This window comes from Talpa europaea (genome assembly GCF_964194135.1).
Source record: "Talpa europaea genome assembly, chromosome: 2".
Taxonomy (NCBI): Eukaryota; Metazoa; Chordata; class Mammalia; order Eulipotyphla; family Talpidae; genus Talpa; species Talpa europaea.
Genome location: NC_140068.1, coordinates 26,641,259 through 26,929,616, shown reverse-complemented (window position 1 = coordinate 26,929,616; position 288,358 = coordinate 26,641,259). Strand labels below are relative to the sequence as shown.

The following is a 288,358-nucleotide window of genomic DNA, read 5'->3' as shown; positions in this document are numbered from 1 at the left end:
AAACACTGACATTGAATATTATTTAAAGAATATATCGTGATATTAAATTCTAAATGTAAACATGTCTTAAATATAATTTATTTGATTTATTTTACATATAGTTTACTTCTTATATAAAGGATATATATGACTTTTTAAAAACCAAGTCTAAATAAGCCTAAAGATCTTTTCCAATGAGTATAAAATAAAAATTCTAAGTTATAAGAAAGATGATGTGATTTTATTTGTCAGAGTTTCTCTTTCTTGATGGGTATATAAAATAATGGTATATGTTTCAACTGATAACATCGCAGAGTTGCTGAAATTCAGTAGCTATATAATGTCAGTGCTAAGTGCCATAAAGAAAAATAAGGCAGATAGGGGGATAGAATGTAATGGACACATTATGCTATTTTGGGATGTGGTGTTCAAGGAAGGCCTTTCTACTAAAGAGACATTTGAGCAGAAATCTGAAAAAAAAAAATGAGAAAGTAAGCCATATAGTTATCTAGTGGATGGATTTTCCACATGGAAGGAACTACAAAAGCAAAGGTTCTGTGGAGAGAGCATGTGTGAAGTGTTTGAGGAATCAAAGAGATTTTTCTCTGGCTGAAGCACAGTGAGGAAGGGGGAGATTGATGTAAAAGAGTTAGTGGGGTGGGAATACACATTATGGGAGACCTTAAGAGCATAGTAAGACCTTGAGTTTTATTCTAAGCATGGTGGAAAAATCCCTGAGGATTTTTAACACTCTGAATACTGCATGGAGAACAGAATAGGGGGCAAGTTAAAAGACTATGACAATTACCCATGGAAAATATAATCGAAGTTTAAAACAGTATTAGTGGTGGAGATAGTAACTGGATTTTGAATACATTCAGGAGGTAAAATGCACAGGGTTTGCTGATGGGTTGTATATGGGAATGTGAGAGCAACAAACAACAAGGATAGTTCCAAAGTTTGGTCTATATACTTCACTAATGGTGGCAATCTTATTGAAATTGGCAAGATTGTAGGAGAATTAGTATATGTGAAGGACATTGTGGAGGAATTTAGTAGATTAAGACTTTGATTTTGACCTGTTAAGTGTTTTGCTGTTGGTTGTGGTGTGCTAAGCTACTTTTAAAGAGGTGTGAACCTATATCTATAAATCATACACAGTGTTGTAAACCAAAAGTATAATCTATAAAAACCTTTGATCAGGGATGGGCTAAACCTCTAGAAATACATTTAGATGGCATCAGAATATGGATGTTATTTTATGTCCACAATAGGAGTAAGTAAAGAAGGCTGAAGAAAGGCAGATAACTGGTGATTTGATTGGGGGACTTCAGGGGAAGAAGAAAAGAGGATAATATAGAACCCAAATGTAGAAAGTATGTAATGAAGATGAGACTTATTAGCTGTTTCAAGTGTTGCTAAGAAGTCAATTAAGATGAGATTTGAGAATTGACCATTGTGTTAAGCACAGTGGATGTCATATGATGGCCTTTGACAAGAACAATTTCAGTGGAGAAATGGGACTAAAACCTGTTGAGAGTAGAATCAAGAAAAAAAAAATGATGTGGAAGGTGAGTAATTAAGACCAAGGAAAGAGGTAGTATAGGTGACTTTTTGAGGGAGAAGAGAGAAATGCATCAAATAATGGAGAAAAAGTTGAAGCCAAGAGTTTACTTTTTCCTTTCTGCTTTTTAAGGTATTGTGGGCATTATTACAGCATAATGGTTGATCATATGAGTGATGCATATTTGGATGATTGGAACAGAAATTGAAAGAGAGATATCAGTAGGTAAAATAAATGGGATTCCATCTAGAAGAGGAAAATGCGTATAGGAGTCTTACCTAGGAGAATAGACAATTTGGCTACAAAGGACAGTAAGTCATTATGGATCAGACCCAACAACATGGCAAGAAAATTCATGGGTCTCTCATGGTTTTGTATACTTTGCAAGTAGAGACAGATTCATTTGATTTCCAAATATCTTTTCAAGGATAATGATAAAATGAACAGTCTTGGGAAAATAGAGATATTACCTCGCTGCTTAAGAAAGGGTAGACATGCTTGCTGGCCATTATAAAAGATATGGGTCCCAAGTCTACAGGTATCTCTCCTAAGGCATGTATAGAAATCAAACTGGTCTCATCAGTGAGGAATGTGGGCAAAGGCAACTGCCAGTAAATATCTGGATGTTCATATTGCTTGCTATGCTCTGAGTAATAACGTTTTTTTGTCTCCAACCATAAGTCTTATGCCTTCTGCACACATTCTTGACAATATGGTAGGCTGAAGTCTCAGATCACAGATACATTGGTTGGAGAATTTGGTGATGACATAATGAAGACATTCCCTGATAGATGAGCTATAAAACAAAATCATGGGTAAGAGTGAGATTAGGAAACATATCTTAAAGGTTAAAAGACAGAGAGGAGGCATGAAATGGACATGCCTTTGTATAGTACTTGAATTATGTTTTTTTCTGTTATTTTTTCTGTTGATATATATTTAAGCTTGTTCGTCTCTACATATGAGTTAATTATTTCCTTTTTTGCCTTGTTAATTGTAATTTTATATTTTGAATATTTAAAAAATTAAATGGTTCACTCTGATGCCATAAACATCTAAAGAAAACTAATTTTATAAGTTTATGGTTTAATTTTTCTGTATTTTCTTTGGAAAAATAAGTAAATATGTGTATGTTATTTCTTTTCATATTCAAAATGTAACCTACTACACAAATTGTTTTGTAATTTGAATTTTTTATTTACCTGGGTTTCATGGAAATCTGTATGAGTTCACAGATATCTTCTCCACTCTTCTTTGTAGTTTCACATTTTCCACTGTGTAGATGTATGATAGTTTATTTGACCTTTTCCTATGTATAATCATTTAGGATATTTCAATATTTTCCAATTATAGCAAATACTTGAATAGGTAATATTATAATTATTAATTTTTTCATATGTAACTTTGGGGTAAATTTCTAGAAGTGGTATTTCTGCATCAAAGCGTAAATGCATAAGTTGTTTCTGAAGGTAGAGCTGAAACCTTCTCTATAAAGCTTATGCTATTTTGTATCCCCATGAGCAACGAATGAGATTATCCTAGACCAACATTTGAGACAAGTATTTCCTTATCATATGAAAAATATAATCTGTTAGTTAAACAAGGCCAAGTAAAGAAATCAGGTTAAGGTAGGTTTCTTGTATTGTCTCCAACCATAAATCCTCACTGAAAATAATGAGAAATAAATTTAAGAAAGAAATGGTCAGAAACAGACCAATGTATTAATTGAGTAAAACACAAATGTGACATTTAAGACCTGTGTGGAAAGGATACAGTTTTTCAACTAATGTGTTGACTATGTGTTTAATCATTTGAGAGGGGAAAGAAACACGTTAAATAGCAAATGCAGAATGTGTTATCGAGATAAACTAAAATCAACTCCTGATGAAATTAATTAAAGAACTTGCACAAAATGTAAAAAGTGCTTTTCTGACAGCATACAAGATATAATGAAACAATCAAATATTTCTAAGTCCAAACTGAAAGTAAACATGAACCAGATACCAAAACTAAATACCTTTGCCCATAGGGTTTTTATGATCCTGGAAAGGCTGGAAAGGTAGAAGTTTTACCTGCAATTCACAGCAACATGGATGGAGCTGGAAGGAATAATGCTCAGTGAAATAAGTCAAAAGGAAAATGGAAAAATATCAGATGGTTTCACTTAGAGAAGGAATATAGGGAAACTGAACAAGGGGTCAGAAGGGAAAAAGACAGAAATTTGCAGGCAAACTATAGAACTGAGTCATATTGCAGGGGAGAGGGATCAGAAAAGGGTTGGGAAGAACACAAGAGACTATGGTGATGGCTTATGGGTGATCTGCGAGCGGGAATTTTATGGGGATTACACCTGAGGGGAGAAATCAAACATCATACAAAAATAAACAATGATGTAAAAATAAAATAAATTTTTAAAAGGTAGAAGTTTAGACATGATAACTTGTAAGGAGAAGTGAAATCAAAATCCAGAACTCATTCAAGACAGGAGTTATTCCTACAGTAAGCTGCATCCCCAGTGGGCTACACCATCAAGGTAAGGGTGAGCCAGAAATGAAATGAAAATAAACCTGGAGAGTAAAATTAAAGGCTATGTTCATATGAAACTGGTTTAATGGAGCCCTGGTCTGGTAATGCCCCTAGGGGTCTGACAAAAAATATTCTGGAAAGGGGTAACTTCAGCATAAGTGTCAATTATTTCCGCAACTATTTTGCAAATATAATATCCAATACACAATAAATGATAAAAAGAAAAGTAAGGAAATAAAACTCTGTGTCTGAGAATCAACAGAAACAACAAACAACAGAAACAAACACACAAAGACTTCACATATTAGAATTATTGGACACAAACTCTAAAACAACCATCCTCATTATACTGAAAAAAATAATAAAAAGTTAAAGATATTTGCACAAAAGAGAAAACTACAAGTTACATTACAGATTCAAAAATAAAATGTCTAGAAATTAAAAACAAGCAAAATTAAAACTAAATAGATATCTATCTAATACCATACATAAACAGATAACTCTAGGTGGATCAGAAACCTACACATAAAAATTAAATACATAATGCTTTTAAAAGAAAACATTTGAGGCCTCCCCGGTGGCGCAGCGGTTGAGCGCTGGGTTGCGAAGCTGCCTGCGGCCTCTGTGGCGCCGGTTCGATCCCCGGCTGCTCCCCGGCCACCGGAGGAGGATCCCACATGGTGCGCAGACCTCTCCTGCCACCCGCTGCTCCCCTCAGCAGTGTACTTCAGTCCCTCTGCCTGCTCTGCTCCCTACTCTGGCTCTGGTGAATTCTCTCACCCTCCCTCGCTTCTGACTGTACCCAGTGCATGTATAAACAAAACAAACAAACAAATATAATAAATAAAGAAAAACATGCCTCTATAAAAAAAAAAAATAAAAAAAAAAGAAAAGAAAACATTTGACAAATTATGATGCAGTGGCAGGCAGAGATTGCTTAGGTGATAGAAAACAATTACCATAATCAGAAAAAAAAAGACAAAATTAAAAATTAGTTAATCAAAAAACATTGTTAAGAAATAGGCAAACTATAAATTGCAGGAAAATGGTGACAAGGATATAAAAAATTGGTAGGCATTATGTATGAAAAATTGCAATAAGCAAAATTAAAAATAATAAACTCATTTTAAAATGGAGAAACATTTTGAAAAGAAGATAGCTAACAAAGAAAGATAGATAAATGACTAAAAATTTAAAATTCTAGGGCCTCCCCGGTGGCACAGCGGTTGAGCGCTGGGTTGCGAAGCTGCCTGCGGCCTCTGCGGCGCCGGTTCGATCCCCGGCTGCTCCCCGGCCACCGGCGGAGGATCCCACATGGCGCGCAGACCTCTCCTGCCGCCCGCTGCTCCCCGCTGCAGTGTACTTCGGTCCTTCTGCCTGCTCTGCTCCCTGCTCTGGCTCTGGTGAATTCTCTCACCCTCCCGCGCTTCTGACTGTACCCAGTGCATGTATAAACAAAACAAACAAACAAATAAATAAATAAAACATGCCTCTATAAAAAAAAAAATTTAAAATTCTACATGTAACAAAATTAGTTAGCCAAAGAGACACATCTACACAAATAAATGAAAAGTGACAGAAATTGTAAATATGTCAGCAAATGTAAAGGAATTTTTCTTATTTTTAATGTTCATAAAAGATAATTAGCTGGCTAAAGCAAAAATAATAACAATATACTAAGATGTAAAGTTAAATATATGAAAATAAATTAAAAGGACAGAGAGGATATGAAAGTATTAAAGATAATGTAGTATATTAGTATTTAAACTCTTTTTTTTAAAAGATTTATTTATTTATGCGTACAAGAGCTGGGGTACAGGCCAGAGGTGTGGGTGTGTGTGTGTGAGAGGATTCACCAGAGACAGAGTAGGAAACAGAACAGGCAGGCTGACTGAAATATAATGCTGAGGGAAGCAGTGGGCAAGACATGAGAGGCCTGCTGTGCCATGTGGGTTGCTCCCTGGCCAGCAGGGGACCAGGATCGAACTGCAAAGGCTGCTGATTGCTTCATAATGTTGTACTTAACCCCTTGCGCCACCAGGGAGGCCCTAGTATAATAGTATTTAAAAGAAGACTGGAAAAATAAAGTCATGTATATCACTCCATAGAAAAACCATTAAAAATAAAATCAAGCTGCATAAATGATATGCCAATGGTGGAGACAAAACAGAATAGTGAGTATAGAAGTCAGTAAAAAAAGAAAAAAGAAAACAAAAGATGAAACAAAAAATTTTTAAAAATTCTTGTAGAATGAAATCCAGTCTTTGTACTAATCACTTTAAGTGTAATTATAGGGCATAAGCTTTTTGGATAGAAAGCAAGACCCATTTATATGCTGGCTATGAAATAAAGAACTTTAAACATAAAGATGTAGCTAAGTTAAAAGTAAAATATTTTGGGCCTCCCCAGTAGCACAGCGGTTGAGCGCTGGGTTGCAAAGCTGCCCGCAGCCTCTGCAGCAACGGTTCGATCCCCGGGCACTGGCAAGGGTCCCACATGGCATGCAGACCTCTCCTGCTGCCGGCTGCTCCCCTCAGCAGTGTATTTCGTTGGTCTGCCTGTTCTGTTCCCTACTCTGTCTCTGGTGAATTCTGTCACCCTCCCGCACTTCTGACTGTACCCAGTGCTTATATAAATAAATTCAAACAAACAAACAAAACAAAATTGAAAACAACCTGAATTATCATAGATAAAAGGAAAAATAAAGTATGGCTCATATGTTACATTTAAAAAAAAAAGTAAAATATTTTAACATGCAACCACTAATCATAAGAAAATTGAAGTGAGCAATACTAATAACAGAAAAAATAGACCCCAGAAAAAAAGATACTACCAAAGCTAGATTCAGGATGATAAATTGAACATATTTTAAAAGTATGTGCAAGTCTGAAATGTGCATACATATAATACATTTTTAAAACATGAAACTAAAACTGACAGATATGAAGGAGAAACAGATTTAACACATAACAATTGAAGACAAATATTGCTGTCTCAGTAATGGATAGAAAAAAAATAGAGAAAAATCAGCAGGAGTAGAACAGCTGAGTATCATTATCAACCAACTTAATCTAATTGATATTTAGAGAACTCTATCAAACAAATGCAAAATACACATCCTTTTTCCAGTGTACAAGAAATACACACCAAAATAAATAATATAGTGAGCCATAAAAGATATTTCCATATATTTAAATGAATAAAAATCATACACAGTTCATTAGCTAATTACAGTAGTGATCATTTTGCAATACAAAGGTTTACCAAAAGAATACATTGTATACCTTAAATTTACAAAATGCTTTGTCAATTATGTCTCAATAAATTTGAGAGAACATAACATAGTATATTTGTAACAGGGTAGTCCCCAGGAAAGGGGGAGGTTCCCTGCCCCACCCAAGGGAGGGTGGAGCTGAGCAGGAAGAGGAGAAGCTGCAGAAGAGACTGAGGAAGGAGCAGGATGGAGCCAGGAGACCTGGAGGAGGCGTGTGGATCCTAGAGACACGTGAAGAAACTGCGCTTGTCTTTTGGTCGTGCACTGGGTGACACAGATGTGGGTGAGACCAGTGGGGAGGTGACAATGGCAGCTTTTATCTTGATGTTGATTTTGCTCTTTTCCTTCCGGACTTGTCCGGTTGTTTGTGACCCTTTTCTGTGGGTCCCCACTGGAAGATGCTTTAGACTTTTAGCAGGCTTTGGGGCCTTGTTCTGGGCCGATCCCATATGGATGGACTTTTACCCACGAGGGGATGGGTAACTTTGGGTGCTTCATTTAGAAACTAGACTCTTTGCCTTACCTGTATTGTTTCCTAGTTTTATTAAAGTTCCTTCCCCTTAAAGTCTCCTATGTTTTCTGTTGATGCGGCGGATGGCAGAACCCATTTAGAATAGGCAGGTTTGCAGGGTTTGGGCTGCCCCTCTCCCTGTCCTATAACAGATTCTCTAACAACAATGAAATTAAATTAGAAAACAGTCACAAAATGTGTGGGAAATTTCAAATTATTTGGAAATTAAGTAAAACAGTATTGGGAGCCATGCTACTCATGTCGTCTGACAAAAGTCCGGGCTTGGGGCAGATTTCTGAAAAATCAGGAATCTCATTAGCTGACTTCAAGATTCTCCTCATTTGTTTATGGCTAGTTTCTACCATTGCTAAAAATACGCATTTAAAAGTAAAACTGCAAATACTGATCAATCACTATGATTGAATAACCAATTTGATGACAAATGGCACTGCATGATACAAATATTACATTTTTTATAAAATTAGTCCTTCTCTGCCAAAAGGCAGTCAACATTTGGCCTTACATTAACAAGTAAAAAAACTTCTGGGAACAAAAGGCTATAAACATCCCTTGGCCAAGTCTTTAATATGGAGATGTGGTCTTTTGAGGCAAGAGCTAATTGGAGAAGGAAATTCTATTACTTTAAAGATAGCAGTTGGGTGGCAGACATGATCCATGCTCCAAGTGTAAGAAAATTCCTGATGAGCCAGGAGGCTCCATAGCTAACTCCTGCTAAATTCTTCCTGTTTGTTTAGGGCTGATTCCCCTGGAGGTGACAATTGGTATGGTAGCATAGAGTATGCATTCAAGAATAAGTCAACAGCAATTTTATGACTGGTCGAGCTAAAACAATATAGATAATAATTTCTAAATAAAAGCCTTCTGTTTTTTACTCTAATCAATTAGTTATATGTTGGTCTAAACTTTATAGGTTAGTTAGAAATAATCTTTGTCTCCCTCCCCCCAGGTAACTTCCTGCCCTTTGTTTCCCTCAGCCCATAGTTAATCGTTCACCATGGCAAACTTAGAATTGTTAGTTGTAGACACATAGGCTTTTTGCTAGTAATAAAATAACTGTTAGATTGTTTAAAGTAAATAACTATTTTGAAAACATTTGTTTAGCAACTGTGCCTTCTCTAAGGCAAAAAATAATAAATGTTACACCTCTGCCAGAAGGCAAACAGACCCTTGGCGGCTCCTGAAAAAGGACATGTGATGATTGTTATCTTCCTACCTTATGCTTATGTACTCACGATTTGCTTAGTATAAATAAAGGGCTGCTGAGACCCTCAGCAGGATGATGTCAGCACCCTGATCAAGTGTCTGGGTCTCCTCATTCTCCTTCCCCTTCCCTTACCATTTTCTCTACAATTGCGCTGACGCCTTCCCATCCTTCAGGAACCCCATACACCTGGCTCGCAACAAAACAGATAGCCCACAGTCAAAAAGAAACATATACAGTGTTGCAAACCGATGTTACCTCAATAAGAAAAAAGCTACAAAACAGAGTAGAGAGAACAAATTAACACTGGCATTTTGTGAGGAGATAATGTACAGTATGTACAGTGCCTAGCTGTGCTCAGCACACTTATAAAAGGGTTTGATTTGCTTTCAAGAACAATCAAGAAAAATTCAAACATATTTTCCTGAATAAGCAATTAAATAGAACAAATAAGATGTATGCGGTACAGCTGAAGCAGAAATTAGAAAAAGATATGCTCATACAAGTGGGGGGAACTCTAAAATTAATTAGCAAAGCCTTTTCTCTAAGAAAATAGATGAGTCAATTAAATCAAAAGTATATTAACAGCAAATAAATAGTAAGAGCAGATGTCAATGAAATAGAAAAGGGTCAAGTCATAAAGAAATTTAGTCAATCAGCCTGATCCTTTAAAAAGATCAGTAAAAATTATAAATCACCAGAGTGAGTGAGCATGAAAAAAAGAAATTAAAATTACTACTATAAGGTATATCAGAATAAAAGAGAGAATATTTGTAAATATTTTTAATTAGAAGAAAATAGAAAAACAAATTTGATAATTATATGCAATGAGCAAATTCCATGAAAGATGCAAGTTACCAAATCTCACTCAATGAGAAATAGAAATTCTAAGTAGCTCTGTAATTGTTAAAGATATTAACCACGTAATTAAATATTTTTCTACATAGAACTCTGAATCTGATGCCTCACTGATCACCTCTATCAAACTTTAAAAATAAATAATACAATTATAGACAAGCTGACTCAGAAAATAGCAAGAAAGAAACATTTCAATTCTTATTGTGAAAACAGCATTCTCTTGATCTCAAAACAGAAAAACACATTAACAGTAAAGGTAACTATACACTGACATTCCTTTTAAACAAAATCAACAAAAAATTCTTTAACAAAATATTTTAGGTGAGGGGCCTCCCTGGTGGCCCAAGGGGTTAAGACAAAATGTATGAAGCTAACCACAGCCACTGCAACACGAGTTAGATCCCCGGCCAGGGAGCTACCCACATGACACAGCAGACCTCTCCTGACTCCCCCACTGCTCCCCTCAGCAGTGTATTTCCCCACTGATGCTCCCCAGCAGTGTTCTGTTCCCCACTCTGTCTCTGGTGAATCCTCTCACCTCCACACCTCTGGCCTATACCCCAGTTCTTGTATGCATAAATAAATAAATCTTTAAAAAACATAGGTGATACCTAAAATAATAAATAATAAAGAAGATATGGTATTCAGCCATAAGGGAAGAGGAAATGTTACCATTTTCAGCAAAATGGAGAAGATCAAGGGAATTATGTGTAGTAAAGAAAGCCAAAATGACAAGGACAAATATTGGATGTTTATATAAAAGTGGAAAAAACAAAATGTTTATTAAAATGAAAAGATACTAATAAATGAGGAGAGGTTTCTGAGGTTAAGAGAAAGGAGGGAGGGAGAAAAAGTCAAAGGAAATAAGTCAAAGGAAATAAACACATAAATAAATGATGCATAAATAAATATTACGAACACAAAAATAAAAGAAGGTAAAATTAAGACATTTCCAGAAAAATAAAAGTTGAAGAAATTAATCACTAGAATACCTATTCTACAAGAAATGTTCAAAGGACTCCTTTAGGCTGAAATAAAGGAACACTAGACAATAATCATATTGTTGTCTAGTCATATTAAGAAACAAAGAACACTGGTAAAGGCAATTACACAAGTAAATATAAAAGTCAGAAATATTGTGTTTCTGCTTTGCAACTCCTCTTTTTTTCTATAAGACTTTAAAGACAAGGGTATAAAATAATACTGATATTTCTATGTTGATATGTAAAAATGTATAAAGATGTAATCTGTGTTTACAATGTAAAAGATGAGGAGTAGAGATGTATAGAAGCAGTTTTTGTATACATTTGAAGCTGAGTTGGTATCATTTCATATTAGGTTGTTATTTTAATTGTGATTCCCAAGATAACCACTAAGAAAAAAGGGGGAAAAATATAAAGGAAAGGAAATGAGAAGGGACTCAAAATAGGATGTTATAAAGACCCAATTAACACAAAAGAAGGCAGTAATGGAGAAAATGAAAAAAGTTACCAAACATCAACAATTAGAAAAGCAGCAAAGTAAGTCTTTTCCTACCCATAATTACTTTAAATATAAATAGACTAAACAGTCCAATTAAAGGGTACAAACAAATCATAATGAATAATCAAATTTAGAGAATTTAAACGGGCACAGGGGAAAGTTTACTGTTGCCATTGCTGGTGCTGCTGGTGTTCTGCAGCTTTCCTAAGATGGAGTCACGGTTATGGAATATGTGAACAGTTAAATCTCTCAGAGAAATCCTGACATATTTATTGATAAAAGGAAATGTGAAAATTAGCTTAGGCAGTCTAGACAGTGAAGAGGAATTCTGAACAGGAAAGAAATGGAGAAGGGAATTAACTAATTTTGTTTATTAAAACCAGTCTATCAATTCCTAGAATAACCTGTGCATGGATCAGACACAAAACAACATCACAAAAACTTAAACAGTTATTTGGACCACCGCTCAAAGAAATCTAAAAAAGAGTTACCATATGAATTCAACTAGGTTAATTACTTGATAAAGCAAAACTATTAGTATTCTCTAGAGGATTATAATTGAACCCAAAATCTAACACCATATGAATCACAATTTTCAGGATCAAATCCAAAATTACTTGCCATAAAAATAATCAGGAAAATATGACCCAGTTTCAGGAGAAAAGACAATCAAAAGATGCCATTTTTAGATTATCAAGATATCGGGTTATCAAAGAACTTTATAGCTAGTATTATAAATTGCACTGAAGTAAAGATGAAGACACCAGAAATGAATAAAGAAAATATGAACAGAGGTATATATTACAAAAAATCTAATGGAATATTTTAGAATTAAAGCATACAATAATAGAAATTAAAATTTTACTGGGTATGTCAATGGCTGAAGATAGCGGACAGGGGGAAAATTTAGCAAATTTTCACCTATGAGAATAGAAAATTTCCAATCTGAGAAACAGAGAGAAAAATATATAGAACCTTAGGAACCTATGAGAAATATCAAATAGTCTAATGTGCATGCAATTGAAATTCAAAAATATAAGAAAGTTTGTGACAGAAGAAAATGTTTGAAGCAATAATGACCAAAAACTTCTTAAATTTTGTGAAAGAGATTAATTAATAGATTCAAGCTCAGAGAATTACAAAAGAAAATCGTACCTGGACATGTCATAATCAAACTGCAGAAAGATCCAAGTTTTTTTTTTTATATTTAATAATAGTCATTTAAACAATGAGATATTCATACATACAGAGTAGTAGTGATTTGAATAACTACAGATTTGATATCAAAAACCATGAAGGCCAGAGGACATAGAACATCTTTAAAGATGAAAGAAAAAAATGTTATCCATACAGAATCCTATATTCAGCCAAATTATCTCTCAAGATGAAAGTAAGATGAAGATATTTTGAAATAAAGAAAAATTAGAAGAATTTGTTGCCAATAGCCCTGCAATTTAAAATATACTAAAGAAGTGCTCCAGGATGAAGCAAATAATGCTGAAGAGAAATTTGGATTTAAGATAAAGTAGCAAAACCAGAAAGGATAAATATCTGAATAAATATGAAATAAATATCTGAATAAATATAAATATTTTTCCTCTTGAGTGTTTTAAAATACATGACTTTTTAAAAAGTAAATTTAAATATTATCATGTACTGTTTACATTGTGTATAGATATAAGACATGATGTCTGTAATATAAAGTATGGCAGGGAGAGGAGAAGCAACTTGTATTGTTGAAAAGTTTTTATATTTTATGAAGTTATTAGTACAATATTAATTTCAAGTAAACTGTGAAAGTGATAGAAATAGAAACTTAGATAGAGAGAGAGAGAGATGGTTATCTGATAGATACAATAATGAATTATAGTGAACTTACATTTTTGAAGCATCTTGAAGTTTTCTGCATGGTAACTAAGGCTCCTACTTCAGCCAAACTGATACGATATTTTACAATAAACTAACATTAGCATCCTCATCTAAGTCTTTTCTGATGTTCAAAACCATTCATTACATACATTATTCCACCACTAATTTTGAGTATATATTATTAATTAATTATAGATATGTGGGAAAATAAGTTTGGGCTTATTATCTGGATTATCATTTTCAACAAAAATCATTTATTCATTTATCAAATATTTATTGAGTATCATGTATTTATAAATAACTGCTAAGTTCAAGGTATAAAGTAATGATCAAAATCATCTTGATCCTTGGTCTCTTAGAATTTTTGATGTATAAGTTAAGGAAATAATTTTTGTGATTTGGAAGAAAAATAATTACATTTTGATAGTTTAAGTTAGAGATGAATGCAATAGATCACCGTAAAACTGGCATTAAGATATATTTAGAACACATCATCAGAGATAATTATTAACACCATAAAACTGGATGTGGTCAACTTGAAAGAGTATGAATCATGAGAAGAAAAGAAATTGTAGGCTACATTTTCAGGAAAGTTAAGATTTAGAGATTAGGTATAGGAAAGTAGCTAACAATGTTAACTAAAAGGAGATGGAAAAGATAAAATCAAACTAAAATATAACACATCAACAAAAGGAAATGGTCAACTGTACAGATAAAAATTAAGTGAAAAAAATTTATTGGAACTGGAAAAACTAATGGCATGATGGACTTGGCAAATACAGTTTTAGTGGGTTGGTTGATGCAAGATTGCAATGTATTAAAAGTAAAATAATCTGCACAAGTAAAAAGGTTGAGACTGACTGTGGACAATATTATAGAAGACATTCTGGTAGTGTTAGAAGGAAAGATAAGTTTGACAGCTGCTGTTGTGTGTTTGCTTTTTAGTGTGATTTTTTTTTAAGGTAACATTAAACCTGAAGGAAGTCGAAGATAAACATGAGAGAATTGATTGATGAGAGCTCTGAGATGATGAGAAATGACATAATCCAAAGGAGAATTGGAAGGATTGCTCTTTGAAACTTCCATGAGTCTAAAAGCCATGGAAGGATGACAATGTGGAAAGGCTCATAGAAAATGAATAAAACCATGGTAGAAAGTTTAAAAGCCAGTTCCTTTTTCACCACATCCTCACCAACATTTGTTGTTGCTTGTTTTTTTGATATGTGCCATTCTTATTGGTGTAAGGTGGTGTCTCAATGTGGTTTTAATTTGCATTTCCCTGATTGTAAGGAATGTTGAACATTTTTTCATATGTCTGTTGGCCATTTGCATTTCCTCTTTGGAGAAATGCCTTTTGAATTCTTCTGCCCATTTCTTGACTGCATTGTTTATTTTGTTTTTGTTGAGTAGTGTGAGTTCTTTGTATATCTTTTTGATCAGTCCCTTATCAGTTGACTGAAGTGCAAAGAATTTTTTTCCCAATCAGTGGGATATCTCTCTGTTTTGGTTAATGTCTCCTTTGCTGTGCAGAAGCTTTTCAGTTTGATGTAATCCCAGGTGTTTTTTTTTTTTAAAGATTTATTTACATATTTATTTATTTATACAAGCACTGGGTACAGACAGAAGCACGGGAGGGTGAGAGAATTCACCAGAGCCACAGCGGGGAACAGAACAGGCAGACTGACAAAATACAATGCTGAGGGGAGCAGTGGGCGCAGCAGGAGAGGTCTGTTGTGCCATGTGGGACCCTTGCTGGTGGCCAGGGATGGAACCGGCACTGCAGAGGCTGCAGACAGCTTTGCAGCCCAGTGCTCAACCACTGCACCACTAGGGGAGGCCCACAAGTATTATCTTTTCCTTGACTTTCTTTGCTTTGGGTGATGAGTCTTTAAAGATGTTATTGCAAAGTATGTCTTGTAGTGTTTTACCTGTATTTTATTCTATATATTTTATGGTTTCAGGTCTTATGTCCAGTTCTTTTATCCATTTTGAGTTGATTTTTGTACACGGTGAGATGTAGTGGTCTAGTTTCATTTTTTTGCAAGTGGTAGTCCAATTTTCCCAGCACCATTTGTTGAACAAATTGTCCATGTTCCATTGCATATTCTTTGCTCCTTTGCTGTCTGGAGGTTCCTCAGTCTACTAAAAATGGAGCTACCATACGATCTGGCAATTCCACTACTAGGGATCTACCCAAAGGACACAAAGACATTGATTCAAAAGAGCACCTGTACACCTATGTTTATTGCAGCACTATTTACAATAGGTAAAACCTGGAAACAACCCAAATGCACCAAAATAGATGACTGGATCAAGAAGATGTGGCATATATACACAATGGAATATTATTCAGCAATCAAAAAAGATAAACTCAGGCCATTCACAGCAATGTGGATGGAACTAGAAGGAATTATGCTCAGAGAAATAAGGCAGAAGGAAAAGAAAAATATTGGATGGTTTCACTTATAGCAGGAATATAGGGGAACTCAATAAGACATCAGTGTAAAAAAATAATAACAGTACAAAATACAACAAAGCAAAAACGGACAATTATAAATCAGAGACACACTGCAGGGGAGGAGGAGGAAGAGGGAGGGAGGGAGGAGCACAGGGGACTGAGGTGATGGTGCACGGGTGCATTCGGGAAGGAAACTCTATGGGGACTACACCTGAGGGGTTGGGGGGGAAGCAACTATTGTTTAATAATGAATAATGATGTAAAAAATTCAAAAAATGAATATTAAAAAAAAGAAAGTTTAAGAGCCAGCTATAGAACCAGGTTCAAGTCCACCTTTTTCAATTTACTACCTTGATCAAGTTAGGTTCTTGCTTGACTTTAATCTCCTTGTCTGTAAAATGGACTTTAATGACATTAATCTCCTTGTCTGTAAAATCTATGTCATAGATTTGCTTTGTGAATTTTAAAGTGAATTAGCATTTATAAAAGCACTTAAAAAATATCTGGCTATACCAAGTGCTGTATAGTTTGTGGCTATTATACAATTGTGGAGTGATAAAGCCATCACTGATAGTTTCTATTTTCTCCATAAAATGGGATAAATATTTTAAAAATCGTTAATCTTTCTAAAACCCAAAGTTATAAAAATAAACAATGAGAAAATTTTTTCTATTAAATTGCTGAATTTAAAAACTCTAATACCCATTATGGTGATGAGGGTTGAATCAGACCTAGACCTCCATAGATGGTCCGCTCCAAGAGGCAATTTGGTCATATGAGTGACCATTGGTTGCATAATTATTGTTATGTCAATAACACAGAGATTCTCAGAGGAGGGGAATGTGCCATCAAGTGGGGATGGGAAGGCCTGCCTCTGAGAAGCTAGTCACATTTCACTCTATCAGGAGTTTCTCAATGGGTGAGATCGAGAGTTCTCTGCATGGTTCCTTTTAATTCCCAGGTTTATGCTCTGCTATAATTGTCCTCAGGCTGGCTGTGCTTGTATGCTATCTTTGTTTCTCTTTTTAACAATTCAGCTTCTTCAAAGGTCTACAAAAGAAATCCACTCAGGGAGGGGCTCACATCCTTGGCATACACAGTCCTGTATCTTATTTCTCTTTTATTCTCCCCTCTCCCCATTGCCTCTGGGGATTCAAATTCTTTTTTATTGTGTAGATTATTTCAGCTCTTCCAAATTTTTTAATTTCAAAGTTACATATAAAACCCTCACGGCATCGAGGAGAATATTCTACTCCTTACTGTCCCTAGAAGAGTTATTGTGGCAAATGCTACTACTACCTTAGCAATTACCTTCCAGAATTAAAGAAATAATCAAATACTTCTTTTAGTGTTATAACCACCAAAAAAACATTATAAACATTTTAAAAACAGGATTAATAAAGCTGGATATATGTTATATGATAGAATGTTATACAACTATTAAAATACAAATTTGAAAAGCATTTAATTTGGGGAAATTTTTACAATACATTTTTTAAAATACATTGAGATACAAAGAATGAAATATCCAGAAAGGGGCAGATTCTAATATCACTTCCTTTCAACACTTTAATAAAGAGTAATACATACATAAGGTTTTAAAATTTAAACAATGCAGAAAGTTACAAAATGAAAAGAAAAAGGCCTCATTTCCCTCCTTCCTCTCCCCTACCACCCTCTCCAAAGTGAACAATTGCTTATTATACTTCCTAATTTTAAAAACCATAAATCTGCATAAATTCACATCTATCTTTAATTTTACACAGAGAGCATACAACTCATATTGTTTTATACCTTTTTTTACACTTATGATACATTTTAGAGCACTTTCTATATCAGCATGTATGTGTACATATATATACATTTTTTAAATATGGCAGAGATTATATTCTACATTATACCATCACAGCAATATACTTTCATTTATTCAGTACCCTATTTTTACAAACTCTGGTTGCCATATTCTGTTCCAAAAGACGGCTCCAATTTACACTGCAATTTACAAAGTTTTTCTATATTTTCATTGCATATGTATTAAAATTTGCACTATATATATATATATATAAAGAGAAAAAAGTCCAATCTAAGAATGTAAATAAAGTCATTCAACTACCAAACCTCAGTCTCAGCTCTCCATCTAATAATCTGAAAGGGACAAAAATAGTGACATAGTATTTTTTAAAAGTACATAAAAAAAGAAGAAAAGAAAAGATAAAGAGTGTAAAAAAGAGAGAAATAATTACCATACTAAAACTAAAATGAAGACCAGAGCGTGAAGGAAGAAATGATTTCTTTCTACTGGGTTTGTTAGGGGGAAAAGGATGTCCCAAAGCTAATTCCATATAGGCTTTGTGGACTCCACCCCCACCCCAGGTCAAAGCCAAAGACACTGGGAACTCCAAATCCCATCACCACCAAAGGGAAGGTGGCTGGGACCTGAGGGTGGGGTTAAGCAGCCAGGTTGGTATAAAGCCAGACACGTGGGCTTTGGAGGGGTCCCCCATTTTGGCTCTCCACCAGCTCGCAGTGTCCGGCCAGCTCTGAGAGTGACTTTGGGTTTCCAGGTCGTCGGATCGGGTAGGACGCATTAAAGACTTTATTTCCCTATTTTCTCCCTGAGTTGTACATTTTCCTTATTTCCTTTCCTCTTGTAAATAAACTTTTTATTAACCTTTTTGTGTGTGTGTGTAGTAGAGTATTCATAAGTCTCTTTAAAGCGCACGGGTGAGGACCCACAGCCAGGAACCCGTTTAATATCGAGGTTGCTCTATAACAGGTTTAGGAAAGGCTTTGTGGTACAGGTACCATTTTATCTGGGATTTCAAAATCATAGCAACTACTACCGTTTGTTGATGTTTAGTATGTATCAGGCACTATGCTGATTTACTTTAAGTGCATTTTCTAATTTAGTCTCCATAACAATATGAGGTAGATGAGATTTTCATGGGCATTTTCATAGATAAGAAAACAAAATCTAAGCAAGATTAATTGCTTAACGTCATAGGGCTGTTACCAATATACCTTCTATGTAGAGTTCATTTAATTCTCATAATGTTCTTAGGAAGTAAGCACTAGCTTTAGCCCTTTTACAGGTGATAAAAATAAGGTAGAAAGAGCACAGGTTATTTGCTCAAGATCACACAACTGATAAGTGGCAGAACAGGGGCAAAAACCAAGGCAGTCTGACTCAGTTTCCAACTCTGGTTGATGGATTCCTTGTGGGAGGGAATGGGTGTAGCAAGGGCATTGGAAGAGGGAGAGCAGTGTGAACATGGTCAGTGTGAGGGATCAATTGGGTGAGCCAGACTCTGGGAGCACAGTGACCAGAAAGGGTTCACTGGGGACAGGACAAGGCAGGGGGAAGTGAGCATGGAATAAAGTGAATGAAAATGAGATACATTGCAGAGGTAGAATAGAGAGGAGTTGATGACTAATTGGCTGCCTCAATCACAGCCCTCTCAGCCTTCACCTCTCTAAACTAAAGCATTTTACTCCTTTTAGTCAGAGCTCCCAGGCAGTCTTTTATTCCTTTCCTTTTGATTATTTTAGAGGCCTGTTTTGAGATGCTTCTGTTAGAATTGCGATCATTCTTGTGCAACGTGGGCTTGAAAAAGGATAAAGCTAATGAGCTTTGCAGTTCAAATAGTACTTCTCCATCCTTCAATAATGCACCAATCATGAGGGTAGGATAGTGGCTCTCAAGCAGGTTGCAAGAGAAAAAGCATCCTACCCTCCAATAATTTCTAACATGAATGAAGTGATATGTCCAATTGACATTTCCAGTTATCCTAACACTTCTTTCTGCAGCATTTGACAGTGCTGATTATTCCCTCCTTGAAATTCTCTTTGCCATTAACTTCTGCAGTACTAATCTTACTGATTTCCCTTCTACTTCTTACTTGCCTTTCCATTCCCCTTGAATAGTATCTGATCCTTTGACTGCTTCTTAAAGGACTTTGAGCCCCAAGCTTCACTCAGTGTCTTTCCATTCTTGCTGTTTCCTTCTGGTACAGTTTCAAATACATTTACTTAGAATCTGCCAACTGTCTGTTCACAGAAGTGAGACGACCTGGACCACTTATTTCTCTGTTTCTATTCAGAAGAACATGATTAACACTCCTTTTATTTTTGAATGAACTCACTTCTGAGATCATGGGCGCCTATTTTACCATCTCTTCTCTGTGGGTCTGATGCTTGGTGCTGCTTCCTCACCTCTGATCTGGGTTCTGGTCCTTCACTACATTCATGTCTAAGCCACTGACTACACTGCTTTTAGTGACTGTGTGTCACACTCATTTGACCCAATCTAGTTACCAGTAATCTGTGCTAGTAGATTCCCAAATTTTATTACAAATTGAAATCACTTAGGTATCTTTAAAAAAATACTGATATCTGGTCCTCATGCCAGACATGCTGATTTAATTACTAATTAAATTGGACATTGGCCACTAAGGGGAATTGGACATTGGCCACTAAGACACTCACCACATGTTTCTAATGTGCTGCATATTTGGGAACTACCACCCTATCTAGTGATTCTCACACCTAGTTATCCATCAGAATCACTTAGGGAGTTTCTTGTAAAAATACAGACTTCTGGTTCTTACCTGAAGCCTTAGGTCACAAACAGTGGGATCCAGGAATCTTTACTTTTTATAAGTTTTTTTTTTAATAAAATGTTGAGATTGACTCCTTGCCATGTACACAATTTGAAATGTGTCTTTATTTCTGGATTAGCACTGCCTGCATTCTAGTTTTTGAATGATATTGCTTCTACCTTTATCTGGAGGACACTAGGTAGACTTTCTTTTCTTCTGTTCAATGTTCTGTGCTCCAGACTAATGTGTGTAAGTTCCCAAAGACATATCTAGCACACACTTTGATTTTAACATGCTCAAAATTAAGCTCAATTTTTTGTTGTTGTTTTTTGTGGTTTTCTTTTTTGTCTCTTCCAGGTTAGGTTCGCCTTTATATGTGGAGGTGAACAAATCCCAAACTTAGCCACCATTTTTTACTTCTCTTATCCCCATGGTCAATAGTAACCAAATGGGCTGCACTAAACTCTTTCCTGTTGGTCCCTGTTCTGCAGAAGACAGCCTTAGTTCACATCCACATTATCTCTCAACAAGATTACATCTAATAACCTAACTAGACTCCTCTAAACCATCCTCTAATACTAGGCACAAATATCAGTTTTCTTCTAGTTTTTTTTACTGCTGCTTGAATGAACTTCCTAAAATGTAGACCTGACCTTTTTTTTTTTTAATCAGAAAAAAATATCTTGAACACACAGCTACTCCCACCAATACATCAGCTCTTAGGTTTCAGACAGGGCCTGGGAATACTTCTGGTCATAAAATAAGATAATAGAGACTTTGACTACAAAAATAAAAAATTAATGAGGGGTATAAATTAAAGCTTTCAATCCAGGAATCCAGGATTTGCTTGTCCCGAGTTCATAGCCTTCGTGTACTACTTGGGAAAAAAATAATCCTCATAGCAACTTGGTATTAAGTTGCATCAAAGAAATTTTAAAAAATTATGGGAATTACTATGTGAACCTGTAATAATAATTAAAAAAAATGACCTTCCATGAGTTTCCTCAAACATGAAAACACAGATCTTCAATGGCGTGTCACTAAGTCACCTGAGACACTCTGCTCAGGTGCCCTCCCTCCTGGAATTCAGAAGAAGCCTCTGAAAAGCATAGAAAAGACATCAGATTGTCACTCTGTCAGGGCTCAATTGTATTTTAGCAAACCTGATTGTATCACTACTCTGCTCAAAAGTCTTAAAGGCTCCACCTTGCCTCAAGGATAAATTCTAAGCCTGTTAGCATACAAGTCCCTTGCGATTTTGCCTCCAGCTTCATTGCTCAGGACAAAGTTACCATTTCATGTGAATCACCTGAGACCCACCCTAGACCTACTGAATAAGATTCCCTGGAGGAAGAGCCCTGAATATCTAAAATTTAAGTGATTCTGCTGATCTGACAAGACTGAGAAATGCAGGTCTTGGGCACAGCCACTCTGTCAGTTTAGAAAGTCAACTTGTGTGAGACTTCCTGAGAATACTACAGTGTGTCACATCTTTACTGTGCCATTTTCTGGGACCACTTCTACCTATCCCTCCAGGTTCTCGCCTGGTGGGATTTCCTGACTCTTCAGCTTTTCGGTGAGCTGCTACTTCTCGGTGTTCTTTTATATTTCTATGACACTCTGTGCCCATCCCCATTCCACCATTATCACCCTGTTATTTTCTTTTTTTTTTTTTTTTTAATAGAGGCATGCTTTTTTATTTATTTATTTATTATATTTGTTTGCTCTGTTCATACATGCACCGGGCACAGTCAGAAGCGCGGGAGGGTGAGAGAATTCACCAGAGCCAGAGTGGGGAGCAGAGCAGGCAGAAGGACTGAAGTACACTGCTGAGGGGAGCAGCGGGTGGCAGGAGAGGTCTGCGCACCATGTGGGATCCTCCTCCGGTGGCCGGGGGCAGCCGGGGATCGAACCGGCGCCGCAGAGGCCGCGGGCAGCTTCGCAACCCAGCGCTCAACCGCTGCGCCACCGGGGAGGCCCCACCCTGTTATTTTCATAGAGTGCAACCCCACTACAGTTTGAACTGCTTGCTGGTAAACACAATGACTTATTTTTTTCTTTCTATCCCCAGATTCCAGCACAATGTTTAGCATAACAAATGTTTGTTGAAGTAATTGCTAGAAATTACAAGAAAATGAAAAGCGTTGTCAAAAGCCAAGGCAGAATTAGCAATACAGACAGCTATCAGATTTTGAATTAAAGCCTGGTGGTTCTGTACCAATGATTCAAAATATGGGTAGATAAACAGGGAGAATCGCCAGGCAAGTCCACTAGCATTCAGCTTTTAGTTGCAAGCAGTAGACACTGACTCACATTGATTGAAACAGAAAAGGAATTTATTGAAAGGTTGTTGGGAAGCCCACAGAATTTCCAGGAAGACTGAAATGCCAGGCTTTGAAAATACCAGGAACAAAGGAAAGTTGAGCAGCGAGAAGCATAGTCACAGCAGAACAATGGAGCCTGCAGCTCACCCACCTGTCTCCACAGCACAGGGCACAATGTCTGACATTGGCATTGCTTTTATTGACTGTTGCTGCTGCTGCCACTAAAATGAATTCTCCACTTACAATATTTCTTTGCCTCCCTCCTCCAGATTCAAATCTCAGTCTGGTTTCCATGACTGGACAACTAGAGGTTTGGGTGTGTGTAAGAGAGGCAGGTGTTGGGAAAGCACACATCCCAGCTTCTCAGCATCCATGTACACATGGAGCAATGGTTCATACTATAGAGTACTCCTCAAATAACAGCAGGACTTCAGATACTGAATAGTTAATTTGAGAAAACGGTTGTTTCTAGTTTTGTATAATATTACAAAATGGTAAAGTTGACTAGAATCCTGGTTCCAAATATGAAGTCAGACTAAATAAATAAATTTTATTTAGTTGGACACAAAATTCAACTGTGAACACACCCAAGAAGTGTATTGAATTAATTTCTAGTAGAGTAACCATATTCACTACATACTATGACATCAGACTCAGGAGGAAAGAGGCACAGAAGTCTCTAGGCAGCACAGATACCTCTAGGAAAATGGAGAATGAATAGAAATCCAGGGGAGAAAGTTCATTTTCAGATACTGAGGATGGAGAGGATGGGAATGGAGGACTTGGGTTGGAACTGCAGAGTGAGGTGTCGGTGTCGGTAGCTGTGGAGATGGTTGAAGCATGAAAACAAGCATGGCTTCCAGATAATTGCCTCATATGTGGAAAAGCACTCAAGACTAATTAGTTATTTTTTTAAATATTTATTTATTTATGCATACAAGAACTGGGGTGTAAACCAGAGGTTCAGGGAGTGAGAGGACTCACCAGAGAGAGTGAGGAGCAGAACAGGCAGGTCTACTGAAATACATTGCTGAGAGGAGTAGCAGGTGAGGCAGGAGAGGTCTGCTGCACCATGTGGGTAGCTCCTGGCCCGCAGGGGTATGGAACTCATGTTGCAGTGCTGGTGATAGCTTGATAACACCATCTTTAACCCCTATACCAACAGAGAGGCCCTAATTTGTTAATTTAAATTTTTATTTATTTGATTTTATCTTAAGGATTTTTTTGGGGGGTAAGGGAATAGATGCTTTGAATTTTTATGCATTATTGGGAAAAAATGCAAAGATAAAGTTTAAACAATCTCTTCAAATCCTACCCCATAGAAAGAGTCATTAACACTCAGGGAACATCATTCTAACCCTCTTTCTACACATGGTAGATGAATAGGAATATATGTGCATGTGTATGTGTACAGATAAAAGCATCTGGGCTGTCACATTCCTACACTCAAGTGCTTGCTCTCCACGCAGAATGTAGATGATGAGATGATGAGAATAGTCAATTGGATGGATGTGTGTATGGACTTTTGTTAAATAGTTTCCTCTTTAAAATAAAAGTAGTAGTTTTAATAGATATAGAAACAAAAGAATTGGTAGACTTCAGATATGTTTCCTCATCACAAAACACATTATTTCCTCTTTTAGAAATCTCTCAAAGATTAAAAAAGGGTAGAAATTATTTTTGTTTCAGTTAAGTGGTTTGGTTTTAGACAGTATTAATTGGCTCCTAAGAACTAGGAAGACTTGAACCCTCTTATGTTTCTTATAACTTGCAATCTCTCAATTTTGCCATGTATGTGAGTTATTTTATCTTTATACTCTCAAGATTTCTAATAGTTGTATTTGGTTGGTATTTTCTAGTGTTCTTTATAAAAAAAACTCCCCACATGTTCTTTTTCTTTTGTAAAGTTTTATTTATTTATTTATTTATACAAGCACTGGGCACAGTCAGAAGTGCGGGAGGGTGAGAGAATTCAGAGCCAGAGTGGGGAACAGAACAGGCAGACCGACGAAATACACTGCTAAGGGGAGCAGTGGGCATGGCAGGAAAGGTCTGTTGCGCCATGTGGGACCCTCCCTGGTGGTTGGGGTTTGAACCGGTGTGGTAGAAGCTGCAGGCAGCCCCGCAGCCCAGCACTCAACCACTGTGCCACCAGGGGAGGCCCCTCACCACATGTCCTTTTGCCACCACTTACCCATTCCTGTTTTTAAAGTTTTTATTCATTTTTTAATCAAATGTATTGTTGTATAATATATATATTCTTTACAAGAAAAGCACACTGCATTATATTTCCTTAGGTTTTTCTTATTTAAATTTGTCCATTTTTTCTTGCATGACACCACACTTGGGAAAATATTCTTTGGTTCTACTTTCATCTGAACTCTTTTCACATCTCCCCATTGTTCCCGGCATTGAACCTGCTGGAGAGAGAAGTGTGATGGCAACTTTTTTTTCTTTTATAGCTGATTTTCTTTCTTTCAGTAGACTAATTTATTTTTATACTTTCTAGTTCAATAAACAAATCTGGAACTCAGAATTTGTTATCTAATTATTCTCACCAAAATTTGAGATAAAAATTTTGTTCTCATAACTTTAGTCATCATGAAAACAGTCTTTCAGCAACTTTGAAAAGCTAGAGAGTATAAATGTTAGTAGAAGAATGACAGAAAATATGTCTGATTTTGTCTTCTAGATCCATTACCCTTGCTTTTTATTCCTTCTCATGTTCAGGCAAGTAAAGTGCAATAGATCATCTTGGGTAGCTTGAAATGATTCCATCCACTCAACAGTTGTTAGAGAGATGGTGATGAAAAGAAATACAACAGGAGTAGAAATTAGTGTTGCTATTGATTAGAAACATCCAGTTTGGGGTGGAAAGCTGTAGTGAGTTATGCACATAGCAATTATGATATACCAGATGTATTATCAAAGATGAGTTTTGAGAAATTCCTTCTGCCTGGCCAATATTCTGTGATTTGCTTTGATAAGTTAATAGACATGGATGAAAGTATCTGAATAGAATTTTCATTCTAGAACAGGTAGATGAAGTGGCTGGGATTCTGTGAGGTCAGAATAATTCTGTATAGACTTCCCTTGCAAAGATAATGCTTGTCATTTCAGTGTAAACATCTATTTCCACCAAGATGATTTTGTACTTTTGGAAGAAAAAGGAAAGAAGTCAATTGTAGCATACATGGTGATATTATCTCAGCGATGCCTAGAGGTAAGGAGTGCTTGAAATAATTATTCCAGTCTTTAGATCTTCCATCTTGCTTAAGTCTATGTGACACAAGAGCTTATATTTTGGATAATAACACACTAAAAGTCAAGTCACCAGAAACCCCAGAGGATAATTTTTAATATTTTAGTGTGCCACAGTGACATTCAATATGCATGGCAGAAACAGTATTTGTTGGTGTGAATCTCTTGCCTACACACACACGCACATACACACACACACACACACACACAGAGAGAGAGAGAGAGAGAGAGAGAGAGAGAGAGAGAGAGAGAGAGAGAGAGAGAGTTATATATGTAGTTAATTTGGTTAAGAAGTGTCTCTCCTATCACTGGACCATACTGTTATGGGATCCTGGATACTAACCATGTGTTGTGCATATAGATATGGCTGATTTCCCTTAGATTAAATTTCTTAACTCTGACTTCCTGAAAAATCACGAAGTTTGTGAATTGCAATAGCTCTTGTGATGGACTGGAATGGTGCCTTATAGAGCAGTTTGTGTGATCTAGCTCCTGATTCTTCTTAGCAATGTGGTATCAAAACGGAGTTTCCTTTCTCTGGTGCAAACAGAGCTCTCAAATTTTCCTGAGATGTGGACCTATCTCAGGACTCAGCCCTTAATTTAGTGTACTACCAAAGTGCCTTTAATTGTCAGTAGTTCTTTTTCCCTCCCTAGCCTTGGCTGAAATGAGCTGCCTGATGAAGAGGAACAGGTCAGCTGCACTGGAATCCTCTTTGGGCCCAAATGATATTCAGAAAGGTATTAGAAAATTAATTTAGATCAGAAATGTCAGGCTATAAGCCATTTGTGAGAAATCAGTCCATAAGCACACTTCCTTTGGCCAACAAATTGTCTGCCTGTATCCCAAAGAGTACACTGTATTTAAAACATTTTTTTTCTATTAGCTGTCACTTACAAAAAAATTAGGAAATGTCTCATAAACGTCAAGATTTTCATCTTTTGTTATAAAATGAGATATGATCATCACACCCAGTCCACATTTGCAATGGTGACTCCAGATTCAGAGCTGCAATGGAGAAGTAAGGAATAGGCGTCCTCTACATGTCCTCTTGACACAGACCTGTGCTCTCCAGTTCACCAAGATCTTCACCTGTTATTAGCCTCCTTATACAGAGGCCAACTATTAATTCCCATTTATTATCACACTTGGACTTATGTTTTTTTTTTATGGTAGAGTCAAGGAGAATCTGATGGATTTCCTGTGTTCTACCTCTACTATAAGTGAAAGTATGCAAGATAAAATGAGGAGACAGTGGATTTCTTTTCTTGGTCTGCTTCACTCATTGATATTACTTAGTTTATGAGTTATTTCAGATGATAGAAGGGCAAGGTGGTTCCTGTAGGCCAGGATTAGGGTGCACATTAATATTCTGGGTAGTTGATAAATAATGACAGCACCTTCCATGTGGCCAATATTTCCCTTTGTCATGTAGATCTATTGCTTGGGAGCAGAGATGGAACTACTGGGGGTGAAAGAAATCAATGGTAATCAGGGCCTATTAGACATCCTTAATCATCTCCAGTCACATATAGCTTTCTGGTTTTCTTACATGTTTACTCTTTGTGCCTGAACTGTGCCAATTAGTAATTAGTGTGTGACCCTAACTGATGACCCTAGGCTAAGCATCATTGTGAGCCACTGTTCCAAAATCATGAGTTCTATAGCAGCAAGCTCCTTTGCAGCTATGCAGCCAGGGGGAATATTATCCTTGTGTAAATATAAGGGTCACTTTACTTTCCTTCGTCCAGTTTTAAAGTGTTTTCAGCTCTTTAAATCATTTTTAAATTTATCTTGGAATGACTAATACATTCCCTTGGTTTAAATTCGAAAAGTAAAAATGGTACGTAGTGAAACATCTTCCTCCCACACCTGTCCCCCAATTATCAACCATTTTTCATTGAAGGCAAATGATATTAACAGTTTCTAATACATTATTTCTGAAGTTGTTTATCCTAATATTTTTCAAAGTATGATCTTAGGAACCCTAGGGGTTCTCAAGTTACATTGAAGGAGTCTCTGAGATCAAAACTGTTATCATATTGATAACAAGACTTTATTTGCCACTTTCACTATTGACACTGCCCCAGCGATGCAAAAGCAATGGTGGATAAAACCACTGGCACCTTGGCACAAATCAGTGATACTCAACTATACTAAGAGTATCGTATTCTTGCCTGCTTCATACTCACAGATAAAAACATTGAAATTTCACTTAAAAGTGTCCTTGATCAAGCAGGAAAAGTTAATAATTTTAGTAAATCTTGACTCTTGAATACCTTTTTAATGTTCTGTTGGATGCAAAACGAAGTACAGCAGGTCCTCGAAAAACATCATTTTGCTCAATGTTCTTTCATTATAATGTTGACAAGGAAAAAAAATAACAATCCCCACCAACATGGAAAGAAAAGACATTATTCAAGGACCTGCTTTCATTATATGTGGTTTTGCTTGAAGTGAAGTTTCCCAGAACCTATTGACAATGTTAAGTGAGGACGATGATAGGTAAGTACATATGAAGCACTTGGTTCTAACGTAGCAGATTTGCACTCAAGTGGTTGAGTTGCAAATCTAACTAGTTGCATGTTTTCTTGAAAGATTGGAGCACAAACTATGGTTGTTTATGTGAATGTTTGGCAAACATGTATTTTAAAATGAACAAAATGTAACAGCTATCTCAAGAAAAACAAATGACTATACAAATCATTAATTATAAATTTGAACTTTTAAGTAAATTTGGAATTTTGGAAAACTAGTGTCCACCACTGTAAGTTCACCAGCTTTTCAATATCTAAAAACTTTTATGATGAAATTGGTGTGATATAGCAAATGTAATTTTTTGATATTGTAAAATGAGATGTGTTAACACTCAGAAGATTTGTATAATTCAATGGACCAGCATTTCCCAAATGACCAATGTTTGATCTTAAAAAAAAAAAATCATTCAAAGTATAAAGGCAGACCACTGGATTTTAATGTAATAGGGTATGAATAACTCTTTCATAGTTTCAAATAGTACATTTGTAATTAATCTCTAATAAACTATTAGTTGTCCAGTTTTTGGTGTATATCAAAGAATATAATTATCTGAAAAGCTTCTTAAAATACTTCTCTACTTTGTACCCGCTTTTCTGTGTAAAATCTGATTTTCTTCATATTCATCAGCCAGTACAACAAATCACAACAGATTAAATGCAAAAGCAGATATGAGAATTTAGATGTCAAATGTTCAAGACGTTTGCAAACACACACAACTCAACTTTTATTTTGGAAAACAGTAATTTTTTAAAATAAAAATACATTATTTTTTTAATTTCTATTTATTTTTGTGTAGAAGAAATGGAGTGTAGACCAGAGGTTCAGGGGATGAGAAAACTCACCAGAGACAGAGTGGGGAGCAGAGCGGGTGGATTTACTGAAATACACTGCTAAGGGGAGCAGCAGGCCAGACAGAAGAGGTCTGCTGCACCATATGTGGGTTAGCTCCCTGGTTGGGGATCAAACTCAGATCATAGGGGTAAGAGCACTAAGACTTAACCCGTAGGCCACCAGGGAGGCCAAAAAAAAAAAAATGTTCTTTATCTAATAGGATTATCATTGTCATATTCTTCACATGATGCAAAGGATGAGGAAGCTCTCTATTTTCTTTTATAAGGGCACTAGTCCATTCATACAGACTCTGCCTTAAGGACTTAATCACAGTCCCAAAAGCCCCATTTTAACACCATCACAGTGTGGATTAAGTTTCAACCTAACAGTTAGTTGGGGGGGAGGAAGGGAAGGGCAAAAGTTCATTGTGGAGGGGTGTGTGTGTGTGTGTGTGTGTGTATTTTTCTTTTCTTATATAAAACACTGCACTCACTGACCCTGAGTCTTGCTTTCTTAATAACATGTCTTCAAAATTACCCCATATTAGGGCATAAAGATCTTTCTTATCCTTTCTATGGCCACCTGTCATCTCCTTGTAAAACCTGCCATATATTTTAAAAAACTAGTTCAAAACTGATGAACTTTTTAATTATTTTGTTCTTTATAGACAATGCCACAGTGAAGAGTCTTGTACCTGTGTCATGTCAGGCTATGTATGGGAAGTCAGAAGTAGAAATGTTGGGCAAAGATTTAGTGCATTTATAATTTTGATATCTGTTGCAGAAAATACTACAAATGCATGTCTTTTTTTAAAAGTATTCTAATACAACTTTATAAAAATAACCATGTCAACATTATATGTAAGCTGTAGTCTGGTATATACAGCAGAGTTGTATGGTATGCATATTCACACACAAGCAATTTACATGTTTCAGAGCAAAATTGAGCGCTGGGTTGGGAAGCTGCCCGCGGCCTCTGCAGCGCTGGTTCGATCCCTAGCTGCTCCCCGGCCACAGGAGGAGGGTCCCACACGGCGCGCAGACCTCTCCTGCCGCCCACTGCTCCCTCAGCAGTGTACTTCAGTCCTTCTGCCTGCTCTGCTCCCCGCTCTGGCTCTGGTGAATTCTCTCACCCTCTCACACTTCTGACTGTACCCAGTGCGTGTATAAATAAATAAATAAATCTTTTTTAAAAATTAAATAAATAAATAATAAGAAAACTATAGAGTATATTGTAGTATATATTGTTGACTGCCCATAAATGTTCTACATCATGAAATTAATTTGGGAGAAGTTATAAAATTTTGGCCTTGGTTTGGTTATACAGTTGAAACGATTTGGCAACTCTAACTGAAGGCCCCAAAACAGCGGTCAAGGACTGTACCAGTAAACACAGGTCCCAGCATTGTAAATTCTGAGTTTACAGTGGCCAGTGGAGATGGAGCTTGTCATTGCACAGGCAAGGCTTCAGAACCAGGCAGGGATGGATTTCACACAAAGACTGCTGTGGATAAGCAAGATAATTTCTTGAGTTCTTGCTGTTACCCTGCTTGTAAACTCAGTTTTGAGCTGGTAAGTGATATAATGTAGCACCTTTTGTGGGGGGGAGGTGGGAAGGAGGGAATTTTCCAATAATTAAAATAAGTGAAAGTCTTGGTTACCTCACACCCATCCCCAGATGACTACCGTACTTTTTTTTTAATTTATTGACCAATTGTATATTCCAGAGTATCTCATATCTCTCATTCTATCTTCATATACCAATTTAAATGGCATCTCCTTCAGAAAAACTTCACAAGGTTTCCTTAAATTTAACACAATTATTTTCCTTCATATTCTTATAGCAAATTATAGTTTGTCTACGAAGGAAAATATAGGATGTATTACATTTGTCTAATTATTGATAGCATCTCCACTGCATTTTACATTCTAAAAAGAGTGATAACATATGTCTCATATAAAGCTTTAATTCCAGAACCTAATATTGTGCCTGGTATATAGTAGATGTTTGGTAAATATTTTTTGAATTAAGGAATAAATAAAAATAGAGGTTTAGCTCCAACCTAAGCTCCAGGTATCTGTAAATTTGAATTTAGAATTCCTAAATCTCCCAACAAGCACTTTAAACAACACCATAATCACATTACTTATTTACAGTTTCATATAAAATTTCTAACAAAATAAATACTCATGGCTAGCCTATGGCTCGATACAACATATAATGAGATTTCTCCTCTGTTTTCTCTACTGTTCTTAGAGGTAATAATGCTATTTGCCTTATTGGCCATCAGTGGCCATGTGGGCCTAATAGAAAAAACAGATTCCCCAAGAAGGTACAGAATAAATCACATCAGAAAAATAGCAGTCAATAAGCTGATAAAATATACACATAACAGCCCAGTGAAAACATGCTTTAAATGGCGCTATTAAGTACAAGATTATTCTTCTACACAATGACCAAAATTGATTTATTTTTCTAAATAAATTCTAAATTGCCTTAGGTCAGCCAAAGAAATCAGGATCTTAAGATGTTAGGTAACATTATCATCTTTTAATTCTGAAAAAGCTTTCTGTGTATCACTTCACAGTCAGCAGGGACCAAGTAAGGAGGAACCAAGAAAAGATGCAACGTCAAAAACCCAAGAAACCTCAGCCCGGTGTTTCCTGCATCTTCCGTTTCTTTAAGACAATAAATGTCCTTTTCAGTTCCTGTGAGAAGACACAGGAACTGAGTCTTGTTTCCTAGTCAGAATTCATTGTTTTCTTGTCTTGTTTTCCCACACATGTTTCCCACTTTTGCGATTGATCTTGTATTTTCTGAGAGAAAGAGGGCTTCTTGGGGGTCCTGTGTTGGGTTTTCTCAGGAAAGAGGAAGCTAGACAAGCATAAAAAAAAAAAAGGAAAATTACAGGGCCTCCCCTGGTGGCGCAGCGGTTGAGCGCTGGGTTGCGAAGCTGCCCGCAGCCTGTGCAGCGCCAGTTCGATCCGCGGCTGCCTGCGAGGGTCCCACATGGTGCACAGACCTCTCCTGCCACCCGCTGCTCCCCTCAGCAGTGTACTTCAGTCCTTCTGCCTGTTCTGCTCCCTGCTCTGGCTCTGGTGAATTCTCTCACCCTCCAGTGCTTCTGACTGTACCCAGTGCTTGTATAAATAAATAAATAAATCTTAAAAAAAAAGAAAAGAAAAAGTACAGCACATACAAGAACACTGAGATGGTGAAGATAAAAGTCATTTCAAGAATATCACTACTTAGCTTAGCCACTGGTGGAGGGTCTGTTTAAATAGCGACATTAACGTTTGAAATATGTAATCTTGGTCATAAGACTTAATCTGTCTCAACCCTTACCTGATGGGTATGCGTGTGTATTATTGTCCCTTTTTGGCAGTGGGAGGGACCTCTGATGAGATTTTATTCCAGTAATAAGAGTTTGCTATGTGACAAAAAAAAGGAAGGATTCTTTCGATGTAATTAGGATTCGTCATTTGATTGTGAGTCAGTCGAAAGGCTGACTTAGGTGGGTCTGACCTAATCAGGTGAGCCCTTCAAAGGCACCTCTCCAAAGTTAGAGTTTCCTGCCTGGCTTAAAGAAGCAAAATTGCCACAAAAGTAAGAGGTCTGTAGATAAGGGTCATGTGACAAGAACTGCTGGAACCTCTAAGAGCTGACAACAGGCAGCCCCCACAAGTAAAAGCTGGCAAAGAAAATGGATTCTGGTGGAGGATTAGGGCAGCTTTGGTGGGGGGTGTGGTGTGGTAAGAGAAATGAACCTATATCCCTAAATCACATACAATGTTGCAAATGAATGTTACCGCAATTTTTACAAACTGATACAAAAAAAAAAGGAAGAAAGAAAAAAGGGTTTCAGTCCTGTAACCACAAAGAACAGAAATCTGCCAACAACCACATGAATGTTTGGAAGAGGACTCCATACCTCACATGAGAACTCAACCTTGGCTGACGCCTTTATTGTAGTCTGTGAAGCGCTGAACAGAGGACCCAGGTTAGCTGTGCCCAGCACACTGACCCATAGAAACTGCAATAAAACAAACACGTTTTGTTTTCAGTAGTTACATTTTTGGTAATTTGTTACATAGCAATAGAAAACAAATATATTGCCTTCTGGAAAGATGTTTAAGTTATAAGTAACTGTTTCTGGCTCAAGTTATATTAAAAATAAAAAGTGGAATTTGTTGGAACCAAATTAGATATGTCAACATTTTGAAGGAAGCAGTAAATCACCAGACCTTTGGAGTAACAGGTTCTGGGGCTACTCTGAGGATATCATTCAGGAATTTGGGGGAATGCACTTTGCAATAACCAAACTACAGCCACTGTACTATGTCACTTGGCCCGCAAATCAGAAACTCCTGACACAGTGTGATTGGCCTTGCTTCCATCACGCACCTATTCCTTCATGTCGGGAAGTTTTAATTATTGGCTCCCAAAGCCACACACAACGAGCCTGGGAGCTCCCTAAAGGAAAATTGTGGTGCTATTAATTAAAAAAATAGGAAAGGAATTTTTGGTAATCATAAACAACAAAAAAAATTCCATCTTGATACCTTGTAGGGTTGTTAAAAGCCATGGGGATAACACAAATCAAGTGCCTAGTACAGTTCTTGGTACACAATAATCACTCAGTAAATTTTAAGCAAAATTATTTGGCATCAGAGGGACTAAACCTCAAGTAAATGGTAAAATAAAGAGTTCTGCTCCTAGAGATGAAAAGAGAAATCTCACCTGGAAAAGAAATATCTTTTATCACTCAAGAAAATAGGCTTGAGTGCCTGTTGCTATCTAAGTGATTTATAATTAAAGGGTTATCACAGGATAGGAAGTTACAGCTTCCTAAGTGCAGTTTGTGCTGATTATTGCCATATGCCTCAAACCAAACCAGCTATGAGTCTATCTCATAGTTTGGAGGAGATAGACTCCTCCAAACTCCAGTGGCTCAGGGAGGGAAGCCAGCTATCTCTTTTCACAAAACTCTTAATGGTAGTCTCACAGAGCTGATGGTAAATGTGCTGGATAGTACCTAAGTTCATCCATCCAGTTTAAATCCTGGCTTACAATTAGAAATTTTAGAAAGCTAATTCAGGTGTAAGATAATAGTCACATTACTGAGGGTCATTAGTATAATACATAGCAATTCTAAATACATGGTGTTGAGTAATCTGGAGGTGGGTTTTCCTTTGATCTTTATGCTGGAGTATGCTCTCAATCCGAACACCCATTTCTAGGACAGCCTGATCATCAGGTGATGTCATTTCCTGTCAGAAACATCATTGCTAGCTGAATTACCTTCCATTCCATGTTATTCTACTCCACAAGTATTTATTCAGCTCCCATCATATGCAATGAACTGCATTAAGTGCTATGATAGATTAAAAAAAAAAAGAGCAGATAAGACAGAACTCTTGACCTTAGCATACTTTATTATCTCAAAAGAGAGACAGATGTTTATAAGGACCAGGCAGAGATTAGAGCAGAACGTGACAAGTGGTAAATTTCCAGTGTAATTACCTGGAGTTGTTCACACTAGAATAATTTGAGCCCTTATTAATTACATGCCCATCTGGGACAGGCAGCATTCTATCTATCTATCTATCTATCTATCTATCTATCTATCTATCTATCTATCTATCATGTATCTATCTATCTATCTATCTATCTATCTATCTATCTTCTATCTATCAATCACTGATGTACTTTTTGTAATCCAGTGGTCCCTGGTAGTTTATATATGTAATTAAGATGAGTTAAAACATATTTTAAGCTGTGGTAAAATATACATAAAAGTTATCATTTTGACCATTTTTTAGTGTGGAATACAAGGGTATTAAATGCATTCATACTTTTGCAAAGCTACCATCATCATCCACCCCTAGAACTTTTTTAATTGTATCTAATTGAAAATTTACCCATTACACACTATGTTTTCCCATTTTCCCTTCTCCCCACCTCCCCACCTTCCCATCACTGAAAGCCACCTTTCTACTTCCTATCTCTGTGAACTCTACTACTGTAGGTACCTCATGTCAGTGGAATCCTAGAATATTTACCCCTTTGTTACTGCTTTATTTCACTTAGCATAACGTCTTCAAGGTTATTCCATGTTATAGCCTGTGTCAGATCTTTCTTCCTTTTATAGGGTTGAACAATATTCCATTTTTTGTACATAATACATATTATTTATCCATTCTTCCATTGGTAGATAGTATTGATGTTTCCGCCTTTGGCTATTGTGAATACGTAGCTATAACCACATCTTTTCAAGTGAGTTAGAAATGTTGACAGATCAAGTAGGGGCAGAGAGAGAGAATTTCAAGCTTGGCAAGAACAAAGTAAAGAAAATGATAAAGCACTGGGCTTGCTTGGTATGGCTTACTCATGGGTTTGTGGAGTACATTGGTTGAAAATGGAAAGGTCAAACTGTTCCAATGCTTAAAGGGCATTAAGCATTATACTAAGGAGATCAGCTTTTTCTAAAGTTATAAGAAACTATTTAGAATTCCAAGAAGGAGAGTAATACTGACTCTACCCAGGAGGAGGAAAATTGAAATGGCAAGGATGTAGTTAGAAATATAGGGTAATAATGCTGGCAGAAGACAAAGTAGGACAGTGCAGAAGGAAAGGGGAGGACAAAACAGGGGAGAGATGTTGCAGAGGTACAATCAGTTGGCTCTGTGGTCCATTTGGATGTGGGTGGCAGAAAGAGGAAGCTGTAGTTAAATCAGTGATTGGAAGGATGGTGACATTATAAACTGAAATGAAAGCAGAAGGAAGAAACAGGCAAACATACGTACATTTACTAAGCCCTTATATGTTCTGTATATTACATGCATTATTTTATTTAATCCTGATAATGGCTCAGTGAGGATTACTGTGCATGGGAGGAAACCTACCTTAGGTAAATGGAGTTATTCTCTAGTATCTAGTTAAATAATGCAAGTGGTGTTTCAATCCAGGCCCATTTCCAAAGTTCAAGCTTTTTTTTTTTTTTTCTAAACAACCATACCATTTCATTGTCTTCAAACATATCACCACCCATTTGGATGTATTGCTCAAGAAAACAAAGTTTTTTAGAATACTCATGTCTATAAAATATAGTCACTCAAAAAATAAAGATAATAGAGCAGGTAGAACTTAATTCTGGAGGCACTTATACATATCAGGTGGGAGGAGAAAGAAGAGGAGGTCCAGGGACAAGAGAAAACCAGTACAGTGAATTGTCAAAAAGGTTGCACGTGAAAACAGTTTTAAAGCATAGATTAGTCAATAGCATCAAATGCTTTTGGAACCTTAAATAGGAAGTGAACCATGGCCACTAGATTTGACATTTAGGAAGTCATTAGAGACTTTTCTGGGGGAGAAGAAAACATACAGCGTTGTTTGTGCATTGAAGAATGAATGGGATGTAGGGAGATAAAGAAGTGAGTGTAACCTACTTGTTCAAGAAGTTTGGTAGCAAGGGAAAGGAGAAATTATGTACAGTAGTTGAAGGGATGTGAATTGATTTCAAAGAGTGGGCAGATACAGACTTTTTGTGTGAAAAAGTAAGTGGAGAATAAGAAACTATAAATATTGGGAGAATGATGGAAAAGCCATAGAAGAATGCAGAGGGTGTGGTCAAGAGCACATTTAGAGGGACAGTTTGGGGAAGGAAGTAGGGAAATTTTCCCCTGGAAAGTGGGGGTGGGGGGGAAGAGAGAGAGAATTGGAAACTTATGGGAAGAGTTGAAAGAAGGTGCATCAGGATAGAGAGGTAACCTGAAGTAGAACCTGACCTTGAGAATAGTGAACAGCTGTTTGGCTTTGGAAGAGGGCTTCAACTAGTGTCAAATGAAAAGCTCATCTGGATTTACTGAGGACTGCTCTGAGTTAGGGTTATTTTAATCTATAGCGAAGCAAATACGCTAGAAGAGTAACCAAAACTCGGCATCTCTTTGAGGTCTATATATTTTCAGAAATTCCTGAAACTCCACAGACAATTTATTGGATCTGGGTATTTTCCAAATGTCCTTAGCCCTTTTATAGACCCTTAAATTAGAATACTCTTGACTTATTTCATCAATGGAATGCTGATTTTTACCCATTTCATTCTTCACTTTCTACTAGTTCTAAGGACACACATACGGAAACCCACATCAGATTGACATGAAGAAAGAACTACTTTCTTGAAGAGGTTTTCATAGAAAAAAATTGAGAAATTACTGAGATATGGTGACATGTTTCAATACTGAGCTTCAAAATTTTATTCTTTTATGACTTGAAACCCATTGAGAAACCTCAACGTAATATGTTCTATTGATTCTAGTTTCTGAAATAGAACCAAATGAAAGGCAGAGCTAGTATAATTTAAAGTAACAGATTGTCTTCTTCTCGTGCACTGACATTCCATTCAGCATTCTACAAGAACAAAGTAATGTTCCAGATTTTTTATATATACAGTTACACTTACTGTATTTATGTGACAAATTCAATTCCAGATATAGGTATTAACCACTGGAACTATGCCTCAGTTACTTCCCTTATGAAAACTAATGTAGGAATGTTATAACAAATATTTAGTTAAAAAGCTGAAAAGGACTTTGAAAATGTAAAAGTGTAATATAAATGCTAAATAAAGATAATATATTCTGAACAGCAGGCTCCTTTGAAATAAGGCCTATGAATTCCATTATCACTCTCTGTTTACAGGCTTTTAGGAACTTCTAGGAGGATTTTGCCTATGACATGCCTGTGACATGACACCTATGGCTAGTTACCAACTGGAGAAGGTGCAGGTGAAAGAGTAGACGTAGTAATTTATGTAACAATATTTCCTTAAGACAGTCAATAAATGGTTATTGCATATTTAACTGTGTGCAGGTAAAATTCTGGGTGCTAGACATATCGCAGGGAACAAAACTGGCAAATGTTGTGACTCACAAGCTAACATTTAATTGATTATTAACCACGTGCTAAGGGCTATTCTTGCATTAAATCCTCATTCAAACTCCATGAGCAAGGTATTGTTAATATCCCCATTTTCCCGACAGAAATTGAACTAAGAGAGATTAAGCAACTTGTCCCAAATCACATAGTGGCAAGTGGATTTAGGATTTGCTCTGGCCTGCACATTCCACTAATGAGAACAAGTGATTGGGTACAGGATTAAAAAAATTGACTTGGTCCTCTTTATTTTTTAAGGATAAAAGGAACAAAGCACATACCTTGTTGTTGTTTGGGGTCTTTTGTGTATCTTTTCAATTAATAAAAAAACATACAATTTTCTATAAGGGATGGGGAGTTACTACAGGGGTAATGGTTAAGACAGAAATTCTATCTGCACAGAGAATCTTCACGGTGACCGCAGAGTAGCCAGTCCTCTTCAGGACTGGAATGACATTTGGGAATAGGAGGTCATGCAGAGTGCAGGCAACTCTGACATTTTTATCTTTGTCCAGCCAGCTAACTTCTGTTCTGCTTTAACTTAGGGTTTCTAGTTCTACACGGCTTCTAATGTCAAAAAGCTAATGAAACTGTATTCTACCTTCTTTCTGTGGATAGTCTTGTGTTTATGTTGCCTATCAACTTTTATGTCTAAGGCCTCAGTTCATATAGCCAAGCATGAGAAGATGACTGGTCCATTTCAACACTTCTATGCATATGAGGGAGAACTCCCAGTGACTTTCAGGCCATCCACTGCTACTTGATTCAATCCTTGCTTTCAAAGTCCACTCTTGGAACAAATCACTGATGGCCAGTAGGCCAGGTCAAATAAAAAGAACATTCTACTATCAAGTTCTGAGAGCACTGGGGCTATTATCACAGATGTATTCTAAATTCTGGGCTGGGCTTTCCATTATTGTTTAGTTATAAGGTTTCTGGGTTTAGACTTTATAAAAGTGTGTCATGGAAATTATAGTCCTTTCAATTTAGAAGTCAGTTTACAGTCCCATATTATTCCACTCTTTTGAATATGTCTGTAATATTTCTATTTTTATCTTTGCATTTAAATGAAATGATAAATATTCACATCGATCCAAAAGTTCTTTATATCTTAATTTCCTTAAGATGTTTCGAATGTGATACACATTATAATCCTTTCCTTACCTGATGAGCAGTATAGCCTTTTTCTTTCATCCTCAGAATTTCAATTACATTTTACCATCACAAGCTCTGAGCTATGAATGTATGCAGATATATCACAAAAAAAGATAACCAGGATTCAAATTAGAGTATCTACAGGGACATTTCAGTGTTATCTAGAACACTAACAAGAAAATCAAATGAAGCTCTTGCAAATTTCAATAACAAGAATCTTGGCCAAATCAATGTTAATGTCATTTTTATACTTGGAAAAACATGGAGAACACAATTATGTAGGCTAAAAAAATCAATAACTTGACTCATACTTAAAAGTAAGACAATACATTAAAAAGATGATTTCAAGTATTGTTCATTTAGAAAACTTCTATGGAAAGATTCATTTTACCTTAAGACTTGTGACCAATGGCACACATTCTAACTTGGGGTTTGGAAAGCAGTTTGTGGCTATGAAGCAGATCAAAACTAACTAGCCATTAGGGAACAGAACTCATGACCTTCATCTCATTAGTACCAGGCTTAACCCAAATGAATGAGCTATAAACTGATAACATTCTGATACCTAGCAGATGGATGGATTTTTAGCCTTTACTTAAAATTCCTTTCTTGGTTCCATATCATTTGTACAAAAATTTGGGGTGGGAGAAGGAATATGACTTTAAAAGAGATCTTAGAAATCAATTACTGTTTTCTTTGTCTAACTAGTGAGAGAGCTGAAGCCCTGAAATGTGAGGTGACCTTCCCACTGGGTGGTGGCAGAACTAGATTAGAACTTAAATCTCTTGGACTCCACTCTTGGACACTTTCAATTTGTGAGCGATTGGCTTGGGGAGGAGGTTGTCTTTGAATTGTCCCAATACAAGAGGTGTATGTCCTATCAGCAGAGACTTAGTGTATCAGGAAAAGGGAGTATTGGTTTCGAAGTTGAAGTTCACAAGGATGGAGAGCAGTGAGAGGTTTTGAATGACCTTCATCTGGGAAATGATAAGAAGCAGAGTGAGTGCCATGATTTGTTTAAAATTTGTTCAGGGCCTCCCCTGGTGGTACAGGAGGTTAAGTGCAGAGCTGTGAAGCTGTCCGCAGCCTCTGCAGGGCCAGTTTGATCCTGGCAGGCCAGCAAGGGTCCCACATGGCACAGCAGACCTCTCCTAGCTCGGCCGCTGCTCCCCTCAGCAGTGTATTTCATCATTCTGCCTGTTCTGATCCCCACTCTGTCTCTGGTGAATCCTCTTACCCTCCCGTGCATCTGGCCTGTACCCTGGTTCTTGTATAAATAAATAAATAAATCTTTAAAAAAAAATAAAATAAAACTTGTTCATGCAAAAAGACTTTAGCTTCAGAATATTTAGGTATGGAGGGCCTCCTTGGTGGTGCAGCGGGTTGAGTGCAGCGCTGTGAAGCTGTCTGTAGTCTGTGCAGCACGGGTTTTATTCTGCCACATGGTGCGGCAGACCTCTTGTCTCCCTCCCTGCTCCCCTCAGCAGTGTTTTTGGTCATCTGCCTGTTCTGCTCCCCGCTCTGTCTCTGGTGAATTCTCTCACCCTCCCATGCCTCTGGCCTGTACCCCTATTCTTGTATAAATAAATAAATCTTAAAAAAATATTTAGGTATGGAATAAACTGAAGTTATTGGGTGGGGTGGACTTGGAGTATACATAAAAACAAAGAAAAAGAAAAAGAAAGGTGTAGGTTAATCCTTTAGCTTGGGATGTCAGGGAGCTTCTAGATCTGGTCCGGGGGATGGATTTGGAATGTAGGTTTGATATGACAGAGCAGGGTAGAATGGCAAAGGTGGGAGAGAGTGGTGGTGAACTGATGAGATGAAGTGATGATGGAAAAAAGAAATTCATTATAAATTATTAACCAGTGACTAAATGGTAGAAAGGTGAAGGAACACTTAGGAAGCTTTCACTAGCATGTTACCTTTTAGGAAACAGATGAAGAAAGGTCCTGTAATTAGTATCAGTGTATATGAAGAGTGACCTAATGGTATGTACATTCTAACACTTCATCCTGCTTCTGTGGTGGCACTAAAGAATTCTTTGTAAAAAAAAAAAAATTGGTAGCAGTTTTTAAAGTCATTGTTCTTACACATGAGTACCTTCAAAATATTCGCTATCCTGAACAATATCGTGGGAACAACTGAGATGAAACCTTTAAGGTTTTACAGTTGAGCTCTGGAGGAGACACACAACATATTATAGAGAGTCTCAATATAGCTTTGTTTTTATTAGTGAACCTCCATGAGGGCACAGTTCTCGGGCAAGATTTGCTCTCCAAACCTTCGGCCCTTTATTCAGGCTTTCTCTGACTGCATCACCTTCTCAGGGGAAATGTGCAACCCTCTACCCCTTAAAGTTACACTTTATGAATCAGCTTAGCTATGACTTTTTCTTGGAAAACCTACCCTTCTTGCCACAGGTGCTCTTTAGTTGTACTGACTCAGCACACCCCTGCGCCAGCCTTTCTTGTACTGCAACGCAATGCCCAGTTCACCAGGCTGGCTCCCTCAACAGAATTCCTTGTGGCCTACTTTTGATTGTCTGTTATTTCTCAGCACTTAAAACAGGTAGGCTATTAATGTAAGTTTACAGGCTGTCGAATCCACATGCCTGAAAATATATGTGGAATAGAAAGATCCAGAAATTATCTAGAGAGAATGAACCAAAACAGATTTTTAGAAAGAGGAATCTAAAATTACTTTTAGTTTCTTGGTGGGTAAGTTCTCACTTTTGTACGTAGCTCATGACTCTTCTCCTGTAGTCTGCCTTTGGCCATTTTACTGCTTATTATTCAAGGGTTAGCAAGAAAAAGAGAGAGCCTGAAATTCAGATCAGGTAATTAGGCCGTTATCGAACTGCTCTGAAAAAGGTTGGATGTGGTGGATGAAAGCAATAGTTAACTAGTGATCTGAGATGATGTATAGTGCTCACTAACCCAGTCTTCCTCACTTCACAACCTAAACCAATGACTGCCCAACATATGAAGCAGATTTTAAAAGCTCATTTCAACTTCCCAGGGTTGGCTCCTTTGTTCTTGAATACATGTCAAGTCACATGTCCCGATTTTGGGTTTGGAGAATTCGGTCACTACATCAACAGAAGAAATAGCCGGTGGTCTCCTCCTCTTGGGTAATTTCATGGTCCTAAGGAAAGAATTTAACAAGTTTATTTTCTGAAACTGGTTCAAGGAACATTCCTGGAGTGAAAAAATTCAATCAAGAATAATATTACTTACATTTTGGAGAAGGATTTTTAATACAGAATTTACATCTGTGATGTATTTAAATTCTAGGCCTCAGGCAGCAATTTCGGAAAAGGACCTCCTTTACCCTTTATTAAATGCAAAATAAATAATCCACTCGGAAGGGTGGGTCCTTGCCCTCACCTCCCCCCACCGCAAAATGCAAGACTTGCTTCCACCATTCCTGAAATCACACGTGTCTTCTCTCCCCTCGCACAGTAGACTCTGCCATGGGCATGAAAATGTTTGCCCCAACTTCAATTACTCGAGTTATTTTGAAAGCACTTGTACCTAAATATTAGAAAAGGCGGATGGTGAGCTGCCCAAACGGAGATCTGTAGTCAGTGAGGGGAAGGCTGTCGCTAGAAAACACCATGAGCTTCTCTCGATCTAGATTTGACACCTTCCCGAGAGACAAGCTTCGCTATTCTGGACGGCTCAGCCATCTTGAGTGAATGCATGAAGAGGGTAGTCCTGGACCTGCCTCCTGCCAAGGTACTTGAACACTGATTTCCAAGTTAATATACAGATCCCAATATATTTCGTTAACAGAGGCCTAACACGTGGAAGCCCTCCATAAAGTCCACCCCTTCAGAGACGGAAAGAATGCACAAGTTTTCCTCGCACACTTTATCACGCATTCTTCCAGTCCCCAAAGAGGAGGTTGCACTCCTTAAAAACAACAAACTTATTTTTCATGACCTGTAGCATGCATTTAACCTTCGGGTAATATGTGGGGCAGACGACGGGCCCGCTCTTTCATGGCCGAAGGCATGCACTTCAGAGCCCACGGCGGAGGAGCTGCACTAAGAATTGCATTTTCTAAAAAAAGTAAAGTGAAAACCAGACAAAGAAATCCATAACCTTTGCAGTCTTTCCTATTTGTTTTGACCGTTCTTGAACCCGTTCTGAGCCGGTGACAGGGCTCTTGCAAAGATGCACCTGAAGCCGGGTGTGCGGGCGGCTGCATTGGCCAAGCGGCTTTATTGCTGCTTTCCAGCGGCGAAGGCGCAGCAGCAGCAGCAGCACAGGGCGGCCAGCGCGAGCCTCCCCGGCAGCCGCGGCGCCGGCAGCACCGGCACCAGCGCAGTTTCCCCTCTCCCCAGCCCTGGCTCCACGCGCACATGCGCACTGCGCCCGCAGCCCTGGACCATTTGTCAGGACTACTCGTGAGACGGAGAAAAAAAAAAGAGAAAATTTGGGGGTAAGAAGCGCTGGATCGGATCTAATCTTTAAATAATCTGCAGATTGGCCCGTGCAAAAGCCATTCATTTATTTTCCTGGGGGCGGATGAAAGTTAAGCGACCTAGAGCGAGAAGGAAGCGCACCCTCGTCTTGTGAAACAGATCAGGGGAGGGGAGAGGACAGAAGGGGTTTCTCCCCCACTTCTCTGCGCCTCTGGGAAACAGGAGAAAACTTAATCCCGGGGAAAAAAGTGGGCAAGTGACTCGGAACCGGCTGGAGGGGGAGTCTCTGGGCATCTCACTCTGAAGTAGTGAGTGCGAGTGTGAAAGAGGAACAAAAGAGAGAGAAAAGAGAAAGGAAAAAATGGGGGGAGGAGAGACTTGTATTTTTTTCTTTGCGCGCACACGGGGAAGGGTGTGGGGGGCCGTGCGGAAGGGAGCCGGGGCGAGGCGGCCGCGCCGGGCTGGCGCGGGCGCGCGGGCGGCGGGGTGCGTGTGGCCCCCTCCCCCGCGCCCCCCGGGCTTGTCACTTTGGCCGCTTTCGTGACACCGGGCGCGGGTGGGGGAGCGCGGCGGCGCCGGGCTCCGGCGGGGTGCGTGCCCGGGTGGGCGCCGCGGAGCCGCAGCCCGGGCGGGCGAGCGCGGCTCCCGAGGCGGGGGGCGCCGGCGGGGGGGGGGGGGCCCGGCGGGGGGAGGCCGGGGCCGCCGATCGGTGCGGCGGGAGGCGCGAGCCCCGCGCGCCGCCCCTGCGGCCCCCTCCGCCCGTGTGGCCTTTGTGCCGGGCGCGCACCGGGGAGCGGGCGAGCGAGCGAGCGAGCGCGAGAAGTACAAGTACGGGAGACCGAGGCAGTGGGAAAAGAGGCCGGGCCACTTTCGCCCCGCTCGGGCTGCGGAGAATGGACTGGTTGAATGTGCAGGCGCGTCTCCCCGGCGTGTGCTGGGTGTGCGCGCGGCGCAGAGGCCTCCCCGACTCCCGCCGCGCACACGCACACTCACACGCACGCTCGCACACACGGACCCGCGGCGGGCTCGGCGGCCGAGAGTTTGCGTTTTCTTCCGTGCCGCCTCCCCCTTCCCGACCGACTGTGTGAGAATTTCCTATAGATCAGCTCCAATTTCCGCCATTTTGGGAAAGTTGCACAAAAATAAACCCTCCGGTTTATTTCTGCCCGAGGCAGGAAAGTGCTCGGGGAGGCGAGGCGGCGCGGGCCCGCCGCGGCCGTCCGCGCGGGGGAGGGCGCAGGGCGCGGGCCGCGGGCCGGGCCGGGAGCCCGCGCCGTCGCGGCGTCCGCCCCGCGCCGTGCCGTGCCGCGCCGCGCCGCGCCGGGCCGGGTGCGGGCGCGGGCGCGGGCGCGGGCGGGCGTCGGGAGGCGGCCGCGGCACTAGCGGCCGCGCCGGGGCGGCGGACGCCGGCGGCGGGGGGGAGGCGCGGGGCTGCTTTTTCTGCAACTTGTTTACGCCGCCCTGGCATTAGGCAGGCGAAGCGGGGTCCGAGGCGGGGCCGCCGCCCGCCCGCCTGCCCGCCCGGCCGCCCGCCTCGCGCCGCGTGCGTGTGCCATTCCGGAATAATGGGTTTTGCACACTCGCGCCCTGGGCCCGGCGGGCCGCGCTCGCGCCGCGGCGGCCGGGCGGGGGAAGTAGAGGCCGGCGGGGGTGGGGATCGGGAAGCGCAGGAGCCGAGGCATCCGCCGCGCGCCCCGCGAGCCAGTGTGGCGAGGCGGGGGTGGAGGGAGGGAAACCGGTGGCACTGGCGGGGGGAGGGCGCAACTTTTGTGCTGGTGGTAAAACTTTTATTACCTTTAAAGAAAAAAGGCCTTAGGAGTCCCTCCTCCCCTTTCTGGTCAAAGCACGGCCCACAGCGCGACCGTGAGAGAAAGTTGAAAAGCGGGCGGTTTCCGACCCGCCTTCCCCGCGCTGGGGTGGGGGTGTCTGTTTGTCCGTCTGCGCTCCGAGAGAGGTGGGATTAGGCGGCCGTCCCCCGGGGTCTGGACGACCGAGGCTCTTACCCCGCCCTTCCACGGGGAGACCAAGGTAAATGTCGCTCTTCGGTTTCCCTTCACCCCCCCACCAACCCCCCCCCCCCCTCCGCTTCCTTTTCCTCCCCCCTCCCCGCCAATTTTTAGGGGGACCCAAAAAACGGAGTCTCTTCCCTTATGCAACTTCCTCGGGCGCTGTGAGCTCGGCCCTTCCCCCTCGCTGCATCCCTGGGCCAGCTCCTTTACCACCTCGGGGCCACCGCCAGAAAAATGCATTAGAGATCATTCAAAGTGCACAGAAACAAAAATAGATTTTTAATTGTTCTAAGTTTAAGCAAAAGGAAACTGAGGTGAGAAATAAAATGAAGGGGGGGTGGCGCTGGTAGGCTGGGGCTAGTGCGTCGAATTTTAATTTTGATTTTCTTAAGAGTGGGTGCGAGCTCTTGGCTGGTGTGGGGAACCCGAGAGCCTCTTCACTGGCTAGCTCGGTCGCGTGGATTTTTGCGCAAGTTTTCAGAAAAACACTGTCTCGAGTAGAGCATTTCTCCGGAAAGTTTCAAGTGCAGCAAAATAGCGAACGTGCAAAACTGGCCAAGGGGAGACCTCTAGTGGTTAGACGCATCCTGAGTTCGGAAGGCCGAGAGCGAAGTTTGGCCTTTACTTGTAGCTTACGTAGTCCCTTCAGACGTGGAAGTAATTACAGGACCTGAACCAGCCGCCAGATGTTGTGTGAAAGGATGCAGATCAGAAATGGAAGTTTAGCAAATCAGAGTGCAAATGATTTCTAAGGACCCAGGCCTTGTAACTTCTATTCCTCATTACTTATATGGGGGGGGGGGGGAACCACTTTGCTTTTATTCTGGGATTTGGAATTGTTTGCGCCCAGGATTAGGAACAGTTGTTTCTTTTTAATGGGGATAGTTTTCTCATACCTTTGATCAACGTCTGGTCAGAAAGCACAGCGGTTAATTTCATTTTCAGGGTTAATAACAATGCAAAGTGCAATATGTGTTGAAACCTAAATGAAAAAAATGAAGGCGTTCATTTGTATGAGCTGATCATTTTACTTTCTGATAAATATTATTTAAGGCTGGTTTTTCATTTCTTTGCTGTACAGTTACATATATGGCATAGAATAAGTAGTCTCTTAGTTCGAAGAGTAATTTTGTTTCACTATGTAAGACATGATTTCTCAACACTATTTTGTGGTTTAAACACAAATAATATGGGCAAAAACTGCTCACATGATATCTAGTCTTTTGTTGTGTGTGTTCTGTATAGTAGCTTTAATTTAATTTAATTTAATTTTTTTTAAAGATTTATTTATTTTATACAAGAACTGCTGGGGTACAGGTCAGAAGCACAGGAGGGTGAGAGAATTCACCAGAGCCAGAGCAGGTTGCAGAACAGGCAGACGGAGCGAAGACATTGCTGAGGGGAGCAGTGGGCCCAGCAGGAGAGGTCTGCTGCGCCATGTGGGGTTCTCCTAGGCCGTCAGGGAATCGAACCGGTGCTAAAGAGGCTGAGGACAGCTTCTCAGCGCTGCGCTCAACCACTGCGCCGCCACCGGGGAGGCCCAGCTTTAATTTTAAAGCTACAAACAATGAGAGAAGTTAAAATTGAGTCAGATAGTCCCTGTAACTCTCACCTGCTTGTTCTACTGTCAGAGACTTTATAGGGGGGATTCGGGATAGGGCAATGGTATGAATGATCAATCGTTTTCACTTCAGAATGAGTATTTTATTTTAATGTTATTGTCTGAAGTTATGTAATAAGTAGATGATTCAAAATTTTAATTTATTGTGGATTTGAAGCCTTCTTTGTTTTGACAATGCCTTGATTTTACCTTTCCTCTTTTTTAAATCTGTGCTAGACTTTGAGGAGAATTCTTGGGGGTAGACTGCAATCATAAAGATCACCTGACATTCTGTCTTCCTTCACCAACAGTAGGTAAGATTTGCTTGTTGAAACAAGTTGCTTTTAACTTGCAAATATTAAAAGCTGCATTTGGGGATGGAGTGTGAGAGGTCGTTGGCAGAAAAACATTTCGAGGGGGTTGCTTTAATGAAAGTCTTGACACTAAGTGTGATTGAGGCTAGAGTAAATACTAGGACTTGTCCTGGATAATCTTACTAGATTCATAATTAACACTTCAGTTCCACCTATTTTCTACTGCTGGTGAATTGGTTTATTCTGTGGAATTCAAACAGTGGGAAAACTAGAATACAGCAGTTGTAACTTGATAAAAGTATTGTAAAGGTACACTGTTATATGGAAGATTCTGGAAGTTTAAATGTCTTTGGGATCCCATGGCAAAATGTCACAGGTGAAATTTGAAATTTTTGGTATTTAAGTATCTTGACTTCTGTGACTTAAATTCAGTGTGGGCAGAGTTGTGCCGAAAACCATGTCAGAGGGTCATAGGGCCCAGTGTGATAGCATAGTCTGGTCAACTTTTGATCTGATCTTTATAGGGAATACAGCTGGTAGCAAGTAAGTATTCTTTGGTAATTTTTGGAGGGTGTTTCATCTATGTCCACTGTCCACAGCCTACTTTCAGGACACCAATCGATTCATTCTCAGAGGGACAGCCATCTCTGAGGTAGTGCATTTGAGTATACTTCTGCCACTCCAGTACTTTCTGCTGTTTATATCTCTTTTGCCCTTGCTTCCCCTTCCCCCCTTTTCATCTTTCTCTTTATTGCTTCTTTTCATTTTCTTTCTCTGTCTTAAAGTCATTGCTAGTAGTTGTATGACAAAAATTAGAGACATTAGCCTTACCTTTTAAAAGCAGGGTTAATCATCCTCATTGAACAGCCCTATAAACAAGGTAATATGATTTAGATGTCAAAACTGTTAATTACCAATATAAAAATCATCAGTAAAGGAATTTATTGTCCTTTTTTTGCATTGGGTGGTCTTACGTAGTGTAGTTAGCAAAATAGGCGTGGTCCATGTAGATGACCTAGGATAGACAATGGGGCAAAGGTAACATGTAGAGAAGAAGAAGAGTTCAAGCAAAGTAAGCTATTTTGGGGAATGGCGAATTTTGTTTTACATGTGCTAAATGGAAAACAGATGATTTTTCTTCATGTAGGTGTAAGTAGAGTGTGAGAATGGTAACCAGAAGACACATTGGCCACTAAGTAGACCACCCTGTGTAAGTCACTGTATAAGTCTAGATTTGCCCATCTGGAAAATGGGTGCACAGTGATTGCTTTGCTTCCTATGTTGAAAGGATCAAATAAAGTAAGATTTTGAGAACTATTAAGAGTTATTCAAAATGTTTGGTACTCATACTACACTTTAATCTTAGCCACACTTTGTGAAGGGAAGGGAATTGGTTATCTGAGGCAGAGCAGAGTGATTTAATTCCTGGCTAAAATCATTAGATTGGTTTCTGGTGTATTTGTTATATGGACTTGTCATAGTACTTCCAGAGAATGTTTCTTTTCTTCCGTTAAAAGAAAAAAAAAAGAGTAGTTATCTTTTACAGTATTGACTCCTTGAGAAGAGAGATCATGTTTTAATATGGTGCTGAATACAAACTGGGATCTATCCCAAACTAGGCACTTAATAAGTAGGAGAAAATGAAGTAAATACTTCAGATTTAAAATGATGCCTACTTGTGGAAATGGTAGGGTGATGAAAGTAGAAGTGTTGGTGTGAGGGGAATTCATGTGCTGTAATTAATATTTTAGTTGTCTGAGTCTGGTGGGAAATGAAAGTGAGAAAATAGGTAACTGGGATAGTAAGGATTTAAACTCCAGGGGCTGGAAAATGGGTTCTCAAATGACTGTGGATTTAAGGAAAGGTCCATGTGGGACTTTTTTCCTGCTATATTTTCTACACCCCTTTGCTACTTTATTCCAATTGTAATGGGCTTATCTAGATAGAAAAAAGTCCCTAAGTCCTATCTGTCATTCTTAACAATTTGATAATAGTGAACATGAAAAAATAAACCTTGACAAGTTTTAGTTTCATCTCCTTTCTCTTGTAAGTTATCCAATCAGTGTTCTAAAGAATTCAAAACCCAATATTGGAGGAAAGAAGAAATATATGTCCTATTTAATTAGTCCCTTAGTAATTGAGGTTTAGTTCGGGAATAAATTCCACTGGTTTGTTTGGAAGTGTATTTCTAAGAAATATATATTGTTACCAATGCTATTTATAGTAGATACAATTAGTGAGAAATTTACAAGAGAAGTTACCCTATGTATTAGAGAGCAAGGTTACCCAGGGGGTCCCAAAGATTTGTAACCTGAGCAATCCCTCTATCAATGTTTCTACAAGTTAACCAGTTTTTCCTGAGCTCCTTCAATGTTAGACACGAAAAGACTAGGTGTTTGACCTTGAGGCATACCTTAGATGCTTACCCCACGCATAAGCACAACCCTGAACTCAGAAAATAAGGGTATAACCATTACATTTTATGCCTAAAAAAAAGATTAAAGTTCCTAGCACTCGGGCCAAGGAATCATGGATTCCTGAGTTAACTGGTGCAGGATCATGGCATAGAATTGTATGCATGTAGCACAATACACTATAATACATCCCTCTTTCGGTGCCTAGCCTTTGGAAATGAGTCACATGCTTTTTACCCATTGTAAAGAAATACCTAAATTATATGTCCAGTGGTGGTGATGGTTTGGGGCTGATTCTTTCCTCCTTTGACTAGTGTATTCACAAAGGTGACTTTCTGGTAAAGATCTGTTTTACTGCTATCCTAGCTTCTGAATGTTAAGGAATTTGTTCCTTGCAAGGATATGGAGGGAACATAGTATTAAAGATAATTATCTACATGTTGTTATGTGCCTATTTATACATGGTGTCTTAAATTTCAGGGCATCTGTAGAAGATATATTTTGTGAAGAGTTTCATTATCTAGTGGGAATAGTCTCAAGCTATCTCTTCACTGTGTTAAGTTAGATTATTTAATTGACATGTGTAGATATGAGTCAATAATGGCAGATTATGAACTAATTTGTATTGATTTTGGTAGCTATGCAGCAAGTGGCTGAAAGTAAACACCAGGAAAGTGTTTGAAGTAAAAGTAAGTTTGATTTATAGCGTCAAGTTGGGAAAGAACTGTAGGACATCCCTATTAAAGAGATAAGATAATTTAGAGACAAAACAAAGACTTTTGAGAGGATGTTGATTGAAGTTGGGTAATATGAGATGAGGGCTCTTCTGATGAGCCCAATTTCTTTCTCAGAAGTGAATTCAGAATTAATGACTTCGATGGTGATTGGAAGAATTACGCGTGTTAATGTTAATAGTGAAATACCTTCTGTACTTTTCATTCTGTAAGTCCATGTCACATAGTTATTGAGCATGTACTTTGTCTCTGTTGGGGAGTGTTTTACATAATCAATACTTAGAACAGAGTTGAATGAATGAATGTTTTGGGGATACAAAAAGTAAAGAACAATTTATAGCTTCAGTGTGTTCATAGTCTAGTTGAGAACATGACCCCTACACATATAGTGATAATTAAAGCAGAACCAGAGTTCTGTGTGAGTGATAGGTAGAGATAAATGCAGTGATAGGTATTGTGGTAGTGCTGAATGTAGTGTTAAACGTGTTCCTAAGGATGGGACCTGGCAGGTAGAGTGTCCTCTGAGAACACTGTGAAGTGTTAATGTGTTTGGTGTAATTGTATGCTGAGTACCTTCTGAATGTCAAGCATAAAGCTTGATGCTTTATGGGATTTATAGTCATCCATCCATATACCCACCTAGCAAGTGCTTAACTCATGCCATCTGTATGCCCAGGTACTATTCTAGGCTCTGAATAGAGTCTCTCATATTTTCACTAATTTTTCACTAATATTTTCACTAATTAATGTTTCTTTTGAGTGCAGACTGGTGCCCAGAGTATTTAGTAACTTGTCTCATTTTATATTATGTCGTTTGAAAGGGGTGGAGCCAAAGGAAATGATACTGATTTATTTTGTTATGTCTTTAGATTTCTGATTTTCAAGGTAGTAATTCCTAGAATATTTCTAAGAAATGCATTCACAGATTAATGTTTTTGCTCTTATATATAGCCTAAGATGAACAGTGAACAGGTACAAGAAAAAAAATGATGGGAAGAAAATTCTCTTTATTGCCTTTTTTAAACCTAAGAATTCTGAAAATAACAGTTGTTATTCTGAAAAGAATAACTTGGTCTAATTCATGACCTTGAAATGATTACAAACTGTTAACAAAATATTATTCAGATTAAGTTTGGAAATTGCTGGGTTTATTTATAAAAAGCTTTCATTTGTTCTTTGTAGGCAGAGACCTGATGAGGCAATAGGGTTAGTTATCAAAAAAAATGTCAGTGAATCAATCAGGAAAAGGATGGGATGTAAATTTATGAAAGTGAACTCAAAAGATGATAGAATTTATGCAGAAGCTATGATTATAAAAGAAAATGAAAATGAACGATGGGGATAATGGAAAGGAGAAGCTGGGGGCCAGGGCAATGTAATACTCTACATAAATAAATGGAATCAGGAATAACAGTGGTTATGACTAAGAAAATGCTCAACAACAATGCTGTAATTACTGATGTTATACTCTTTATCTAAAAGAGTAAGCACATGTTTACAAAATGAAAGGAGTCTCTTGATTCATTGGGTGGTTCTTTGTTGCAGTGGGGGTTATATAATATCACCATTATAGAAGTTACGGTCCATGAAGCAGAGCCTAGTCTGGCTTAGACCACGCCATAACACGCTTTGATTACAGGGCAATGGACTGTTTCTCCTTTATGGAAGCTCTATTATCTAATACTTTTTTTGAGAACCTACTAAATGCCAGGTCTTTTCAAGATTGGACCATAACTTTATGATGTGTGTAATCTTAGGGAATTAAACTATCAGTTACTAGAACATTTTGAGTAGGATTGTCCAGGTACCAAAATCAGTTGCATATTTTCCCTAGTCTGTTACAATGATTGAACCCTGAACTGTGAATTGAAGTTCCTAAGGGGCCTGCTTGTTAAGTGATTTAAATAATTAACTCTGTTGGTTTGTGGTCTTCTTTGGTGAATTTGAGGGCTAGTTGTTGGATCTATTGATAAGAAGGTTAGCTACAAATGGTTATCAAGATAAGCCTGTGACTTCTATGGGAGAAATAGAATCTGGACTGATCTAATTTATTACATGCAAAAGGGAAAATCAAGTAAAAATGTTTTAATTTTAGCTCTGTTCTATAAAGATATGAAGCAGAATAAAAAAAGATACTACTTTTAGCATTAAAAAATTATGAAGTGAAATAAAAAACCAAGATACTGCTTTTAGTTTTTCTTTTTATATTTAAGTTCACGCATATTTTGCATAATCATTGAAATATCTGTGTCAGACAGGTTCTTTCTTTTTGTGCCCTTTGAATCCCTCTAATGGGTGTAAAATTGCTATCACCCTCCTGGTGTAGTACGTTGATGATATGATAGCACTTTTAAGAAAATTTCTGCCTCTAATTAAGGCTGTTTCTGCCTCAACATAGAAAATGAACTTCAAATAAAAGCATCTGATGAGAGTATATTAACTATGCCATAGACTTGTTAATGTCCATTTGTGATTTCATTTTCTTTTGTGATTTCATAAAATGTACATTTTTTTCTTGAAAGTCATATTTCATTTTCTGTTCCTCCTTTAGAGGAAGTAAGTAGGTTAGGCCCCAGAATCTCAAATAATTCATCCCTCTTAACAGTCATAAACTGAAGGGCAGGAAGTTGAGATTTTTTTGTGAAGGTTGCCTCTAGTGACTACCCTTTACACATAATCTCTATGGCAGAAAAGGTAGCAAATCAGATAAACCAGTTACATTGTAAGTAGGGTAATTCTCATTAAAACATGACCAATAAATAAAGGGGGAGAGTTTCTGAGAAAATATGAGGAGCCATCCTAATATTTATTTCGTATTTAAAGGAAACATGCCGTAGTTGCCAATGAGGTATCTACTACATAAAGACATAGTGGACCAAAGCCTTAGCTAAGTTCTTAGGTATTTGTTCTTATGCTTCTAAGATTTCAGTTCTCGCATTGAAATGGTCTAGAGTTTTGCCTACTTAAAATCTTGGGCCCTGGGGGCAAAATTTCACATCTCTCTACAACAGATCTCAATTCTAGTATGTGTGCCATTCAGAGTTCTTATCAGGCAGGGTGAGTAAAATTATCAAAGCAGATATCTGTCATGCCAGATTTTGAAAGGAAAATTTTTCTTTGTAGCAATGTGTGTTTGTTGAGAGATGCTTGAAGTGTGAGTTTAGATTTTTCTCTTATCCTTATTGAATAAGCCCGTTTAAAAGGTTTGAATTTAACTTCTTTTGATGTGTTCTCTGCTGACACTTAAATAAGGAGTTTCTTGGAGTGGTCATGTTATGCTTCTGCCAAAGAGGAGGTAAATACTTGGTAATGAGCTTTACTTCTCATTTTCATTGAAGAATGTAAAATAAATGGACAAATGAGGACCTTCTGTGATTTCTCCTTGTCCCAGTCCTCACTTAAAGCTAGTCCATTGTATTTTCCTTTTTCATTTATGCATTTGCTAAATTTTTATTGATTCTACTGTAGCTCTTCACAAGGGGTTAGGGGATGAATTATCAAGGTCCTTTTTTCCCTAAGCCTCCTGTAAGCAGTGATCATGAGGGAATGTAATGAGTGTTATAATCAGGGAATACCTTCTGTCTTCCTAGCCCTTCTTCTTCTAGATCTCACTTACATGGATTCCAGCACTCATCCAGAAAAAGACTCACTGTAGTTATTCTAGTCTCCTTTGGGAAAGAGCCATATAGCCTTTGTCTCTATCCCTTAGCCTCTGGCTGCATGCACTATCTTATGGTGCTTTCTGTTTGCCTCTGTGCCAACCTTCTTGAAAGCAAGTCCTGAGACCACAGTTGGTATGTGAGGAAGCTTTTATGCCTCCTCAGCAAAGGTGCCTCAACAGGAAGGTTGCCAATGGTCTAGTCTTGGACAGTTAATCAGAGCTTATGTCCTTCTTATATTTTTGTTTGTCTAAATGTTCTTTTTCTTTTCTTTTTTTTTTAATAAAAGCTTGGCTAAACTAACAGTTATTGACTTTGTATCAATTTTCCAATTTATTTTGAAATTTTACATGTCCATGAAATCTGAGTCTTGATGGTCTTCTTAACTTGCCTGTTTTCTCTGCCCTCATCTCTGCATTCCTGAGTTATCAGGTGGGGCTTTGTGATGGAAAGGCATTGACGTTTGCACAGTTATCATTTGTTGGTCCTGGTGTGCATCACACATCTGCTAAACCAGTGCTTGGATGTGAATGCGGGCAAGCAGCTCCCTTTCTTTTCTTCAAAATAACTGTAGATAACGTGTACTGAGTGTCCATAATGCAGACCACTCTAACTTGCATAATTTAAAAAGATTACATCTCCACAAAGTAGATATTCCTTTTCCATTTTTCAAATGAAGGAGCTAAAGCTTAAGAAAGATTAGGACCCTGCCCAAGATTACACAGTTAGTAAATTGTGAAGCCAGGATTCAAAGCATGTGCTTTTACCATTGGCTTCTAGGTTGACTAAAATACAATCTGTTGGATACTATGGTATGATTTGAGGATGCTGTTTTGGGAGGTAAAAGTCTGTTTCTTGTCTCATGATCTCAGTTTTCTATAAAATAATACCAATCTTAAGAGGTAGTCATGAGTGTCAAATGTCTGGTATTGGGGAGGTTCTCTAAAATGACACAAAATGGAAGAAACTGTCCTGCTCCAGTATGTCTGGATCCTCTTAATGTGTGTTAAATCTGCTGCCTTTTCTGATGAGCCCCTGTGGCATTGTGCAGTCATGCGTCACTGCACGATGTTTTACTCTGCAGTCGACAATATATACAATGGTTTTCCAATAGGTTGTACGTAGGTGTGTAGTGACTCTACCAACTAGGTTTGTGTAAGTACATTCTGTGAAGCTTGCATTGCCTAAGGATGCACATCTCAGATTGTCTTCCTGTTGATAAGCGATGCCTCTATTTGTGGCTAAGAAATTTCTCCCCTTACAGATTGTGTACTTCTGATGTATAAAGGAGAGACTCAGAGAATAAAACAGAAAATAGTATCAGACGTTAGGAGGCAGGGTCCGTATCTTTTTCAGGATTACTTTGTCCAGTCTGTGGTCTGTATTTAAAGGACTGCAGGAGCTGAGGGCATTCCCCAGTATTAGATACTACAAATCTCAACATGGCAACATGCTGGGAGCTTGCTTACAACGCCGCAACCCTGTGGTTGAATGTAACCTGAAGAGAAATAAATTCTATCCTATAAAACATGATTTCTTTTCATATTATTTCCTGCATTTATTTTCCATAGCTCAGCATTTTTCCAAAAGGAGTTTCCATAGAAGTCTATGTACTATGGTAATAGTCAGAGGCCAAGAGATTGTGGGAAACTTGAGCTTTGACAGCACTTCACAGACGCGGCACTGCTTCCGATGCTCACAGTAGCTCTCCCAAAGACCCCAAGACATGACTAAATGGTCTCCTGAAAGGTAATTTTGGAGGAGTAGGCTTTGGAAAATGTCACCCTGCTCTCTCTTGAGTGGTTTAGCCTGGCCTCCACGGTGTAATTAGCATGGTGGTGGAAAGAGCCTGGTCTTCTGGCTCTGCTGCTTCCCCACATCAGATCCTTCCCCTTATGTCAGAGATATTTTCTTTTTTTTTTTTTAATTTTTTTTTTTTTATAGAGGCATGCTTTATTTATTTGTTTGCTGGTTTGTTTGTTTGTTTTGTTTATACATGCACTGGGTACAGTCAGAAGCGTGGGAGGGTGAGAGAATTCACCAGAGCCAGAGCGGGCAGCAGAGCAGGCAGAAGGACCGAAGTACACTGCTGAGGGGAGCAGCGGGCGGCAGGAGAGGTCTGCGCGCCATGTGGGACCCTCCTCCGGTGGCCGGGGAGCAGCCGGGGATAGAACCGGCGCCGCAGAGGCCACGGGCAGCCTCGCAACCCAGCACTCAACCGCTGCGCCACCGGGGAGGCCCTGTCAGAGATATTTTCTAATAAGAAAGCTAGATGTTTTCTGGAGCCATGTAAACATGAGGAATTATCATTATTAGCAATAAAATTTCTACTTTCATGCTGTGATCTTGGCATCTTTTGGTGTAGATTTGAATCCAGGTAGCCATGAACAAGAGATGTTACTGAAACACAATGAAAGGGGATAAAAGCTCCGTGTTGAATTTTTAAGATTACTAAACCAGTTCTCACAAACTCCAATAATTGTTAAGGCAGCTCATTATAATAAAAAATTAACATTTTATTGACTGTGTTCTATGTGATAGATGTGGTGTTAAGGTATTATCTGCCGTATCTCATCTAGCCTTCACCACTGTCCACTGGACAGTGTTATTCTCCACAATTAACAGATGGTGAAATTGAGGCTTCAAGAGATTGACTGGTCTGTAGGTAACTGTCAGTCTTTGGACAGTGAAATGAAGAGGAGGAAAGAAAGTAGTTTTAGGTAAGGATGAGGGACGGAGGGAGGACTCAAGAGTATTTGAGCTGCACTTGTGAAGGATGATCAGGGCAGGGTGAGGAAGAATAGGGAGGCTCAAAGCACTTCTACCTCCCACAGCGATAATGTGTTCAGCACTCGGGAGAGGGCTTTTAGTTGATATGACCAAAGGAGAAGTATATGGCTTTGAGCATGTCACACTGTCAGATACTGTTGTGGTTAGTGACTGCTGGTTTACAAAGTAAGCCAAAAGCCAACTTCAGTTGGTACTAAATGGGCATCATAGCAAGAATGCATTGGATTCCTACAGTGGAGGTTGACTTTTCTCATTGCTGTGTTACTCTTTTGCATAAGTTATTTTTGTTTGGTTCATGAGATGATTTTAGTATTAGCTTTTACTCTTTACAAAAGATACATTTCAGTTTTAACTAGAAGTTGGTAAGTCTTTAGTCCAGTAGCATCAGATGCTGATATCTTAGTCCTGCTCTCTGAGTGACAGAATTTTAATTTTAATTTTAATCTGATTCTCAGGTGCTACTTTTGAGGTTTTGTCTATCTTCATTTTATAACTACTTCCAATTTATGGCCATATTGTATCTGTACCTTATTTTTGAAAAAGGCACTTGTTAACAATAAAAATATAAAACACAACTCTCAAAAAGCAATTATAAAATTATTTAAACTTTTAAACTAATCATTGTGGACATTTCCTAGACAGTCTTTTGTATATAGTGAGAAGACAATGCAGTAAGCAAAAATGGACAGCCTACAATTAGTACCTTTTCTAAGTAATTTTTTAAAGGTTTTATTTTTATTTATACAAGAACTGGGGTACAGGCCAGAAGCATGGAAGAGTGAGAGAATTCACCAGAGACAGAGCAGGGAGCAGAACAGGCAGACTGATGGAAAACACTTCTGAGGGGAGCAGCGGGCGAGACAGGCAAGGTCTGCTGCTCCATGTGGGTATCACCCTGGCTGGGCGGGAATCAAACCCATGCTGCAGAGGCTGCAAACAGCTTCACAGCGCTGTGCTCAACCCGCTGTGCCACTGGGGAGGCCCCAATTTTCTAACTAATTTTTTATTCTCACCTTGTTGGCAGTTCCAGACATTTAGTGTATAGACCCTCTTTGATTTTATTCTTGAACATCCTCGATTGGATCGCTTATCTTTCAGAGGAACATTATCTTCTCTTCATCTCAGTCCCCAACTGGCCTTTTACCTTGAATGTGCTGCAGAAGCTCAGCAGCAAGAAGTCTGTGCCATTTACCCTAAGCCACCATTTTATCCACACGTGGCAGGTGTGAGCAAAAGAATGGTGTGAAGGGAGGATTATAAAGGACAACAAACTGTTTATCTCTAGTCAAAATAAAAATCCAGTAGATCTTATATTTTTGAGGGATTGACCTTTATGAGGGATGTATCCCAAGATTATTGCCAATTCTCAACTTGAAAAATCATTGTAGCACTTAATTCCTTCCTTTAAATTACTTAAGTATAACTAAAAAATGTAAATGATCTCTCTAGACCTGAACTACTTATCTTACTTGATGAGCAATTTTTGTACTGTCTGAAGCACTTATTGAAACAAATTCACACATCTTTTCTACTTACTTCCTTTTGGAGCACTTGGTAGTTTTGTTCACACAGTGTCTCTGAGTCATCATTCATTTGACATTTCAGTCTTTAATTTATCTGAAACTTCTATTTTGTGGCTAGGACCTATCACTTTCATAAACATTTCCATATTCCCCTCATTCTGTCATCAATACTGGAATCAAGTAGCAGCTAATTTTGTTTGTCTTATTTCTGAACAAGAAACAAAACTTTTTGTCATGTTATTATAGAGGCTTTTGCCATAAGACTGAGCACTCTGACTACAAGCATACCTGGACCTTGGCCTGGCCAGGGCACTTGCCTTGGCCCCTCCATTAATGGTGTGTGTGAGATTCAGAATCAGGTCTCTGCAAAACGACAAATTACTAAATGTCATGGGAACTTCAGATGTCACTCAGGAATGGTGGAAACCATATATAGATTCCAAATGCCAGGGACCTGCTGTATATTTCTGATACCTGAGTTTTGGATAAGTGAACCCTACCTTTTCTTTTCTTACCCATCTGTGGAACTGATGCATTTGCATAGATGGTTAAATACCCAGGAGCTTTAGGGAAGTTGATTTTCCTTTATGACTAAGGTTATCACTTCAGTTGGCATCAATTACAAGCTAAATATTTTCATTTTCTATTTTCATAAAATAGACTTCTTAAATTCAACATGAAGGAGCATTTTAAAATACATATTTAAACTTTTCCCCCTGAAAATAGGTATTTAAACATTCAGCAAGTACAAAAGGGTTTATAGGGAGAAGGTTCCTTCCCATGACTGCCTTTCAGGAAATCATTGCTCCTTCTTGGAAGCAGCTGGGGTTACCAGTTTCTGGCAAATGCTTGCAGAGATAGTCCATGCATACACATGCAATACACATTCTATTCAGACCTTCTTTTGTTTTTCCCAATGGTAACATTTATATCTTGCCTAAATTAATAGTATTAATGGTATTTTGAGACTCTGTACCACAATATTAAGAACTTCCTTGTTATTTTTTGGCTTTTATCCCATTGTATGGATATACCACAGTTGTGCTTTATTGATGGATATTTGGGTTGTTTATAATTTTGATAATACAAACAGATCTATACCAGTGAGTAACCCTTAACATTTTTCCTTTTATATTGCTGAGATGGAAATTATGTCCTCAAAAATTGTTTTCCATGGAGGTTTCAACTTTTTAATGTCACCTTCAATGTGTGAGGGAATCTGCTTGTCTTTATTGTCACAATAAAGGATTTTTTTAATGTAACATGTAAAGCAATTTTTGCACTCCCTAATGTTTCCAGATTACTAGTGGTGCATGGTACGTTGGGGCTTCCAGAGGTCTGTTTATATGAGGGCTCGAGGAAGTTCATCCATTAGATATAGTATCCCGAGAGAGTCAGTTTTCACAGCTTAGGTTTGACCACAGGAGTGATGCAGGAGAGAGATACAGGTGATAATTCAGAGGAAAGTGTTGTATGTCATTTAGTTTGTCTTTTAGTCCTTTTGTTGGAGGTTTAGGACTATAGAAGATGCATTAATGATGAGTAAAAGGTGAAGGGAATCGTATCACTAAAGGGAGCTTTGGGAGTGTAATACATTTGCATCAGTGCCAGCAGTAATGGGCTCTGCCTTCAGTAAAATTGTCAGCTCCTTGATGAGTTACCCACAGTGGGCATTCATAGGAGCACACTGGACATTAGTAACCTTGGTTTTAGTCATTATCAGCCATGACATGAATGGTTTTTGGAACCAAAAGCTACATTGATATGTTTGCTGGATATCTGAACCCCAAAGCTGTCACTTTTGACCTCAGCAGTCACTGGAGACCATTAAGATTTAGAAGAAATTAGGAGGGAAATGGTGGGTCTTGTCTAATAGCACAGAGGACCCTCCAAACTGCCCTTTTAAGGTACTTTCTTGGGAAAACTTGACACCATTAACAAGAGATTTAGGATGGGATTTTCTGTAGTAATAGAAATACTGTTTGTGACTTCTGTTATGAGTGACTCTACTACCTAGCACATTTTTATGGTCCATGGAATACCGTTCACACATAGGGCTATGTAATACTGCCAGATGATAATTAAAGAAAACATAAAATAGTGAAAAAAATTTGCTTAAGTCTTAGAACCATGATTTGGTGAGTGGAAGGACTTTGTTCATATGTAGGTATACATACTTGTAGAAGATGAAAACAGGAGGAGACGTAGGATATTATTCAAGCAGCTTCTGCTAAAATGCTATTGGTTACTGTTTTACCTGATTAAGAGATAGAAAACACCTAATCTGCCCTGATCTTCAGACCACTTGTGATGGTGAAAGTAGCTAGTTGCTTCAAAATTAGAAAATGGAAAAGCCAACATAGTGTTTTTATGCCATAATATTTTATACAAAATGTCCACAAACCTTAGATTGAAACAACGGATGGGAAAACATTTTTAAATATGCATTTACACCGTGTAACAATGCTAATGTTTTGTATGGAAAAGTATATTCTAAGTATTTCTTGAAGATTCCTGCAGGTATTGTACAGTGCTAACTACTAGATTTCTCCTCTTTTTGTATTCCTTCTCTTAGTCATGGACAGAATTTTGCTGTTGTGAATTTTATATGAGTTTCAGGTAGGCTAGCACTACAGATTGTGTTGTAAGTGTGGCTTAATGGTACTTTGTTAATAAACATACCTTATTAAAAGGATACATGTGTACTAGCACACTTAAATCAAGAAATTTGACCCCAGTAAAATGATTTCTGCATTTTCCATGTTCCAAGGTGTAATATAGGGGAAGTAGCTTTAGTCAGATTCTCAGAGGGCCAGATTCTGAAATAGGGCAGTGGTTAAAAAACAAAACCAAATCTAAGGGTTGGAATCAGACTGACCTGGGATCAAATCTGGCTGTGCTATAAACTATGGTTTTGGGTGTTGTCAAACCTGTCTGCAGGTCCCTTTCCTCAGTGTAGTTTAGAGAAATAATAAAATCCATTTGAATGGGAGGGGATAATGCTAAGTGAAGTCAGTCTGAAGAAGGAAGTAAAATACTGAATGGTTTCACTTATATGTGGAATATGGAGAAACAAAACAAAGGATTAGATAGAACCACATCAGTAACAAACCCTAGACATTTGATAGTAGAATTGAGGCTACCAGAGGAGGAGGGGAATGTGGGGAGCTGGGGAGTGCCTCTGAGGGACCCTGTGGACTATGATGGAGGACTATGGGTGCCTTGGTAATGGGTGTGCTATGGTGACATGCAATTGAAGGGGTGTGATTCTTTACCTCTGAAACCGTGCTGGAAACCCATGTTCCCTCACTAAGAAAATAGAAAAAAAAATGTTAATATAATGTGAATATATATGAATAAAATAATAAAATAAAAATAAACACTAGAACTATATGATAAATAAGATAATGTAAATTTGTAGTATGACTTGTCTCTTGCTTTGAAACTTTTTCTGGAAGAAGGTGGATCAAATTAATAAACTAAAAAGTATATGTAGTATATTTGACATTTAGTACCCAGTGAACATGTGGTATGATGATTGTAGAGAAAGAACAATAAAATTTTCCTTTTTATTTATTTATTTTTAAAGAGGACCAAAGTACACTGCTGAGGGGAGCAGTGGGTGGCAGGAGAGGTCTGCGCGCCATGTGGGACCCTCCTCAGGTGGCCAGGGAGCAGCTGAGAATTGAACCAGTGGTGCAGAGGCTGCGGGCAGCTTCACAACCCAGCGCCCAACTGCTGCGCCACCGGGGAGGCCCAAAACTTTCCTTTTTAAAGGCTCACTCAGGGTTTACCTAGTTTATCCACCAGGGGCAAAATTATTCTGTCACTATACTCCCCATCAGGAAAAGCTGCCACTCCTGTTCACTTAATAGGGAAGTCAATTTTGTTGCTAATCTTTATTTAGTAAGGTAGGAGTCATAGAGAATTTTAGTGTAAGTCTTACTTCACTTAATATTTTCATTCTTTCTTGGATTAACTCTTCCTCAAACCTTCACATCCACGTTCCTCTTTTGAGGGTTGTCTTTTTTTTTTTTTTTTAAAGAAAGTTTTTTTTTTAAGATTTATTTTTATTTATTTATACAAACACTGGGTACAGTCAGAAGTGCGGGAGGGTGAGAGAATTCACCAGAGCCAGAGCGGAGAGCAGAGCAGGCAGAAGGACCAAAATACCCTGCTGAGGAGAGCAGCGGGGCAGCAGGAGAGGTCTGCGTTCCATGTGGGACCCTCCTCCGGTGGCCCGGGAGCAGCCAGGGATAGAACCAGCGCCGCAGAGGCTGCGGGCAGCTTTGCACCCTAGTGCTCAACTGCTGCGCCACCGGGGAGGCCCAGGGTTGTCTTAATGATAGCAAAATCTGATACATCCTCACATACAGATCATGTACATTTTGGAATGCTCAGAAATAGACTTAATATATGTATAATATTTGGTATTTTCTAACTTAAAGGAAAAAGGAAGAAAGGATATTGAGACATCTAGTAAATTCCAGCAGAAGATGGCTCAAATTCAAAGAAACACAGGTGTTTTTCTACTATTTTTAAATGAAGGTATATAATATATTTAAAGAGAAACTTTAAAAGTATTTTTATTAGACATTATTAAGTATATACAAAATTAAGATATAGTGTAATGAAACACCATGGACCTTTTATGCATCATGAGAATTACCAGCACAGGGGCCTCCCCAGTGGCGCAGCGGTTGAGCGCTGGGTTGTGAAGCTGCCCTCAGCCTCTGCAGCGCCGGTTCGATCCCTGGCTGCTCCCCGGCCAAAGAGGAGGGTCCCTCATGGCACGCAGACCTCTCGTGCCGCCCGCTGCTCCCCTCAGCAGTGTACTTGGGTCCTTCTGCCTGCTCTGCTCCCCGCTCTGGCTCTGGTGAATTCTCTCACCCTCCCGCGCTTCTGACTGTACCCAGTGCTTGTACAAATAAATAAATAAATCTTAAAAAAAAAAAAAAGAATTACCAGCACTTTACCAGTTTTACTTCATCACTTTTCCCAATTAGTGTACTGCATATTCTTCACATTACATCCTTTCATTTATCATTTTCAACTCGTATCTCTGAAATTCAAGGTATTTAATTTAATTTAATTTATTCAAGGCACTTATTTAAGGTGTTTATTTTAAAAATAAATATCTTCATCTTCACTCTATAAACAATGCTAGAGTATTTTCCTAATATCAGATAGTTGGCATTTATTCTAATACTCCTACCTAGTAATCTTTTTTAAAAAGTAGTTAAAATAGTTTACATATCCAGAATTCTAGTTTACATATCTAGAATTCTAGTTTACATACCTAGAACAGAATTGTGGTACTGTGATTTCTTGATTTCTTAATGTGTTTAAATCTTTTTGAACTTACTTCCATTTCTATCCGTATTTTTTTCCATTCCTTGCCATTTTTTTTGTTGTGTAGATTATATCTAGTACTATTTCTGAAGAAAAAAATAGATGATTTAAAATCTCTATTTAAAAAAAATGTTAGTATATGTAAGCTTAATTTTTATGATTTATGGTTATAGTTTCCAAAATGAAAGAAAGAGAGAAATGGTGCTGTTTTAGATTCTTGCAGATTTCTTTAATCTCTAATTATGTAGAAGCTAACAACATTTTCATATCTGCCTCTGTGTATTCAGTCTGTTGCAATTTGTTTTGTTGGAAGTATAGTCTATAAAGAAAATCTTCATGCAGCTCTTGGGAAGAGAAAAGCATTTTAAGTCTTTTCATTCGATGGTAGACCTTCTACTTTGATATTACACCAAAACTTGACAAGTACTGGTTTCTTAACAGTCAGTTGCAGTGTGAGATTTGAAACTCTATAATTAGCTTCTTATGCTCTATTGCATTAAAATCCATTGGTCTATCTTGCACTCTGAGATCTACCCAGGCTTAATTTTGTAACATGTATTGGTCATTTGGAAATTACCACTTCATTGAGTTATGTGGTTTTTCCAGATGCTGGCATATTTTATTACAAAATCATAGGAGAATCATGTTTGTTAATAACACCACCCATCTCCTCTGAAAAGTCTTCAACTATCTGGTTAAAATAGTTAATAGTTAAAAGTTAAAAATCTTTGTCAAACTCATGGTGATGAATACAAGTTTGCCAAAATTCTAATTTTCCCTTGAATGCTCAAGTGGTATCATTAGCAACAAATGCTGTCAGTATTTTCCTTGATGTGACAGGCGTACTTCATTTATTTTTGACAAAATATTTGCCAAATGTTCAAATCTGAATAAACATAGTTTGTTAAATAAGAATGACTTCCCATGAAAAAGCATGTTCGGTTTGTATCTCAAACAATTCATGACTGCTTTTGCTTGAGTCAAACAGGATACTTTATCATACCTAACCTATACCCTTGCCACTTTAGCATGCTTCCTGTTTCATCATTTAGAATATTAAAAGTATGTGTATTCATATGTCAAGTCTGAATAAAGTTGCTTTACTTCATTAAGGATAGTCTTGAATGACACTGACATTTGCATACCAGTGCTAAAGAATGCAGTGACTAATATTGCAATTAGGCCCCTTTTCTCCAGAAGTTTTATCCGCTATTGCTCTTGCCTTGTACTGTTAGTAGGAATGTCAACATAGTGAAGATGGCAAATAATGTGTTAGTATTTCTATGAAAACTAGTATTTCCTGTAAATAGACTTGACCAGCTAAGGTTTGATTTCATTTTTTTCTTGATCTAATTTCATAGATGGTTTTGAGTTTGTATTCTTAGTAGTCACTGATGGTTGTTGCTTACAGTAATTAATTTTTTAAGGGTTGCAGATGGTAATGTTTCAGTTCTGTCATTCCTTCTTTATTTATTAGGAGGACTTCTTTTTAAAGGATAGCTTCTCCTCTTCCAACAGTTTGGATATTCTGAGATACATCTCATACTGATCTCAGACTACATGGGGAAAATAAATGTTTCTTTTTCAAACATGAGTTGATTCTTTGTATCCTCAAAAGTGATCAATGAGGCATGAAGAAGCATTCTTATTTAAGTGACATAATGAACTAATGGATTTCAGTTTATTTAATATGTTTCAATTCACTGCAGTATCCTAACTTTGAGCACCAGGAGCCTCTTCAAATTGGGCCCTGAACTCTGCTGGTATGACCTTTGTTGCCTTTGATAGCTTTCTTGTTTTGGTTTTTTTTGTTTGTTTGTTTGACAAGATGTTCCAAACTCAATTTGTACATTTCTTGTCACTCATCAGATCCCTCTTCCTTCTCTCTTAACATCTCAAAAAGTGGTATTTCAAGACCTCAGTTGGAAGCTGTGATATTTAAAGACATTTAAATGCTCATTACTGTTGATTGGTGGTTGTTTCTAAACCTTGTCAGTGAACAAAGCTAGAAAATACTCATATTTTTAAAAGATAAAATGCATAATGAATTCATTCTGATACTTGCACTCAAATTTAGGAACCAATAATCTTTCATTACTTTTCATTGACAGCAACATAAAATTGTTTTATCCTGTACTACACAGACAGCAGTATACTAGAATAACTGTCAATACTACCACCAATAATATGATTATGAAAAATAGTTTATTTTGTAATTTAAAAAAATGAAAATTTAGAAGCATCATCACAGTTTAGCTAGCTGAACTGGTTCTTAATATAGCTTTGTTATTGGTGTTTTGCTATTCTTTTTGAAACTGTTTTCCCATATCCCAGAACATCAAATTAGCAGGAAGTTCAACTGAATTAAAGAAATCAATTTACTGTGAAAGAGTCAATCATGCTGCATTGGTTGTATTGGTAGAACAAACTTAATTGACAAGTTTAGTGTGAATGGTAGATAATCCGCAGTGAACTGAAATTTTTTTTTCTTTTTTTTTCCTCTTTATCAGAGTGGTCTCTTTTTTGTTTACTAACATTTTGTGTTCATTCTATTCTTTATCCAGTCCGGCTCTCTTTTCACTATCTTAAAACAGAAAACAATCCTTAGAGAGCAAGGAAGCTTATCCATATGGAATCATCTTTTTTTTTTTAAGTGGCTATGCTATGAAACAATGAATTTCTTTTTTTTTTAAGAATAGCAAAAGTTTACTTGACACTTTCTGTTTCACTTAGAAATTCTATTAATACTTCTTCTATAATTTATCATGGATTGCATGAGGAAAAATGTTAATGATGTTTTTGAAGCAGTTATTTCTAGCTCTATAAATATGGAATATTGTGATCAAGAAAATTATGTAATTAAAGGAAACTAAAGTAATGACCCCTAAAATTTGTATGTGAAATACTTAGTGATATGCTTTCCTCCCCTCTTCCAGGTTAAAAATTAAATCATGACTGAATCTGCCTCTAGCACAAGTGGTCAAGAGTTTGATGTGTTCAGTGTTATGGACTGGAAAGATGGAGTAGGTACTTTACCAGGAAGCGACTTAAAGGTAAGCTGTCTATTATATAAATTATAGATTTCCTAATGTGTCTGTGTGTTTATTAGTAAAATATATTTGAGTACATATATGTGAAATAAGAATGAAAACCATTGAGTATAACGCCGTGGGTTTTCTGAGATGATTAGACCTTTCCAATGCACTCTCAAGACAAACTGAAATGCTGATGGCTGGGCACATACCTTTATCACTTGGCACAGGGACTAGGGGATATTTCTTAGTATGTGTTCATTGTGCAAAATTTGATTTATGGCCTCAAGGAAGATCATTTCCATTTTGAGTCTGTCATGTTGGCCAAGAAATGTGGAAATGATAGACTTAGAAGACCTAGCTTCTAATATTTTGTAACAATGAACTCTGTAACTTTAAGTGGATAACCACCCTCCCTGTGTCCTGATTTTCTCATTTCAAGACTGGATAATATTGAATAAGCAGGACTCCTTACCTCCTTTAAATTACACTATAAATTTGGATTCTTATATAATCATTTGTTCAAAAGGTAGTCTTGCCTATAAATCAGACTACTTTTGTACAGATGAAAACACTCTTTAGAAAGTGATGCTTCAGTGTGCTTCTTTTGTAATGTGCTCACCCTGCTCCGTTTCCCCAACCCCCAAAACGTACTCCATGATCAGATCTGCTGCCCCATGAAACATGGTTGTGCAAGCACTCATCTGGGATGTCAGCCACCCCTATCTCTCAGTTTTTATTTGCTTTTGCTCTGGTCCTATCTCTGGGACCTTGAACCTGTCTGTGACCCTTCAGACTTTGTGTTTGTACTTGGTCACTCAGGTGTTTGAACTTCCCATCTCCTTAATAGTCTGTTACTTGGCTTGCCTCTCTAATCCAGGTGTTCTAGACAGTCTTGAATTGAAATTCCTGACCTCTAATATTGGCTTACTTTTAGTGACTTCTTGGCAACTATCTTAACCAAGCCTTTCCTAGTTCATCCTCAGTAGTGCGATTTGGCTGGTCTACCTGTCTGTCTTTGGAAAAGCACTTAGATTTTAGTTGGGTTAAGCTTAATTAAGTGCAGTGTGCCAACATATCTTTCTTGAGTTTAGCTTAACAAAATATGTTGCAGTGAGCTTAGTGAAATCCAGAGAGATTTGGTTTGTAGTTTTAGTTCTTTGTGACCCTGAGCAAGTCAGTCTCTTTGGGCCAGTTTCCTCCTCAGCAAAATAAGGAATTAAATGAATACTAAGGATTTTATTACTAATGTTCTTCAAATGTCCATCTGGATTAGATATGATGGAAATGGGATGCTTAAGTGTTTGAGAGAGAAAAATGGTTTCTTAGACTCTGATAATGTCAGCCATATAGCTTTGTCAAGTTATTAAACTCACTGAGTTTCAGAATCTTTATTTATAAAAGGGGGATTTAGGACCTATGTCATGAAAATTGGAAAAGAAATAATATATGTAAGAAACAAACTATATATGTTTTGGCTTTGTGCTGTATTATTTAGACCGCCTTTTAAAAAGTGCCTCATTCTCTTACTCTTAAACATTTTTATCCCATTTCTACTCAGTGGCTTTTTTTGTGTCAAGTAGGTGATGAAATTTATAACTTTTGTTCAGTTAGATTTTTGACCATAGAGTGGATTTTCCATCCCTAAAAAAATTAGAATTGCCTGAAGGTTTTCTAAGGATTGGATTTTCGGAATTAGTCTATTACTGTTATTAAAGTAATCAAATAATTGAGTCATTTAGTGAGTATTACATAATCTGGGTTATTTGATTTGTCTTTTAGGCTCATCTGTTTACCTGGGTAATTTCCATGTATCTAATTCACTTCATGTACTATAGACATTTTGATGTTCCATGTAAAAAAGAAAAGGACAATTTAAAAAATTATTTTGTATATGAGGAAATTCAGAAATTAACCAGTTAATTACGTTGCTTAGGATTTCAATTCAGTTGCTCCTTCTATTGATATCCAAGTTGCTTAAGTGAACTGATTGAGAAATTGATTTTTTCACACAATCAAGATATTAGAAAGAACCTTGAACAAATCATCAAATTTACTCTTACATCATGGTTTGCCTATTTTACACTCTTGAAGACTCTTTTTCATTGGGTATAAATATGTAGATTTCCTAACAAACAGCATGCTAGCCGGAGATAGCCAGCCGAAGTTCATTCAGCTAGTACAATCAGCTGATACAGGGAAGTCAGTTTCTTATGCAAACAAGTTTTTATATAGTTCATTTTATTGCTGTTTTGAAGAAAACATTTCTGTGTAAGGCTCCTGATAGCTGGCCAGTCATGTTATGTCAGTCTTCTGCTTTTAAAATCTTTTCAGCAGTTTCCCATATTTTTCATGGTAAAGTTTAAATCCCTTAAATTTACTGCAAACTTAGTTTTTTTTGGCACCGACTTTCCTGTCTGGATGCATCTCATCTCACTTCTTAGTGGCTATCTTCTAACCTTTCCAGCCCAGACCATTAGTTCACACCTTGGTCCCTCTTTGTGTTTCCTGTTGCTAGAATCCTCTTTCCTCTCTCCACACTGGACCAACCAACTGTACATAAAGCAGAGTGCAAAAACTCCTTGTTTGGGTACAGTAATAGAACGAAGGGATGACTGTTCTCCATGAGCACATTACCAGCATTTTTAAATTTTATTAACTTTACTTACTCTTTTTGAGTCAGATAGTTTCTATCATTGTTGTCAGTTTACAAATGGGGAAACAGACTCAGAGTAATTCATTTGCTCAAGGTCAGTTAGTTATTGGCAGAAGCATGTCTTAAAACCAGGCTTTTCTGAAATTAAAATGGATTTTCTTATCACTATTGTATTATAGTCTAAAGAAGGAAAACATTTTCACATCAAGAGTGATGGGAGGAAAATGTGACAGCAGTTTAGAGGAAGAAAGGTCACTTTAGCTGGAGGGATCAGGAAGGCTTTGAAGAGCAGATGTCATGTAACTTTCAGGTGCTTGAAAAATAGGTGTCTTGGGGAAGACTTTGGGAGGGGCAGGGAAGGAAGGAGGGAAAGAGAAGGACTACTGGAAGAGGGACTAAGAAAGTACAAGTGTTAAGGGAAACATGACCCTCTTGAAAATATTTTTTTTAATTTATTTATTTATGCATCCAAGAACTGGGGTGTAAGCCAGAGGTGCAGTGGGGGTACGGGAGGGGGTGTTGAGAGGATTCACCAGAGAGAGTGGGGAGTAGAACAAACAAATGTACTGAAGTACACTGCTGAGGGGAGCAGTGGGTGAGGCAGGATCTGTCTGCTGTCCATGTTGGTTACTCCCTGGCTGGCCTGGGATAGAACTTGTGCAGCAGTGGCTGGCAGTAGCTTGATAGCGCTGTCTTTAACCCCTGTGCCACCAGGGAGGCCCTCTTGAAAATATTAAGCAACATTTTTGCTTTAACAAGCTTCGAAACTTGACTGTTGGCTAACTTGATCTTTTAAAATGCAAATTGGTATTTATACATTAATATCTCAGGGCTAGCCACAAGAACAAGCAGGCTACTAAGTAGGTTGGAAAGGTACCTGGTATAGGACTCTCTCTCCCTGAGCAGTTTCTCTGTCTGAACTTCTAATGATATCTGAAATTTATCCACAGGGAGTCATTCCTCGGGGTCGAAGGGATTTAGTGCTTTGGAGTCTCTCAGTAAAATGCAGATAGACGCCTGAGAGCAATAGATAGCTTCTTATCTGGTAAGAGTAGTTGCCACTTACCCAAGAGCACGACCCTGCAGCAGCAACACAGAAACCTAGCAGGAACTTTAACATGTGCTCTTGGTGCATGGTTTTGCCTTGTCTTGATTAATGGTCAGAATAATTTAGTTACCAAATATCTTTGTCCCTAAAACAGGACTAGTAAGTAGAATGCAGATTTAATCATTCAAAGTAATAAAACAAAAATAGTAATCTAAGCACTGTCTCTTAAAGACAGGCAAAAATAGGGAAAAGAACCTTTGCCTCTACAAGCAAAAATAAAGATGAGATTGAATCAATTAAAGGTAGTTGAAACCTAGCCAAATAAGTAAATAAATAAAACTTTTGCAACCATTTGTAGATTTTAGACATAATTGTTTTTTGATTGACCTGGCTCTCTCTACCTACAAAAATAGTTACGTCAGCTGATGTCAGTTGATTTGCTTAATAAATTGTTTATAATTTTCATGTTGTTGGTTGTATAGAGTCACTTGATAGATTTTTATACAGCTTTTTGGTTTTCTAGATTAAAAGAGCAAATAACTTTTTAAAATGACAGCGATTATGTTGTTTCCATGGTTTTAAAGCCATTCATAAAAGCATTACCAGTTCCAGAGCCCGAGTGGCCTATTGGGTAAAATAATGTTAGGAAATATGTCAGTTTTTCTGCAATTAAATCTCTGGAATGCCAGTAATGTTACTAGCACCTAACAACCTATGTTTAATGTTTTCTACAGTTGTGATATTGTAGAAGACACAGTGTATCGAAATTGAGAAGTGAAAAGAAACTAGGTCTTTCTACATGTAACAAGATACTTTAAAATCGCCTTGAGGTTTTATTTTTAGAGATAATGTAACTTCAGTGAGAGTAGATGTCCTTTACTTTTCTGGGATTATAGGATAGTTTGAGAATCTGATAGATCCTATGAATCCTATCCCCAGAAGGTGTGTGTCCATCCCATAATTTTCCATATATTTTTTGGGATTCCTCAACCCCTAAAGTCCATCTGTGGATGCCTGGCTTACAGGAGTTAACTGTGACCATGAGTGCCATTGCATCTTTACTTTGTGCTTAAAGGAGGTCAGTTGCTGGCAATAAATGCTAGAAAAAGGAAACAATGATTGGGGTTAAATGTTGTATTGTGGGAATGTTAAATGTTAAAAGTTAAAAACTTTGAGAGTATTTGAATCTAAAATTGCCAGGTATCATAGGTGCAAATTTTTATTTGAAAGTCCCACCAGTGCTTTTCTTTCTCAGTGTTTGAAATGCCGGGTGGTTTTGCAGTTCAGCAGCAATTTGGAAATGTAGCTCACAGGAGACTTTCTGTTCAATGTACATTTTTAGTGCCAGTTCTCACATTTTGTAATTGTCAAATATGTTTAAATTGATGCCAACATATCATCAAAGTAAATTACTCATCTAAATTGAATCATTAAGTTCATGCCTGTTTTCTTTTGAAAGCTGCTTTTTGCCAATTATTTTTAGAATTTTCATTCAGAATTGATTTTCCTTCATGTTCTTTAATGTTATTAATTAATAATCACCATGGCCTGTTTTTTCTGTGCTTGCCCAGTAGATGGTACTGTCAGCTTTGTTTTGAAATATATTGTTTTCAGAGTTGATCATTCAAACATCTTAAACTATTTCCCCCCAAAGTAGTTATTTCTAGCTCTGTTCCTTCATGTAACTTTTGCCACCTCCTAGACTGACATTGTAGGTGAACCAGCTAGGTATAGTATACACATGTTACCTTGGAACTGGTATCTGGAATATGTGGTAGGGAAAAGACATTTCATTTTCTTTAACTACTTAATGTCAGTCAATATAGAAAGCATTTAAAAATTGTGGACTGTGAGTAAGGAATTATTTAAGGTGCCACTTTCACCTGTTGGAAAGAATAATTATTGGCATTTCTTGCTTAAGATTTTTCTGACCTGTACTCTAAATCTAATTTGGTAAAATAAATAATTCTGTTGGCATGCAATTGGCAAATAGATTTTTTAGATTGGGAAATGGAAGATCTTATTTAAATACCACATATCTGCATGGTCACAGATATTTCCGTGAAAGCTATAAAAACTTTTGGCTGTAAGTTTTATCCTTTTGAATTTTGAGCTTCCTAGCTCTTCATCACCTATTAAAATTAGTGGATTCCTAATATTCTGTTTTATAAGAAAAAAGAAGGAATCCAGAAAACTTTGAATCTCACACATGTGAGAGTAAACTTAAATGCTTCAGAGGATGGGGTCCCTAGACCTATGTAGGGGTTTAGCCTTTAGCACACCCAGTATGCGTAGGCTGTTGGAGTAGTGCAGTTTGTTTTAAACTCATCATGAGGTGAGAGGAAATTTTCAACACTTTCAACAATTTTTCTATGAAATCAGAATGCCCTAGTAAAATGGGTGGCTCAGAGCTAGTCGACTTGTTCACAGATGTTTCCAGGTGTTTGGGAGGATTAGAGGTGAATATAACGGAGCAGTGAGAGAAAGGAAGCAGAGAGCTGAGGCTCAGGATTTTTGTTTCCACTTTCCTCATTCACATCTTGGAATATAGGATGTGGATGTGTCTCATTTCTGGAAGAGAGATACTCCTTTCTGAACTAGGTGAACTTGGGTGAGATAAGTTTATTCCAGGGAAAACAGTAACTTTACTACTACTCACTTTGATTATTCAATAAGCAGCAAGGTAACATTTAAAAAGTCTTAGCCAAGGGCCTCCCTGGTGGCGCAGCGGTTGAGCACTGGGTTGCGAAGCTGCCCGCGGCCTCTGCGGCACCGGTTCGATCCCCGGCTGCTCCCCGGCCACCGGAGGAGGGTCCCACATGGTGCGCAGACCTCTTCTGCCGCCCGCTGCTCCCCTCAGCAGTGTGCTTCGGTCCTTCTGCCTGCTCTGCTCCCCGCTCTGGCTCTGGTGAATTCTCTCACCCTCCCGCACTTCTGACTGTACCCAGTGCATGTATAAACAAAAAAAAAACCAAACAAACAAATAAATAAATAAATAAAACATGCCTCTAAAAAAAAAAAAAAAAAGTCTTAGCCAAAAAATGGTGTTTGAAATTGCAGGCCATATAAATGACCTGGTAACTCTACAAGACATTCTAGGGTTGATCTCTTAGTACCTTGCTGCTTTGTGCTTTCCCCCGTTCCTGAATGCCCAAACTAGTAAATGCAAAGGGCATTGGTAGAAGCCTTATCAAGATATAACTGTGTAAATTAGCTTAGAACAAAATTAATTTGCTGAAAGACTTTGTCAGCTATTAAATGATTACTCTTCAGAGCACTTTTGTAAATGTTTCTTCTTTCTGCTGTGTCATTGTTAGTTTCGGGTAAATGAGTTTGGAGCCCTAGAAGTTATTACAGATGAGAGTGAGATGGAAAATGTTAAAAAAGCAACAGCTACCACAACTTGGATGGTGCCAACTGCTCAAGAAGGTAAGAGCAACTCATCTGCATTGTCATCTTTCTTTTGTGAGTTTTAATATGAGAATATCTAAGATTTTATAATAGGCTGGAACTTTGAAAATCCTGGGTGATCTTCATGTCACATGTTTTTAGGTCAATTTATATAATGAAACTGATGTGAACCCAGCTTTTATGTTTTAAAATTACTATAAACTGTCTTCTTTCCTAATGTCAGATCTATAAGAGCACAAGGTTAATTTGGAAATTATTAAGTAAATCCGTGTTATAATAGCCTACCCAGGTGATTCAGCCAAAAGCCTGACACTTTTTTCTCATCTACTCCAATGGTTGTAACTAACACCTATATGCTGATGACTCCTAAATCTATATCTCCAGCCCCGACCTCTCCCCCGAGCTCCAGGCCCGTATTTCCACCTGCCTACTGGACATCTCCACCTGGATGTCCCTCAGGTACCTCAAACTCCACATGTCTGAAATGCGATTCATTTTCTACTTCTTTTCTCCCCTCCCCCTAAATCTGCTCTTCCTTCTGTACCCCATATTTCAGTTGATGGTAACAACATCCACACAGTGGACAATCAAAAAATATAGGAGTCATCCTGAATTTATTCTACTCCAGCCCCATAGACTGTTACTTAATTGTCTTGGTTTTCTTTTGCTAAATATGTCTCATATCTGGCCTTTTGTACCCATTAACATTGCCACTGTCTTAATTAAACCCTTACAGCTCTCACCTGAACTATTATAGAAATCTCCGAAAGAACCACTCTGCTTCTAATTTCACCAAGTGTCTGCACACTGAAGTTAGACGAACTTATATAGATTTGCTTATCTGATGCTTTGCTGATTTCTTATTATCTCTTTCACAAAACATATAAAGATCTTGGGTGACCTACACCTACCTGCTTGCTTAGTCTCTCCACTCTCTGTTCTGTTCTTTGTGCTTTATGTTCTGGCACTGCCAGCAGCACTAAATTACATGTAATTCTCCCAACATACCAACTGGTTTTCCTTGCCCTTGCTCATGCTGTTTCTTCTGGCTGGGATGCCATTTCTTTCTTTGTCCAGTTGGTAAATTTCTGTTTGGTCTTCAAAAAGTCCTTCCCTGTTCTCACTCCAGGCCGAATGAATCGCTTCTTCCTCTGTACTACTTCTGGAACTTGTTCATGCTTCAATAATTGCATGTATCACATTTGGTTATAAATATGGGTTTTCTTGCCTGTCTTCTCTCCTAGACTGTGCGCTCTTTTGGGCAAGGTCTATACTGTCTTTATCAGTGTCTAGCATAAATTGGTGCCTAGTAAATGTTTGCTGAATGAATGATTAGCTTAACAATCCAGGCAAAAGGAAATGTGAGTTTCTAAATGATTTGGAATTATTATATTATATCTAAATGATTTGGATTATTATATTCTGGGGAGATGGGCTGCTCTAAGAATAAAACAGAGATGTTGATTAACCAGTTAGCCAGTTAAGTAAATCAGAATCACTGATCAAAAGGTATAAAGAAGAAATAACATAGAGAACCCTTTTTAAATTTTGTCAAAAACATATAAAATAGGATTGTATAGATTGATGGCTTCATCTTCTGATTTCAGTGACAAATGAATTTGTCTTCGTTTTATTTCAGTTCTGTAGAAAAATCCTTTGTTTATTTTTCTGCAGGATTTTTTTGTTATGTAAATGATTTGTGTTATGTAAGTGGTTCCTGCCAAACCCATCTGCTTCTCTTTCCCAAACTCTGTAGTTTAATCATTCATTCAACAAATACTACTCTTTTAGTGTGCTAACAATAAATTAAGTTTTGCTAACAAAATTATTAGAAGGAAAAGTTTAAATGTATTTGAAATGTTTTCTGTCATGGTTTTAATTTTTTCCCTTCTTTTCATCTTTTAGTCTTTTCAGAGAAGACTGGGATGCCTTTCAGGTTGAAGGATCCAATGAAAGTAGAAGGGCTTCAATTCTGTGAGAACTGTTGTCAGTATGGCAATGTAGATGAGTGTCTTTCTGGAGGAAACTATTGCAGCCAGAATTGCGCTCGGCATATCAAAGACAAGTAGGTTTTTGCCCGATTCCATCATTAAAATGGGTTTTAGAGTCCAAACTCAGGGTGCTTGGGAATTACAGACATTTTGACATTTGTCCCCCATCCATGCCTTTTTTTCCCCTGAGGCTTTGGAAGCACGTGGACCCTAATCCTGATGATAGATAGAGATTTCAGTCACGTCTGATCTTAGTTGTTCTGCTTATGTCCTACCTGCAGTGCAATCTCTGCCTCTTTTTTTTAGCCATTTGTTTGCAATAATTTGATAGCTCCCTAGCTAAGAGTTTTTAGATTTTTCTGGACTGTTACATAAACATTTTGATGATGCTGGTATTTATGGAAATACAGTTTTTTGGTTTTTTTGCGGGGATTCTTAGATAGCTAAAACTCCAGATATGGAATAAAGCTTCCACTGATTAGATATCAGCTGAATAAAGATGGCCATAATGAATTGTGTAATGAGTTTTGCTAGTGCTGACTTCAGGACAGACTGAGGATTAAGAGACAGAGATCAGCTATGGCTGATGGTGTGTGACTTTGCCATTTGGGGATTGACTGACTAAGTTCAACTTATCATAAAGAAGGCATATTTCTTGCTCAGTATTGTAGATTACAAATAAATGGCTTGACATTTATGTTTTAGTTGAATTTCTCATATATTTTAATGAATATGGGTTTGGGAATTATCTGTTTTTGTTGGGCAACTGATAATTTACAAAGTTACACTTGACCTTTTTTAGCTGGACTTGTTCATTTTTTTAATAATTGCGAATTACTTTCTTTAAAATTGCTCTGAAGACTAAAATATCTCCAAATTCTGTTATTAGTATGGATGGCAGATGTGAAAGACGAATCATTTTAAACTTGTTAGAACCTGTTTCCTATATGGTACTGCTTCCCTTTTGAAATTAATGTGTAGTTGATTTCCCCCTCTACTGTGGCTCTGTCATGTATGGTAATGGTTTAAACTATTCATTACCAATGGCATTCTTAATGCCTACACATTTCTCCTAATATTAAATATTTTCCTTTGAGCGGTGAATTTTTTTTTTAAATTTCACACTGGCAATAAATATGTAGATGTTTGATAGGTATTGTTTCCTGTCACTATTTTGGGTTTGTAAACACAACAGAGATCAGAAGGAAGAGAGAGACATGGAAGACAATGAGGAAGAGGATTCCAAGTGTAGTCGGAAGAAAAAGCCAAAGTTGTCTCTGAAAGCTGACTCCAAGGAGGATGAAGAGAGAGATGATGAAATGGTGAGTATCCCAAGGCCGCTACCATGGAGCATCCCAGTGGAAGTGCTTGTTCTGCAGCTGCTTTACCACCAGTAGGTTACCTACCTACTCACCCTCTGGGTGCTACTGTCCTCATCTCAAAATATGAATATTAAATAGTAGTACCCGTTCTTTATGGTGAAGAAGTTGGATGTCCTGGAATTTATTGTTGCAGCAAAAGAGGCAACAGTAAAATCTTCAGTTTTGCAAATGAATCTTCAGTTTTTCTCAGTAGCAAACAACTGGATACACCTCATAAAACTATGTAAGGAGATAGAAAATGGGAGATAAGTGTTAGCTATATTTGAGGAAAACTAATTCAAAATGTGCTAATAAAACATAAATATTTTGTCTGTGAAGTGTATACTAGTAGTTCTGTGTGAAAAAGAAACTTTGAGGTCTTGAAGCATTTTCCTGCAGATCAGTACTGAACAAAGATTACTTGCTGGTCAATATGCTAGGAGCTGAGAATGCTGGGTTGGATAAGAGAGCAGGAGGATGGAGCATTATATTCTCTTTAAGGGAACATAAAGTAAACAGGAAAAATATCAGCTTGTACAAGTACTAGGCTAAGAATTATAGTAAGGCATTCAGATTGGCTGAGTACTTTAATTTGGATTGTGCCAGAGAAGGTGACATGAACTATGTGATCTGAGTAACAAAAGGGACCAACCCAAATGACCAAAAATATATGACTAGATCAAGAAGATGTGGTGCATATACACAGTGGAATACTATTAAGCAATCAAAAAGATAAACTCATGCCATTCACAGCAACATGGATGGAGCTGGAAAGGATTATGCTCATTGAAATAATCCAGAAGGAAAAAGAGAATATCAGATGGTTTCACTTATAGAAGGAATGTAGGGGATCCAAATAAAGGACTAGGAAGAAAATAATTATAATAAATTAAAAAACAAAAATTAATGGGCAGCTACTAATCAGAGATACTCTGCAGTGGAGGGGAATTCTCATCAAAACAGGGGAGGGAATGTGTTCTTACATAAGGAACTATTGTGATGGTGCACGGGTAAATTGGTGGTGGGAATTTTATGGGGACTACACCTGAGAGGAGAAAGCATGCATTGCACAAAAAAGAATCATGTAATATATATTAAATTAAATTTAAATAAATAAGTAAATGGGGACCAACTATGAGTGAGGAGCCCCCTAGGCAATGAAACTTCCAGGGAAAAGTCCCAAGGCAAGAACATGGGTAGTGTGTTTTGTAGAAGAACTATGTGGTGGAACCTTCGGGCATTAGGGGAGGGGAAGTAAGGTGAAGCTGGTGCCGTATATGTGGTTCATGTCGTGTTCCAGGCATTATGGTACATCAGAGTAATGGTTTTTATTTTATTCTGAATGTGCTGGAAAGCTGGAGGCAGTGGTATAATTTAATATAATTTATGTTTTTAAATGACCACCCTAGCTTTGACATGTGAGAAAGTGGAGTCAGGAAAACCAGTTGGGAGTTGATGGCAGTAGACTAGATGTGGGTGCTGCGTATGATGGAAGTAAGTGGATTTAGGGTGGCTGTTAGAGGCATATGAGAGGAGAGGAGAACCATGGATAACTCTTAGATTTTGGGGGGTTGAACAATGGCTGGATTATCATGCCATTTATTGAGACTGGGAAGACAAAAGTAGACTCTAGAGCCTAGAGTCCTATGACTGTTGGGAGTTTGGATGCTCACTAGACAGCTGAGTGAGGCATAGGAAGAAGTGGTCGAAGACATGGACTGGGATATTTGGTGTCTAGATTATCTCGAAAACCTTGGGAGTGGGATTGGAGAGAGAAGAGAAGGGAACTGGATGAGAAGAGACACTAACAAAGGGACTGAGGAAGGGGTGCCTGTGAGGTATGAGGAAAACCAGAACTGAGTGGCCAAGGAGTTGAGAGAAGAAATTGTTTCAGGGAGGCAGGAGCAGTATCTGTGCAATTTCCAGAGTGTAATTCTTGGAAACGTTCTTGTTTTGTGATGACCGCAGGCCAAAAGCAACACAGTTCTCAAATGACCTATATTCTTACTTTCCTCAAAAGTTATGAAGTTAAATTGGAGAAAAGTACAGAAATCTTAGTGACAGCCCTGACTTTTCATTGGTGCCAGTTCCATGAACTTTAAAAAATCATAATTTTTCTTTCTTACTGTAGGAGAACAAACAAGATGGAAGAATCCTGAGGGGTTCGCAGAGAGCCCGCAGGAAAAGACGGGGTGACTCAGCTGTATTAAAACAGGGTGAGTTCATGAAAGAAATGTTTTATTTGTAACTATGAAATTGAAAATATTTCACACAAGTGGAATTTTGACCTTAATTGTAGTACGCACTATGATAGTTAAAGTGTTGCTTTGGGTGTTACCTTGATTAAATTTTGTCAATAGAAATTAGGGTTTTGAAAAAGTAGATAAGGGGAAAAAATGGAAATGAATGACTTTCAAGTAGGGTCAAGGCAAACATGAAGACGTTTTCCTATATTTTTTCCATTGACTTGGTTTCTTCTACATCTGCACTTTCTCTAAAACCTCTGTTCTTGTTCATTTCCTAAGGCTTTAGGTTTTTAATGTTGCTTTGAAATCACAGCTTCCTCGTGTGGTACTCAGACAACTCTTCAGTTTCATAAAGAATCTAGTCCTAGGCCTGTCCCTTTAACACTTGACTCACAGCTTTATTGAAAGAGACTTAGTGTCCCCTGTGGGGCTTCCCCCCTGACCTGCCACATCTGCTTGTTGCTCCTTCATTTTAGCTCCCTTCACTGTATGTCCCCCCTCCTGACCACTGATCATGTTTTCCCTGTAAATTGCTGCATAAGCCAAGTGCTTGTCTCCAGTGTTTGGATGTATTCCTCCATTTCATCTTAATTGCTCAAAAAAGGTCTTTAAACAGTTTTTCTCCTTCCCTTTCATTTCTACTCTCAGAGGAGTGGCCCTTCTTCACCTTTTTGCTTCAGTAATTTATTTCCCCCCTGTAGCTTCTAAGGTAGTTTCTGTCATCCTGAAATCCATCTTAGCTGTTTCTTAGTATCATTCCCAATATACCTTTTCTTCCATTTTGCTACTCATCAAGCTGTTATATTCTTCAGTTCATTTCCATTATTTGTGAAAGGATTAGTCCCCAATAAAATTGATATTAAATGACATCAGCTCTTTGTTTCTCGTGTATTCTGTGGCTCAAAATCTGGCTCATGAGTGTGTGTGTGTGTGTGTGTACTCCAAGATTTGGAGCTACTCCCTTACCACTCAGTGCCCTGGCCTTTTCTCAGTCTTATACTTCTTGGCCTTTTAGGAAAAATTTCTGAGCCCCTGCTTCTAGGGGCTCCCACTTACTTAGCTTGCATGATACCGTTACAACTAGACCTCATGCAATATCGTCTTCGCTTAAGTTCTTCTGCTCACTCTTCTATCCTCGTAACTGTGGACATACATCACCCTTCACTTCTTGACTCTCCTTTTTGGGAAGAGGAGCCAGGAAAAGAGACTGAGAAATATGAGCCATGGAAGTAAGAGAAGAGTCAGGTGGAGTAATACTCAGGACAGTGAGCATTCACAGTGTACGTCTTAACTTTTTTGATTGAGAAATTTGTCATTTGGTCTCACTTCAGGTTTGCCTCCTAAAGGAAAGAAAGCTTGGTGCTGGGCATCCTACCTGGAGGAGGAAAGAGCTGTGGCAGTGCCAGCGAAGCTGTTCAAGGAGGTATGGGCCCATCTGGAAAGCACCGTTTATTAGGGCAAAGAAACTGGAATGCTGATATGAAATTAATGTTCTTGTTCCTGTTGTCTGTGTAGGACATGGGATATGTGACTCGAGATAATTTCTCAAACGTGATAATTTCTCTTGTTGATTTTTATGATAGTGTTAATGTGGTTTCTGGAAGGGTGACTACATTTGTGTGTGGGCACCTTCTCCGTGCGCACACACTGCCATACTTATGCTCGTCCTCCTCACCATTTAGCAGCTTTCATTCCCTGATTTTCAGAGGCATACTTCTAGTGCTACTGAAAAACTAGGTGATAAAAGCTGGCATGAAATTGCATGTAAACATCGTGGCTTTGGGAGAATGAAAATGAGTCACCGAAGTTTTCAACATTTTACAACAAAAATCTCAAACTGAATTACAACATTGTATTAACTATAATAAAAATATTTTTATCATAGACAATTTAAAATCAGTTAAAAACATAGACACCAAATGTTCTGAGTAGATACTGCTGCCCCTGTGCTAAAAATTGGCTCAGTAAACTTTTTCTGAAAAGGCCAGATATAAATATTTTAGGCTTTCTGGGCCACATGGTTGTGTCACAACAAAACTCTATTCTTGTCATGAAAGCTGCCATAGAAGTATACAAGTGAATGAACATAGTTCTAGTAAAACTATATTTATAAAAATGGGTAGTGGGTTGGTGGTTTGCTGACCCCTGGTTTAAATTACTTAATTATATTTCATTGTGGTATGTAATAAATCTGCCATTGAAACCTTTATGTATATGTAGATAGTTTTTAAAAGTGATGAATAATAAATTAGGATGAGTACATCGACATTAAGAATATTTAAATTTAAATATAATAGCAATTACATATGCGTTTATTCTATAATTATTTTTTGTAAATTCACAATAGAGACTTTCACATTTTTTTAAAAAAGAGTTTATAGTGAATTCCTTGAATTGGTAATACAGTCATGGTATTTAGATCTAAAAGTACTAGAATATGAAGTGTGCCCCTCCTAGACTTGGTCTTCTGGGTTTAGATGTGCATCTTTTAAAGTGACTACTGTTACCAGTTATCTTCCATTCCTAGAAAATTGTATGTGCTTCTTAGCTATATCGCTACACAAATCCTCCCCTCCCCATCTTAAACCAAATGATAACATATGTCTCATGTTGCTTTGGAATTTGCTTTTTTGTTTAACTTAGTTTGGAGATTAGTTCATCTCAGTTCATTACTGTCTGCATCATTCTGTTATACAAATGCATCCTATTCCACCTTCTGTCTCCTATAATAATTTAAGTTGTTCTCCATTAATTAATACATATGCCAGCAGATGACATACAATGACATATAAGACACCTATATAATGTAGATATATGGTAATAGGGAGCAGCTTAAATTATTCTAGAATAAAGTTAAGATAGAATACTCTGTATATATGGAATTTATAATTTGTATCTTTTGCTATGGAAATGTTTTAGTGTTCACATGTCAGTTTGCATGTGTCTCTATAATTTCCTAGAATTAAACTTGATGAGTCAAAGAGAATGTTCCCAGTTTATATCCCTACTAGCAATACTGTATGTCTGTTTCTGTAGAATCTTGCCAATACAAAGTTAACAAACTTTTTTATTTTTACCAAACTGATAGGTAAAATACATTTTACTTTATGTGACTTTATGGGTGAGAGTGAGCAGCTTTTTCAAACATGTAAAACATTTTCAACCACCTTTTCAATGACTTGTTTATATAGTCTTTGTCCATGTTTACATTGGATTATTTGGTGATTCCCTTTTGATTTTTAGGAGTTATTCCTGTATTGGACTAAATAGTCTTTAAGAATGACAATTATTCATATTTCTAAATAGGCATTTAGGCTCAAATACTAAAGCTGCTGTTATTTTTCCATTTTAGTATCAATCATTTCCATATAACAAAAATGGGTTTAAAGTTGGCATGAAATTAGAAGGTGTGGACCCTGAGCACCAGTCTGTTTACTGCGTCCTCACTGTGGCTGAGGTAAGTCAATGTCATCTTTATTTTAAAATAAAATGGTAATTCAGGGGCCTCGCCTGGTGGCGTAGCGGTTGAGCGCTGGGCTGTAAAGCTGCCTGCAGCCTCTGCAGCGCCGGTTCGATCCCCAGCTGCTGGGCGAGGGTCCCACATAGTGTGCAGACCTATTCTGCCACCCGCTGCTCCCCTCAGCAGTGTACTTCGTTCCTTCTGCCTGCTCTGCTCCCCGCTCTGCCTCTGGTGAATTCTCTCACCCTCCCGCGCTTCTGACTGTACCCAGTGCTTGTATAAATAAATAAATAAAGCTAAAAAAATTGATACATAAGTTTAAAAAAAAATGGTAATTCAGGGGTTCTAATAATGTGCAGAGTGCTATTTGTTTTTACTTCTTGCCAGGCTTGGTGCTTAATGTTTTATATAAATTACCTTTTTTAATCTTTGCAAGAACCTTACAAAATTCATGTTTTTTTCATCTTTGTTCCATAAATAAAGAAACTGAGATAGAGAGATTAAGTGGTGTATGTAATACCACACAGCTTCCTAGTGGTAAAACCAGGATTTTATCTAGGTCCTGACCTTTGCAGTACTGTGTTCCTTAACATAAGGAACAGGTCTCTCTTTTTATACACACATATGCACACATATACATAAAGGTAAGCTTAGTTCATCTTTATTTTAAAGTAAAATGGTAATTATGGAGTTTTAGTAATGTAAAGAGTATGTGTGTATATGAATAAATGAAATTATTCAGGAAAAATCATCCAGGTCAGTTAAATATATCTTAGCCCAGTTATATTACAGAGAGTACTTCTCAGAATCTCGTCCTCTTTGCCACCTCCCTTAAACCAGCATTATGTATTTTAAAAAATTCCCCTCAAGAGAATAAGATGATCTTGTATATTAGTTTTAATTATCATAGCTTTCTTACAGTGACTTAGTGAATGTGTAAGAAGCTTGGCTTCAGCAGAACTTAGTAACATCTGATAGCTAGGTGATGACAATTGCAGTGAATAATAATAACCAGTTCGCACAGTGGACCATGGATGGGTGCTGAGCAGAATATTATGTTGGATACCATATATATGTAAAAAGAATAAACACATACATATACAAAAATTTACATGCACAGGAAGCATCTAGAAGGATCACACTTCTGAGGACAGTCACCATTATCCATGAAGGAACTGACCCTCCCCTCCATTCAAGCACAGGAGACAGGCACAGAATCATCAAGTCTTGACAGGGACATCTCCCACTCTCTATAAAATGTACACCTGTTTTCTGATACAAACAAAAGAATTCAGCCCTGACCTTTCACTGCATATCATCACAAGCTGTTTGTTATTTTAGCTCACTCCACTCAGCTTTGTCATCTGAAAAATGTTTTTGTGACAGTGTAGCTTACATATACATAATTTTTTAACTACCGAGTGGTGTCTCATTTCGCTGACTTGCCTTCATTCATTTAATTGCTCTCATATTGATAAACACCTGAGTGCCCTTCGCTTTGTCACTCTCTTACAGATAGTACCTTGTGAGCATCTTTTTCTGTTTGTCTTTGCAAACAGGTAGATTCCATCCCGGAATTGACAGGTTCAGAGTTTTGGACTTTTAAATTTTTGATGCATGTTATTTCTCAGTACTCCCTAAACTTTCATCATTTGTTACCTTCTCACCAAGAGTGTGAGTGGAAGAATTGGCCTTTACCTGCAAGATAATATCTTTTTCTTTCTCTACTGCCTTTTTTTTTTTTTTTTTTGCCATGGGAAGAGATTGGCAAGTGTTTGAATTCTGAAGAAGCCACTAGGGAGTGAGGATTGAACTGTACAGAGAGAGCAGATAATTGACAAAGAGGAGATGGGCGATGATTCCAAGTATATGAGGAGGTATATGCCATAGGCATGAGGAGTCTTTCCTTGTGTTATTACAAGAAGGAGGGAAGGATGAGTATAAGGGGTAACTTCTTGCCATAGAAGGTAAATCATCACTGAGATAATTAGTGATGTGTGAGAGAGGTTGCTTGAAGGGGTCGCAAAGGAAGATGAGACGGAGTTGGTATGGCCAGATGGCTTAGGTCTCAGAGGAGCAGATTGGAGAACAGTGAAGTAGGGATAAAGATATCGGAGCCTGGGAGCACTGTGTGGCTGAGACATTAACCCACTCCCGCCTTGGAGAGTGCAAAGTGGGAGAAGGAGCAGCTTCCACTTGAGGAAAGGTTTCAAACGGACCAGTTTTTGAGCCAGGAGGTTGAGGATGTAGGAGATTGTCTACCAAAGCAAAGGTTTCCAGATGGCATAAAAGTATAGTAGAGAAATCTAGGAGGGGAGGGCAGAAGCTCAGAGCAGGATGACCTTTGCAACTAGAGCTTATCTACTAGAGGAACTTGTTTCACAGGCATTGAGCAGAGAGAGCTGGCAGGAGGCAGAGTAGATTTCTGAGCTCTGAGACTTATAGGAGAAGCAGCACCTGAGCTTCTTCTAACCCAAGGGGTGGATGTGTGGCCTGTGGCAAACACCTACCCTTTCTGAGAGTTTGTACTTGCAGGGGCTCCTAGTGTTGGCTTTACAGAGGGGCTCTGATCTCTCTTGGTGTTGTCACTGAGTGGCCGATGTTGTCTGTGTATGAATACATTGAAATAATTATAATATGGAAGATAAAATATAAAAAAGTCCATCACTCCTTTTTTGCCTCTCTCTACTCCCACTTCTTAGAAGAAATCATTAATATTTGGTGTATATATCCTTCCAGATTTTTTTCTAACTGAATTTCCATGTGTGTGTATAAATGAGAGTTTAAGTACATATACCTTTGTGTATATGTATTTATGTGTACATGAATAATAACATATACATTTGCAAACATATACACATAAACAAGCACATGAACTTGTGCATGTGTAATACTTCTCATTAACTTATCCTGTAGTTTGTTCTGTCACTTGAATTGTACAACATGTTTTAGAGAACTTTCTGTAATAGTCACTGTATAGCTTCGTTATTTTGGGGGATTGCTAATTGTCTTGGCTCTATATACCAGTCTCATGTTTCTTGTTCAGGTTTCTGTAGGCCAGGTGCTCCTGGAGCATTTAGAGGTCTGGTGTATGTGTGATTCCTCTTGAACAAATCTGCTGTCTTGTGGGAAGGGGGTTGAGAGGCTGCAATTCTTTGCCAGAGCTCAAGGCAGAGCATGACACAGCTGAAGCCCCATAAACCCTTGCCACCTTTAACTCTGAATTCCCCACACATAGATCCCTGAATGCAGATGTAGGGCTTCAGTGTCCAGCATATAGAGTGAGTTCTTGGTGTTCCACAGATTCTGTCTCATCTAAGTATAAATTGTGGAGGCTTTTCTTTTTCCAACTCAGCTGCTGGTGGAGAGAGAATCCATTGACATTTCTCGCTCTCTTATCCAGCCACATATTGCTGTGTGTGGAGCTTTATAAAAGACAGAGGCTAGGCCTCCCTGGTGGCGCAAGCTCTAACTAGCTCTTGGCAGTACAGCACTAACAAGCTCTCAGCACTAACAAGCTCTTGGCAGTACACTGTAGCACTAGTTCGATCCCCAGCCAGGGAGCTGACCCACAAGGCACAGCAGACCTCTCCTGTCTCACCTGCTTCTCCCCCTCAATAGTGTATTTCAGTGGATCCACCTGTTCTGCTCCCCACTCTGTCTCTGGTGAATTCTCTCACTGCCCCACACCTCTGGCCTATACCCCATCTCTTGTATGCATAAATAAATAAAATATTAAAAAAAAAAGACAGGGGCTTTTATAAAAGACAGTGCACATCAGGGAAGCCACCCCGGGACCCTGCTGGAACTATATACAAGCTGGGTGGGCGAGCTGCTTCCCTGCCAGTCCCCTTAGTGATATACAATAAGGCACAGGGGATGGAGAGAGAGGATGTATATACACTTGGAAAAATTATTCCTCACGCTGATTCCATGGGTCGTAATGTGACTGGGAATGTTGCCAGAACACCATAGAGCTTATCATTTGCTCACTGTTTTTGTTGCTGTTAAGAAAGCTGCTTTGGTTAACAAAGACTATACCATACTTGATCATACTATTTTTTTTTTTCAATTTCTACACAAATTGTTTGTTTAATCAGTTTGCTTTGTCTGTTTCAGGTTTGTGGGTACCGGATAAAGCTGCACTTTGATGGATACTCAGATTGCTATGACTTCTGGGTCAATGCAGATGCCTTGGATATCCACCCAGTCGGGTGGTGTGAGAAAACTGGTCATAAACTCCATCCTCCAAAAGGTATCATCACTTTGTTGTTTCATATTTTAAATTCTTAAGCACTGATTTTCTTATATGTTAATTTGAAATTTTTAAGAATTTAGATTTTATAATCTAAATTTGGACTCAAATTCAAAGTTTTGGTCTCTGATTTAAAAAGAAAAAATGCTTGTTGGGCCTCCATGGTGGTGCAAGGGGTTAAGTCTCAGCACTAAGAAGCTATCTGCAGCCACTGCAGTGTGGGCTCAATCCCTAGCCAGGGAACTGACCCACATGGCACAGCAGACCTCTCTTGTCTCACCCACTGCTCCCGTCAGCAGTGTATTTCAGTCAGTCCACCTGTTCTGCTCCCCACTCTTTCTCTGGTGAATCATCTCACTTCCCACACCTCTGGCCTGCACCCCAGCTCTTGTATGCATAAACAAATAAGCTAAATCTTTTAAAAAAATGCTTGCATGGGATGCCCTCAAAGCCAGTTGATTTTGTACACAGAGATATACAGGGCAAGACCTTAGAAAGCACAAGATTGCTAGATTTTATATTTGCATAAATAAATAAAATAAATCTTTAAAAAAAGTGCTTGTTAAGGTGAAAGAATTTTAGGAAGAAGAATCCAGCTTAAAAGATTAAACTATGTCTATTTACCTTTACTTACATGTAACATTTGCATGATACTTAATTTTGATTGCAAAATTTAGCTACAAATTTCTGTTATACCTTTAACCTTGATAATATTGATTTGAAAAATTAGTTCTAACTTGTTAACACAACAAAATTTATTTACTGATATTTCAGTATATGGAAAATCTTTTTTTCCCCAAGATTTATTAATTTTTTTTATTTATGCAAGAGCCAGGGTACAGGTCAGATGCGTGGGAGGGTGAGAGGATTCACCAGAGACAGAGCCAGGAACAGAACAGGCAGACTGAGGAAATACACTGCTGAGGGGACCAGCAGGTGAGACAGGAGAGGCCTGCTCGCCATGTGGGTTGCTCCGAGGCTGGCAGGGATTGAACTGTCACTGCAGAGGCTGCGGACAGCTTCACAGCGCTTTGTTCAACTGCCTGCACCACCACTTGTAGATTCTAATAATTAGAATATAACACTAAAAATTGGTTTAGGTAGCAGTTAAATTTTTTTTATTTTTACTATTGAGTTCTTTATATTTCTGTATACCAGTGTTTTGTCTATTTCATCTTTACATAAAAATCCAAGAAAAACATGTATCTTTTTAAGTCCATCTCTAATGTTTTTAATAACATCTTATTTCCCTTTTCAGCTTTTCCATTCACCATTGTTTCCTTGATATCAAAGAACCAGGTTACTAATTTGATATTTTTGGACTAAGGACTGTTCTTTTTAATGGACATGGTCATTCTTGGGTTTTAAGTGAAAAATAGATGGCAGAATGGCATTTTCAAATGACTTTAAGAAACAAAAATACATAGCAAAAAAGCAGATCAAATGAAAATCTGTAAGCCTTCATATAAATTGACCTTTTATAAATGATGCATTATTAGCAGTGGTTCTTTTTATGTTACCTTGTTGAGTTTTAATGGAAGCAGAAGAAAGCATACTAACTGATGAAATAAATGCTCAATTTCTTTTTTAGGAAATACTGACTTGAATGAGATTGTAAAAAAAATCAAGGCAAATACATTTCCATTATTGTAATTTGCCAACATGCTATCTCATAAATCTTGAGTTGTCATTCTTGTGGTGAAAGGCCAAAGATTTTATCTGTTTTATTAATATTTTTCCAGCTTTCTACTTGTACATACAAGTTAATGAGGGACAAATAAAGAATTTAACCCTCCCAACTCACTAGCCCATTGCTGAGGCATCCTGCCAACACACTGATAGAAATGCCAAATGGTGTAACATGTATCCATCTCCTTACCCTTTTTCTTTATATCTATCACCATTCATTCTGACTTAGAAAAAAAAAATACAGTTTATTAGAAACAACCATAGCCCATGTATTGAAGTTCATGGTATGAAATTATGTATTCAATTTTGTCTGTATGAAATAATTACTTGATTGCAGATTTTGGCTGTTGGACTTATAACGAGGACATGGAAAACCATGTAATATATTTTGATATTTTACTATATCTGTTTATGTGCACTTACTCTAGGATATAAAGAAGAAGAATTTAATTGGCAGACCTATCTAAAAACTTGTAAAGCTCAAGCTGCCCCCAAGTCATTATTTGAAAATCAGAATATAGTAAGTACATCCCAAATACTTTTCCTTTCAAAGAAAGTGACTTTTGAGTGTCTCATAGGATAAATTACAAGTGATGACAAAAAAAGCTACAATAAATTTTACTGTTTTGGTTGAGTACTGTTATTTTTATTGAACTTAGAACTTTAGCTTAAAAATCTTTATGAATAATTATCTATTTTACAGCCATACATTGGGTGTCTTTTTTTTTTAATTGAATGGTAAAAGACAGACATAATTTGAAATTAAGGTGCATAAAAATATTAATGGACTGGTTATATTACTGTTACTGTTATTTATGGGTGTTGTTCAAATGGATTTACTTAGTGAGTAGCATTGCTTAGATTTGCATGCAAAGACTGATTTATCTCACTCCAGCTTATTTTGCAATGTAACAGAAGCAAATTCTGATTGTGTGTCTATTTTTCTTCTGCTTGATCTCTGTAACCATATTACTTGCATTACATGTTCCTCTGTTGGCCTCTCCGAAGAGGCCTGATACGTTATACTTTGTCTTCCTTGCCCACATTCTGATCTAATTGGAAAAAAGAAAGAGTAAGCAAGTGGAAAATATGAATATTATCTTTGTAACTGATAAGGGCTAAGTTGGAGTACATGCATGGTTTATATCTGCCAATAAATGAGCTTCTTGATGCTGAGCTCTAGAGTTAAAGAGATTTACTGGCCCTTCCTGTTCTACCATCTAAGCCCAGGAATGTTGGACCAGGCCACCCAGGCTGACCTACTCTCCAACAGGGACACAACTTGCCCCTAGAGCAGCAGAATGGAAATTATATGCCCTGCTGCTCTCAAGGGTATGGCCAGTTCCTCCTTCCAAACTCACCAGTCAGGTAATAATGAGTGAGAGGGTGGAGAGAGACAGTAATGTTGCACTAATGGGTTTCTTTCCAACTTGAGAGAAATATCAGGAGTGGGGAAAAACCTTCTTATCTGTTCCTAATAACCTCCATTCAGGAAATGATGTCAACCAGTTATTTTGAGGGCATCAGTCTGAAAGCTGAAACTTTGCCTATTCAAATTCAGCATAAGTCAGCTTGAATTAGAGAACTAGAGGAGTGAGTGAGCGAGAGTATATATGTGTGTGTTTAGTTAACTAATAGAGATAATGATCCAGATTATTATTTTCTTAACTGAGAGGGTAGCTTAAAATGTAAATACTGCTTTGTCAGGTATTCTCCGTCAAGGGCGAAAGGTCACTTAGTTGGAAAACTCAGTTACCTGCTGTCAGCTCTAAATTTCCTAATCTCTGTCTAGTTCTCTGATGACGAGTTCATCGGGGATTTTATTAACTGCTTGAACCTTCTTAAATTCTGTGCATCGCTAGTGCATAATTTACACTTAAACTATGTGTTTGGTATCTGGGATGAATTAATGTTTCTATTTCTGTATTCTCCTGCCTCAGATTACTCAATATGTATGGTCAGAACTCTGATAATTACAGAACTTAAATGTATAGTAAAGATTTTCATGTAGCATTTGTACCTTCTTCAGCTAGACAGGGCCTAATTGTGACATTTTTAGAGCTATGGCTGTCTACATTTTTAATGATAGCGATATAATTAAAATACTAAGAGGTAAACTTATTTTGCATAAAGTAATTAGAAGATTATCTGTAGTCTTCATTCTGACATAACTGACATCCAAGTACACTTTCCTGAGATTAGGCTAGTTCTCTTCACAATCTTTTGCATTTTACTGTATCTCAGGCACTAAATCTTACTGGACTTTCAGTGTATATTTCTTCACTCTTGCAGATGGCCAGTAATCTGTGAATTTCCTTATATCATAGAAGATTTCAAATGACTTTGTTTTCAGCCATTTCTTCTAGTGCTGTTGTAAATAGTATCTGTAGTTCTAAGTAAAAATTGTAATGGTTTGCAGCCTTTTATATACGAAATGACCTACTTTCAGTAGAGTACTCTTTCAAGAGATCTTTTCAGAAGTGGGAGTGAGTTTGTACTGACTCATACACATTTTTAACTTGATTAGGTGCATATTTTGTGTGAAATGATTTTCATTGTTAAGTCTATAATCAAGGAAGAAAAAAAAAACCCAAAAGGTAACTATGCAGTGAATAAAAGTTACCTAACCAGTAGTAGTCATCTAACTCAGGTACCAAAACACATGTTAAGCTAAATGAAATGCTGTAAGGTTGTGGGTATTTAGTTTTGAGATCCAGATAGTTAACTGTGTGTGTAGCAGCAGGCATTGTTCTAATTTCTGCTTGTTGGAAAGCTACTCTGCTGTAAAAATGGTTCATGAATTTTAAATTTTGTGAATACAACTGATGGCTGCCAGGTCTTCATGAAGGAGGTGCAGAGAGGGTGCAGAGGTGCAGGTTTTCCTGTTAAGTGTGTATCTCTAATTAAATCTGTATGTTTCATAGACAGTGATCCCATCAGGCTTTCGAGTTGGAATGAAGCTTGAAGCTGTAGACAAAAAGAATCCTGCATTCATCTGTGTTGCTACGGTAACAGATATGGTGGACAATCGTTTCCTGGTACATTTTGACAACTGGGATGAGAGCTACGACTACTGGTGAGACATTTTCCATCGCTGAGCTTTTTCTAGTACAATGTTTGTTCAAGTAAACTAGGTACATGGTTTCAAAACAATGGTATTGCAAAGCTTATAATAAAAAATAAAAGTGTTTTGCCCCATTCTTTCCCATTTCATGTTTTTAATTTTTTACCTGTTCCATATGGCATAAATTTCTAAATAATACCCTTTAACTCTATTTCATGATTTGTGTTTTAAATGAGTTTCTAACTGTGGGTGTACGCATACACTCACAATTACTCCCTTACCTTAGAGGGTCTTTTTTTTTTTTTTGAAAAATAGTTTAATATCTTTCATATTTTCATGCTATTACCCCATTTAAATGTTTATAACATGAAAATATATATATTTTTTACATTTCTCATGTTTATAACATGAAAATACATTGAGAAATACTGGTTTTAGTCTTTATAGCTTTTGTATATACTACATAGAGGGGTAGGAGCAACATGTCATAAAATTATATAATTATAAAATAATTCTTATAAACACATATTTTGATTAACCTGTTGACATCATAATTTTGCACTCCTCATTCATGTTCATTTATCACTACTATTCAGTTTCCTGGTGAAAGGCATTTTTGAAGTGTTTCATTCCTTTGGAGCATACTTATAATGAGAACATTTAGAGACATGACAGAAATCTTTATAAAATGTGGATAATGTTATAGTATCAAGTGAATATTAATTTGTATAAATGTTGCTGTATTTGAGGGAAGCTTGTTTTGGAATCATTGAGGACTCTTCTCTAACCAGCACAGAGCAACGACTGTCAGTTCACACGAGCTTTGTATTCTATATTCCTACTCCTAAAATCCCAATTCCAGGAATGTTTTGAAGCAAGTTCTAGATATCGTAGCATTTCATCTGGAATATTTCAGTATGTTATAGTCTAAAGATAAGGATTCTTTTTCTTTTATCAGGAATGGTATGTTGTAAATGCAACAAAGTTACATGCTCAATGAAACTGTCTCCCCAGTTGTCTCAGGCTTTTTTTTTTCCTGTTTCATGGCCAATAAGGGGCTCACTTTTTGATTGTTTTGATGTTTCTTCATCTCTTTTACTTTATAGATTCCTATTTCTCTCTGTTTCTTCCCCTTGTAACTTTTATTGAAGAAACCAGTTTGTCCTATTGACTGTAGCCAGTCTGGATTAATGGATTAAATCTCGTCATATTACTTGCCCATGTTCTTTTGTTCTTTGTATTGCCTGTTAATTGGCTGTTTTGTTTCATTTAAAATTACTCATATGTAAATGCATTAGAAAACTTTAAATTTAGAGATATTGTTAATCTTTTCTGGGTAGAAGATGAGCCTCCTCTTGTGTTTTATGTGCTATACCAGTGTGATTAGGATCCAGTCCTTTTATTAATAAATGATACTTTAAAGTGACAACGAGAATTTATTAAAATGACATTTTTTTCAAAGTTCTGATTCCATTCAGGGAGAATTTTTGTAGCTTTTGGCTGATTTAAACAAAATGGAGAATGTGGTTTTTGTGATATTATATGGTATTATGGTATTTTGAATGTGTAAGTTGCTTATTTGACAAAAGCTGTAGACCTCCTCATCACATTCTCTTCATCAGTATTCTTCTGGAAAAATGTGATGAGGAGGTCTAAAAGAATTGTCACAGTCATTTTTCTTTGATGCTAAATGCCTAGAAAATAGAAAGGATCTTAGGTTCTTTTTTAGACAGAGCAGAGGAAAATAATTGATCTTATTTTCAATCTCTGATTTTACATTTTTATGAGAACAAACTAATTGTTTTAAGGTGGAATATACTTGAGGATTTACTTATGTTTCTAATTATTGATTTGAAATAAAATTTTGTTAATTGTCAGAAAAAGAATACAGTGTGTTCTCTTCCTTAGTATGCAATTAAGGCACATTGAAAATTGCTTAAGAGTACTGGAATTTCTCCAACTTTTTAAAATATTATGTTCTTTGATCTTTGAATTTTGAAATGAATTTTATCTGCATAAATTACTTATGTATGTAATTGATATTGCAAATTGATTGCCTTTCCCAATTTAAAATAGTTTGGAAATGAGATTTTTTCCCACCTTTAAATTAGATAGTGATCTTATCTTTATTTTACCTTAGTGGAAATTTGAAAACTCTCTATACACATTTATACATTGCAATGTTGCATGTTTAATTGCAATAAGACATTTCTTCTTCTCAAAGAGGAAGACCATGAAAATTTATGTAGGATTGAAAAAGTTTTTTTATGAAAGAAAAATAATATATATTAGTATGAAACTGCTTTGCCTCTGAGTGTCCTCTGTGCTTTTGTTACTCGTAGTTGGTAGTTGTTTTATCTTACTCCTTGAATGTCTTTACACTTAGGAATAATCCTACATATCATAAAAATTTGAAATTGAAAGGACTTTAAAGATGCTGGAAAGAAAGTGATCTACTGAGGGTGCCACCATCCTGCCTGGCACATGCTCCCTCAGCTGTGCTTCTAGGACTGTGTTTTCTGGGCTATCCTCCCTGGGCTGTGCTCCTAAGACGGCGTTCCCAGGGTTGTGTTCCCTGGGTCATGGTCCCAGGACATTGCTCCTTGTGCAGTGCACAGCCTTGAGAACTGGGCTTCGTGGCAGAGCACAAAATGGGAGTCAGCCCCTTTTAACCTCCAGGCACTGAGAAGGAACCTGCCTTTTAAGAAAATATTATTTTCATTTATCTTGTCTTTGGGAACCAGAACTCATGATAGATGCCTTAGAACTAAGGCCATTCTATTGAATAGAAAACTCTAAGGAATGAGGTAGCAGCTTTAGCCACCTTAGAATTTCAATCTAAGATTTAGTTGCCCCCTTTGCAAAAGGAATTAATAATAATACCTTCCTGCTGATAGGGTGTGGTATTAAAATAAGAAATTTTAGAAGAAGAAAGCAATTTGCAGAAGGTTAAAGAGATGGCTGTAAGAAACACCAAGCTCAGGGGCATGGTCCTGAAGCCAAAGTAGTTTATTGCTTGAGAGAAAAGGTAAACTCTTAGGAGGTTTCCTGCACATGGAGAGTTTTGAGCTAAGTTTCAGACTCAAGGAAGGAGGCCACACTGCAAGGAAACAGTAGAGATCTCTGAGACTGAAAAATTGGTGACACCAGGTCCAGAAGGAGCAGCTTACTTGGGGGGAGAAATAAACTCTCTGCTCTCACCCAGCCTGCAGAAAATGAAGAAATAAAAGGAAAATTTGACACTAGTATAATGGGAGAGTATCTCCTTTATCTTTTCCAAATTTTCACAGTGTCAGTGAAAAATCAGGTTTTAAGCTCCAAGAAAATTAATAATGTTTAAAAAATCTACTGTGGGGAATGGGATTTGAATTGAATAATTAATGATGGAAAGGAGAAGTAGATTACTGAGCCTCATGAGGATAAAGTTGAGTAATAAAACCCAGAATGATGGACGCCCTGAAGAGCTGACACGATGGGACCCAAGCAAATAAATTGAGAGTCGTCATGCTCTGGTTTGGGGGGTGGGAGAGGTCAAGTGTGTCCTGTGTTTCTTCAGAGAATTTACACCACTATGGCTTGAAATAAAAACTGATGTTTTCCTTCTATATGTGTCTTGAAATGTTCCTTTTGGATGCTCTACCTAGATCTGTGGAGCCAAGATCATGTGCATTAATTTTGTTTGGCTTTTGGGACTAATAAAACTTGGGTCTCTTTTCTTTTCAACCCAAGGGCTTGGCGAATCACTTAACCTCTTTGTGTTCCCATAAAATAAGGATCTTAATGTCTGCTTACTTTAGCCTTATATTTTAAACATGGGTTTTGTGTGAATTAGGTCTCTGGTTTCTGGCCCTTTTAAAATCTACCAGTCTAGGTCTGATTGGATCTTGGCATTCTTCATGATTAATTTGCACTTAGTTGTGAAATTGCTTAAAAAAATTTTTTTTGAAATGGGCTTTCTCTAATGAGATACATAAAAATCCCCCCAAAAGAAAGGACGGGTACAGCAATTAACAATTTGAAAAATTTTCAGCTTTTACTTGTTCTTTATTATCTCTCTTTTTGGTTACATTTCTGCTTTTGAACACTAGATGGGACTAAGGTGTCTTCTTTTACAATGGTAGCAAAAAGGATTTCACAGTGTTTCAATTCATTGCAATTATGAGTTGTTGTTTGCTTATTTGAAAGTATTAAGTAAAGTAGATAAAATTGGGACTACTTTTATTTTCTCTACTGAGATGACTTCCTTGTATAATTCAAATGGTGATTCAGAACAGCATTTAGACCTTATTAAAACCTTATGTCAGATTCAAGTAGTACAAGATTGTCAGAGACGTCTAATAAAATTGAAAGCCCCAGTAATATTGACTGTTCTCAATTTCATCATGAACCTGGCAAATAAATATAAAAAGTACTTGATAGTTGTCGTGTAGAAAGAAAAAAAATAAACAACTGTTTTGTATTTGTTATTTTTTAATTTATAATGAACACTATGTGGAGTTATACCTTTCCCTAAAAATTTCTCTAAAATACAGGCAATCTATCATTAGTAATAACTCATAACTTAATGATTGTCAGGGAAAGGTTAGTATAGTTGGAAATAGCAAATATTTGGAAATAGCAACTCCATAGCCTGTTTAAACAATTTATGACAAAGTGCATCTCAGGGAATTGTGTATTAAAGCATCTTGTATGCAAATGTGTTGTAAGCAGTGTACCACTGGCTCTGTGAACTTGGTGTTGACCAACAGTACTTGTTTTCCTTTCATATTTCTAAATGACATGTACAGATGCAACCCTAATATGTAAATTAAGAAGATAATCATTTGGGGGAGGGTGGGTCGGAGAGCACAAATGAATAAAGGAAGACCTACCTTTATAAACGTAAAGGTATTTCCTGCCAAAATAGCTTTGAGGAAAATTAACATTAAATTGGGGTAATATTTTCTGTCATCTTGAAAATAACTTTTATTTTGAATCATTTCTAAAGTTTTCTTTAAGTTTATAAAATAGTATAGAGATTTTCCATTTATGTCCATACCAGGTTCCCCAAAACATCTCCCAACTTAAAAAAAACAAAATTCCCTTTTGCTATCAGATGTCTCATTTCCAAACTTCCTTGTAAATCAGAATTTCTTAAACCTTTTTCTGAACTGCCTCCATCTTCTCTCCTCCATTTTCTCTTAAGCCCTCTCTGTTCCAGTTTTACCCTTTTCCATAGCTGACTCCACCAAAACAGTTATAATTATTGGAACAAACATGATTCTTTATGTATACACATTTTTTTTCCAAATGATTTTTATGATGGAAATTTTGAATTTTAGTTATATTAGCTTTAAATATATACTATATTTCTTCAAATATATACTATATTTCTTCAGTCACAGTATATATTAAAGTGTGTGTGTGGGGGAGAACTATTTGCTTGTTGTCAAATCTAGATGATATTTTAAATAAAAATCTTTTTATAATATATTGAAAGAGTGAAATCCTTTTAGCAATTTTGCTAAATAAATATAAAAATGTTGGGCAAAATTTTTATTACAAATTAGATTCTAATAGATAGAACTCTATAAGTGTTCATGATCTCTAATGTTTTTTACTTTTACTAGTATTAGAGGATTTATCCTAATACAAATTTTTAATTTATATAACCTGCAGGTGTGAAGCAGCTAGTCCACACATTCATCCAGTTGGTTGGTGTAAAGAACATAGAAGAACCCTTATTACTCCTCCAGGTTTGTGTTTATCTATTATAATTCATGTATTTTGGGAGTGGATATATTTTTCTGCAAAGGGTCAGATAGTAAATTTTTTTTAAGATTTATTTATTTATGCATACAAGAGCTGGGGTGCAGGCCAGAGAGGATTCACCAGAGACAGAGTGGGGAACAGAACAGGCAGATTGATTGAAATACACTGCTGAGGGAGCAACGGGTGAGCCAGGAGAGGTCTGCTGCGCCATGTGGGTAGCTCCCTGGCTGGTCAGAGATCGAACTCATGCTGCAGAGGCTGCGGATTGCTTCATATTGCAGTGCTCAACCCCTTGCGCCACCAGGGAGGCCCCAGGTAGTAAATATTTTGGACACTGTAGGCCAAAAGGTGTCTGTCATATCTGCTCAATTCAGGTGTAACACAAGGGCAGCCACAAAGAATAGATAAATGAATGAGCATAATTATGGTGCAATAAAACTTCATTTGCAAAAGCAAGTAGCCAGCCTGTAGGCAGAAGTTCACTGACTCTTTGCTAGACCTTAAAAATGTAAACATTTCTTTAGTTCATAATTATTTCAAACTTCATTTTTTTAAAAAAATAATTCTGTTTCGATATATCTTCCATTTCTCAAGTTGAAATTCATTCTTAGACTTTGTATTAATATATATTTAAATATATTTTTTAACCAAGGAAGCAAATTGTCTAATGTTTTGACAAATATAGAAAAACAGATATGTGGACAGTTTGTGGACAAAGCCTTGACTACACCTCTGGGAATCAGTTGTGGCCAAAGCACAGTGTTCATATTTAAGGGAGAAATTGAGGCTTCACTTTTTTTTTTTTAATATAATTGGAATGTTCATACATTTGCTTTTCCTTTTTCTGTTGTGACTCCTGGTTTCCAAAGTAGATTTTGCACCTTTGTGCTAGATGTATGTCTCTGTTCCCTGAAGCTTCTGGGTACCAGCTGTCTGCCAGCATCCATAGAGCCTTGTCAGCATATTTGCTCTCTGTTTGACCGGGAACTGTACAACTGCTGATCAGTAGTCTCCTTGTTTTAAGTCATTTTGAGTTTATGTGCTAAAGAACAGGTTCTGTGCTTCATCATAATCAAGACTATAAGTTCTTAAGCACATCAATATCTAAGGTGATATGAAATGACAGGGTCCAAGCTAGCATAAAGCATCATTGTGCTATATAGGTGATTACTTGGTAGATACTTAGGTGAGTAATAGGGTTTGTAGTTGTCAAAAAGGAAGAATGTTTTCTTGGTTTGCTGGAAGTTGTGAATAGTTTGTGATTGTTGCCTACAGCATATAAGCTATTAAAGACTCAGCTTGGAGCTTCAAATACTTGACTCATTCCAGTCTAACAGCTGGTGTCACTTCTAGGCTTCTCTCTAGTTCTTTGATACTCTATCTTAGTGTCTGATCGTTTACTCACTCGGAGACAAACAAGTCCTATGATGAGCAACTCCCTTCTGTTTTTTGAGTTTTCTCATTTGTAGGGGACCAAAGCCCCTTGTCCTTTTCTGATTTTCAGAGCTGTTATAAACTGTGAAAAGCAAGATATCATGGATTTCATGGCCCAATTGTGGTTATGCATGGAAGATTTCTCCTGTCCAGCTCTCCTGTGTCCTGTGGCTTACATAATATTAGAGATCAGTGAATATTGATCACAGAGTTAGTTTGGCACTGTCACCATCTAAATTACTATGGGTCTCTTAGATTTCCCAATTTGATATCAGTCCTTCTTTCCCTTACCACTGTGCATGGTCATCATCAGAGATCTGGTAGTACCCAGTGAATGAGTGAGTAAAGAAAAGATTCCTGGTTATGTCTTCAGGGCACTGGTTGGGTACTGGGATGGGGTGGTGCATGGCACTGTTGCTGGCTTCTTCTTTGATGCAAATAACTGAGTCATCTGTGTCCTTTCCTGGACTTTTATAATATGCTGTAAAAGGAAGTACAGAGTTTTTTTATATATTTTGAAAATATATAAAATCTCATGCTAACAAGCATCAAACCCACAACAGTATCACTGACTCTGCCTAAATATAGTTAAAATGGTGAATTCTATTAATGCATTTTTCAACCAAAAAAGAGAGTTCAAAAAACAACAACAAACTCTACCAAGGATTGAGACTGCTTATTAAGTGAAGGCCTGTGATGATATTACCCTGCTTTTTGTCTCCCTGACAGAAAAACTTACCCTTTCTCTGGTCCCTTTCCTCCAAGAGCAGATTCCTGGCTGTATCTGTGCTCTCCTGTCTGAAAAGAAGGGATTCTAATTACCCAGTCTCCCTTAGGTGCTGCCCTTCCCACATCCCTGCTGCTTCGTAGTCCAGTCTCCTGAGCCAACCTCTGGCCACCTCATTTATCTGTCCTCTCTAAACATGTAGCCCTTTTCCTCCTCTTTTCTGAAATTAGTCTTCAAGTCTTTTAAAAATGATTTTTTTTTAATTTATGTTACCCAAAGTATTATATAAATACTTGCTTACTTTTTGAGAAAAAAAAAAGTTTAGGTAAAAATAGAGAAAACCACAGCTTTATCTCTAAATTGTTGATAGTTTTTCATTGTATCTTTCCAGAAAAGCCCTTTGCCTCTTTGTAGACATTTGCATGAACACACATCCAGTCGGTTTTAACATTACTTAAATTGTGTAAGAGATGTTCCTGAAAAATATGTTGTAAGAGATTATTGCATGGAGATATATTTGTATAGTGACTCTTTAAAATATTACAATTTTAAATGTATAGATGTGATGCAAGAATAGTACAGAGATCCATTCACATTTGTCAGTTCTACCCATGATGTCATTTATAGCAAAAGAATCAGGCTTTGCCCTTTAGTGTCACACTCCTCTCGTCTCCTCTTGTTAGGTTGCCTGCAACTTTCTTGACCTTATGGTGTTTGGGGATTACAGATCAGTCATTTTGTAGAATGTTCTTTAGTCAGAGTTTGCTTGGTGGTTCCTCATGATTAATCCCAGATTTTGCATTGTGGGCAGGAATATCACAGAAACAGTTCTTTGTTTCTCACTGTATCCTCTCAGGTGGCATGTGATGTCAGTTTCTCTCGTTACTGTTTGATTTCCCCCAGCACTCTATCAAGATGGTGTTTGCCAGTCTCCTCCACCATCATAGTAATTTTTTTCTGTGTAATTAGCAAGCATTTGTTGGGCAATACTTTGAGATTGTAAATATCCTGTACCTCATCCCTGTGTCTTACTAGTTTTGACATATGTAGATATTTCTAGTATGAATTATTCTAACAGTTGCTAAATGCTAATTTTTCTTATTCTGTCATTCTTTGTACAATTTAGTTGATATTATTCTGGAAAGAATAGCTTTCTCATCGTCCCATTGGTTCAGTTTATTTACATCAGCATGAACCCATACATCACTGTTGTTATCAATGGGTTTTAACCTATTAATAGCATTACTTCTTTTCATATTCAAGTTTGGACATTGAGAGCCCTACTAAGCTGGTTTCTATGTCCTTTTCACGTGTTGTGAGCATTTTTGGCAAACTTCCCACTTAATGGTACAGCTAGGCTTAGCTTGTACTTTGCCTGACCCTTTCCTGAAGTCAGCCATTTCTCCCAGGCTCCGTAGTTTTTAGCAATGATACTTAGACACAAAGAACTAGACACTAGATATATTTATTGCTACTGGGATCTCAGTGGACCTCAAAATTTATATTTACTTCTCTGTGTGTTTATACATATTGAAAACCATGAATTTATATCATCAATTTCAATTCATTCTAATTTTCCACCTTCCTTATTTATATCTCTCATTTCAGTTATTGAGACTCCTTGTTTCTATCATCTGCAATATATTTGCTAATCTTTTCAGTGCCATTTTTTTAAAGATTTATTTATTTATGTGTATAAAAGCTGGGGTACAGGCCAGAGGTGTGTGGGGTGAGAGGATTCACCAGAGACAGGGTGGGGAACAGAACAGGCAGATTGACTGAAACAAACTGCTAAGGAGAGCAGTGGGCAAGTCAGGAGAGGTCTGCTGTGCCATGTAGGTACCTCCCTGGCCAAGGATCCAACTTGTGCTGTGGAGGCTGCGGACACCTTCATAGGTTACCTCCTTGAACCACCAGGGAGACCCCTTGCGCCACCAGGGAGGCCCTTCAGTGCCCTTTAGATAGCTAGTTCCTATCCTCTTAGAGGAAACAGAGGAGGTATAAGGAAAGAAGGATAGTTGTTTTTAGATGTACTAGCAATACTGTCCCATGATTTGTTTCTGCTTTTTCATTTTTTTTATTTGTTTCAGCTTTTCTTTTTTTTATTTCTCCTATGAGTTTGTATGTAAATCTGCTTCATTCTTGTAGCAAGTGCTTTTCACTTTATATGTACTCTACACTTTTTTTCACGTGTTTCTTTACTTAGTCATCATTTAACAGGCCTCACATTTACCAGTTTCACTTTTATAGACAATGTGAATTTGATAAATTTTCATAGATTAGTAGAAGTAAAATTCCTAGGTGCAAGGGTATCTTTGTATTTATGTGTTGTGTTGTAAGGGTATCTATTACACATCTGCATATATATTAAGTTTCATCTAAAAGTTATAAATATTTCATGATCCAAATGAGAATAATTGCATTGTTACAAAATATTCTAAGTGTGTATAAGTTTAAAGTTATATGTGGTATGAACATAATTTCCTGAATTTAGCCAATATCAATTTTTATAGGTGTTTTTGTGGCTCTCACTGCCATTTCATTTAAAGAAGATATAATTTACTTTTTTTCTTCTTCTTTTTTAGGTTATCCAAATGTGAAACATTTTTCTTGGGATAAATACTTAGAGGAAACCAATTCTTTACCTGCTCCTGCAAGAGCTTTCAAAGTGGTGAGATATGTATTTCATGCTATTACTTTGTGTTGATGATACTGATCACTCATTGAACTTTAAACACAGAAGGAGATATTACTGGTGAAATTGTAATTAAAAAATTTTCATCTCAAGCAACTGTATAATTTATATTTTCCAATGAATTTAAAGAAAGACATATTTAGTAGTTAAAGTAGTAACATTTCTATAGATGATTCTTCTGTGTATAAATTGCTAGGATTTTTAATGATGAAGTTAACTAGTAGGTAATGGCCCAAATATAAAAGAAAAGAATATCAAAAAATTTTGAGAGATAAATTATTGTATTGTAAATTATTGTGAAGAAAATCTATCAAAGAATGTATATGATCCCATTTTATAATAAATTTAAGATTTTAAAATAATAATGAGGGCTACGTCATTTTTATGATTTTTTTATCTGATTCTCTAACTTAGGTTAGTACATTGAAGAGCTGCATTACACATTGATTTGAAGTGAATTAAAATTACAATAAGATCGACTACATGCCTTGTGTCACATTGTTATGAAAGGAAAAACTAAAATTTCTCCCTTTAGGGGCCTTTCATTGATTTTACTGTGTACTTTACAGAACTGTCACACTTAATTTTCAGTTACACTTCCATTATGCCCATCTTGCAGAAGAGGGACATGAAAGCTCAGAAAATTTAAGTAATTTGCCTAACATACCAGTCAGTTCGCTTGCTACTGCCTGTAACTTTTTCAGAGGTTTGCAGGCTTCCACTGTATACTAAGTGTAGGTAGCTGTAGGTCTCATTTTTATTTTTGTTTTTCCTAGAATGAGTCCATTTTCATGTTTTGATTGCCAGTTTTCTTCTTTAAAAGACATTTTCTGCTCTTTTGGTCTCATTACCACTACTACCCTTTGTCTCATCTCTACCACTTAGTGTTCTCTCTTTTAAAAATAATGTTCATGCTTCTAGAACTTTGCCCAGATACCTTCAAATAATGAGAAAAAAGTCTTGTTGCCCTATGACTAGTCATATAACCATAATATTTTGAATTTCATCTGAAGATCTTTTGCTTCCTGTTTGCTCCTGTAACTAGTTCCTGGGGCTGTTTCTGTTGCGTGTGGGGTTGGTGGTATGATTTGTGATTGTGTTTTTTGACAGGGAGGATGAGATCCAAAGCCACACTGAGAACTTGAGAGTTTGAAAGACTGGTTCTCAGGCTCATCAATTTTTATAATTCTGTCTGTGAGACATAGAATCCACCTTTTCTTCCTCTAAATACTAAGGTATATTTTTTTCTGTTATGGCAGAAACCTCCACATGGATTCCAGAAAAAAATGAAGCTTGAAGTTATAGACAAAAGAAACCCCATGTTTATTAGAGTAGCAACAGTTGCAGACACAGATGATCACCGAATAAAAGTAAGTATTCTCTGTTGTGGTTTTGTCTTGGTTTTTTGTTGGAAGACCCCTTGGATGCATTAAATTTTATGAAGTCCTATAATTAAATTAGTAAAATCATCCTCATGTGCAAATTAAATGACTGTATATATTTGTTAGTCATTATTTGTTTTTTTTCCTTTTCTCTAATGAACAAGTTTTCTCTTTAATTATGACAGACTTTTAATGTCATATCTTTCTCTATAAACATACACTCAAAATATTAAGTTAGTCATAATTAAAGAGAAAACTTCTTACATAGATAATAGTTCTTCTGATATAATGCCCCATCCTCCAATAGACACTCTTTTGTGGAAAATGGAAAGCTAGTTCTTTTTTTAATTGAAGGCTGGTATTTTAAAATGGGGTATGTTAGAAGATATCCTGCTTTTTGATGTAGGACAAATGAAGAGAAATAATACAAGTAAAATCAGATTTTATTTGAAGTTGGGTTAATAAAAGTCAGGTACCCTTCATAAAGCGAGCAAATATTCAGGAAGATGGGTTCAATTTGTTATGTCCAAACATGATAAAGTGAAGTGTAGTCACACTTCCAGGTGATAAGCCAGAGGTCTTGTCTGTTTCTAGCTTCAGCATAACTTCACTTTCAAATGAGAACAATGCATGTTCTACTTCCATAGGATCATTTAAAATTTCTACTAGGGATAATAATGGTCACAACAGCAGCAAGACATTAGATTTATATGGTGTTTTATAGGGTAGCAGCGGTCTCTTATTATTTGACATTTGTGGTGGTAACAGTGTGGGAGACATATAGTTAATGAAGCTGAAGCTCAGAAAGATTGATTGAGTTATTTATTAATTACAGGCAGTGGCAGAGCTTGGTCACAGCCCTAAGCTATAGAAGTGCAAGCTTACGCTGTTCTGTAAAAAAGTTTGTAGCATGAAGAACCTGGTATTCAATAAAATAGAAATTAAATATTTAAGTTACTATTTTTAAGATTTTATAAGTATGTATCATCTCAGAAAATTTTGTAAATAATAGAACGCCTCAGTAACTGTTTTTTAAGTGCCTTATCCTATTAAACGTCCTTTTAATTATGTATAATTGAATTAGATAATAATATAAGTCATAAACAGTACTTTTTGCTAGAAATATTTTTTAAGTAATCTGACCTAGAAATCAAGGAAGTATAGACTTAAGCAAGACATTAATCAGATTAGTGAGAATTAAAAAAAAATACTTGTTTTGGTTTAAGTGCGTGAAAGTTTTTCTCATATATAGCAGCTAGGCATATAAACTGTCTCAGCCGTTTCTGAAAAGCAGTTTGCAGATAGACATCAAAGGTCTTGGAATGTAGCTTACTCTTAAATTCAAGAATTGCAGTCTTAGGAATTTATGTTAAGGGACTAACGAAAGGGAATATGCAAAGATATAAGCTGTACAAAAGTACAGCAGTGCTGTTTTTATTGGGAACACCCAAAATGGAAGATGGGTAAAATAAATTACTGTGTATCTATATGATCTTAAAACTAAACCTTTTAGAAGAATATTTAATATTGGTAAGTGAAAGATTCAGGACTGACAGTTATGTTGTCTGGTAGTGGAATAAATGCTTGAGCAGTTACGGAAAACAGCATGGCAAAATAATGGTGGAACCTCTCTGAGGGTACAAGAGGAGTAAAGATCTAGACCTTTCTTTTATTCATCAGGTTTTAGAAACATATATTAATTCTTTACTAAAAAAATTTAGTTTCTGACTTTATATTTGAGAAAATTTTATCCAAGAGAGGTTAAGTACTCTGATGTGAATGATTCAGTTAGTTAATGGAAAAAGTTTAGACTAGAATCCAGCTATTCTTGCTTCTAGCTGAATTCTCTTTCCATTGGAAGATCTTGCTCAATCTTCTAACATCCCCCACAGAGCCTGCTATGAGGTGTATAGTTGACAATCACCTTTTCATAGTCACTGGAATGTATCCACAGCTCAAGGTAAAGCACTGAACAGATACCTGTGTGTTTATGAAGTCATCAAATGTCAGTGAAAGGGTGACGGTGACCCAATTTCAGGATTCGTCAGAGACTTCTCTGAATATAAAAAACTTTCAGCAGTACAAGTTTTTTTGAATAAATTGGAGATGCCCTAGCCAGCATGCTTATTTTTCTTTTTCAGGAAGATTGAAGAGAAAAATAGATTAATTGATTAATGTAGCTTAGTATTTCAAGTTTCTTGGATAAAATCAAATCTAAGTTAAATAAATCAACTTTTTAAGTTGAATAATGTATAGTTCACAGTTTTAGCTACAGCAGTTAAAAACTTGAAAACTTCTGTATATTTCATCAACTGCTGTTGAAGAAAAATGACCAGCATTTTTGCTAAAATCTATGGGACAATTAGGACCTTTCCAATTCCACCCATCCCTCCTCATCCAAGTCTGGCTCCCCACTGGCAAGAGCTTTCTGCTGTGTTAGCTGTTGCTTATAACTCTGAGCTCCAATTTTCTAGAATTCTGCTATTTCTCAATCCATCAATTTTAAATATATTTTATTTCCTCCCTGTTGTGGTAGTTAAGGATTTAGATCTTTTTTAAAAAAAAAAAAAAGATTTATTTATGCACACACGAACTGGGTCACAGGCCCAAGGTGCAGGGGATGGGAGGATTCACCAGAGATAGAGTGGGAAACAGAACAGGTGGATCTACTGAAATACACCGCTGAGGGGAGCAACGGGCAAGGCAGGAGAGGTCTGCTGTGACATGTGGGTCACCTCCCCGGCTGGGGGTCGAACTCATACTGCAGATAACTTCATAGTGCAATGCTTAACCCCTTGAGCCACCAGGGAGGGCCCTGGGATTTAGATCTTATCATGCTTCTCTTCTCCTTATCCTTTCAATACTTATTTCACACTGTTATGCCTTTTTTGTTCTTTCCTGTTCATGTTAGGGTGCATAAATCAATCTGGTTCACTGCTGGGCACAGTAGCTCCCCTTTTTTAAATGATATTTTTTCCCCTGAAGTTAATGATTTTTGTATTTTGTTTCTTTTTAGCCTGTTTCTTCCTTTCTTTGCATTTTGATTTTTAAATTTTCTTTGTTCTTAACTAGATTTTAGCAAACGCTCCGATGAATCTGAATCTGACATGTCTTTTGTTCCAAAGCGCAGGTGTATTTTTAAATTCTCTATCTGTATCTTTTTTCCCCCTTGAACTTTTCTCCACAGCATTTGACAACTACCTATTCTAATGTGGTGGTTGTTTCCAAGCCCTGTACAGGGCTTTCATTTTGAGGCTTCTTTGCTGACAGACTAGGTTGTATTTCATTTTTCCTGAATCTCATATTTTTAGAGTGTCCCCTTACCTTGCTGAAACACGTCCTTCATAACTTTCTAAGAAAGGGTGTGAGAGAAGCGTATTTTGACTCCTTGCATGTCTAACAATGTCAGTATATTAGTTTTATGTTTGATTTATGTGGTGAGTGGGCGTGGAATTCTGGGTAGATGGCCTTTTCCCCTCCGAAATGAAAAACATTGCTCTGCTGCCCTCTCACGTGGGATGTTGTTTTTTAAGACTTTGAAGAACATTGTGATTCTTTACTCTGGTTGATCTGCATTCTCTCCCTAGACTCTCTCAACACCCTCTGTCCTTCATGCTCTTATGGTTTGTGGTAATGTGTCTGTTTATCAGGCAAGTACTCATGCTTTTTCACTGTGCAGTTTCATGTCCTTTAGTTTTTAGAAATGTTCTTGTGTTACTGTTTTGATGACTTCCCCCTTCTCTCTTCTCTTTCTCAATGTCCTGCTCCTCTGCTATTAAAACCTCTTAGATTGATCTCCTGATTTTCTTATATTTTCTCTCTCCTTGTGCTTTTCTTATTTTTAAATTCTACTTGTTTAGAGACATCTACTCTCTTTTCCAGATGTTAGGTTGCATTTTATTTAGAGGTATGATATTTTCTTTTTCAGGATTTTTTTCCTCATTTTCCCATCCACCACCCCCTTTTAAAATAATGCTCTCTTTTTTTCCTGAAACAATATGGTTTCTTAGCTAAGGATCATAGTGATATTTTTTCTTCTGTTCCCTACTTATTTCCTCTAACTCTCTTTTTTACTTAATTTGACCTCTTCATATTGGAGGCTTACTTCAAATTTCATGTTCTTACTTGGCTGTTCACATTAAAAAGGCACTTGAAATTAGGTATTTTGCATAACTGGGATTTATTGACTCATAGGCAAAGAACCAGCTTTTTCACAGTGGAGATCCCCATTTGTACGCATCTGGAGCCTTTCAATTTCTGCCAGTTTCCTCCCTAAGGAAGGCCAGCCTGGCTGTGAGATGAGCAAAGGACTGGGTGAGAGCATGCAGACTCTTGCCTAGCCCCATACTTTCCATCCATCCCATCTCCACATCATTATTTTTTAAAGATTTATTTAAAAACCGGGGTACACGCCAGATGTGTGGGAGGGTGAGAGGATTCACCAGAGACAAAGCAGGGTGCAGAACCGGCAGACTGACAATACACTGCTGAGGGGAGCAGCGGGCGAGACAGGAGAGGTCTGCTGTGCCACGTGGGAGTGGGATTCTCACCGACTAGCCGGCTGGCTGGGATCGAGCCTGCGCTGCAAAGGCTGCGGATAGCTTCACGGTGCGGCGCTCACCTGCGCCACCAGGGAGGCCCTCCACATCACTTTTATCTGGCATGCATTGCCTCTATGATTATATTTCTTTAGAAAGTGAGCTCTACTCTTTTGAAACATTGATGAATGGGTAGTTGCTTTGGTGAGTGGGGTGGGGAACTAACCAATTCACACTGGGCTTTGAGCCAATCCTGACATTATTCAGACCCTACCTGCTCCTCTACAACGAGCCATTGGGATCTGCAGGCTAAACTATCAATAATCGGCACTGATGTCCCTGCACTCCCTTTCTGGGCACCTAGGCTCCAGCCCACCCACTCTCTCCAGGAGATTAACATTCCTTCACCTGCTTTTGTCCTTCACACACAATAGTGTCACTTTTTTTTTTTTTTTAAGATTGATTTATTTATGCATACAAGAACTGGGGTGTAAGCCAGAGGTGCGGGGGTTGGGATGGTGGTGGTGGTGAGAAGATTCACCAGAGACAGAGTGGGGAGCAGAACAGGTATTTCTATTGAAATACACTGCTGAGGGGAGCAGCAAGTGAGACAGGAGGGGACCGCTCTGCCATGTGGTTGCTCCCTGGCTGGAATCAAACTTGTGCTGCAGTGGCTGGTGACAGCTTGATTAGTGCTGTCTTTTACCCTTGCACCACCAGGGAGGCCCAAAAGTGTCACTTCTTACCTGTCAGCCACTTTCCTTTTCTGTGACCTTACAGGTTTATACCTTTTCAGACATAGCTTTTAATTTCAGAAGACTGTGAAAACGAGCATCTGAGTCTGAAATGTGTTTTACTAAATTGACTTTCACATGAGCCGATAATCAACCAAATCATTTCTTTAAATACTTAGTGTGCTTTCGGAAAATATTATCTGTCCCAATCTTGAAATTGTCAATGAAGGGCTTTATAAATGATCCAGACGATACATATAGGTGAAAATGTATCCATCTTCCTAAATTATAATTTAAAAAATATGTAAATCACCCACACTATTTGATCCACATCGCCTACTTCTGTAGAATTTTAGTTAAATTTACCTGCATTGCTGAATTGCTGTTACATATAATTGTACTTACAGTGAATTTGATTATTATACATACTTTTGTATGTCTTTTGTCTTTGTCAAATTTTTAAATATTTCTTATTTTACGTTGTATACTGATGTTGACCTTTTTAGAAATTTGATTTCATTTCAAAGTATTACTCAAAAGAGTAAAACATCACTTTACATTGCCAGAGTGTCTGATTTTTTTGTTTGTTTAAAAAAATGTAATTAAAATTACATTTTAATTTAAGATGTAATTTAAAAAATGTTTTGTAAAAGTTACAAAAGGTGAACTGAACTATAATAAAGTTACTTCATTGGGCTTCTAGAGTAAGACTATTGATTAGAGTTAATAGTAATTTTCACAAATATTACTAATTTTACTTCATTCAGCTTTCTAAAATGCATTTGCAACTTACCAAGAAAATTTTATCAGTACCTATGGTCATAATATATAACGTAAATTTTATCTATGAAGTTAAACTTAAAATTTCAGATTTCTTAGCATCTTAGTTTGTAGGAGGTATTAAATTTATCTACAGTATCTAAATTATTCTGGATAAATAACTTTTTTTTTAAAAGATTTATTTATTTATTTTATTTATTTATTCAATCATTTATTTATTTATTTATACAAGCACTGGGTACAGTCAGAAGTGCGGGAGGGTGAGAGAATTCACCAGAGCCAGAGCGGGGAGCAGAGCAGGCAGAAGGACCGAAGTACACTGCTGAGGGGAGCAGCGGGCGGCAGGAGAGGTCTGCGCGCCATGTGGGACCCTCCTCCAGTGGCCGGGGAGCAGCCGGGGATCGAACCGGCACTACAGAGGCTGCGGGCAGCCTCGCAACCCAGCGCTCAACCGCTGCGCCAACGGGGAGGCCCTGGATAAATAACTTTTTTTTGCCAAACTGAGTTGTCAGTTTTGAAGGAAACGAGGGAAAAATATGGTATAACCAGGTATACTAGCTCCAACAGGAGCATTTTTATAAGTGAGGAAAAAGTCAAGATTGTTGGAAACTCTATTGCTGTACTGTAATCACTACTTAAATCATTGGGTCTCAATTCTGAGTTCACACAATTACCTGGAGGTTTAGTGATACAGCCATAGAGTCCAAGCCAGACATATAGATCCAGGACCTGTGTGCACTCCTTTGTTTTTCTCCTTTTCAGTATTCATGGTTGATGCTGGTGAGTGGTCAGTGCCTAACAGAGAACATTGGGTTTGTTTACTATTGGAAGATAGCCAAATTTTGTAAAATTCACTTGTTTATCTACAAGTATAGCAAGAGTTATGTGTACATTCATTCCAATGGAATTTAGGAATAGCAGTATCAGAAAATGGAGTTTCATGTTTCTAGTAAAATTAAGTAATCACTTGATCAAATGAAAATCCTTAAAACTTATTACAACACTAAATTATTCATCATTTAATAGTGATATTGAGAACATATATTGTTATTTTCAGAAAACATGAGAGTTTATATATATGTATTAGAATATCATCCTCAATGTCATTTGAATACTTTTGATCAGAGCAAAGGAGAAGGTTGTTTTGAGCTAAAGAATTTTCTCAAGGTGCTGCTTTTGAATTCAGTGTGTATGAATGATTAACTTTTATTTTGAATTATTGAATTTTACGCCTCCTAAGGAGGTGTGTGATTTCTTCTTTTAGATAATATCCATGATTTCTTCCAACTATAGAATTCTGCCACTTTTGAGTCTAGCTTTAATTAATTTCCAAGGTTGAGAAAGTGAATTCATTGCAAAGGACATTATTTGAACCCACACATGTCCTTTAACAACTCTGTACTAGTCCATTATGTAAGAATACCATAATTTATTTAACCAGCCTCTTGATGATGGATCCTTTGCTTGTTTCCTGCTATAAACAGTGAGTTGAGTATTGGGATCATCAAGTCAAAGTGATCTATTTTAAGTGTTGATTGTTATTGCCAAAGAACATTCTAGAAATATCTCACTAATTAATTCTGTCACCGACCTATGAGAACATCCATTAAGTCTCATACCAGCTCTCAGAATCTCCAAAATGCAGCATTTTTGGCAGGTTGAAATGGCATCTTGTGGTTGTAATTTGTAGTTTTTAGTTACAAGTGAAATTATCTTTTCATATGTTTACTGATTGCTTATATTTCTTATTTCAGAGTTATTTGTAGCTATTTCCATTTTTTAAAAAAACGATTTATGCATACAAGAACTGGGTTATATGCCAGAAGTTTGGGGGTGGTGAGAGGATTCACCAGAGAGAGTGGGGCGCAAAACAGGCAGATATACTGAAATACACTGCTGAGGGGAGCAGCAGATGTGACAGGAGAGGTCTGCTGCACCATGTGGGTTGTTCCCTGGCCGGCTGGGGATCAAACTCATGCTGCGGTGGTTGGCGTTTGCTTGATAGTGCTGTCTTTAATACCTGCGCCACCCGGGAGGCACATCATTTCTACCTTTCTTTTGAGTATTTATATTTTTATATTGCTGTGTATTATTTTTATGAATATGGAATAAAGTGCCATGTCACACATGAAAATGTGTGAGGGTTTTTTTTTGTTGTTGTTATTTTCTTTTTTTGGCTCCTGGTAGTCTTCCAGCTTGCTTATATTACTGTTTATATTCTGAAGTTTTCAATTTCTGTGTAGTCAAATTGATCCATCTTTCATAGCTTTTGAGTTTGGTGTCTTGCTTACAAAGGCTATCCCACTTGAAATTACAATTACATTCATTTATGCATTCTTGAACTTCTATTTTTCCGTTTTTAATGTTTGAATTCTTTACCCATATGGTATCTATTGTCTTATAAGAAATAAAATATCCATTGACATTAAAAAGGAAATCTTACTGGCAAAGTTGCTTTAGGAGTAAAAAATATGTAGCATTTCAGTAGATCCTTTCATTCTCAGAGAAAAAAGATATGTACAATTTAAAACCATTGTATAAAACTTGTTTGAGAAATATTGTGATTATTTACAAGAGAAATAAGATACCTAAAAAATGCATTTAATCAAGGGCTATTTTCTCCATTGCATGTATTTCTAATAGGGCATTTTAATAGCCCTGTGTTTTGGCAGAGTTCTAAGAGATGACATTTATATGAAAGGTCTCCCTACCTCGTCTTTCTCCCCTCCTGAGCTCCCTTCCTTGACTTATTCATTACTTTAGTAATTTTATTGTGTGTTTGATGTTATTCATTTCAAGATGCTATGTATTCAAGTTGCTGATAATGTTGAGAGATGTACATAATATATCTGTAGAAGTGTTGTCTAAAATACATCTTTGAAAAGACATTTTAATCGTTCGGAATATGTTGAAAGCATTTCAGAAGTGCTTTTATTCTCATTCTGTGAATGAAGGAATTTGAACCACTGAAATAATTTATTTGGTATTGAACCTATTTAAGTGAGAAGAGAATGAAAATAGTTGCTGTGGGCAGAACATTCACTGAAGGGATTTTTTTAGATGTGATTATTAATTTCTCTCTGTTCTCCAGGTTCACTTTGACGGTTGGAATAGTTGCTATGATTACTGGATAGATGCAGATTCTCCTGATATTCACCCTGTGGGTTGGTGTTCAAAAACCGGGCATCCCCTTCAGCCTCCTTTGAGTAAGAGATGCAAAGATTATAAGCATTCACATTATCTTGTGTAGCATGCTTAATATTTTCTTTGCCCCATTCTTCTCTTTCTGCCTCTTCTCTACTATGCACTTCTTATCTATGCAGTCTTTCTTTCTTTTACTACATTTTTAATTACTTGGTGGTCAAAATATAGAAAAAAATTGATGTCTGTAAAATTGAAGTGTGTATGGACTTTATTTTTGCTTTTATATAGAAGTAACCATCACCATTTAAAATTAGTACTGAGTTTTTGCATTTGAAATTTTACTCTGACTACCACAGTATATCAGTGTCAGTGTTCTCATTGTGATTTAATACTATAGTTTTGCAAAAAAAAAACCTCCATTGGGATAAGCTGGGCAAAGGGTACAAGGGATCTCCCTCTGTATTATTACTTACAACTGCTTATGAATCTATAATAATCTCAATAAAAATTTCAGCTAAATTAAATTTTTTCAAAAGGTACCCTGAGAACTTGACTTACCATATTTCAATGTTGAAGGAGAATTAATACATTACAGAAAAACATGTAAGGAATACAATGAATTATTGTTGTTGTTGTTTTTTTTTTTTGTGGGACCCTCGCCAGTGGCCAGGGATTGAACTGGCGCTGCAGAGGCCACGGGCAGCCTCGCAACCCAGTGCTCAACTGCTGTGCCACCAGGGGAGGCCCTCTTGTTATTTTTTTAATTAACATATCCTCCCCATCTAGTTGATTCGGTTTCTGGATGCCACTTTACAAGTGGATAAGGACACAAAAATGCAGAAATCACATTACAGTATATTTAAAATAGGGAAACATGGAAATAAATAATGGTTAATTAAGTTATGGTACACTCATACTACAGATATTATGTAGCAACCATTAAAATATTTTGAGGTACAAAGATTTTTAAGACATGTAGAGAATAGAGCAGGTTTCACATATCTGTGCATCCTTTTCAGGATGCATATGTATATACACATGCATGTGTATATTCAACCGAAAGTATGTGTCAAATGCTGAAAAACATCTAGGAGGATACACATTAATGTAAATGGTGGGGAGGAGCAGGTGTAACATGTGGTGAGGATCGAGTGGGATCCTTAACTGTTCTGCTTCCCAGTGTCCTGTTTGACATTCTTACAGTATTCAGGTGTTTACTTATTCATTGTTATTTACTTGAAAAAAAAAAACAACTGTTAAGAATCGTATTATTAAGATTTAGGTAGCTGGATGTTGTTATATTTGGAAGAGAATTAGGTCAAAGTTTACCCATTTCACTATTGAAAAAGAACAATAGTAAAAAGACATAGGGGAAAACCTTTAGAAGTAGAGACTTACATTATTTTAAATTTTCACAGGATCTGCTTTTTCTGTTTATATCTGTTGATTCAAAAATTGAATTTTTAGGAACTTATGCTAGATGTTCAACTCATTCATATATATATATGTATATATATATGTGAATATATATAGACACTCACAGACTTCTGGTTAACTCTTTGCCCCTCTGTTGTGTATTTTGTTAATCTGATTGTTTTGCTTTTTTATAGATCCCTTAGAATTGATGGAAGCATCAGAACATGGTGGATGCTCAACCCCAGGGTGTAAAGGGGTTGGCCATTTTAAGAGAGCCAGGCACTTGGGCCCTCACAGGTAAGTGGTCCTACCATTCACATGAGTCAAATAGAGGGGCCTGTTCAATCAAATATGTGGAAAATGCTGATTTCCATGTACTGTACATCCTCAAATAATGTTATTTCATTCAGTGTCATTTAATTTTAATGACAATGATGGAAAAAAAGTCAGTTCCTGACCAGGGGCTACATCTGTGTGGAGTTTGTATATTCTTCCCGTGTCTTCTGGGTTTTCTTGCGAAAGTCTGGCTCCCTTCCACATCCCAAAGGTGAGCATGTTAGGTTCGCTGGTGTGCCTACATGTCCCAGCTGAATGAGTGTGGTTGAGTGTGATTGTGCCCTGCATTCTGCATGGACCCCGACCTTGTAACCTGAGCCACTGGGATCGACTTTAGCCATCCACAATCTAAGCTGGACTAAGTGGGATGAAATACAGAATTATTGTTTACAATTGGATGTGTTGTAGATGCGTTGGTCGTTCTTTATTTAGAAGTTTGGTGATTTTTTTCTGACCAGAAATGTGCCTTAAGAACTTAACTCTTGTTTATATAAATTAGCCTTTGACACAATTGTTTTGTTTTGCTAAAAATGGCAGTTTCCAAGAGCCTATTAGTGATATCAAGTGAGGACTTACTGTGTACTAAGTGGATGTGAACTGATTTTAAATTCACCTTGGTTATCATGGTGATCCTGTAAAACTGAAGAGTATGTCTGTCCTTAAATCTCCTGGGAGAAAATACATTCTAGGTTCAAAATAGACTTACTCCAACTATTTGGCTTTTCTTAGTAAACTGACTAGTTTTGCAGCTACGTAACTTCTGAAATAGTCATTTGAGGTTGACCATTTATAATGAGAAGAGGACATGAAAGTATTTGTTCAGTGGAAGTCTATTATTCACTGACAACAATTTGAATAGTGAGGTGAAATTATTGTAGATGAGCAACAAGGATCGCAGAATGCAAAAGTATAAATAGTCAAATATGAGTATGCATTGTTCAGACAATACATTTTTCAGCATTTTTCTCTTACCCCTAAGTAATTTAAAAAACAAAACAAACTTATACATTGACATTTGATGTATTGTTTAATTGATTTGGGGGCCCTTGTAGGCATCTTTAAATGCTACTGAAATAGTCAGAATCCCTCCAATTTACCTGGAGTTTTTAAAGCAAGCAATCATTGTCTACTTAGATATAAATAAAATAGTTATTCATCAATGTAAAAGTTCTAGCTGCATGTAAATTGGATTGCTCAATAAGAAAAATGATTCTTTACCTCATTTGTGCAGGTTCTGAATCTAGGTCTTTAAAAATTCTGAAGATTGCATGACCTGTGCCTCTAGAGTTAATGGGAATTGTAAAATGGATGCTATACTTTTCATCTGGATTTAGTTTCCTCTTTCCTTCATCACTGAAACCTCAAATGCTGCTTATCTTCCCTTTGCAATATGCCTCCCGAGTTCTTTATGAAATTCAGTGTGTTCCAAAGTAAATAGTCTAAACATAGACAGGATGACGATTCTGTTTGTAAATAGCCATTTAAAAATCCTTTTCACTGTTTGTATGACTGCAAACTAAAAGTTAAAGGATTCATTTAAACTGAATTTAAAATACTGCCTCTTAGAAGTTACTCAGTATTGCTGAGTGAAGGCAACTGGCTTTTTTTTCAGCTATTCTATAGGTATAAATGCCAAAAAGGGCTCATTGGCTGTTAAATTTCCATTATATATTCATAAGTCCTTTCCTCCAATAAATTTTTTTTCAGTAATAACTAACTTTTATTGTGCATTTATTTACCACTGAGAAGTTTTGCTCTAATTGTGTGCCATATATTGGGTAACATTAAAACAACCCTATACAACAGAACTAGTATTTTCTCCCAGTTTTTTTTTTTTAAAGATTTTTTTTTTTTTAATAGAGGCATGTTTTTATTTATTTATTTGTTTGTTTGTTTTGTTTATACATGCACTGGGTACAGTCAGAAGCGCGGGAGGGTGAGAGAATTCACCGGAGCCAGAGCGGGGAGCAGAGCAGGCAGAGGGACCGAAATACACTGCTGAGGGGAGTAGCGGGCGGCAGGAGAGGTCTGCGCGCCATGTGGGACCCTCCTCCGGTGGCCGGGGAGCAGCCGGGGATGGAACCAGCGTCGCAGAGGCCGCGGGCAGCTTCGCAACCCAACGCTCAACCGCTGCGCCACCGGGGAGGCCCTTCTCCCAGTTTTTGATGAGGCCACTGTGGCATTGAGAGGTTTGCTAACTTGACAACTAGGGGGGCAGGGTAGAGGGGAGCTGGTCATGGCACCCTGTCTCACTCAAGGGCCTGTGCTCCTGACCACTCCCCTCCCACAGCCTCTCAAGTCACGGCTCTTATCAGTTAGTCACAGAGAAAGGACCTAGGGACTGATGGAACTGTAAACATTGTACATAATTTATTTAAAATATTAGATATAAAATAGTAGCCTAATGTTGAAACTTAGCATGTGTAGCTTTCTATGTAAAACTCCAAGGCATTCAGTGGACCAAGTAGTTTGCTCAAATGATGAAGGGAAAGAGCAAGACATTTGAAAAATGGTAAATTCTACAGTATGTTGTTGGGGAGCAATTAGAAATTTAAATTTTTGGTTTTCAGTCTTTTGGGAAGAAAATCCACCTCAGCAATTCCCATGGCCTCCTTAGAAGTGCTTCAGGCCTCAGGAGAGGCTTGCCTATCACAGCAAGGTCTGTGATGACAGTCCTGTACCCTGCCTGGAGTCATTGACCACTCATCAGGACCACCAAAGTGAACTGGGACCTCATGTCACAAAGTTTCAGTGATTATCTTTGGAGCATTTCTTCAAAGATGCAATATTGTATTTGCTAAAAGAAGGGACAAATTATGGGAAGAATCATGAAAGATTTTGTGGAGAAATGTGGTAAGGAAATCTTTCAATACAGAGAATCAGTCACTTTATTGGTATGAGAGAAGTAGAGCTTATGGCTTAAAACACATGCATTGAGAAAGAAGCTGTGTTCATTTCCTTGTCTGTGCTTATCTCTGGGCCAGAGATACGGGTGGGCCAGAGCCTCGGGGGGAGGGTATATTTCAGAGAACTGTAGGTAGTGTCAGCTCCTGCCCAAGTCCTGTTCCCCTTCTTCTCAGCCCTTTCAACTAGCTTTTCTCCCTGACTATGCTGTCCTATTTACAACACTCAAAGTTCTTTATCTGGCAGGATATTAATCCTTAACAGGCACAGCCTGTTTTCCATTTCATTAGTAGATTTGTCGAATAGCTGCTGCATCATGGATATTCTCTAAAAGGTTCATTTCACTGGCGCTTATTTTTGTCCTTGCTGAGAATGCTGTGTTTAGAAAAACATAATGAGAAATTCTCCTTGGATTAATTTACAGGGAAACTGCATAAATCAAAAACATGCATTCTTTGCTTTAACAAGAAAAGCTGCTCTTTTAGCAAGAATAATCAATTTTATGAACACATAAGCAAAAGTGTATGTTTTGACTAGTATTTGTTGTTAGCGTCTCTAAAATTACAATAGTAATTTTGATCTAAGAAATGTTAGAGAACATGTGTTTTCACAATGGAATTTGAGAATATGATGTTTTTTAAAATGTCGAAATAGAAAGGATGTGTGAGTTCCGTGTGTGGATCTGGTATTCTCATCTCTCGGCATTTTCAGTAGCCGAATTGCTTAATTCTATCTTCTAGCAAGAAAGAAGTAATATTGGTTGTGTCATGATTGATTCATTTGTCCTACTGATACGTCGAAAAATGGGAAAAGTCTAAAGGGGAACTAGAATTATATAAAAGTAGATATTCTACATACCTAGCACCTTTAGAAGTAAATTTTCTGCCTGTAAGCTTTAGAGAATTAAGTATGAAAAGGAAAAAGAGTAAGTAGTTCCAATAATCTAGAAAGGATATTTATGAAGTCCCCTGGGAAATTTTAAATATAACAACTCTGGATGCACATGTGCACACTATACAGCTATCATATATTAATTCAGCATCTATGGATCATCAAACACTTCTGAGTGCCTGCTCTATGCCAGGTGCTTTAGGCAGGGAGCTAGCTGCCCAAGGAAAGGAGCCCCCTGGGGTAAACAGGTTTCTGTTGCAGCACAAGTGGAGCAGCACAGGAGAGATGCTTGAGCTTTTCCTGAGGGGTGGAGGGAGCCCTCATACATGAGGCATATTATGAGCTTTCTTCGCTTTGTTCATTTTGGCTGATGCTCTTTTTCACTCAGCAGAGGTTATTACTCTTTTCCTTTTTAACGAATAATACTCAGTAAAATTGGTTGATGACTTCCTCTGTTCAGGTACTATTTAGGGACTTAAGTGTGTTATCTCATTTAATCCTCACAAGAGCTCTATGAAGCAGGGACTGTTCTAATCCCTGTTTTTACAGATGAGGAAACAGGCTTAGAATGGAGTGCTAAGCACCCAAGATCAGATAGCAGTGGAGCCAGGATTCAGCACAGGATCCTATGACACAGCTCTGTTCTTTACTCCTAAGCCCTGCTCAGAGCGCAGTGGCCTACTAGAGCCTACCTCATGATTTTTCTTTCTTACAGGTGTTTGTCGTGACAGACTATGAGAACGGTTATGTGAGCACTTAGAAGCCCAGAGTGTTGCTAAATCATTTAAAGCAATGGATTTACAATGAAAGGGTTTTGAAGGTGATCCCTTCCACCTTTCTTGATAAGCTGGTCCAGTCTATTCTAGGGAAAGCTGCTTCCTTAGAGAAGCTAATAGAACATGTATTTGTATATGTAGCCCATAGAGAATGATTTGCTAATAGAATAGAGAGCACCCTGGTAAATCCCTTGCATTAGAGAGCTGTGTTATCCTATGTGAATATTTTCCTCTGGCTTCCTGAGGTCAGTTCCTGTGGAACTGAATGCTTGTACCTTGTGGAAGTGTTCTTATGTACATACGTGTATACTTGTTACAAAATGCACATTGTCTGATGAATCTCACCCAACTTGTGCTTTTATTACTAGAAACTTATTACATGAGAGCCTAGAAATGATTATAATCCTAATGGGAGCCCAGTGCTTCCCAGGAAACATTTAAAGAGCTATTGTCCAAAAGAGACATCATAATTGGAGATAGATTTTCTGTCACATTATTACTAAATCAATAAAAGGACTGAAATAGTTTGCTCTTTTCACTGAGCTGCTTTGGTGCTTTGTGGCTATGAGTAAGCAGCCTCTGTACTTGGATATCTTATAAACACTCCACAGATGCTTATGTTGTCCTCAGATCTGCTCCATTCTAGTCCTTTTCAACTCATGGGAAAACAAAAAGGTATCCTTGTTACCAACCAGGAAAGGCTCAGCAGTATTTGAAGGAAAGATCAGCTAGACTAGAGCATGGCAGGCAAGAGGAGGCATGGAGTCAGAAGCAGATAGCAGCATTATGTACAAGCCTTTCCTAAAAATCTAAAGTCATTCTTCAATCTTTTTTTTTTTTATATATTAGTCTCCATCTCCCATCTACTCACAGGTACCCTTGGCAGGAAGGCAAAAGATTGAGTGACTATTCTCTTGACTCCATCTCCATCTTACAGATCCGGTTTCCATTGTCTTTACTTTAATAACCTCTCTTGCTTCAGTTCTGTCTCCTTGAAAATTTCTCTCCACAAAGCATCCTAAGTGATTGTTTTTAAATTATAAATCAAACCATATCCTAGCTTTAGTTGATGGTCTTTCAATGGCTTCAAATCAAATTTAAACTAAATCTATGAACTCATGATATGGCTACAATATTGTACATAATGGTCCTCCCTGGTGGTGGAAGGGGTTAAACACAGCTCTGTGAAGCTGTCCACAGCCTCTGCAGCATGAGTTTGATCCCGACTGGCGAGGGAGCTACCCACATGGCACAGCAGACCTCTCCTGTCTCGCTCGGTGCTCCCCTCAGTCAGTCTGCCTGTTCTCTTCCCCACTCTGTCTCTGGTGAATCCTCTCACCCCCCCACACCTCTGGTCTGTGTACTCCAGTTCTTGTATTCAAAATAAATAAATCTTTTAAAAGATTGTACATAATGCTGCTACCTGCTTCTGACTCATCGCTTCCTCTTGCCTGCTATGCTCTAGTCTAGCTGATCTTTCTCTCAAATATTGCTGAGCCTTCAGTGAAGTAAGCCAGAAAGAAAAAGAAAAATACCGGATGGTCTCACTCATAGCAGGAATCTAGAAAACCTAAATAAGGGACCGGGAAAAAGAATTAACTATAAGGGGCCTCCCTGGTGGCACAGTGGTTGAGCGCTGGGCTGCGAAGCTGCCTGTAGCCTCTGCAGTGCCATTTTGATCCCCGACCCGCTGGCCGGCGAGGGTCCCACACGGCCTGACAGACCTCTCCTGCCACGCCCACTGCTCCCCTCAGCAGTGTATTTCGTCAGTCTGCCCGCTCTGCTCTCCCCTCTGGCTCTGGTGAATTCTCTCACCCTCCTGTGCTTCTGACTGTACCCAGTGCTTGTATAAATAAATAAATCTTAAAAAAAAAAAAAGAACAACTAAGAAAGAAAAAATCAAAATCAACAAACAATTATGAACCAGAGACACACTATGGCGCGGGGACAGGGAAAGAAAGGATTGGGGTCAAAATAAGGGGAGTGCAATTTTATGGGGAATATAAAAATAAATAATAATAATAATAATAAAATATATATTGCTGAGCCTTTCCTACTTGCCTCAGTTCCTGTAATGCTTTTCCCTTCCTTTGACAGAGCTCTTTTCTCCCTGACCTTGAAAATACTGCTCAAATCTGCTTCATCCTCATCAACCACCTTAGCTTCACATTCTCTATGTCATTTGTTTTTACATGAAGACATTTCTTCCTTTCTTCACATTTGCCATTATATGAAGGTGTTAAATTACTTGTTTGTGTAATTATATTTTGCTCATCTTCCCCTAGTATATCAGCTCCCTGAGAGCAGAGATCTTACCTTATTTTCCACTAAAGCCTGCAAAGAACATTACCATGTAATAGATACTTGATAAATGTTCATCAAACAAGTGAATGAAATAACTACAGACCGAAGTTACTAACCATTAAAACCTTAGTTTGTCACATGAAAAACCTTCTTCATAGGTTGTTATGAGGAGTAAGTAAAATCCTACATGTAAAGCATTTAGCACAGTACTTGATATGGAATTGCTCCATAAATATTACTGACTGTTGTTGTTGTTATTGAGGTAACATTATCTACATTTATGTCAATGTCATCAAATGTTATTAACCGTCTTCCTTTTATAGATATCATTGTAGAGTAGCATATAAAGAAAATCAAGTTTGCATTTTGCTTAGAGATCTGTGATAAATTTTATAGACCATTATCAGAATCACTTGGGAGCATTTCAGACTCTAAACTCCTTCTCCTAGGAGGTTCTATCAGTCTCTTGGTAAAAAGTAGATATGCACCGTTTAACAATTTTCCCTAAAAAAAAGTAACTAGAAATTTTCCCTGGGTGATTATCAATATTCCCATTATTGCCTCTACTGAGGGAAAAAACATGTGACACACTGATAGAATTTAACTGAGATTCACACCATTCCAGGTTTAAGGAGGTTTCCTAAATCAGGGGACAGTGTAGACAGTTGGAGAGAATGATTGTGTATTCAGAGCTGAGAAACAGAGCTTGCTCTGTTGTTTTGGAGCCTAAAAAGCTGAGTGCGCTGATTTAATGTTGAATTAACAATTAGTGGCCTGAATTGCCTTTCCTTGGATAACAGGATTGGTCCCCAAGTGGGACCTCAGAGAGCAACAAGTGGTCATTGATGGAAGAGAAGTGAGTTAGATGGATCAGTATCCAGTTTGGCCTGTGGTATGAAGACATTTCGTCCTGTCTTCACATTTGCCAGTATATGAAGGTGTCTAACTTACTTATTTGTGTAATTAAGTCTTGCTCCTCTTCCCCTAGAATATCAGCTCTGTGAGAGCAGAGATCTTACCTTCTTATTTTCCACTAAAGCCTGCACAGATAATTAGCATTTTCTGGGAGGTCAAGTGTACGTTGGACCTGGAGGTGGGAACAGGGGGGAACCTCCTTCCTGTTGAAGGGCTGTAGCTTATATAAAGGAAATTAAACTTGAGACATCACTGAGCACAGAGGATCCCCTTAGGAAGGGATCCATGTCATCCAATCATTATCTCTCTTTCTCACTCTTATCTTAAACCACCCTCTAAAGTCTGAAGCATTTTATTTTTCTTGTAGGGCTGGTTGTCCAGAGATATGCTCAGCCCTACCCATGGAAAATGCACAGGGAATCCTTTGGTGATTATTGCTCAGTCCAAAGGTTGAATCCGTTTGCTTCTAATTATCTAGTGCAAAGACATGTTTTCTAGTAAAGAGAAAATAGTTCATACTATATGTTTAATCATGCATGTAGGCATTTATAAATATATTTAACATTCAGTTAAATTTTGGAATTTTGTACTATGTGGCCTGTGATTTTAATTGGAAGACGTGAATACGTTATAATGGGAATGTTCTTTTCTTTTTCCTTTTACTCTTTTAGTGCTGCCAACTGTCCCTATTCAGAAATCAATTTGAATAAAGACCGCATTTTCCCAGACCGCTTAAGTGGTGAGATGCCTCCTGCTAGTCCCTCATTTCCAAGAAATAAAAGGACAGACACAAGTGAAATCTCTTCATCTCCTGAGATCAGGTAATTAAAGGAATAATATTAGTGTTGCTTAGAAGTGCTCAGGGTGAAAGAGGTTTTCTCTCTTAGATGTGGTGATGTTTCCTTGTACATTATTGAAAATGCATGTGATTTAAGGTGAAATGATGGTTAGGGTCATAACTTGGACTTACTAGAAGTTCTATAAAAGGAATATCTAAATCAGTCAGGATTTATTCTTGCTTGTTCATTTTGAACTTGAACTTGTGTGGTCAGATTGGGAAATTTCAGTCATTTTACTTCATGCCAGTTTATATTTCTGATCAATATTTATATAGAGTCATCCTTTATAAGAAAATGACAGACTCCTCATTATTTCCCCTTAGTGCTTATTATATGCAATTTTGATGAATTCTGATCTGTGTTTACTTCCATGTGAATTAGTACTTATATTTATTTGTATTAAAATTAAATTTCTTCAATGATACACCTTATTCTTGGGTGCCAGGGTTTGGCAAATGAGTATTCACATTCTTGTTCATGGTTTTAAGGATTTTGTCAGATTTCTTATGTTCATCTTTCCAAATATACTTTTTGTATTTTTTTTAAATCTCTAGATTTATTTGTGTGTGTGTGTGTATGAGTGTGTGTCTAGAAATAACCTGAGATATTTGATTAATTATATTTAGTCAAAGGAAATATGAAGGAAACCATTCAAATGACTCCCAATTTTTAATTTTTTACATTAAAAAATTAAATGAGAAAGTTATATATAATAAAGATTACAAAAGTCATGATATTCCAACCTAAATGTGTTAATATACTTATTAAAAATATTTTCCAAAATGTTATACTTTGAATGGAACACCCTTAGTACCAGATTATGTCCTCTCTCTTTTCCCATAATCATTGTTCATGTGGATGGAATCTCCTTTTCAGGTTTTAATGCATCCTCTTTGATACAGTCTCAATAATTTACTAGAATTTGTTTGACAGTCATGACTGGTTTTTAAGGAAAAAATACATTTGGCACAGCAAGAGTTTACACGCCCCCAAAAGGACACTGGGACAGATTTGATTGTGAGTGGGTTACTTGGGAGCTGAGCAAAACATCAATAGCAGAGTGAGGAAGAGGTTGGGAAGAGAAGGCAGTCGGCAAAAACTTCAAGCCACACTGGTAGCGCCATAGCCAGCGGGAGCACAGTCCTGCAGGGAGCTCTCCGGGGGTCTATGTCGAACCATAGAGATGAGGGAGCTGAGCTATTCAAACATCAGATATCTTCGCCCAGTCACAAAATGAAATTTCTAGGGGCTGAAGGACACATTATTTTCCTAGCACATCAGCCCTGCTGCACAGCGGAGAAAGCAGCCAGAGCCCAGGCTAATCCGGTGGGGGAAGCAGGGCAAGTGAGAAAGGTGAGGGTCAGCTGCTGTGTGCTGAAGGGGTAGCAGCTGGCCAGGGGATGTGGACAGGGTACTGCAGTTTCTGCTACGCCATCCCATTCACCTGTGTCAGGTGACAGACAGCCGCAAGAATGAGGGATATGCTGGCATTGCTTTTGAGCCAGCCGACATAATGGGACCAGGTAAATTAACATAAGTATCTTTTCATACTGTAAACATTATTTAAGGACAAATTTATAGGCTGGCTGCTTGGGATAGACACATGGACAACTGATGTTCCATGGCAGGTCCAAACTTGGTTTCACATTAAAAGCTTCCTGAAACTTTTAAAATCCAGTTTGTCAGACCAAGTTAAGCCCACCAGAATCTTCCAGACAAGAATCCAGCTGTCTGCTTTAAAAATTGATTTCCGAGGGCCTCCCTGGTGGTGCAAGGGGTTAAACACATCATTGTGAAGCTATCTGCAGCCTCTGCAGCATGAGTTTGATCCCTGGCCAGGGAGCTGACCCACATGGCACAGCAGACCTCTCCTATCTCGCCCACTGATCCCCTCAGCGGTGCATTTCAGTCAATCCACCTGTTCTGTTTCCCGCTCTTTCTTTGGTGAATCCTCTCACCCCCACACACCTCTGAACTGTACCCCAGTTCTTGTATGCATAAATAAATCTTTAAAAAATTGATTTCCAAGTATATCTCCCTGCTTAAAACGTTCAGTGATTTACAGTTACTCTTAGAATTAAGAATGAATCTTAATTCTGAACATGGCCTGCACATTCTATGTTATCTGGCCTCTTTCTAGCTTTCTAGGGTTTTTTCTACCAGGTTGGTTTTTATTTTTTTATTTTTTTGTGGGACCCTCACCGGCAGCCAGGAAATGAACCGGCGCTGCAGAGGCTGCAGGCAGCCTCGCAGCCCAGCGCTCAACCGCTGCGCCACCAGGGGAGGCCCTACCAGGTTGGTTTTTAAACTAAATGTTTCAGCCACCTGGTCCTCAAATATCCTTTCTTTCTGCCTAGAGCTTCCATCTCTTCTACCATTTCCTAGCTAATCTGTCATCTTTCAGCTTCAGATTAACTGCCATTCTTTAAGGAAGCTTTATCTGGACCTCTAGACTTTAGATCAAGTCCCTTAAATGCATTCATGTCACACATTCCCTCATGATGATGAGCTCCATGAGGACACTGACCACATCTTCTCTGATTCTTTAAGACCCCCTCAGCAATGAGCACCCTACCTGACATGCAGTAAGGAGGCAAGGAGACTTTGATTCATTCAGTAGCCTTCACAGGAGACATATCCATCATTATATAACTTAAGAGGCAACAATTGTGTAACCTTGTTCCACTAGGAGTTTGTAAAACTCCTGCTTTCTCAACTTAATTTGATCTCTGCACTAGCTATCTAAGGGGTGATTAGTAAATGAAGTAAATCCTCCCCAAATACGTATCTGCCCTCTTTATAAATTAGAGCTTTGTTTCCTAACCTGTTTAACTACCTGGTCTGAGTGGAAAATGACACCATAGAAATCACAGAATGTATGTAGGACACCAACAAAATGCATGGGACTGCCTGCTGTGACCAGGTGGGAAGTCTGGCTCCCAGGACAGCTATGGGCATCAAGATCTCAGAACACAGGACCCAAGGATTCAGAGCATCCTCAATGAGAAGCTTTATCCCACATAAAGATGGCTCCACCTTGAGAGCTTTAGTTTGGTATCTGACTGACAGCTTATGAGCAGATCCCCAGTGCCTATTTAGATCGAAATGTGAGTAAACAACCCATTTGCTGTTGTCCATTCTTCCATCAGCATAAGCGAATCAGGGCTTTGGGAGCAGCCTGGAGTCTGAGAGAACCAACAGGCAGGCTCATTCTTGGTTCTTCAGTGAGGAAAGAATTCAATATTGAGACCAAAGTTACAGAAAAGCAAGAAATTTATTGATAGTAGGAAGAACAGGAAAGCTCTCTGAGCAAAGAAGGGTCCTAAGTGGATGGCCACTGAGGTGTTGAGAAGTAGGTACTTATATGGGTATAGTGGCAGATTTGGGGTTTGGCGTTGGGTGTCTCCACATTGTGTCTCTTGCTACTTCTGCAGGGTCTCCTAGACTACCAAGCCCATTGAGTTATCCCACATTACCAGCCTACCTTTCTGAAACCAGCTTTGCCCCCTTGCTTTTGTGATATTGTATTGGTCTTCTGAGCATTGTACTCTACTGGGCTGGTGGGGGTGAGCACCCTCCTTAGCTCTAACCTATTGTTTCTCAAGCAGGCTGATAAATGGACTTGGGGCTTGGGGCACCCTGTTCCTGACTGCCTCTATACCCATTTCTTAACTTCCTCCTTCAAAAGGACTGTCTGTTCTATCTAGTGATTTCCATGAGATGTTGCCTCATTTGGGGGACCTGCAGCCTGTCTCTGCCCTTTACAGTGGCAGCAAGATGATGAGGCAGGGATTTCACCAACACAGTAGCTTTTTCTCGAGGGACTGGTCCCTAAGTCTCTGCATATTTATTTCTCTACATCTCTTACTAATAAAACCATTGGTTTCAAACTTCGTTTTGCATCAGAATATCAGATGCCTACTACAATGCAGCTTTTGAGGTACCATCTCTAGAGATACCAGCGTAGTGATTGTTGGGCACATCCCAGTATAATTTCAACAAGCACCCCTAGTGGGTAGATTCAAGTGATCTATAAACTGGGTTTTGAGAACTACTGCTGAATGCAGAGATCCTTCTCTTGAGTAATAATTAACAGAGTATTACCAATTGAAGAACATCAGGCACTTATGTCGCATAGTTTTGTGCTTGTGAAATCTATTCTATAGTTGCTTGCAATTGTGCTTCTAAGTCAGGTACTATCTTTATTAAAAATCACTTAATCTTTTAAATCCCAAGTTGTTTAAGCTTGCTTAGACATAACCATAGAAGCACAATAAAATATCTTTAAAATAACAGCCAAATACTTATATTACCTTGCAAGGCAAATACCTATTGGTAACTTAAATCTGTTGAAAAAATTCAGTCTATTTAGTTCATTAGATGCCACTAAAATGGCTTTTCAAGTTGTAGCACTGGTGTTTCCCCTCTGAGAATTACATGAAGCATTTGCAGGAATTGCAGCCATTTATCTCATTTATATTTTTAGGACAAATCAAATTTCACCACTCACTGTATTAGACAGATGGGAAAAACAAGCTGACATAAACTTTGAAATTATGCACATATGTAAGTCTAATACTTTGCAAAACTATAACATTAAGTAAAATAAAATTAATTTAGATCCAAAAGTTCTAAAGATTTCAAAAGTTAGTTAGTAATTTCAGGAAATTTGCTTTGCCTCCTAAGGTTTCCTGGGCCTGAAGGCTTGGTGTTGCTGATTGGAGAAATTGATTTCAATAACTAGGCATTCCATGACTGCTGTGCAGCCTCTTACTTCTTTTTGTCAGTGGACTGCCAGTTATGGATTAGGAGCTGTGGAAATTTTTAAAAATTTTCCAGCTCTTAATAATCTGAGTCAAATCTATGCAGTTGTTTGTATGCACCAGAGGAAAGCTTAGTTTCTGTAAAAACACTCAACAATTCTGATGCCAACCGCTGTGACACCAAGGCAACCATTCAAAGTGTAAGGAAGAGATGACTGTGTTATTGTTACATGCCTGTGAAGTTGTTGGAACAATATTGTAACAGGGTCTTATTTTGTCTCCTCAAATAGCATTAATTCCTGACTCAGGACACTTTTATATGTAGTAGAAAAACATTGACATCTGTTCTGTGAACTATAACATCAACAAAGGAATGCAGTTTCACTCTTCTTAAGACATATGACCTTTATTTCCCATATCTCTCTATTGGTTTTTTTGGCTTTTCATTTCATAAGGGAATTGATTACTTAAAAGCTGCACTAGTTTTTCTAGAGGGCTTTTCCTGCAGAACTTGTTAATATCCACTATACTTACCTGTCATGAGATTTCTTTTCTTCACTAACATGTTTCTAACACTAAATCAAAATTTAATAGGCTTACAAATCAAAAATGCTTTATTTTCAGTCATTAGATAAATAGTAAGCCATGTTTACTAAAACACAATTAAACAAAAATCTTGCTGATTTGTCATCCCAAAAGGTATTTGATCTTAAGAACCCTATTTGTATGTTAACCACAGTCACAGAAGTTTTACTCCCATTGGTTAAATTTGGTAATTTCTGTGAGTCCCTTTGAAGGTGTGATCTCCTTGTCTTGAAGCTGTGCCAGCAGTCAGTCTCCTCTTCATTTGTAAGAGGCATTTTGGAAAGAGTTTAAGGACTCTTCTACAGTCCCCCTCAAGTGTAACTCTCAGATTCTCGTTCTCTGATTTTTTTAACCTGTGAGTAACAATTTCTTAGAAATTAAAACAAAGAACCAAAAAATGCTAGGGGCATGCAAAGAAACATCCTTTTGATGTTCACAACAAAAAGCCCTGTGGTTTTTTTTCACAGCTGTCACTACATTCACTGGGGCCCCACTTGTTACTGGGTATTACAGGTGCTTTTCAGCTCTAATAAAGCCCTGGAGAGACTAGAATAAGCTATTTTGGAAAAAGAGTTGGATAATTTTAAGCTACAAGCCAAGTTAAACTTCAGTCTCTTAACTGAAGAAAAATAATTATTCATATTTTTCAATGTTGTTTTTAACATACAAGGACTGACAGAAACATAGTTGCTTAGGGATTGCTTTTAAAATGAGAAATCAACAAACTTGAAAAAATATAGCTATTTGCATTCAAGTATCATTCTGTTCCTACTTACACTTCTAATGTTTGTTTCATTAATACCACATTGCGTAGAGTAACATAGTAAGATAGCTAAAGCATGACACATAATTACAGAGAAAGAGATTGCTGACTCAATAAGAATACATTTTTCATTTGAGTGGATCCCACTATTTTAATTAAAAGCCTGCAGGGTATCCCTAAGTAAGATTTTAGCTATGACTGTATTTCAATTCAAGCTAAAGAAATAATGAGATCAGTTAGTTCATGAAAATTCTAAAATACCAAGAGATTAACATTTTCTAGATACTTTCTAGGTGCTTTGTCATATTAGTGCATTTAAGCTTCATAATGCCTTAAAATGGGGTAGGGGTTGTTACTATCTCCCCATTCAGTCTCCATTTAAAATGATTGTAACATGTCTGCAATCTATACACATAACCATTGCCCTAAAAGCTGTCTTAATATTTTGAGGAAGACAAGTTACTTAAAGGAAACAGGTGTCCATAGATAATTCCTTTTTTTTAAAGATTTATTTATTTTTACACAAGAACTGGGGTACAGGTCAGAGGCACGGGAGGGTGAGAGCATTCACCAGAGACAGAGCCGGGATTAGAACAGGCAGACGGACCAAAACACAGGGGAGCAGCAGGCGAGACAGGAAAGGTCTACCATGCCATGTGGGTATCTCCCTGGCCAGCCGGGAATCAAACCCATGCTGCAGAGGCTGGAGACAGCTTCACAGCACTGTGCTTAACCCGCTGCTCCACCAGGGAGGCCCCTCCATAGATAATTCTATCTGAAAATATAAATAATTCTAACATAGTAATTGCTGCTTTAACATGCTCCTATTTATGTGTCTGGCATATGTGCTAAACACGTTCTATTCATCATTTTATTCAGTTCTCAAAATGCCTGTGAGGGAAAGGATTTATTACTCTTGTTACAGATGATGCAGCTGAGAATTAGGGAAGTTAACTAACTTGCCAAAGGTCATAGATAACTTGGGAGTAGCAGAGCTGAAATTTGAACCAGGGCTATTCACTTCCAAAGACCATACATGTAACCTCTTTGGTTGGGGGATTTTCTCTACATTATGATTCACTCCTGTTCCCACCTAACCAGTTTGGCCCTCTTTCCTAAACGAGCTTGTTGATCCAGAGAAAAAGATGAAGTTTTTGTCTAGAATAACATTGTAATATTAAAATACAGCATAAATATTTTATCATTAAAAAAAACCCCTGCCATTAAAAAATACACCGAGAATCTATATATTTTTGTGCTCTAGAGTATATTGTAATACTGTCACAGTTTTGACTTTCTGATACCATCATATTTTGTCTGTAATTGGAAGACTGTAGGTAGAGTCACTTAGGAAGTTGAAATTCTAAAACAGGATTTCTGCAGAGTGAAAGAAGTGCATTATAGTAACTATTGAATCAGAATTACTATAATGAAATTCCATAGGAGAGAAAGAGAAATATGGTTGCCACTTAAGAATGCAATTTTTACCTTAAATAAAATGCAAGACAAATAAGGATGTTAATGAGTAGGATTCTTTATTTCTGAACTCTTGTCAATAAAATTCAATTTTTTAGTAAATGATTATGATGGGTTTTGGTCAGGAGAACCTGTGCTATACTGAAAATCTGTGCTTAACTTTTAAGTTACAATGTATATAATAATACAACCTTCTTTTGACAATTCTTCTGAAAAATCAGACATATAAAGAGCTTAGTCAGTCTTTGGTGCATAGTTTGTTCTAAAGAATGTTAACTTTTTAAATTATTAACCATTTCCACATTTCTGGATGTGTTTGGTTAGGATTCTGTTCATTTCAGAAATTCTATTTCTCTGTTTGATAATACCTGTGCTAATAGACTGCTCAGATCATCTCCCTTCTACATTCTCTAGTTTAAAGGAAACAGTTTCCAGGATGCCAGGGCACTTTTAGCCACTTTTAATGTTAAGGAATTAGCAGAATCAGTGCATGAAAACATTCAATAAATGTTTTTGTGGTTTTCTTATTTGAATTATATTTGGTTAAAAATAAATACAGTTGTTTATATATTCTCAAGCTTATTTGGGTTCAATTTAATGAACCACCATAAGTTAAAACAGGGAAAGCCAAAACTGAGCATGCTTTTATAAGAAGCAACATAAATACTGTAAGATCAGATGACTTCCAAATTACTTTTGTTTGGGGATGAATTATGACAGATTCAGGAATGAAGAAACTTTTTGGGCCAAAGATTTTATTTTCCTCTTCTATTTCTATTCCCTCTTAGAAAATTGACTTTTCTTTTTTTCAGACAATTCACTAATGTATTTGACATTGTATTTGGCCATAGAATACAAAGACATGCTCCTTATAAGTCTTATATCTTTATTTTAATACCACTTAATTTATTTTTTTACTTTTTAAAATTTCACTTATTTTTAAATCCAGCTTATTTTAAAGGAGTAACATACTTAATTAAGACCATAAAATTCTACCCATTATCAGTGAGTAATTATAATAGTGAAAAAATGAAATATATAGAAAATTTTAAGACTTAATTTTAGTCTGGTCTCAGATTGTCCCTTCTCTCTTTTTTTTTAAAGATTTATTTATACAAGGGGTACAAACCAGAGGTGCGGGGGTTGGGGAGAGAATTCATCAGAGACAGAGCGGGGAGTAGAACAGGCAAACAACTGAAAACACTGCTGAGGGGAGCAGCAGGTGAAACAGGAGAGGTCTGCTGCGCCATGTGGGTATCTCCCTCGCTGGCCGGGAATTGAACCTACGCTATAGAGGCTGCAGACAGCTTCACAGTGCTGTGTTCAACCCGGGTGCCACTGGGGAGGCCCTGTCCCTTCCCTTTTTTTAAACAAACCTTAATTCATCAAAAGTTTAGGAAATCTACAATAACTAATTTGTGAATTTTTTGACTGAAAAATACCAGTGTTATATCACTGTGTAATGTGATTGTTCTTAATAAATATGAATATAGCCAAGACAGATGACTTTCTTCCATTGGCCATGAGACTTAACTGGGATAGAGTTGTGGATCAAAGAACGCCATTTCCAATTTATTTTAAAATGAGTTCAGAACAGCATAATGTAATATTTGCTAAGTAAACTAATTATAACATTATGAAGTTATCAAGTATAATTTTAGAACTTTTTAACAAAGGAGAAATTTTCTGTTAGCATTTCAACTAAGATTTTTCCTGATCATCACTGATTTTCTTGTATTTGTTTGCACTGTAGCTCCTTTTTCTCGCTTTCTATGAAGTAAGCACTTCCATATCCATTACCTGATTTCTCCTGGAAAAATATATTTGTGTTGTATAATAACAGTGATTCTTTCCATAAGAAAGAATTGTCCTTTCCACAAGCAAGTATTCTTATGTTGAGTTATTTTTAACATGAACTGAGTTATTCATATGCAAATGAAATTTACATTTGTCCCTAGAAATGATCTAGGAAGTAGTGAACATCCTTTTTTTAGCATGTTTACTGTCTTAAAACTATTGTATTAAATTATTATAGCTCCAAATGGTAAACAGTTAGTGCCTTTGTATTTAAACTATAAAACTCCTGGGCCTCCCCAGTGGCACAGCGGTTGAGCGCTGGGTTACGAAGCTGCCCGCAGCCTCTGCAGAGCCCATTCGATCCCCGGCTGCTCCCCGGCCACCACATGGCACGCAGACCTCTCCTGCCGCCCGCTGCTCCCCTCAGCAGTGTACTTTGGTCCTTCTGCCTGCTCTGCTCCCCGCTCTTGCTCTGGTGAATTCTCTCACCCTCCCGCGCTTCTGACTGTACCCAGTGCTTGTATGTATGTATGTATAAATAAATAAATAAATAAATCTTTAAAAAAAAATAAATAAACTATAAAACTCCTTGTATATTTTGCTTCCAATATATTTGCCCTTTTTTAAAAACCTAACAATAGGATGGTCTGGGTCTTCAAAAAACTCAGAATGTATTTGTAAAAGTAACAGCACACATGATACAAGACAGCATCATAAATACCAAATATTTTAAAGTAGTTATCATACCCTAGATAGTCCCAGGAAATTGCAAAGTGGGGTTTATTTGAACTCTGAGAATGAAATAGATTAGGTTGAAAGTTTTTAAATCCCTGAAATTTAGTTTTAAAGAAAATATCAGTAGCATGTGCCTGGTTCCCTTTCATGCTAAATGTGCCCCTGATTTAAGGGTAGTGCTCTGAATTAAGATTATAATGGTCCATTTCATTTTAGAGCATCTTGGCATGTCTTGATTAGCATTGGGTCATTCTTGTCCAGAAATAAGTGGAATCAGTTCCACCTATGCATTTGACCTGATTCAGCCAGGAAAAGCTTTCTAGAATTGAGTTTGAATCTTCTGGGCCAATCTCAACTTCAATCCCAAATCTTGAGCTAAGTATATATAGTGACCTAATTGATGGTATGGACTTTGGAAAGCATTTTCTTTATTTAAATAAAACGCTTATCAGACTGTGCTAGTGAAATTCTTCATGAATCAAATTCTCTCCAATTTGGAGCTGAATTATTCAATAGCTACATTTTCCAGAATAGTTAAGCTAAATATCATTCTTAGCTTTAAAATCTCCTATCTAAGCAATAAATGAAAATTGATAATGAGGAAAATGGACCTTTATAGATGTTATTAGTATCAATTGCATCTTAGTTTAGTTGCACTACCAATCCTTTCTAACATTTTAGTGGTACATTTGTTATTAAATTAATAAAAGCAATTGCTGAGAGCAATTTTGAACTGTTTTTTTTTTTTTAGTGCTTCTTAAATAAAAATATTTGAATACTGTTTTTCTCAGAGACCCGCATGCTGATGATGGTAAAGAAGACTTTGAAGAGAGAACAGACAGTGAAATGAGGACATCACATGAAGCCAGAGGTAGCCTCAATAATCTTATATTATTGATGGGTCTTACTATTAATACTTAGTAATCAAAACTTAACTGGAAAACAGCATCATTTTTATGTTAAAGATATGCTCTATTTGGTTGGTTTGTTCCTTGTCTCAGGCAATAAAAGATTACTATTCAGGATAAATATAGTACATAATTAATAAAGATATGGACTCATCTCCAATCTATTTGAACTGTCTCATATATCTGTATAACACTGTGTATAAAGCTTGGTAAGACAATTCTGCTTGGTCCTTGTTATACATTTCCTTTGTTATGTTGATGTCACCTGTTCCATATGTTTAAAACTGAAAATGTGCATTGAAATCCAAATAGAATTAACATGGTCTTAACCTAATATTATAAGATGAAAAGAAAATCCCTTGTGTGAACGTTGTTTTAAGTTGTATCAGAGTAATTTGTTGCACGTCTTTGCAAAATGGTTTAACTAAACAGTGGAGTCATGATGACTTTTAGTCATAATACATGCATAGCTGTATAATTACTATTTATTTATCATAAGAAAACTTTGGTCTGATTATGATTTTAATAATTGTCCTTGGGGACATTGCTTTTCACATGCAGAGTTCTGATTTTTAAATAAGATTTGAGAGTGGCACCTAAAAAACTTTTTGCCTGTAGTGAATATTCCATAACTGATGCCTTGGCTTTCATAAAGCAATAGTTTATGATTAATTTAAAAGTTACATTCATTGCTATCATCAGAATGTTTTACGGTGCTTAGTGTAGTACCCTATACAAACCCTGAAGTTGACCAAGGTTTGAATACCGGATCTGCTGCCAGCTGACTTGTGGTCTTGGACATTTCACAGCACCTCTCAGAGCTGGTTTACTGATCTGTCCAGAAGAATGATGATGGTAACTTCCTCATAGAGTTGTCATGGGGACTAAGTACAATAACTTGCTTAGAATAGTGCCTGGCATATTGTAAATGCTATGCAAGTATTTGATGTTTTTAAATGTATCTGGTCATTTAAGGAAGAAAAGCAGTTTATGGAAGTTTAGACATCATGCCTTATTGGATTTTTTAGAGAAAGGCTTCCGCTTTTATTTGTGAGTTGTAACAGTAGAGAGGTCAGGAGCATAGCCTTTATTCTTGTCTCAGCTCCACCACTTACTAGATGTGTGGCTGGCTCTGGACAGAGGTTTTAACCTGTTTGTGTAAATTTGACTTAATAGTTCCTGCATCATTGGATTATGGTGAGGATTCAATCATTTGTTGTCTAAGTATTGACAACTAGTTGCTGCAATTGCTGTTTTGTGGAATCCTTGTCCACTGCATGGAATATTTGGTCATTGAAAGTTTAGATAGATCCTAATAAAATCTTTCAGACTGAACTTTTTGACATTTTTACTTTCTTCCTAACTTTTTGATCTGTTTAACTTTTCATTTTAATTGTTGAACTGATTTTGATATTTTTTTTCTGAAAATCACTTAGTTAATGGAAAGTTAAGGTTTATTGGTCCTCCTTGGTGGTGCAAGGGGTTAAGCACAGCATGATGAAGCAATCTGCAGTCTGTGCAGCACGAGTTCGATCCCCGGCCAGCCAGGGAACAACCCACATGGTACAGCAGACCTCTCCTGTCTCGCACGCTGCTCCCCTCAGCAGTGTATTTCACTCAGTCTGCCTGTTCCACTTCCCACTCTGTCTCTGGTGAATCCTCTCAACCCCCGCATCAGCGTAAATAAATAAATCTTTAAAAAAGAAAAGAAAGTTAAGGTTTATTAATGGAAAGTTAAGGTTTATTATTTGCTCTCTCTGATAGATTTATGTCTTCTCAAACTTTATGTATATTTGCCCTATTTTTTATTCAAATTGTATGAACTTTTCTGTTATTATTCTTTCCAAAAAAACATTGCTAGAGGCCTCCCCAGTGGCGCAGCAGTTGAGCGCTGGGTTGCGAAGCTGCCTGCAGCCTCTGCGGCACCAGTTTGATACCCGGCTGCTCCCCGGCCACCGGAGGAGGGTCCCACATGGCGCGCAGACCTCTCCTGCCGCCCGCTGCTCCCCTCAGCAGTGTACTTCGGTCCTTCTGCCTGCTCTGCTCCCTGCTCTGGCTCTGGTGAATTCTGTCACCCTCCCGCACTTCTGACTGTACCCAGTGCTTGTATAAATAAAAATAAATCTTTAAAAAAAAAATTGCTAGGTTTTATATGTAACTCTTAATCTTGTGGTTTTCCAAGTCATTTGTTTTTATTATTTTTCTTACCTTTAAAGCCTATATAGTGCAATATGCACATATTACTTCTGTGTTATTTTTTTATTAGCGAAAGGGTACTTCATAAAAAGTGTTGCTTTGAGAATTTTTGCACATATGTTCCTAAATGGGATTTGCCTATTAATATCTCATCCCATTTTAGCCTACAAAAATGTGTGTGACAACTTTTCTGTTTCAAATTCTTGAAATATTTTATATAAAATTAATTTTATCTGAGTAAACTCATCTCAGGGTTGTCAGCTTTCATCCAACTTCTTTCTTAACTTTAGATTTTCTTTATCTTTTGGAATTTTTTTTTCCAGATTCACTTTGTATGAACAGCTTTGGATGTCACTTCCTGATTTTGCCATTTCGTAATGTTGGCTGTCTTTATTTGCACACCATGACCTTCAGTCCCAAACAAAATCTTTCGGTATCTGAGGGCTCCTTTCTTTGGTTAAGTTGGGGATTATCTCAGTCCTAGTCAGCAAGGGACTGTGTTCTCCTGGCTCTCAGTTCTCAACTGATATGGTGAGCAAGTTTCTGGAAGCAGACATTGAGAGTGTTGTGTGTGGGATATTTGTTAGTGAGTGTTCCTGGAAATAATTCTAGTGAGACAACACTGGGTAGAATGAGAAGTTGAACTGTGCGACAGTCACAATAGAGGCCTCCACTAATACCAGCAAGAGCTCCAGATGGTCTTTGGAGATTCCCAAATTCAGGCAAGAGAATTCAGGCCTTTGATCTCTATATTGACCAATCCTTGGGTGTTGTTTGGGAGGGGGCCATGACCTTGGGCAAGGAGGCTTCCTTAGGCTTAGAGCATTGGCTGAGGGGAAGACAACTCTGAGACATTCGTCAAGTAGGAGAATGAATGTCTTAGTTCTGAAGTGCAATTTGGATAGCCTCACAATGTCCACTGTACTCAACCAGTTATTTGGTCTCTGATTTTCCTTGAAGAAAAATAAACCAAAATATCTTTTCACATATGTGGGATTAGGCCAGCCCAACTCAGCCCAGTTTTTTAGTTTCAAAAAATGAGCCTGGCTACTAAATTTAATCTTTCACTTTTTGCTCAAAATGTCATTACCTTTATTGATTTACTTTTAGAACCAGATCTTCCTTAAATACAAAAAGATTCCTTTGGTTATATTTTGATTATTATTTCTGGTCTATTTGTTCTCCATTTTGACTGCTCATAACTATTATTCTTGGGTTAGGTCCATGAGATGATATTCAAAATATTTAACAATTTGTTTGGCAGCCACCTTGAGCAGCACAGTTAAAATAAACACTGGCATCTTAATGCTGGAGCGGCGTCTTAGAGGCTCCCAGCTATACCTGGAGTTACTCTTCACAGCTGGCTCTCAGGGAACTCCCACTTGAGGCTGGCCTCATGGTGGGAATGGCTATACCCACCAATGTGAAGTTGTTTTTTAACATTTTAACAACTTACACATTTCTGATGTTCTAGTCATTGTTTCTCAAGTGGAAATATCTTACTCAGATTATCAATCTGTCAAGTCTAGTATGTACTGTCTTTCCATGAACTTTATCATGAATTTTTAACAACTTAAATAATGTGGATACTTACCAGAAATACAAAAACAGTCCAAAGCTTTTTTTAATTATAATTTATAATTATATTTTAGAAATTATTTTTATACAGTTAAAAGCTTAGAATTAGTTCTTCAGTTGTGGTCAAGAGATTATTGGTGTTTAAAAGTATCCTCAAGAACTATGGGATGTACTATATCGAGAACATGTCTCAATCTTGGGTATAACTTAACATTACTAAGGGTGACTTTTAACTTCATTCCAGCTTATTTTTGATATAAGGGAGGCTTAGAGTTTGGCTCAGAGAAAACAGTTCAAGTACGGTTCTGTGATAGCTCCCAGGGCCCCAGAAATACATGTCATCTAGGTGGCCAGAGTAGGGTGACTGTCAGCCTCACAGGCACATGGTTGATAATTCAGCCAGGGCCCCAGCTTCAACTCCAGAATCAGCTAAAACACTTGTATGCATTATTCACATGGTCTCACCTATGACTTTATTCTCAAACACTGGCTTCATTTACAGCAAATAGCTCTGCTGTGGTTCAAATCTATGACTTTTGTGGCACCCAGGGCCATTCAGGACAGGAAAGATGGCTTCCTTGTCAATCCACATGCTTGTGTGATTCTAGATGCCCACCCTTCCACATGTACATTACAAGTGTTCTCCTTCCCCTGGTTTTTATTTTCCTATAATTTCCTACATTAGCTTATTCTTCTTTCATAACCTGTTTTTGTTTTGTAGAGGTCAGGGCTCCTGTTCCCTACTAAAAATCGTGTCAGTTTTCTGTCAATAAATCAATCCATTCTCTTTTTCTGATATTTTGTAGAACTTTTTATCAGAGAGCCCATGGTGATTTTATGTTTTATCATTTTTGAGTCCAGAGAAGTTTCCTCAAGTCTTCTGTGAGAACACTTACCCTCACGCTCCCATTTGGGTACTGGCAGAATTTCCCTTCCCAGCTGAGCCTGAAGGGCAGGTAAATCTGCTCCACTCTGGGCTCACATTCTTCAACCCACTGTCCTTCCTGATTTCATTCCCCCAATGGTGAAACCACCCCCTTTCAAGACTTCCCTGAGTGAGGGAGGGAATAGGAAAGGGAGAGAATATTCTTGCAATTTGAACAGTGTTTAGTATAGAGGCAACTAAGAAAGACCACCCTAAATTTCTTTATAATGTCAATGGGATTTAAGACTCAGTCTTCTCATGACAACTATTTTGTTTGATGTTTTAGGACAATTTTTTTTAACTGTTCCTAAAGAAATATCCACCGTGCTTGCTTTTTTTTTTTCTCCTAAAGATTTATTTATTTATTTTAAAGATTTATTTATTTATTTATACAAGAACTGGGGTACAGGCCAGATGTGTGGGAGGGTGAGAGGATTCACCAGAGACAGAGCAGGAAACAGAACAGGCAGACTGATGAAATACACTGCTGAGGGGAGCAGCGGGCGTGACAGGAGAGGTCTGTCGCTCCATGTGGGATCCTCGCCAGCCAGCAGGGATTGAACCGGTGCTGCAGAGGTTGTGGACAGCTTCACAGCACTGCACACAACTGCCTGTGCTACCAGGGGAGGCCCAGCCCACCATGTTTTTTCAGCTACTTCTGTTTAATTCATTGGAATATGTGTAATTATAAGTTTTTTGATGATTCTCACCAGGCTACAGATTTTGATCTTTAGGGGCTTTTTTTGGATCATAATTCATCACTTTTTTTCTTTTCTTCTTCCTTTTCCTCTTTCCTCCTCTCTCCTCTACCTAAGAGATAAAATAACTCATTCTCACTATTAGGAAGGCACATTAATAAAATTAAACACTTGATTCCTGGGACAGGTAATGGTTTTTGATTTGTTTGTTTTTCTCCTGCACAAAGGGTTGTATTACTTTTGTAATGTGCTAGTTTCTCACTTGAAAAGTCAGACTTGCTTTTTGCCTCCATATCAATTGATTTGTTATTTTGGCTGTTAACCTTGAGATGATCCTGAATTAAGTCTTTTGGAGCTAATTTTAGCTATGGTCCTTGATACTGTGATCCATTTATTTTAACCAATTACTATTGTTCATTGTTCTGTATTTAGTCCCAAGTTACTAACTCCATTAAAAAAAATAAAATTGGCTGAGAGATGTATTCCTCTTTAAGGTTTCACTTTTCCCTTTCACATTAAGACATTTTATAAGATTGTGAACTGTTAGCTCAAAAAGGTTATCGATTTACTTTCATTTTTGCTTATTTTACATTTGATTCTTTTGAGTATTATGCCTTTCTTTCAAGATAGGGATCACTTCTCGTCTTTGTGGATTCCTTATTATAGTCAGACAATTAGAACTCATTAAATTGTTTTAACAAAGATTATGGAGCTCATTAGTGGCAAAGCAGGGATTTGAATCAAGGTTTATCGGGCTCTTAAACTCATCCTCTTGACTGACCATGGCCTTAATTTGTACTAGGAGGTCCAGGGTCACTGTCTGATGCTATCCCTGTCTCACACTGTGACTTTGGGTCACTATCTGACAGTGTTAGTCTGGGTGTTTAAAGTCTGGACTTGTGCTTCCTCACTTTAGGGAGAGCTACCTCTTAGAATTGTTGGACCCTAAAATGAAACAAGGCTGTTGGAGGCTCTGGTCTCACTTCTGTCACTGGCTTGAAGGATGGGAATGAGTCAGAACAAGAGCCTCATGTTGTTGCTTGTCATTTCATGTGACTGAGGCTTGGAAATAGGAAACAGACTGGGGATCCTGTCTGAAAGTAGCAGGGAGCATGACAGTGCTTCTGCCCTTCCCTGGGACTTGCCCTGCTTGCTCACTCTATCAGGTAGTGTTTCTGTTGGCCCCTGTGCCATGGGGAACGGTCCCTATAGGTTCTCCCTCCATGATGGTGAGGACACTCTTTTACTAGAAGGCCTTGTGCTTAGATGGTGTTCCCTACATTGAAGATTTCTTGTCTTGATTCTGTGTGAAATATTGGAGGATAGTTCCTTCGGGATTACCTTCATCAAAAATGTCGTCTCACAAAGGTTAATCTTCTGCTTCACTTTTCCTACCCTAAGCCAAAAAAGGAATTTTAATACCTGTACTCCCAACCAGAATTGAAACATGGTGGCCAGACTTGATGCTGATTTCTACTTTGCATAACTACATTATTAGCTATTAAACTTCATTTCAAAAAAGTCTGCAAGAATATGCCATATTGGGTCTCCCTGGTGGCGCAAGGGGTTAAGAACTATGAAGCTATTCACAGCCACTGCAGCATGAGTTCAATCCCGGGCCAGGGAGCTACCCACATGGTGCAGCAGACCTCTCCTGACTCACCTGCTGCTCCCCTCAGCAGTGTGTTTCAGTAAATCTGCCTGTTCTGCTCCCCTCTCTGTCTCTGATGAATCCTCTCAACCCCAACACCTCTGACCTGTACCCCAGTTCTTGTATGCATAAATAAATAAATCTTAAAAAAAATAAAGTCTATGCCATATTGACATAAACTTCTATGGGTTTGATACAGTGTAAGCTTGGATAAATTATTGCCAAATGAACAGGTTTCCATGTAGTAAACTACCATTCTTTATATATCAGCTTAAGAAAAAAACTCCTTTTTTGATATTTGATATTTTTGATATTTGATTTGATATTTGTCTAGAAGGTTGAAAAAAAAGTAAAACCATACAAACATCCATAGTTATTTCTCTTAATATTATTCCAACTTGACATTTTTTTTTGCAAGTTACTGAAGTAAGGCTTCTGTATCTTACCATTTTTGAGTAACAATAAGTAGTTTATTTAATATTATCTTCTGGCTTGATATAACTTTTATTATCAAAGTAATGCCTATTTATTATAGAATAATTAACAAATGCAGGTAAGTAAAATGAAGGAAATCAAAGTTAGCTGTAACTTAATTTCTAAGATATCATCTTTTTTTTAAAGATTTACTTATTTATGCATATAAGAACTGGGGTACAAGCCAGAGGTGTGGGGGATGAGGACTCACCAGAGACAGAGTGGGGAACAGACAAGGCAGAATGACTGAAATACACTGCTGAGGGGGGCAGTAGGAGAGACAGAAGAGGTCTGCTGCACCATGTGGGTAGCTCCCTGGCCAGGGATCAAACTCATGCCACAGTGGCTGCAGATAGCATCATAGGTTGCGTCTTAACCCCTTGCACCACCAGGGATGCCCTCTAAGATATCATCTTATGAATTTTGGTGTTTGTTTTCTTAAATGTTTTATCTCTGAAATAATATACAGACTTCTTTGCAAACTGATTCTTTAGCTGAATAATAGTGTAGCCATTTTCACATAAATATACTTCTTAGAAGAAAATATTCCCTCTATGAATGGACTTAGTATCATTTAATGAACCAATCTCTATTAGGTGTATATGCTTGTTTTCGTCTGTCTCTTACTATTATAAATGCTATGGCAGGAATCCTCTGTGGTAATTTGATTAGGGGAGCGCGCGCGCGCGCGCGCGTGTGTGTGTGTGTGTGTGTGTGTGTTAGAGAGAGAAGAGAACACTAATAAGTGACTTATGTAAGTTTAAAGCAGTTTATTTCTCTCTCATGTAAAGGAAGTCCAGAGGTACATGGGTCTAGGATTTAATGGTACTCAATATTAGCAGGAAATCAAATTCCATTTCTCTTCTTGGCTCTGTCTTGCAATGTTTATTTTCATGGCCCTATCTTTTGAGTGCCAACCATTCATGGTAGGAAGGAGAGTTGGGGTGAGGGAGAAGGGGTAAGTACCTTAGGGTTCTCTCATCCTTTAAGGGCACTTCCAAGATGTGGCAAACATCGTTTCTTCCATTAGTCATAAGGCCACATCCACCTGCAAGATTAGATGGGAACATGGAATCTTCACTCTGGGTTCAGTGATGTACTTTCACAGAGAACTTCCACTGTAACTTCTTTTAAAAGATTTATTTATGTATACAAGAACTGGGGTACAGGCCAGAGGTGTGGGGGGTGAGAGGGCTCACCAGAGACAGAGTAGGGAACAGAGCAGGCAGACTGACTGAAATACACTGCTGAGGGGAGCAGCGGGTGAGACAGGAGAGGTCTACTGCACTATGTGGGTTTCTCTTTGGCCAGGGATCGAACTCATGCTGCAGTGGCTGCGGACAGCTTCATAGATTATGTCTTAACCCCTTGCACCCGCAGGGAGGCCCACCACTGTAACTTTCTTACAGGTGATTGCTAGCATTCATGCTTACTTAGGATGAATTTCTAGACTTGCAGTTACTGAATCAAAGGATAATAACTCACAGGGAAACTGCTTTAGGTGACAGAAAAGACTTCGCCAATAGCTTCTTCAGACTTTGAGAGTTATATAGTATGATGATGATAAGAATGAGAAACATTACTTTGTTTCACTGTAAACTGTGACCCCATCAATCTAGAAAGTTCTGCAGACCCTGATGGTGGTAAGCACCTGCAGGTTCTGTGCAGGGAGTGAATATTTGAAATTTAAATGTAAAAAGAGATGCTCATATTACAGTCCACATACGATGCAATATCTCTTGGCTTGTACAACCAGAGATCTTTATGGTGTTGTATTTTAAGACTGGGAACTACTTTTTAGTTCGCCCTAGCCTGACTTCTGGAAATCTTCTAATTTAGGTTTAAAAAAATTCCTTTCCTCTATTTTCTAACAAAAAATCTGATCTCTATGTCTCCTTTACATGGCCAGAAGATCCTCGGTGTCTAACTCTGTTTGTCTTGGTCCTACCTATTATTTAAAAATGTTACACTTTTAAAGAATCTTTTAAAGAAAGTGATTATTTGATTGACTCCTAGTCTGATTAGATTGATTTGTTCATAAATATAATGAAAATTATTTTTCTCTGCACTGTACTGTTTCTTGTTTCAGCAAAATATATTCTAGAGGATGACACCTTCAGATCTGCCAATAAATAATATCAATTGTTGGACCAAGAATCAGGAGAAATTACTATTCCCATTCTGTACTGTTTTTAGTTATTCTCTGTCAATCTAAAAAATTTATACCTTTATTTCCTGCCAGTCTAAAATACTATTACCTATAGCATTTATGTCCTAATTTGTTTCTACTCTATTAAAATAGAATAAAAGCTTTTTTTTTCATTTTAGCAGTTTTTAATGAAAGTTGTATATAAGACTATTTTATTCCTGCATCTTCTCAATTGTTTCTTCCTTGTATTTGCCCTTTTCCTTTCCTACTTGGCGAGATTTGGCTTTGCGCTCTAGGATCTTTTTGCGGTCTTTGTCCAGCTTTAGTCTAGTGATAACCACCTTGCGGGGGTGAATGCCCACATGAACAGTTGTGCCATTTGCCTTCTCCAGCTGCACTCTTTTAATGTAGATGACAAATTTCTTCCTGTAAACCTGGACTACTTTGCCAATTTGCTGTCCTTTATAATGTCCCCGAACAACCTGAACTTCATCATCCATCTGGATGGGCATGGATTGAACACTGTAGTTCTGCCTCAGCTCTTTGGAAAGAGGGGAAGACATGATCTTCCTACGAATGTGGGAAGGTGCATTGAAATGCCTTTTACGATTCTTGCTCCGGTCAGAAGTCACAAAGGGATTGAACTTCATTTTGGCCGCCGGTGCTTCAGCGATGGCCACAAAAGGGAAAAGCAAAGCTTTTTTTTTTTTTTTTTTTTTTTAAGGAAAAAAGTGCCACAGGAAGTTACTGCTTTTTACTGGTGGGAGGGAGAGCATTTATGGTCATACCTTCCTAAAAGTCACTTCAGAATTTCTGTGTCCCGTATTTTTGTTACGGGTACTCCATCTTCCCTGTCCTTCCTTCCTTCACTCCCTGGTGTTCCACAAAAAAAAACATATCCCTCAGATTCACAAAACATCAAAAGTCAGTTTGACAATATCTAGACAAAGTGAAAAGCTTCTAAATAGTAATATATTAGCTTTAAAAAGTCAGTAAGGGCCTCTGCGGTGGTGCGGTGGGTTGAGGGCAGTGCTGTGAAGCTGTCCACAGCCTCTGCAGTGCGGGTTCGATCCCTGGCTGGCCAGGGAGCTACCCACATTGTGCAGCAGACCTCTCCTGTCTCGCCTGCTGCTCCCCTCAGCAGTGCTTTCGATCGTCTGACTGTTCTGCTCCCCACTCTGTCTCTGGTGAATCCTCTCACCCTCCTGCTCCTCTGGCCTGTACCCAGCTCTTGTATAAATAAGTAAGTCTTTTTAAAAAAAGTCAATAAGAACTAGACTTAAGTCACCCAGTCACTTCTCTATCAATGGTGCTGAGTTGAATAGAACTGAAGAACTGTGTAAGCACAAGACCATAAACCAAACAGGGTGGGGAGAAAAGAGTTTGACCATATCCCTTTTTGGTAGGTTCTCATTTTGGGAAACTTCAAAAACTTAGGAGATTAAAAAAATATTCTTTTTATGTGCAGGCAAATAGCATAAGAGTAGGGTGATAAGAAATATGACTTTACTACAATGGTGGTGGCAGAAATGTCTTCCAGAATCAGTCAGTCAGAAGCAGGACCAGTGGTTAGAGTCAGTAAGAGATTTTTTTTTTTTTAATTCACTATTATGACTTTCTAACTTTCAGAGATATTCAAATTTTAGATTAGGGTAGTTTAAGAGAGAAGTTAATAAAGAAGCACAGCAGAATAGTAGGAATACATTTTTTTAATTGCCACTTATAATAGCATCAGAATGCACCAGATACATAGGAATACATTTAACAAAAGATGTGCAAGACGGCTTCGTGAAAATGACAAAGCACTGAAGAGAAATGTTTAAAAAAGATCCAAAAATATAGAGGGATATATTTTGTTCTTGGATGAAAGATTCAATATTGTGACGATGTCATTTCTCACCAAATTGGTCTAGCATTCCTAGTTTAAATCCTAGCTTTGTGTGTATTTACTGACCCAATATTTTATTAAAATGCAAAGGGACAAAGATAGTCAAAACAATCTTGAAGGATATCTAGATCTCAGATATCAGTACACTTATAGAGTGATAGTAAAAAAAAATCTGTGGGTTGGTGTTAAGAGATCAGTGAATCAGAATAGAGAATCAGGAAACACAAACACATTAATAGCTATATTAATGCTGGCACAGCAGTCAAATGGGAGGAAAGATGAACTAATCAATAATCATGGTGAGACACATAGAAGTCCATGTGAAAGAAGCATGAGTATTGATCCTTCACATCATATCCCAAAAATAAATCTCATGTGAAAGGCAAAATATAAAGTAGTTAAAGGAAAACAGAGGAGGCTGTCTTCAGGACCTTGGGTTAAACAAAGATTTCATTTAGGAACATTCAAAGCACTAACTATAAAATTTAAAAAATTAGTAAATTAAGCTATATTACAATTAAGAACTATTGTGTTGGAAGGAAATGTCAGTAACATATCTCTAAAAAAGAGTCCAACCCAGACTATATATAGATAACTTCTAATAACCAGATAGTCCTCTGGATAAATGAGCATAAAATATAAATTATTCACAAAAAGAGTTCTTGCTATGGCTAATAAATATAGGAAAAGGGTATCAGTTTCATTAGTTATCAGACAAATGCAATTGTAAGCACAATGTGATGCCACAACATATACCACCAAAGTGGTTAAGATGAAAAAGACAATACCACAAGCTGATAAGGATGTAGACCATTAGGAATATTCTTTTTTTTAATATATATATATATATTATTTAGTTATTTATAAAAGCACTGGGTACAGTCAGAAGAGCGGGAGGGTAAGAGAATTCACCAGAGTCAGAGCGGGGAGCAGAGCAGGCAGAAGGACCGAAGTACACTGCTGAGGGGAGCAGCGGACGGCAGGAGAGGTCTGCACGCCATGTGGGACCCTCCTCTGGTGGCCTGGGAGCAGCCGGGAATCGAACCAGCGCTGCAGAGACTGTGGGCGGCCTCGCAACCCAGAGCTCAACCGCTGCGCCACCAGGGAGGCCCCATTTGAAATATTCTTAAGTGTTAGTTGGTACATACAACTTATTTGGAAAAGGGGCAGAATTTGCTGCTCAGTGTACACAAATACTATGATATCCAAATTTCATTCTTCCTCATTTATGCAACAAAAATGCATGCATATGTTCCAGAAAATATTTTAAGAATGTTCACGGGCATACTGTTTGTAATAACCAAAAATTTAAAACAACTCAATGTCCATAAGCTCAAAATTAATTGTGGGATATTCCCAACAATGAAAAACTATATAGCAAAGAGCAGGTAGCTATAACTACATAGAGCACTGTGGGCGAATCTCACAAGTGTGCTGTGGAGAGAATGAGACCAGGAACCAATGCGAGGTAAAAAAATCTCTGGTGTTGGAAGTCAGCATAACCATTACCCTTGCTGGTTAGGTGGATAGAGGGGGTTCAGAGTATGTCACCATATTCTGTTCTATTTATTAAAATTCAGGTTGATTACTTGGGTGTGCTCAGTTGGTGAAGATTCTCTCAGTTGAACAAACTTAGGATATGTGTACAAACTTAGGATATGTGTGGCCTTCTTAAATTGTATCCTTCAAGATAAATACCTTTAAATATTCATAGAGATACAATAACCTAAATTAGATATTAGGCAGAAATTTGTGATGGAATTGAAATATCACTGTAGCTGAGCTGCTGGGTGAGGGGAGGAGTAAATTTGGGGGGGTGATAACTTTCTTCTAAGATGCTTTGAATAAGAAGTTTCCAGAGGAGATTTCTTTTCTCAAGGATCTTAAGGGAATATTTATGACAAACTGAGTCCCAATGACATAAAATCATTGCTAAAAAATAGTTACCTAAGGAGAGCAGCAGCAGACTAAGTTTGGTTTCAGAAGATCTAGGAGATAAATATTCTGTAGTTTCAATTCTGATCCCCATTTATGAAGAATGACAGAAGCATTTGCCTTTATGCTATCTTACTTTTATTGCAATAATTTCCTATTAGTTATTGCAAAAAAAAAGTTGACTGTTTAAAAAGTCAATGTGAATAGTACAAAGAAGTGGGAAGAACAAACAGTGCTGAGATGAAAGCAGAGAACAGATATAGTAGCTACAGGATAATCAAAGGGCTGGACCTGAGCCTGCTACTTGGCTGTGAATCGCAAAATCCAAAACCGAAAGGGAAACAAACGCAATTTTTTAAGGTGGAATTATTTTCCTTTCTGCTAAAGCACTGAGGCAAATTTCTTTTCTGATGCATTCAGAGGCAACATTGAGTCACGTAGTGCATGTGTACATTAGCAGATGATGTAGTAAACGATGTAAGTAGAATTTATAGATTGTTTTTAATAGTGACCTTGGCAAAGACAAAGAAGAATGTAATTATTCATTTGATGACCTCAAACAAGTAAGCAGTCAGTACTTCAGCAACGAAATGGGTTTATTTGGATATAACCAAAAGCATTTAAATAGTGAGGTCTCATGGCAAAACATGCTCATACTTCCCTGAACAAAGAAAGAAACCACCATATATAGATTTTAGAAGCGCTATTGTAAACAAGAGTCCATTGGAAGAATCTGCAAGTTCGAAGTGTAGTGGCTTATAATTGCTGCTTATCTCTTACTGACTGAACTGTTCTGGGCAGGAAGGAGACTCTTCTTTCCTCCCATTGGAGAGTCAGGGAATAGCTCTTCCATTTGAATTCTGTACTGTGCACTGATTGTACATGTATGCGGGCCCTCTCTACCTACCCAACCTCATTTAGTCAGGTTTCTGCATATTATTTTCCACAAGTTAATATAATGTTGAAAGGAAGCAGTGCTTTGACTAGTCCCTCTTCATCTCATTGTTGGAGGGAGACACAGACATTTGGGACTTGAGGTTCTTTTGCTTCTTTTCAGAGTGATTTTCCATTTATTTCAATTAACCAGGTACACGGGAAGAACCTCCTATACAGCAGGCACAGCGTCGATCGGCTGTCTTTCTGTCATTTAAGTCCCCAATTCCATGTCTGCCCTTGCGCTGGGAGCAGCAGAGCAAACTTCTTCCAACTGTAGCCGGAATCCCTGCCAGTAAAGTTTCGAAGTGGAGCACAGATGAGGTATACTTTTTTCTTGTCTGCCAGGAAACAGATATAGGATTGTTGGCTTAAAGAGTGGACATAATAAATGTGTGTAGGATTTAGTCTTTTTATTCTGAAAAAGAGGATATTATTCTGAATAGCAGCTAAAACATTCATTTCTATATTAAATGGTTTAAACTTGTAGCATTTAGATTTAGATTTCTTTTTTAAACTGGAGTTTTGTTACTGTTTTTGACAGGTGTCAGAATTCATCCAGAGCTTACCTGGATGTGAAGAACATGGAAAGGTGTTTAAAGATGAGGTAAGTGTTCCACTAAATTGCAGTATGTTCCTTAATAGGATCAAAGGGCTGGAATGCAGTGAACGGGGGAATGCTCTCAGTTGACGGGTGGGGGAAGGGATGGATCATGTTGAAGCTGACAAATGGATATGGCATTGTCTAACAAGAAACATTAATCAGTTGCATAAAATGTCTATATGTAAAAACAATGCCATTTACATAGGGAATATTGGTAAGTATCATAGCATGATGCCTCATAGCAGTAGCACTGGACTTATTTTAAAAATACATACACACAAAAGTAAATAGCACATATTTATGTAATTTATAACCCAGAAATAAGCAACGTTATATTTTTATATAATGTTATATTTTTAATAAAACAAAATGTTTATTATTTTAAGACAATATTAATTCCATTTTATGCTTATAATAAGCAATATTACTATTTGCTATAGAAGTCCTTAAAATCTTTCTTAAGATCAGAAAATTTTAATGTTTCTAGTAGTCCCATTAGAAGTAATAAACTGATAAAAGTATTTTTTTATTATGTTTACTGAAGTAATGGTTTATAACACTGTATATATTTTAGGGGTAACAAACCCTTAAATCTCTGCAATGTTTACAATAACTAATACTGATACTCATTACTGTCTGCTATTGGAAGATTGTTTTGTTAATTGTTTTCACCTACTGTCCAAAACGTCGGCATGAGGGATGATTAATATTGATGTCACCTGTACTGAGCCTTAAAACAAAAAGGGGATTCAGCTTCTCACTATAATGGGAGTCATGCTAGTTAAGTACAGCAGGGGCCATTCGCTAGAGATGTTTAAAAAAAAAGCTACTTGCCTGTCAACTTTTCTAAGCAGCACTGTCAATTATCACTCTGTTCTTGGCTACCAGATGGTAGAAGGAAGCCTAATCTCAGAAGGCTTTCCCCAAACATGAGCTGTCTCCTGTTATACGTGTAGCCATCAGCTGTTAAGAAGAGCCCACTTGCCATTAAGAGCTTCAGAGAGTACCTGGAGAGCTCATAATCCAGCCAGCAGGCCTGAGTGTAGTGGGATGAATGCCCGAGGATCTGATTTTTCAACATCCTTTTTCAGATTTATGTCCTTATTTCAAAATTGTTTTATTTTCTTTTTAGTTGATTTTTATTTGGCAGTTATTCAGATTTTCTTTTTCTTTCCATCACTCCTAAATGGTGTCCTCTGGACTACTCTGTTAATTTTCATCCCCTGACTAGACTTCAGTACAGGCTGTTAGTCTTTCTCTGGAAGAGTGATGATGTTATTACCTTTGAAAATGAGAAGAAAATATTTTTAAAATAAGTTTATAGAATATCTATTTTATAAATTCTATTTTTGGTTCTGCAGATACCTGGATAATCCATATAGACCCACCCTGTTAGTTTAAATAAGATTCAAGTTCAAATTCAAATATGTTATTTTTTTGAATAACTTTTTATTCATGGCATATTTTCTTTGGAGATAGTCCTCAGACATCAAATAGCCTCCAAGTTAAATCCTTCTCATCAGGGGTGACACAGTGAATATTTTTCTGTTCACAAGTATCATTCACCTTTATTCTCTCATCTTGTGAACTCTTGTTAAACTCCTAAATGTGTCTGTTACTCCAAGTAATGTTCTGATGAGAAAATTCACTCAGAAATAATAGGATACAATCCTTACTCTCTTAATATCTTACAAAACCAGCAGTTTCTGGTTTTGAATCCTAGACATAAACCATAATATATATGTAACTAAAGCCATGTAAATCATCTTTAAATGGCAAGGTCCAGGTGTTAGGATGGGCTATTATTATTTGAAGTCATCCTTAATTTCTCTTTCTCTTACACACACTACACCTCGTCTGTTGAAACGACTATTGTATGTATTTTTTAAAACATGTATAGATTCTTTTTTTTCCTCTACCGCCATTGCTGCCAACCTACTCTAAACCACCACTATCTCCTTTCTGGATTAATGTAATAACCTCCTAACCACTCTCTCTCTTTCTATTTTTGCCCTCGTACAATCTATTCCCAGCGTAACCAGGGTGATCCTGCTAAAACTAAGTCAAACCATGTCATTCCTCCATGCGTATCTTTGTAGTAGTAAATCAGAGTAAAAAGTCAAATCCTCCTCACTGGCCTAAATCTGACATCCATGTCCTCTCTCACCCTTGACCTCTTTGTCTACTGTGTTCCTTGCTTAGTCAGTTCCACATGCCAGCCTCCTGGCCATTCCCCACATTGTCCGGGTACTCTCTGGCTCTTTCTCTCTCTGAATGCTCTTCCTCCAGATGTCCCCAGGACTCCTGTTGCTCATCTGCCACCTTCTCAGTTAGTCCTACCCAAAAGAGGCCACCTGCCATTGCTCATGCATCCTTGCACCACCTTGCAACTCATCTTCCCAGAAAGCATTTTTTTTAACATAGCACTGATGACTTTTTGAAACTAATTGCTACTAAATAATTACTACTTAATTTGCTTATGTATGTTTTTTGCTAATAGCCTGTCTCTCTCTAGAATATAAATTCCACAGGGAGTTTTTGTTTGCTTATTACATTGGTTTAGTTTTTATCTGTTTAATTCTCTACTGTATCCCCAGGCTCAAAAAGAGCCTGGGCATTTTTGTATTTTTTTTTTTTTGAGTGAATATGCTCATACCTTTAAATGATGAGAAGCAAAGAGCATGTTGCTGTGATTTGCAAAGTTAAAGCTTTGGGAAAGAACTTTGAGGGCAAAGGAGAAATGTGGAATGCCCTGAATTCCAAATCCTCCTTCTCCACTTGGGCCACTAGCAAGCTGTAGACTCTTTGGAGTTAGACCAGTTTATGTGCATCACAGAAGCAAAAAAATGACAGTAATACATTGCCTGTCATCACTGTTCTTAGGAAGCACTTTCTTAAATTTATTTCCTCCCAGTTGAGGCTTTTCCTGGTGGCCACATATCAGAGCAGCCTGGTGTATTGTGCTCTCTGGCACCTGCCTTAAAAAGAGTTTTTCTTTTTAGTGTCACTATACAAATAATCATCTACCAAACCTTGCCCTTCTCATCCCTCTTCTAACTTTCACATCCCCGCTTTGCAGTTTTTTGAAAGTCCCTTTTCATCAGCCATAGGTCATGTTAAATTTTTACACAATCTCAGAAGGATATTTTGTAGAGCCCATGATTATAATAAGCCATTTAGTCTTTGTAGTGAGCGCCTGGGGAACTGGTGTGTAAGTTGACATTTCATTAATGATTTAGAAAACTTCTGTCGGACCATTCATTCTGATAAAATCTGCCTCGGTTGAGTAAAGTGCTAATAGATTTCCCTCTCTGCACAAATAAATGAGACCAGACCAAATGTTTCCAGAAAACAGTACAGCATTTGTCATACACTAAACTCATCTTACACTTGGAAATGAACATCGAATATCTCCTTCGAGTTTACAAGAGCGAGACGTTTCCTTACTGAAAATTAGCATACTTACTTTTTTTGCAGATAATTGTTAGTGAAGTTGTGTAAGATGACTCCAGTTCTTACTGATAACATATGTAAGCACATTAGACTTGCAGGTTTTTATTTTTAGAAGAAAGAGGGAAATGTTAAGAAGCAACTACTTAATTATTTCAACCTTCATTTAGTTAATTCTTTACAGAATTTGGAGTAGTATTAATTTACTAGGGCTGCCATAACAAAGTACAACAAACTGGAATTTATTGTCACCCAATTGTGGAGTCTACAAGTCCAAAGAAAGAAGTCCTTATGCATATTGTGCTTCCATTCTGGGAGGATTTCACCCTCCCCACTTTTTGAATCCAGGAGAAATGGTATTTGAAAGACTCTTCTCCGGCCTCCCAGACCTTACCTGGCCCTTTTCTATCCCTAATTGTTGCATGTCTAATTCTAAAACCTACCTTGATAGCAACTCCATTTGAGCTCACCCCAGGCAAGAAGAATTTGTTGGTACGGTGCCTCAGTCAGAGGAATCTCAGGAAGATATTTCCTGAGACTGATTTTTCAGACAAATGAGTTTTTCATTGCTTTTGGTCTGTGTTGCTGTAGGTAAGAAAGGTCCATTTATCTGGAAAATGTTTATACACATGAACTCCTCCTTGTGCCATTTTAGTGTTGCTATGCAGAAGACAACTGATAGCTTTGAACATTGCCTGCAATACTACATCTGACGCATTCACTATCTTTTTTCTTTTTCTCTGATTTTAGCAAATAGATGGAGAAGCATTTCTGCTTATGACCCAAACAGACATTGTTAAAATAATGAGCATTAAACTGGGCCCTGCTCTCAAAATTTTCAATTCTATCCTGATGTTCAAAGCTGCAGAGAAGAACTCTCACAATGAACTTTGAAGATGGTGAATTTTGAATACCATCGGCTTTCTGCTTTAAAGCTCGTATTTTATTCAAAGCACAAGGACAGTTACAACTCCTGAATGAGAAGTCTCCAAAACTCAAAAGAGCAGTGCTGTCGGATTATTTATATTCCTCAAGAGACAATATATATGAATCTTATGAAAGTGCTTGAGCTTTTAACCAGGTACTGTCTAACAGCAGTCATCTTTTGGTTCTGTTCACTGAGCTAAATTTAACTTTGTAAATCTTTTTGTGGCTGGGGTTGGGGGGAAGTGGGGGACTTCGTTAATTATTTATGGATGGGGGGGCTGAGTAAGAACTTTTGGCATTTTGTAAACATTGTTGAATTCTCTTTCATGTACACTCTTTCTTTTTCAATACTTTCAGGAATCTTTTTATATAATCAAATTTCAACTTAAACCAAATTAGTCAAAACCTGGCGCAGTTTTGCCAGTGGGACTGTTACCTGTATTGTTAATTCTGTGCCATATCTTGAATTGCAACATTATGCTAAGTATAACTTTGCAAGTCACGATACTGCCTAACTGCTTGTCATCATTTGTTGGGGCTGACTAGTTGTAAAAAATTACTTTTCTTTCAATCAGTGTTTTTACTTTTGCACGCATTATGAAATGTTAAACAATTACTTTTCACCAGCATCTTTACTATAATTACCAAAAACATGTATATAAACAATTGAATTGAAAATAAAATATATAAACATAAATAAATTAGGTGATGTATTTGAGTGGCATCAATCTCATACATTGTGGTGCCCTGTGTGTTTACAAGTGTCCAGTGCTATCAAAGGAATATGCAGTTACATTGGGGGGAGGGGAGGGGGGCGCTGTTCGTAAGTGAACTATTTATGAGATTATCCTGAGCTTCTCTCTAGTTGTCATGGAGGTAACTGGTGCTTTTCAGAGATGAAGAGCTCGTTTTGTAGATAGAAACACCAATCTGTAAAGAGCTCTGTCTCAGATCTTGTAGTGTCCTCCAAAACCCAAAGATTTTCTTCAGGGTTGACTAAAGAGAGAGTGTATAGATTTTACTGAAAAGGCAAGGTGTGTGTGAGGAACCAACACCAGTTGAGACAAAGAGGTTAAATGCTCACGAATCAGGGAGGTGATTTCCCAAAGCAGCTATTCAAGAACCTCTGTTTTGGAAAAATTGTTTTCTGTCCAAAACAGTTTGCCTCCATATACTAAGCGTACAGATGCACTTTAAATGAAAGCCCTTGATTATCCCTAACCTGATAGCTGGTAGTGTTTCTTTTGCAAGAATGCATTTCCAACCCAAAAGGTAAATTATTTTATCAGCTCTTGTTGGATGATTGGACATTTATTCAAGGACTACTTTCCTACTTTAAAAGTGGAAAGTAAGATTGTAGCATGCTGTCTGAATCCTGGGGAAAGTTCCACCTCTCCTTGTTGCTCTTGCTTTTCTTGCTATAGGGCTTCCTTTGATGTCCCCCTGAAAGTCTATTAGCAGTCTTTTGCATTTGTCATAAGCCAAGGTAAAACAGGGTCTGTGACTTCTGCGGTGTTCCATTCATTGCTTTGCATGAACTTGCTTAATAAGTTTTCATTGTTGCTTCTTTTTCTTTTTTATATTTTGTTCAGAATTTGTACATTCAAGTTGCACTTGTTATATCTGACATGAATGAAATAAAATCTTAAATGCAGATACCTTTTTACATATGTATGATTTTTAACACAGTTTTTAAGACAGAAGGGGTATAAACAGAGCAGGAATGTTAATTATGGTCATTAACTAGCTATGTGATAATTCTGGCAAATTTAGAAAGATTCGTCAAACCATGTCCCAGATGATGTGAAGAGAGACAAAAATTCAAAAATTATGTTGTTAGGTCAAATAGGATTTGCACCCATTGAAGATGTTTCCTATCTGGTTTAAAGCATGTAGTAACAAAAAGAGGCTTGTAAATCTTACAACAAATATCCAGCTTGGTGGGATTTCTTAGAGGCAAAGCATTAAGCAGCCTTAAGATAAGACAGTGTACCTCAAAAAGCAGAAACCTTTCACCAACCCAGCCCTCAGGTATAGTCTTAAATTTTAATAGAGGAAATGGAGCCATGATAGCATGAGAGAAGTGGGCTTGGTTGGGGTAAGACAACAGGGAGGGTTGGGGATTGTGGAACTTGTAGAACCTTCCATGTAAAGATATTTTAAAAATTATAAATACAGTGCAAGCCAAATGAAGTCAGTCTGCATGTTGAAATATGGCCCGAGGCTGCCATTTTGCAGCATCTAGATTCAGTGGACTCCACTGCCAGAGAAAACAGGGTCATGTTTGTCAAGCACAATTGAATATTGACCAAATGAGAAGGTCATGCTTGGCATGGGGAATAGAGTCACTATTGAGACAATAAAGCTTATGTGAGACAGCCCTGTGGTTAGCGCATGTCTCTGTCATATTTGGAGCCAGACTTGACTAGTTTTCCTGCAGATCCACCTTGCCCCCAGCCTGGAGGAACAGAGAGGCTTTCATTCAGCTTCAGCCAGGCATCGCATGCCTCCTGAGGAAAGGAATCTTCAAGAATTTGGTCCTAAATCCACTTGGAAGAAGAGTAAGAGAGATGGTGAAACTAAAAATGGGAGAGGGAGTAGATAAAAATTGGAGGAATAAAAAGGAAAGTTTGGAAGGAACTAAAGGCACAGTCAAGTGAAAGGGGCAAAATGAAAATGAGTAGGGACTAGTTTATGTCAAAATCACAGGTAGTAAATTATCTCCTGTCCATTCTTGTATACAGTTAGTGAATCTGATAGCGTTGTCACCTCTTCGTCCATGGTCTTTAGCTCACTGACGTCAGTATTTTAATAAATAGCCAAGGAAGTTATTAGCACAAATTTTACAATATTTCCAGAGATATGTTATAAAATGATTCTTCAGTCATTTATATGAACCCCTTCTTAAACTCTAAATTTCATTGATGAAATATCCCAGGAAATGTTCATCACACTGTGATGTAAATTTTCTTGTGCTTGTGTGTTGCAGGTGTAAGCACACACAAATCTTCCAGTTTCAAAACCAAACTGTTCTGTTCAAAACTGATAAGTAACAATGATATTGCAATGGTGACAGAAGGAGGCAAAAGACAAAAGTCTTTTCCTTGGTTATAGTAAGAGCACACTGAATTTTGTGAGGCCTAAAAAGTACTTAAAGCAACTATCAATTATGAACAGATAGAATGACAACATGAAACTCTGGGTCATGTGAGGCATCAGGGCTAGGAGTCCTGCGGCTAGCAAGCAGGTCTAGGAAGGGCCTAGATGGAAACTGCGGCCAGTACCCACGTCCTTACTGCAGATCCCATTAAGCCTGAGTAATAACAAAGACAGACACAGACACCTGAGGGCAAGGCATGGGAAGTCAGAACTGGTGCCGGGAGGCAAGAACCAAATGCAACACCATATTAAGGGAGGGAGGCAGTGGAAGAGACAGCCAGTTCAGATGGTGGAACATGTCCTAGCGAGATCCACCTGCAGTGAGGAAACCTCAGGGTCCAGCCAGCCCTGGTTCTTAACAGATGGGATCAAAAAAGCCAAACCCCATTCCAGCTGGTTCAGCTGGGGAAAAGGCTGAGGGATAAGTGCCTTTTCTTAAAATATTCAAGTTCAATATGTTTGCAAGCAGTGTTCAGACTGAAGAGGCAACACTCAGAGCACAGATGTGCAGTTCTCGGACATCAAGTCTCAAAGGTGGGCCAGCTGGGTGAAGCGCAAGGTACCCTAATCTGAAGTGTTTGAGCATATCTGGTGGGTGTCTTAAAAACTAATGCATCCTTGGGCCTCCCCGGTGGCGCAGCGGTTGAGCGCTGGGTTGCGAAGCTGCCCGCAGCCTCTGCAGCGCCGGTTCGATTCCCGGCTGCTCCCCGGCCACCAGAGGAGGGTCCCACATGGTGCGCAGACCTCTCCTGCCGCCCGCTGCTCCCCTCAGCAGTGTACTTCGGTCCTTCTGCCTGCTCTGCTCCCTGCTCTGGCTCTGGTGAATTCTCTCACCCTCCTGCGCTTCTGACTGTACCCAGTGCATGTATAAACGAAACAAACAAACAAATAAATAAATAAAACATGCCTCTATAAAAAGAAAAACAAAAAAAAAAACCAAAAACTAATGCATCCTTGAAAATACACGGAGGAGCATAGAATTCCTTAGATTGCAAACTCTAAGTAGTATTTTATTACAGAATTTCACAAAGAACATAATTATACAAGCCTAAAAATAGAAGGCGTTGAAATTTATTCACATTTGTGAGTCAAGGTGGTTTTCTAGTATCTACCTCTACCACAACCCAATCTTAAAACAATTTTTATAAAGTTTCAGCTGTCCCAGAAATCAATTATGATCCTTGTTTGTATGCTATTAAGTGAGTGATTTCCTTTTCTTTCATAGAAGGAAAATAGGGACTATGCGTATCAAAAATCAGTGTCTCTAGGAAGTTGAGGGTTTGGGACAGTTGTCTTGGACACTCAATCCCAAATACACGAAAGGCAGCTATGAGAGTAGCCAGAGCCATAACACAGTCGTCCACCTTTGTGAGTTTCTCTTTTTCTAAATACAAAGAAAATTCACAGACATCAATGTTGAAAGGGTTCTTAACTTCTAACACAGGTGTGGACACTCGTACCTGAAAAAAAGATAGAGCAGAGTCAGCACCCCATGGTATGTAAAATAGCTAAATAATACAAAGTGCCACAATTTAATCATGATATTGTAATAAAAGAGCTTGTTGCAATTTAACATATTTCTTTTTTTTAAAGATTTATTTATTTATGCATACAGGAACTGGGGTACAGGCCAGAGGTGCAGGAGGTGAGAGGATTCACCAGAGACAGAGTGGGGAACAGAACACGCAGACTGACTGAAATACACTGCTGAGGGGAGCAGCGGGCGAGATAGGAGAGGTCTGCTGGGCCATGTGGGTACCTCCCTGGCCGGCCAGGAATCGAATTCATGCTGCAGAGGCCATGGTTATCTTCACAGTGCTATGCTTCTAACCCCTTGCACCACCAGGGAGGCCCCAATTTAACCTATTTCTAAATATAACAATACATACTTCAAAACAGACCACCATCCTCCTTTTAAATAAATTATTATATGAAGATATAAAATGCCAAGCCAATGTTCATTGACATACCTCCTCATTGACAATAATTCCTCATTGACATATGGCATATACATACCTATGACATATGACATATACATACCTCATTGACATATGACATATACATACCTCCTCATTGACAATGACAAAAAGGTTGGGATCATCCCCAAAAACTTCTGGTAGGAGTAAACATGTGGCTGTCATCTTCATATCTGTCAAGCAAACATGCATACAGATCAAGTACAAACAAGCCTTTACCTATTGCAAATAAAGTCAGTATTAAAATATTTGGGTTTTTAGAAAGTTGTTACCTTCTACAGAGAACACACTAGCTTTCTTAGATCAGTATTTCCTAGCCATTGTTAACCAACATCCCCTTCTAAAACTTACATTCAAGAGCTCATATTCTGCCCTTCAGATCACTGCCAGGTGAAGATAAGAGTTGTGCACTCTCTTTCCATCAGATGGGATAATTTGATCATGCCTTAGCTTGTAGTTTGTGTTATGAAATTAACAAGCTACTAATTTCCTAAATATAATTTTTCAATATCAAGTGTATTTTAAAAGTCTATAGTTCAACTCTTATTTGAAAATTATTTTTCTTTTCCCTCATATTGTTTCACTGACTTTTACCTATTACCAAAACAGAGCTTTTCTAATTATCCTGAATTACACAGCTATCTGAGACTAGATCACTCCTGAGACTAGCAAACTCCTCCCGCTTCAGGTTCACTAACGTTTCAATATGTCTTCATCTGTGTGCTGTTTCATCTTTTCTTGCAATGCAATATGGATGGGATTGTCCACCACTGAAAAAGAAGTCAGTATATTTTCTGAATAGGATTCCAAGATGTGCCTTGTTTTCTTATAAATATCTGTTCTTGTAAGAAGTTGGAACTCTCTGAACATCTGTAAAGGAAATAAAAATATATATCAAAAAATAATGTATAGAACACCAGGAAGTAAGGAACTCTAAGATTATAGTAAGCTTTGAATGCTAGTTTCAACTATTTAATAGATATTTTGAGTAGCGATATTCAAGAAGTAAAAACAGCACAAAGAAAAGAATGAAAGCTTAAAGTAAATAGGAAAAAATAAGTAATGGACATGGCAGAACTTCTAAGTTTGTAGAGTTAAAAGCTTGGCTGCAGACTCAACTACATGAGGGGTGCAAAATCTACACACATTTTGGTTATTCCGGTTACCCGGCTAAGATTCTGTGATCTTACATTTCTTTAGATAAATGGCATTGTTATGTTTTGGCAGTGTCCAACATGGAGCAAAAGAAAAAAAAAAAAAAAAAACTCTTGTATTTTAGGAAACAGACCTTGAAAAATACCTAACCATTGCGTACTGAAGGAAAAAGAGAGTGCTATTTCCTTAGGGATAGAAAAAAAGAATAAAAAAAAATAAGTACAAAATCACTTTATCTTAACGGAAACCCCTTGACTAAAAAATTTTTCCTAATGCTGCCCACACCCTGCAACCCCAGAGAACCCCATCACCACTGCCCCCTCCCTATTTTGTTTTTTGACAAAGCCGCATTATGAGATTATGCAACACACACATTAATAGGAAAAATGTAAACATCTCCTGCCCTAAAACTCTATAAAGAACAGTTAGGTACGACCCACTGGGTCTCATTGTTCCTTGAATTTTGGTAGATCAAAAATAGTCCAAAGATTAGCACCCAAAGTTATCAGAAAACTGAATGTACATTATCTCATAAAGGTGTAGGGGCTCTGTTACCAGGCAACCTGCAGTGGGCCACTAATCTGGATTAATACCTTTTAAAGGGTTTTTCTCTGCAGGGAGATATGAAGTGAAGTGTGAAAAAGGTGAACATTCCTCCACTTTCCAGGTGCCTAACTTAGGAACATTTTTAATCTTTTATAATAATTTCCAGTTTACATTAAAGTTGCAGAAAGAGTAAATAGAGATCATAAATGTCCTTCATCCAAGTTCCCCTAATGTTAATATTTTTGGCCCATTTAAAGTGTCTGTGTCACTTCCTTAGTTTCTGGCACTGCATGGTGCTTCAGACTCACCTCATGTTATTTCTGCCCGAGTCCTAGAACCAGTCATTTCTCCAGAAAGCCTGGTTTCGTTGAGTGGAAATGATACTTGGAAACTAAAACTTCAGCCCTAGGTATACTTCATTGCTCAAAGGTGTTATTATGCTAGGATTTCTCAGAGAGCAAAGGTAAGTAATATATATATGTGTAGCTACATAAGCATACAGAGACATGCAAGCATCTCTATCTGTTTACATATCTCTATATAAATGATTAAAATCCGTGAGTTCACACCAATACCTTCAATTCAGTTGAACACCACAGGGTTTATTCTAACCTTTTCCCTCCATATATTCTTTTCAATACCCAGAAACCTGACTCCCTTTATCCCTTTACTTATTTGCATAAATCTTCTCCATACCTCATAGAGACTAACTTCCAGCAGTGACTGGTCAGTTGTACAGGTCCAGGCTGTCCCACAGGTTATTAATTCAATCCTTTTGATTACGCAAGGTTGGGTCATTTCTGTTGATCTAATTTTAAGTTCATAGAGCCTTTCTTCCCATTTCTCATATGCATTTCTCTTTCTAGTGCTGTTTTCATTTCAGATGACTTTTCAGTTCTGAAATTCAATTTCCTCTTTTTTCACATATCTTCCATTTCTCTGCTGAGTTGCCCCACAGTAATGATCCCTGGAGTTCCCCGATTTTACCCTGCTCCGCACAATCCTGAAGCCACTGACTTGACAGAATGGTGGAATGACCTTGTGCAGACAGAGGCACAGCACCAGTCAGGTAGGAATACTTGGCAGGGCTGGGAAAATGTTCTCCGGGAGCCTGAATGTGCTCTCTACCAGGGCAATATATTATGCTGTTTCCCAAAATATGGGGACACAGCCAGGAGTCACCAGTCAAGGAGTCAAGCAGTGGACGCCGAGTAGCACCCCTCACTATGACCCCAGTGACCCATGAGAAGAGAGTCTATATTGTGTGGCATTCCTTTCAAGGTAATCCATTTTGTTCTGGCTGGCAATGAAAATACTAGCTGATCCTTCTGGTCTTGTCAGACTTGATTTTTTTTTTTTAAAGATTTATTTATTTATTTATACAAGCACTGGGTACAGTCGGAAGCGCGGGAGGGTGAGAGAATTCACCAGAGCCAGAGCGGGGAGCAGAGCAGGCAGAAGGACCGAAGTACACTGCTGAGGGGAGCAGCGGGCGGCAGGAGAGGTCTGCGCGCCATGCGGGACCCTCCTCCTGTGGCCGGGGAGCAGCCGGGGATCGAACCCTCGCTACAGAGGCCGTGGGCAGCTTCGCAACCCAGCGCTCAACCGCTGCGCCACCGGGGAGGCCCCTTGTCAGACTTGATTTTATCATTTGTTCGACATGTCTCTTGGTTTTTGTCCTTGGTCTTAGGGGATGGCCCTGACTCCAGTGTAGATCTCTCACATACTGTGGATTTTCTGGAGTCTCATGGAGGTGCCAAGGTGCTCAGAAAGTCTCTCCAGTCCCGCTGGGCCAGAGTGGGCTCTGACAGCTTTCGGTCCATTGTGTGATCTCATACTCTACAGTCCAGCTCTCAGCCAGGGACCTCTGCTTCCCCTGCTTTCCTCTAGCACTTGTCCTGCAAGTGCCAGCTACTTCCTTATTCCCAAATTCCAATTTCTTCCTGTTATGATGATTATTGAAATCGCTTCTCAGTAAGGTGAAAGCCTTTTCAGAGGTTTTACTTGGGATATATAAACTTGGGAACACTGTTTAAAGTTATGCTTTGCATTTTCCTTTCCATAACCCCTTCCTATTTGTCTTGTGCCACACCCACAGATCCCATCAACAAATTCCTAGTTATAGCTTAGATAGTCTAACAAAATATTTTTATAATATTTCATTTTTAAATTTCTGTTGCAAGAAAGTTTTCTGTAGGCCGGGAGTTGAACATGCAGGGGGTGAAAGAAGGTCTATGTCAACTCCTAGGACCAGCTTCTCACACCTGCTGCTTCTCTTCGTTAGCTACCCTCTCATTCTCTAAGCTCCAAGGGTTTTCACAAAGGTGGGTAGCAACTAGTGCTGAAGGTGGTTAGAGCAGAGGCAGCTGCCCTATTAGAGGGATTGTTTGTTAACTGGGTATAATAAGTAATGATAAACCTGCTTCTATTTTAGGAAGCACAAGTGTATATTCCAGCTGGCTGCACAAGACTGAGTTAGGGAGATCAACTTCCTGGAGAGAGCTAAAATGTTTTACTCTTTTGTGAAACAAAATTTATTCAGTAAATACAGTTGTTACAAAAACCACACTCCAATGCACACTTTGAATATAAAACGTGAAGGAATCTGAGAGAGTGTGTATGTGGGTTGCGGGTGGGGGAATAAGACATAAGACACCGGGCCTCCCCCGTGGCGCAGCGGTTGAGCGCTGGGTTGCGAAGCTGCCCGCAGCCTCTGCAGCGCCTGTTCGATCCCCGGCTGCTCCCCAGCCACAGGAGGAGGGTCCCACAGGGCACGCAGACCTCTCCTGCTGCCCGCTGCTCCCCTCAGCAGTGTACTTCGGTCCTTCTGCCTGCTCTGCTCCCCACTCTGGCTCTGGTGAATTCTCTCACCCTCCCGTGCTTCTGACTGTACCCAGTGCTTGTATGTATAAATAAATAAATAAATATTAAAAAAAAAAAAAAGACTTAAGACACCACAGTGGGAGTCTTAAAGCATGAGTGACACAGTCTTAGGTCTGAAATCTTTCTGCTCCTCACTCCATCTGTCATGGAGCTCAGACTTACTTCACTATAGTTCTTTAAAAGGTCATTTAACCATAACTCATTTGAATTAATCACTAAGCCTTTCAGGAGACTTTCTAATGAAAGCCCCTATGGCTGCAACATCAATGAGCAGATGAAACTAACAACTGCTGTGAACTGAATGCTTGTGTCCCCCCAAAATTCATATGCTGAAACTTAATGGTCATTGTGGTGGTTTTAGGAGGTAGGGCCTTTGGGAGGTGATTAGGTCATGAGGGCCAAGTCTTCATGAATGGATTATTGCCCTTATACAAAAGACCCCAAGAGCTGGTTGCTCCTTCAGACATGTGAAGTCACAGAATCAGAGAGGTTCTGGTCCATGAATCAGAAAGCTGGCTCTCACCAGACACCAAATCTGCTGGTGCCTTGATTTTAGAATTCCCAGCTTCCAGAACTGTGAGGAATAACTCCAAAACAGGAATAAATAGCTACCCAGTCTATGGCATTTTTCTTACCAAATAGAGTAAGACACCATATATCTATTATAGTAACTCATTCAGCATTCAAAAAAATCAACATTGGGCCTCCCCTTGTGGCGCAGGCGGTTGAACGCAGCACTGTGAAGCTGTCCACAGCCTCTGCAGCGCCAGTTTGATCCCGGCCGGCAGGTGAGGGTCCCACATGGTGTGACAGACCTCTCCTGTCTAGCCCGCTGCTCCCCTCAGCAGTGTATTTCGTCAGTCTGCCTGTTCTGGTCCCCGCTCTGATGAATCCTTTCACCCTCCCGCACATCTGGCCTGTATCCCAGTTCTTGTATAAATAAATAAATCTTTTAAAAATAATAATAATAAAAACAAAACAAAACAAAAAATCAACATTTTCTTTGCAGTACATGTAGAGTGTTCTGCTAAGCACTTTGGGAACTGCTAAGATGTTGAAGACATGTTCCCTGCATTCAGAGAATTTGTATAATATTGGTTTGACCAACTATACTTTGTAGGTCTATCAATTGGCCTATTCTTTTAATAGTCAGAGTTACTGGCTATTACTACTCCCAGCAACAGAAAGATTAAGAGAAAGGAGAAAGCAAGTAATAACCAAGGGCGGGTTGCTGAGATGATTAGATAAAATAAATCACGTAAGCACTGAGAACATACTAAGAGCTCTTGACACATAAACACTCAAATGTTTGCTACTCACATTGTAATTAAAACAAACAAATTCTTACTTTGGTTTTTCAGTTATTATGGAAGAAGAAACATGTTTTACATGTTTGGTTGATTGTATCCACAGAATTCTTCCATGAAATACTTTCTCAGGTAAAAACTTTGATGAATTTTTCACTACATACCACAGTTTAAATTACCTGAAAACTGTAAAAGACGTTTTCATAGCCACCTTAAGTAAGGTAAATGCAGGTTTTTTTACTTAACCATTAAACTTCAAATATTTCAGACCCCTTTATTAAATGATTTGGGAATCATAAAGAAAACAAACTTTGAGTAGTGTTGCACACAGACAATTCCCTAATAAATGACCTTGACTGTCTAATGCATACAAAGGGACAACTCTTCATGCTATCAAAAGCCCAGGAATACTGGTTCCCCAACCTCCAGTGACAGACAACTCTAAATCTGCAGGCATGGGCCTCCCTGGTGGCACAAGGGGTTAAGAAACAACCTATGAAGCTATCCGCAGCCATTGTAGCAAGAGTTCCATCCCTGGCCAGGGAGCTACACACATGGCACAGCAGACCTCTCCTGACTTGCCCACTGCTCCCCTCAGCAGTGTATTTCAGTCAGTCTGCCTGTTCTGTTCCCCACTTTGTCTCTCCGCACCTCTGGCCTCTACCCCAGCTCTTGTGTGCATAAATAAATAAATTTTTAAAAATAAATAAATAAATCTGCAGGCAGCATATGCCTCCAGTGCATGTCATCAACATAGGCATTCAGAAATTCTTACAAAATGGCCCTAGTTTTAATCCTCGGGGCTTCACACACCCAACTGAGATTTACACCCACTGTCCTGCCACATAATCCTATTATCACTCCAAGAGGAAAGAGAATAATCAATTTGGACACTGTATTTAGAGAATATTATAAATCAATAAAGATACCTGATAAGGGCACTTCAAGAAGGGAAACATTTTGAGAACGTCTTTCAGAGGAGTTCTGCTGTTGATCAACTTCCTTCTGATTTCCAAAGTCTGGCTCATCTTCTTATCAATTTCTCTCCAGTCCTTTTCTGGTTTTGTGTACTCTTGCTGGAGCCAGTTAATATGTTCTCCTACCTCAGAGTCTAAACAAATAGTTTCTTCCTGCAAAATATTTTCAAAATATCAACATGGTCCATACTTCAAGTGGCCTTATAAAGATTTATAGATTGAATTATAGGTTGTATTGCACTCATTATATAGACATATATATATATACACACACACACACACACACACATACTAGTTATATATAATAGATAGGATTACATGTATCATAACAAAGTACCCATAATTAACATTAGCTTATATAATTACACTTGACCTTCAACATGATTAAATGGGCAGCCTTTAATGCTAAGAATAAATAAATCAATTACTTACTGTGGAATAAATCAGTCAATTACTTACTTATTCTCTTGACAGATCATTGAGTTACTTTATTTCCTATGCACCCTTTTCAGGTAAAAAACAAGGTTATCTAGAAAGTTCATACTCAACAGGAATGTTGTTTATTTTTGCTTATTTAAATTTTAAAAGATAAAATATTAGGAGAAACTAGAGTTTTAAATTAAGGAATTGTTGTAATTATTTTTATGAATTTCATTTTTAACTGCCTTTTGGGATCTACAGAGCCATGTCATTTAATCCAAATTAAAAATATTAAGTAGGTATTTTAGGATGCTAAATCATCAAATGTCAATAATATTTACTATACATTTGGGTACATTGGGTAGGGGTGGGTGGCAAAGAAATGTCCTGCATATAATTAAAAAATAGAAGACAATTGATTTTAAAGCTAGAAGAAAGCAATCTTCCTAGCAAAATTAGTTGAAGGGATACTCAGCTGAACTGCACTTTCATTAACAAGTTGACAAACTCTACCTGGAGGGAGCGTGAACAGATGCTATCTTAAAAAGAAGAGAAAGATCATTAGGAGTCAGGAATGCTCCTACATCAAGGCTTTCCAAGCACTTGATGTAGATCTGCTATCTGTACAGATAGGATCACTAGCAAGACGCAGATCAAATGAACAAAATCTTAGAAAAATAGAACCATCTAAAAAGAAGTTCCTATAATCTTTCATAAATTTAACTAGAAGACAAAAGTCTTTCCACCATGAAAATACTAAGGCCTGAAGGTTTTATAGAAAATTTCTACTAATTTTTAGAGTGTTCCAAAATTATGCAAACTCCTTCAGGGAGTCACAAGGGGAAAGAAAAATGAATACTCTCCAACACATTCTATGAAGCTTCTGTGAACTTGATCCTCAAACCTGGAAGAGCAGTATAAAAGAGGAAAATGGCAGGCCAATCTCATTCATGAACAAAGTTGCAAATATTAGAAACAAGGAACTAACTTGAGTTTATTCCATTGCTACAAAAATGCACCTATGATTTAACGCTAGAAAGCAAACTATAGTCAAGTAAGTATGGTTGATTTATCCACTACATTTCACATAATTTCATACCGAAGTCAGAATTTGGGGGCCACCTTTTGGAAAAGATTTGGAACAAAAAAACTTTTAAACAATGTGCATGTTAACACTTCTCTAATTTGCCTAGATTATCTATATACATATAAATATCATACCCTGCATTTAACTACTGATATAGAAAAAAAAAAGATCATTTCAAATAATGTAGAAAAAAGGCACTTTATAAATTCAGTATCTCCTTATGATTAAAAAATTATGTCAAAATAAGAGAAATTTTTAAAACTTGTAAAATTATCTACCAAAATCTGAGCTGACATAGTTTTTAATGCTGAAATTTTAAAATAATTATCCTTCAATTAAAAACAAGATAAAGATGCTCTATTACACTCTTATTTAGAGTTTTGCTGATGATCCTATCCAGGGTAGTAAGATAAAAGAAATAAAAGGTGCAAATTGGAATGATGGGAAGAAAATTGTCATTATTCATAGGTGATATGATTAAGAGAAATCTCAAATTAATGTACTTGTAATGGGAAAATATTAAGACATTTTACAGCTATGTAAATAGAAAATTTGGTATCCATGAAAGAACAGGAAACTTTACTAGTGGAACACAGCAGACCTTTGAGATAAGAGTATGAAGACAGTAGAGACAACATCACAGATCCCTGGAAAAGTAAGAACTACTTTATAAAATGTGCAGGAGTTCTACTAACTATCTGGGACAAATGGAGAAAATGGCACATCTTATGCAGAAATAAATTCCACTTGGTTTAGGAGCTTAAATGTTAAACAGACATTTACTTTTTTTTAATGTAATGATATTTCTTATCATTTTAAGGTAGGAGAAGATTGTTCCAAAAGGGACTAAATATAAGGGACATGACTGATAAATCAAACTACATTAAAATTACAAGCTTCTCTTTGTGCAAAGACACCATAAAGAAACACGGTGCCATAAAAACATGGAACAAAATGGGCAAAAATATTTACAGTGATATATCAACAATTTGTCAAGGACCAGAATACAGAACATATATAGAATTCTTATGAACAAATAAGGAAAAGACAACCTCAGAAAAAAATAGACAAAAGACAGAACCTAGCATTTTACAGAAAAGGAAAGCTGAATGCTTCATAAACATGAAAAGATGATAAAACTCATACATAATTAAATTGAAAATTAGGACCAAACAAGGTACTGTTTTACTCACAATAATTGGAGATAATAACAAGTACTACTCAGTGAGTTTAAATGGCTACAATCCCCTAGGAAAATATTACCACTGTTTTATAAAGTTGAATATTTATATACCCAAGTGCCAAGAATTCCTCCTAAGTGTATATCCTTGAAAATGCTGCATATAGGCACGCGCATGTGCGCAAAGACACACACACACACACACACACACACACACACGCGCGCGCGCGTGCGCGCGCACATGAATGACTGGTGCAGCATACAAATAAGCTGTATTTTGCTGTCACAATAGATTTTTAAGCCAATATAAAAGTTAATGAACTAGACAGCCTAAACTGACGGACTGAATGAAATCCCAGAGACATTATATTGAGAGAAAAAAAAAGATATCATAAATAACATATATAGTTTTTTTTATCATTATGTCAACTTCAAAAACAAGCACAACTAAACATGGAATCATGCATATGTGATTATCATAAAATTCAAAGTGGAAGACCATAATTTTGGAATGCTGGGAAGGGGGTGGAAAACATCACTGGACACAACAGTATGGGCTGTGTTCCCATTTTAAAGCTGAATAGTGACTCACAACATTTATTTTTTCTTATAAATTATACATGCTACATACATTTTATCAGTCTCAAAGGTATAATAATTTTTCAAACATTTATTTATTTATGCATATAAGAACTGGGGTACAGGGCCTCCCCTGGTGGCTCAGCGGTTGAGCGCTGGGCTAAACCAGTTCATTCCCTGGCCGCCGGCAAGGGTCCCACAAAAAAAAAAGAACTGGGGAACAGGCCAGAAGTGCAGGGGGTAAGAGGATTCACCAGAGACAGGGTGGGGAACAGAACAGGAAGACTGATTGAAATACACTGCTAAGGGGAGCAGCAGGCGAGACAGGAGAGGTCTGCTGTGCCATGTGGGTAACTCCCTGGCCAGTCGGGGATTGAACTTGTGCTGCAGAGGCTGCAGATAGCTTCACAGTGCTGTGTTTAACCTTTTGTACCACCAGGGAGGCCCAAAGATATGATAATTTTTAAATAAAGTAAAAACCTAAATTTTAAATAGTAAAGGAAAAAAAATGATTTGAACCTCTTTCTTTTTACTGAAATATAGTTCTGCAATTGCTGATATCAACATTATAGACTATTATACACATGATATACTGCTCCCCCAAACCTCACAAGCACTTCATGAAATGTCACGTAAAGTAGAGTTTTTAGGGAGCTTTTACTTGATGGTACTAACATAATATTACTGGATTGTATCCCAGATTACAGTTCTTTTCAGAAGGAATACTTTTTTAAAAAAATTTATTTATTCATACATACAAGAACCAAGGTACAGTTCAGACACACGGGAGGGTGAGAGGATTCACCAGAGACAGAGCAGGGAGCAGAACAGGCATTCTGATGAAACACACTGCTGAGGGGAGCAGCGGACTAGACAGGAGAGGTTTGCTGGGCCATGTGGGATTCTCGCCCGCCGAGATCGGGATCAAACCCACACTGCAGAGGCTGTGGACAGCCTCACAGTGCTGAGCTCCCGCCTATGCCACCAGGGGAGACCCAGGAATAATTCTTAATGACTATCAGAATTTAAAATTCTCACCTTTTTAATAATTTCTATATTCTTAGAGCTGGAAAGAATTTAGAAATCATCTGATCCATGCCTCTCACTTTGTTGTTGAGCCAGTTGGGACTCTCAAAAGGAAAGTGTCTTTCCCAAGCACAAATATAGCGATGTGTTGGGGGGTTCCTATCTTGGGGTAGCCAAATACTTCCCCAATGAGATGAATGGCCTTGTACTGAAAGGCTGGTTTCTGAGCAGTACACATTGAGATGAGGACATGGGCGAATGAGAGACCCAGAACAGTAGCAGCAGAATCAACCACTGTGTGTGTGTGTGTGTGTCTGTTTTAGGAAGTAAAGATGAACAGGGAGAACATACTCAAAAAATACTGGAAAGAAGAAGTCATGAAGCAGGGAACAGATGGCCAAGGAATGGATACATTTAAGGGAAGTGTAAGAATCACCAATGGGATTTGTGACTTCATAGAAATCAGCACAACTTAATCAGAACATTAACCTAGGTTAGATCCCAACAACTGGATAACAAACTTATGCCATGCCTCCTTCACACGCCAGTGCCCCTGACCTAAGATGGGGCTCTACTTCTGCACACAGTGACCACCCAACGAAAGTTGGGTGAGAGAGCTGAGAGCTTGGCTCCAGCCAACTTTCAGTCTAAGCTGACAGTTGGCTTGAAAACAAAGATAATACTTTTATATTAGATCTTAACAGAATATTTATTGAGACTGCTTTTGTAATTGTAAGATACAACAAAGTATAAAATGTAGCTTATCATTTTGTCCCCCAGAGATGAATAAAAATTCACCTTGACTTCTATTAGATATAATTTTGTTCTCGTAAGTCAGAAGGAAAAAGAAAAATATCAGATGGCTTCACTTAAATGACGAATATAGGGGAACAAAATATGGGATCAGAGTGAAAATATAATAACAAAAAAAATTAACAGGCAACTATAAATCAGAAACATTCTTCAGTGGAGGGGGTGGAGAGGGATCAAAACAGGGGATGGAAAGAGCACAGGGACTATGGTGATGATGCACAGGTGAACTGCTGGTGGGAATTCTATGGGGACTACACCTGAGAGGAGAAAGCAAACATTGTACAAAAAATGAACGATGTAAAATAGATGTAAATAAATAAATTTTATTAAACTTCAAAAAGAAAAACAAGGAAGGAAATAACTGACAGCAAAAAAACCCCACAAACCTACATTAACAGTAGTATGTAAAGGTCCTGTGTTTATAGTCTGGAAACTGACTCTGAAAACAAGAAATAAGTTGTAGAGCTGCCAGCTCATTATGGCGTTCTTCACAGAGCACCGTTTCTTTTACCCTGTGACTCCTCTAAAGCTGTATTTATCTGAGTCATTACTTATAGTAGCCACTTGCCACATATAGCCACTGAGCACTAGAAATGTGGCAAGTCCTGACTGAGATGTGCCCAAAACACTCAATTTCAAAGACTTCTTATAAACAACAAAAAAAGGCAGTATAATATAAGATTGTGGACTATATTGGATTAAATAAAATATACCATTAACATTATAATTCCATCTGCTTCTTTAAAAAAAAAGAAAGATGGCTACTAGAACATTTAAAATGTCTTATGTGATCCGTATTATATATTCTATTGGACAGAGTTGTGTTACACGCCAGGATTTTCTTTATCCCAAATTCCAGTCATCCCCATTTTCACTTCTATTATCATGAAATTGCATTTGCAAATGATGCTTCTTTATGTAACTTGCACAAGTCTCTTCTCTTAACATTCAGTCCGGTGCCTCAGTTAATCAGCAGGAAAACTGCTGCAAATCTACCCATGTTTCCAAGCGCACAGATGACTTGTAAAACTTCACAGTATTAGCAACATTGCCACCTACTGATGGCAGAAGATTTACCATACTCAGAAAGCCATGAACTGTCAACCTTTTTCTTCAACTTTTTTTTTTCTTCAGCTTTTGCTGTCTTGTTCAGTTTTGCACCATAAAAGCAACTGTGAAAAAGGCTAGAAAAACGAGTAGTATTTGCATAATAAACCATTATGTGTCAGGTGCAGTAAGAAAAAAACAGTAAATCCATAAAGGAAATCCAAAAGAACTCGGTAGATATTCTTAGCATTTGTCTGGCTAGGCAGTTTCTGCATAGCTTTTCATTCCACATTTTTGCCAAACCAAAGAAAGCTACCATACAAGACTGCTTCATGACTTCCAAAGTTATATATCCAGTAAGTAAACAAAGAAAATATTTTAGAGAGAAATGAATCACAAGAGTAGTTTTAGTATTTAAACACCTGGCAGTTAACTAATTAATACATTTAGCAAATATTTGGAGGCCTCTGAGTTCAAGGACACCCTACAATCATTTACTAAATCCCTAAGACACTATCCTAGACATCTTGTATATATTTTTTAAAAAGTACAAGTTAACCTCTCAAAAGCAACTGCCACAACATCCCCAGGATATTTCACATGAGAATTGGGCAAAATACAAGTTTTGTTTCCTCCATGTTTCAGACTCTGAGAAATGTTCTTAAAACTTAGGTCATAATGGACACAACCTACTCCAAATGTTAAGGTCTGGAAAAAAATCTCCAAATGATGGGGTCTCCTTGGTGATGAAAGGGTTTAAGTCTCAGCACTATCAAGCTGTTGGCAGCCACTGCAGCATGAGTTCGATCCCTGATCAGGGAGTTAACCCACATGGCACAGCAGACCTCTCCTGTCTCACCTGCTGCTCCCCTCAGCAGTGTATTTCAGTCAATCTGCCTGTTCTGCTCCCCACTCTGTCTCCGGTGAATCCTCTCTCACACACACACCCCACACACTTCTGGTTTGCACCACAGTTCTTGTATGCATAAATAAATTAAAATAAATCTTAAAAAAAAAGAATCACCAAATGAGTTTGTTGTAAAAATGAAACCCAGATATTCTTACTTGAAGTAGTATTTTCCTAAATTTTAAAATTTTTATTATAACAATGGAAATGTTTCATGGACCTTCCCACCCTAGATATAGTAATAGGACACAGACTGTGAAATCCCTGAGGAGGATCACAAGATCAGCCAGATCCTCAAAAATGCTTCCATTGCTGCATGAAGCCAGGTCAAGGAGAGGTGTATCAGAAATGTTAACCCAAAGCCTGAATTACTGTTCCTGGAGCTCCAGATATTACTCAGGTTACATAATTGTGAAGCAGTACTTAATAACTCCAGACCTTAAAGTAGCAAAGTTTTATTTATCACTGATATGAATGTCCATCTTGGGAACCAGCTCCTCAACCTCCTTGCCCAGGAACATTGGCACCACCACCTAAAATGCAGCCAAATATCACTGTAAAGAAAAGGGGGAAAGCAGGGTGTTGCAGGTGAAATCATCCATGTGTGCACTTCTGTTCACAATTTCATTGGTCAAAGTCAGTCATGTCACCATAACTTCAGGGGGCTGGAGAAGTACAGTCCTGCTGGTTGTATTTCTGGAGGAGATAAACTGGTTAGAGCAGTGAACAGCAGCAATACTCACATCCATCTACCTTGTGTTGTCTATTACATGAAAGCTCCTGATAGTGTTGTTCAGTCTCAGATGGTTTTCTGTTAGCTACAACCACAGCCTCATTAACTGAGACACCAGACACCAAAAACTAATTTCCTAAATGAAGTCTTTATCCAGTAAAACATCCTTCCAATATGAAGATTCTGTAAGACATTCCCAGATGAATAAAATTGGAAGAATTGGTTATTAGCAAATCAGTTTTGCCAAAAATGAAAGAATATTAGACTGTAACTCAAATCCACATGAAAAGAATCAAGAGCTCTGGTAATGTCATTACTTAGGTATACATAAAAGACAGTATAAATCTATTTTTTGTTTGCAACTCTTTCTCATGTCTTATTTAAAATATAATTATACAAAGCAATAAAAATAAATCTGTTGATAAGCACCAAATGTATAAATTGTTATTTATGTGACAATAACAGTGCAATAACAAAAAATAGGGTTGGAATTATAGAGAGGCAAAGTTTTTGTATGCTACTGTAAAATAGGTATTAATCCAAACTAAAGTATTAAAATGAAGATGTTAATTGTAATCCCCAAAACAATCACTAAGGAAATAAATGAAAATATACATACAAAATGAAACAATAAGAGAAATTGCCACATACAAAATATCTACTTAACACAAAAGAAGGCAGTAATAGAAGAATAAAATGCAAAAAAAAAAAAAAATAGAAAACATAGCAAAATGGTAGAAATAAATCCTACCTTATTGGTAACTACAATAAGTAATGGGCAGAATGGATTTTTAAAACCATCCAACTACATACACTTTCTACAAGATACACATTTTCTATTCAAAGATACAAATAGGTTGAAAGTAAAAATGTGGGGAGAAATGTACCATGCAAACAGTAACCAAGAGATAAAAAGACTATGCTATGCTAACACCAAACAAAATAAACCCTAAGAGAAAAATTATTCTTAGAGACAAAGGAGGATATTTTATAATGAAAGAGAACCAATTCATCAGGAAGATAAAAATTATAAACTTATACACACCTAACAATTGACTCCCCAAATTTAAGTCACAAGCACTGACAGAACTGAAGAGAAAAATAGGCAATCGAATAATAGTTGAAGATTTCAATATTCCGTTTTCAGTAGTGATTAAGACACTAAACAAGTGTCCTAATCATAAGCAAGACGAGAAAAACTAGAATTGTTGATACTGAAGATCACATGGATTATTGGAAACTGGAACTCAATATAATAAACAGAACAGTTTCTACTAATCTGTAAGGGCCACATTTCAAGGTCCCCAGTGAATGCCTGAAACTACTGATAGCTTTGAACTCTATATATACTTATTGTTTTCATTGACGTGTATTTCATTTCATATATTCTATGATAAAGATTAATTCACAAATTAAGCACCAAAAGAGATAAGCAACAATAAATATTAAATAAAAAATAAAACATCAGAATGCAAATGGGTAACTGAAGCTGTGAAAAAGGAAGCTGAGGACAAAAGGGGTCTTCTTAGATCGCATCATAAAACAAAGGACTATGAGATTATAACAATAGGAGTTTGGAAAAACTGATTGATATGAGTAAGCTATTTAATTAAAACTTCAAAAAAAGCAGGGCCTTCCTGGTTGCGCAAGGAGTTAAGCACCTCACTATGAAGCAATCCACAGCCTCTGTAGCTGTGGATTCAATTCTCGGCCAGACAGGGAGCAACCCACATGGCACAGTAGACCTCTCCTGACTTGCCTGTTGCTCCTCTCAGCAGTGTATTTCAGTCAGTCGGCCTGTTCTGCTCCCCACTCTGTCTCTGGTGAATCCTCTCACCCCCTGCATCTCTGGCCTGTACCCCAGTTCTTGTATGCATAAATAAATAAATCTTTAAAAAAAAAACTTAAAGCAAACAAAATATAGACTAGGTGGACTGATAAAGGTAAAATTATCTATGCACTTAAAAATCACATCAAAAACCTCAAAACTAAGAACACTTTATAGCAACTAGAAAAAGAAACAGAGAGAAACAAATGTTACTGAGGATACTTCAAAATCCTTCTTGCGCTCCTTCAAGAAAAGGAGCACAATGAATTTTCATCAAATATCCAATTTAGAGTGAATTTTCCCTATAAAGACAGAGGCTAGTATTTCCAAAGTAGGTGAAAAATATCAGTCATAAATGTGAAGAGCTGGACAGCTGTAGAATACAAGCCAAATACTTTTCAGAAAATTTTGAAAGAACAATCTATTCTCAAAATCAGCTTCTATCCTATGAACGAAAAATTTATAAGTGGCTGAAGGCTCTACTGACTGAAAGAAATTTCAATAACTTAAAAAGAAAATGCATATATTAATGAAAAAGCATTAAGCATTTTGAAAGCACATTTATATTCTGATGTTTTATTTATTTTTTTAATTTATTTTTTACATCATTGTTCACTTCTAACCAATATTTGCTTCCCCCTCAGGTGTAGTCCCCATAGAGTTTCCTTCCCCAATGCACCCGTGCACCATCACCTCAGTCCCCTGTGCTCCTCCCTCCCACCCTCTGATCCCTCTCCCTCCTCCTCCCCTGCAGTAGGTCTCTGATTTATAATTGTCTGCTTTTGCTTTGTTGTGTTTTGTACTGTTATTCTTTTTTTACACTGATGTCTTATTTGGTTCCCCTATATTCCCTGCTATAAGTTAAACCATCCGATATTTTTCTTTTTCCTTCTGACTTATTTCACCGAGTAAAATTCCTTCTAGCTGATGTTTTAAATGGGGCATTTGCAGAGACCAAAGAGGACCACAAATGAACCCTCTGGATGAAATAAGATTCCTAAAAAGAAAAGCATCAGACTGTGATAACGAGAGGATCCAGGTTCCAGTGCCCCTGAGGACCAGATGCCACCAGCCACATACCCTCGCCCCCAGGTCAGCATGACAGGACCTGTGTCACCTCCAGGCTGTCACAGTAGATCCTCTGTTAGAGCAAGACAGAGCTGATCCTGGTGCTCCTTAGGTGGTAGGTGCTCCTTTGGCCCAGCCCTCCCACCAAAATCAGCACTTCAAGGCCAGGCTCTAGTTCTCCTATGAGAAGGAGTTTAAAGGAGTCTCAGGGTCTGGTACCTCAGAAAAGGACCACCTTACTCTACAAAAATGAGGACAGAATCCTTTCTGCTGAGGGACTTCCCTGAAGCTGCATACCTTCCGCTGGCAAACGTCTGTATATCAAGAACTAAGTAAGTGATATTAAGTAATATATAAGTAATCAAAAGCAATATAGCAATGGTATATGAATAGATCAGTGGAATAAGAGATAGTGCCCAGAATATACCCAAGTCTATGTAAGAACATAATATACAATAAAAGCGATACCATAAACCAGTAAGAAAAGACCGAATTATTTCTTAATTGGTGCTTAGAAAGCAGTTAATTATATGGAGATCCCTACTTAATAATAACACAAGCAGAGATGAACTCCAGATGACTTAATGGCATAAACATGAAAGTTTAAACTATAAACTTAATAGCAGGAGAAGGAGAATATCTTTGTGACTTGTGACATGGGAAGGACTGCGTCCTACAAACTAATAAGAAAAAGCTGCCAACTCATTTTAAAAATGGGCAATGGCTCTAAAGAGCTAATTTTCTAGAATAAGAAACTCAAAAGGCTAACAAACATGTAAAGAGATGCTCAGACTCATTAATTATCCAGGGAGAAGCAAATCACAACAAGAATGAGATTACACTTTATACCTATTAGGCTTGGCAAAACTTCGAAGGCTGGAAAATGCCAAGGGCTGGCAGGAACACAGAGATATGCACTGTGGTGGAAGCGAGACTAACAGAGACGTTCTAAAGGGTAATTGGTCAAATTACGTGCAGGCATGTATTCGGCTCCATCAGTTCCACTTCTGTGTATGCAAACAGACATGTACCAGACATATATGATAGTGCTCTCTGCAATAAAATTTGCAATGCACCAGAGAAGAACTTGAGGCAAGGAATACCGAAAAATCATTACAATCATGGGCTAGATATATATAGTAGCATGAATGAGTCTTGCAACTGTCAGTGATTAAAGGGAAATAAGGATGCAGTACAGAATACCATTTACATTAAAGTGACAGTACACAGGTTGTAACACTTGAAAATAAACAAAAAATGCATATGAAACACAGCAGAAGGGTTATTCAATGGCATAAGTAGGAAGCAGGGCAAATAGGAATGGGACAAAAAGCAATGGCTGAGGGCCTCCCGGTGGCGCAGCGGTTGAGCGCTGGGTTGCAAAGCTGCCCGCACGTTCTGTAGCGGCAGTTTGATCCCAGGCCCCCACGAGGGTCCCACATGGTGTGTAGACCTCTCCTGCCACCCACTGCTCCCCTCAGCAGTGTACTTCATCACTCTGCCTGTTCTACCTCCGCTCTGGCTCTGGTGAATTCTCTCACCCTCCAGCGCCTCTGACTGTACCCAGTGCTTGTATAAATAAATAAATAAATCTTTAAAAAAAAAAAAAAAGCAGTGGCTGAAACCAGCGACAAGCCTAGCACAGGGCAATGAGAATAATGTCTCATGAACTGAGAAGTTTCATCCATTCAACTTTAATTAACACCTGGGGATTTTTATAAAAAGCACTACAGTGCAAAGTACAATTCCACTACACTGCAATGTATTTTCATACAATTCCCCAAAGCTGTTAAACCCAGTGCTTTCATCATTTAAAAGGATAATGTCAGCAATTTATGAAATTGCTCTGTTAAGTCAACTGTTTTGAGACTCTAATTATATCTCTGTGTATAAATACACAATGAAATACAGTAAAAGACAGTTATGCAAAGGAAACAGATTTATTGATTCACTGGGCTACAAAGTATTTGGACCTAAAAGCAAAAGTCAGATGCATAAGTAATAGCACAGCTGCCGCATTTGGCTGCACGACCAACATGAGGTTGTAAGGTTGGAAAGGGATTTTTTTAAACATTGCCAAACAAGACTGTGTTCTTTCATTTTGTAGGATTTGCTTTGGGAACATAGTCTGGGATTCTGAAATATAGAGCCACCCATATACCTTGGTCATAAATCTTTTAGTACTGAGAGATGAGGAACACAGTTATACTGATGCGGAGGTGCGTGCTTTGGTGCTACTGATATTTCAGAGTGTAAGTGGCCTAGAAGATTGGGGTAGGAGGAGCGTTAGTGACAAAAGATCTGTAGGGTGGGCTTTGCTCAGACCCATACACATCCTGCAGTTGCCTGGATATCTGCAGAAATCCTTATGAGAGGACTGAGAAATCCATCTTCCTTCATTGAGTCATTTACCTTCAAATCTTTAGTTATTCCACCCAACCACCAAAGGAAAAACAGAAACAAAGGAAAGTCTCTTGCCCTTCTTTATACATTCCCAAAATCTTCCTCCAGTTTAGCCAAACCCCTTCCCTTTTTTTGCAGAAAGACAAAGTTCTTTTTGCTAGCTTCCTGCCTACATCAGCATTTCCATCTCTGTAGCACAACAAATAACATTTTCCTATGTTATGGAAGTATTGTGACCAATCAAGAAATTGTATAAGATGTGATGTTTACCAACATGTATCCTAATCTAAATATCTGACATTCAGAAATTTTAAAGACATTAAAAAGAAGCTATCAGAAGTTCAAAATGGAGCTTAGAGATAATTTAGGCAATTCATCTGAAGTATAAAATTTCATGAGATAAGTAATATATTCTCTGTATTTGTCTCTCCATTCTACTTAGTGATTTTACTTTTACTTAGTCATGATGGAGAGTACAAATACAAAAACGCACTGATTCTGTAATATTCTAGTGCAAAATGTCTCTTCTTTAAAGTCTAAAAGCTTTATAGAACACTATGTTGTAAGCAAGGATGCTGGTTTATAAAAGAATCAGCAATTTGCAACACCAACTGTAACGGGGAGAAAGGCAAATCTTTACCTATTAGATTTGTTTGCCAGGAAAAATGCTGTCTCACTAGTGTGAACAATGACCACTTTATAATCTCTTTTTGCCCCAGCTTGTAGGTTGATCAAAACTAAATTCTGTTGCAATTTAACTCATCTTGGGCCCTGGTACCTTCAACTTCCTTTTCTCTTTGTAGCAAAGACCCCTGCATGAGCTTTGGGTAGACTTCATTTTAGATTTCAAGTATACCTAGGGAACCAAGAGGAAAAAGTCATGAAGGATGTAGTTACAAGAATAGGTGGTTTTGAGAAATAAACAGAGACCATTTAGCTTTGTCCCAGGTGTATCCTCTGACCCTATGGATTTCCCTTGAGTATGAATATTGTGGACAGTGGGTAATTTTCCAATTCTATCATTTATGCATTCCAATGAATTTTGATGAGACATGTATCACAGGAAAAGAGGAAAAACTGAATTTGAAAAATTTGTACTTATTAACAAACTATTTTTAGCATACTGAAAATCAAATATTTTGAGAAAATGTATGCACAATGTTCTTTATAAAGTGACTTTTTATTTTAGGTGTATAAGAGATACTTTGAATGGATCTAATTCTACCTTATTACACTTTTAGTTCATAATTGGAATTTTGCAAAATTTCTAAAAAGTTACACCACTAAATTTAGGTAACTTTCATCTGTCTCGTCTTTTCATCAAAGAGAAAATACAGAATTATATTATCTTAATTGACCTATCATATGGAATTCCATTTAAAATTATAATAACCTATTTCAAATATAAGCCTTCATCATAAAATTTTTGTCTATGTGTGATGCTGAGATTTTTGTAAATGGTTTACAAAATACGTTTAAAAATATTCTTGTCCCCCGGAGTGAGTAAAATTGAAGTTAATAAATAGGTTGTTCTATTAACATTCGATAAATATACCAGCTGAAAAAGAAAATAGCATATCTACACTAAGAAAATAGCATATTTACATTCACCAACATTAATGTTTGTGGTGAAGATTTATATAGAGTTGCCCCCCCTTATCCATGGTTTCATTTTCTGAGAGCCAAAAATATTACATACAATAACTGAGGTCAACCGAAGTCCAAAAATAATACATACAATAAGATCAAGAGGTTCACATAAATTCACATAACCTTTACTACAGTATATTGTTATAATTTATTTTATTATTACTTATTATTGTAACTCTTTTACAGTATCTAATTTATTAAGCTTTGTCCTAAGTATTTATGTATAGAGAAAAACATAGTATATACAGGATTCAGCACCTCTGGTGATTTCAGACATCCACTGGATGTCTTAGAGCATAGCCCTGTGAATATAGGGGGACTGAATATATTGCATTCTATTAGGTTGATAAGGAAAAGAAGTGGGGGGGGACATGAGATTTAGCTTCTATTTTGCTAATTTGGATACTCCTGCTTAAACTATTCAATCTATTTTTACTAGGAGGGTGTATTTTTGTTTCTGAGGATTTTTGAGAGCTCTGAGGTAGTTGAGGAACATGTATAGGAGCTGGGATGAGGACCCAGGTGGACAATATATGCAGCAAATCTATTGCTGAGGGAAGGTCTCTATACCCTCTAGGGCTCTTAGCCTGCAGTTCCTCATGGTCCCCTCTGGGTTGGTGTGAGACACCTTCTGGGCAAAAAATGGCAGGATAGTTTTGTTTCAAGAATGTGGATAAGGGCCTTCCTGGGGCACATGGGGTTAAAACGCAACCTATGAAGCTATCCGAAGCCTCTGCAGCATGAGTTTGATCCCCCGGCCAGCCAGGGAGCAACCCAGATGGCTCAGCAAACCTCTCCTGAGCCTGCTGCTCCCCTCGGCAGTGTATTTCAGTAGATCTGCCTGTTCTGCTCCCCACTCTGTCTCTGGTGAATCCTCTCACGCCCTCCCCCCACACCTCTGGCCTGTACCCCAATTCTTGTATGCATAAATAAATAAATCTTTAAAAAAAAAAAAAGAATGTGGACTTCCTCCATGAAAGCTTGAGGCTGGACGCTACCTAATCCGGACAATGTAAGCATGACAGACATTTGTAGCAATAAGAACTGTGGCCTTGTAGGCAGCAGTGTTGGCATCCATGCAGGCGGGATGAGGGGTGAGGGAAAGATTTCTCAAAGTCCAGGTGGAGCGGTGAGAAGCCTACAGGGGCTACACTTAAAGTAATGTGCAGCCCCCATCCAAAGGCAGTCTCATATTTATTAGCATTGAATACAAAGGTGGGGCAAGTATACAGGGAGTGTACTTGCCTGGGTGATGCAATTACTGCAATTACAAATGTAAACTAGGGTGGAGTAACCAGGGGCTATTGCCTTGGGGGGGGCTCCATTGTTCCTGTCAGTCTAAGCATATTATCTCTATACTAATATCTGCCTGCTGTTCACAGCAGATACTGGTTTTCCAGTATGTTCCTCATATCAGGACTTTTGCCCTTGGTGAGAGGCCCCCTGCCTGACCTTACACCACGCTGACAAACAGGAACTCTGGGCACCAAGACAATATCCCCAAGAATAAGGAGGGCTGGGGATTCCATAAAGAATAGCAAGAACATAGGATGCATTTTTAGAAGTGAGAAGAAAAAGTTATTCAAAGTTATGCACAGTTTGATGATTCCTCCTGGTTTTGGAAGGTTGTGAAAGAACAAACCTAGGAAGTTCCACAATCTACTCTGCTCAAACTGTGTTTAAAAGCCTTCATTTGGAAATAATCTCATTCACTTTATTAGTCATGCAAAATACGATTTTCTTGGTTTCGGATCACAACTCAAATTTGCAAATTTGTTTTAATGATTTTAGATGCCATTATTTTTTCTTATCAATCTATCAATAAGTTGTCAGAAAAATTAGAGTTTTAAACTTACTTTTATGTGGACAATTTTAATTTCCTCCAATCTTGTATCAGCGAGAGATTTCCTTGTCTGACCTCTTCGGTGTCCAAATTTACACTTATTTCTCATCACTTGCTCATCATCTTCTATGGGTCTTCGGACATATTTAAAGCGATCTTTGAGGGCTCGTTTCCATAAAAACTATAATATTACAAAACAGGACACTTAATCTTCAAGGAGATTGGATTGGATAATCCTCTACAAACAATAAAATCTTTATTTGTCTATCACTCCTGGTCTTGAAATTACCTTCACGTCACAGTAAATAAATAACCTATTTACCTTCCACTTAGAATTACAATAACCTTGTGATAATCCTATAAAATTACAACCCCTAAATTATAACTAAGGAAACAGAGTCAGAGAAATAAAAATATTTTCCCAAAGTCATAGCTATTGAGTAAACCTGCTGACTCATGAATCTAGATTTTCTAAATCCCCAAATTGGATATTTTCACTATACTCTGCTCTTTCCACAACACTATTTCACTTTCCTCATAGGTTCTAGAAAAGAACTGATAGTGGCTTATGCATATCTGGCTGATACATCTTCTTTAAACATTTTTTTTTTCTGTCTTTAACTTTCACTTATGGCTTTCATTCCCCAAATATTTGTGGAGCATCTACTGTTTCAAACACAGAAAAGATCAGATATCTACCCTGGGAGGGTGGAGGGTGTGTACAGACCTAGATTTTAGTCTTAGAGGCCCAAGTAATTTTAATGTAGAGTAAAACGTGTAATAATAGAAAAACAGAAAGCATTGTCTTACATCGCATTAGGAGACCACAGAAGCCTTCCTGTAAGAGGTGCCTTTAAGTTGAGACTTACGTCTAAGGATTAGGGGAATGGGTGATGGAAGGGGATGGAGATGGCATTAGGAATTCTAGGTGAGTGGGTGGACAGACAGATAAAGAAGCTTATGCAATGGAGAAAAGGCAATCTGCACTATTTGGCGAATGGTCAAGAACTGTGCTTAAATGGCATATAGAGTTCAGGTTGAGGAATGATCAAGACTGGGTAGAAAAGAAGGCAGAAGAGAAGCCAGGCCAATCCAGAAGGGCTTGAAGCAGAGCTTTCCAGACATGTCTCTGTAGCCAGAATCTCACAGGGAACATTTGCCTTCGGTCTTCCCTCTACAGCAAGGATTCCTAAGCAATTCACTAAAACCCACCTTCAGAGTCTCTGATTCAATAGGTCAAGGATAGGGCTAAGAATGTGCATTTCTTACAAGTTTCTAGGTAATGCTTATTTTTCTGGCTTAGACTTAAGAAATTCTGATTTAGCAGGTCTAATGGAACCCAGATGTCTATATTTTTTAAAGCCTTATAGATAATTTGTCTGCAGAGTCATATTAGGAATCATTCCCAAGCCACATTGACAGGGTCAATGGTCAGATTTCTGCTCTGCAAGTGTATGTCTGGCTTGGGAAGTGTTTGGGAGACCAGAGACATGGACAACATCTGGGCTTCTTTCTCAAGATGTTCCCAACATGTCCTCCCTAAGCTGAGCTTTTGGTTTGGGCCTGAAACGTTCTCTCCCTCTTTTGCTCCACCGTGCTGGCATGCAGTTAGCTCTTACTCTGCCTCCAGATCTCAGTTCAGACATCATGTCCTTCGGGAAGTCCTTTCTGGTCTCCCAAACAGCTCATTTCCCTCGGTTACTGGCTCTCACTTTTCCTTGTCAATACTTATCACACTGAATTTGCCTTCTTAAGTTTGGTGTTTCTGTTTCTGTTCTGTTCTTTTTACTGCTTTCCCCACCCACCCCTTCCTTTCCATTCCACTAGGCTGTAAGTACATGAAGACATGTTCATGTCTGTTTTGCTCAAGCCTAGTCCAGTTTTTCATGCATCTTGGAAATTATAAATATTGACATTTTCTCAGTCCTCTGTGAGATGAGGGGTCCAGGAGTGGAAGCAATAGAATAGAAGCAAGACACTGAATCCTATTCTTTCTTAGTGAGTAACTTACTCTGGAGAATGACTCAGCACTTTTTAAAGCCTGAAGCTCAAGGCTCATCATTGTCCCTGAAATGCTTAAACAGGGCAGGAAAGGGAAATAACATTTGTAGTCAGGCAAACTCCTAGTCTTGGCCATGAGAGAGGGTGGTCTGGCATTGGGTGACTTGTGCACATTTTATGAGTTCTGCTTTCTCACAGGCAAATGGGGATGCCACTGAGATAAAATTAGTCAAGTGTTTGGCATTTAGATTTTGCCATGACTATTTCACTGGCTTAGGCACCAATAGATTATTTTCTACCCTTCAGAAAGCACTGTGCCTTAGGTTGGGAAGACCCAATGTCTAGAACTAGCTCTAGTGTGTATTAGCCAAAAAATTTTAACAAATAACCTCTTAATATCAGTTTCCTAAACTACAAAATGCAATAGTAAAGGTCAGTTCTGTCAAAAAATAATAAAACTGTACTGAGTTTTTGAAAGACTCAAATGAATAGCTACTCCCGGAAGAAATTTTAAACTATTTTTCATAAAACCCTTCGGCAGAGACTCAAATGAATAGCTACTCATGGAAGATATTTGTAAACTATTTCTCAGAAAACCCTTCAGCAGCCCTGATGAGGAGCTGCTGCTTGAGGGCTAAGGATTGGCATCAGCACTGATTAAGCTCTGGAGTAAGTATGAGTGAGAGGCGCTTTACCACCTCCCACAAGCTGGTGACCCTAGACCCCACCAGCACTGTTCTACACCAGCACAGAAATAACCGATGGTTTCTATTCTTCTTTGGCATGAGCTATGAAGTAGTGCAAATGCTTTTTCTGCTTTATGGATCCTGCAGCTCTGAAGTTCTTCTAAACTTGCCGACTCACTGGGAGGTGTTATAGCAATCAACAGCAAGGAATTTCTAAATTGTCAATTTCTTCTTCCCAGCTTCTCCCTTCTCTCCTTATTTACTGTCTTAGAGGAACAGAAAATGACAAATCAAATTCAGTTGCCCACATGAGTATGCAATCAACTAGAATCAACTCAGCATCTGCCACATGCCTGACACCTTGAGTTCCTTACACAGACACCTCGCTAGCAAATATTTGTGCCATTGAATAATCATTTACCTTTTCCATAGTTTTCCAACTAGAAGGGCTGTGGGAAAAACTACAAACAAGATATAGGCCTGAGATCATCTGATCTGCTATGACAGATAGATATCAGCATTGATCCTTTGTTGTTGAAAATGGAACAAACTGCTTAAATTCTGCGTCCTCACAAAAAACACAGATTTCCAAGATGACAAGGTACAAGAGTCTATCTTATTTAGATATGGCTACTGATGTTTGTGTATGTGCGTGCCAGACAGAGCTAGGACAGCAGTCAGCCTATCATTGTGTACACGTAGCTGCAGTTCCTCATAATTGTTCCTTAAATCACATAGTTCCAATGCAATAAAACACTCGATTTTTACAAACTTAATTATTTTTAACAGACAGCTCAGTTCTATCAAGTATATTCACATTGCTGAGCAGGCTTCTAAAGCCAGGAGACAGGCAGTCAAGATAGCAAACTTTGTACTGAAACCTCTAGAACAGCATTTCTCAACGCAGATGGCACTTCAGAATCATTTGGGGGAACTTTTTAAAATGTTAGTATTCCTTCTTTAGATCAATTATATCGGTGTCTCTGGGGGCCCTAATGTGCCGCCAACGTCAAGTGGCTGGCCCAGAATATCTCTAGAAACTGTTTTCATCAGGAGAGAGGAGAGACAAGGGGGTGGGTGAAGCCGGAGGTTAAGGCCTCTAGAAGCCAGACAAGTTCTCTGGGTCTAAACCAAAGGCAAGAAACGCTATACTGACAACAGCACTGAAGCGGGCATCACACACCCTTCTCTTTCTGTGCTGGCATCTCTCTTTTTTTTTAAATTTAATTTTTTTAAATTTATTTGTGCAAGCACTGGGTACAGTCAGAAGCACGGGAGGGTGAGAGAATTCACCAGAGACAGAGAGGGGAACAGAACAGGCAGACTGACGAAACACACTGCTGAGGGGAGCAGCAGGCGAGACAGGAGAGGTCTTCCATGCCATGTGGGACCCTCACCAGTAGCGGGGGATTGAACCAGCGCTGCAGAGGCTATGGGCAGCTTAGCAGCCCAGTGCTCAACCGCTGAGTCACCCAGGGAGGCCCGCTGGCATCTCTTAAAGGTCCTTCTTAAGGACTCGCATTACACATGAGCCTTCAAACAGCTTTGAGAGAGAAAAAGAAAGACAATGACAAAAATAAGAGGACACAGAAAGGCAGGAGGGAGAGAGAAACTGGCAGAACACAGAGGAATTTTAGGGCAGTGAAAAAAACTTTGCATGATGCGATAGTAATGAATACATTTGTCCAAACCCGTAGGATGTACAATACTAAGAGCGAATCCTAATGTAAACTATGGACTTTGAGTGATTATGATATAACCATAAAGATTCATCAATTGTAACAAATGACCACACGGGTGGGGGACCCTCGTAAGGGGGGAGGATGGGCAGGATATGCATGTGTGGGGGCAACTTTCGTACTTTCCTCTTGATTTTGCTTAGAACTTGACACTGGTTTAAATAATTATTAAAGTGAAAGAAGATAAAAGAATGGGCCTCCCTGGTGGTGCAAGGGTTAAGTCTCAGCACTATAAAGCTGTCCTCAGGCAGCCACTGCAGCACAAGTTCGATGCCTGGCCAGGAAGGTGACCCACATGGCGCAGCAAACCTCTCCTGTCTTGCTTGCTGCTCCCCTCTCAGCAGTGTATTTCAGTAGATCCACCTGTTCTGCTCCCCACTGTGCATCTGATAAATCCTCTCACCCCCCTGCACCTCTGTACCCTCGTTCTTGTATGCATAAATAAATAAATCTAAAAAATAGAAAAGAAAGGAACACAGACAGAAACAGAGAGGGTATCCAAAAAAAAAAAAAAAAAAAAAAGTGGAGCAGAGAGAGAGTGACTGAGGAAAGGGGAATCAGGGATAAAATTACTGGACAATACAAGGTCATTACTTGAAGGTGGGCTAAGACGCACAGACAGTAGCACGCATGCACTTACAAAGCCACAGCCATCCTCGTCCAGGAAAGGGTGGGCCTGCAGCAGCGCATTGACCACATCATTGTACTGCTGGGTGGTGGGATACCTGTTCAGCACAAGGAGGAGATATTCACTTCAAGCCCCTCACATTCATTCCTTTAAGATGAATCCAAATTGCACTCACTTTGTTTTAAACTATACTTCCTCTGTTTTGTTATAGGGCCTTTTCTTCTTCCTCTTTTTTAACTATATTCTTATTTTTTTCTAACTTATATTTAATGTGATTTATATCACAGTATATATTTTAGGGGTACTTTTCTTCATTCTTTCTATCTAGCCATGTAGACATTCAACTCTATGTCATAAAGCTTATGTTATGTTAGGTGAACTTTATGTTACGTGAATAAATGGTACTGAACTTCTTACTAATACGTCATCCAAAATCTCAAGAGAGTTGGTTCCAAATGATTTCAGAGAACCCCTCTCTCCAAATGATTTTGGAGAATCCCTCTCCCAAAACAGCAAGTATGCCCCATTATTACTCACAGAGAGCCTTCCAGATACTTGGTCATGTCGGCCTGGAGAAACTCAATGATTCTTATTCTCATGCTGTGATCAGGGCACTTCCGCTCTGCTAACATGCATTTGACATCATAGGGAAACTCTGGTAAAGCATAGGACTTAGTCCACTGTAATGCCTTATTCCTTGCTAGAGTATGTTTCACATTTCTTCTGTTAAATAAAAACAACAAAAAGGTAAAATTGTATTCCAAATATATGCAACTTATTAATTACTACATCATGAGAAGTTATGATATAAACCAGTTTCTCAAGACATAAATTTACGAATTAATTCATTTTCTTTCCATTCATCAGTTTTCAAATATTTGAGGATTTATTAGGTATGCATATATTCTCTTTTGCTTTGCATGAATATAAATGCTTGTGGTTCTGGAGAAAATGTCGTATTAATATAGATTATATAGAAAGTGAAGCTTGAAGAATATTGATTGATAGATTTCGAAGAATCAATATGTAATGTGTAGTTCAAAACCAAATGAGATATATCACAGGGAGAATAAATTGCATTCAGCCAAGAGGCATACGATAAAGTCTTAGGACCTGAGTTAGTCAAGCTCTCTATTAATTTACTCTGCTGTTGTTTAGTTGATCTTTCGCTATTTTAATATGGTCAACTTAGTTTCTAAGCTAAAAATAAATATCAGATATATTCTAATTCCATTTAGATGAAGGTGCCACAAAAGCCTAAAGAAACTATATCTACAGAAAGCAGGTCAGAGGTGCCTGGAACTGGAGGTGGGAGTGGAGATTGAATTCAAAAGGACACGAGGAAATTTTTTACAGTGCAAGAAGTGTTCCAAAATGGATTGTAATGGATTGTGCACATCTGTACACAACTGCTAACATGAACTGAGTTGTATTGTACACTTTAAATGGGTGAATTTTGTTTCACATTAAATTTTACCTTAATAAGCTGTTTGTAAAATCTTAAATTTAGTCAGAGATCATCAAGAGTATAAAAGGATAATTCTATAGTAAAATCTCCAAACAAGCTACTCAGAGGCTCTAGATGGTTTTCAATACATTCCATTACTCAGACTGATTGGAATGGAGGTGAAGTCATAGAAGAAAGTCAAGTTGAAGACAAAGAAAAGAAAGATTTTCTCAGAGTAAGTAGGTTAACTTTCCGGCATAACCATGGAATCTTTAGAAGTGCAAACAAAATTAAGATGAGTTTTGAAAGGCCAGGCTTTCCTTAGAATTTTAGGTCACCTGATAAAAATTCATGAGGTGTAATGAAGCATGGGTAGAGAAAGAAAAAAGGAACAAACACTTTCCTCTCTTTTTATATGCGCTAACACTCCTTTTTTTTCACCTTTTTCCTCGTCATTGTATCCATGAAAATATGCCTTGACTAAAACAAGCACATCAATAATTTAATACCTGATGTTGTACAACGGGTAATTTCAGATGAAATTTGTGCTTCCATCCAAACTGTTTTCCAGTTTGTTTCTCTCTCATTTTATTCATTCATTTCAACTGTTTATTGAAGATCTAACACTCTAGCAATTTCTCTTCTACAATTGGTATTTCTTTTCACCTTCTATTAGCCTGCTTCTTTCGTTCATGATCTCTCCTTAATCTACTGAAACCAAGGGTGTAAAGTAATGGTAGGTTTAGTTTACTGTCTGCTATGCCTTCTCAGAGATTTTAAAATGTGATGTAACTGCACAGGTGTTAGGCTTGGCTTGGAAACAGCTTTGTAGCACTTATCTCATTTCCTCTGGGAGTTTCTAGTGATAAACTGGTTTCATGATCCTTTAGGTTTTTTTTTTTTTAATTTTTTTTTAAGATTTATTTATTTATTTATTTATACAAGCACTGGGTACAGTCAGAAGCACGGGAGGGTGAGAGAATTCACCAGAGCCAGAGTGGGGAGCAGAACAGGCAGATGGACGAAGTACATTGCTAAGGGGAGCAGCGGGCGGCAGGAGAGGTCTGCATGCCATGCGGGACCCTCCTCTGGTGGCCGGGGAGCAGCCGGGGATCGAACCAGGGCTGCAGAGGCTGCAGGCAGCTTCGCAACCCAGCGCTCAACCGCTGCACCACCAGGGAGGCCCAGCCCCTTAGGTTTTTGAGGTTGGCATCTTTTATTTTGTACCCTCTTAACAGATAATTATACTATTGCAATGCTATAAAAATGGGTTTGGACAATTTTTACCTTCTTATTCTACGTATTTTTCTATATGTCTCTTCTCTCCAGCATCAGGGTAAGGACTGTATAGCATGGTATTATTTATATCATATGCCAAAATGTCGGTAGACACATACAGGCTCCATGGAAGCCAGATATTCCATCTTGCTCCTAATACAGTCAGTTGGCAAAAGCAAAGGCATCTCTTTTCTTTTTCTTTACGTTGAAACAATAAGTAATTATGGAAGTGACTAGAATACAGCTATGCCAACTAATACAAGTCAAAACTAACATTGCATAAGATAAGATACTCATCAGAAATTAAAAATACATTCTAATTTGGAATCAGATATCTGCAGGCTCAATTGTTTCTCATCCATAAAATGCTATTTGCATTGGATTAAAAAGATCTTTATTCTTCCAAAGAAAACAAATAGGTGGCCCATAGGCACATGAAAAAATCTTCACCATCACTTACTATTATGTAATGCAAATCAAAACAAGAATAAGATATCACCTCACACCCATGAGAGTAACTATGGTCTACAGTTTCTTTAAGTCGTCTTTAAGTTAACAAGACTGAAAAATCGTCTAATAATTCTTCTGCTCCCAAAATTCAGACAGTGTGGTCTGATGGACTCACCTAGGTAAGGAGGATGGCCTATTAAGAACATGTTCCAGGGCCTCCCCAGTGGCGCAGCGGTTGAGTGCCGGGTTGCGAAGCTGCCTGCAGCTTCTGCAGCATCGGTTCGATCCCCGGTCGCTGGTCGAGGGTCCCACATGGCGCACAGACCTCTCCTGCTGCCTGCTTACTCCGCTCAGCAGTGTACTTCGTCACTCTGACTGTTCTACTCCCCGCTCTGGCTCTGGTGAATTCTCTCACCCTCCCGCGCCTCTGACTGTACCCAGTGCTTGCATAAATAAATAAATAAATAAATAAATAAATAAATCTTTTTTAAAAAAATTGCAAAAAGAGAACTGCTTTAAAAAAAAAAAAAAAGAACATGCTCCATTGAACACTTGCTCAAAAAAAAAAAATCTTGTGCACAATTGTAAAGCCTTGGTGGGGAGCAGAAGAGATAGAGCAATTACATGAGGTCAGGGACTATTTGCTTTATTTCTAGTGTATGTAACTTTGCTTATAGAGTTGGTGTACAATGAATTTTTTGGAAAGAATGACTCTGTTAGCTGGACAGAGTAGTTATTTGTGTAGGTCTAAATTCAATTTGCTCTTGGGAATATTTTAAGCATTTTAGTGGTTCCTTTGGTAAATTAATTCCATTTGTGCTCCAAATATGTTCTATTACTACCATCTTGATTTTCCTTAACCTCTTGTACATTAATTTCTTTCCAATCACTTTACTGAGACTACTCCCTTCAAATCAATAATGATTTCCCAATTTACAAATCCAGAACCTTTTGACAATGGAATTTCCAAGATCTTTCTAGTTGATTTAGCTGTTTATCTTCTTTGACATCATTTTATCCTGCCTCTCTTCCTATCTCTCTGACAACTTGTTTGTTTTATTTGCTGATTTATTTCTTTTTCACTTTTTGTCAGACTTTACACGTAGTTTTATCTTTGCCCTCTTAATCCTATATTGATCTGTGCCTTCTCTATCAGAGGTTTCACCCCCTACCCTCAGATCTGAGTCTATGTTGAGGATTATAAATCTATCTTCAATAATTTTCTCTCTTTCATGCTTCATCCCAGACTTCTGAGAACTTGTCCTTTGTTCATTTCAATTCAACATGTCTAAAGTAATTCATAATCTTTTCTTTTTACAGTAAGGTTTCAATTTGCGATAGACTGATTTGTGTCATATGTTGAAACTGTAAACCCCAATGCGACTGTGTGGGAGATAGGGTATTAAGAAAAATAATTAAAGCTTAATGAGGTTGTAAGGATCAGACCTTGATACAATAGGATTAGTGTCTTCATAAAAGGCATCAGAAAGTGTGCTCTCTTTCTCTTCCTGAGGACACAGAGATAAGGAGGCTCTCTGCAAGCTAAGAAGAGGACTTTCACCAGAAATCCAATCAGCTGACACCTTCATCTTGGACTTTGTAGCCTCCAGAGCCATGAAAAATATTTTTGTGCTATTTAAACCACCCAGTACATGGTATTGCGTTATGGCAGTCTGAACTCACACACCATTCCAGCTTCTGTGGTTCTGTTAATGTCCTCTTTCTCTCTTAACAATTTAAACATAATACCTTGTTATTTAGTACCTTGACGTGCTTTTTATCTGAATTTCTCACACATAGGTGCCAGGGTAATTTCTTGACATATTATGTCTTATATTTGCCAACTTCTCCTTATGATTTACGTCATATTCTAATCCAGACATTCAGCACTCAGATGTGGACAACTTCAACAGTCTAAGAGCAGACTTCTGTTTCTGCATTGATATGATTAGCTCACTCTGGACCAACTAATAGGCATTGGATAAAATTGGATACAACTTTAAAAATTAACTGAAAACCATGAAGAGTGTAAAAAAACAGGCATATTCTGAAGAGGAGTCTACATTTGGAAGAAAAGAAAGGCATGGAGTTTCCCTTTCATTACTTTTTATAGCCTCAGTGCTACTACAAGTTTAATTTAAAAACTGCAGTTTTTATGGACTATAAAAATAGGGAACAGATCTCAGAACAACTACATCTTTGGGAAGGGAGAGGAAAATTCCAGAAAGGGAAAAACTAATGTATATAAACTGTCCAAATCTCTGCTTGATTCTGAACCACACAAGTGCATAACCCCACTAACGATAAAATAAGTAAACTTAGATTTGAGTTGATACCCAGAGATAATTTTCAATTTGAATTCAACCAATTTTTCTGGTTATTAAAGCAAATTAACCAACAATCAACATTCTTTGGGTAATAAAATCAAGAATCTCTATAACATTCACAATGTTGGAACATTCATAGTGTCCAGTATACAATCCAAAATATGTAATATGGGGTCTTCCTGGTGGCACAAGAGGTTAAGACACAACTTATGAAGCTATCTGCAGTCACTGCAGCATGAGTTCGAATCCCGGCCAGGGAAGTGACCCACATGGCACATCAGATGTTTCCTGTCCCACTGCTGCTCCCCTCAGCAGTGTATTTTAGTAGATCCGCCTGTTCTGTTCCCCACTCTTGTCTCTGGTGACTCCTCTCACCCCCCACACCTCTGAATTGTACCCCAGTTCTTCTATGCATAAATAAATAAATCTTCAAAATATATAATATGACAAAACCAAACAAACAAGACAGAAAAGTGTGACCCATTCTCAAGAGTAGTGTGAGGTTGAAATGACTGGATGCTGGCAAAGATTTTAAGGTGGCTATTATAGCTATGCTCAGTGGCAAAGAGAAATAAGCTAGTGATTGAAACGATAGAAATTTTTAGCAAAGAAATAGAAATTATTGAAAAGAAACAAATAGAAATTTTAGATTAGAAAATGTTGAAATTTAAAATGTAAGAAGAATTAGCAGCAGAATGGTGATTACCTAGATAGCTGTCAGTGAAACTAGAGATAGAACAACAGAAATATTCCAGTATGAAAAATAAGAAAAGAGATAGGAAAAAAATAGGGGTAATTGCTCATTTTTCTAATTCTGAGTTCTCACTTTATTCCCCAAGCCATAAAACCTCCTTGATCCACCCAATTTTACATAAACACTAATTTCATCACGTCATCAGTACAGGGATCACATGGAGTTGGTCAAAGTCTTCCCAGGATACCCCTTAACCCAAGGCAAAGCACACTAAGCAGGATCTTGTTGGACATAGTAACCATGCCCAAGAGAAGCAAGCAACTCAAGTTCTGGACCCCTGCCTTTGGTCAGGTTGAATGATCATCTACCAAGTCAGGGTTGTCGATCTGTGGTCTGGACAGATGAATAAAGTGGTCAATAATGCTTTTCAATGGTAAAATCTTTGTAGCTTTCTAGTGTCCCAGATTCCCATAAAGATGATTTTTCTGGTTCTGCGTAACCTTGTGATGATGATAAAATGGGTACTGAGGGGGAAATTCCATAACAAACTCTCTGGAGAGAAGAACAAGACTTACAAAGACCATAGAGAGCTGAAAGAGAGGTATAGCCCATGGATAGTTAGCTGTAGCTGAGTAACTACATTTGTCCTGATCACAGTATTTTACCTACTTTGATGAACCCTCTGACTATCACTTCAGTTATTGTCTTTTGAATTAATTTAATCAGAAAGTTCATTCACTGGCTCCTGACTTTGTTCGTATAACTCAAGTTTATAGAGAAGCTGGGCTGTCGCTGGGTTTGTGGTCTGTTATCTGTACCTCATGTATGAGCCACTTGCAGCCCAAATAACTAAGAATTTTCCATTTCCACAGGCTGTTCCCTGTAAAAGAATTTCAAATACTTTTTCAGATACTGAAAGATTGATGGGATTACCTAGAAACAAAGTATAAATTTAACTTAGATTCTAAAATTCCCATAGTTTAAAGACCAAGTGTATGGGGGAGCTGAAACTTCACTTTCCATAACTGACCATTATTAGATTTCTCATCTTCTGTAATTCATCATGCAAACTCCATCCTTTCCCCAATTGTTATAGGTGTGATAATCTTGTCTCCTAACAATATAACCAATCACATAGAGGGTTCGGTTTTTCCCATCCCTAGCAATCATACACTGTGCAGTGAACATGGTAGACAGGACATCTGGGACCCAACATATTACCTTCATCACACTGCCCAGTAGCATCTTCAATTCCTGGTCTTAGGCAGGCTTATTGCTCCCTATTTCTAAGTGCAGTTCTGAATCAGGTCCATTCTGTAATTTGCTTTCCTAGGACTCTTCAGGAAGAGAAAAATAACTATGATTTGTTAACATATCTAAATGTTAAAATGGGTGTTTGAAAAAAAACCTGGACTTGGTTTCTACAATGAAACTCCCTTTGGACGTATTGAGTGTTGGCAATTATTTTTATCCCCATGAAATTGTAATCTTGCTTTAGGGAGAACATGGTTTCTTAAACCTCCATATCAGAAAGTTTTATGAATTAGAGGAATCTTATGCATTCCAAACTGTTGCTTCTAATTTAGTTGACTCTTATATTCAAGGATATTTTCTCACTGTCCCTTTATTAATATCCAGAAATAAAGCAGATGATAGGATTTTCAGATTCTATAAGAAAGAAAATCATAGTATTTAATTTTTTAACATCCAAATTTGAATTCCTTATTCTCAATAATTAGGGTTATTAGGAATATGGTCTAGTTTGGTGTACTGTCTGATTATCAACTATTACCATTGTGGACTCTCAGATCCAGCCAAGTTACAAGCCTTACCAAGTCTCCAGAGCACTGTGCATATGTCAGCAGTTCATCCTCACTTGCCCTCATTTTTTCTAGGCTCATTTAAAATCCTCTCATTAGGAGGGTCCTCTCCCCACATGGCCTTATGCAACACCTGCTCCATGGACACTCAACCATGTCTTGTTAACTATATCTGTTTCCATTTTCCTATGGCATTATAGAGTAGGGTGGTTTGTAACAAAATTGTTATAGAAAAGTTTAGGAATATTTGAGATATAAAATATTAAATGTAACATCCTATCACAGAAACAATTCCATAGTTCCATAAACTTGTGCTTTCACACTTACAATTCCTTAAAAAAAAAGAGAGAGAGCTCTTTTATATTAAAAATAGCTCATCCATAACAAAGGAACCATTGACTAGCAAGGTATCAAGCCAATATGCCAGTGGGAAGAAATGCCAGAGCTTACATTTGAGACATGAATACCAGTGAGACCTAGAGACAGCTCTGGGAATTGGCGTGGAGTCACTAGACACAAAGGGTATATACATAAGAAGTAGACTGTGGCTGTGGAGAATCACAAAATGATTAAACACCATCAAAGAACACCTCCCAAAGGAATTTTCTTAGCGTCTCACTGGTCTTCAGCTACATACCTTGAGACTTCTTTACAAAACCAAAGACAGAGTTTATGAGACACTCAAACTGAATCCTGATTGACTTTTGGCATCATAGCTCATGAATGGGCCCTGATTTCCTAAACTTCATACAAATGATACCTTCTCCAACAGCAACTTCTTGGAGATAATCTGTTACCTTCAGGGACTGATGTTTTCCCAGCCTTGTGAAATGACTTTGTTCTCTAGCCCTTGAGGGAGAAGAGCAAGGGACAAGTGGAACACTTTTCTGTGCAGGACAGTCATCCCAGCTACAGGACTTTGACATTTGGAACACCACCAGTGGTAGCCTTCCAACTCTCCCCACCACTGGGAGAGAAAAGACCAACACCATGCTCTCCAGGGCCTGCTGAACTGAAAGATTGTGTTCCACCGGTCACTCTACTTTAAGGTTCTCATTTTCATTTCAATCTTCTCCATACCCAAGCATGCAGATTTCATACACAAAGAATGGTTTAGAGTGATACAGATTGGGATGGCCAGTTTTACAGCATCAACTCTGAACCTTGCTACCACAGCAACATCTAACAGTTTAAATGCTTTTGGAACATAAAAGAAGGAAGCTAGAGCTAGTTTAGGCATCTGTTTAAAGACTTTTTGTCATCTCACCTACCATTGGTTTGGGGTGATGATAAGTTTCAGGCCCCAGGTTCATCTCAAGTACAGCCTGTGGAAGGAAGCATAGCCCTGACCATGGGCACCATGCAGAGACTTCTTAGTTCTTTAGCAGCATCTCTCACCACTTCTAACAACTCCATTTTCTCAGCATCTCTCACATTCCCAAATTCTCTATACAGAAGCTCCTGTGCTATTTCAGGTGTTTGTAATTTTGTACCTACTATTCATTTTGATATGAATGACCCTTTTCCCTCCTGCCATTATTTTCCTTCAGTGGATTTTTAAAAATCTTTCAAAATCTTCCTTCAGTTATTGTGAAATCTTCTTTCAGAATCTGTCTCCACACTCATTTCCTTGAAAGTTTTACTTCTTCTTTTTCTGTGCTATTTATGGACCCTGTGCATTTCTATCTCTGCATATCATTCTCAATATTGCAGCTACTCGCTTACCTATCTGTTTTGTCTATGAAATTCTAAGTTCCCCTAGGCAAGTGCTAAATTCGCCCCATCCTCCATCCCTATCCTCAAAATAATACCGAACACATTTAGGATTGAATAAAAGGGGGGAAAATAGATTATAAATCAAGTTTACTTTGGCTCTCTCTAGACTACATATTAAATTTAATGGGAATAGGCAGGAGTCAAAGAGTTACTTATCAGTCATGTCAGACCAATTTCCTTTGATTCTGCAACCCTTGCTTGCCTGGGTCCGTGGAGATCCTCTTCTGAAGGAAGTTTTGGTTCTAGCTTAATGAGCCAATATTTCTCACTTTATACAGCCTCTGCTCAAATGTCACCTAGTTGAAGGGAGAGAGCTCTCCTGAAAACCCATCTGAAATATGTTACATTATTGTACGTTAACACACACGCGTGTTTATCCAGGCTACTTCCTCTCTATATCCTGTCTTTTCCTTTGCATTATTGATCTTCATCACACTTAAATTTGTAATGTAATGTCATATTGATTTATTTTCTCCTCCATTAGAATGTGAACTCTGTGAGGTGGGAGCTTTAATCTACCTTGCTCACTACTGTCTCTTCAAGTGTCTACAACAGTGCCTGACACAGATTGAGCAATCAATCAATGTATCGCATGAATGAATGAATTACTACATAGGTAAGATCTTTAATTTAGTATTCCCAAAGGTGTCTTCCCTAACTTTAATAGCTATTACTCAAAGGAAAATTCTGGGATAAAGTTAAATGAATTTTCTTATTATATGACCCCCCCCATCACCTTTAATACATCAATGTATACTGGACATCTCCAATCAAGGAATAGAATTCAAATATAATACTTCCACTCACCTCCTGTGTTTTCTGTTCATGGGTTGGGGAAAACAGCCCAGAGTATTGTTTGTATTTATGCAGTTCTTTTTCCAGAAGAAACCCATGGAATATTTAATGTAAAACATTTAGTTAATTAAATTTTAAGGAGGTTCTTAAAAAAAAAGTAAATATAATATTTCCAAAACACAGAACTTTTAGTCTGGGTTTAGTCTGTTTAGTCTGGGTGTACTACATATCCATGGGACAGGAGATGGGGATCCTTGTTGACCTGGGATTCAGCATCTAAATGTAACAATTTATCACCATTGCTTTCTGTGATGCTCCCTCTCAGTAGGAATTTGGCTCAGGTTCTTGACATCCTGTCTTCTTCTAACCATGATACACACTTGTTCATTAACCTTGTTCCCACTTTCTCATTGACCTGATGTCACAGACTTGCTGGGAGGACTGAGACATGTCCTCTTTTTGCCTGAACCCAGAGCTCTGGGAAGATTTCCAGTCACTGCTATCAGCTTCACTTTCTAGTGTAAACCCTGTTGCTTCTACTTTGGGGCTAAGTTTTAGAACTAAGACCAGAATGTCATGAGTTGCTTTGGAATTTATGCCTTGGTGACTAGCCTGGTAATAAAAAAATTGCTAAAATTTATGAAGTCCTACTATGTCCCAGGCACTAAACCTTTAATATACATGACCTCATTCTCCTATTTACTTTACAGATGAGAAATTCTGGTCCAGTGAGGTCACATAACTTGCCATGGTTACTCAACAAGTAAATAGCAGAAGTAGGATTTCAAACTCTTAACCAATGGAGTAAAGAGTAGAATGTTCAGAACCCTAACACAATAACACAATGCTAAAGCAATGGACCAAAGCTAGCTTCAGGAAGATAGGCCAGGTAACGTGGGCAAACTCAGTGGACCTCGGTAGCCTAGGAGAACCCCACAAACTTAGTGGACCTCGGTAACCTAGGAGAACACCACAAACTTAGTGGACCTTGGTAGCTTAGGAGAAACCACTTAGACTCAGCCATTCAGCAGGAGACACAACAAGGAGACACTCAACAACCAAACCCCCCACTCCGTGCACACTATACCCATTTAAACATCTACTTTTCATCACCTCAGTGTTATCCCCTGGGGCCCCCCACCACTCAGAGAGCTTTCCTGTTCTTCATCCTATCTACCAATAAATCTTTTGCTTTTCTGTATCTTTCGTCTCGATGTTGAATTCTTTCCTCGCCGAAGGCAAGAACCGAGAAAGAAGCCACCTGGGGTCTAGAACTCTGGGTCTGCTCCCAAAAAACCCTGATTCACTGTGAATAGTAAATTTCTGTTCTTTTTAAGGGAAAAAATCATTTAAATAATTTTAAGACATGCATGAAACAGTGACTAATTTATAATTACTCCCACAGGCATAATCAAAATATCTCTACACATACATTTAAGCTTCAAGCAAAATGCTTTGAAAGTAACATTTAGGAAATCTTTACCTGTTTATCTGATTTCATGCCCTATTAGGTACAAAAGGGGAATTAAACAGTTTCAAATACTGTAGACTAAAAATAAGGAATAGAATTACAAAAAGTTTTTCCAACAGATCACCAACACTTATTGAAGACAGGCTCTTGAGGTGTTCCAACCAAAAAAGAAGTGTCTGAGCAATTCACATCACAGAGTATTAATCAATTCACATCACAGAGTATTAATCACTTTGTGATAACAGTGAGCTGATCATTTAAGCAATTCAGTAAAGAGAACATAACACCAAAGAGAAGAGCACTCTAGTGCTTCCTGGGGACACAAAAGTCATCCACTGGGACACACATACCTTAACAAGAGACTTTTCAGGAGCCAAAGTCAGGTAAACACCCTGTTTCTACAGCCTCCTTTTTCTCCTTGTCTGCAAATAATCTGGATGGAAGGTACATGTTGGTTTCAGGCAACACAGGGAAAGCTCTTGCAAGAGCCATGAAGCACCTTCCATGGTGTAACAAGAGGTGCCTGGTACTTAACATGCTATCTCATATGGGGTCCACATGTGCAGGTGGGCGCAGAGACCAGCTGGTGGGCGAGCGCAGGAATCAGCTCCCCAGTCCAGGTGTGTCAGACCCACAGCACCTGTCCCACCATCCCATCCTGGCCTTGTGAAGCAGGTGGCTTCACAAATGTGCTGTTAGCCAAACCTCTCAGGTTCCCAGTCTGCTAGGTGTATGTGGCTTATAAAGACCTGGAGTTTAAATGTGTTTTCCAAAATTTGCATATTTAGTACAAATTAAATCAAAAGGCTTAAGAAGAAATTGGTAACATTCAAATATTTGTCTTTCCTGGTGAAAAGATGTTCAGTCTTTCATTGGATCATTAAAAGTTCCCATTTAGCCTCTGTATCAGAAACCGTGTCAAATGATGTGTTTACAATTGTCTTTGTGCTTGAGGTGATTCTAATCTAACAAAGGACTGGACTACAAACTTTCATTCAGATGACTCATTATCTTATAAGTGAGTCAGGAACCAGCCATACAATATACAAAGCCCTGGAAAAGGGCTCCTTGCCTGCCAGTAGTATCAGTGGAAGGGCTTCTAAAAAAGGAGAGCTTATACAGAATATTCGAGTATAAATAGGCAGGAAGGGAAGGGAACAATACAGCCTGACACAACGGGTCCTTAACCAACATATGGCAAGTGAATAGCACCCTAAGCAGACAGGCAGGAGGAAGGGATCAAGGGTGCCTACCATGTTAGCTTCCGTGGCTAGGTGATGGAGCCACTGTCTGAGGAAGGACATGGAAGGTGGAGAATTTTCTGTCCCTCCCCTATCCATCCCTGATAAAGGGCAAGCCTGGAGAGGAAATATCTATAATAAGTACCATGCCTTGTTCCTGTTATCCCCTTTCAGGGGATCCTGTTATCCCCTGGACACACAGCTGGTTGTCCAGAGGGGCAAGTGCAAAAAGAGCACTGTGCCTCATAGTTCCTCCTCCCGGATACAGGACTAAGCAACAATGTCAGTTGTTTGGGAGGACGTGAGCTGTTTTCATGGAGAGCTTGGCGGGCAGAGCAGCCATGCATAGGAGGACATATCTGTCCTCACAGGAGAAGCAGGGGGACGAGGCCGATTGAGGAGGCAGAACACAGGCAGAGATGGCTGTCATGTGGCTCCATGAGAGAAGGAGCCACAGCTTCACCCCTGGCTTCGCAACACCAGTTGCTTCATATCCAGGGAATGTATGTGTTTTCCCCTCGGCTGCTGTGGAATGCTTTGCCTACAATAAACTCTCTCTGTCTTAAGCTGGCTTGAGTAGACTTGTGGTTCTTACACCCCAAAATATACTAAGGCAGGGGACATGAGTTCATTTTCAGACATTTTAACTCTGAGGTGCTGTGGTGAGAGATGGGCAGCAGGTGGTCACACAGGTTAAGCAGGACTGTTGGAAAGAAAGATACAAGAACATCAACTCTAGTTTCCAAATCCTGCTATTTTTCTCTATTTCTAAACCAGTTCTATTTGTTCTCCTTTTTGCCAGACTCAGTGAAGAATGAGAAATATGAAGAAGTATAGGGCTGCTCCTGTACCAGCCCTGTGGTAAAATGGGAATAAGAAACCTGCCCTGCCAGCCTCAGGACTGTGATGGGGATGGATTATCATGAGCAGGCTTAGCAAAAGCCTCTACACAAATAGAGAATCGTATCCCCATCTCACACCCACACCAAATAGGGAATGGAAAAATTCTCAAAGAAAATAGTAACATTGGGGGCTTCACTGTTGGAGAAAGGGGTTAAGTCTCAGTACTAAGAAGCTATCTGCAGACTCTGCAGCAAGGGTTAGATCCCCAGCCAGGGAGCTACCCACATGGCACGGCAGACCTCTCCTGACTCTCCCGCTGCTCTCCTCAGTAGTGCATTTTGGTCAATCTGCCTGTTCTGTTCCCCGTTCTGTCTCTGGTGAATCCTTCTCACTTCCCACCGCCCCCGCCCCCCCCCCCACAAACCTCTGGCCTACACCCCAGCTGGTATATGCATAAATAAATAAAAAATACATCTTAAAAAAAAAAAAGAGTAACACCACCAGGAGTAGTGGCGTGTAGACAGAGGTTTACTGAGTGACTTCCCTGTGCTTAGCGCTGGGTAGGCATTACCTATTTCTAAAGCTCACAAGAGCACCATAAGGAAAGTATCATTGTTATTATTTTGCAGATAAGGATACTGATTCACAGTACAAAGTTCCAGCCACTAGGACCAAACATCTCTCTTCCCAGCTATATCCACATGAACAGTTAGAGATGAGACTAGTTGATTTTGGAAGCTTTACAATAGAAGGGCAGTTGAGAACTCATAGCTTACTTCTTGCACGTGAAGCCACATCAACGGAAAGCATCCAGAATCAATAAGCACCAGTCAGCAGAAAGGAGGGGGATGAAATCATCATAAAATCTATTTTATTTTCTGAACCAAAGTTCTGATGATGAAGATGATGGAGGCCAAGTCTCACCTAGGACATCCCCATCCATCTTCTTATTCACACCCCAAACAGGAGTCAGTGGTGTGAGGGAAGATTGGCCCTCCCACTGGCATGTGGCCTTTGCACCCAGGAGTGTGGGTTTGAAGAGGAAGGTGATGGAAAGGAAAGAAAACAGAGAAAACCACCCAGGAAGGAGATGTCCTACGTGAGACTTAGTCTTCATCATCTCCCTGGTCAGAACTTTTTTTTTTAATTTTATTTTTTAAATTTTATTGTATATATTTTTACATCATTTTTCATTTTTGCACAATGTATGCATTTTCATTTTGGTTATAGTCCCCATACAATTCCCACCCCCCTTGTTTTAATCCTACTCCCTCGCTCTCTCCCTCTCTCCCCCGCCCTGTAGTGTGTCTCTGGTTTATAGTTGCTTGCTGATTTTGATTTTTTCTTTATTATAATTAGTCTTTTTCCTGGTCCCTTATAAGGTTTTCTAAATTCCCACTATGAGTGAGACCATCCGGTATTTTTCTTTTTCTTTCTGTTTTATTTCACTGAGCATAATCCCTTCCAGCTGCATCCATGTTGCTGCAAATTGCATGAGGTCAGAACTTAGATTCAGAAAATAAGATAGATTTTATGGTGTTTCCATCAGCAGCTATGTAATATGTGATGCATGAAACATGCAGATTGAAGGACTAGGAAATGCTGCTGTGACTCTTGTGTTCCACCTTCCCTACACCCATTCTCAGCCTTGTGTCTAAACACACAATCTGGATCTGATTCTCTAGGTCTGTATTTTTCCTTTGTTCCAGTGTATTATATATTCAATTTCATTTGAAATTGAAATACTACATTTCAATATAGGAATATAATAAAATGGATATATGTAGGAATATAATGTTTACCGAATGTGCCACCATCAGAAACAAGTTAAAACAACCACAAAATTCAAAACAAAACAAAGACTCCACCAAAGGCATATTCTAAAGGACATTATTCACTGAATGAATGACACCTGTGGCTATCATCAGTCATTCTGGACAGTTTATGATAGCAAAATCCCTCTTTTCCTTAACAACATATGCTTTAAAATGTATATTTTTAATTTACTTTTTCAATATACATATACAGATATGTACAATATCCAGATCAGAAAATTTGAACTTATATTTATAATATTATCTTAAAACTTTAATTGTCAAAAAAAATTAACCTTCTTTTATCAAATATCGTCATCACGATAAAAATTTCCTTTACAGAAAAAAGTGTACTTATAACTATATTTGTAAAAATACATTTGAGCACATGACATCTCAAAAAACAAATACAAATATTATCATCTAGCTTTTACATCTTTAGAAGTTTGCATCCCACCTCTGTTTTAGTACTCTTTGATCAATTAGTCCATTATCAAGGTTTTCAGCTGGATAAAGAGATTGCGTCTGCTCCCCCTGGCTTGATGGACTGGAGGACAGTTCATCCCTGTCAGCAAGAAAGAAGAGATGGGTCAACTACAACACTTGATCTCCTGGGACCCCTGGAGGTAGGCGTAAGCCTGGGAATACATGTTCTGTGCCCATTCTAAGCTCCACATTAGTCATGACTAAGAGAACTGAAAGGACTCTCTGTGGTCATCTCATGCCATGGTTCATACAAGCTGAAGGAGACTGATTCACAATGCTGTTTTCACCAATCATTCATATCTTATAAATGCTATTAAGATAATCCTTTCCTTTGTGAAATGCTGGTGATAATAGAGTAAACTTATTGGCTAATAGTCTCATTTGGCAAAATAAAATCATTAACTCTTTGTTGACTCCCTTCTTTACTCCGTGCCATTTGGGAGACATTTGTTTACCTATAAAATCTCAAGATCTTGAAACTACACTCTACTAATACCCTTATTTTCTGAGTGTTGCAACTAAAGACTAGAAGGGAAAGCAATTTCCTCACCACCACAAGCTACTCAGTATCAGTACAGGAGTTGACCTCAGTTTTCTTAACTTCCTAAACATTGATTTTTCTACCAGATTCAACAAGAAGAACAACCAAAAAGCAATTTCAAATACTTCTAGATATTATATATATTCTTATCTCTTACCTAAGTGCAAACAGAATGCCAAATACTCTGTCCAGATGTGGCCTACAAAGCCTTTTCAAAATAACATACCAGAGAATCCTAAGCAATTAAATGAATTTGCACTCAAGTTGAAACCCATCTTTAATCTCTGATCTGGAGTGTGATTACGTGTCTTTAAAGGTGGTCTTAAGCACCATTTAATCTACCCACTTCATTTTACAATTAAATCTAAACAGTCAAGAAAACATCCAAGGTTAGGCAAAGAGCTAATATCAGAGCAGGAGGTTGAAAGTATTTCATGTCTAGCTTCAGAGTGTCTTATACAATACCAAGTCCCCCATTTTATTAAGCATTTTCTGAAAGAGTTTAATTAACTAGCTTATTTTCATGTTCCATTCTAGTATCATGAAAAGCCCTACTCATAAATCTCTGGATGGCCTGTGGTCCAAGACTTGGCTACATTTGAGATGTGGTTTTCTTAACTAGGTTAACAAAGTTAAACATAAGACTATTTTGGTCTATTTTGGAAAAGTGTTCAAAGATTGTGACACTGCTATTATCAGTGTGAACCCATGTGGAGTTAGGTACAGTATTGCTTTTTACAACCTACAGATGAAGAAATAGGCATGCCAATACTTAACATAATCAAAGTATAATCAATCAAGTCAATGGTAGAACCAGAACTGAAGCCCAGATTTTCTGGCAGCCCAGTGAGTTCTCATTTACTAGAGAACATTATAAACTGATTTACAGTGGAGACAAGGTTGTCTGTATTCTTCCAAGCTGTGCCAAAGGCAACAGCAAAATTCTAAGTTCGAAAAAGAACTTAGAGCTCAAAAGTCCAATACATCCAAGAATGCTGGGAAATTGCTTTGTGCTGTCTTTGAGGTTCAGACATTCTGTTCCCTTTGTTGGGAAGAGTAAAAACATGCCATGGGAAATTCATCAGAAGTCACAAATCAGGGCCTCCCTGGTGGTGCAAGGGGTTAAGTCACGGCACTACAAAGCTATTGGCAGCCACTGCAAGCACAAGTTCCATCGCCAGCCAGGGAGCTAACCCTCATGGTGAAACAGACCTCTCCTATCTCACCCACTGCTCCCCAGTTCTTGTATGCATAAATAACAAATTTTTTTTTAAAGTAGTTTGTATCACAGCCTCCCTGGTGAAACAAGGGGTTAAATCTCAGCACTTTGAAGCAATCTGCAGCCACTGCAGCGCAAGTTCGATCCCCAGCCAGGTAGGTGACCCACATGGCACAGCAGACCTCTCCTGACTCGTCCACTGCTCCCCTCAGCAGTGTATTTCAGTCAATCTGCCTGTTCTGTTCCCCACTCTGTCTCTGCTGAATCCTCTCACCCCCCACACCTCTGGCCTACACCCCAGTTCTTCTATGCACAAATAAATAAAATAAACCTTAAAAAAAAAGAAGTTACAAATAGAGGGCTGTGCTTTTATGTAAATATGTCAAAACAATGTTTAGGATAAATTCTTCAAACAAATTAGATAGTAGACTCCAGTTCAAGTATGGATCATCCCTTCAAGCCTACATGTCCTCCTCTATGTTTCACATATCCAAATAGTCTAGAAATCAGACTCCTTAAGCCAGATCTCACTAACATTGCATTGCTTATCAAAGAGAAGACAGAGCCCTAGTTTTACAGGTATAATCTGAAAGAATGTAAAAACACAAAACAGAGTTCATCAAACATTAAAATTTTATTTTAAGATGCATGAATGATTGGTCTACAGCAATTATTTAACATCAGAAACACTGCAAGAATTCTTTTTGATGGAGGACAAGAGTGAAAAAAACTGGAACGGAGGACTCACAAGACTAACCTGACTCACACAAGGAGGTGGGGGTAGAGGGAATTAATGTGACCATTAACCCAGCTATAGAAATCAAGATCCTTAGGCTCCATTGCCTTATCACAAGGCATAAGGCCCAAGCAGATATCAGATGCTGTAGGGAATGTCTGGAGCACAGAACTGAGGGTAAAGATACAGAGATTGGGCCCATCCTGGAATCTCCGTTCCCTCTTGGATCCTACATAGTGATCTAAAATCAGCAACAAACCGAGGGCTCACAAGGAGTGATCCCCTCCCAAACACAGAAGAGAACTACACCTGTGCAGTCTCTCCACAGGCTCGGGGCAGCAATCCCTCCGGCAACCTGTGACTAAGCAGGTGCTTCTTTTCACCAACTCTCTCCCTCTGCAAGGCAGCAGCTTCCTGCCTGCCAGTGACCTGTACCTGGCAGGGCTTCTCTTCACTGACCTCCCTCAGGGGAGGCAGCTCTCCTCAAGGCTTTCCACCTGCAACCATGCAGGCCTCTCTCAGCAAACCTGTTCCTTTCGGGGCAGCTCTTCCCGCCCGCCTGTGTCTGTGTAAGTGTCCTTTATTCTGTCCCTTTCCCTAATAAACCTGCCATTTAAATATAACTAATGTCTCTGTCTCGTGGAGAAACTCGCCTGGGAAACTCGCCACGTGTCACTGAAAGGGGAGCTCTGGTGAAACCTTTCCCAGTGACCCCTCCCTCAATACCCACAGACCCCAAAAACAACAACACTTTTGCTACAAGAAAACCAAATCTGAACACCTGAAATGACCCTGGGACATAGAATTGCAAAGTAAAAATTTTAATTTTATAATTGTTGTAATCATTCCCTTTCACTGCAGTCATTGGTAATAAAAATAAATAAAAATATCCTTAAACCTCAAAGCCACAACAAATTTTTCTAGATGAGTTTGCAGGATGCTATTATAGCATCCAGTATTCCAAGAATTCTCTTGAGAAATTAGAAAACCCATGGTGGCGAGAGTCTTTAGCAAATTGTATTGTGCCGGCCTCTAGAGGAGAATACAAATTAGTTACTGTAAGGGATCTTTGGCAAATAAATAAATACATAATTGAATCAGTAGTTTTGGGAAAAGCAAAAGAGCAGCCAAAAATGCCTTTCTCAGACACTGATTTTAAGACCTAAGCTGCAGGAGTCCTTGCTACTGGGGTTAGAGCTACAGTTAACTTGTTACAGGACTTTCTGCATAAGAATGCCCTCTCATAGGGCTTCCCTAATAACTGGAGAGAGTGTTTAAAATGTGGCACTTAAACAAATGTATCCATTCAAAGAAACTTGCATCAAATGTCTCTTATGCAATATCAGAAAAATACTGTCCACACAACCTAGCTGAAAGTGGACACAAATTTTCAAAGCGGTTTAATCCCCCAAATGTCATGATATAGCAATGACAGGAAGGCAGGGCATCAAAAATAAAGCCATTCATGAACAGACTTACTCAGCGGCTGCTTCTGTTTGTATGACCACAGTTGTTTCTCCAGGACTTCCAGGGAAAGACAGTCCCTGACTCTTCTGCTTATATTTTTTAATTAAATCCATCAGCACAGCCTGGTGCCCAATTTTCTTTACCAGTTGCTGAACCATCCGATCATTAAGTGCTAGAAGAGCGGCCCCACTTACTTCTTCTTCTGGGAAAAAGAAGAAAAAAATGTGTTTCTGTATGACTTTCTGGTAAAACATTGTAAAAGACAGCACTCTGAGCTTGCAAAACTATTTCTGGTATTAAAAGAATCATCTAGGGCCTCCCTGGTGGTTCAAGGGGTTAAGCACCACACTAGGAAGCAATCTGCAGCCTCTGCAGCACGAGTTCGATCCCTGGCTGGCCAGGGAGCAACCCACATGGTTGCAGACCTCTCCTGTCTTGCCCGCTGCTCCCCTTAGCAGTGTTTCAGTTAGTCTGCCTGTTCTGTTCCCCACTCTGTCCCTGGTGAATCCTCTCATCGTCCCGTATCTCTGTCCTGTACCCCAGATCTTGTACGCATAAATAAATAAATTTTTTTTTAAAAAAGAGGATCATTTAAACTTGTACTCTGCCGTTACAAAATTATCTTATTTTTGACAAAGATGGAACCCTCATAGTGCATAATTCCAAATCAATGTCTGCTCTTAAGAAAGCACCAGATCATGAGTTACAGTAAAAACTTTACTTCCATATGAACACCACCCCCTTCTGATTCTCTGTAACAGGCATTGTTTTGATGAGGGTGTGCATGGGGGGACTCTGGAAATTATTCTTCAAAGTACCTCCCAGACAATATATAATACTTATAAATCCAACACTGCAAAACACACACACACACACACACACACACACGCTGCATTCCTTAAGGACAAAAGCAATATCAAATACATTTCTCAAACATGCATTCTAATGAACTCGTGGAATCTAATTTTATTTTAATTCTTTTTGAAATGCAATATTCTTCCATGGATGCTAAGTCAAATGCAAATCGTCACAGTCACAAAAGAAAGTTACCTACTGCAGGGACATCATACCCACATTCACATGCATTAGACAATAAAAGCAATTTTAAATAACAGAGGACACTCAATAATTCAATTAACATTTTTGAAAGTATAAACAACTCACCTTGAAATCTATGAATTAATTCTCCTAAGTTTTTCTCCACCAACCAACTGCAGACCTGATCAACTGACCAAGTTTCCATCGCTGTATCCTGCAAATACACCTGTAGAATAAAAGGCCAGGGAAGAATTCTTGTTTTTCTTTCTAATGGTTGTTCTTTTATTACTATTACTTGATCAGCTCGCTAATCTCAGCTCCTCCTTTGCAAGACTCTTCTAGACTCTCAATACTGAGCTTCTTTAAAGTTACTGTTTCCTGAGTGCACATACAAAAGTTACCAATAAAACAAATATTCTTTTTAAAAACGAGACCACTGTGAACCTGTTTCCTAGTCTCATTTCTCAAATTTCTTCACCTACTCCTACTTTTTTTCCACAGACATCCCTCAGCTATACTAACTGACAGCCAGAGACATACAATGGTTCCCAATGCTGTACCATTAACACCCAGGTTTCTTCACAAAGAGAAGAAAGGTGTGAAATTCACCACTACCAGGCTCATCAGGAAGTGGTTGACATTTACAAAAGGGGTGGGCAGGGGAGGAAGGGAGGAAGGATCAGATAAAAGCCTAACAGAGATACTTAGTAAACCAAGATTGGTTAACCCCTTGCAGCACCCCCCTCCCTCCCCCCCCCACCCCAGACAGAAGAGAGCTTACAACTGCTACAAATTGCTTTGGTTTACCAAGCAGAAAGAGGGAACAGGAGCCAAGTTTTTCAGAATAACCTGAATGTTACTTTCCTCCCCACCTATAATACTCATATTATTCAGTTCCAGAAAAGTACTGAACACTCTTATGATTGGCAGAGTAATAAAGAGAAAACTAACATGGTGGTTGAAAACTTTTTTAAAAAACTTAGTTGGACTGATTCAAAATAAGAAAATAACTGAATAGGTTAAAAATGAAAGAAGTGTATACAGAATGTGAAAGACAGTTTCTTTAACTATTCAGTTATTTTAGCATGCTGTTTTGTCTTCTGTAACCACATAGAAAATTCAAAACAAATATATTAATTTCAATAATTCTCCCTATTTCTCTTAGCCAATTCATTCCATTTTTATAATTCAATGCAAACTATTTAATAGAGGTGAAGAAACTGAAAAATCTCAAAAACACTTCAGTCTTTTAACACTACTTTCTATTTTATCTTTCTACCTAGATCATAAAGATTTATGGGTAGTGTAAGATACTGTTCTATAAAGACAGAGGGAATAGCTTCTTTTAAAGAAATGTAACGCTAAGGAAAGATTAAATATTTATTAAGCCATGTATTTAGCTTGTATTGCTAGTAGTTCTAAAAATAAATATTAGTGTAATTTTCATTCTTATGTATTTCAATTCAGTTTTATTTTCCAACATCACAGAATGATGGAAAGAGAAAAAATGTTTATCTTTCATACTTGAAAATCTAAAAGATAGCAACCCTCAAAAATAATTTCTTAGAAAACAAGTATACTTCAAAGTTAAAGCTGTATTCTTACAAATATTCACAAATGCCAAGTTTCAAAATTAAAAACAAGGGTTAAATATAGAAGAACATCTTTCTGAATTACAGCAGCAGATTTAATTTGCTACGACAACAGTAGCCACAGAACTCCTCCCCTAGGCTAAGCAGCTACAGCAGGGTGTGAAAAGTCATTATTTGCGAGACTCTGGTGTAAATTAAAAATCACACCTTCTTGTCACACTTCTGGCTTCCTTGTGAAGAGTAAGACTTAGACAAAAAGTAGAAAAGAAAGAAAAAAGAAAACAATTCGCTGAATTCCAAGATTAAAAGGTATGCAGAGCAGAAGATACTGCCATGCAGCTGTCAATGGATAAAAGGAAATTTGAAAATAAAATGAACACTTGTAAACCTCATACTTTTTAATTCCCAGATTTTTACATAATTCTACTCCTGGGGGGGAGGCGCAATTATCAAATTTTAACCTATTATAACTATAATAGCTTAAAAATAGTGCAGTGTGAGTTCATGTAATTTTTATTAGAAAATAAGCTAATACTATTGCTTATACTATGTAACATCTTTAAATAGCAAACTTACAACTTCTTCTTGATAAATGATGGATATATTATTTATGATCTTTCACACCAGAAAGGAATAAAAGATATGTAAAATAAAAAAAACTATACCCAGCCACTTTATACCATATCCAGCAATTTCAGAAACATCTGATAAGATTTAGAAGTGTGAGGACAATTATTATCATTAAATATTTTAAGACACAATAATAAAAAATAAAAATAATAACATGGGTGAATACTCTGGTCAAGATAGTCTCATTATTTGATTAGATTATTCTTTAATACATTTAATTTGTATTAAGTTTTATAAGATTTCATCTAATTAAAACCAGAAGAGGTAAGACATTAGCTAAAGCAATTTATATGTGGGCAAGTTTTATTCAATTAATGTGTTAAAAGTCCAAAAGAAAACAATAATGCAAGCTGCTAAGAATATCTTGTATAATCTTGAAAAGCAGTGTAGCACATAGCCACATCAACAACACATAGGTTGTTTTTAAGAAAATATGAAAACAGTTTGTCATTTTTCTTTTTGTTTGTATATTTGATTTTATTTTTTCAGAATCCAAAAGCTGACCCACAAAGCAATTTTTAAAAGCTTTGCTAGTGGATATACCTTTTTCTATACCAATGCCTCATTCCACCCAGTGAAAGTACATCTTCTACTGTAGTTGTATGTGAAAGGAATTGCTATTTAACAAAATGCAAATCGTGTTGGTTAAAAATAACTTGGTACAAAAATAAGGATGTGACTATCACATAGGACAAGGCCCAGGTAATTCTGTTGGGCAGCAGCCTTGTTATGGCATGAAGTGGTGACATTGCAGCACTCCTGTGGAACAAAACATCTCATCTACTTTAGGTCAACCATCACCAGACCAGTAGAATGAAACCTGAAATAGTCAACTAAAATACCTTGCATACCTTAGTCATCAAAATGCTCACTGCCTAAGTAGAACTAAGTGAACTAAGTGAAAGGCAATAGACTAAAGAAGATAGAAGCTTCACCAAGAACATAAGACACATACATAAGCAGATTAGACAATAGTCAATTATGGAGGATGCATCAAAAACACAAAGCACTGGATTTTCCCATAGTCTCTTGGAAATGAATGATTTTTGATTTGAAATTTGAATGAAAGGTACATTTTAGATAGTGAAGGATCCAGAAGAAGTGGGGTCAATGTGATGAACAAAAAGTGAAAAAAACAAAAACAAACAAGTGATGTTTTGGTACCTGAGAGCAGACTATACTGCCTGGAATGGTGAATTCACCTTTGGGAACCCTGAAAAAAGACTGTCTCCTAATATTACACCATGAGATCTGTGCCACCATAGATATGGTGGAATAAAAATTAAAAGGGGGGATTGTAACAGGGTGATCCCCAGGAAAGGGGGAGGTTCCCTGCCCCACCCAAGGGACGGTGGAGCTGAGCAGGAAGAAGAGAAGCTGCAGAAGAGACTGAGGGAGGAAGCAGGATGGAGCCAGGAGACCTGGAGGAGGCGCATGGAGCCTAGAGACACGTGAAGAAACTGCGCTTGTCTTTTGGTCGTGGACTGGGTGACACAGATGTGGGTGAGACCCGTGGGGAGGTGACAATGGCGGCTTTTATCTTGATGTTGATTTTGCTCCTTTCCTTCCGGGCTTGTCTGGTTGTTTCTGGCCCTTTTCTGGGGGTCCCCACTGGAAGATGCTTTAGACTTGTGGCAGGCTTTGGGGCCTTGCTCTGGGCCAGTCCCATTTGGATGGACTTTTACCCACGAGGGGACGGGTAACTTTGGGTGCTTCATTTAGAAACTAGACTCTGCCTTACCTGTATTGTTTCCTAGTTTTATTAAAGTTCCTTCTCCTTAAAGTCTCCTATGTTTTCTGTTGATGCGGCGGATGGCAGAACCCATTTAGAATAGGCAGGTTTGCGGGGTTTGGGCTGCCCCTCTCCCTGTCCTATAACAGATTGACAGCAAACAGGGTCTGAGAGGTCACAGCAGAGCTTGGAACACTGGGTGTAGAGTTCCTAGATATACTTAAGCTTGGATAGATCGTTAAAATGATAGTCCATGCTTTAGAAAGACAATGCAGTTGAGACAGATAAATTACAAGAGTGCTATTTCTTGGAGTGAATTGTATATGAGATGGAAGGACGTAAGCTTTTACTGAACATTCTTACCTGCACTAATTTTCTTTCATTTTAGAAAGACAGATGTTGCTATTCTCTCAAATTACAGAATAAAACATGTCATTTATAAAAAATCATTTTAAAAAAGCATGTGTAGGTGGCACAAAAACTGGAAAAACACACACCTCAGTTACCTCTGGGTCTCTTGGTTTAGTGGAGTTAATGCATTTTGTCTTCCAATCTGCTGTGAAAATTTTTTCATTGAAAGAATTTTGCTGCTATTTTCAGGAAAGTTAGGTGTTAAAAATAAATGGTAAAGCTTGATATGCATGGGCCATTGGTGGCGAGGCCTCGTGGCATCTGTTTTTAAGCAGAAGATGGAAGGAGAGAGCATTAGACTGGACTCAATACATGGAGTGGTTTTGATCATTCTATTTCATTTCACAAATGGAAGATTTCACCTACAAATCTGCAATGGTGGTTTCTCTTGAACTAAGAGAAACTTGGTTTTCTGATTTTTCGCTTAAAAGATTAGAAGTCTGGCCACGCTGTGTTCCTGTTTCTGAATGGCAACATATTGAATAGTGACTGTCCCCGTAAAGAAGAGCAAGACACTCTGTGAGATACTCTGCTGGGTACAGGAAACAGAAAGTAATTTTGAAACAGCGTGGATCTGAGATTACTAACATTTGTCTACTCTTGAGGAAGATTTTAAGAAAAGTAATGAATACCCACGAGTGTATATGTGCACAAAAAGACATCTTAAAATACACCTAATTCTTCATTAATTGGCCTTTTTAGTTCTTAGAAGAAAACATCTCTCAGAAGAATATTTGCCATAGCAACCTTAAGGCAGAGATGATAACACACATGTTGGCAATTTAGAATCAAAAGTCAAGAACTAAAAACTTTGTGTCTCAGAAAGCCCCAGTGTGCTGGGTCTGCCTTTTGTTTTCCTGCTAACTGCAACCTGGAAGTAAAATGCATGAAACTTTATTGAGCAGACATTGGCTTAGTGTAATTCTTATTACATAGTTCAATGTGCATGTGATAGTGCAGGTGAGAATTGCTTGTTTTATAGCTCTGAATGGTGGCAAGAACTTAAGTTATTAAAATATTACAGTTATTAAACTGTGTCTTCAGAGTCACTCATCTGTTCAAGCACATGACAGTTGATTTCTGCATCCTCCTATAAGACTTAGCCAGTAGAATCAAACTAAATTCTCTTTATCTGCTGCACTGAGTACTGTCTGACTTCAGTAAGAAAAGGACACGAGGTGAATCTTAAAGCAGTGTTACTAGAAGGTGCACAGACAGGAGGTGCAGGGATGACAAAGACTTCAAGAGAGGCTTGTTAATTTACCTTTTATGGACTGTCTTACTTTCTCTGTATCATTTCTCCACTTTCTCCTATGTTTATTTATACCCAAGTTCTCCCTAGGTCTTCTTCTTGGAAAAGTAGTTCCAGAAATACATAAAAATATTAAAACAATTGGAGACCATGTATAGTCTGAGAGTATAAAGCTTAAGTATTCTAATGGAGTCAGAAAGCTGAGATTCAAATTTTGGCTTTTCCTTTTTCTGGATGTATGACCTCCAGCAATCTATATAACATATTATATAATAATATAATAATAACCTCATATAACAATTTTTTTAAAATAAGGATAATCACTGCAATTGCTCATTGGACTATGACAGTGGACATGGGCAAATACTGACACGTGGCATTTATTATTTAATTAATAACATTTTAAATAATGGTTTGGAGTGCTATTTGGAAAGCGGGCCAACTTTTTAATGAAAATCTGGAATATCTTTCCAGGCTTTTATGGAAAGATTTAGGAAGAAGTGGAACGATGAAGAGACTATCCCCCAGGCATGACACAAGCATTGGGGCATTTAGTGGACACAAACTGAGCTTATTGTGCCAAGTTTCTGTTAGACAGAGGCAGCCATGTAGAACCATGTAATGCATTTGTCACACCACAAGGTCTGAGGGCACAGTTCTCTACAACAACTCATTTCAGAACCAGTTGCAAACTCAGGGGTTTCCAGGGTTGCCTTCACTTCTGACCAGCTAGCAACAAATTAGGAGTTTCTTATAACTAATGTTCAAGAATTCACTAGAAAGATGCACAGAAGTCACTAGAATTTCTGTACCTACAATTATAGTTTTATTATCACAAAGGGATAAACATAAGAACCAGTTAAAAGAAGAGACACATAGGGCAAAGTCTGGGAAGGGTCTGATAAATGAAATAAGAAAAGGAAACTTAGAGCCATTCTCAGTCTGGGTAACACCAGGTCCTGGAGGCTGCTGAAGTTCAAATGCCAGGCACATCCAGGTATTCAAGCATGTTGGGGCATAACCCACAAGTCCATGGCTGAGAAGAAAGTGAAGCCACACTGCAAACCATGCCTTGGATTGAAATTTGATCAATCATGACTTGAAACACTTTCATTAATCAAAACTGCACTGCCTGAAAATCTCATTTGTATAGAGCAGGTCTAGCTCACCCCATCCCCCATATAAGCAAATTCCCTGTAGACCTCCTTGGCATTCAGCTCAGGAGCTTTGAGTTTGTGTTCCCTGGGCTATAATCTTAATGCCTTGAACAAATGTTTGCTGTAGTACTGGTGTTTGCTGTAATCTCCTGGCTGTAACACCTTTGCTGTAACACTTCTGCAATACTTGAGCTGTAAAGCAACAGCTATAACATTGCTGCTATGGCAAGAGAGCTGTAACACTTGAGCTGTAATCCGGCTATCGTAACTCAACCAGATTTTGATATTTTGATATCAAGTTCTGGCATGACAGTGGACAGTTCCAAATGTCAAGCATCCACCATGCTCAGGAGGTTGTCTGCTGGGGCACAGGGGTGACATTACTCAGAGTATTGCCAACCAGGAAAGTTCACACAATCTTTATTGTCTAGTTTGAGACTTCATTATATAGACACATTTGATTGAATTACTATTGGACATCTTTACCACTTGGCAAATGCCAAGGGTTTAAATGCTATCTCCTAGAGATAAAGAGCAGACAAATCCTTCATGAGATAGACAGTAATTGGACTGAAATACAGTGAGTCCATAAACTTCATAGTCACTGGGAAGGTAGGACATAATATGTGAACCCAGTGCTCTCATTCTCGCTGATCAGTCTGAAAGCTTTTGGTTTCAAAACTTAAAAGGGAAATAACATGAAGAGAACTCTATTACAGACCATGGCAGACCACAGCCACGGACCTCTTCATACACTCCTGAAAATTTGTCACACTGCTGTAATTGAGCTGACCCAGATGGAGGGTAGGGGAAATGTGAGAGCCTTCTTTTTATATTCTACAACCCAATTTTCACTTGATGTTCTCTACATCCAAGGGAGAAAACAGACAAGTGAGAAACAAAGGAAGCAGAAAGCAAACTAGAAAGCTTTCCTTTCTTCTGACTTCTTTCCATGAAATAAACACCTGCAACTAAAATCTGTCTGTTCGTTTCTCAAAATCATGCAGAGGTATGAGCTGAATTAATGGGGCAGTGTGCCTTCATATGTCACCCAGGGTTCACCTTTTCCATTTGGAGCTGAGAGCTATGTCAGCACAAAAACCATTCCAAGTCAATTTTGTCCTAGCATGGAGATGACATGGGCTGGCTTAGAGTTTTGATTTGTACTATGAAAGCTGCTAAGAAAGAAAAACTGTTCCCAAATAGATTTATCATCTTGTATAAAGACCTTAACTATTAGACAAGCTTAATTCTCTCATGTAATTGTTAATGATCATTGAGACTTTAAGTTTCAAACTCAACATGGAAAGGATTTGATTTAATTTTTAGATTAACAAAAGTTTCACACCATTCTCCTCCCAGCAACCAAGTGATGAGGATGAAAGTAAATGAGGTCATCAAGGATTCCAAGCTGATGAAAGAATAAATGTCAAGCATCTGACTGAATTTCTATTCAAACCTGATTCTGTAAGAAAGAGTCATTTTAAAAAGCAGTACTGACTGAGAGGTGACATTTGACCTGTGGGATATGCTGGTTTTTCTTTTTTTTAATCAAAACGCTGAAGTAGAATCACTGGATTCCTGTCACATGAAAGCAAACTTGCTGAATGTAAGATTAATCTAGTGCTCAAGATATAAAAATCAACTTTATTTTAAAAATTAATTTTATGGAACATTGCTCCCTAATATAGGATAATTGCTTCTGCAGTTAAGACTAAATTACTTCAAAAAAAAAAAAGACCAAATTACTTCTTTGTAAAAAGGGGGTTTGTGGGTAATCTTCTTATATGCCTCGGCTTCTTATATGCCTCATCTTCTTATATGCCTCACCTATATATATTTATATAGGCATCCATTTATAAGGTGATTCCAGAGAGATTCTATAGTTTTTTGGGGGGATCTGAATTATCTCATTTATTTATATTTAGACATAAATACAGATAGGTCCTACAAAATACCTAAATTCAAGAGTATCTTTGGGAAAGAAATCTTTCATTAAGGATTGCAGTTAAATGAATTGTATCACTACTGATTAGATAATGTTCCCTGCTTATTAACAAATCTATTTAACAAGTCATTGATATAGATTGCTAATCCCCCTTGATTTTTTTTAGTAAATTCAAAATACATTTTAATAGTTTTGAGTTAAAAATACATTTATTGTAAATTTAATAGGAACTGCCATTTTAACAATGTTTATAATTTCAATTTCATACATGAGTACTGAATATGTTGCCATTTATTTGTGTCCTCTTGTATTTTGTTTAACAGAGTCTTCTCATTTTCAATGTAAAGTTTCTTTTCCTCATTTGTTATATTCCTTCTTTTTGGATTACAAATGATGTTGGGAAATATAAAAAGCCACATGCAAAAAATGAAACTAGATCTACACTTAACTCCCTAAACAAAAATTCGTTCAGGGCCTCCGGGTGGTGCAAGGGGTTAAGTCTTAGCACTGTGAAGCAATCCCCAGCCAAGGAGCTGACTCTACCAGGAGCTGACTCTACCCACATGGCACAGCAGACCTCTCCTGTCTCACCTGCTGCACCCCTCAGCAGTGTATTTCAGCCAAACTGCCTGTTCTGCTCCCCATTCTGTCTCTGGTGAATCCTCTTACTCCCTGTACCTCTGGTCTACACCCCAGCTCTTGGATGCATAAATAAATAAAATAAATCTTTAAAAAAATTAGTTCAAGGGGCCTTCCCGGTGGTGCAGGGGGTTGAGCGCTGCACTGTGAAGGTGTCCACAGCCTCTGCAATGCGGGTTCTATTCCAGGCCGGCCAGGGAGATTCCCACATGGCTAAGCAGACCTCTCCTGTCTCGCCCACTGCTCCCCTCAGCAATGCTTTCGGTCTGTCTGCCTGTTCTGCTTCCTGTCTGTCTCTGGTGAATCCTCTCACCCTCCTGTGCCTCTGACCTGTACCCCAGCTCTTGTATAAAAATAAATAAATCTTAAAAAAAATTAGTTCAAAATGCACTAAATATTTGGACATAAGAACTGAAACTATAAAATACTTAAAAGAAAACATACTGGATGCCCTAGAGGAAATGAACCACAAAGGTGTATTTGGGGATGCAACCCCAATAGCAAAGGGAAGGAAAAGGAAAAATAAAGTGGGGCAACATCCAACGAAAAAAATAAGTGGGGCAACATCCAATGAAAAAGCTTTTGTACCTCAAAAGAAACCATCACCAAAAATAAAAAGGCAACAGACTGGGAAAGGATATTTGAATCACCTGTAATACCTACCATCCAACCATATAGGGGGAGGGAAAGGGTTTGAACTGTGGTTTTCTTGTTGAGCTGCTTACTTAATTGTGGAACTCCACAATTAGGAGCACAATTAAGAATGAGATCCTTATATCAGATTCTCTTCTGTAGCTGGTAGTTATAACACTATAAAGCAGAGCTTGTTATTTAAACTATGTACCCTTTATCTTGGAATTCAAGACAATCACTTGTGGGACTCCAGAGATCCTTCATGACCAATGATCACTGCTCACTAAGTCTTAACTACTTGCTACCCTGTAAATATAAAGGACATTGGGGCCTCCCTGGTGGCGCAAGGGGTTAAGACATAGCCTATGAAGCTACCCACAGCCACCGCAGTGTGAGTTAGATCCCCGGCCAAGGAGGTGACCCACATGGCGCAGCAGACCTCTTCTGACTTGCCCACTGCTCCCCTCAGCAGTGTATTTCAGCCAGACTGCCTGTTCTGTTTCACACTTTGTCTCTGGTGAATCCTCTCACAACACCCCCCCCCACCCACACACACGTCTGGCCTGTACCCCAGTTCTTGTATGCATAAAAAAAAATCTTAAAAAAATAAAAATAAAGGACTTTTTTTTCTTATGCATACCCACAATCACCCTGTTAAAAAAAAAAACAAAACCACAACACTTCTTTGAAGTATAATTGACATGCAAAAAAGCAGCACATATTTAATACTTACAACTGGGTGAATTGGAGAAAAGTATACATACATCTGTGAGACCACTACCATGATTAAGGCCATAAACTTATACATCTTCAAGTTTCCTCTTGCATCATATTTATTTATTTACTCATAAATATTAATATAAAATTTGAAAATTATTATTTTTCTTCATCTGTAAAAGCACTTAACATACATCTTAAAATTATACAAAATTTTGAATATACAATATGGTAGTGTAAACTACAGGCTCACTGCACAATCCCACTTTTATGAGGAATTTAATATAGTGAGACTCATAAAACCAGATTGATGAGTGGTTCTCAGGGCTGGGGGGATGGGGAAATGAGGACATTTCAGTCCAAGATACAAGATGTATCAGTTCTGTAGTGCCACTGGATGCTATTATCATTCTTTGCAGATTTTTCCTTTTCTTTTATGATTCTTCTTGAAAACAAATCTCTTGCTCAGCAATCCCTCTAGATTTAACTGCTCCATGTCACTCCATTTTTAAACTTGAAGAATCTTTGTCCCTGACTTGTCTGTTTATGATTACATGTTTTGTCTGTATACACTCCTCTCCCAGTGTTCATGGAAACAGATGCTCTTGCCTAAGATCTTTTCCCAATGTAATACATTAAACAGAATTGAAAAAAGAAACAAAATATATCCTGGTTTCCCAGATGTTCTAGCTAATCCAGATGTCATTAAATGGATGAGTTAACTTTTCTATCACTCTGTAAGACATTCAATTTTAATTCAGTTTTATGAAATGGCATGAAACAGAGGTGTTTTGTAAGTATTCAAAATCATTATTTGGTTAGTTCACATCCTTTGGAAATAGCTTTTTTGTTAAATAATTCTCTATAAAAATATTTTCTGTGAGTATATATCTTTTGTTCCCAAGGATTCATCGACCTGATCTAAAGACTGTAAGAAATAACAGAGAAATTGGGTTAATATAAGTAGTTGTCATTTACTTCATCCATTTAAAAATGAATTTGGAAAATAATTAACTGCTAAAACCGAGTCAAAACATCAGTTTTCAAATACTATCCCCACCACCTTTCAAAACCATCTGTCCCCTTTTATTGGATAATTTTTTCTAGTTATTGTTCATATCTAGTTCATTGAAAATACTATGGAATTGTTGAATTTTTACTTCATAAATCATATTGACATTAAGCATTTTTGTTGAAATTTTAACAAATATACAGCACATTATACATTTTAACTATACAATTTAGTATTTTTAATAAAAATATATACACCCAGCAACCCAGCATTCAGGAAAGATATAGAACATTTCCAGCTACTAGGAGTCTCTTGTGACCCTGCCTGCTGATACCCATGAGGTGACCATTATTCTGAATTGTGTTATCATAGAGTAGTTTTCCCTCTTTGATCTTCATGTGAATAGAAAAATATCATCTATGCACTTAAATCTGTGAGATTCATGTCATTATTTATAACAATACATGTTTTTATCTGTTCATATTCATACAATAAATGTCACTGCTTTGTAGTAGCTTGTTCTGCTTTATATTCATTAGTATTCCACCAAATGAAAACACAATCACAGATTTGGCTTTGCTATTAATGTTCACATAAGGTTCTTATTTTTTGCTTATCATGAATAAGATGGTTTTGAAAATTCTTTATATGCTTTTTGGTCTCCTGTTAAAAAATATTAATGTAGGGCCTCCTTGGTGGCACAGGTGGTTGAGCGCCGCACTGTGAAGCTGTCTGCAGCCTCTGCAGCTTGGGTTTGATCCCCACTGGCCAGGGAGATTCACTCATGGTGCCGCTGACCTCTCCTGACTCACCCACTGCTCCCCTCAGCATTGTATTTTGTCAGTCTGCCTGTTCTGTTCCCCGCTCTGTCTCTGCTGAATCCTCTCACCCTCCCGCGCATCTGGCCTGTACCCTCGTTCTTGTATAAATAAAATAAATCTTTTTTAAAAAAAACCCAATAATTTAAATTAAAAAAATAAAAGCTATGTACTTTAAGAGGGTAAAATTTATATGTGAATGAATAAAAAGTTCATATAATTTTGTTCCCTATCCTGTTGATATAATGAATTAGTGGGCTGATATTCAAATATCAAACCAGCTTTGCATGCCTGGAATAATTCTCCCTTGCTTGTGGTATATAATTCTTTTTATATATTGTTGGATTCAATATGATAATCTTCTGTTGAGAATTTTTATATCTAAGTTTATGAGAGATACTGGTCTATAGTTTTCTTACACTGTCTTTTTCTAGTTTAATAACAGTAACATTGGTTTCACAAAATAATTTGGAAGTTTTCCTCTTTTATTTTCTGAAAGAAATTGTGTAAAATCAGTGTTAATTCTTCAAATGTTTGATAGAATCTCCAATAAGATAATCTAGGACTGGAGATTCCTGTCCACAACTTTTTTTTTTTAAATATGGCTCTAATTACTTTCATGTTTATGAGACAATTAAGATTATTTCATCTCGGTTAAGATTTATTCACTTATGATTTTTGAGGACTTAATTCATTTTTTTCTAAGTTGTACAATTTATGAGTGTGAAGTACTTATATTTCTTAGTTTCATTGTAATTTTTTGCATGATTTTAACAATCTGAAATCATAATTATAGATTTTTAGAACTGTGACAATACTTTAAAATAATTTTGTGCAACTCATCACTTTAAAATTGAGGTAACTCATTTATAATGGAAACAACAGACAAAAATAAGTTATAGACATTATGTGATTTTCTCAATGTCTCAGTGACTGAAAAAAGTTGGAATCAGAGACAAAATGTAAGCCTGCTGAATATGCAGTCAAAACACTTTCCACAATCCCATGGATCTCTCTGGTTGAATTAATTCATAGACTTTTTTTCTGGTCCTATTCTTTCTATCAAGCTGTATGTGACAACTCATATTGGATTATATCTTCCCCCTGATATCCTATTTTAGATGTAAAATTAACCACGTGGGTTAGCATTTAGTAATTATTTCTTAATTTTTAATTTTAAATATTACCTCTCTTATATTTTTAGAGAAGGCCTGGTCTTAATTCTTTTGTTTCTCCTACAGAACATAGTTTAGTGTTGGGCAGACATCACTCAAAATATATTGATTGATTAATTAAATCTTCATGTTATTTTTTTCATTTTTCAAATTAAACAGTTTACAGTTTTACAATTTATAGTTACATTTATATGATTAATGATTCACAGTTAAATTTTTTTTTCAAAGAGTCATGTATTATTTATTTATTTGTTTGTTTGTTTGTTTGTTTGTTTATACATGAACTGGGTATAGTCAGAAGCGCGGGAGGGTGAGAGAATTCACCAGAGCCAGAGCGGGGAGCAGAGCAGGCAGAAGGACCGAAATACACTGCTGAGGGGAGCAGTGGGAGGCAGGAGAGGTCTGCGAGCCACGCGGGACCCTCCTCTGGTGGCTGGGGAGCAGCCGGGGATCGAACCGTCGCTGCAGAGGCTGCGGGCAGCTTCGCAACCCAGCGCTCAACCGCTGCACCACCGGGGAGGCCCTCACAGTTAAAATTTTCACTGAGAATTTTCAATTATGATTTTGTTAAAATAACTCTTTTAAAAGTCCTTAACTTGAATGTTGTAAGTATAGTTTGCTAATTTTTCCTAGTTATTTTGTAAGTTATTTATAACTTACAAAAGTTTTTGATAGAAGGAATATAGCAAAACTAAACTAAATATTAGGTATTAAAATTAAAAATCAGAAATACTTTAAAATACATCAGAAAGAAATTTATATTGAACATAAAAATAAGATACTAACAATTATCTTAAATTATTCATAATAATATAATAAGAAGTACCATATGCTGCTACTACTACTAGTACTGTTAGGTAATACTTACTATTTTCAATGAGTCAGTAATTGTTTTAAAATTCTGAAAACCTTATTAAGCAGTTTGTAAAATATTGCATCAGTCTTATAATTTGGGTTTCGGTATATTTGGAATCTGTGGCAAAGTAGTTTATATGGACTAACACAACTCTATTTTCATGGAGTTCAAGTGTTTTCTAGGATAAACAATTTTCTAAAAGAAAGAGGAGTAACGCATAGAGAGTAGAACTATTTATGAATAGTTAAGCTACTTAGAAGTGGAAAAGGAATTATGAATACAATATGAAATATTCACTTAGACATTAACTTCTCCATTGAAAACAGTCTTAGAAGAAGGAACTGAAGTATAAATTAGAAAGGGAGGGAGGAGGGAAGAGGGGCAGAGAGAGAGAAAGAGAAAGGAGAAGCAGTAGGTGGGAGAGGAGACAGAGGTGGAGCGGGAAAGAGAAGGAGGGAAGGAAGGAAGATGGAAAGAAAAGGAAGAAAAAGTCTCTGGCTCAAAAAAGCACCATGTTTCAGGGGGACTCTAGCAGAGAGTACTGCGGGGTCCTCGCCACAATCACGAGGTAGTTGTGCAGCCTTGAGCTCCTGAGTGAGCTGTTTGCTGTGGCACCTAGGAGAAGGGCAGAAGTTGCTGCCAGGACAAGCAGCAGGTAGAGTGAGCGCCATTGACATATTGACCTTGGTGGAGCAACAGAGTTGCTGAGGTGCCTAGTGCAGATGGAGGTAGGCCTGTGCCCATGGAGTAAGGCAGGGCCCAGAAGGAACAAACGTAAGTGAGATCCCTTAAAGATTTCTAGAAACACTTCGGGAGAAGTTTGTACAGTACTGAGTCATGGAGTTTGCATGGAGGAAATGGGCCAGTGTAATTTATTATCTTGTTGGGCAGACTTCATTTGTGTCCAAAGTGGCACAGAAAGTGTTGGTGAAATCTGAAGAAATACATTTTATCCATAGATGAAAAAAATGTATTGCTCTAAGTCACTGCAACTAGTAGGTAGAAGTATCAGGACTGGGATCCAGTCTCACTCTCAAGACCAAGTTCTTTCCACTTATCCAATCTTCAGTAACAATTAATCAATTTGAGCATTTATTGGGCATCTAATCAGTGCACAATTGTATATCAAGCTCTGAGAAAAGTCCCAGTCTTCATAAACGTGATCTGTTCTGTGGTTTTTGAAGGTTTATTTGTGGTCGTAAATGGAACCACATGGTTAGACTAGTAGGAATATAAGTGCCTTCAGAGCTTGGGTTTCTATATTTACAGACATTTTGGTAATCTTAAATTCAATTTTATCATTGTGATTCGTGGAAGGAATTTAACAACCATAGCAACTTAAAAGTACATACAAAAACAATTGTCATTTTGTTCAGAACAATCTATAATTATAATCATCATCTATGATCATTTAGACAGTTCTTCTTGATTTAATGCCATTTGGGTTAATGTCTTCTTGGGTAAATGTCATTTCATAGCAAAATGCAAATCACTCCATGAGTAATATATGTGTACTACTTTATACCTTATGTACTATTTAAATAGCATCAAATATAACTGATTCCATAAATATTCTAGGACCTCTAATTCTACATCTGTAAAGTCTGAGGATATAGTTGTACATCTTAGTAAGTCCCATGAAATTATGGCTCAAACATGTTGGTCCTCTCCAGCTCTCATGATGCTTTCGGGACTTTCTGGGTTTGAAGCAGTTTTCCCTTTTTATTTCAACTTCAACATCCCTCCCAGGATTGTAGGTAAGAAGGATAAACAAATAAGAATTTGCCTATATAGTTACACCTAAACAAGATGTGGTCACATATAAATACAAACCATGGATAGTTGAAAAATCACTTTTTTAGAAATTCTGTCCTCAAAATATTTTCACATGGCCCTCTAATGATCTTACAGATTCATTAATAGACATCATTTTCATTAAAATAGCTACATGATATTGCATTGCATGCATAGATAATAGTTAATCTAGCTAATCATTTACTAAAGGATTTTATGATATTCTCAGTGATTTAAATTATAAATAATACTGTAGGAGATACTTGTATGTATTTCTTGGAACATCTGTCTGAACATATCTGTTGAAAATTTTTGGATGTGAAATTTCTGAGTCAAAGGATATGACAGTTGAAGTATTGTTAGACACTATCAAATTACCTCCAAGATAATTTGTTTCTCTCCTTGTCAACAGCTTATAGTATTTCTTTTTCCCTTCAAACTTCTGTAACAGTGTACTATCAAACTATTTGATGTTTATATAAATTTGATTGATTAAAATGTTTTTGCATTGTAATTTTAATTTTAAGATTATGAATCTCTTTTCTGATGTTTTTAAAATTCTTTTTATGATTATATTCTTACCCCATTTTCTGCTGAATTGTTTGTTTTTATTACTTGGTTTATAAGTACTATTTTTATATTTAGAAAATAACTTTTAGTCTCTCATATATATTGCAAATGTTCTTTTAATTTTTCATGTTTTAATTTTGTTTCTCTTTCCCCCCAAGCAGAATTTTTAAATTTTTCATAGACAAATTAATCTATCATTTTCTTCATGGTTTATTGGGTTTGTATTTGGCTTAAAAGATCTTATTCTTTCCAAGGCTACAAATAATCATCTTAAATTGTTATGTTTAAAGTTTTGATCCCCTTGTGAAAAGTTTTGATCCCCTTGTGAATTTATTTTTGTGAAAAGAATAAGAGAAAGATGAAGCTATATTTGTTTTCCAAATGGCCAACCATTAAATAATATATCTTCTCTCTAATTCAAAATATCATAAATAACATATACTTATACTCATGTTTATTTATTAGTCCTTTATTTGGGGATGACTAAAATTATTTTTTCTGAGATTGTCTGAGAAGCAAGGGTCAGATTGGGAGACCCACTCTCTAAAATGATTTACTTGTGTACTTATCACTGTAAATTATTTTGTATCTAAGTTATAGCTTTACAGTGTCCTAAGATAGCAATAAAAAAAGTCCAGTAATTCTAACTTTACCAATAGTAAGCAGAGTCAGGAATGTGTCCCCTTAAGTGACCAAGATGATCACTTTGTGGACTATCACTTTGTGATAATCTTCAGCTGATAACTCAAAATTAAAGATGTGGACTAATTCCACCCAAAGTGGCATTAGGTTTTTTTGCTTTTGCTGATATTCAACACTGATTTCAACTTCTAACTATGGCTCACTCATTTATGGTAAATTTAGAACCAGAAGAGTGGGGTATTCATAGAAAAAATTTAATAGATTGGGAGACACATCTAGTAACATATTCATCCTCAACTGTCATACATAACTGTAATTTTTAAAAAATGATTTCAGTTCTTTCTACACACCAGTTGAAAGAAAAATACAGTGAGTCATCTTCCAAGAGCCCCCTCCACACCTGACTCAGAAGAAGGGTGAAATAAAACAATCATGCTTTTTGTTGGTCTAAACCCAGCAATGGCAGATTATGTTACTTAATATCAACTGCTTGAAGTATTCACACTGCCCACCTAACAACAAGGGATTGAGATAAATGCTTTCCATGTGCCTGGAAAGAACTGGATGACTCTGGGGACCATGCTAATGCCTACTACATGCTGAGATTAAAATGATCCTATCTGGGCCTCCCTGGTCCCACGCGGTTGAGCACAGCACTGTGAAGCTATCCGCAGCCTCTGCAGCATGAGTTCGATCCTCTGGCAGGCCAGGGAGCTCCCCACATGGCGCAGCAGACCTCTCCTATTTCGCCCACTGCTCCCCTCAAGAGTGTATTTCAGTCAGTCTGACTGTTCTATTCCCCACTCTTTGTTGAATCCTCTTACCACTCCCCACACCACCACCTCTGGCCTGTACTCCAGTTAAAAAAAAAAAAAATTTGGGCCTCCCCAGTGGCGCAGTGGTTGAACGCTGGGTTGCAAAGCTGCCCGCAGCCTCTGCAGCGCCGGTTCGATCCCTGGCTGCTCCCCGGCCACCAGAGGAGGGTCCCATATGGCGCGCAGACCTCTCCTGCCGCCCGCTGCTCCCCTCAGCAGTGTACTTTGGTCCTTCTGCCTGCTCTGCTCCCTGCTCTGGCTCTGGTGAATTCTCTCACCCTCCCGCGCTTCTGACTGTACCCAGCGCTTGTATAAAATAAAAATAAATAAATCTTTTAAAAAATAATTTTTTTTTAAATTATCCTATCACTACAGTGGTTGGACAGGACAGGAAAACGTGGATGCCATCATACTCTTTGTAATTCTTTCTGCACATTCGTCTTTGTTAGGATCAGTGTATATAGGAGTTGGATCATGAACCTAGAAATCAGTTTAGGTCTGAATTTAATTCCTTCTCCAACCACTTAACTTCCCCTACAACCCTGGCAAGTTACTTGAACATTCTGAGCCTGAGTTTCCTAAATCATTAAATGAGCATAGCAACACCTGTCTAATAGTGTTGCAAAGATTGCAAAGATTGTAAAATTCCTAGCACTCTACTTGGCCTGCAGTCGGTACTAAATAAAAAAGCAGTCTTTGTTATTATCTTCATGTGGAACTGCTGTCACTCAGCAATCTGATGGTATGCTCCCTTTTCCTTTAAAATTTAACTCTTCCTCCATTTTTGACTTTTTGTGTTCAATCCACAATTATATTCCCATGTTAAAAATAACACCAAACCAATCAAAAGATTAAAATGACTTCTTCTCACACTCACTGTCCCTTGGCTATATTTACATTTTTTTCTTTGATCACCAAACTTGTCAGATATTTGTTTAATGTGGTGTTATTTTCACTAGTGGCTTTTTCTTAGGTTCCCATTGACTTCTCAGCTCATCATAATCTTGCTCTTCTCTTCTACTCACTGAGGGCTTTTTCTTGCAGATTATAACCACTCTCATCATGAGCAAGTTATTAAACTTCACAAGAGGTTTTGCAGGGTAGGACTTTCCTCTGGCTTGACAACTTCATTTCATTTGCCTTTGATGACGGTATACAGTCTCACAACTCTTTCCTTTTTCACTATCCCCAAATTGCCTTTCCTGACAAGGTTCTTCTTCTGTCCTTTTAGGAGTAACTTCCAGAAGTTTCGCTTCTTGCGTCTCTTTTCTCTCTCCTCATGCTTCTCTTTGATGCTCACATTCGAAGCTTCAAAATACCATCTCGACACAGACACCTTCCAGCCTCCAACACTAGCCTCTTATCTGAGCATTGTTACAGCTTCTCAATCACTTAATCAAATTTTCACATGAATTTCATTCCTGCACTTCAAGTTTAGTATGTCTAAATTATATCTGTGCCCATTTATGCTTCTATTTTGGCCCATATCACACAGTATCTTTTTTTTTAAAAGATTTATTTATTTATGCATACAAGAACTGGGGCGTAAGCCAGAGGTGCAGGTGGGGAGGGGGCAGGGATGGGAGATGAGAGGATTCACCAGAGAGAGTAGCGAGCAGAACAGGCAGATGTACAGAAATACACTGCTGAGGGGAGCAGAGGGGGAGACAGGAAAGGTCTGCTGTGCCATGTGGGTTGCTCCCTGGCCGGGCTGGGAATCGAACTCTCCCTGCTGTGGTAGCGGATATCTTCGTAGTGCTGTCTTTAACCCCTGTGCCACCAGGGAGGCCCACACAGTATCTTATAACAGAGCAGTCTGGGACATTGTATTGCAGATTGTTGAATTTGTTTGGGCAGTAATTGTGTAGTCTGTATATTCTTATTCTTGCCTCATCTTGTTGCCACCTCTCTCTTTTTGTGTAAAGAGTTCATAAATCATTTGTTTCTATGAGCATCAACCATCTATTTGATCATTGGAATATGTGTAATAATGGACTTGGACTTAACTGCTCACACTGAAAATCTGGTATAACATAATTGAGAACAGTAGGAATCACTTAGTTCAAACTGATAGAAAAAGGGGAAATCTCTGGCTTATTGACTTTATAGTATTACTTTCTCTTTATTTAAATTTCAGAACTGTCAGGCATGTACCACTGCGGATATTTAACTAGGGTTAGAGGTGCTGTTGCCAAGATGGGAAAGACACAGCTTGTGTATCCCAAAAACTAGGTAACAGCAGTTGCTTCCCTGGAGCATCACCAGTTAGAGCTCATCATCTGGGGTAAAGTGGGTTTTATTTTAAATTTGGAATATCACATCGTCATGCTGTTTCTCTCCCCTTGGAGTAGGAATGAAGTGATAAACACCTGCCAGGCATCTAGAGGTTTGCCAGATTCATTTTACAGAGAAAATGGGGAATTGAGACAGTCCAGATTGTTTCTTCTGGCAGGAACACTGCCACCTTGTCCCATATGATATTTCTATCTCTGTGCCCAGAGAGATACAGCTATAGCTATATTAAAGAATTATTTCTCTCCAGTCAATGCAGTGTGATGCATTATTTACATATAGTTATATTTGTTCACCTTTCTGACAGGTGACTCCACTTAAGAATAAATTCTCAGATCCTGGCAGATCAAACAGACCTAATCAGACAGGTAGTAACAATAAGCAGAGGGCAGGTCTACCTGTTATGAGAATGAGAGAAAATAGGTCATGTCTGTAAGCTTTACAATTACTGACCAGACCACAACATAACTGGTGACACCAAGCTTTCCTCCTTGATCTCCCCATGTATTTAAATAGTCTGCATCTGACTGGTCTAGATTTTTAGGTTCCTAAACAAATCTTGGGTGCCAACCTCTAATCCAGTTTTCATGGCTGGGCTCTTACTACTGTCTCTCATGCTGCACTGTCCCTCCTGAGAAACCTGTGGCCTTGATCTTTCTCATTCCATTATATACAGGATGGCCTGGAAGAATCAGCAAGGGGAGTCAAGAGGACAAATTAAGGTAGGAGAGGGGCACTGTGGGAGGGGAAAGAAGGCTCAAGATGGGAGGCATCTGTGAGCAGAATAGTGAGTGTGACAGACGACACGGGATGGAGGAAAGTGAAGCAGTCAAGAGGCATCCATGGTCTCACTTGGGTCCTCTCTCCTTGAAAGGACATATAGTATTTTCTGCTTGCATTTGTTCACACAGTCCTTAACATACAATAATCTAACTTCTGCCTCAACTCTTGTTTTTTAAAAAATTGCTCTCTATATATTCACTTTTGGCCTACTATTTGAAAACAAATACATAGCTCCTCCTGCTCCTCCTCTTTAATCTCATTCCCATTTTTCTTTTCTAGTCTCCTTAAAACTTCTTCACTTTCTTTAAATGTTTTCCTTCATAAGCATCAATACACAACTGATTTATTCCTAGAGAAACACATGCTCTTTTTTTTTTAAGATTTATTTATTTTATTTATTTATACAAACACTGGGTACAGTCAGAAGCATGGGAGGGTGAGAGGATTCACCAGAGCCAGAGCGGGGAGCAGAGCAGGCAGAAGGACTGAAGCACACTGCTGAGGGGAGCAGCGGGCACAGCAGGAGAGGTCTGCATGCCATGTGGGACCCTCGCCTCAATGGGGGTCTGGCGCTGCAGAGGCTGCAGGCAGCTTTGCAGCCCAGCACTCAACCACTGCACCACCGGGGAGGCCCAAAACATGCTCTTTTAAAAGCTCTCCTCCAACATTTGCCTACCCCCAGAATTATTAGTAGTTACCTTACTTCTTATTGTCTTTCTAGTCAGTTCCAGTTTTTTTTTTCTTCTTTTCTAAATGAGCTCTTAGAGTATGTCTTTTGTTGAGAGAGAGGGCAGGGAGAGGAAGGAGAAAAAGAAAGGGCTCACATGACTGAGGGCTGGCAAGTCTGAAATTTGCAGGGCAAGCTTGTTGGTTCCAAATTCTTGCACAAAATAATGTGCTAGTCTCTAGTCTGAAGAAGGAATTCTTTCCTCTTCTGGAGACTTCAGTCTTTTCGCTTAAGGCCTTCAACCTTGGTTGGATGAGGTTCACCGGATCCTAGAAGGTAATCTACTTTTATTAAAAGCTTAGTGATTTAAATGCTAACAACTTCTTAAAAAATGCTTTGGTGTTTTCCAAAAAAATTAGTACCATAGCTAGCCAAGTTGACATGAGAAATTCACCATCAGAGAAAAGAAGCAAGAAATCCAGTGACGGTTTGACTCTAGTTTGAAGAAGAGTCAAGTCTTCTGATGTAAATGGAAAATGAGAATGGCAACTGGTATGGGTGACTAGGGAGTTCCCATCAGATGCATCTATTCCTCAGTGTACTAGATGAAACTTTTGGATGGGGAGAAGGGACTGAAGATTTGTAGATAATCAATAAGGTTTGCAAAACTCACTGAAATGAGTGGGAGTGTGCATTGCCAAGTGAAATAAAATAAAATTGCTGAACAGAGCAAAGAGCTGGTGATCACAATCTCATGTGGAGTACAGTCTTCTAAGTAAATACTCAGTGCATTGCTCATTGCATAACTATTTCACTCTAGTTAAGAAGGCAGCTTTACAAGTGTTTACAGAGTACAGCTCTTCACTTTAGTTGGCACTCACCACTCCTCAGTTAACTACTACATAGTGTCAACTGTGGTCTGCTTATTTGAAGATCTTGTTTGCCTTTTAATGCTATGTGTATAATAAATAACAATGTTTAGAGTGTTATACAGGTGACATGGTATGAGAGCTGAAGAAGGATGTATGCTAGTTTAAATGCTAGAAGTACTTTATAAGATTTTAACATAGATTTACTGTTTTGTGACTCAGTATTAACATACTTCTTTTGTCATCTTCAAAAACAAACTTACATATTGTGCAATAGTCCCTCCATATGTATTTGAGTAAACAAATGAAGATGTTTTCCTTGATTCTATTTTCAACATCTTTGTTTATTTGCATATTTATTTGCATATCAATGCCAGAAAGTTCCTAAGATACAGAATCTATCTAAAGTTTTTGATTCAGTGTTATCCTTTTCTTTGTTTGAATTATCTGATATAATATGTTTTATTTGAGAGGTAGAGGAAATATTTTTTAAACTATGGAATCAAAAGACCTAAGTATGTTGTAGCAAACTCAAATCCCTACAGATATATTACAAATCTGCTATACTCAAACATAACACATCTGCTTATAGATCTTATAATCTTTGATTTACATTTGAATCTAGCTTGGTATTGACTAGTGCTATGATTTAGATAAATGATACACCTTTATTGTCTTTGTTTTCTTTATTTCTAACATGTTAATAATGCTTGTTTTATTTATGGCATAGATTATGATAAAGATTAAATATAATAATGTTATAAACTAATAATATGCATATATTTGTCAAGGTTCTCCATAGAAATAGTACACATATATGCATATAAATGTGTATATATACATATATATACATACACATATACACATATATATTTATTTGTTTATTGTGATTATGAGGGACTGCTGGAAAGTCAAGGAAGAGTTGGTGTTGCAATTTCAAGCAGGCTGAAAACTTGTAGTCCTGAGGCTGAATTTGCTCTTAAATGCTTCAACTCATTGGATGAGACCCACTCATATTATGGTGACTATTTTGCTTTACTTGACATTTATTATTTATTTATTTATTTATTTTTAAAGATTTATTTATTTATTTATTTATACAAGCACTGGGTACAGTCAGAAGCGCGGGAGGGTGAGAGAATTCACCAGAGCCAGAGCAGGGAGCAGAGCAGGCAGAAGGACCGAAGTACACTGCTGAGGGGAGCAGCGGGCGGCAGGAGAGGTCTGCGCGCCATGTGGGACCCTCCTCTGGTGGCTGGGGTGCAACTGGGGATCGAACTGGCACTGCAGAGGCCGCAGGCTGCTTCGCAACCCAGCACTCAACCGCTGCGCCACTGGGAAGGCCCTAACACAACTCTTAAAGAACATATTTCATGGAGTAGTAATGATTTGTCGATACTTTGTTAGGGTGTGAGATTCATAACTTGAGTATCACCATACCCTTGCACATTGAAGGTAGGTAATGCAGAATTCTAAGATGGCCACCAAGATTCTCACTTGCCCTGATGTATGCCTCTTATATAATCTCTTTCCTTGAATGGAGACAAGACCTGCAAATATGATCCCAACCTAATTAGGTTAAATTACATAGCAAAAGTGAGGGGCTTTAAAGATGTAATCAAGGACTCAAATCAGTTGATTTTGAGTTAACCAAAATGGAGATTATGCTGGGTAGGCCTGTCTTAATCAGATAAAAGTCTTTTACAGAGGACTACTCTCTTCCTTCATGTTTTAAGAACATGGGCCTACTTGACAAGGACCTGAGGGAGACCTTTAGGTTTTGAGAGAAGTTCATGACTAATAGCTATCAAGAAAATGGGGACCAGCCATACAGACACAAGAAAGTGAATTTTGCCGATGAGAGTGAACTTGGAAATGGATCTTTTCCCAGTAAAAACTCTGGATGGGAATGTAGCATGGCTGACACCTTAATTACAACCTTCTGAACCCCTGAGCAGAGACTGTAGCTTAACCATGCCCAGACTCCTGACCCATGGAAACTATGATCGTTAATATATGTTTTTTTAAGCCACTAACATTGTGGTCATTTGTTTTTGTTTTTTTTTTTTTTTTCTCTTGGCAGTAATGGTTTTTTTTTTTTTTCTGATTTTTTCCTTGATTTTTTTTTTAATATTAAATTTTATTTTTATATTCCCCCATACAATTGCAAACGCCCCATTCTGACCCCAATCCTTCCCCTCCCACCCCCCACCCCCCAAAAAGTGTCTCTGGTTCATAGTTTTTTGTTGATTTTGATTTTCACTTTCTTATATTCATTTTCCTGGTCCCTTATTTAAGTTTTCTAGATTCCTGCTATGAGTGAGACCATCCGGTATTTTTCTTTTTCTTTTTGGCTTATTTCGCTGAGCATGATCCCTTCCAGTACCATCCATGTTGCTGCAAATTGCATGTGTTTATCTTTTTTGAATGCTGAGTAATATTCCATGGTATATATGTACCACATCTTCTTGATCCAGTCATCTATTTTTGGGCATTTGGGTTGTTTCCAAAGCTTAGCTATTGTAAACAGTGCTGCTATAAACATAGGAGTGCAGGTGCTCTTTGGAATTGATGTTTCTGTGTCCTTTGGGTAAATACCTAGGAGTGGAATTGCTGGATCATATGGAAGCTCTATGTTTAGTAGGTCCCGAAATCTCCACACAGCTCTCCATAGTGGTTGGACCAGTTTGCACTCCCACCAACAGTGCACAAGAGTTCCTTTTTCTCCACATCCTCGCCAACATTTGTTGTTGCTAGTTTTTTTAATATGTGCCATTCTCACTGGTGTGAGATGGTATCTCATGGTAGTTTTGATTTGCATTTCCCTGATTACAAGTGATGTTGAACATTTTTTCATATGTCTGTTGGCCATTTGCATTTCCTCTTCAGAGAAGTTTCTTTTTAGCTCTTCTGCCCATTTTTTGACTGGATTATTTTCTTTGTTGTTGCTGAGTCTCATCAGCTCTTTGCAGATTTTTGTGATCAGTCCTTTATCATTAGTGTTGGGTGCAAAAATGTTCTCCCAGTTGGTGGGGTTTCTCTTTGTTTTTGTTATTGTCTCTTTTGCTGTGCAGAAGCTCTTTAATTTGATGTAGTCCCAGCTGTTTATCTTTGCCTTCACTATCACTGCTTTGGGTGATGTGTCTGTAAAGATGTCTTTGATGTGCAAATCCTGTAGTGTTTCGCCTATATTTCCTTCTATGTATTTTATGGTTTCAGGTCTTATGTCTAGTTCTTTAATCCATTTTGAGTTGATTTTTGTGTATGGTGTGAGGTAGTGGTCAAGCTTCATTCTTTTGCATGTAGCAACCCAGTTTTCCCAGCACCATTTATTGAACAAACTTTCTTTGCTCCAATGCATAGTCTTTGCTCCTTTGTCAAAGATTAGTTGACCATAAATCTGTGGGTTTATTTCTGGATTTTCTATTCGATTCCATTGGTGTGTATGTCTGTTCTTGTTCCAATACCATGCAGTTTTGATGATTATGGCTTTGTAGTAGAGTTTGAAGTCTGGGAGTGTGATGCCTCCATTTTCTTCTTTTTTTTTCAGTAGAGCTTTGGCTATTCAGGGTTTTTTTGTGATTCCATATGAATTTCATCAATAATTGTTCTATTTCTTTGAAGAATGCCATTGAGATTTTGATTGGAATAGCATTGAATCTGTATATTGCTTTTGGTAGGATGGCCATTTTAATAATGTTTATTCTTCCAATCCATGAGCAGGGGATGTCTTTCCATTTCTTTGTGTCTTCTTCTATTTCTTTTAACAGTGTTTTATAGTTTTCTTTGTATAGGTCCTTTACCTCTTTTGTTAGATTTATTCCCAAATATTTGATTTTTTTTGTTTCGATAATAAAAGGGGTGGTTTTTTTGATTTCTTCTTCTTCAGATTTATTGTTTGTGTATAGGAAGGCTACTGACTTTTGCGTGTTGATTTTGTATCCTGCCACTTTACTGAATTGATTGATGAGTTGAATTAGTTTTTCTGTGGAGATTTTGGGGTTCTCTATGTATATTATCATATCATCTGCAAATAGTGATAGTTTGACTTCTTCTTTTCCTATTTGGATTCCTTGGATGTCTTTCTCTTGTCTTATTGCTCTGGCTAGGACTTCCAGTATTATATTGAAAAGCAGTGGTGAGAGTGGACATCCTTGTCTTGTTCCAGATCTTAATGGAATTGCTTTCAGCTTTTCGCCATTGAGAATGATACTGGCTGTTGGCTTGTCATAGATGGCCTTTATGATGTTGAGGTATGTTTCTTGTATCCCAAGAATTTCAAGGGCTTTTATCATGATTGGGTGTTGCACTTTGTCGAAAGCTTTCTCAGCATCTATTGATATTATCATATGGTTTTTATATTTCTTTTTGTTGATGTGTTGGATAACGTTGATTGATTTTCGGATGTTAAACCATCCTTGTGCCCCTGGAATGAATCCAACTTGGTCATGGTGAATTATCTTATGGATACATTGTTGGATTCTGATAGCTAAAATTTTATTGAGGATTTTTGCATCAGTGTTCATTAGGGAGATTGGCCTATAGTTTTCCTTTTTTGTGTTGTCCTTATTCGGTTTTGGTATTAGTGTAATATTGGCTTCATAGAACGTGTTTGGTATTGTTTACTTGACATTTATTGATTTAAATGTTAGTCACTCTTTAAAAATACCCTCAAAGCAACACCTAGAATGGTGTTTCAACAATTAACAGTGCAATAGCCTAGCCATGTTGATAAGTTAAATTAACTATCACAACACAGCATTTTGATTAATACTTGGGTTCTTTAGTTAGGCTGCCTAGATATAATCCTAGCTCTGCCTTTGAAAAGCAGCATGCCTTTGAACAAATATTGTACTCTCGCTATGATTCAGTTCCCTCATCTGTTCAAGCATCTTAGAAAGTTATTATGAGATTAGCTGAGAGTTGTAATATGTTCAAAATTAGGTAGCACAGAGTACTTTTGCAGAAAATTATGGCTATTATTATTAAGTATACATCATTATTATCATTGCTTTTAAATCTTGAAATATAGAAATTTTATATAAAAACATGTCTTTAATGTAAATAAAAAATCTTAAATTTTAAAAGAAAATTTTTCATGTTTGGCAGTCCTGTTGTTTTCCTCTCAAGGTTTAGGTACAAAGATTGTAACCAATCACTCTGAATTCACTGGAACAGTCACAATTTTAATATCTTGCCCCAATTTCTCCATTAACAGCACACCTTATTTTTCAGAGCTTTCATTCTGATGTTTGGCTTACAAAATATTCCTATTATAAATATTAAAGGCAACTGATCTTTTTAAGTTGGTAGCTAAACCTTAATATTCAGGCTCATGGTTTATTACATGGCTTAAAAAAGAACTAGCAAATTAGTTAGCTAAAAAAAACCCTCACTGCTTTGTAGGTAGTATCTTGGTGATGAATTTTTAATATCATGCAAAGTTATTCAATAATTTTTCACCATAATCTCAGGGGACTATCGTTTATTTTTCTGCATCTGAACATACCAACATCATCTAAAACAATTTGTTGTTATGTGGCTTTATGTAATACTCATGTGATTTTGCCATTTCCAACTCTTAATGTTTTTTTTAGACTTAATTAACTATAGTTTTCCTTCAGTCAGATAAGTGTATATTTAATAAGTTCCCAATTCAATTAGAGTAACTATATGGGGGCAGATCTATGGGTTCTTAATGTGTCTCTATACCAGATTTGTTTAGATAAAAACTAATTTAGCTAAGAGGAGAATAAAACTAAGACAGGAATTTACAATATTACAGGGCCAACTTGGTGATCTTCATTATTAGAGCTAATCTAATACCTGTTCTTATGATGAAAATTTAATGTGGATTAACTAAATTATGAATAAGTAAGTAGTTAATTTTTGTTGCACTTATAAAAATGAGATGAAGAACAGGCCACCAAGGCAGGATCTCAGATTGGCAGTGAGTCTGACTGAAGGCCTGGATTCTGGCTTTTGACATTTATAACTTTTATTTTTTTTTAAAGATTTATTTATTTATGCATACAAGAACTGGGGTACAGGCCAAAGGTATGGGGGGGTGAAAGGACTCACCAGAGACAGAGTGGGGAACAGAACAGGTGGACTGACTGAAATACACTGCTGAGGGGAGCAGCGGGCAATGCAGGAGAGGTCTGCTGCTTAACGTGTAGCTCCTTGGCCGGTGATCGAACTCATGCCGCAGAGGCTGCAGATAGCTTCACAGTGCTGTGCTTAACCCCTTACGCCACCAGGAAGGCCCTAGAACCTCTATTTTATCAGGTCAATTTGGTTCTCAGGAACCACTCTGAAGAATCACACTCATTAAAAAAAGCTGAATAAATCAGAACGTCAGTTTATTTATTACACTGGAAGCTGTTTCTATCCAAAGGGTTATCTAGGGTATTCCCCTTTCTGCATCGCCAAGTCCTGGAAAACCTGAATGAGCATTTAAACCCATGCATAGAGTGTCCACAGTTAGTGTAAAGACACCCAGACATTTGTACCTATGCTAAAGGAGCAATTTATTTTTATGTTATTGGTCAACTGTATTTTCTTGGTGTGCTAGGTGGGAAAGTATTTTGAGACAATATTAGAGGCCAGTTGAAAGGAATGCAGTGATTAAATGACAACATTTTCTGTCTGCCTGGGTTTCCTGCTGTGAGCCGAGCATGCCAAGTAACCCTAATCTTTGACACAGGCCCATACTGAAAAAAAAACCTCTCACGCATCCTCATCCTTCACCCACAGAACAGTGCACGCTGTCGTTCCTGCAGTGCCATGAGAATAACAAATGTCTTCTGGATACGTTTCCACTTTCCTTTAGACAAAGATTCTAAAAATCTTATTTTCCAGCTAATTACTATATTTCTGGAGTAGGTGACAATATCCTTAAATAAGGTAGAATTTTCTTTTTCCTAAGAATGGTTCTAGATTTGTGTTTTTTCCATTGTCTCCATAAACAACATTTAAAAATTCTATTTTTTAATTAGATTGTTCTATTTTTGTTGAGTTGCATGAGTTCTTTACATATCTTGAATATCAGCCCCTTGACAGATATATGAAGAGCTAAATAGACACTTCTCCAAAGAAGTCATACAGATGGACAATAGGCACATGAAAAAATACTCATTATCATTTGTCATCAGGAAATGAAAAGCAAACCACAATGAGATACCATCTCACACCTATGAGAATGATCATATCAACAAGATCAGAAACAGGAGCCTCCCTGGTGGCGCAAGGGGTTAAGTCTTAGCACTATGAAGCTATCAGCAGCCACTGCAGCATGGGTTAGATCTTTGGCTAGGGAGGTGACCCTCATAGCACAGCAGACCTCCCCTGCCTCACCCTCTGCTCCCCACAGCAATATGTTTCAGAGGATCTGCCTGTTCTGCTTCCCACTCTGTCTCTGGTGAATCCTGTCACCTGCTCCCCGCCCCCACCTCTGGCTTGCACCTCAGCTCTTGTATGCATAAATAAATAAATCTTAAAAAAAAAAAAAAGACCAGAAACAAGAAGTATTGGTGAGGATGTTGATGTGTAAACTGTCGGTGGGAATGTAAACTGGTCTAGCTCCTCTGGAAAACAGTATGGAAATTTCTTAAAATATTAAAATTAGATATATCATACACTTAAGTTTCTAACTAAAGAATGAAAACTATTAATTTCAAGGGATATATGCACTCCTGTGCTCATTATAACATCATTTACAATAGCCAAGTTATGAAAATCAGTTAAATGTTCAAAAACAGATGAGTGGATTAGGAGGCTGTGGTATATATACACAATGGAATACTACTCAACTGTAAAAAATGATAAACTCTTGTCATTTTGATAACATGGTTGGAATTGGAAGGGAGCATGCTAAGCAACTTAATTCAGAAGGAGAGAGACAAATAGTGGATGGTTTCACTTGTATATGGAATATAAAGCAACAAAACAAAGGGTCATACAAAACAAATAAATAACAAACCCTAGATATCAGACTGTAGAATTGAGGTTAATGAAGGAGGAGAAGGGCAAGAGGGAGAGCAAAGTAGGGAGGGTGCATAATGGACTATGGTGGAGGACTATGAGTGCTTTGGTGGTGGGTGTGATATCGTGACATGCATGTAATTCCATGGCTTTTGGCCCATATATGTAGTGTTATAAACCAATGTCACTTCAATAAAAAATGATCAAAAATACAATTCCCTAAAGATAAAGAAAAATATGTGATATTAACATTTGGTGTAGTCTATTTTATTTGTCAGAAATGAGTTGATTGTATCTCTACATTTTAGGTGCATTCTATGCCATTTTACACAGAAAAATTGTTTTTAGTGCTTCCTACTACAAAACACCAGGACTTATTTCTTAAGTCTCCAAATTTTTTAGGTAAGGACTGATTTTGTTTCACAAAAGTCTTATTCTAGTGAGCCAGGGAGAAACTCACAGACTGGTCTTTGTGTACAGGAGGCTCTAGCAGATAGCTGGGGCAAGTTAGGCTTTGAGACTGACATAAGAGGGCAGAAAATCTCTTGGGTCATTACCTAATTTTAAATTTATAGTCTGTAAAGAACACAGATTTACTTCTTTTTTTTTTTAAAAGATTTATTTATTTATTTATACAAGCACTGGGTACAGTCAGAAGCGTGGGAGGGTGATTGAATTCACCAGAGCCAGAGCGGGGAGCAGAACAAGCAGAGTGACAAAATACACTGCTGAGGGGAGCAGCAGGTGGCAGGAGAGGTCTGCGCACCATGTGGGACCCTTGCCCAGTGGCTGGGGATCGAACCAGTACAGCAGAGGCTTCAGGCAGCTTCGCAACCCAGTACTCAACCGCTGTGCCACCAGGGGAGGTCCAACACTGATTCACTTCTAAAACATTTCTTTGGGACATAAATTTAAAGAACCAACAATTAAGAGTAAACTTTATTTTAAAATCATAGCTTCATATTTTTTAGGGAAACTGCTTTCTTAAGAGAATACTACTTTGTATTTCAATTGGGATTAGCCTAACGATGTCATATAATATACATACTAGATTCAAAAGGCTTTAAACATTCTACACAACTCTTAGAATTACGTCAGAGAGTTTTGAATAAGCTTTTCTTCAGGGTATTTCAGACTAACCTATTTGAGAAAATCTTTGCCCAAACTGTCACTTTGTATTTTTTTTTTTTAGGAAGAATTCTACTCCGACTCCAGGTTATCTTATTTGTGAAGCTCTGTAGATTCTTCTGAAAGGACTAATAATTAAATACCAGGGTAAAATTTTATTGTTCATTTTTTCTTGTATTGATTTCAAAGAACACTCTCATCATTATTGTTACATATTTATTGTTTCTATTACCAAGTATTTTATTTTTCAAAGATTTTTTTTCTATATCACTATTAGAATAGTCTCAAAATTATTTAACTCCCTGAAGTTTGATAGTGTAAGAATGTCTTAAATGTCTCCAAGTCCTTCATTCTAGGGTCAATTTCCCCTTGAATATCAACAACCATGGTCCAGTTACTGATCTAGTATTTATATAACTTCATATTAATATAATTATATAATATTTAATATTTTTAAACTCATGGAATGTCTAATTTTTCCATTTGTATACCAGGATTTGTATGAGTTAAAATGTTTTTGCCTTCAAATAGCATGAAGACCTACCTAAATATGAAATATATTGACTCAAATCACTGGAGCTCCAGTGGTATGGTGTGGTTTGTTGTTTGATGAGAAGGACCATGTACTCTCTCTCTTTCCCCACTATACTGACTGGATCACTTTTATTCCAAATTTCCATTGTGGTCATGGTTTGGTGGTCAGTAGCAATTGGAACTACAGAGCTCCATGTTCAAAACTAAGGAGAAGGAAATCAACTTTCTTTTTCATATCATATATGGTCAATGACCTCCAATTGACTGTTCAAGCTTGATCCTTCTGTTGAGTTCTGAGCAAAAGCAGCAATGTCTATTTTCATGCAGTCAATGTGGATATCTAATAGCCAACTCACTTAACATGCCCAAAAGGGAAGTCTGGATTTCTCTTCAATTCCAACTTCTCCCCCACCTCCAGGCACCTCCATTAAAAAAATTCATTTATCGAGCCTCCCTGGTGGCTCAAGGGATTAAGACGCAAACTATAAAGCTATCCGCAGCCACTGCAGCATGAGTTCGATCCCTGGCTGGCCAGGGAGCAGCCCACATGGGGCAGCAGACCTCTCCTGACTCACCCGCTACTCCCCTCAGCAGTGTACTTCAATCAATCTGCCTGTTCTGATCCCCACTCTGTCTCTGGTGAATCCTCTCACCACCACCCCCACACCTCTGGCCTGTACACCAGCTCTTGTATGCATAAATAAATAAATCTCTAAAATAAAATCCATTTATCCAGTTAATTAAACCTGTAAGTTTTGGAATTAAATATGAAGGTTTTCCTATTTCTTCAAAACTCTTACACAATCCATCAGCATGTTCTATCAGTCATACATGTAAAAAGCTGGCACAAATTTGTTTACTTACCTTTTTCTACTACTATTACCCCAGTCTAAAATTCCATAACTATTCACCTAATATGCCACCTAACTCCTCTCTCATTTTCACTTCTGCACCTGTACAACTTATTGGACTGCAATAGCTTGGTGAGCTTTTAAAATCATTTATAAAAAATTTCACTTCTCGGGCTTCCGTGGTGGTGCAAGGATTTAAGCACTGCACTATGAAGCAATCCACAGCCTCTGCAGCACAAGTTTGATCCCCGGCCAGCCAGGGAGCAACCCACAAGGCGCAGCAGACCTCTCCTGACTCACCCGCTGCTCCCCTCAACAGTGTATTTCAGTGAGTCTACCTGTTCTGTTCCCCACTCTGTCTCTGGTGAGTCCTCTCACCCCCCACATCTCTGACCTGTACCCCAGCTCTTGTATGCATAAATAAATAAATCTTTAAAAAAAAATTTCACTTCTCTCCTAAAAATATTCTAGATTTTAATTCTTATTATTTATATGTGTTGTAACTATATTCTCCGAGTTTCTGGTTGATAACCCCTTAATTTTGAATATATTTCAAAGGTTGCATCTTTTGTTCCCACCCCCTATGTTTTATAGTTTGTCTTATTTACATCTTTATATGATTCCATAAGACTTGAATTTTAAAGCCACTGAATATTTCAGTTTTTAAATTTGTCATTGTTTTTTATTCCATAAATCCCAACTTGAGCATCTAAACATAACTAACCTCTCCTAAAAGTTTTAATATTTTCCCTTTCAAATTTAATTTTTAAACTTCCTGGGGTTGTATCAATAATCTTTTCTTTTCCATGTAAACAACTTTTCTGCTAACATTATTGAATATTCCCTCAAATGGATGAAAGAATGATAATATCTGCCTCAAATCAAGGCAAAAGTTTCTTTTCTGAGAACTGAAATTAGTCTAATGTAGAAGAAAATCAACACTAGACATTGATCCACAATTGCCATTTGGCCTAGCTCCAAGCAAAGGTGCTCTGAGGTACTTGGGAGCGAGATTTTGGAGGCCACCTTTCAGGTGACAATTATCAATTTTAACATCAGAATAGCCAACATGTATAGCGAGAACAACAGGAGTACCTACAGTTCTTTGTATGCTATCATTCTTAATTATCCTAATAACTCATGAGGCAGATACAATTATTATCCTTATTTTAGTGATAAAGTATCATAGTCTTAGATAATTTAAATTACTGTGCAAAATTAGTGAGTAGCAAAATCAAGACTCATAGTCTCTTTTCTGCTGTTAAGGCTCCACTACTACTTAACCCAGTGTGGAGATTACCTTTTCCAAGCTCCCTGAAGCAGAGTCAAAGTATCTCAAGCATTATGGTCACGAATGGGAGGATGCACGTAGAATACTTGTAAGCCTGCCTTGTGTCTTGTAAACAGTCAAATATCTTACTAGTTTACTAAAATGTAAGGGACAAGAGGTTAAAGTGTTGGAATCTAAATTCTGCATTTGTAATAGGCCTCTAGCTTGTGTGACTTTAAAAAGTTTCCCTTTCCTTCCTTGTAAAATACAGCTCTTAATATTCCCTTCTCTGTCAGGTGGTAATGGCCATCAAAGGAGATGGTGCTGTACTTAGTGCTATGCCTGACACACACACACAAATGTGCAAGAAATGGTAACTGTTGTTGAATTTATCCCAATTTTTGTTGCTTTCAATATTAGATCTCAGTTCCAACTCATTGCTAGTGCTTTTAAAATCATTGACCCCAGGAGCTACAGAGTAATCAAAGTGAGGGGCACAGGACTGGACCTCTGGGGTAGCTACCTCACAGCTCACACAACCAGTGTAAAGGAAAAAGAACAGGAGGTAGCCTAAAAGTCACCAAGTGTGAGCTTCCTGCCAAAGAAAGGAGGGAGAATTACTTAATTTGAGGCAACAAGTTACTGTGTTGAGAGAGGAGTCAGAATCCAGGCCATCTTCAGTGTTAACTGTATTTATTAGTCAATGTCCTTGATTTGTCTTCCTCTAACCTCCTGTGTCACTGGTTGGTAAAAGCTCCATGCCTTTTTATTTGCCTACTTACCTTCACACTTTTCTCTTTTGGTATCAGGAAGCAATCACCTAATCACACATATACAAGAAAAACACTTTCAATTTACAAAATTGCAGGTCATTCCATTATTCAATTAAGATAACACCTTTTTTTCATCATAAACTTCTGTCCTAATTTGAAACTCTAAGTAGCTACTTAGACTCAGAAAAATGAGAGAATAGTTAAACCATGGATTATCCCTGTTTACATTTCAGAATAATAGTCTTCCAGAATTTTCTGATGTGCCTATCCTTGGAGTCACAGAATCAGTTCCAATGTGTTTCAGTTGTTTCAAAAAATGTAAAATATCACCACCATAATTGCCTCCATATCTTCCTGAATATTGTGATATTTGTAACTTGAATGTAATCTTAATAAAACCTTATTGCCTTTTGAAATGAGTTCATTTCATATATAGTGAGTTTTAGAATCCTTTATTAGTCATGTATTTTATTTCATCATTGACCAAGGAATGTCTTGTTTTCGAGGTTAATTATCTCTGCCTTCTAAAATTAATTTTTGATTAGTGGAAATATTTAAATTCTATTTGTTTAAAAGACAAGGTACCACACAACACTACAACAAAATTTTAACACGTTGTACATAGATATAGCTCTGGCTGTGAGTTAGGCAAAACAATTTCCTAGAACTCTAGAGATTTTTTATTCTATTTTAGTGCTATACTTTTTCCTGGCAATAAATAATGTACTATCATTGAATTCAAAATTACAGTAAATGTGTGCTGTGCAGATAATTTAGCACCTGTAAATTCCCAAGCCTTACAATTGTAGATTGCATATCTCAGAGGCTTAAGGATCTAAATTATATTGCAAAAATAATGAGCTGAAGATTGATTGCAAATGTATATCTACTAACATAGCCTCTAATTTTTCTACTGCATTGAATTGGATGAATCTGAGTGTGAGGTCTTTAATAATCACAGCAATACACAGGATTTAACAGGTCTAGATTTTAAAAAATCATTAATATTCTTCCCTTGGGAGCTGATAAGGAAGATTCTGTTAAGGGGGAAGTCTGATGCTACAGCACTAAGGATATGGAAGTGCAGGCTGAGCGCTGCTGGAAGGAGAGAATAAAGGCTGAAGCTGAGCCAGGGAGCCCTGACAATGAGCCACATATTATGTGCCTCATCACCCCACCTCCCCCAAATCATGTAGCTACAAAGAGAAGACACTATTTAAGAGAAGAAAATCAATAAAGCAAGCAAATAGAATCTACCGCCTCTATTTTTTTCATTTTCCATAATTTCATAAGCAGTGTTAGATATTGAAATTGAACCTTTTATTATAATTGAGTTTTTTTCATACTGCAAATTTCAATTTTATTCACCCAGTTACCAACATTTATTTATATGACCAGAATCACAACATATTAAGGCAGGAAGTTTATTTGGATACCATCTAAATTTTGTTAAAGATGCATTTTATGAGAAATGGGGTGACAGGGACTGGAGAAGCTGTGCACCCACCCAAAGCCAGAAGCAAGGCCAGGTCTCCCACTCCACTGTCCCTCCTGGACTTGCTGCAGCCACTCTCCTGGTGGGTACCATGTGCCCATGGATCAGTGTTCTGAGTCTTCCAAGAAAAGCAAGGAAGGTTATTGTCCAGGGGCAGGTCATCCTGATTTTTTTTTTTTTTTCAATTGGTTGAAGCTTCGAGCAAGGGAAACACCTGAAGCACTGAAAATAAAATTTATAAAGACATCTGTGGAACTACTGCTTTTAGTCTCTTTCCTGATTCATCTTCTAGGTTTTGGTCTGGAGACATCCCATTGAGAAAGATCAAATGTACATAAAAGGAAAAGGAAATACTTTGGTGAATACAAATTTCTTATCCTAAGATCTGGGTTTGGTCACCAATTAATTGGCTGGACTGACCCTATCCCTGGGGTTCCAGCCCGAAGTCCTACTTGTCCCCTAACAATGACTGAGTTATTATAAGTATGCATTATTCAACAAAGAAAATATAGGCAGTTATGGCCTAGAGTTGCACCACCTGGGCATCTGGAACAAACCCAGTCCTTAGGAAGGAAATCGTGAAGTCATTGTCCTCTCTTCTCTTGTCTTCAGTGTCAAGTTATTCGTTTACAATTTGGGTCCTAATTTTGAGTTCCTTGTTCTGTTTCTGTACCTTATCTTTTATGTATTTTATTTTATTTTTAAGATTTATTTATTTATGCATACAAGAGCTGGGGGTACAGGCCAAAGGTGTGTGTGGGGGGTGGAGGGGTAAGAAAAATTCACCAGAGACAGAGTGGGGAACAGAACAGGCAGATTGACTAAAATACACGGCTGGGGGAACAGCGGGGCGAGTCAGGAGAGGTCTGCTGCACCATGTGGGTTGCTCCCTGGCTGGCCGGGAATCGAACTTGTGCTGCAGTGGCTGCGGATAACTTTATAGGTTGCGTCTTATCTCTTGTGCCACCAGGGAGGCCCTGTACCTTATTTTTCAAACTTAACTGCTTTCGGTAGAGGTATTAGTGATAGGATATATTTCACATTAATTTAAATTCCATAGATTATAAATTATATTAATAATTCTTAAAAATTAATAATAAAATCATTGTATTAATGTAAATGTGTACACATACACGTTTATATATCCTTCACATTTTTTGGCCCCTGACTTTCTCAATTATCTTGTGATTTATCTGCTCTTTTTCTAGGAATAAGACACTAACAAGCTGATGGTAACCTCTTGGGACGGGAGCTGGCTTGCATCTGTGATAAGAATGTTCAGGCAGTGACAGACGTTTGCCTTGAAGGATCAACAATTCTCAGTATTGGAACGACTTTTCTCTTGGGTTGCAGTTTCCGTACAGAAGTGATTCCCCAGTTCTCAAATGATAGCTGCACAGAATCACAAGGAGGATCTTTTAAGACACCAAGGGCTCAGTCACAACCCCAACGTTTGTGAGTAAGTAGGTCTAGAGAGAGACCTGGGAAAATTTGCATTTGAACAAGTTCTGGGTGATGCAGATGTTGGTCTGGGGACCACCTTTTAAAAATCACTTTTTATGCATTTTCTCAGCCTCCATACTTTTTTTTTTTTTAAGATTTATTTATTTATTTATACAAGAACCAGGGTACAGGCCAGATGCGCGGGAGAGTGAGAGGATTCACCAGAGACAGAGTGGGGAACAGAGCAGGCGGACTGACGAAATACGCTGCTGAGGGGAACAGCGGGCAAGACAGGAGAGGTCTGCCTCGCCATGCAGGACCCTCGCCGGCCCGCCGGGATCGAATCGGCACTGCAGAGGCTGCGAACAGCTTCACAGCGTGGCGCTCAAACGCCTGCGCCACCAGGGGAGGTGCTCAACCTCCATATTAATGAGAGTTTGCGCAGATAATTCTTTGTGGTGTAGGGCTTGGCCCAAGCACTCAGGATGCTTAAGCATCCCTGGAATCTTCACTAGATGCCAGTACCAACTTTTTTCAAGACATTTCCGAATGTCTCCTGGGGGGGAAAAAATCACCCTAGATTGAGGACCACTGACAACCTTAAGGAGTTTGTCTATCTCCTGCCTAAAAAAATAAAAGCCCAGTTGTGGGACTCCCCGGTGGTGCAGCGGTTAAGCGCTGGGTTGCGAAGCTGCCCGCAGCCTCTGCAGCGCTGGTTCGATCCCCGGCTACTCCCCGGCCACCAGAGGGTCCCACATGGCGCGCAGACCTCTCCTGCGGCCCACTGCTCCCCTCAGCAGTGGATTTCGTCCAGTCTGCCTGTTCTGTTCCCTGTTCTGGCTCTGGTGAATTCTCTCACCCTCCCACGCTTCTGACTGTACCCAGTGCTTGTATAAATAAATAAATAAATCTTTAATAAAAATAAATAAATAAAAGCCCAGTTGTAAATAAACTGGGAGGTGATAAGAGCCTTGAAAGTCTTACCATTCAATTGAGAGTTTCTACTTAATGCCCTTATTTTCAGTATTGCCTTTCCACTCTCAGCTGTACCACCCCCAGCTGTCAGTCTTTCCATAGATCAGTCTCACCACTAGTGGTAGAGTGGTTCCTGGGGAGGGAGTCCAGCTGACCACCACAAAAACTTTTAACCTGGGCCTCCCCGGTGGCGCAGCGGTTGAGCGCTGGGTTGCGAAGCTGCCCGCAGTCTCTGCAGCGCCTGTTCGATCCCCGGCTGCTCCCCGGCCACCGGAGGAGGGTCCCACATGGCGCGCAGACCTCTCCTGCCGCCCGCTGCTCCCCTCAGCAGTGTACTTCGGTCCTTCTGCCTGTTCTGCTCCCCGCTCTGGCTCTGGTGAATTCTCTCACCCTCCCGCGCTTCTGACTGTACCCAGTGCTTGTATAAATGAATAAAAATAAATCTTTTAAAAAAAAAAGCATAAACAAAAAAACTTTTAACCTGTTTTCCAGTTGGCAGTTTTGCTCCGAACTTCTCATTTTAGAAATAACTACTGCTCCTACATTATGAGTCTTTCTGAGGTTCAGCAGAACTAAGCAACTTCCTCTCCTGTAAGCTCAGCTCCATTTTCTCTGAACTGAATCAACTACTATTCACCTGTCTGATCTCCTGAGTCCAAAGTTTTGTTGACATCTTTCATCTGCTGTTATCTGCTCCCCCATTCTCTTTGTTCTTGTAGCCCATATGCCCTTTTATTTTCATTTTGGAATATCACAAAGGAGCAACAATAATAAACATGTGCTTAATCTACTGTGCTTGACCAGAGTTCCCAGCTGCCTTTTTGAAATGAGGTTTTGATAAGAGAGAAGGTGGAAAGGGCATAAATGTAATGAGTTGGGAAGGTGTTAATGATTTTGGTTAAAAATGAAGAACAGAAAATTGAAGGCACAAAATATTTTTTTTAATATTTTTTAAATAGTACCCTCATTGTTATACTTTCCTATCATCTATTCAATAAAAACTAGAATTAAATTTGAAAATATAGCTCTTGAGAGACTCTGAACTAAAGGAACACAGAAAGTAGGTATTTTTTTTTCAGTTTTTCTTTAAATTTATTTATTTATTATTTTATTTTAACATTTATCATTTTTTAAATTTTTTAGACAATATTTGCTTCCCCCCACCCCCTCAGATTGAGTCCCCATAGAATTTCCTTCCCCAATGCACCTGTGCACCATCACCTCAGTTCCCTGTGCTTCTCCCTCCCTCCCTCTCATCCCTCTCCCTCCTCCTCCCCTGCAGGATGTCTCTGGTTTATAATTGTCTGTTTTTGCCTTGTTGTGTTTTGTACTGTTATTCTTTTTTATACTGATGTCTTATTTGGTTCCCCTATATTCCTGTTATAAGTGAAACCATCTGATATTTTTCTTTTTCCTTCTGGCTTATTTCATTGAGCATAATTCCAGAAAGTAGATATCTTTGTACAAGGTAGTATTTATTAAAACCTTCTATAAATTTCAGATGTATGCCTATGTTGGGTTTTGATTCCTTATTTTGAAATATAAAGATTATAGGTTTTAATTTTATCCATGATATTAAAGCCATTTATTTTTACAGTTAGCTTTTTTTTTAATGTAAAAAATAATCCTGGCACTAATCCAAGTAGCTTAAAAATAAGTTTAAACATCCCACCCCTTGAAAAATTTAGAGACTATTCTGTTTTTTTGTTGTAATTAATACCATAGTCAATGGAGCCACTTTGCTACTTCTCCCAAATATTAACAACCCGAAATCTGAACACAATCTGAGAGTGCTGTTAAGGATTAGTCATAGTTGCTCATGTATAACTGCTCTTATTTATAAGAAAGAGCCCAGCTTGTGACTTTTGGGGATCAGGTGGGGATTTACTCATCAGAAGTAACCAAAGAGGATATTGAATTTAAATTAAATAATTAACAAAATGACAGGTGGAAATTTTTCACAGGCAGATATCTTGCTCTAGGAAAATTACTAGATCCCTCAAGAATAAATCTCTCTCAATAGAGGATTTATAAAAACATCACAGCTGAAATGGAATAAAACTTTGACCTGGCATTTGATTTCCTTTGTGCTTCCTATGGGTATAGCTCTATGTAACTACATCTGATTTTTTTAATGCTATCATCATAAAAAATTTTGATTCCCACATATTTGTTAAAGATACATTATTATTTCTGTAGTATTTTGACTTACTTAAATTCCTATCAATGGGAAGACCACAACAAGCCTGATAATTATGTGGTATATTGTTCTTTTGATGACTTTGATGTTTACAATAGCATCTGTTGACTTTCCATGGCTTGTTTTGCAGTGTAAAGATGCTGAGATGGACATCAATGGAAAACGTGGCAGTGGAGAAAAAGAGGTCATTGTGTATTGTATATTGGAACATATGTTAGAATAAACAGAGTATTTATAAAACCTCTATAAATAAAATTGTATATAAGAATATACACATAACATATGTCTATATGTCTAAATGCAGATATGAAGTGTCCATAAAATATGAACTGGAGAAGATAGGTATGGGACCAATTGCCATAAAAGCCAGTGGAATATGGGCCTCCCCGGTGGTGCAGTGGTTGAGGGTCCCACATGGCTTGCAGACCTCTCCTGCTGCCCGCTGCTCCCCTCAGCAGTGTACTTCGTCACTCTGCCTGCTCTGCTCTTTGCTCTGGTCCTGGTGAATTCTCTCACCCTCCCGTGACTCTGGCCTGTACTCCAGCTCTTGTATAAATAAATAAATAAATCTTTAAAAAAAAAAAAGCCAGTGGAATATGATGGCATAATCACTGTATCATCAGAAGGAAATTCAGTTTTGTGACTTCAGATGAAATCATCTGGCTTCTATGACATTTTATTGTCTTTAATCTTTAAAATGGAATTATTTGTATTTCCTAATTATCAAAAGGTTTATGAGGTTTTTTTGAGATAATAAACGTGAAATCACTTTATAAGTTATAGGTATTAAGTGAATGTAAACTGTTGACAAGTACAGAATCATAGAAAAATAGAATGGTAATATCCATAAGTGGTTGGTTGATTCATTCACCTGCTTAAGCCGTTCAGGAAAGTAACTTATCTTTTCCCTTTTATTTATTTTGATGGCATTTCAACTTTTTCCTAGCATTTAAAAATTGTATCTCTTAAAAGTAGGCATAGTAGTTTTAGTATGAAATAGTTTTGAAATTAGTTTTAAATTATCTTAAAGCAATAATCTACCATTTGACTGGGATTCATTTTACACATAAGCTACTACTTCATTCCATGAAGATGGGGTCTCCTGATCTATGTTAGGGGATTTTGTGGCTTCCCTTAAAGTGGGTGTGAAAGTGTGTATATATGTGCTAAGGAATGTTTTCCTAGAAAGAAAATCCATATGGCTCATCATATGCTTAAAGAAATGAAAAGAAAGGGAATTTAAGAGGCAAGGAAGGAAGGAGCCATTAAAATGTGAGCAAAAGGGGAAGAGAAGAGCAGGGAAATAAAAAAAAATGAAGATATTGTTGGAAGTTACGCTAGAGGTTGTTTGTGCCCATCAAGAAGTCTGCGATAATAGCTTTTATTTTTGAGTAAAAAGAATTGCAATATCATCATCATCATGATGCAAGTAGTTTACTGAGTTTGGTCAAGCATACTGTCCAGATGGTCATTCCCTGAGGGCTTAACACATCTAGGCACTGTGGCTAGGCTAATGGGTTTCATTCATGAAGTTATGACACCCCCACACCAACCCAAAGGACAGGAAATGACCCATAGTTTCTTTTTTATTAAATGCATGTGTTATATTAAGCATACATCTTTTTATTGGGGCCAGAATTTGGATTTTTTAATTTCTAGGAAGATAAATTGGTACTTTACCATACATTAAACCATATACCGAAGAGGTTCTGAGAGATTCCCTCATAATCTTAATGGGATAAATAAAAGTTTTAAATAGCTTTACATAAATTCATTTTATACAGGTCTGGTTTGCAAACTTGGTAGTTTCCAGGTGATATAGTTGGCCATGGTAGTAGAGAACAGGGAGAGACTGAAGAAAGAAGCAGACAGTTCCAGGTTGATAGGGGGCAGTTGTAATAAGCAGGGAAACTTACAAAAGAAGCTTGTCTTGGGTGATTGCAAAACATGGAGATGTCTATACCCACCCACCAAATATTAAGTCTAAAATGATGCCTTAACTGTGTTCGGTACATTATACTGTCCAGATGGTCTTAATAACACATTAGCATCTCAAGACTGTGTCCTTGGGACAAGTCTAATGTGAAGACAAACAGATGTACAGTCCATGTACTGTGAGTGAATAGCACCAGAGAGGAAGAGACTTCAATTTCTTGGGTGGGTCCACCTGTGGTCACATCCTCTCAATGATCTCTTCAATAAGGTCATGTTTTAATGCCAAATGAGTAATGAAAAAGCATTTGGTTTTCATAGCCTGTAGGATCTTGAATTGCAGATTAGGAATTGTAAAGCTGTGTTAGTAGCATCCCCATTTAATAAATGGGAAAACAGCCTCAGGCAGGTAGTTAATTGCCCTCATTTGTCCAGCCAGTGGGTGACAGAGCAGACACCTAGGCCTCTAACTCCTGGTTGTGATATTTTAAGAATTTAGTGCAGATGGATGGACTAATGAGAAATCCAAAGAAACACAATTTGGTTTCACTTCTCAGCTACCACCAACTACCTGCCTTACTGTTCTTCCAGGTGCTGGGGATTGTCATTATCCCTAGCAACCATAAGTAACTAGATGATAAGGGAGTGGGAGGAAAAAGATAGTGACAAAGTTGAATCCCTTCCTATAATCTTGAAATGCTGCTGGGAAGGCTGACTGACTATATTTCAATTAATTATTGCCCAGTCTATAAGCATCTTCCCAAGAAGAAATTATAAGTAACTCATTGAACATTCATAAAATTATTTCTTGAAGACTTAATATACTTTAGGTTCTTTTCTAGGCGTTGTTGATGCAATGAAGTATATAAAAGTCGCTGCCATAGTAACATAGCTGGAATACACCTTAATAACATATTAGACACTGCACATATAATTTGAACAAAAGCCTCTGCTGTGTGTCAGGTACTCCTTACCTAATAGACTTATAGACATACATAGGTCTTAACTCATAGAGAGAAGCTTTCACAAGGAACCAGAAGAATAAGAAATCCCTTAAGCTACCATGTTCCTTTTTCCTTGTGATCAGGCAGCCAACATATTGATCCAGCACTCAAAATATTTGGAAAAGAGGAAGAAATTGGGAAGAAAACTGCCTCTCTAGACAAGAGGAGTCCAGAAGTCAGGGTGAGGTTCACTGTAAAGAACTCATCAGTGAGGACTGAACTGGGCCTGTGGCAAAGTGAGGCTGCAGAGAACTGTGTGAGGCAGGGAAGGGACGAAATGGAGGCGATACAAAGCAGGCTGGCATGAGCTGGGGCACAGGGCAAAGGCAGGGTGGTTGAGTTGCAACATCAGGAACCAGAGAATGATGGAGAGGAGACTGACCCTCAGTGAGGTCCCTTTTCTGCCTAAGGCCACAGTACAGTTTGAGATAACTTAGCTGCAGTGGAGTTATTTTCTCATAAACTGCAACAGGAGTAAAGCGGAAAAAACCCGCGACACAATAGAAGATTCCAGAAACTGCAATTACCGATGCATCAACGTTACTGGAAAGCGTTCATTCAAAATACATTATGGGATGTACCTTTGTGTGAAAAGTTATAAACCCAACAAACACGATATTTCTGTATTAAAATGAGCTGTGTGTTAAGGAATCTGTGTCAGAAGAGAAATTTTAAAGAACTGTGGGCTGGTGATAACGCGTTCTAGTTTCTGTCAGTTGTGACGACTGCTGTTAAGATCCACTAGATGGCAGTGTGGTCGTAAATCACAGGAAATGGAATCATTAGAATTCAATCTCCAACGACTACCAGGTTTTTTGGTATGACATTCATAAGCTTGTGGAATAATGGATGGAAAGTCAAACAATGACTATCATGCAAATAGTCACTGACATATAAAATAAAACTGTTTTACAAGCAGTTAACAGTGGAGCAGTTTATAAAAAGTCAAAACAGTAAAGAATGTTGTCTGCAATACTCCTAAGTTTCTCCTTGTGGTAGGTGAATGTGAGACATATCTATATATGACAGGTAAGATAATAGAAAAATGGGTACCTTTTTCCCAGGCCTAACAAAAGGCAGGCTCCTAAGCCCTACCTAGCAAGTTTCCAGGGTTTTCTCTCCCTAGGCCCCTCATCAAGAACCACATTTCCTCTTTCTTTTTGAGATGCTATTGACAAGTCATCTCATCTAACTATTTTGCTTCACTCTTCATTTGTATTTCTCCAAAAATATGTGCAATGACAAACTAATGTTCGCATTGTAAAATTTCTCTGTTCTTTGTTGTTCTGCAACTACCACCTATTAGCTGTGTGACCTTGTCAACTTATTTAACCCCTCTGTGCTCCATTTTCTTTATCTGTAAAGTGGAATAATAATATTATTAAATACATAAGGTTATTGCAGAACTTGTATGAGTTAAACTAGTTGTTTAGACTAGTGAGACACATAGTAGACACATTTGCTCCCTGGTCAGAATGTAAGGGAAAGGGAAGAAACTGCATGTTCTGGTTCCATTTTATTTTTTTTTTTTATTTTTTATTTTATTTTTTTTTTAATTATTTTTTATTTTATTTTATTTTTATAGAGGCATGTTTTTTATTTATTTGTTTGTTTGTTTTGTTTATACATGCACTGGGTACAGTCAGAAGCGCGGGAGGGTGAGAGAATTCACCAGAGCCAGAGCGGGGAGCAGAGCAGGCAGAAGGACCGAAGTACACTGCTGAGGGGAGCAGCGGGCGGCAGGAGAGGTCTGCGCGCCATGTGGGACCCTCCTCCGGTGGCCGGGGAGCAGTCGGGGATCGAACCGGCGCCGCAGAGGCCGCGGGCAGCTTCGCAACCCAGCGCTCAACCGCTGCGCCACCGGGGAGGTCCTGGTTCCATTTTATTAATGACTTTTAAATGCTGGCTATGTATCACATAGTTAATAAATATTTAAATCAATCAATGAATAAGTGAAAGGCTAAACTATGATGGTACACATGAGATGCACAAAGGGTGATTTAATAAATACAATCTGCCATTTAATACCTTTTTAATAAACATTCTCTTCTTATACAGTAAGTATAAATCAGCCTTAAAATATTTTTTAACATTTTGGATAAATCAAATATTATTAAGCATTAAAATAGTAGTTAAGAAAGATTACTTGAATCTCAAAATATTGATTTAGAATAGTAGATTTTTTACTTAAAAATTGCCTGAAAGATAATTAGGGTAATCTTTTTATTTCCAGACTAGAAACCAATCCTTTAAATTCAGGGATTTTTTCTTTTAAAACAATTTGCTTCCCCAATTTGCCAAAAGCATTAGTGTGGTGAGTAGGTGAAGTGGTTAATTTGCTGTTAAAAATCTGTAAGGAATCCTCTTGACATTCTAGATTTTTTTTGTGGTTGTATCAATTTATATAATATTAAGTGTAATTATTTTTGGAACTAACTGGCTTCTTTACTGTCAAAATGTAAAATTTTCTTCTTAGATTTGTACTTAGATTTTTTCAAATTATAAGCCCTTCCTGTAATGCTGTATAACAAGTTTCTTTCTCTTGAAACTATGTGCTTTCTTTCTCTTGAAACTATTTCTCTTTTCATGAATAAATTAAGTTAAAACTCTGCTGAACAGGAAAATTAGACTCAGAGGAAAGACAAATTATCTTTCAAATATATCAAGTAAATTACTAAACTTGAAAGACACGAACATCATCCATGAAAATAACTGAAATGAAAATAACAAAAATTACATTCTGGAAAATTTTTTTTTGGAACAGAAAAACGTGAATTAATAAACAGAATGTGCCCAGATACAATCACCTAATCTGGTCTGGGTGCAGCCTCTCCATGGAACTAATCCTTTCCTTGTGTCTCACACTAAAATACTACCATGCCAGCTTCCCTAGGAGTCAGGGCATTTTGTGATATATTTTTAAAACTGTGTGAAATTGTAATATTACAGTTTTCAAGTTAAATATCTTTTTATTGCCACAAATATCAGCACAGCCTTGGATGATGCATTGCAGGTACAAGTGAGCCCTAGAGAATTGCATCCATTCTCACACAAGAGCTGTGTACCTGGCAGATTTTTAGTTTGCAGAAATCTTATTGCTGTTCATTTAGGATTTTGTACTTTTGGCACAGTTCAGTGCTGAGATTAAATGTCATGGCTGAAGTGCTTCAAATTTAGTGTGTCCATTACTGAACCGGCTATCGCCCCTTTCCATTCCTAGTACTTCCTGACTCCAGGGACTGGAGGAGCACATCTGTCCTGTTAAAATCCAGTGAAATGCACATCTATCCAACTAGAAATCCAGAGCCATCCTGTACTACTTTCATTCACTCTCTTACTACATTTATCAGACACCTAGTCCTTGAGTTTACATTGTGTGTATATGTATTTCACAGTTATGTAACTACAGCTGCCAAGTGGGCAGGGGCTTGAGCTATAAACTCAAAGACTAGTACAGTCTCTCATGCTCAATAAATATTTGAGGAATCAATGAATGATATATTTTGTTAAAGATTTATTTATTTATGCATACAAGAACTGGGGTGTAAGCCAGAGGTACAGGGGTTGAGAGGATTCACCAGAGACAGAGTGGGAGCAGAACAGGCAGATTGACTGAAATACACTGCTAAGGGGAGCAGTGGGCGAGTCAGGAGAGGTCTGCTGCTGTTGTCTGGGTATCTCCCTGGCAGGCCAGGAATCAAACTAGTGCTGCAGTGGTTGGCAATAGCTTGATAGCGCTGTCTTTAACCCCTGTGCCACCAGGGAGGCCCCAGAATGAATGATATTTAATCTATTCCTTCCTGTCCACATCTGCCACCTCCTCCACAGTTCTGATATTCACATGTTCTTAATCTGAATGATAAGAATAGCCTCTGTAGGGTAAGGTAAAAGGTATCAGGTTTTTCTGCCCTCCCGCCTTTAGGATAGATGACGGAACGCTGTGGTCCTGACTGTATGCCTGATGGCGGACACCTGGAGTAGGGTGTGGGCATATGTAGATGGGATTCACCTGGGCTAAGACTGGGCTTTTAAGGTCGGTGTCACGGGGACGCCAGCAGAAGCCGAGAAGAAGCCAAGAACTAACGGAAGCCGAGAGAAGAAGAGAAGCAGAGGGAAGGCCAGAGAGCCCAGATAGAGTGAGGATTTGCTGGGGGCAGGGAGGCCTGCCAGCCTCCCGGCCCCCCAGGACCCCTGCCTGCTGTGTACCTGGTAAACCCAAATAAAAGCCTGCAAAAAAGCCACTGAGGGCTCCAAGACTCTCTCCTCCTTTACTCCGGTCTTCATGGGATCCTAGAAAACCTGCCCTGTGGCGTTCCTGTCCTTACAGCCTCTAACTTGGACTTTCATTCTTTATATCTTATCACACCTGCCTTAAATATAGTCTTGTTTTTCTTTACTCCTTAGTTTCTATTTTATGCTTTAATAGTAATGGTATGGCTGTATCACCTTGTATTTCTTACCTCTATGACTTTATCCATGATATTCCCTCTTTAGAAGTGCCTGGTCATTTGTCCTTATTTGCAAACTCTTGTTCATCCTCACTGCTCAGTTCATGTGCGACATTTTCTAGTAATTCTTTCCTGAAGTCCCAGGTTGTGGTAAAGACCTTTTTCTTTTGTCCCATTCTATCTAGTGTATTTCCTTAACTGAATACCTGTATTATATCAGATTGTGTTATTTATTTGTCTCACTTTCCCTTCATGGTCCTTTTAGGCTTGGAACATTTTCCATAGCATTAAGGAACTTCAAAAGGAAGTTCACGAGTATTTGTTAATTGAAAATGTAAGTACTTGCATTTTTCTTTTTGAGGAATAAACAAACAAGAATATAAATTTGCCATTTATTATAAATGTGTTTAGCATGTTGAGGGCCATTGTGTGCAGTTGTACACACTGTTCACTGCACAACTCAGGGAACGGGTACTAGTGCCACAGTTTATAATGTGAATATCCACTATACGCTTGAGTTATAAACAGCACATGTCACACAGCTATAGGCAGCTGCCCCTGTGGGTACATAGGAGACCCAGCAGTAACTGTATTAACTGTGAAACAGTTGTATTTAAAATTGAAATTTACTTTGAGTTTTTAAAAGACATATCTAGGGCTTCCTTGTGGCCTAGTGGTTAAGTCTCAGTGCTATCACTGCTATGGCCTCAGTTCTATCCCTTCTTCTATGCAATAAATAAATAAAAATAAAAATTAAATAAATGAGGGCCTCCCCGGTGGCGCAGCGGTTGAGCGCTGGGCTGCGAAGCTGCCCGCAGCCTCTGCAGCGCCAGTTCGATCCCCACCACCGATGAGGGTCCCACATGGTGCGCAGACCTCTCCTGCCGCGCTTGCTGCTCCCCTCAACAGTGTACTTTGCCAGTCTGTCTGTTCTGCTCCCCGCTCTGGCTCTGGGGGATTCTTTCACCCTCCTGCGCTTCTGACTGTGACCTGTGCTTATATAAATAAATAAATAATTAAATCTTTAATAAATAAATAAATAAATGGAAAATCTATTTTCACCATATGAATAGCTGTGATAATTTATCTGGCACTGCACTGTGCATTTTCATAGGGAGGCAGGATATATTTCTTCCCCTATGTATCTCATAAATTCTGAAATGCTTTACCTCCCTTCCCTGGACCACATACTCATATATTCGATTGAATTTGTAATTCCTAAAACATAAAGTTTGTGTAGATGGACAGATATGTCAGTGGTATTAACTATGAAAAATGAGCATTAGATTGTGAGACTGTACTTTCAATCAAAAAAAATTCAATCCAAAACATTATTATTTTTAATCAGAAGATAAAACTTTTGATAATAAAGAAAATTGCCAGTAAATAGACATTATCATCCCTCAGATTTTAGAAGACTCAATAATTGAATTTATGATTAAGTTTCAAAATTATAGTTTTAAAAAAGACATATATTTTCTCTAGAAAGTAGAAAACTCTTAAAGAACTTAAGACTTAAAGTCAAGAAATTCTATATTTAGTAGCTAACAAATTAAAAATAAATGGACAACAAAACAGACAATTCTTTCAAGAAAATGAATCTAGTGAAAATAACTATCAGATTTGCATATTCAAAATGTATCAAAATAAAAACCTGGTAACGGTCAACATGGCATAAGGCCTGGTGCAGACATTAAGTTGACAGCTGATATTTATCATTTGCATAGAGCAAATATTGATATTAGCATTTATAGTAACACATATTGAGGGTTATGCATTAAACACTAAGCTAAATATTAAGCACTTGTGACATTTTGTCATTTTAATGCTCAAAAGTATTTATATAATAAAAATGATTCTAATACCCGTATTTGATTGAGAAAACATATGGAGAGGCAGATAAATAAAATAAGGAAAAACTAAATGAAAAATTAAAGGTAGACATTTTTTAAATAATTCAAATTCTTTCATCTCCCTTTACACATTTTATTAACATTCATATTGCAAGACAATTCATTCACAAATATTGCAGTTTAATAAAAACTTCACATACATACTTCAAAAAGCTATACCAGATTCAGTCATGTTACTAAGTCATTAACATAATAAAGTAAGGAACATTATAATTCTGTTAAAGCAATAGAAGTCTGAAGCACCCTGGGAAAGATGTTCCATAAGCACAACATATCAATGTATCAAATCACCTTGTAAGAAAGTCATCAGTTTCCCAGAAATCAGAATGATCCAGTGACAATGACTAACCCGATGTCTTCCCTGGAAACACTCCCATTTGGAGTAGTTTCTGATGTGGTTCCCAGCTGTGTGCTCTCCCTCCTCCTCAAGGACATTACTGACTTATCTCTACCAAGTTCACTACAAGTCAGGATCTAACCACCCCCTTTGGCTCAATGCTGGAGAATGAGCAGTTAACACAGATGAGATCCTCATCATCTATTCCCACAGGTGGTTTCAATATGGACCAGCCGAGGAAATTGTAATTCTTATGTGATCTATTCAACTGCTAGCTGTCCTTATTTGTCTTTCATCTATTGTCTGAGTTTTCCACAGAAATCTAAAATCCACCTGTTAGAAAAATATTCAGGTCATCTATTTTCTATTTTAATGAATCTTCAGGATAAAATATGAAAGTCATTTGAAATTCTTAGTAGATGGATGTAATGAAGAGTAATATAAGTAGGTAAGAAATAAATATAAGGTTTATAAGTACAAAGGAATGATGGTATTTGCCAAATAAAGTTAGTGTGTCAGAGGGAAATCAAAGTATTCGACAATGCTTTGAAGTGGGCACAAGGTAGAGAGAACTGTATGTACACACACACACACACATTTATTGGTTTTGGTCACTATTAATCCATTCTGCTTTCTGTTTTGAAGTAAGTACACCATATTTTTACTGATTATCTTCTATAGATGGTAGCTGCCATATTTGTCACTGCCTTGTTTATAGTGGCTAAATAATAGAGATTAGTACCATCAAAATTTCTAAAAAAAAAAAAAAAGTAAAAAAGTCCGATAGAGTTTAGCACTGATGATTACACTTGCCTCTATTCCTGAAATTACATTTATTTTGGGGACCAATAATATCGGCTGACATCTTTCCAATCCACTTTCAGACAAAATGAGGTCCCAATAGGCTAGTGACTCTGGTAAGTGCGGGAACAATGAATGATTGCATGATGATATATCTCACGTATGATAGAGTAAAGTTGCTTGCTTGAAAATTAGACATGTGGGATAAGAGGATGTTATCTAGGCTTGAAGTGACTTGTAGGCTATGGAGGCATAAAGAAGCAAGGACATGTAGAGGTGTTGACTTGCAGGACTAAGGGTGAAGTTGAAATGGCTACATTTTATGCTAAAAACTTTCCACTTAAATAGTATTTATGAGTTTATGTTGCCATTAATGTTTTAATCCACATAATTTAAAATCTACTAAATATGAGTATATCGATGGGCTCAAAATAGTGAGATTTAATTATGTAACTATTTTTTTTGAGTATGGTTTACAACTTAGAAAAGAGAAATTTATATTATGTGGATCAAATTCTCAAGAACATCTACTATGGTCTAATATCAGTGTCCCTCCAAATTCATATGTTGAAATCCTAATGCCCCATGTGATAGTATTAATAGTAGATGGTGCCTTTGGAAGGTGCTGAAACCATCATGTTAGAGGGTCATGAATGAGACTAATGTTCTTACAAGAGGTTGCAGAGAGAACCCTTGTTCCTTCCATTATGGGAGGACATATTGAAAAGGCACCAACCATGAGCAACAAAACAGACCCTCACCCAACCACATTGGCCCCATGACCTAGGACTTTGAATAAACTACTATTGTTTATTAAGTACTTTGAATAACCTACTATTGTTTATTAGCTACCCATATTGTGGTATTATTTTACAGCAGCTTGAATGCAAGCTTCTCTCTGATCCTATTGCTCTTCCTTGTCCCTGGAAGTAACCTATGTATGGACAAGTGTATCCTTAGACCCTTCCTGCATGATTATTTCATGAGTGATGACTAGCAATTACATTGTTAAATAGATGTGGATCAATTGGCAATTCTAGTGAAAGCTGGGTATAACTTAATGTAGAATTTTGAATAGCTCATATTTAATTCCTTTAAAATTACTTCATGAAAAAGAGGTCTAGGAAGGATTATAAACAAAAGGAAGATTGGTTTGAATAAAACTTCCATATGCACTTGACTCATATTTGAGTCACATCCAATATTGCAAAGCAGGTGTGATTCAGTATATAAACTCTGGTGGCCGGAAATATCATGTTTATTTATTATTTTTAATCCATGTAAAATCTGCTCTAAGCTTCTATACTGTCAGACAACTGACAAATTCAGTTTTAGTCATTAAGGCTGCATAAGAATGAAAGAAGTGTATGTGGTACTGACAAATGAAAGACGATTGCTTCATCTCCAGGTCGTCATGGTCACTGTCTTCATGCCCTCAGTCTGTGCACCCTCTGCTTCATGCCACATGGAGGTTGAAAATCCTGTGCTTGAGACCAAGCCTCTAGGGGGTCAGAGGACAATTAGATTCCTCTGTGGGCTGCCACTTGCCTGGGGTTCTGCCTTCCAGCTATATTCAGGTTCCTGCACAGAGCACTCTATTCTTTTCCTTCTCTGGAGAAATTCCTCCACTGCCTTGGTTGACCTTAAAGCTAATGTTTTCTCATTCCTTTCCTCCCAGAGCACTCATCACAGTGTAAAAACTAAGAAAGTTCTGTGTGACTTTTGCTTTCTACCCTGCCTCAAAAATTTTCTCAGGTGAAGGAGCAGAGTCCTGCCTACTACTTGCAAATGGCAGTAGGAGGAGAGAGGGGGAGGGAAACACATTTAAACAAATTACTGTCTCAGTGGATAATCTTGCAACACTTCTACATAACACTTGCACAGTTATTTTAAAAAAAGGCTTCGAGGGCCTCCCCGGTGGCACAGGGGTTGAGCGCTGGGTTGCGAAGCTGCCCGCAGCCTCTGCAGTGCCGGTTCAATCCCCGGCTGCTCCCCGGCCACAGGAGGAGGGTCCCACATGGCGTGCAGGCCTCTCCTGCCGCCGGCTGCTCCCCTCAGCAGTGTACCTCTGTCCTTCTGCCTACTCTGCTCCCTGCTCTGGCTCTGGTGAATTCTCTCACCCTCCCGCGCTTCTGACTGTACCCAGTGCTTGCATAAATAAATAAATAAATAAATAAATAAATAAATAAATCTTTAAAAAAAATGCTTCGAAAAGTAAAAGAAAGAAAAAGGGAAAAAAAGAAAGACGTCTATAGAGTACTGGATTTTGATTTTGTGTAATTCTGTACAGGGAAAATGTAGATCATCCATTTAGTCCCTACGTCACCTTACTTAGAGACTGGTACACAGAAGACATTCAGCAATGCTAGTTTCTTTCCCCTTGCTCAAAGTCAGATGCTCAGTGTGCAGCAGATCCAAAATTAAAGTCCACATTCTCTTAATTCCAGTATAGGTGTTTTCATGTTTACCTTCTGTGTGGTCATCTGAGAAAGGCAATGAAATACAGACACCCAGGCTGTACTAATAGTTGACAAATCTGTTACAAGCAGACAGGTAGTATGCTTGCTCTGTGTGAAAAGGACAACCTAGCATTTATCAATTATTTAAAAGATGTGCAATATTTGCAAAAATACTTGGCAACAGCAATTGCCTTTCTCCCTGAGTTGCAGGGGATGGGTCACAATGTGACCGTAGCAAAGGGTCAAGCTCCCAGCTGCTCTTTTTCTCAAGTTGGCTTTCCTATTCCCAAAGAAGAGCCAAATGGTCAGCAGGCAGTCAATTAGCAGCATTTGTTATGCTCCAGGGTGAATGGAAATGAGGCCAAGGTTATGGGTTCTCCCCCTATGGGAAGGTACATTCTGAAATTGGAAAAAAAATGCGCCCAATCTGATAAGTCCAATCCAGATCCTGACCAAGCAACTCTCCAAGGTGTCTGACTTGTCTCCAGGACAGATACCAACAAATGTGACAGCTCAACTCAAGTCAATCACCACCTAGATGACAATCCCATTAGCGAACCTTCTTGATTGTCAGATAACTATATCCTACCGATTAAGGGACAATGTACTTACATTCTTAGTAGAATTAATTTATTCATTCAACCAACATTATAAAATCTGGGACTTTGTAAACCAACATTATCAAACACATATCCTACATCAGTAGATTTCTATACTTTGGCTATTAAAGTGGAAAATAGCATTTATTAATGCAATGGGTTAAGAATTTTACATGGGTTATCTCTTCAACTAGGAAAAATCCCTATGAGATATGTAAATGATAGTGCCAGGATTTGAATCCTGGTATGTCTGTGTTTCATCACTACATGGCACTATATTCAAGAGCTCCAATCTAGTACAGGAGACTTTCTCTGGAAAATTTTCATTATAAAAAAAAGAAGACAGAGTATTAACTATACTAGTCAAGGTGATACTGGATGAGTGGAAGTAATATTTTGGGTAACTGATTCTGTATTTGTACATTTCCATAAGTAAAATGGGTGTCTCAGTGAATCTATTGAAAATGAACTATATTTCCCAACACAGAGCAAAGTAATAGTCTTCTGGGAGCAGTTATTATACTGTAGTCATTTCCTGCCTGGAAATGTACAATCAATTTTGCTACAGTAGGTAGCATTATTTAAGAACTCTGAAGTGCAAGTGTATTGAATCCTAAACTGGAAAAATCATTGTCCAAAATGTTGGCCATTATCAAGGGTAGTATCTAAAAATTCAGCTGTTCCCATTAATAACTGGGAGAACCATCCATTATTGTTCTTCACATCTGTATGTTGTGCCCAAATACCTAGCAGAAAGCTATTTGATGACTCTTTGGCTCTATGTCATAAGGGAAAGATAATTGCTATACATTGTGACCATTTGACAGAAGGGAAGGAGTTCCTTGCACTTATGTTAGAATCTGTATGTGTAATCATGGTTCTTCAGATCTCAAGCTTTCCATGCAAGATGTGGAGTTTGCACCTTGCTAAGCAATATAGTGTGATGTTCTTTCCATAGGATTGGTTTCCAGTTACTGGGCGTATGAAACAATATTTATACTCATGAAAGGCTGATATAAAGTGTTTTGGTTTAGCTATAAAGTCCCGAATACAAGTTATAACCAAACCTTAACTGTACCCTCAGATGCTTAATACCAGCAAAAACCAGCCTGAAGGAAACCACTAATTGGAGGGAATATTGATTTCCAGTGCCAGCACCATTTACCATCTGCCACTTGCACTGAGCACATTAGCTACCTAAATCCACAATTGCATCTCCTCCTTTCTTATTCTTTTTCCCCAAACACCTCTTGTAGAAAACAGAACTTCTAAGGACTAGAATTTATCTTCTGCAGCAGGTTGTTGGATATAGAAGAAAAATGTCAGCAGTCTGAAGATCAGGCTACCAGTCCTGTGTCCAAAAGAAGATGCTGACCTTTCCAACTCAATATTCTATTATATTTCTTAGACTACTTTATACGCACCAGTTTATTCTCCTGATGTAGCACCTCAAATGTCACAGGATTCTTAATATTGCAAAAGTTACCCCACAGAATTAACTGCAAGTTTTGCAAAGGAGTTCTTTTGCAAATATAATTGTATCCTTCACTAAACTTATTGAAGATAGAGACCATGACTTTTACCTCAATATGTGAACAATCTATAATGTAGAGATGGTTGTATGTTATAGGTTCAATAATATTATACTAGTTTTCTGTTATTGCTGTACAAATTACCACACATTTAGGGGTTTTAATGGTGCAAATTTATGATCTTGTATCCTGGAGGTCAGAAGTTCAAAATGAGTTTCACTGAGCTAAAGGGAAGATATTAGAAAAACTGGTTACTTTTGTATGGTCTAGAGGAAAATCAGTTTCTTTGCCTTTTCCAGCATTTCCTGATATATGGCCTCTTCCTCCATCTTCAAAATCAGTATCATAAACTACAAATTTCTGGCTCTTCTGCTTTCTCTTTCACTTATAAGGAATCTGGTTATTACATTTGGTCCACCTAGATAATACAAGCTAATCTCCCCATCTAAAGGCCAGCTAATTAGCAACCTTAATTCCACCAACACCCTCAGTTCCTCATTGCTATGTAACATGACATATTCACTGTTTCCAGGGAATTGGGTTGGGTATCCATTATTAAAGGGTCTAGAAAACTTTGGGGATCCATTATTTGGCCTACCATAAATAAAAACTAGTAAGGAAACAATAAAAACAGTTAAGGTAAAATCAGACTGAATTCTTATAATTTCATTTCATAGTTCTATTATAATTGCTTGGAAATATCTGAAGGGAAGAAAATACTAGATCTGATTCAGTTTGAATCTATGATTTTACTGTATTTATATTATTTGAAACTTATCATAAGCATTTTAGTGTGAGGTTTGCTCCTATTATAACTAGCCATTTAGCATCCATATAAAAAAACCTCAAGGTTATGTGGCTTCAAATTTTGATTTGTCTTAAAACTTTTCTGATGATGATGTTTAATTTTTCTGATATACTCAGGTCTCCAGAGAAGTTGTTCATCTTTGAGTAAAATTGATCTGAAAACAAAATATGATCTCAAAAGCATTAAAAAGTTTCTAAAACAATTGAACACAAAGTTTTAGGTGCCTTTTTACATTAGATCATGCAAAATTGCATTGTCCATGTTTATTTGTGTATTGTTTAACAATTTTCTCTCAAGAAAAAGAAACTTAGTAATAAACTGAAATGGTCTATTACTCTGCCTTGCTTTTACATAATAGATGACATCAGAATTTTTCAGCTAAATCTGTTATCATTTCCTTCATTCTACTATCTTTTGGTTTTGTTTGTTCATCTTTTTCTACTTCTATAAGGCAAGAGGCAAGAATACTTATTTGAGCTCATTCTTGTTTCTTGAAATGAGCTGACATTGCTATATACTTCCCTCTTAGGATGGCTTTTGCTATGTTCCATGGGACTCTTGAAGGTGTTGTCCTCATTTTTGTTTGTCTCAAGGTACCTTTAAAATTCTTTGATTTCCCCAATAACCCAATAGTCATTCAGAGGGGTGTGTTGTTTAATCCCCACATATTAGAGGTTTATCCTGTTTTATCTGTGTGCTTAATTTCTAGTTTGATACAAATGTGATCAGAGAAGAAACTTGATAAGATTTCAATCTTCAAGAATTTATTGCACTTGTTTTGCGACCCAGTATTTGATCCAACTGGAAATGTCCCATGGGATGTCTCATTTTAAACTTTTGGTTTTAATTCACATTTTAAGTTTATTTTTTGTTCTTTTTTTCTCACTTAGGAATTACTGAACAGATTCGTGAATAATAAGTGGAATTAAATCAGGCTTTAATTACCTCAAAATTAAATGAAGCCTACTCTAGTTAGTTGAAGCTCAATCTGGATCAATCAATAATATTTAAATTATATTCAGGAATGAGGATACTCTGAGGCAGTGGATTCCATGGCATATAAAAAAGGGGACAGTTTACAATAAGAATTTTATATCAGTATGAAATGGTTGTCATCTGTCCATGATGAAAACATGAACAGAATCTTGGAATTGATGTACTATGAGTGGAGTTGATAGCAGCACTTGTGAGTGGGAAGTTTGTTATCTTAGCAGGTTGAGAAGCACATTGAAACATGCTCTTTGGGTGTCTTTCAAGAAATAAATGGCAAAACGATGACATTTCAATACATCTTCTCTATTTTTTTCTACCCTGCTCATTGGCTAAAATGGAAAATGTATAATTATGTGCTTTCTACACACAAACACCCTAGAAAATTCACCTCAGTAAATTTCAAGTATTTATAAACTATTCCTTTTTTTCTACCAATGGATTCAACTTGGCAGGGAAATAGAGTTCCTATAAAATAAAAACACAAACATACCTTTTGATCTTAACATAAAATATTGACATGGCTTTTGGATGAGAGCTATTAACCTTATGTTTGTGGATAATTGTATGGTTCAAAATGATACCAGACAGTGAATTCTCTATAAACTTAGGGAGAAAGTGTTGATAAAGCCCATGTGTCTTTTTCTGGGACAAGGATTCATATCTCTCATCAAAATCTCAAATGACACTGTCTAATAAATAACAAAGAAAATAAAAGGGTTAAAGACCATAGGTTTAGAATACCCCAGACTATTTTTTTTGTATAGGATGTTGACAAACCTCAGAAAATTTGTGTTGGAATCATAATGAGCAGTTCTGGACCATCATGCACAAACTAAGTAGCAGTTTTGAAAAATGAATGTGAAGATATAAAAATGTAATTGCTAAGCAACCTGTGCAGTAAGCATCATTTTCAATTAATTTTAGCTAAGAATTGGGCTATTAATTTTAATATTTTGCAATTGCATTTGAATTAATTAAAGTTAATTACTTTACAACTCAGTTTAGAAGCTTTGCAAACCATAGCAATTTTTTTTCTGAAGAATTTATCTATTTAAAAAAAAATATGAAACACCATATCATTCTGATAGAGATCCAAAACACTAGAAATGTACACATTTTTATTTAATTATAACTTTAAAAGTAAGACTATTGTTAAAATAAATAAAAAAGAATATTTTAACCCAATGCATAATTGGGAAGTTTCATATGTTAACCTTTTAACTGTCTTTGGCCTATGGTAAAAAGCTAAGTAGCTTTCTTGAAATGTAGCAGTATCACGTATTATTGAAATTTATAAAATTATCAAAGTCCATCTATAATGTGTAAAAAGAAATTGTTAACCATGATTTGGTAAACAGTTTAGACAGCAAACCTCAATAATTCAAATCATGTGGGGGTCTTGATTCAAAATTACTAGGAATAACTTGATGTAGACTCATTTGTTTATTTTTGCTTTTGTTTACTTGTCATTATAGTTGGAAATACAAAGACATCACTGAAGCCAATGTCGTGGTGTATTTAGCCTGTTTTCGTCTATGTTTATTTCAGGTCTTACATTGAAGTACAAGTAATTAATCCATTTTGAGTCAATCTTTATATATGGTGTGATGTAGTTCCATTGTAGCTTCATTCTTTTGTGAATATCCAATTTTCCCAACACCATTTGTTGAAAAGAATTTCCTTTGTATTTTCCATTGTATACCTTAGTTTTCTTTGTCATAAATTAACTATTGACATAAATGTGAGTTTATTTCTCGGATTGCAATTCTATTCTATTGATCTGTGTGTCTATTTTTATTTCAATACCATCATGTTTTGATTACCATTGCTTTGTAGTATAATTAAACTGTGGGAGTGTGAAAACATAAAACTAGTTTATCAGGCTTGCTTGAACTATTCAGGTCTTTTATGGTTCCATATGAAGTCCACTGATGTACATTCTATTTCTTTTGGGAATGCCATTGAAACTTAGACAAAGATTGCATTGAATCTGTATATTGATTTGGGCATGATTTGACCATTTTCACAATGTTAATTTTTCCAATCCATGAGCAGGGAATATCTTTCCCTGCTTTGAGTCTTTCCATTACTTTGAGTCTTCATATATTTCTTTTAATGATGCCTTATCATTTTCATTGTATAGATCTTTCACTTCTTTGTTAAGTTTATTCCTAGGTATTTAATTCTTTTTGATGTGATAGTAAATGAGATAGTTTTTTAAAATTTATTTCCTTTGAGTTCATTGTTTTCACATAGGAACAAAACAGATTTATTTATTTATTTATTTATGCTGATTTTGTAGCCTGTATTAATTTATTATTCACTGTACTGTTCATGATATTGTTGACTTCACCATACTGATTTATTGTGTTTAAAAGCTACACAACAAAAGAAACTGTCATAAAAATAAAAAGCAACCTACCAAATGAGAGAAAATATTTGCACATTATTAATCTGACAAGGAGTTGATATCCAACATCTACGAAAACCACATACCACTCGACAGCAAGAAAGCAAAAAATCCAATCAAAAAATGGGCAACACATATGTGTCATTCTCACTGGTGTGAGATGGTATCCTATTGTAGTTTTGATCTGCATTTCCCTGATTGCAAGTGATATTGAACATTTTTTCATATGCCTGGTGGCCATTTGTATTTCCTCTTTGGAGAAGTTTCTTTTTAGCTCTTCTGCCCATTTTTTGACTGGATTATTTTCTTTGTTTTTGTTGAGTCTCATCAGCTCATTGTAGATTTTTGTGATCAGTCCTTTATCATTAGTGTTGGATGCAAAAATTTTCTCCCAGTCGGTGGGGTTTCTCTTTGCTTTGGTTATTGTCTCTTTTGCTGTGCAGAAGATCTTTAATTTGATGTAGTCCCAGCTGTTTATCTTTGCCTTGACTGTCACTGCTTTGGGTGAGAATGGCACATATTTAAAAAACTAGCCACAACAAATGTTGGCAAGGATGTGGAGAAAAAGGAACTCTCCTGCACTGCTGGTGAGAGTGCAAACTAGTCCAACCACTATGGAAAGCTGTGTGGAGATTCCCCAACCTACTAAAGATAGAGCTTCCATATGATCCAGGAATTGCACTCCTAGGTATGTACTCAAAGGACACAGAAACATTAATTCCAAAGAGCACCTGCACCCTTATGTTTATAGCAGCACAATTTACAATAGCTAAGCTTTGGAAACAACCCAAATGCCCAAAAATAGATGTCTGAATCAAGAAGATGTGGTACATATACAAAATGGAATATTACTCAGCATTCAAAAAAGAGAAACACATGCAATTTGCAGCAACATGGATGGAACTAGAAGGGATCATGCTCAGCAAAATAAGCCAGAAAGAAAAAGAAAAATACCGGATAGTCTCACTCATAACATGAATCTAGAAAACCTAAATAAGGGAACAGGAAAAAGAATATAAGAAAGAAAAAAATCAAAATCAGCAAACAACTATGAACCAGAGACACACTTTGTGGGGGGCAGGGAAAGGAGGGATTGGGGTCAAAATCAGGGTTGCAATTGTATGGAGAATATAAAAATTAAAAAAAGTGAAAAAAAATGGGCAACACAGCTAAAAGACACTTCTCTAAAAAGACATACATGAAAAAATGCTCTTCATAACTTATTATTATGGAAATGAAAATGAAAGCAGCAATGAGAATATACCTCACACCCATAAGAATGACCCATATTAAAAAAAAATAGAAAGAAAAAGTGTTGGTGAGGGTATGGAGAAAAAGGAACCCTCATACACTGTTGGTGGAATATATATACTGGTTCATCCTCTATGGAAAACAGTATGAAGTTTACTCAAACATTCACAATACATCTATTATATGATCTAACAATTCTACTCCTAGTGATCTATCCAAGAAATGCAAAAAAACACTAATCTAACAGGTTGTATATACTCCTATGTTTGTTGCAGTTTTACTTACTATAGTTAAGATATGGAAACAATCTAAGCACCCAATGACATATGAGCAGATTATGATGCTATAGTATATACTCAAAATGGAATATTATTTAGCAATAAAAATATAAAATATAAAGTCTGATGCTAAAAAAATGTTAGCAAGGAGAGAGACAAATATTGGATGTTTTCACTCATATTTGAAACATAAAGGAAACAAAGAAACAGGCAAAACTAAACCAAAACAAATCCTAGAAATATAACTGCAGGACTGAAACTACCAGAAGGAGATAAGGGGCAAAAAATTGTGGAGTTCACTGGACTATGGTGCAGGATTATTGGCTTTTTTGATGGTGAGTATGATATTGTAACATACATCTGAGGAGGTATGAATTTTTACCCCTATATCCCATACAGTGTTGTAAACCTATGTTACCTCAATAAAAATAATATAATTCTAAAAAGCTACTAGGAATAGAATTTTATTTCCTTGGAATGGAATTAATTAAGTAATTTTAGAACTTTTAGAAGAAAACTTTTTGGAAATGATAACAGAATTTAATTACTTCTAGGAGTATTACTATTGATTTTTAGTACTTTTAAGGTTTTGTGTAATTCTGTATTGAATCTAGTATAAAAGTCAATTTCAGGGATGCATTATCAATAGGTTTCAGAAATTTTTCAAATAATCTATTTAAATTTGGAAAAGATTTCAGACCTTCCTGAATCCCTGAAGTTAGCTTAAAATCTCCATAGCTCAGGATTTTAATGAACCCACTGATATCATAAATCATTACCAAGAGAATTGAAAGGATGCTTTCTGGTCACTTAGTACATAGAAACTTCTGGCTAGCACAAGAATATCTATTAATGTCTGGGTAAAGAAATAATTAATTAATTAAAGTTATGTCGTTATAGTAAATCCAGATGCATCCTGTAGCCCCAATTCTGTGGTATTGTCCAATTCAAAAATTGCCCACATATTTCTCTCTAGAGTTAGATAATGACTGCTAATTCACTGTGGGGAGAACTCAGCCCCAAAGGCAAAGAATAGGCAGAACAGTAAGACAGGCCAGAGGATGGAATACTGAGAAGTTGGAGGGAAAAGGTAGGAAAGGAAGTACCAATTCAAGAAGAAATCACAGACAATGAGACATGGATACCTCTTCTATCTCAATAGAGCCCCTGATTCAAGACCCTACTCTACTCCCCCAAAGCAGCAGGCAACCCTCAGGAGGAAAGTAGTTCTGGCTTTTGCTTTCCTTGTCTTAGTCACAATTTATTTTCCTTATTGTAGAGTAATGTTCATTGTAGGAAATTTGGTAATATGTAAAAAAGAAAATTCAGGGCCTCCCCGGTGGCGCAGTGGTTGAGCACTGGGTTGTGAAGCTGGCTGCGGCCTCTGCAGCACCGGTTTGATTCCCGGCCACCAGGTGAGGGTCCCAGATGGCGCGCAGACCTCTCCTGCCGCCCGCTGCTCCCCTCAGCAGTGTACTTCGTGCGTCTGCCTGTTCTGTTCTCCGCTCTGGCTCTGGTGAATTCTCTCACCCTCCTGCGCTTCTGACTGTACCCAGTGCTTGTATAAATAAATAAATAAATCTTTAAAAAAAAAAAAAAGAAAAGAAAATTCACCCTAAAGGAAAGAAGGAAAGAGAGAGGGAAAAAGGGAGGAAGGGAGGGAAGAAAGTCTATATTAGTTGTGTTTTGGGCTAGGCAATTTTTCTTCTACTATTTCAGGAAAATGACTACCACTCAACTCAAGCCCTTTCTCTCCACTATTAAAATTCCGAGTATCTAGTATATACTTGAAAAAGAATAGCATACAAATGGGGAAATAAGGACTTTTCATTGACCTAAAACTAAACTGTGAGCAAATTTCTGTCAAATGTTCTAAACCTCTTAGATCAAGTGACTCAATAGTTAATAGACATAGGGCCTCCCTGGTGGCACAAGGGGTTAAGACACAACCTATAACACTATTCGCAGCCACTGCAGCACAAGTTCCATCCCTGGCCAGGGAGATACCCACATGGCACAGCAGACTTCTCCTGGCTCACCCGCTGCTCCCCTCAGCAGTGTATTTTGGTTGGTCTATCTGTTCTGTTCCCCACTCTGTCTCTGTGAATCCTCTCACCCCCCAAAACTCTGGCCTGTACCCCAGTTCTTGTATGTATAAATAAATAAATATTTAAAAAAATAGTAGACATTAATGAGTGTTAGGTCAAGTATGATCTTATGTTGGGTACGGTGGAGAGTGAATAAAAGCCTGAACAGGACACGAAGGCATTAGTCACCTGCATGGAGTTGAAGATGGTGGACCAAGGACCACATTCAAGGGAAAGAAGTATTAAGAAAAGAGCCTAGGGATCAAAAGGATACATTTCAAAAACTCACAATCTTGTCTTTTCAATCTAGCAGAAATGAGCATTTGCCACCATCCACTGAGGTATTTCCTGTGAGACAACTGTGGAAACAACTTGACTTTTCTTCCCTGAGAGGGTTTTGCTCATTGGAAAGTGCTTTGTATCAAATGGGGGAGAAAAAGCTGAGTTAGTCTACAAAGTCTTGTACTTGTGTAGTTGAGTAAGAATTCCCTATGCTAAGAAAGACTTAGGCATAATTATAAGTGAGATTGATTTGCAGGAGGTGGGTATAGGTCTTGAGAGAATCTGAGTGTCTAGGATCCCCCTCAGGGACAACAGCATTTGGGATGCTTTCAAATCCTTCACATGGCAGGAGTTTGGCAAATGTTTATTTTACAAGTTAATACAGAAACTGAACCTTCTGAGACCCTCTTCATAGCAGGGAGGCTAGAATTAGATATCTCCAAGTGGTAGAAAATAAGTCGGACTGCCCAACTTCACACATGAACTCAGTTTGCTCAAGAAGAAACAGAGTAGAGATTCTTATAACTAGGAGTAGAAAATTCTTGATATCTGTCTTGGGTGCTGAATTGTATTCTATTCCTAAGTTGAATGTTTAGACAGTCAGATAATACAGTTCTTTTAGTTCCTTGAGAGGGATACAGATGAATCTAGAGGAGTAAAAATGACAAGCTGAATATTTTGTACTTTATCTTATTGGCATTAACAATTAATATGGTCTTTTTTATGAAGGACAGAAAGATTAGCTCAAGTCAGAGCCCTATTAATGAATAAATATATTAAGGCATTATGAGTGAAAGTCTGTTAAAATTGTTTCAACAGAAGTTTTCCTCATCATTTTTAAAATCCAGTGTGACTCACAACTTAAGGAGTATTGAGTCAGAACCTCTTCTCTTCATGAGTTTCCTTATTATAAATAAAACTCTTACCCCTATCACCAGTAACCACCTTTTTTCATATTTATGATTGTAAATTGCCTCCGATCGAAATGACACCAAATATCCATTCTATCATTAACAGCAACGCCAGTGCAAAATCAAGGACAAAGCAATGTAATTGCACTTAGATTGGAGATCATTGAAAAATGTGAATATTTCTCTTTCTTGGAATTTACTACATTCACACTCATTGAGCTAGAAATTAAACATTTTTAAAAGTAGACTTATTTTTTTTTCTCTTAAGTTGAAACACTTGTTGTGGAAAAATAGTTGGGTACCCATGGGAAAAGTAGACTTATTTTAATGGAATTTTTGTTTCTGTAAGAAGGCATACTCTAGTGTAGGGAGATGACTTCCCTGACACCTCTCTATGAAACCACACACCTACCCCTCTTCTACCAGAATCACTCTTTAGTCTCTTTCTCTATTTTCTTCATAACATGAGTCATTTCCTGATGTTATATTTTGAATGTAATGATTTTCTGCCCCTCTGGGAACCAAGTCACTAAGGGTGGAGATGGTTGGCCCAGAATAGGACCTGGCACAAAATAGTAGGAACTCATGAAGAATGTGTTGATAAAGGAACAAATAGTTATCACAAGTTTATAGTTGCTAATGTTCCCTTGGCAGTTACCAGAGGCCCAACAGCCTTCTTGACTTTTCTTTTTCTTTTACCCTGAGTTTGGGATTCATTCAAATGTACTCTGCCTCAATATTTTGTAAAATGTACTCTGCCTCAATATTTCCTTTTCTAGAAACTAAAAGGAAAAAAAAAAAGACACTGACTTCCAGTAATTAGTTCATATTTCACAGGATCTCAAACCTGAGTGACTATATCGCAATGTTTCTTAGTTTCTCATTTTGCAAGTGATTCACAAACATTTTCATGAAAACACTCCTTTTGCTAAGAAAAGCAAACTTATGCTTTAAATCTCCTGTGCCATGAACTGGAGGCATAGGTCAAATCTTAGATGGGAATGCAAAATATCTTTGATATTTTGTGTTCTATCTTTAAAAGTCCATATGATTTGGAAAATTGTCTCAAAAGACATCTTTTCCTTTTAATATAAAAAATCTTCCAGTCATCCAACAAAATTGCTAATCCATTAGGCTGCCCACTTCAATCTTTTGATTTGTAGTATTAAATCAAGTATATCCTCACTATATACATTTTCCAGAAGTGTATATTTATCACCACTTTGTACCCTGTCAGGACACTTTTCATTCTGTAGTTATGCTTGTGAAAGCCAAAAATACCAGAGCACAATACATAGAGGGAAATAATTCACTTTTATATAGTCCTAATTGGATATAATGTCAAATACAGTCCATGATTGCTTTCTGAATTAATCAATGAACAATCTACAACTGAAACTCTAGACCCTCCCTGGTGGTCTACGGTTAAGTCTCAGCTCTATCACCTCTAAGGCCTGAGTTTGATCCCTAGCCAGGGAGCTAACCCATATATGGCACAGCAGATCTCTTCTCTCTTACCTACTGCTCCCATTAGCAGTATAATTCAGTAAAACCACCTGTTCTGCTACCCACTCTGTCTCTAGTGAATCTTCTCACACCACACCTCTGGCCTACACGCCAGTTCTTCTACACAAAAATTTAAAAAATAACATCTTTAAAAAATAAAACTGTAACTCTACTTATGTCTTATCATAGGGCTGTTTACTTAGGTGTGCACATGTGGTATAGTTGAGGAAATGGATATATGCTAAATATATATATATGCTAACATCTCTGAAACAGTGACCTTGGCTCTTTTACACAGTCTAATATGAGTCATGTTTTCTGTGTGTTGAATGAGCACTGAACTAGGAATGGGAAGACCGAAGTTCTTGTCATGGCCCTACCATTCCCTGGTTATATGATCCAGAGCCAGGTCTAAACTTGTGTTCATGAACTGCAACATGAGGCAACTGAAAATAATGACATCTAAGATATTTTAAAGGTTATTTTCAGGAATTTTAACAACTGGATGTAGTGCTTAAAAGAAGATTTGTCCTTTGAAATTCATTATAGCTCACTCCTTCACAGAAATGGGTGCTTGTGTATCAGCAGTGGTACAATGAGCAATGACCCCAAGTGTCAAACCTCATTAAATGACAATTGTAATAGAACAGGTGATAAAGTTTGACATTTCTTTTGAAAAATAAATGTGTCACCATTTCCTCATGTTCTAAAATAAATGTGTGAAAGGGTATTCCCTGGAATCTTTAGTAACGCGGTTTAAACAACATTTTATTTATCATCACTGATGCTTAATTAGGGTCTATATGTAAGTATAAATGATTACTGTTTACAAATTCAACTGTACATGTGTAGAGAATTTTATTGGTGGTAGAATTAAGCATTCATAAACATCATATAATGCAAATTACCAAGTGATCTGATAAAAACAGATCCAATATCATTGTCAAGAAAGACTACTTTCTGTGCTCTAGGTCCATAATGATGGGTGGAAAAACACCAAGCTGAATAAAGAGTTGGTGGGTTTCAAATTTTTATTATATTAATTAATTTAATGTGATAGACTGTTTGATTTAGCAGAAATTAGAGGTGAAATTCTTTTACAATAAATATCATTATTTATGCTAAGAAGATTCCTCACCTTAGTAGAGAATGTAGCACTCACACAATGGTTTAGAGATTCACTGAACATCTGTTAATTGCCAGGTTAGGTACTTTACACCTATCACTTAATTATCAATAAATCTTTAAAACAGCATCATAAGGATAGAATACAACTATTAACACTTTATGGATAAGAGCTCAGAATGGTCAATTCAATTTGAGATTTTAACCTAGTTGTTTGATTCAAAGGTGGTGTGGTCTGCATAACACCATATTGTCATAATAAAATAAAATGTAGCTGATAAGACAACATTCATACTGTGCCTCCAGAGGGCACTGAAAGGCGGAATGAACTCCAGGAAGTCACAAGGCAATGCGAACTGTGTTCTAGTGCGGTTCTTAAATTTTAATGAGCAGAAAAATCACTTGAGGATGTTGTTAATTACAGAGTATGATTCAGTAGGTCTGGGGTGGGGCCTGAGAGCCTGTATTCTACCGATTCCCTCAGTAATAGTAAGATTGCCAGTAAGGGGCCTCCCTGGTGGCGCAGCGGTTGAGCGCCGGTTGCGAAGCTGCCCTCAGCCTCTGCAGCGCCGGTTCGATCCCCGGCTGCTCCAGGCCACCGGAGGAGGGTCCCACATGGCACGCAGACCTCTCCTGCCGCCCACTGCTCCCCTCAGCAGTGTACTTCGGTCCTTCTGCCTGCTCTGCTCCCCGCTCTGGCTCTTGTGAATTCTCTCATCCTCCCGCGCTTCTGACTGTACCCAGTGCTTGTATAAATAAATAAATAAATAAATAAATAAATAAATAAATAAATAAATAAATAAATAAATAAATCTTAATAATAATAATAATAAGAAGAAGAGACTTAAAAAAAAAGATTGCCAGTAAGTTCTCAATCCTTGCTTTGTGTAGCCAGGCGTTAATGCCCAATCATTAATTCAGCACCATGGACAGTGGAACAGTTGGGCCTCTGTTTCCATTTGTCAAATCTCTAGTATATCTATGAGTAGATTCTTTTAAATCAACATATAGGTTTTTTTTCCCCAAAATACTTCATGAATGGCCAGAAGATATGTGGTAGTTCTTACTTTCATATAGGTACAAAACTGTCCAGAGGAAAGAACTAGAGCTTTACAGGAGAGAGTGGGTGCCCCTTTGGCATTTTTTAAAGATATGCTGCCAGTACTTCTAAGGTAAAAAGAACCTAATTAGGATCATTGTCAAATAAAGAGGTTAATACAGAGTTCATTAATAGCTGAGCAGTATTATCAGCCTCAACATTATAAAGCATCTATTTGAGAGGGGTTAGTTCTCTCACTTGCATATTTGATGATCAAAAATTAGCAACATCTTTTTACTGCCTATACTGGGTCATTAGTCAATTGCCCATTATAAAAAAGAAAACATTAGAAGTGTGATGAAGTTATGTTAAAAATCAGTGATATAAAAATGATTTTTTGTTTTTAAATGTATTTTTAATGCCACCTTCTTTTCTTGTATCCTCCCACCTAGTGCCATATTTTAAGGTTAAAATCAGATAGATCATTTTCTTTGATTTTATCTTTTTTTTTTTTGCTTCCTACTTTGAAACAGCAACTATAACTGTCAGCAGAGATACCTAAGGGCTTCAAGACTATCAATTGATTTCACAGTTGTAGCAAAATAATTCAGGTAAGAGTCTGGCAAACAATTCCATTTGTTTTTCATTTTTATTTTTATTGTCTGGAGATGCTTTTCAGATCTGGAGATGATTTGGGTTACATTTATAGAAAAAGAAAATGGATATAAGCTCACATAAAATTTTCTAACAATCTTCCATTTTGCTATAAGATCTAATTAACACTCATTTTAAAATTACATGTTTTCAAAATTAATTCATTAAAACTTTGTTGCCATCCATTGGACTTAGTTTATAATGTACCAAGAGTGAAAATGTTGATCTTCATATTTCAACATTTTTCTCAAATTAATTCTTAATTCCAGAAGAAGTTTTCTTTTTTACTACATTAATAACATTAAAACTAGTTTGGTGTGTGTATGTGTGTGTTTAACTAAATATGTGTTAGGGTCTATGTAACAGGCAAGCTGAGTCATATATATGTATTTTTTTTCACTCAATTTTCACAGAAACACTTTAAAATAGGCACATTGTTCCTACTTAAAGGCTGGGAGAAATGTGATCCAAAGTCAACTATTAGCAAGTAGCTGAATTTGAGGGAGGAATTCTCTCTTTGCACTATCCACTCTTACAAGATGGCATTGTTCTAGTGGAAATTTACACATCTCAGAAGGATACAGAAAAGAATATTGTGTGTGAAGCACACTGCAGCTTGATGGTGAAAAGCTGAATCCATTACTTCATAAGTAGATATGGAACTAAATTCAAAACCCATTACTGGCATGGTATATTACCTGGACTTTTTTCAGATGGAGAGGTACTGGCCATTAGCAGAGATTAAATAATTTACCCAAACTTGCTTTGAGCACTCAATGCCGTGAAGAATATATAACTAATATCTTGGCAATTTCTTGGTCTACAAAATTACAGCTAATCCTCTCTCTATAAGTAATTTCTCCTGGTCTTTTCTGAAATTAATAGTATTTATTTTTTAATAGAAATATAAAGAACTTTTTGGTGGTCTTATATTGTTCATATTTCTGCTACTGCTTCTTTTTTGTTTGAATCACTGAAATCTAAGGGCAGAAATGAGGGATCATCAATACCTGTGACCATAAAAATGTTCCTACTTCCATCATGGCCCTCATCAATTCCTCTTTGAAAAAGCCTCAGTCATTCAAAGGCTAAAATACTTAGATGATGGTTTAAAATGTGTCACTGCTTATCTTAGATAAGATGTCATGTTAAAGAATTTTTATGGGCACTTCTGTTGTTACTTATTTCCTAGGAAGTCGGTGATGTAACCAGAAGGTGTACGCTGGAGATGCTCTGGAGCAATGGGAAATGTGGCTTAGGGCATTTAGTTAGAAAATGTAGAGGCTATAACTAGAGGTAAGGCCCAATAGATCACATTCCTTTAATGGATTGCCTTAACGAAGTGTAAGAAAACCTAAGGAAGTTGAACAGGTAGGTCTGGGTTAAGGAGGACAAGAGACAGGTAAGGTAAAAATAAAACTACAGCTGGTTAATAGGGGTGACTCTTTTCTCTACCGCCCTCCCAACTTTTTTAGTTTTTTAAAAAGTGTTTCTGTTAGGGGGAAAAGGATGTCCCAAAGCTAATTCCATATAGGCTTTGTGGACTCCACCCCCACCCCAGGTCAAAGCCAAAGACACTGGGAACTCCAAATCCCATCATCACCAAAGGAAAGGTGGCTGGGACCTGAGGGTGGGGTTAAGCAGCCAGGTGGATATAAAAGGCAGACACGTGGGCTTTGGGCCCCCCATTTTTGGCTCTTCGCCAGCTCTGAGAGTGCCTTTGGGTTTCCAGGTCGTCGGATCGGGTAGGACGCATTAAAGACTTTATTTCCCTATTTTCTCCCTGAGTTGTACATTTCCTTATTTCCTTTTCTCTTGTAAATAAACCTTTTATTAACCCTTTTGCGTGTGTCTGTAGTAGAGTATTCATAAGTCCCTTTAAAACGCGCGGGTGAGGACCCACAGCCAGGAACCCGTTTAATATCGGAGTTGCTCTATAACATTTCCATTATCTTTTTTTTTTTTTACTAAAAATGTTGAATATCTAAATACGTTTATTCAACACTGGGACGTTCATTGTACAAGAAATCAAAATCTATGGTCTTTCCTCATTGTCATATCTGCTGCCCAAGATTATTTTAATGTGGTGAGTTTTTCATGGAATTCTCTGCCCCTCCCCACACGTTCCCTTTCTCTTTTTCCAACAATTACATTTTCCACCAAACTGCAAACAAACACTTCCTGAGAATGATATCAGCAGATCCCATCTGGAAATACACAGATACACCTATCCAGAATGTCAGACTTGCCTTCTAGTGCATCACTTAAAACACACTCAGGAGATAAACAGGTAGATCCCAGCTCCAGTGCGCGGGGCTGTGTAGTGCCATGGTAGGAACATTGGGTAATCCAGTGTTTTACACACAACTTTACTTACTGAATTGACCTGCGTGTGTACAATCATCAGGTCTGGCTCCGCGGACATGGAGGTAACCTTCATGTTGATTTACTCTACTTAGTGGTTTGGGACAAGCAGGAGTAACCTGTAACCCAACTTGGCTTTGTTGTTTGGAATTGAACCTCGTCTCACGGAGACACTCAACAACGCGGTTCACCCTTGTGCCCCAGCCCATCACTCTGGCCCCCAAGCCGCTCTCGCCAGCCCTTTCCAGAGCAGAGCTGCGACTGATCTGGCGCGAGCTCCCGGGCTGTGCAGACAGCAGAGGCAGCGCACGGGGTCTCCAGGGCGCGGGTTTGGCTCCGCTCGCGCAGAGCCGGCGCAGCCCGCCAGGGGGACCCCGACCCGACCAGGAGGCAAACGATAGGAAAGCGTCCAAGGGGCGTGGAGTCGAGGGTCCTGCGGCGCCTGCTCCAGTAAAATTGACAACAATCGGGGCTCACCCACTGCGCGCGGGGCCTGGGGAGGGGGTGGCTCCCCGGCTCCAGGATCTGCGATTCCAGCGCCGCGAGAGGGGCGCCCCGCGGGTGGGTGTGTCCGTTTCCACCCTCCAAGCCCCAGAAGAGCTCCTGAAAGCGGGTATTTTGTTCTCAAAGATAGAATTTGTCTATGGGCGACCCCGGCTCTAGAAAGTGTAACTTTACGATCTGGGTGCGTGCCGGCAGGTTGGGGATCTTGGAAAAGGAGCAGCAGATCTTGTCTGCGTGCTCCAGAGGAGTAGGCGGTCCTTGAGAGCGGGGCTAGCAGGGCCCGGGAGTCCCCCCGGGTCGTGGGCAGCGGCGAGACTGGCTCTCAGCCGGCTCTGGACCCCAAGGAGACCCTCCTGGAAGCCTGCGCCGCACCCCGCCCACACCCTCTCACCTTAGCCCGCGGGTGGGAGCGAGATTGGGTTGGGCTCTGCCACGAGCAGAGCAGAAAACTTTTCCCCTTTTAAACCCTGGGTTCCTTTTGTCTTTCCTGGAGGCGGCGACGACGACCTCTGAGCTGCGAGTCCTTGTCCCCTGCCCGGCGCGCCGCTCCCGGGGACCTCCGCGGCCGGCGAGCCCGTGCTCTGTGCGCCCGATGGCGGTGGCCGGCGGCCTCACGACCCGCGGCCGGGGCGGGCACCCGCGCGCTCTCAGCCCCGAAGCTGCCACCGCCCACCCAACGCGTGGGTAGGGACGCCCCCAGCCCTCCCACGGCCGCGCCCCCTTGCTGCGCGCCCCCTCGCCTGACTCATCCGCCCGCTGCGGCCGTGCTGCGTCCGCTACCACGGCCCCACCGGGATGGGTTTGGAGACAGCGGCTGCGAGAGGTTGCGGAGATTCCTGCTGACGCCCCCGACCCCGCCGCTTGCCGCTTCCTTTGCTCGTTCGGGGAGGCTCCCGAAGTCCCAACAGCTCCTGGAAGCGACAGCCGGGAGAGGCGACTGGACCCCCGAGGCTCCGCATTCAGGACAGGTGAGCGGGAAGGGAAGGGTCTTGCTGGAAGTGGGGAGTTGGGTGGGCAACCGAAGCGGGAAGCTTCTTCACCCCCGACCTCCCCCCCCCCCACCCCCACCAGTGTTCAGAGTTAGGTAAGCACTGTCTCCAGAAGTTTGGGAAATAAACCAAGTCCGCCATCAGTTCGGTACTCCCAGGTCTTCGGAGCGCGAGAGAAAGCCAGGAGGTGCAGCCTCTGAGAGCCTTGGAGCGCCCAGCTGGTTTCTTCAAGCTACACCCTCCTTTGTTTCCATTCCAGAGAGTCAGCATTCTCGGTAAAGATGTCCACAGCGTTAATTTATAGTAGTCCTTGGCAGGAGCAGTGTATGGCCAGGGTTTCCTAAAGCAGTGTGTGTGTGTGGTACTATATACATGGCAAAATGGAGAGGCGAAGCAATTATTTCCCAAATTCAGCCCCTCTCTTCTTCCTAGATAGTTTGCTCATGGAAGAAAAGACTGAGGGTTTGCAAAATTTGCTTCATTAGTCATTCTTTTGCTATAATTAATTGCCCAAGCCAACATTTTCATATGGTGTAACTCAAGCTCTGTCTGTATTCACTGTCCGTAGATAAAGATTGAGAAGTGATGTGTGTTTGTGTGTATGGGTGTGGATATTTGTTAATAAAAACAATTCATTGTTCAGTATCAGGTATTGTTACTGCTGGAAAGTCAGATGTTTCACATTTAGGTAATTAATGATTGGAGTTAGTCCCAGCGCACCTTAGTCTGGTGTATTCCAGATCTAAACTTGAACTAAAGTGTCTGTTGTTTTTTCTTCTGAAGACCTTCAGAAGTAGCTGTGGACAGTTGCATAGAAAGCATTTCAATAACTGACAACTATTCTTATTTTTGTCAGTAAAAATAGTGAACTCTTTTTTAATCTTGCAGTCAAACCAAGTTCTTAGGTATACTTTCTATAGTGCTTTATGCCTAACAGCTTCTGTGACAACTATTTCCTTTAATGGTTTGTCATGTCATGCATTATGGAAAAACTTATTATAATATGACCTTCAGTTTGTTATTTGGCTACTGATACTAGAATATATTACCATTTTGTGAAATGTAGGCTGAATTTTAATACTTCATAAACCTTTGTCATCCCACTACTGTTTACCCATACAGAAGCATCTGACTGTAGTCACATTTTTCGTACAGCTTAAATGAAGACTAGAAACAGAAAATATGTTTCCATTAAGTAGAAATTATAGTCACATGCTTTAACAATTTAATGTCATTCTTTTTTTTTTTTTACTCTTAAAGATATATATTGAGGTTTTAGGAATGATTTTATTTAATGAAGTTCTACTAGAAAGCTTATAATTATTAGATAATTTAGCTATAATTTGTAACCCTGGTTATATTTAGCTTAGTATCCTAGGCTGAACGAAACCTTCTATGAAAGAGAGTTATGTGGGAAGTCTCTGTGTACAGTTTCCAGGCAGTTGGCACAGAAAGGTTTTACCTGTTGCTTCTGAGTAAGGTCCAGGCGAATGCATGTGGCATCCCATAAGGCATCCATAATCAGAAGGAATTTTTCAAGAAAGAGCTTTGTAGGATGACTGCACTTATTATATTAACTTGGAGGAATTTTTACTGAAGCTTTTGAATCTAATTTTTATAGTTGTACTTGTAGTTTCGAATTTTAACAACAGTTCATTGGGCAGAGAAAGAAATGCTGACATATGAAGAGTGAATATGAACTGCTTATTTAAATTTTCTCATTTCTACAATGATTCTCAGTATAAAGAAAAAGAAATTCATGTTTGCTTAGTAAAATGGATAAGAACAAAGATAAAAGCAAATGTCACCTTTTACATTTCTTATACAAAGTTAGTAGAAGATAAAAACATTAAGTCCTCCTGGTAATATACCATACTTACAAACAAAGTGAGTGTAAGAAGAGACAGTTTTAAAATAAATCTCATTTCATGTTGCTCCCCCTAATTAGGAAACAGCATGGGAAGTCTCCATTAAGCATACACATTTGGAAATAGAACTTGTGTAGAGACAGGAAAACAAACCTGCAGTGAGATGGACCATTTTATTAAGGAATTTATGATTTGCAGTTCATCGAATGTATCCTCCTAAGGACTAAAGCTGTTTTGTCTGTTAACATCTGATAGTCCCCAGGCACACAGAGAACTAGGGTGAACACTTGCTGAGGTGCCATGCTGGCTGGTGCAGGGAGAGCTAACCTCCCTTAGGGAGCTGACAAGCTGGTAAAGAAGGGACTGGAAAATGTGCCACAGATCACTGAGACCCTGGGGTTGTTCTTGAGAATCAGAGAACTGGTGCATGCTGAGCATAGGGTGGTAGGTTACAAGGGCACCATGTGGAATTGGAAAAACCCAGTTGATTTCCTGACTGAGCCACTGATAAGGTGACTCTGGATTCCTTTCTTGGCCTCTCTGGGCTCCTGTGCCCTCCTTGACAGATCAAGTGTTTTGGATCAAGGTTTTGGACTTTTTGAAATGCTGCATGTGAGTTGATGGATAAGGAGAGGGAGAAATCAGAATGTAGTGGCATTTAGTGGTATGATTACTAGGGTTTGTGTTGGGGCAGATAGACTGAAGCCATGCTGGGCAGACATAGGTAAAAGGTAACACTATGCTAACAGGAGGTCAAGGAGATCTGACCTGGGGCATTGTGAAGTCTTATCATTCATCTGAGTTCACAATACATGACAAAAGAACAAATACCAACTTCCCCTTAGTACTTGGTGATTTTCAATGAATTTTTGCAAATAATGGCAATTGGTTTTCATAACCATTCCCAAGAGGTATTTGGAAAATAAAGGTGATGAAACCAGGACTAATCCTGCAAAGCACACCCCGTTGCCTTTTTGCAGCATCTGTAGAGGTAGGTGAAGCTAGAGATTGTGTATATTGGAGAGAAAGAAGTAAGGTTGGTGTCAGATTTTAGTGAAGGTTCAAATTTTTTTTTGTAAAAATTTTGATCACATTTTGGGAGGGTCGCCAATTATTAGCTCCAGACCTCCTGAAATATTTCTAACTTTTTGCTGTTTAGTCTGATTACTCCTGTCATGTGCTTCCTCCCCACCTCTTCTTTCCCAGCTGTAATTCTGGGGACTTAACTACTATAGAGTCATTGACCAGACTTTTCTCAAACTTTGAGTGTAATTGGAAAAAAAGAAATTCTCACGTAAAGTGCAGATTTGTGGTCCATTGTGCCACCAACTGATGTGTTCCAATAACAATTTAGCTTTAGATTCTTTGTTACCAGAATTGAAGTTAGGAAAGAAGTTAAGGGAATGTGAGCAAGGTGTGAAGATGTGAATTGTGACATTCCCTCCTCCAGTGCTGTTGTGACTGCCCCAAGCTTTCAGTGCAGGGAGGATGAGCACTCGGGTGACCGCCCCTCCCCCTCATCCTCTATGTTCCTGGGGAAGGGAGTTGGTTAGGATTCACCTGGTTATATGTGTGAGGAACTTCCTTTGACTAGCTTAAGAAAAAAAGGTCTTACTGGCTTATGTGACTGGCATGTCCAAAGGTGGACTTGCTTCCATCATGACTGCCACCCAGAGACTCACACTAACTGGGTCAGGGTTTTTTCTCCCATTACTCAGCTCCTCTTTTCTCTGAATCAGTTTCATTTGGTGGCCTGTTTACATTTGCTGAAAAACGTGATTGTTGGTGGTTCTGAACCTGAATTCTTGCACTTTTGATCCATAAGAAAGCGGTCTTGTCTCTTCTAGGTCCTATTTATAGACATACTTGGGGAGGGATCAACCCTGCTTTAGTGGTCATTAACTCAATCTCGGTGTTCGGCAGAGATTATTACTGTGGTAGTCTTGGCCTTACTCATGTGCCCAGCCCTGTGTGTATGTGAGGTTGATGCAAGGGAGGGTGAGAGGAAGTTGATAGGGGCACTATGACAGGCAGTTGTATCAAAACCGTATGGAAGTGTAGTTCTCCCAAGCACATTGTGATCAATTAAAAACAACATTTCTGTTATTGAGAATTGCCCCCTCCTCTTTTGTGACAGCTCCCTGTACTTCATGTGATTTTGTTATAGGACAGGGAGAGGGGCAGCCCAAACCCTGCAAACCTGCCTATTCTATGTAGGGTTCTGCCATCCGCCGCATCAACACAAAACATATGAGACTTTAATGGGAAGGAACTTTAATACAATTAGGAAACAATACAGGAACAGCAAATAATCTAGTTTCTAAATGAAGCACCCAAAGTTACCCATCCCCTCGTGGGTAAAACTCCATCCAAATGGGATCGGCCCAGAACAAGGCCCCAAAGCCTGCCACAAGTCTAAAGCATCTTCCAGTGGGGACCCACAGAAAAGGGTCAGAAACAACCAGACAAGCCCGGAAGGAAAAGAGCAAAATCAACATCAAGATAAAAGCTGCCATTGTCACCTCCCCACGGGTCTCACCCACATCTGTGTCACCCAGTCCACGACCAAAAGACAAGCGCAGTTTCTTCACGTGTCTCTAGGCTCCATGCGCCTCCTCCAGGTCTCCTGGCTCCATCCTGCTTCCTTCCTCAGTCTCCTCTGCAGCTTCTCCTCTTCCTGCTCAGCTCCACCCTCCCTTGGGTGGGGCAGGGAACCTCCCCCTTTCCTGGGGACCACCCTGTTACAATTTTAGTACACAAAAGCCATTGAGGTGTCCTAGGCCATGCAAATTCCAGAAGTGGGACCCTCCTTCCAGCCAAATCAATGGCCAGTGATGAAATAGTGCTCTCCACGTATATACTGAGCCGGAAGAACTGTGGTTCCCAGAATATCTTATTCTATCACAGTGGCAATTTAACAGTTTCATCTATTTTCCAGAATATTGTTGAATGGGGAGCCCACAATTATCCATATCCATGTACTGCTAGCAAATACCCCTGTGCATTATTTTCAGTAAAGGGATTTTATTTCCAGAAACCCTGGTCATCTAGGGATCATGAGATTACAGACTCTTTGGTTATTATAGATCCAGTGAAAGT

At 38.0% G+C, this 288,358-nt stretch overlaps 3 protein-coding genes across 4 annotated transcripts; 1 reads left to right on the top strand and 2 right to left on the bottom strand.

Annotated features, from left to right (window-relative positions):
- Positions 1–67,147: 67,147 nt before the first annotated feature.
- L3MBTL3 (L3MBTL histone methyl-lysine binding protein 3) lies at positions 67,148–154,392 on the top strand (the record flags this gene model as incomplete). Of its 2 annotated transcripts, XM_084227692.1 has the most annotated exons (21): positions 67,148–67,264; positions 74,265–74,376; positions 74,743–74,817; positions 76,264–76,423; positions 77,545–77,671; positions 79,842–79,926; positions 81,288–81,379; positions 83,309–83,413; positions 87,536–87,671; positions 89,789–89,880; positions 92,285–92,436; positions 98,083–98,159; positions 102,922–103,007; positions 104,291–104,401; positions 113,557–113,671; positions 115,220–115,322; positions 123,823–123,972; positions 134,901–134,980; positions 149,599–149,768; positions 149,989–150,051; positions 154,249–154,392. In XM_084227692.1, 21 exons carry the CDS (start codon positions 67,163–67,165, stop codon positions 154,390–154,392), a joined length of 2,337 nt encoding a protein of 778 aa, XP_084083818.1. The 2 variants fall into 2 exon arrangements, with proteins under 2 accessions (XP_084083818.1, XP_084083819.1); XM_084227693.1 differs by lacking the exon at positions 74,743–74,817 and having other exon boundaries at positions 67,163–67,264.
- LOC311166971 (large ribosomal subunit protein uL24-like) lies at positions 144,901–145,374 on the bottom strand (the record flags this gene model as incomplete). The annotated part of the gene is made up of 1 exon (XM_084227694.1): positions 144,901–145,374. Exon 1 carries the CDS (start codon positions 145,336–145,338, stop codon positions 144,901–144,903), a length of 438 nt encoding a protein of 145 aa, XP_084083820.1. The 5' UTR covers positions 145,339–145,374.
- A 4,364-nt stretch (positions 154,393–158,756) lies between the features above and the next one.
- SAMD3 (sterile alpha motif domain containing 3) lies at positions 158,757–209,741 on the bottom strand (the record flags this gene model as incomplete). The annotated part of the gene is made up of 10 exons (XM_084228680.1): positions 209,636–209,741; positions 208,484–208,673; positions 204,480–204,587; positions 188,604–188,789; positions 188,079–188,163; positions 183,026–183,193; positions 166,381–166,581; positions 160,259–160,430; positions 159,651–159,733; positions 158,757–159,044 (listed from the first exon to the last, which is right to left on the bottom strand). The coding sequence occupies exons 1-10, from the start codon at positions 209,712–209,714 to the stop codon at positions 158,757–158,759; spliced, it is 1,560 nt and encodes a 519-aa protein (XP_084084806.1). The 5' UTR covers positions 209,715–209,741.
- Between the last annotated feature and the right edge of the window lie 78,617 nt (positions 209,742–288,358).